General features: G+C 33.8%; 3 protein-coding genes and 1 pseudogene across 15 annotated transcripts; 3 read left to right on the forward strand and 1 right to left on the reverse strand.

Moving 5' to 3' along the window:
• Window positions 1-28,285: 28,285 nt before the first annotated feature.
• On the reverse strand, window positions 28,286-30,283 carry LOC128226283 (uncharacterized; annotated as a pseudogene).
• Window positions 30,284-37,215: 6,932 nt separating this feature from the next.
• Window positions 37,216-45,609, forward strand: LOC128227874 (pyrokinin-1 receptor-like). The gene is made up of 4 exons (XM_052938785.1): window positions 37,216-37,844; window positions 42,033-42,226; window positions 42,664-42,841; window positions 43,048-45,609. Exons 2-4 carry the CDS (start codon window positions 42,033-42,035, stop codon window positions 43,795-43,797), a joined length of 1,122 nt encoding a protein of 373 aa, XP_052794745.1. The 5' UTR covers window positions 37,216-37,844; the 3' UTR covers window positions 43,798-45,609.
• Window positions 45,610-82,157: 36,548 nt separating this feature from the next.
• Window positions 82,158-193,569, forward strand: LOC128227870 (G-protein coupled receptor 4-like). 8 transcript variants are annotated; one of them, XM_052938773.1, is made up of 4 exons: window positions 82,158-82,270; window positions 191,475-191,668; window positions 192,070-192,247; window positions 192,438-193,565. In XM_052938773.1, the coding sequence occupies exons 1-4, from the start codon at window positions 82,268-82,270 to the stop codon at window positions 193,185-193,187; spliced, it is 1,125 nt and encodes a 374-aa protein (XP_052794733.1). In that variant the 5' UTR covers window positions 82,158-82,267; the 3' UTR covers window positions 193,188-193,565. The 8 variants fall into 8 exon arrangements, with proteins under 8 accessions (XP_052794733.1, XP_052794730.1, XP_052794734.1 ...); XM_052938770.1 differs by lacking the exon at window positions 82,158-82,270 and adding an exon at window positions 124,223-124,341 and having other exon boundaries at window positions 192,438-193,569; XM_052938774.1 differs by lacking the exon at window positions 82,158-82,270 and adding an exon at window positions 129,435-129,495.
• On the forward strand, window positions 140,410-241,964 carry LOC128227873 (G-protein coupled receptor 4-like). 6 transcript variants are annotated; one of them, XM_052938779.1, is made up of 5 exons: window positions 221,106-221,412; window positions 221,695-221,807; window positions 239,958-240,151; window positions 240,576-240,753; window positions 240,942-241,964. In XM_052938779.1, the coding sequence occupies exons 2-5, from the start codon at window positions 221,769-221,771 to the stop codon at window positions 241,689-241,691; spliced, it is 1,161 nt and encodes a 386-aa protein (XP_052794739.1). In that variant the 5' UTR covers window positions 221,106-221,412; window positions 221,695-221,768; the 3' UTR covers window positions 241,692-241,964. The 6 variants fall into 6 exon arrangements, with proteins under 6 accessions (XP_052794744.1, XP_052794739.1, XP_052794738.1 ...); XM_052938778.1 differs by having other exon boundaries at window positions 221,106-221,390; XM_052938784.1 differs by lacking the exons at window positions 221,106-221,412; window positions 221,695-221,807 and adding an exon at window positions 140,410-141,049.
• The last annotated feature ends 46,394 nt before the right edge of the window (window positions 241,965-288,358 follow it).

Here is a 288,358-nt window from a genome sequence, read left to right on the forward strand (position 1 = left end):
TAATTATCGATAGCTCTCTATTCCTCTCGGTTTCTCATCAAGATGTATTTATGATTCTTCGGCTTAAAAATCCTTGGTAAACATACCTACTTTTTTATAAAGTGTATAATTATGCACTGTGTTGCTTGTGGAGTTTTGTGCTGTTGTATCATGTTCCTTGTTCGTGATTTTTTTGTTTTTGTGTTTTATGTCTTTAGCGTTTGCCCTGTGCCATTAAACGGGATTTATGTTTAAACTTTCTGCTACAGAGCGTGTTTCTGTAGTTTTTCACATAGATATTGCTTTGAAATTAGAAAACTTACAATTAAGTTGCTATTTATAAGTCTAATATCATGAGTGCAATGGCTACGTATCAATTTTTGTCACAATTAAATGTTCTGTGTTCGATGTGAAAATATGAAACCTTATAGACACCCCACACCATTGAAACTACAAAGACAATCACAAAAACCTAGAACTTGAAAAGATCCCATTTAAAGGCGAACGGATCAACGCTTAACGATTCCTAAACGAGCAGTGTTCAACGTCACAAGAAAAAACAACATCACAATACAATAACGTCACAAAATATTAACTTCACAAAATAATAACGTCATAATCACGTTACAAGAACGTCCTAAAATACATAAACGTCACAAAACATTAGCGTCACAAGATAATAACGTCACAAGACAATATTTACACCTCATCTTCCATTCCTTAAATGAACTGCCTTTTGGCAATTGCAGTTATCCTCCAATGAACTCAACATCTTCGGATATGTTCGGATCGCGATTCAACGCATAACAATATACATGGAAATTGTTGATCTAGTAATTGTTTGTATTGTGTAGTCAGCAGGTCCCGTAAAATATGTATCAACATTTAAGAAAGTGTTAATTTATGATATGTCAAATGTATTATTACTATAAGTGTTTCAATTTTTCGTTTTAAAGTGGTTTCAAGTGGTTGATCTTTTCCCGCGTTATTGAGACGTCATTTTATAAAATGTTTCCAGTTACAGGCGATTCGATCTATTAACAGAATGGGTAAGAAAGGATTACTGAAAGATGTTCTTGAATGAAATGCAGTATTTTTAACAATTCTTGAATGCACTAATGAACTATTCATGTAAACAAAAAAAAATCAGTTATGAATTGCGGGATTGATGTCATTATCAGGGATATAAACGCAATTGGGCTGGTCAAAGTGTGCGTTGAGTTTTTCTGTCGCAATAAAATCATCGCAGTACAATTGCTTCACAAGGCAATAACGTCTCAGGATTATCACGTCACAAGACAAATACGTCACAATGCAATAACGTGACCAGACATTAACGTCACAAGACAATAACGTCTCAACATAATAACTTCAATAGACATTGACGTCTCAAGAGAATCACATCAGAAGAGAATCACGTCAGAAGACAATCACGTCACAAGGCAATAACGCCACAAGGCAATAACGTCACAAGGCTAAATGCAATAACGTCACAAGGCAATAACGCCACAAGGCAATAACGCCACAAGGCAATAACGTCACAAGGCAATAACGTCACAAGGCAATAACGTCACAAGGCAATAACGCTACAAGGCAAAAGGCAATAACGTCACAAGGCAATAAAATCACAAGACAATAACGTCACAAGGCAATAACGCCACAAGGCAAAAGGTAATAACGTGACAAGACATAAACGTCACAAGACAATAACGTCTCAACATAATAACTTCAATAGACATTGACGTCTCAAGAGAATCACATCAGAAGAGAATCACGTCAGAAGACAATTACGTCACAAGGCAATAACGCCACAAGGCAATAACGTCACAAGGCAAAATTGTTGGTGCTGTCTTTCTAGACCTACGAAAAGCATTTGATTTAGTGGATCTTGAAATTCTACTACATAAATTAAACTTGTATCATTTTTCTGAAAATTCGATAGAGTTTTTTAAATCCTACTTATCTAATAGAAAACAATTAGTTAAAGTCGGAAACATACAGTCTGGCTTGCTTCCAATATCATCAGGAGTACCTCAGGGATCCATTCTTGGTCCACTGCTGTTTCTTATATATATCAATGACATTGCGCTTTGTAAAACGAATATGAACATCGATTTATTGGCAGATGACTCAACATTGCATGAAACAGGTAGTAATGTAAACATCATTGAAAGTAAACTACAACGACATCTTAATCTCGTTGTCGATTGGTGCCAAATAAATAACATGTCATTGCATCCATCTAAATCCAAGTGTATGGTTATCGGAACTATATATAAGACAAAACGAGTTAGTAAATTAAATCTTACAATCGATGGAACAGCATTAGAAAATGTGACTTGCAAAAACTCCTTGGAATCTTGATTGATAATAACCTAAAATGGCGTCCGCAAACAGAAATTGTTTGCAAAAAATCAACTGTAAAATCTCACCTTTGAAACGTCTATTGTTCTACCTCAATGATGAGATGAAACGTTTGTTTTACAATGCATATATCCTTCCAATTTTAGATTATTGTTGTCATATTTGGGGCAAAGGAAACTCAAGTTACTTACATAAAGTTAAATCCTTGCAAAATAGGGCTGCAAAAATCATTCTTAAAATTCCTAATCGATCATCTTCAAACGGATTGTTACAAGAACTTCAGTGGCTAACGTTTACAGACAGGTGTAAATATCACTGTGCAACCCTTGTCTATAATACCCTTAATGGAAAGGCTCCGAGGTATATGTCTGATTTGTTAATCTTTGCAAATAATGTACACTATTCTCTAAGATTAACTTCAAAACACGATTTAGTTTTGATACAAACACCGCGAACTAACTATTTCATGGATTCCTTTTCGTACTACAGTATAAAGGTTTGGAATACTATTCCGGATGAAATACGAAATGCAAAAAAGTTAAACACATTTAAGCATAATTATAGAGTGCACCTCTTGATATGTGCATATCATTAGTTTCAAAAAGGTATATCATCTTTTCATTATCTTAAAGATTGAAATAACTGTTGTTTTATTAATTGCTGTGTTTTATTGAGTGTCTGTCGGCGTGTACATGATGTATATTGAAATAATTGTTATGTTAATTAAGCATGATTTGTATAGAATAATTATATTCAAAACATCAAAAGTTCTTGTATAGGAATGTATAAGTGCGATGCAGATGCCTGATTTCGAATTACTGTACTTAAATATGAAGGCCTGCGGCCTACAGCTTTGAAACATTTTATAGGGTTTAAAGACTACTTGTTAAAGCGGTATACATTTTAAACGCTTTATGTTGCGTCCCAAACTATATATCTTAGCGATAGGTTTGAATAGTATATGAGCTCTAGAAAATAAAAATTAAGCCTTATTATTGAAGACTATGAAAAATGTTTCAAAGCTCATTGCCTTTAATATGAAGTGAAGCTTAGAAGAACCTTAATGAAAGGTGACATTATTTCTTTAAAATAGGGATCTCATTGTGTTGCTGTGATTGTTGAAGTAGATGTTTTCTTGTCCATAAGCTGAAAATCATGCACACTAATGCACCAGTTAATTATAACCACAGCCCCTCAGGTCTGGGGGTATACCGGGGAAAATGGCCGTGTTTTTACTTTCCAGGTGGCCCCGCAGGGCCGGGTGACCGCGGAGATTGGGCCTTATATAGAATCTCTGGGGTGCGGGGGCATTTGGTCTGGGTTTAACCATCATTTCGTCCCTGCAAGCCGGGATTTTACCGACTATCCCGACTAGTCCCGACTAATCCCCGAACCGGGGGGGGGGGGCGTGGTTACAATTGACTGTTGCATAAATAAAACATCATTCTGCATCAAATGTGTAGTACGTTTTGATTAATTGCTTATAGAATTTGCAATTGATGTAATGTTTGCTTAAAAGAGCAAACAAAATGTGCGAATAGATGCACAATACAGACCAAAGACAGCAGTTTCATTAAAAAATAATATTATTTATAAATATCAAAGCCGCACCAGAAATGATTGACAAACAACATGAAAGAAATTCATTAGGAATGGAACAAACAGTATCGTTGGTCTTATATGACCAAACTTACTCACTTTATAAAGTTTGGATACAATTTTCCATTATAAGATCTTGAAGTGCTAACAAATTTTAGCATGTCGGCATGTTGGCATACACCAAGTACAGCTCGGCCGGGCTGTCTCGCTGGTTCATCATCATTTCCTCCCGGGCCTGTTTAAAATAATAAGAAAGGAAAATTATTTGCAAATTATTTTATTTTTAATATACTTGTTGAAAAATAGTTGTAAAAGATATATTTTGTTCGGGTTACTTAAACTTCCACATTTCAGTGTAAAACATTGCTTGTCGGGAGGGGTCCCAACCCATTTACATAATTAATAACATAAATGTCATTTTTTACTTTGTAGGAAAGAGTTTGTCTAAAACTTTCTTGCTTGCTTATACATGCCTTCAGCTGAATAATTTTGAAAAGAGGCTAACTTAAAGAAATTTTGTGCAGAAATATGTGCCAGTTTAAGCACGACATGACAATACATTTCATCTCGCCTAAAGAATACATCCTTCTGAAAACCTTTGTAAAAAAAAAACCCAGTAGGACACTGTAGCTCTAGTGTTATCATGTGTTATCATGTAATTCTGCCAAAAAGAAACACTGCCTTTTATGCTAAAACCTCCACTGGGTTCATAATCTATAATAATCACATTATAATGCTTGTTGAAACCAGGTCAAACATGCCAAATTTGATGGTTGTCGGGAGGGGAAACCCCTCCCGAACCCTCCCCTCTAAAATAAATTATGAATTACTAAACATTTCATTTCATTTTTTGTGCTGAAGTGTTTTTTTCTGTAATTTCATTCATACACCTTTATCGCTTAAAGTATTCGTGAGTCATCTGCCCAACTCTGCCATTTTAAACTGGGTTGAAGTGTGTTTGGGTTAGGACCAGCCGCCAAGTTAGCTCTGAGTAGCTATATAGAGTTCCGGCTGCGGTGGTGTGTTTAATCACCTCACTGGGCATAATTACACTCAGGTTACCCACAATCGTGGCAGCAGTAAAAGAGCAGAAGTGCCTACATGTCGGCCTAAATGGTTAAAGGGACTGTGTCACAGACAAGCACCAAAAAATGTTTTTTTCCGTAACGAATCTCAGGACACCAACTAGCTAATCACGCATAAGGAATGAATTCTTCCTGGTCATCTTTTTTAATGGAAAAATATGAAATAACATCTGAACTTAAATAAGTTGTAAACTATGTGATACTTCAGTAAGTAAGTTTCAATGCATTGTACACATCGATGCCAAATTTATGATATTTTTCGACAATTTTCATTTTGTTTTCGCTAATTTATCATCTGTGAGACAGGCCTTCTGTAAGTTCATTCACACATCTTTATCGCTTAAAGTATTCACGAGTAATCTGCCCTACTCCGCCATGACAAAAATATTAATTCAATAAACATTTTTTTAATTTTTAAACTGAGCATAATTACACTCAGGTTACCCACAATCGTGGCAGCAGTAAAAGAGCAGGAGTGCTGTTTTATCATTTGTGAGACAGCCCCTATAATGGACGGACGAGTCTAGTCTGTGTGAGTTGGAACCAGCTACCTGTTTAACTCAGTTGGCAAGAGCGCCGTGCTAGTGTTCCAGCGGTCGTGAGTCTGAGCCCCACACCAGGCTCACTTTTCTTCTCAGGTTTACCATAAGCATGCACAATGATTTTTATAGAAAAACGAATGTTTTTTAGATTTAGTTTTCACTACTTAAGTTTTAACATTTTTATTCAATACTTTAATTTTACAATACAATAAACGAAGTACACAATCGCACAGTTAAGAGTTAGTTTGGCATGTATAGTGATGAGTCATAGATTATGACCTGAACTGAAGTTGCTAAAGAACTTCAGCGAACACGTTATATATTACCTTTTTGGATGTTTTCGCTGAAGAGAACGCCGTATCCAAACCCTACCAGAATTCGTGATATTTTTATGTCACGCTGTTATTTCACTTGTATGCATTGTACAGACAAAATAGCTGTATCCTTAGGTAAATGAAGTAAAATGTAGTTCACAAACTCATTTTCAAAACCAAAAAACGCTTTAAAGATAGTTGATTTAGCATTTTAATAAATCCTATTACAAGCATTCCTTATCTAGGTCATAGTTGTGTTCAAATTTAATCACGTGACACCAAGATTTTCAGAAAATACCCATGTGACCTAGTGTTTATTTTGCTATTATTTTTTTCTATTTCGAATAATTATTAAATAACTAATAACAAATTTGGAATAAATAAATAGTTTTTACTTATCAAAAGGTATTTACAGCCTTTCTGCAATTGGATTCAACTAAATGAACAATGTGAATCCGATGCTATAAATAGAATCCATCGACGTCATCATGGTCATGTGATTGCATTGCATCATCACACTCAATTGATTCTGGTTAACTTTACTATGGGGGTTACGCCGTAACTTTAATGTGTTGTAAACATCCAAAAAATAAATATCAACATTAAAGTTATTGGAGCCAGAACTAGAACTGAAGGTCATATCTGGATACCGAGTGCATCAAGTTCAACTTAGCTTGTTCATTATCCGTAAAAACCAACGTTATGTCATTATGGTATCCAAACAGCAACGTATGAACGATTTAATTTACACTAACAAGTATAATTCTTAGTACAACTCACCGTGAAACCAACGTTAAATCCGTGTTACTGCATCATGATGAAAGTTTCAATATAATAGACACATTGAAGGAAGACGTCACGCGCACCTGCAATGTGCCTATATATGCAAATCATTGTTTACATCAGCTGTCGTAAAATGCGCATAAATACATTTAACTTCATTATTTAGATATCAAGTTTAAACGGTAGTTTTTAAGATGTGGGGTAAAAAAAACATTTGTTATAACAAACCCTGTTCGTTTTGTATCATTATTGCAGAGTTATGAAATATAATTTCCGGTCAAAAGAAGTACTCTTTAGACGTGTATTCATTATATGTGTTTTCAACTCCTTTTATAAAAGTGCCGAAGGTGGATTGTACATGTAACTCGGGTATTTCCGTGTTGATTTTCATTGGTTAATGGAGGTCAAACCCCGCCCTAAACATGTACAATTTGCTTGCCGGCATGCACGCGCTTTATATGAACAATGTATGACGAGCTTTTCTGGTTCTCAATTTCACGGTTCAGTGGTGCCCAAATTTTTTAATGCCTATCACTCCGGCAAAAAAGAAGTAGTCCCTTGCATACACGTACAAACCGTAAGAGGGCTTGTCCAGACAAACGCAAAGCGTTTATCTTCAAGCCCGTATTAATTATTCAACGTAAATAGAAGCATATCGAACTGTATATTGAACTGATAATAAGCAAGCCGACTATCAGAGCCATTTTGCGCATTGTAATCGAATTCATTACTGACAGCAGGAAGCGTTATGCGAGCAAATTAATGTGTATAAAGCCGATAGGATTCGACTATTATCCTTGATGTATTGAATAAGACCGCGATGAAATAATGTCTTTTAATATATTCCAGCGATTATCTCTAAAGAACAGTTAGAATTTATTTAATCACATTTGCTTTTCAACACTCGAACATGTGTTGCTTTATTTCTTTTTCAGGTAGTTCGCTACATTCAGCTCAGAGTTTTTTTAATGACAAATGTTACCTGTAAATATTACGAACACAGCATGTTGTCAAACAGCAAATGTGCAAGTATTAAGAATCATTTTTTCTAATTTTCGTAACTGTGCGCAACAATTACAATAAATGCATATATAGACCATTTGCGAAATTGTGTATATCCACAATGCAGAGAAGTAACGCCCTTTGTGTTCTATTTTCAGGCGATAACCTTTTCCTTTAATTTACAGTTTCAGTTGATAAAGAATATTATTTTAAAAGTGTAGATTATGAATTATAAAAACATTGACTGGTGGAGCCGAACAATTGATTTAAAATGCGCACAACCCTTAATTTGTGCATTTATTTAAAAAAACAACATCAAGATTTCAAAAATGTTTTCTGTATGTTTAAAATATTTATACAAATCAAAGCAGCTTTTTTCTGATTCTTTCGATGAAATATGGAGTTTTATCAGTGAAATAACAACAGTGAAAATGATATTTTCACTGCAAAATAAGGGTTGAAAATATCAACTTTCAGAACTACTTTTAAAATCCATTGTAGTTACTTCCCCTTTACCAAAACAGAACACATCATTTTGAAGCAGAAAATGTTGGTAAATAAAATATGTAAAAATTAAAAAAAATCGATAAAGATATATTTGGAAATTAACAACTTATCGTTGTAGAAAAATGGTTATGATCCCGTTTTTCAAACGTTTTCTTGATCTTAAGGCTGAATGTTCGAACATTTGCTTTCATACCAAACTATTCAGACGAAAACAACTGTTCGAACATACATGTAAATAGAATGTTATATCATCGTTCAAATGTATTTTGAACTGTTTGTCGTTGTTATACGTAAAACGAACTTCCCTGAAAATTCACACAACAATTTACAGATTTACTGGTTTTTTTTACCTCACCCACGCCGCAAAATAGTTCAACAAAGTAGCTTTGTCCTCATCATTACCCGGAAATCCACCTGTCTTCAAGCAGAAGAGACTGGTCTCTGATAGTTAGATGACTGAATATCCATGTATTATGAAACACACTCTAAAGCTAAGAAAAATGTTTAATATCCAATGATTATACGCAATTGTTTTGCTTACACATTCGCCCTTTCAAATTTTCATTCAATAAATGACGTCGTAGTAATTTGGTTATGTATTGTTGCCCTGCTCTAAACAAGTGTTTTCGTTATTTGTTTGGAACATAGATGCACTAATAAAACTTCATTGATTACTGTACATAAAAGCTTTACCATAAAAAACGAGCGAATAATTAACTATACAAAAGAATATCAGAGAACTTTTTCTCAGCAAACCGGAAATAGAATCAAAGCGCGAAGCGCTGAAAGACTATCTGCGGGCAAATATGTGAGAGTTGCAAATTTTATTTGAACTATGGGAATGGGTGAAGGGCACATAGATAAAAGTGAAAATGTTCCGAGGGCCAAGAGCGCTTGTGCCCAAACTGGGCGAAGAAACAAACATATTTGTATATATTAAATGGCGTCTTTTGTCATTTTGTTTATGTAAATGTCACTTCAATCGTCGTAGTACCCCTTCCGAATGTATTTAATGTTACAATGCACGCCCCTTTCAATCGTTTCTAAAGGTTTTTCGTTGCATGGTTAAATATCATATGATTGGAAAATACAATACATCATATATATATCATTTCCTTTGATGAACATACATGTTTTGAAATCATTTTTTTACAAACAACTTCAGCAATAATTCCATTCAAAATGCACAGCGTATCACTTCAGTCGACGTATCCCCATGTATTTAAAGTTACAATGCATGCCCCTTTCAATCGCTTCTAATGGTTTTTCGGTGCTTTGATTAGATATCATACGTAAGGCAAGTTTTATGAACATACACGTTTTAATTGTTTAAGGAAAATGATTTTATTTTTACGAGCAACTTTAGAAATAATTCTTATCAAATGCAGAGCTTATCAGATGGGTCGTTTTCCCGCGTTGAGGACAAACATGTGATCGGTTAATGTATGTAGAAACTATTTTTTGAAAATCTGTCAGTTTATGGTGCTGAAACTATTTTTAGATTATCGGAAATTGTCTGTTTTAAGAATGGGAATATGATTGTGCTTTTTCAAGTTTTATTGATAAATAAATGTTATTTATGTGTTAGGTAAATATCTGTGTAGAAATAAAACTAGTGCTGTTATGAAGGCTTCGCACACTTTAGATGTTTTACAGGTTAAATCCGAACTACTTTCTTCATCAAACGTATGAATGACTCAATGTCGAATCAGGGCATGTGTGTTAGAATAAATTGAAAGCCTTATGTCCAAAACAATGGCAAGAATACACCGGAACAAAGCTACTACGCAAAAAAATGAAAACATCTTAATAGAAAAGTACACGCCTAAAAATCATAGAATGAATAGTATTTTGTAATTGTTTAGCAGGCAAATCATAATATTTGAAGCTTTAGGAACGCGAAATCATTTTTGTTTCTTATCTCATAAAACGGTAATATCAATGATACACCATTACAAATAAGCGTGCTTCAGGATCACACCAGCTAGGTTATAATAACAAACCATGCAGGGGATGGGACACATGCGGTCGGTTATACATCTTGGGCTAAACACAGAGTGGATAACAGTATGTTAACTGCCTACCAGAGCCACCATTATTTTGACCCATTAATCTTGTAAATATAACGATCTAAAAATAGGTGTGTCCTGCTAAAAATAAAACGCCGGGATACAGAAATACAGCGCGGAAATAGCCGAACAAGCAAGAACTCATACTCGGAACGCAATACAACTAATCTATTTTTATGATTTTGTCGTCATTCTGCTAAACATAGAGCGCATTGAGACAAAAAATGGTTTAAAACGACATGAATAAAAGTAGTTCTTTGGAATTTGCGGTCTTATCATGCGCAGATAGTCTAAAAATGACAGCTACGTCATCAGCTATTTTATACGAATTTGCGTGAGGGGCGTCTCACGGGTAGCGGCGTAACCAACTCCCTTTTCAAAAAGGGGGTAATTAAGAAAATAAATTTCAATTCTAATTAAACTCCGAAAAGAAACAGAAAATGTGTTTATTTCAGTATAAGATCGTATTTCATTTTACTCGTGATCATACAAAAACTATATTTTCGCTCGTGGCTTCGCCACTCGTGAAAGTGTGTTTTTCTATGACACTCATGAAATAAAAACCGCTCTTACACTGAAATAAACACATATACACTATGACCTTGGTAAATAAAATTTATAAAGCGTTTTACGGCTGACATACATGCTTAAATTAAGATTGAAAATGGAGTGCTTTGCGAGCAAATATATGAGTAAACTGTCGATATAATACAAATGTTAACCTTGATGTATTGACCGCGTTGAAATATTGTTTCTACATATGTTCTAGCGTTTAATGCTAGTCTTTATCTATAAAGATCCCTAAAAATTGATTTAATCAAGAAAATACATTTGATTTGCAACACACGAACACGTGTTGCTTTATTTATTTTCCAGGTAGAACGCCACATCCAGCTTAGAGTATAATGCAATGACGAATGTCACCTGTAAATGTAACGAACACATCTGCCGTAAATGTTATGAAACAGCATGTTGTCAAACAGCAAAGATGCGTACATTTATAATTGTATTTCCTGCGTTCGACCATAACAATAAATACATACCTAACTATATAGATCATTTGTGCAATTGTGCAAATCCACAAAGCAGAGGAGTAACATCATCCTTGTCCTGTATTCAAGCGATAACTCCCTATGTATCAGTCATTTTCTTCTTTTTCAGAATTTGATATATATGCTTTTGTTGAGCCCGCTTGCGGTAAGCGAGACACAGTTTTCACAAAGGCTGTTTTGTATAAATGCTTGCATCCGTGTGTCTGTGCGTCCGTGAGTGGGTGCGAGCCACACGTAGAAGTTAAATGTCAAAATGTGACCGTTGATAGGACTGCTCTGGACTTCACATGATCAGGGATGTTTTTTCACCATGCATGGATAAATTTTCAAAAAACTTGCTATGGAGGTTCATCATGCTTAGGCGTAGTGTCGCAGGTTCGATGTATTGTTCAACTCCATGTTATTCCATATTAGAATTGCATAGATGAGCAAAGGTTCTTTCAACGGGATCGACATGAATAGTTTTTATAATTAATTTTTATATCTCATAACCATCAGATATTCTTGAAAAAATCAGATGCCTTTACTGTGGTTATATTTATATTTCGTATAGCCTTAGGGTAAATGTTGCGGATTTCTTGGCAATCATTTGATAAAAAGATATTTGTTTTCTTTTTTTGAATCGCCTGGTGTTTGTAAAGCAAGGCTGTAACTGATTAACCGTTTCTGGTGCAGGTTATATAAATCATTGTGGAATAATCGGATGCACCTTCTTGGGTGGTACATGATTTTAGTTTGGGAATAAAATCTAAAAGTTTTATTCACAATAGTTAAACTTACTAACCAATCAGATCTAATGAACACTGTTGTAAAATAAGGTATTAAACCGCTGACGTTCGTGACAAAGTTGTATAGTTATTATGCCTCGTGTATACTGAACCCTTCATATCATTATTTAAAATCACGCATAAAAACATGTATGTGGATGATGGGCATTTGGTAGTTAAAATATACATATAACAAAAGTGTGGCCGTGAGTTATATATTGATGAAGTATTTGCTGATAAACCTTTAGACTAGAACTTTGGAGCGCTTCCACCCCCAGTAAACTCCGCTGTGTTTTAATGCATGTTTAATGTGGTAACCCAATATTTATTGGTAGACGATATATTGACAAAGTGTTATTATCTTGTTTTGTTTATTTAGGCGTTTGCTTTTGCATTGATATTTTTAACCATTTAGACCAGATAAATTGGTTTTTAGTTTAAAGACTTAGTTGTCAATTGGGAATGGTCGCCAAAATAGTAACGTACCACTGTCTTTGATCGCTGAATAATTTTACGACATCGGCATTCATTAATCAGTCAATAAACAAATATGTACCAGCAAATTTGGAAAACATTTCTAAATATATTCACTGAGAAGATATTTATATATTTGCAACCAGAAAGTAAATCAAAGTCACTTTTTCGTTTTTGAAAATAAATCTTTCAACGTCTGCATTCAATGGTCTTAAGTATTTGGGCACACACGCACTATTTTGTGATGCACACGAATTTTAACAAAACACTGGTAAACAATATTCAGTATGATTGCGACGCTGGAATATCTGTCTTTCGAATTTGTTAAACCACTATTTGCGTGGTTAGGTATCCGCCTCGTATCGGTTCCATCGGATAACTCTGGAATTGTCCCATCAAAGACTATTGTTGTATTATATTGTGAGAACTCCTTAGACTTAGAACATTTAACTTGGTAAAAGTAATATCAAGTTAATGAAAACCGTGAAGACATAAATGTAGCTTTATTTTAACCGTTTTAAATATGAGAACAAATCTGGAATCAAATATTTCTGTTTCCGACACATTTCCCGGCCTAGTTCTTGTCAAAGGGTTTATTTCAATATCGTAGTTTTCATCTCTGAAATATCATCAGCAGATTATCGTGTCTAACTTTTTTACAAACGTTTGCAAATGTTTCAATGAATTCTTTCAAATTCTTTTGACTTGGTATTACCTCAATTTTCAGCAGAAGTGTGAAGAACAGGAGCTACGTACAAAAGCATCAATAAGCTGAACTCGTTAATTTGATTTCAGATCGGAATCCTTACTGAGGTATTTAGCGCTTTAATGTTTTACCAATTAAATATTCTCAGTGTAAGGCAAACCTTTTAGTAAAGCTCCAAAGTAGTTCCTAATTTAATAAAATCAGTCACAATATCAATATTATTGCATCCATATGTTCAACTTACCCTGGGCAAAAGTACTCCCGTTTTACGATTGACCAAATTTATTATTAAGTGTATTAACTGATAAACCCAAAGAAGTACAATATTACGAAAGCTTATCCAAATGCCGCTGAATTTTGTCTGTTTTTTTCGTAAAATGGCCATGTCGTCAGCAAGTACCAATATTATAATACCAATATCATCAATTGTTTTGCCATAGACTACATCATTTGGTTGATATAATTCTGAATTGTCCATAAATGCTTATAATATCAAAGAGAAGTTATTACCATAACATCATATTTCTACAGTAAAAAAATGTGCGTACAAGTTATGATTACATATTTCTTGTAAAGCACTAGAAAAATATTGTTGTAATTGCATGTGTTTTGATTTTAGATATTTTGTTTGTTTGATTTAGAACTCAAAAATAGACACTTAAAGGGACCACATACTGTTCATCAAACGGCATAGAAACATCTAAACATTGTCTTGAATTTTTCGTTTGCTTCTGCTGCAACTTATAAGTGGAAATTGGTTAAAAAAATAACGGAACAAACGTATTTGTATTATATAATTCCCACCAATGAGACTGGCGAGACGTTGTGGCGTTGTTACAATTGCTTAAAGCAACGGAGGTTTCAGGCGATGCCTTTGGCATATGTAACGTATAAATACCATAAAACCAGACACTGAGACAGTTTTTAAGTAATGTTATCGTACATACGCATTTATTCCTGTGCTATAAATGAATGTAAAATGTTATTTCCATGCTACATTAGTTGTTGATATTGATTTGAACTGACTGTTTTGTACTGTGGAAAATCATGTCGTGGAATCGTTGGAACCACAAAAGATTGTTTCAAACTTCAAGAAATGGAATACAAATTATACATGTCAATGTATTTCAATGTATTTCATCACCAAACTAGTGACGATATACTATGTCAAACAACGAGACAATGCATTATTTATCTGGATACGTTTCATCCACTTGGGATCTGATTTTATTGGTGAGATTCACATGCTGTACCCATGATATAAAACAACCTGAATAGGAAATGTCTGTAATTTGTAGTGGTATTTTAAACGTATTCGGTTCAATAGATTTATTATACCAAAAGGAAGTACTGTTGTAGTGTAACAAAGAAGGGGACCATTTATATGTTACAGTTTTTCATTACGTCCGTATTCTAGTAAACAGTTATGTATCCGTCTAATTTTTTAATTCAATGAAGTCGTCTGTACATTGGATAACATTCTTACGAATGATTGTCTGAACATTGAGAGTTCGTGGAAACATAAGGAACATTAGTTTAAGTGCCACAGTTGGAATTATAACTGTTTTAGATGTTTTTATGTCATTAAGTTGCGCACTCGGCCTCATTCTGGCCATTGTATGTTTGCCGTGTTGCTCCGGCTGCATCCATTCGTTTGCAGGTGATGTATGCATCCGGTCGTTGAGTGCGTGCAATTTATATTATTTGTTCAAATATACTTCATTGTATTTTGGATGATACTGGCTTCGATAAGGCATATAGTTTAAAGTTTGCAATACATAAACATTCACTGGTCTGCACTCCCAATAAGCCTCCTGTGTCACGGACCGTTCAAAGGCGTAACACAGCATTTGCTCATACGTATGAGCATTGATGCATGGATGGTATGACTGTGTCATTTTGTGTGTGATCTATTCGAGTTGTTTTGTGTCCCCTTTAAGTATATTTTGGGCTTTGATATTGTGCCTTTAAACAGTACCATCGTTATGTGTTTGGCTATTGGGCTCGTCCCTGTTGTTTTTGTTGTACATTAGTGGAATAGTTCACAACTCTTAAACATAAACAGCAACACTAAATTTACTCGATAATATCAGAGACGAGTTTTCGAATTTCAATCATGAAGCATAACTAATATTATGTTCATCTACCTTTTGGTAAGTCAGAATTTTTTCAGTTTAATTGTTTAATCGCACACGCTGATAACTTTTTTCCAATGAAAAGAAGTATTCAAGTTGTGATTCATGTATTGCGTCATATAATACTGGAGATATGTACTCAAAGAATTTATATTGTCATTAAGTTTATCGACGACTCGTACACACATTTTACAACAAGTAGAAATGTCCACTTGCTTCCAAAATGATGTATAAATGACATTGTTTTTTTCGTTAAATGCCTTAAAGCAACATCGATACTTGAAAATGTAAAATTGCTAGACAATAATGGCGCTGATTCTGTATTGGAACATTTAAGTGTTCGGTTTGGAACTTGAAAGCCGATCGCTCTGCTTATTGTGCTGGCCTGTAGCACAGACACATCCTCAACGACAAGACCATTCTAGTAAGGATGATTCGCAGTACTTTTGTTTTGTGCACATACCATGTACAATACACTTGTATTGGATAACCAGTATGATGTTTTATTGGGTTTTAAACACATTTTATTGATTGTCATTAAAAAGAAACTGTCAACGATACGCATTTTGATAACATTGTTATTTGACGTTATGTCGTGTAGTGTGTTTATCATGTGTCTATGATTGATAGGCAAAAGAATGCATTTGTTGTTTCTGAAAATCGTGATATCATGTAAAGGGTAAGTTTATGTGGACCTACATATATTATTAGTTCTGTTTACGCCCCGCATCGTTGTTTTATGACTGACAACCCTGTACGTTTGTTTTATCTACATGCTATATGTACCTTTTATATTGTTATTAAAACTCATGTTCTATTTACTGTTTGGCTTACACTTGCCACAAGCCATGTGATTCAATTCTATTGCCAGCTATTCTTCCCCCTCCATGCCCTCTGGTGTTCAAACAGCATGAACAACTGAAAATGCGATTAATCTTTAAATTTATATTTAAAAAAAAGTATTATTCACGGATGAGAATAAGTGAAATCTACTGCAACTGGTTTGTTCAAGTAAAACAATCACCCATAAGCGTTGATATCAAATAATATCTGTATAATTGTAACGTCGTTTACCATCGGTCAAATCAAGTCGTGCTTATCCTACCAGGCTGTAATACTGATATATAAACTATAAAGTCATAACCTATGGCGATTCATATAATGTAATGTTTACACCTGAAGTTCAATTCTTCTAATGAACTGCCTTTCCACCTTTTTGAATATTTAAGGAATGAATTGCGGTGTTGATGTCATTATCGGGGTTTGAACGCAATTGGGTTGGTCAATGTGTGTGGAGTCCGAAGGACTCCACGCGTACTTTGCCATTTGTAATATTATTTTATAAAGTTCTTTTACAAATTGTTGCGTTTTGCATAGTAATTTCCAATCCATGATTGCACTTCGTCTCCGCAGACATTGATGTAATCTGCTTTATATGCAAATGTTCCCAATTACTGGTTATTACTCCATCTCGTCTCCCATGATGATAAACTATAAGCCGAACTCGTACATCGGTAGTAACGCTCGAACATTATACTACAGCTGACCAATTTTATAGAACTGTCTAAGTAAACTGGTGCTTATATATTTTTTTGAAATTATGAAATTTAGCAATTGTACTCAACATCATTTCCAGCTTCAGTTAAGAAACAAATTTACGATGACACTGACACCAATACGTCACGAATTGATGAATTAAAACTCATTGAAATATAGAAGCTCGTTTTCAAACGGCTTCATTACAAATTATGTTCAAGCGTCGAAGTGAGTAAACCTGAGTTGTAAATGACAAAAGGAAGGTAAAATCTGTATTTATTGCATACATACACGGGTATGTCTCAGTCACACCTTCTGTGTACGTATTGCATATGTTCAAAACCTCTAAATATACGTGCAGACTAATACACACTCACTCAACCAGTCAACAGATCATGTAACGAGACAGTCAAAGCTTTTAAGTTTACCCTCACGTGATAGATTAAAAACTGTCTCAACTGATGACTGATAGGTTTAAAATTAGTTTTTTACATTTTCAATAGTTATGAACCCCATAAAGAGAAACGACTTAAGTGTGGTTTTGAATTTTCTTGTGCTTCGAACTAATTTATAAAGACTGGAAATAGGATAACTGGTGCTTATGGACGTTGCTAGTGTTGCACTTTATCTTGTTATCAACGACCAGTTTGAGTCAATCCGAGAATGTTGTTATCGTATCGAAGGACATCTCTTCAAGAATGTCTTTATATCAAAAGATCAGCTGTAAAACTACTCGGCGAATGTTCCATTTATCTATTTGGTTTTATTTGTTTTAGCACTGGCATAATAGAGAATAAGAAATGTGAAAAGAAATATATTTAAGCTAAGGCACTAATTTTGGCCATATTGCGCATTCCTAAAGACTATATTAAATACCGAAATTTTATTAAAAATTGTTGATCTGATATCTTGTTGAAGGTTATTACACTGATCAGTTTTATATTTCTTGCTATTAATCACTATACTTCAATGGCCCACTGTGATTCAATTGCCCACTGTAGTTCAATGGCCCACTATACTTCAATGGCCCACTGTGATTCAATGGCCCTCTTAACTTCAATTGCCCACTGTACTTTAATGGCCCACTGTATTTTAATGGCCCACTATCTTCAATGGCCCACTATACTTCAATGGCCCACTATACTTCAGTGGCCCACTGTATTTCAATGGCCAACTATACTTCAACGGCCAACTGTACCTCAATAAAGCTCGCCCCGGGTTATATACCATTTTTAAATGCATGATGGTAATTTATAAGTCTTCTCTATGAATAACAGTAAGAGCCAAAGTTGTGTCGATATCCCAAACCATACATTATCTATGGGGAATAAAGCACGGAAGCTTTGTCTGAGACTCCAATATAAGAATGTCTAAAAGCGTTTCAATATATAATAAGTCCCGATTGGCAATGTGGAAATATTAGAGACAACTACCAGTGTTTTCTTCTTCACCTGTCCAATATATCATGCTCAACAGACACCACCTTTCCGACCAACTGTCAGCTATCAGGCTTTTGTCACTTTAGCATTTGGATAAAAAAAAAGCCACGCACCTGACCAACACAAGGATATTCAACGTTCAGCACTACATTCGCAGAACTTAATGCCTTTGATTAAAAACATACTTAATTCTACCACTGACCTGACCTATCCATGCCCTCTCCTTATCTCCCTGCTTATTTTCGTTTCTCCTTTTGCGTATACTCATTTTCCTGCTTACTTCGTCATACATTTGTTATTAACCTATCACATATCCATAAGATTATAACAAGTAAAATCTTCTACAAATCAAAACAGCACTTACACCAGTACAAGCAGCTTGAAAGAATGACAGTAGCGAATACGAAACTTCCTTTTAACGAGTAAATTGTGTTGTTACTGTCGATACAAGGACATTCAATAAATACATTAAACATTATATCTAGAACTATTAAGCGAATTGTTTTGTAACAATGTATCATTTCCATTTTCTGTACAATTTAAGATAATTCAAATGAACTTTTTAAAGAATAAATACTAATCGAAGAACCCTTCTTACATTTTTGAACTATCTTTTTACGATTTGTTTTGTGTTGTGTTTAAACTTATCAATAGAGAAAACGTTCATATGAAACTTAAATACCGGCGCATTGGATGCTTATCCGATGTGGTGTCTTTTGGGATATCAATATGTGTGTGTTAATGGACAAGAAATTGTACATTGTGTTTATTTATCATTGACTCATTCAATATATTAACAGTTTCTCTAGTTCACATAAGCGTCAATTTTTTTTAATACATATGTACTTCCAAATTTTAAATAATAATATATGGAAATAATCGTACTTATATTTTAGGCTGATGGATTCAATTTATTCGAGAACCTCATGTAAATGTTGTTGTCTGCAACACGTTCACTTAGTTAAAGAGTTATTCCACATCAAAAATGGTTTACATTTTTGTCTCTTTTAAGTATTCTTAAATCATGTTCACTGTTCATATGAAAAGACGTTATTTTCCAATTGTAGATGATTGTATTTTCATGGAGAGAGGTATCTATATCTTAACTTTGGTATAAACAGACTTTACCTGATGCATGTGGAATTAAATTTTTAAGGAAGGATAATGTCTAAGAAGCTAAGAAATTGTACCTGTAATAATAAACAGGGGTTTAGTGGTTCACATGTCCAGTGAGATGAGAGATTTCCTAATAATTTTGTTTACTCGAATATATGTTTTTTCTTCTCGTAATGTTTTTTTCTAGATATGAATCTTGTAGAAAACTGTATGAGTGTAACCATTTTGTCGGAATCGTTTTTTTTTCAGATATTCGGTCGCTGAAAAATCGATTCATGCTATTAACATTAAATTCTTTAAACATATGTTAAGCAATATCGAATACCAAACAACTCCACCTCGTAATCAAAGTTTTACAACAAGAAAGACAAATATTGAAAAGAAGTGCAGTTAGGTAATTTAAATTAAGTCTGGTTCAGGCGTATTACTGAGTGAAACCTCACACTCAAGATTTATATTTTAACGGCGTGTTGCAATACTTACTTTTTGATAATAACGATGTTTTCAACCTGTTTTGGAACACCAATTAAAGAAAAGAAAGGTTGCGGTCTCAATTTGAAAAAAATAATTCGAAATAATTATGTTTTGTTGTGATGTTCAGACGCGATGGCGCTGTGACTGAAATACGCTAGTGTTTATATAAATGCACGTGTAAAAGTTTTTTAGTGTCAGTGTTCTATAATATATATCGCTGATGATGTTTTTACGGATGTTAAGTTACTTGGAGAAAAGTGTTCCCAGTCTATAGCATGATTTAAATGCGCACCTTAAACTTGTTTTAGTGCGATTTGTGATTATGTTTTGTTAAGATATAAATATATTAACTTGAATGTGGCCGTGTGATGTTTATTGAGGAGTTATTTGCTGATAAAGTTTGGGATTAAAATGACTATGAAGTTAAAGGGCTTGCATCCCATTTTTTAGGCAATACTGCCAACATTTACAGGTACACTTATACAAATTTATCGGCATCGGTCGTAAATCGAAGCGACAACGCCTAAATATGAACGTAACACTGGCTATTAAGAAATATGTTCGTTAATAAATCAGTAAATGAATTAATAACCCTCAATCAATATCAATCTGCGTTTCGCCCAACCCATGGATACAATTTTTAATAACATATTTGTTCAAACAGACTGAAATTAATAAAGTAACATTTTATTTTCCTTCGGATTTGAAAAAAGATTTCAATAAGCTACAAGGCTTTGTTGATCTGATCGTTTGAAGTATTCTGCACAAAATCATATTGTCGAAGGATTTGCGTTTTGATGCATAGGGCTGTTTGGAATGTGTTTAAATTGATAAACTTCATATCGCACCAAATCGTACTGAAATGGATGTATACTTTATTTTGCTAAAGAGAATACCTAAGAACACAATTAAAGTGAAGATTTACCCGTTGTGAATGCTTCCCTCACTAACATTGATATTGTCACAAAGCCTTACAATTCATAGTTGTAAATCGGTAAGAGTGATTATATACGTGGTCTAGTGCTGAGGTGCCAAAAATAGATCCGAAACATGACTTTATGTCCAGAGTGAACAAGCTTGAATAATTGGTATATGCTTCGAGCTATGCAATGAAAACGTTAGCGCTCGTGCTCAAAGGTAAACAGCACGATACAAGTGATGAACTTCATGGACTTAGCAATTAACACACGTGAGGTTAAATCATATTTAAGTATTTCAGTGATGTCTAGTGGTTGTTTACGTTAAAGTAAAGGATTCGTTTATCAAGGTAAGTATTCTCTTTTCTTTTATTTGTAAACCGATTGAATCTGATTTTTCGCAAGTCGTTGCAAACAATGAAAATCGCATATAGAGCAACAACAACTGAATTGGTTCAAACATATAAATCACACACAAGCGCACGCATGCACGCACACACGTACGCACATACGCACGCACGCATGCACGAACATGCGCAAGTGTTGTTGTCTCTTTACATATAACCTGTATCCATATTTGATAGACTTTAACGTGTCTGAAATTGACCTTATATAGTTTATACCGAATAAACCTTCTTTCAGTGACATAAAGCTATTGTAATTACATATATGTAAATGTAATAATATATTTCCTTGGTGAGGGAACACTATTCATGTATTGTTGAGCTTGCGCGTGCTTCTTATGTATAAGCTTATCTGGTGAAGGACTCGCAAATTGACTCTTATATATGTTTTGCTCTATTCCTTTTTTGTTTTATGATTACTTTTAATAAGATCATTATACATATGATATATTCTATATATAATGTTTGTCAAATAGCATACATAAAAAAATGTCTGTGTGTTTGTCTTGCATCTGCTGCAAGTTATGAGAAATAAGTGGTATGGATTATGTACATTATATATTTGACATCAAAAAATGCTTAGACATTGCGGCGTTATATCATGTCTTGTTCAACGGACGTCCAAGGTGGTTTAGATGTTTAAAGAACTAAAAGAAGAACAGATTTGATAGTTTTATAGATTTTAAACTCTTAACACAGACTGTTATTTATGCACTACATGTAAATATAAATGTCACGGTATAAAGACATTTTTCTTGATCTTCCGTCGTCTGTGTTCGAATTTGAAACAAAACAGGGCTCTGGAAATATAGCAATGAGAACAAATAAGATGAAAGGGTTTCCATCTTCATAATGGAATGTATTAAAAAAATGTTCGTGGCAATGGCTATCTTTAAGACATCAGCAAAAATGCATTTATATCTGGTCCAATATTCCGCTGATGGTGGGATTTATATTGACTTTAAACTGAAAATAAACATTGATATGTATTCAAAGTCAGTACTACCAGTCATTATCTGATAATATTCAGGTTTTACCAAAAAATATATTTGTTTTAATTATATTGACTATTATATATACTACGATGTCTTAATAGCTTTGTTCTTAATTTGATGGAAACTCTAAATTAAAGTTTGATGCCGCATTGCCGTGTTGTTTATTTGTTTTATTCAGTCAACTCTGATTTGAGTTTGGCTTTACATAAAACCAAATTGCTTGGAAGTAGTGATCTTCCGCAAGTTTGTTGTTAATTTGTATTTAGTTTATTTAAAACGAATGAATAATATACGAACTTTAACATCAAATACGATAAGATATAATTGGAAACAATATGTTGCTGTAAGATTACTTCCGTGAGTGATGACAACACTCTGTGTTATTTCACAAATGTTTGCATACATTTCTGATAACAGCATCAAATCCCATTAGCCTTTAGGTCATCAATTACATATAAAGATTTTGTCAGGAATGTAATCAATTCTCGTAAATTGAAAGCCCTTGTCAATCTTAAATGAATTGCTATTTACAGACTATGAGATATAAGTTTATAAATGTTTGACTCTGACTCATGATGCAAAAGTTTCTTCGGAAGCCCAGCATGTACACATGATCAATGATCAAAATAGTTTCGTGAAAACAGAATTCTCGCGAATACATCCGACTCGTGAACACAAAAGTCTCGACAGCACAACAGTCTTGAGAACACAAAATTCTCGAAAACACAACAGTCTCGAGAACACTAAAGTCTCGAAAACATTACAGTATCAAGAACATTACAGTCTCGAGAACATTACAGTCTCGAGAACACAAACGTCTCGAGAACACAAAATTCTCGAGAATACAACAGTCTCGAGAACACAATGTCTCGAGAACATTACAGTCTCGGGAACATTACAGTCTCAGGAACATTACAGTCCCGTGAACACAAACGTCTCAAGAATACAAAATTCTCTAGAACACAATATTCAGAGAGGTCAGAACAAAACATACTGGATAATACATCAGTCTCGAGAAAAAAACAGTCAAGTGAACACAGTAGTCTCAAGAACACTACAGTCTCATGAACACAACATTCTGGAGAACACAACAGTTTTGTTAACACAAAAGTATTGTAAAAATAACAGTTTCATGAATTTAATAGACCGTTGGTCACAACAATCTCATGAACAAACGGACGAGAGAGTACAATGATTTTGTGAACACAATAGTATCGTGAACATTACAGACTAGCAAATACAGTCTCGTGAAGACAACAATCACGATAAAACACAGTCTTATGAGCGTAGCAGTGTCGTTATCACAACAGTCTCGTAAACACACTGGTGTCGTGAACACAATATACTCGAGAAACAACAGTCTCGTGAACATCACAGACTCGAGAATACAACAGTCTCGTGAACACAACTGTCTCATGAACCAAATAGTTTCATGAACACTACAGTCATATGAACACGGCAATACCATAAGCACATTAGTCTCGTGTACACAACAAATCACGTGAATAAAACAGTATATAGAACACAACACTATCGATGGATTAATAATTGTTTTCCAACTGTGTTTATATCAGTTTAAATTATTCCTTTATTACAAGTATATGTTTTCTCGAAGCATCGGTACAAGTTTGTACAGACCAGTCAACGTATTGTCTTTTCAGAACTGTACAAATAGCATGACAGTGTTACAATTTTTACTTAAAATGACCAAATCGCATTCAAACTTATACAACGTGTACTCATTGAAACAGTTAAGTTGTTCCAAATCCTGACATGATTAAAGCCTTTATCAATGTACTTGGGGGGCTTAATGTTTTCGGATATTGAAATCGCTAATAAAGTCACGACGAATCGTATCAAGCAAACTTAGTATTATTTCCGTTATCTTCTTTTAGCTTATCCAAATAAAAATAAAGCGTTCAAACGGAAATCGAACATACCCTAATGCGAATGGCTGATACCGTAAACCCTAGGCTAACACTTTTGCTTGAAAGCACGGATGTAATTACTGCGCTCTGCGATGTCTTTACTTCCGTTTCCCGTTCATATACGTGTATGTATGAAAGCTCCTTTTTTAAAGGCGTTGACTTTTTATAGATTAGAATGAGCGAAGAAAGTAGTTCTGCACCAAATATGTAAATTAAGAATGATTCACTTTCCATCAAATGTTTGTCAAACTCGTATAAACATGGCATGACCTCTCTTATGAGTTCTCTCTGGAACCTGAATATTTTGTTTTTAGATGCCTTACTTACATGTTGCTTATTTTTTCATTCCTGTTGACCAGGAATCAAACAATGATACTGTGTGATATTGCCATTTTGCGATGGAGATGCACGTAAAAACTACAAACTTTGCAAAAATATAGGAATGGTGTCCTTCATTATGTGATTTCATTTAACCGTTAAGTATGACGATGATAACTAATATATCTTTAATATTGTGATATATTACGTATCAGCATAAAGGTGTGACCATCAATATATTATACCCTAGTTACAATATTAAGGATAAGTGCTGTGCCAAGGAGACATTTTTGTGTATGTTGTTTTAAGATTAATTGCCATGTTGTTACTTCTCTCTATAACTCCATATGGTTTTGGTGTATTGACTTCAAACTTTGCACACGTGTTGATCGGTTAAAAAGACGTGCTGTGCAAAAGAAACATTATTTTGTGTAGGATATTTTGAAAATAAATTTCCTTTGATTAGTTTTATGGGTTTTTTATTTACTACTCTCAATTACTTTATATGCTTTTGTGATACTGAACTGTAGATATGAAACAGTTTTTGTGTGTTTTGAATTTTAAGAACTACTGCAATGGGATTTTTTTAATTCTTATTTTCATACTTTTCTGCATAAATTTCTACAAACACGCCATTGTTAATGTAAAACGGAAATATGAACTTTTTTCTTTATATTTTCCTTACTCTGAATGAACAATGAACTACTAAAGGTTTCACTAAAACGTTAATACATGATCCATTTATTCTACTATATATATATATACAGCAGCGGTCAACTAAACAGTCAACACAATTAAAAACTGTGTCATGATATTAAAAACCTAAACAGAAAATGTCATGCCATATTTCATAGATGGTCTAGTGCTTATTTCTAAAATTATTAATAAATATAAATTCAAACTTATCTATAAGAGTTACTGATGTCATTGATTATATTAAGTTCATATCTATCCTGTTACTGTCGTATATATGTTTTATTGTAATAACAATTTATCATGTAATGAGGAGCACGTGTGTGTTGAATTACTTAATTAAAGTGTTGAATCCTAAATCTTGGATCCTGAAAAACCAAGAAATAAAGGTTATACACACAATGGAATGGCAAATGTTAATCACCTATAACACATTTCCAGATTTCACTAAAGAGCTTTCACTGCGCCTTTCAGCATACAAACTGGCGGGCAGGCTTAAAGCAATGTAGTGATCTCGCTTCGAGTGTGTTTGTTGCTCTTGGAATATCGGTTCTTGGATTGCAACGCCAACGGTATGGCATTTGTGAAGTTAAACATAAATATTATTTTACGTCAATACGAACAAGGAAAATGTTGATGCATAGCATCAATGGTCTAATACATAGATTTCAACAGCATGAAATTCACCTTTTATTTGTACCGGCATGTTATGTGAATTCCTTGCTTTATATTTTGTATAAGTTTGTGTAACACATTTCACTCATATGAGTATATAGAACGGGGTTAAAATACTATACATCAAAGGGGTATTATCTTGAGTTCATTCTTTCAAATGACATTTTCAAAACAAAACAATTAAGCTCAAGGTTAATTTTTCAAAACACGGCATTTTTGCTGTCACCAAGGGAGGTTACTGCGTAGGAGGTTTACAAACATAAAGGATATTTTGATAGTACCGTGTAACCTTCATCTATTTTGATATCAATCGGAACACCTCGGCCTGTATCTATCTCTGAGATGGCCGAGTTGTTATGATTGAGTTGGTATTTAAAATCAAAATTTTCAAAATAATAAGCAAGGCTATAGCCCATTCTCAAATTAAATGCATGCTTGGCATTCCATTATCAGAACGAGGTTTAGATGGGTCAGATGTAAACAAAGATTCCAGCCATACTGGCCATGGCTGCCACAGGTGATGGCAGTGATCTGAATTTAGGAAAAGGCAATAAAATATCAAATTATTTTTGTTGTGTGCCTTTTTGTTACTCTAATGGAAGATATGACTTAAATGTGAACTTTCATAAAATGCCAATAGTAGAGGAAAAGGGTAAAAATGGATTGCCAAAATCAGGAGAGACGAAGGGTCTATGTTTAAGGTATGTTTATTACACATAGTATCATATATTTCATCAAATAAACAATAACATGTATGATGTTCTTTCAACTGATTAAAATTACTCTTTACTTTGATATTAAAGAGTTTCATTTCTAAAATGCTTTTAAAATATAGTGTGTTTTAATCGAAAAAAAAATGGAATACATACCGTATATGTTCCTATAACAACACTTAATCAAGTTTATATCTATGGTATATTGTAGATTTCTAAAACAACAGTAGTTTGCTCAAAACACTTCACCAAAGATGATTATACTGGTTGGACTCCAAATAGAAGACGTTTAAAGCCAGATGCTGTTCCCAGTGTTTTTGAATGGCAGAAGGGGAGGCCAAAGAGGAGATAGCTTAAGAGGAAGATACTAGCACCAGACGAGACACCATCAAAACAGTAAGAACTTCACCAATGTATTCTAAAATATATATATATAATAGTTTTCATAAAGACAACCTTAAATTGAAAGTTTGAAGTTAAAAAAAGTATATTATTAAACATATGACTTTTCCATTTGCAGAAAAAGAGCAGCAGCCATGATGTATTTGAAGAACAACCCTCAACCAGTGAAATGCTAACAGCTGTTCCATTGCATGTCGCCTACGAAGAGGAAATTGGAAATTTGAAAGAACAATTACAAAACAAAAATGAAGAGTGTGACAATTGAAAAAATTCAAATAAATTCTGAACGATTTCTTGTATCAAGGTTTAGTAAAGATGACAGCTTGATTAAATTCTACGTTTTGTAACATATAGTTTATTCTTGTCTTTTTTCAAATATATTGAGCCTCCCGCGAGCAACAAGTCTTTTTGGTAGAAAAAGAAGTATGCTACTTATTGATGAATTGTTCTAGTTTCTCTGTAGGTTAAGGGTAGGTTTGCTAGAGCAAGATTTGGCAGTACGGTTCAATTGCTCAATAGCCACAGTCAGCAGAAAAATTGTCACTGGGTCAAACGTTTAATATTTAACATAAGTTAGAATTCCAATCCGGCTGCCCCAAAAAATAATACAAGAAACTACCCGACTGTTTCAAAGATCTGTATCCTAAAAGATGAGTTATCATTGACTGCACTGAAATAAAAACACAACAACCATCTTCACTTTTACTAAATTCACAGGTTTATTCAAATTATAAAAGTTGCTGTACATTTAAATGTCTCATAGGTATTGCACCAAACGGGATAACGATAATCATTTTACCTTTGTATACAGCCTGTATGTCAGATGTAGAAATTACAAAGCTATTAGGACTCTTGGACCTTTTAGAGCCAGGCGATGATGTTATGGCGGACAAAGGTTTTACAATAAAGAAAAAATATTAAGTGAAAAACAAGTTACCCTTAATATACCACCATTTTAAGTTGCAATTTTTTTTTACCAAATCTGAAATTAAGGAGACGGAACAAATCGCAAAGTTGGGTATTCATATTGAAAGGGTCAACAGAAGGATAAAAGAATTCCATCTATTTGATATTCCATTGCCGCTGTCTTTAGTAGGCTCAGCAAACCAGCTGTGGGCCGTTGCATGTCTCTTGTCAAACTTCAGAGGGCCTATTGTCCATTCATGGAAAAAGAGTAATGGGTAGTTGTTTTTGAAAATAATAAAACCAACAATATTGCTGTAAAACTTTGTATGTATAGATAATATATCATATCATGCAAATACATACAATTTGTAATCTTAATGTACACATGTTTTTAAATAAAAGAGGTGAAAAAGAATGTGTCCACTTTGTCTTTCACGTTATCCCAAACATCTCGGTTAAAGTATATGGTTTCTTTATGATTGTCATTCTCACACCATACAAAAAGTCACACCACTCAAGTCCAGTCACTGCCAACTGAGAAAGGACTTGATAGTAGTAATCATGGTTTTTCTTTAGTTTTAAACTTCCTGTGGCATCTTTTTGGAGGCAAGATGCCTCAAGTACACTACTCACTAGAGGACATTTTATTTCTAGCAGACCAAAAGGGGGATATCTTGTCGGATTATATACCTTTCGATCTGGACTTGCAGCTAGCTATGGTGCCCATGGGTTGACAACAACACCACAAGGGTAGAGATTTACTTGATCGCCCATTGCCTTTGAAAAGGCTATGGCTGCTGTTGGTTCATTGGCAATTCCTCTTTTTATGGCTTCAGTGACAACTCGTCGTTTTTACCTCAGGTGTTTTACTAAGCTTTCATTATCTTTTCGTCGCTTAAAAATTCTGCCTATTTTTGAGGCAGTAATTCTATCTTCTCGTATACGATGCCAAAGACGACTTTGACTTTGAAGTCTTGTTTTCTCTTCAAATTTGCTTATTTCATTAAGAGATAAATGAAGACCTTCTAATTTGACAATTTCAGCTGAAGTCAAAACGCGATTGTAATTTTCAGCCATCACATTTGAAATCGGAAGGTTTGGAAAACCAACACCGTCAAATATGTTCATAATATGTTCATCAGTTAGCTTTTGATGGTAGCTCAGAACACTTCCGTGTGGAACTAAGCCAAACTTGGACGTGGCTGTTGATGTGTACATCTGAAGAGCTGGCGGTACAAGAAGGTTTGGTTCAGCCTCCGTCATCATCTTCAGATTTATGATGTCTGACCAGTTGACAGGTGGTCCTCTGACAGCATTGTAAAGGGTAGACTGTATTTTTGTAGGTCTAAGCTGTGAAAACCCGGTATCTGGGTCTCGAACTTGTGAGTAACCACAAACCTCAATATCCTGGACAACTTTCCCAGAGATTTTCTTTCCTCTGGGCACATGCCATGTTTGTGGTATTGATATTTTGGCTACGTCCTCGGGTACATCCTTTAGTCCAAGTATTTTGTAAGTTGCCACTTGGTATAAAAGTCCTGTAACATGTCCGCAGCATTCATTCAATGCTATTGCACATCCACATGAGGTGCAATTGATGAAGGGATCGGAACGAGTTTTGTTTTCGAAATCTACTTACAAAAGCAACAGAAAGTAACTTGTAAAAAATAATGGATTGGATATTATATTCACTTAATATATATATATAATAAGGCTATTAAATACGTGATTAAATGTTGTTTCATAAAGATATTATTTTTCAAAATCATAACAAATCTGAAAATAACAATGTATACGTACCTAGACAGTGTATGGGTCTTCATTCTTTCGTTGAGACTTGTGACATTTTGCTGACACTCTGCAACCAGACTGTGTTGGGTGTACTGTAAGGGGTGTTTTAATTAGATGTAGTATGGTACTATACTTCTTTAGAACTATGTGAGAATCTGAGAGAAGCTCAGAAATCTTTACAACAGGTCAGTTTGACTCATAGTGATCAACTAAATATAAATATTTGTTTCAGAGACATGCTCTAGCTTGATATTGTGTTATACAAAAGGCCGAGACCTTACTATAGACAGTAAACCTGAATAACTGTAAGCATCATTAGCTAAATAAGCTGGCCTATCAATTAAGAACTGTGGGGAAAAACTAGGACTATGTAAACAGAGAAAGGCAATTTAGGTGTATGTGCATGTACTTTAATCATATGAATAAAACGTATGGTCTTACCTTTCAAATCATGAATATATCCTTCACTGTAGAACTTGTAGCCTTTGTTGATGGATTTATTACCAGATGAGAACTTGTTTACTTTTATATAACTCTCAACAAAAGAGAAATCAATTTGTGGAATGAGACTAACATCTCTATCACTATAGCTGGCCATGTTGGCTTATCAGCTGTGTTTACATCTGACACATCTAAGCCTCGTTCTGGGTTAGCTCATACATTATTCATGAGAGCTCATTAAGGAGGGTCTATTATAATTTAAGGTTTCATTATCAATTAAAGTGTTAAATTTTATAAAACAAACTAAACTTCATATTTTATCATGCAACGTGGAAACTGTTGAAAGCATTGGTCTGCAATTTATGAACAAGTCTCTAAGTTGGAATATTTCTAAAGTAATATCAAATAAGTGTGGCTGTTGTATGAGGGTAACATAATCAGACAATTTTCAGAATTGATAATCAATTGCAAATGAACACCCGCATTTGATAAATGGAACCAGAAATAATCGAAGGTGTAATTCCAAACTAAATGATGGTATCATAATAGGACGCGAGCATTTTGCACGACTTTCTCTGACTTATTAATATCCTAGCAAAACGATTCAACATTTGAGTCATTCATCATTGGCAAACGACAAAAAAAAGAGTTTCTGTAATGAGTGAACACAAATTTGGATACAAGTTATGTCTGAACAAATGATAGTTGGCACTTATCTGTTTTCATTTTCTACATAAAATGATTCGGTGAACATTGATTATTTATTATCATAATTGTTATCTCAAATGGACGATTATTCGAGTATTTTTCAATCATTGTGCCATCACTATGTTGTATCTATAGGGTGTTTTGTTCATGGAAGGTTAATCAAACCTATATATGAGACTTCGCTTACGCAAGTTTAGTGACTTTAATTGCGGTAGGAATATCAGTTCCACGAAGGATAACATTTCAGGAATTTATTTGACGGAAGTAATTTTAGTAATTTTACTCATTATATGCCTTATCAGTGTTTCAGCACACAAGTGACCACTGATAATGTACTTTCTATGTGTCAAACATAAAAAAAATATTTATGATGGTCAGGAGCACAATGGTGGTCAGGTGTACTGGAATTTGCAAAGAATATGTTTTTATTGTATATTCTCTTCCAGCATGTATGTATAAACTCGTTACGTTTTCTACCGGATATTTGATGTTTTAATTTCTGGTATACATTGTAATTTATAGTTATCAAATGAGGATTTTAAGGAAACACGCTTTTGTGGTAAGGTCAATCAGCTGCCCACTTGTTGTTAGAAAACACAACGCCCATTGGTAATTGTTACATGTGAAGCGGAAAGAATATAACAATATTTGGTTTCGTGTACATCCTGTGTGAGGTTGCATGTCATAAGTTACTGTAGATTGTACTTTCGTAATACAAGTATATGAAAGGTTCCAGGACCTAGTTGTCGAACGTTCTGGAACATCTCTTTCATCATTTCATCTACATGAACCACCAGTCAAGGAATTTGTTTTAGAGATGCAATATGACCACGTCATTGTTATAAAGCCGCATTAAGGAATAAATATATAAGCTATTCCAATATTTCTGGGAGTTCTTGATAATTTTTTAGCAAGTGAATAAAAACGTTTTATAAAAACCAATCTTCTTCTAATGCTTATCTTATGTTAGTTTTCAGAATATAAATCACTGACTATTATTTACACAATTGGAAAACCGAACGTTTGTATTGGTTTGGTCATTACAAGCTCAGGTGTAGGAATTACCATGAAAGGAATTTTGCAAATTTAATTTCCAAAGTTTGAAGGAATTATTTGCAGGGCTTCCATTTTTTTCGGGCAAATGGCTCTCGAGGATTTTTCAAAATTTTCTGTTCATTAATTTCATGTAGATCAATTCTGGCGATTTCAACCAACTGTACAAGAAATAGAGTCTAATTTTGACAACCTACATAATTATAGAGCTGGCTACCTCGGCCTGGGGTCGAGTAAATCCCTTAGATAGGAACTCTAACACATGCTTATCTGCTTTTCTAAACGGTCCATCTTCCTTAACTTTGTTTATTTATCTCAGTCATGTTGACCTGCAATACATTATCACTGCGGTATGATAACGGCGGTTGGCGATAGGGATGATACTGAAATCCGCTTACAAACAACTCATCTGGCAAAACAGGCTATAACGCTGGTAACATGTTATGTTTTCTGATTCCTTATCGTTTTGATTATTTCTGAATTTGATATTTATACCGTCATTTATAAACATAACGGAAACTATTTAATACTCGGTCTTTGAAGGTAATATGCAGCTGTTACTTCCTAGTTCTAATCACTTCTGCAATATGTTGTCAATACCGGGTTTGTTTTGACATGCGATCTGGTGAACAGAGTTTTTTAATTGGCAATGTCATAATCTGTTAATAAAGGTCGGAAATTAGTTTATGTTTATTTAGGTGTGTATAACTCCGTTATCATTCCATTTCGATTATTCAGATTTTCTGACATTATTAGTTTTTCTAGTTTGTCTTTTGAGATACATCTGAAGAGAAAAATATCCAGACCTTAGGTTATAATTTTACAAAATAAAACATCACATTTTCTGCCCTTTAATTTGAACAAAGCAGCTATTAAAATAGTAATTGGCATGTATTTTTTTATTTATTTGCAAAAGAGGAAGTTAAGGATAGGATAGACAAAATGTGCAATGTGTTTGAGCTGAAGAATCGGAAATACGTCATATGTTTGGATTATCTATTTGTTTTGTATATTTGTGTATTTCTTAGAAATATTGGCAAATCTTTTTCGAAGTTCTACCTTACGCATGATTCTTTTTAGTATAACACATGCGTAGCAAAAGAAGCCCAGCTAACATTGATTCCACTTCATATTAAAGCCTTCTACTGCAAATCCCGAAAGTATGAACACTGTCTTAGTAATAGTACAAATTGACTGATATGTGTAAGTTTGGTTTCCTCACTTAGGTATGATCACAATTACTTTCTTCTTTACATCAATAAGCTATAATATGGCACTAAGTGAATATATCTGAAGTGAGTAATTGCGAACTAAAACTGACGTGTTTTATGACCTGCATATAAGAATGACAATACAATATAACCTTGTATACTTAGATTAAACAATTATCAGGTTAATAAGCAGAAAGTATTGCTTTAAACCGTGTTAAGCTCAGTTTAAGACATAGTCTACTTGAAAACGTATAATACAACTAGCAATGAAGAGTAAATTTGTCTTTTTATGCAAGATTATTCCGCTTCGTCTCGAAAAAAACCGACCAAACGACTAATAACAATCGGATACCGACTCCTAAAAATCTTAAGAACATAGCCTGGTAACATACATTGAAGAGCTTTCAGCATCGTAATTGCCAAGGCTGGTGCTCTCGATTGAAGCGTGCTTGTTGCTCTTGAAAAAACGTTCTATAATTGCAAGGGTATGGCATTTGTGAATGAAAACATAAGTATTATAAATATTCAGTATGTACGAATTAAAGGTTAATTTGTACCAGTAAACACCGGAGTAAAACTGTCAATTTCATATTCCTATACTATGAAATCGATTTTAAAATATATTGGTTGATCATATGAATTTGTTTAAAGATTTAACTGACACCTTATTACGTTAGACATATTAAATTGTTGAAGGTATTTCAGTTGGCAAGTGACATGTTTTCGTTAAAGTAACGTCGTCCAACCGACAAGGGACAGTTGTTGATAAAAACAAAGTTGTCAAACCGACAAGGAGCATGTATTGGTTAAAGCAATGTCGTCCAACCGACAAGGGACATGTGTTGGTTAAAGCAATGTCGTCCAACCGAAAAGGGACATGTTTTGGTTAAAGCAGAGTCGTTCAACCGACAAGGAGCAGATGTTGGTCAAAGCAACATTTTTTTAACCGACAAGGGACATGTGTTGGCTATAGAAAAATCCTACAATCGACAATTTATTTTGTTTTGGTTAAAGCAATGTTGTTCAACCGACAAGGGACATGTGTTGGTTAAAGCAAAGTCGTCCAGCCGACAAGGGATAGGTGTTGGTTATAGCAAACTCGTCCAACCGACAAGGGGCAGGTGTTGGTTATAGCAAGATCGTCCTACCGACAAAGGACAGGTGTTGGTTAAAGCAAGATCGTCCTACCGACAAGGGGCAGGCGTTGGTTAAAGCAAAATCATCCAACCGACAAGGGTCATATGTTTGTTATAGCAAATTCCTCCAACCGACAAGGGGCAGGTGTTGGTTATAGCAAATTCGTCCATCCGACAAGGGACAGGTGTTGGTTATAGCAAATTCGCCTTCCGACAAGGGCAGGTGTTGGTTATAGCAAATTCGCCTTCCGACAAGGGGCAGGTGTTGGTTATAGCAAATTCGTCCAACCGACAAGGGACAGGTGTTGGTTATAGCAAATTCGCCTTCCGATAAGGGCAGGTGTTGGTTATAGCAAATTCGTCCAACTGACAAGGGGCAGGTGTTGGTTAAAGTAAAATCGTCCAACCAATAAGGGACAGGTGTTGGTTATAGGAAAGTCGTCCAGCCGACAAGGGACAGGTCTTAGTTAAAGCAATGTCTTTCAACCGACAAGGGGCATGTGTTGGTTAAAGCAAGATCGTCCTACCGACAAAGGACAGGTGTTGGCTAAAGCAAAATCGTCCTACCGACAAGGGACAGGTGTTGGTTATAGCAAAATCGTCCAACCGACAAGGGACAGGTGTTGGTTAGAGAAAAATCGTCCAACCGACAAGGGACAGGTCTTGGTTACAGCAAATTCGTCCAACCGACAAGGGGCAGGTGTTGGTTATAGCAATTTTGCCTTCCGACAAGGGGCAGGTGTTGGTTATAGCAAATTCGTCCAACTGACAAGGGGCTGGTGTTGGTTAAAGCAAAATCGTCCAACCAACAAGGTGCAGGTGTTGGTTATAGCAAAGTCGCCTTCCGACAAGGGCAGGTGTTGGTTATAGCAAACCTAATTATGTCGTTTTGGTGGTTTTGTTTCAACTGACATTTCTTGGCTTAATACCAATGTACATGTTGACAGTTTACGGTGTGTCCGTCAATTTTGAGATTTTATTGTCAAAACAGTGTTTTTAGTCGTCGAAAAATAGCTAAGATGTGATAGTTATGCAAATCGAGATCATTGTATCGATTGACTTTCCTGTTCCTAGTTCAAAACAATATGAAAATACAATATTTGTTCACTGAAACACTCGGAAGATCCAACGTTTGTATTGGTTTGTACGTTAGCCGCTCCCTTGTTGGAATGGTAATGGAAGTGCTTCGGCAAGCTTAATTTCCGGCGTTTGAATATCGTATGCAATTAGCCAATCGGAAACGTCCAATAACATCCAAACGCCTAATAGTACTTCCTTGCCATGCTGTTTTCGTGTGTAAATGGTGTCTGATTATATCCGAATTCGCGCGTGTTTGTTATCGGAGAGGAGAAATCAGTAAGCGATTATATTCCTCATGGGACTGGCTTTTCCATGCTTGTCCTTGTACAAATATTGCAATAAACGAAGCTATGACTTAGATTAAAGAAAATAGAGTTACTCTTTGTTTTTTGAGATACAACCATTCTTCTCTGCAAAAGAGGCACTTTATGGTTTAGTATTACTATATCAGAAGGTGTTCATCGCAACACATTTACCAATATACATGCATTTGGCGTTTGATAATTATAACTGTCAAGCCATCAATTTATATATGTATAATAATATTTGAGTCATTATGTAATGAAACATAAAGGTCGATAGTCCACGGAGGAGATTTGCACAATTATACTGTACCAAATTATTTTTTTCCTTTCCTCTTTCTATTCTTGTCTCTGATTATACCAATTAATTTTTACCTTTTACAAATAAAGAAGATGTTTACAGCGTTATTTCGTCTTAAGCAGTATTTGTTATGTGGGCTTCATTTAAATAACAGAATGTGTTCGTCTTAATACATGCCTTAAACACAGTTATATTCGATCTACCAGAGAAGTAAGGATAATTAACCGTGCATATTCGTAACGACTTGCAGATAATAAGCGTTTCTTGGAAATTTTGCAAGATTGCAGCGACTCATGAACACATGAAAATCGTTAAAAGGTCTGATATTTTCTCTTAACACGAGCTGATTAATAAGACGAACTGACGTAGTTTTAAATCGTCTTTTCAGGACTCTTACGTAGTATTCAAATGCTCGTCATAACAGCAGCATTTTGGTATATAATTATATTAATATAGATAACAATAGCATGATTCATCTATGTGACGTCTTAAAACATCAAAGTAGCTTTCTGTTCTAAACAAAGGGCTATGGAATGTTACACGCCATATTCCTAATTACAGAAAAGCATGTAATAAATGCAGTAACGTTGCAAAGTGTATACTAAACTGTTTTACTCGAAAATTATTATTGTTCAGGAGATCAGCTTGTAACGAATGTTATTTGAGAATTTTTGTAGCTTAGTTAGCTAATTCATTTATTAAGTTCATGAGCTATTCTGTTCCACTAAATATATGAGTATTAAATAACCGTTTTTAAAAACACAGCAAAAGGAATTCCATCGACATTACGTCATCGCCAAATACCTTTATATTTAAATATGAATATAAGAGTCAAATGTTGATATAGTTTACATGAAGAACAATGGTGAGTGGGGTTTCTTAGATTTATACCACTACTAAATGTATGCGTCACTTGTCACGATAAAACATCGATCATTGCCCAAGTGTTCGACAACGTGACATTTTAAATGTTTGTTCCGAAGGAATCGCTTAAACTGTATGTTAGAAGTGTTGATCGAAATTTTAATGTAACGAATATGTTTTGTTCACATAGTTTATCTGCTCATCAATATTATTAAGAACCCCAGTTTTGTATAAATCAGCACCTATTTTGTTTCGACGACATAATACGAGCATTGTAACATGCAAATTTTTAATTGATACGAATGAATAAAATCTAACCCACACTCTTGAATACCTCATAAAATAGCTGAGATATTGTAACCAGGTTCCATACGCTGAAGAGCTTTTAACATCCTAATTGCCTTGCAGGTACGAAACAGTGTGGTGCTCTCTGTTCTCCGAATGTTCGGAGCTCTTGGAATAAAAAATATGTGCTTGCAACGTTATGTCATTTATGAAAAAAAAAATCAAATTAAGAAATTACGGATTATATAGAGTTGCTGTGGTTTAACAGTTTTGGATGATATTGTACCAGGATTGTTTTTTATTTAACTTCGTTTACTGCAATTTCGTTTCATTTATTAATCTATTAAATTCATAAAAATTGTTATTGCAGAAAATAGAGTATTGTATTTTCCAATGAAAACCACTGCATGCCTTATCAGTGTTTGCAAAAGCGAATGACCATAGATAACAATATGCTGTCAATATGTCAAATATATATAATTAATCAGGCTACACTGGCACGTTCAACAATTTAATAGTGGACAAGAGCCCCATTATTTGAAAAAAGCCGAACATATACGCTGAGAGTGGGCTCTAGGTCGTGTCTATAAGAATACTTGTTGCTTGCGGTTACAAAAGATGAATAGATGCATTGCTCATAACAATTGAGATGAAAGATGTGACATATTTTCTACCGTGGAATATCATTAAAACTGACTACTCTTTCTTTCGGATAGTGGTTTGATGTTCTGTCATAAGATCTGATATAACAATTAAGGATACACGTTTGTGCAGTAAGGTAGGAAATAATACACTTGTTTATTTCTGTCTTTCAAAGCATTTTATGTTAATGATGAAAATAAAACCTAGGAAAAAAACAACAACAAAAACAACACTAAATTTAATAAATATTCATATCGTTTAAATTTTCTTTGAATAACTGTTAATCTTTATATATGATATAATAAATGAAAGCATTTTGTCGGTGTGATGATAATTACTATATTTGTATATGCAAATCAAGCTGTTCTGCAGCCGATAGTTTTGAAAAAACGTTTTGGGGTTAATACCAGGAGGTATCAAGCGTTTAACATGTACTGTGATGTAGATGGTTTGGAACCTTTACATTAACACCACAATGAATGTTTAATGATTGACCATTATTCAGTAATGAGTAATAGTTGTATCCGCCTGTACATAGGGGAGTAAAGCGTCCTATCGTAAAATTCCATTTATTATATACCTGCCTATTTAATTAATCCTTTTTATTTTTCGGTTTCAATTTGATTTAAATTTAGCGCCATCTGTCAAATGCGCGTATGAATTCGAATGTGTTATGTAGTTGTGTGTAATGAAGTCAAGGGAGGCTACTACAGCGAAACGAAGTCAGAAATTACAGTATTCACTTTATTGAGGAAAATAAGAACAAAATAAGAACCAAATAGTTAGTTTGTGTTTTAGTAAAATTATCAGATTGCTTATACGAGAACAATTATTAAATGTCACAGCACAAAAGAACAACAACAAAAAACGGTACTTATTTTACGAGTATACACTAATCGTCATTTACTGTAGACGTAACACGGCCACTTTTAACAAATTAAATATTCGTGGGATTTTTTACGATCATTATATGCAGAATTGAGAGAGTTCGTGAGTCAATCGCTATTTCTATCGATGACGCGAATTCGCCTTCTTCATTGTATTGGCGACCTGCTCGTATTTATGATAATAAACACATGGATAATGCAACACATTTTTGGACTTCGAAATGGCAAACAAATAGTTCACTGAAGTAGCTGTCTAGATAGATTGGAAGTGTTCTCTGCTTAATGCTTATCCTCATGGTTCTTTGAAGGACATGAGAACCATTTTCCTGAATATTTACATGATTCTGGAGCGTGAGTAAAGTAAGATAATTTAATGAATTTAAAAGTTTAAAAGTTAAAAGTGTTCAATACGGCGAGCTGTATTTTCACTGTTGGATAGCGAAAGGGAATTTAATAGGCATATAGTAAATTGTTTTATCGTTGCATGCCCCTTGGGATTAGCGGAAAAACTTAGTTTCCAGTATTTCAATAAGAAACCACATCTTCCTGCTATGCTATGCTAAATAACAGACTACCTTATGCTGCAAAATGGTTTCACTCCGTCATAGATTTTTTAAAGTACTAAAACACGTGTGTGTATGTGATCAAAGAAGAGAGAGCATTTAACGGTTTTATTTCTCATGGGGAAAATGCATTTCATATAAACTGACGTTACCGTCGGTTTCGGTATCAATAATGCAATATGATATGGAACCTATGTACGTAAATTTAATACCATTCTGCTTATGTTTATGAAACGGTCTTTATTGCCCAACAGATGTCCAAGAGACCCCGCCCATGATACATTCATGCAGTGAATGGGACATGAAGTTTACACTTGCAAAAAGTAATTTATTATTAAATAACTTAATATTGTTTTACATCCCCGGTATTTATAATAATGTAAGTTTGTTTAATTCATTGTTTCGCCTGAATTACGTGAACTAAAATATTGTATTAATAATAGATACAGTCAAGCTTTATTCAAAAGTGTCCTCTTACAGACGTTTGAAGCCGTAGCGCTTGGACGAACACCAATTTTGGTGTGGAAGAAAACACTTTTGAAGAAAAAACGAGTAACTGTATCTGAGTTATACGACGATAAGTGTATTGCATATATCAGTGAGCATATAAATGCATTAATAAATAAATAAATATAGATTTTTAAAAAGATAAATAGAAATATTTTTCTGAAAGATTGACATAAGATTATTGTCATGGACTTCCTAAATACAATGTATCGGCTAGTGAGATTATTCGAAATTCCCGTGCACGGTCCGATTACAACCGTTAGAATACACTTTCGCAATAGCTCTGCTTGGGCTATAATCGTATAACATGATTGAAATGCATAGTCATACAGAGACAAGCCGAAAAGCTAAATTGGTATTCGATCACAATGACACACATCACAACACGCAGTTTATATATTAATAACAAATATCGTTATGGAATACACGTTTGAGATACGTTCTTCGAACACTAAATAAAAACGAAGGGTTTCAAAAGTATTTAACACTCGACCACATACTAAAATGTGTGTGTCCCTCTCACTCTCAGAATTGTTATTTTATGCCCTGCCATCGACTTCTCCTTAAATAAAAGACGAATCCAAATCCAACTTGTTGTTTTACACAGCTTCATAATTATTGATAACTTTTCAACTTTCTATTAGATGATATAATATCAACATAAAAGATGGATCACTATTTAAGACTCTATGACTAGATTTATGTGATCAGCTGATCCATACAGAATATCAAGGTTATAAGTAAAGGCCGCATTTTAAACCAGAGAAGGCTATGTTTTTGATAGCGTACCCAGGCTTAAGCAACCGAAAGCCAATCCAGTATGCTCTTAACTCGCCTAATTCAAAATTAATACATCTCCTTATCCGCACATTCCACAATGCAATCTGCCGTGCTATATTCAATCCTCACTGCAATATCAAATCCCGTGTGTCAGGTTTTGATCGGAAAACGATTTTCAGCTTAAGATCACAAACATGTGATCCTAAGCATAAATATAATTCATCTACCAGTCATCTTAAACCTAATTTCCAAGTTTGAGGTCCCTGAGCCAAAGCGTTCTTCATGTTACCGAATTTTAACAACGACCTTGACCTTTGTCCCACTACTTCAGAAGTGTTGTTTTAATCAACATATTTTATAGTTTTATTTTTAAAAATAATAATGTTGGCTTGTCGTTATTGATCAAGTGAACTACAACATTGAAACATTTGCCATCCTGACGCGGCGTCAGCAATAAACCACACACGCTAGGACATACACATTCACACCATTGTAACCTTTTTCTTAATAAAAAGTTATATTAGAGCTACTGCTTTACAACGGCTATTTAAACGTTTTCAGAAAGAACAAGGAATTGAATAATGTTTTCCAGTACTCTACCCAAACGATATACTGCAAAAAGACCCCTTTATTGACACGAACGTCCAACCAATATCGATATATTAAGATTTATTTTGTCATTTATTCAAGAAAAAAAATGTTCAAAATCCGAAATGATTTCCCGACACTATATTAGTATTTTTTACATCGTATGTGTCGGACACTTGTTATTATTAATCTATGTCTACCTTTATCTACATTTATCTAGACAAGCAATGCCAACCTTTCATTCAGGAATTGTGCCAGTCGCATCTTAGATTACTCTAAGATCGTTCGTTTGATATCTAGTAACAGTGCTATGCCCATCTTCTGTTGTGTGGATTAATTAGGACACATGAAGAATGACATCTGCAGAAACGGAAAAATGAAGCATTCATAATGTTTTGTTTAAATGTTCAGCGGTCTTCTAAATCGATTCTGCATCATATAGGATTTTGAAAACTTGTAAATGTACAGTACTTTCTCCCAGGATAGCGAGTAGAAGATTAAGCAAAAGGATATTATCATGGTACCATTTTACCTGCATTTGTTAAAATAAAAACATTTTGGGAAATATCGGTATTTAACATTTATATTTAAGAAACATGATATTTAACTTCTTAATCAATATAAATATACTTTAACAAAAAATATCAATAGCAGTCTTCTTTAACTCATGAACGTGTCCCTCAAATAAGCTTTATCTTTGACAAATGAAAAATTCTATGTCCAATGTATTGCAAAACAGTTTCTATTAGAATATTAAGTCAATTTGTGATACATGTTTCGATTAGATATTTTATTTATCATCGGACTAAATAAACCTATTTTACCTGCCTGAACGAAAATGTCGTTTCCTGCAGATTTGCTCAAGTCCCTTCGTCTAAAATAGGGTAAAGGTGAAATATGTCGATGACAAATATGTTATCAGTTCCGAGAACGATACAGCACCATAACGTACTCATTAATATTGCTTCGTATAAAATGATGTTATAATTTATGTTTCAGATGAACGTGTCAAACCAGACGATGCCAAGCGATGGCGGGGCAATTCCAGCCAACCAGTTTGCGAATTTCACTGCATTCGACATTTTGTACTACACTGCTCCACAAGTGGTTATGATTGACAGGGTTATCACGCCGATCTGGTACATTATTGGTTTCCTGGGCAATCCAATTTCAGCAAGGATCTGGTTGTCAAGGTAATCAACATATAGTGCTCTTCATGAGAACTGATACGTAAACACAAGATTAAAAAATACAACAATTATAAACAATTACAAAAATGAATTGACAAAAACCTTTAGAGCTAACACATACTACAGCATATCTATATTTAACTGCTTTTAATTTATATATCAAAATGGATTCGTTCATTTTATTAACGATTTTTAAAAGCGATATATTGGCGCTCATGCTTAGCAGCCGAGAACTATTTGAATTTTGTTAATGCTTAACATCTATTATTTGCTTTGATGGTTGTAGTCAGTGTACGTCAAAAGTGGAAAATGTCTTGGAATCTTCGAACCGCTTAAAACCTGATAAATCTTTTCACTCGTTTGTTTCATATAAAGTAATTTAATGCATGTGCTTAAACCTTTTTCCAATTTCTCAAAACAAGTTCCTGGCTTTATTTCAGGAAAGTTTGTATGTCAAATTCTTCAGCTGTATATTTTGGTTCGCTTGCGATCGTGGAGACGATTTACCTTGTGCTGCACGTAATATACGAACTGCAGTATGCCTGGGGAATCAACACCTATCACAGTCCTGTCACTTGTGAAATATTCAATTTTCTTCTCATTTCACCACAATACATGGTGAGTTCCACAACATATTAGAGTTTTAATCATTCAAGGGTGATTTATGTAATGGTGAAATTCTTAACAGAACAATATTAATTGAACACACTCTAGCTTAGAGACTATGAAACGATAATATTTTCATATGCACTTGAATTACTGAATGATTGATATGAATGATTATGCATCGCTGTTTGATCTTTGTTCTGTTTATATACTTACAGGTCCCGATGCTAGTCTTGGGATTCACTACAGAGCGGTATATAGCGGTGTGTCATCCATTTGCGAAGGAGAAATACTGCACGGTCAAACGCGCGGTTATAGTGATTTGCTGTATGGGTATTGCGTCGGTCGCCCTGGGGCTAATTCAGGTGTACTTGTGGTCATACAGTGACATAAATGGCTGCGTATTTCGCGCAGGTGCTGAGAACTTCCATCAAGCGTGGACGTGGTTCACAGAAATGCTTCTGTTTCTCATTCTACCTGTGGCGTGTCTTTTGCTGAACGTGCTCGTTATCAGAGAAATCAAGCGGCTTTCAATGGAGAGCGCCGCTCACGGTCAGGGGACAAACCCGGCCTCCACAATCACGTTATTGTGTGTCTCGTTCTACTTCATATTTACACTACTTCCGGCAACGATTGTGTACGCGATGCAGCAGTCTGTCACGCAAGGCGACCCTTCACTACCGCTTGACCAATGGGCATCAGATCCAGTATGGAGCAGTTATTTCACGTACTTAACGATCCGCAAAATCGTGGAAGAAATTTGTCTCTCTAATTATGCAACATATTTTATTATATATTATGCCACAGGTGTATACTTTAGGCGTTCATTCAGACAGTTGTTGTGCATACCTATCAGACCGAACAGTCGGGCCGTGACTTCAGACTTCAGTATGTCCTTAACTAACGGCAAGCACACGTGCACAGAGACAGTTGTTCTGAATGACATGGAATCTCCTAGTGACACATGACATAGAAAAGTAATTAAAGACATTTCGTATAGAACATTTATTGTTTACACGTTTACTTATTTATTTAGTATACATTATTAGTTTTGTTAAATATCTGGACATGTTATAAGGCCAATCCAAATCGTTTCTATGCCTAGAATGGATTGATATGTATTTGGCTTCCCGATAAAAACACTAATTATATGATCACCCTTGACACAACACAAGTGCAAACAACATGCTTCATTCTTTGTACTAATATCTTGGTATTTTACCAGAATGGACTATGGAGGCTCTCACTGTGTCTATATTCCACTGAGGTGTCACTCATTTACTCCTTTACTTTGTTTCGGGGACTCGTTTTTTCATGATAGCTAAATAGGTTTTCGTACTTAGGGTTGACGCTGAACAAAAACACAATTTGGTATGGCCTTATTTTATATTGCAATAATTCTATGTACTTAAATGAATGGGCATGTTTGATGAATGCATTGGGTACTTACACTTGAAGTGAGTGAAACAAAGTTCGTATCCTTTTAAAAAATGAGTTTACTAGAATGGTGAATACAAAGTGTTTTCGTTCGTGTATTAATTGTGTTTAAGTATTCAATAAACTTATTTGTCAGCTTAATTAGTATGAACTTTCTGTATTGGTTAGATTATATCTAAACACACGCACGGATCAAGTAATTAATTGGACTCAACTCGACTTAACTCAATGTCCTTTTAATATTATTATAGTATATCACAGTTTAAATTTAAGTAAAAGCAGGTAAAAACTTGATAATTAATAAAGGTGGGAACGAGCATAAAGAGGTGGATTAATAGCGGCTGTACAACAGGTTTGAAATTTATCATTATACAAAACAATTATAATAAGTTAGTTCAAATTGCATTGTTAAAAACAACTTATTTGGATAAAGGTAAAATATAATCGATACAGTAATGATATTAAGAAAACAAAACTATTTAACACATAATTAGATTTGTTTAAAGTGATTAACTCAGATTTTAACAAAACAATGCTGCTTTTCTTAAGGTAACCGGCTTCTTACAATTTAAAACTTCACTTAAATTAAGGACATGCGGCATTGAGTAAAAACGACAATGAATGCATTTTTCCTGATAGGAAAAAAGGCGGACAGATAAGTAAATAATACAGTTTGTCACCGATATCCTTTAGATAACAGAACATATACTTTCTTTTGACATGTGGTACAGCATTGTCTCCGTCTACCGACTTCGACAGGAAATTGTATGGTTGCTAGTACGGAAATGCAAAAATGTAAATCGAAGAGATTTGGGTAAGATTTTAAGGTAATCTTCAAATTTTACTTTGGACATAAACAGAAAATACAGTCTACCCGTAGACGAAATATTAAATTGTTTAAAAAAAGTTTGCTGAAATAGGTCTACAAAATTAGATTCCAAAAGTTTACAAACAAGTTGTGCAGGTACTCTCGTTTGATTAAGTCAAACTTATGAATGACCCGTTGAATCACGTATATTGATTTGAGGTTATTGGCCAAACTGAGTTATTGCTATGTAAAATGTATTAATAGGCCAATAAGCTCATTTTAGAGATACGGGATGAAAGGAGTTTACACCAGTAACTTATCATTCTGGCCCTTACTATAATATAGAGGGTATCTACCAAGTTCTGAGTAAAAGCATGTACCGTGTATTACGCTTTCTAGTATATGCAATCCGAAGCAAACAATACAATGAAGTTGCTCGAACAGATCAAGGTTTTTAACTCCTAGACTTCACATCCGTTCGTTAGAATGGGGACAATGGTAGTATCTACAATCCTCAGTTGTATGTCCAAATGCAAGTCTAGGTTATTAATTATAAGAAATAGAACATAAAGGGATTTGTTAGCCTGGCTAATGAAACATTTACGTCAGTATAAAATCTACCAGTTGAATAAAAATATATATCTAAAAAGTTGTTTTTCTTAACTATCTCTATAACTTGATTATCAATGCTTAGGTAAAATTTAGACTTTGTTGAGAATCACGTCCTTTGTCTGCTAAGAGAACAGTGTCGTCACCGTACAAGAGAATAATTAATTGAAGGTGCATCACTGTCTCATTTGCATCTGACGGATTGCACTTTGGAACATAGGTGACAGTTGCCCATTAATAGAAACGCATGATCTTATATCATTGTACAGTATTTTTATGAAGGTGAGAATGTTACCCTGTAAACCAGATTGAATTAGCTTATGCTCCGAACTAGCCCGCCAGACAGAGTCAAATGCGGCCGAAAAATCAATAAACGAGCAAAACAGTTTCTTTTTCTGGGCTCTAATATTACTTATAAGAAAATGCAATGTAAGAATATGATCGTAGATTGAATAATTTGCGCGGAATCCGGCTGGGGTCTCGATGAATCAGTAATTATCATAGAGCATTGAGTATGCGTTCGCTAAGGATAAACGTGAATAATTTGCCTCAACAACTAAGAATATTAATCGGTCTGTAATATTTTGGGCTCGGTAGGAGAACCCTTGTTTTTTGTAATTGGCGCTTAATTGTCCTTATATGTTAAATTGCCTGGAGTATAGTAGGGCTAAGGATTATATTGAAAAGTGTACAGAACGTTGGGACCCTATCAACGCGCGAGGCTTTAATGTATTCATTCATACTATTATCAAAGAAGATTGGCCGGTCGATGGAAGGCGAATTAGTATCTGATTTGTCGACAAAGGTTAATTTCGTTTTATTTGGTGATGGTGTTCCAAGCCTTATTGCAATATGTTTGGTATATTTGGAATAAATTTGTACAATTACAGTGAACATAAAATGACATCCTTTCGATTTAAATACTATTAAGAAACACATCTCTTTGCAGGCAAATATTTCCCTTATTTGATGCGAGCCAACAATAGTTTATATAACATTAAAAAATCCTTCACGAATTGTCTTGGAAGCATAAAGAGAAATACTGATACAAAATTCGTCTTTTCCGTCCCTGAAAGTAAGCATAGAAAATCATGCAAGGTAACTAAATAAAAAAATAAGATCGCATGTATCTGCCTGTCAACAAGATCATCATTAATATTTGGCCAATTGGATTGTCTCACTTATTTCCAGACCCGATTTCTCGAAACATATTTCCTACCTATTAACACTTAGCTAGTTTAACCTAGTTTGTTTGGTGTAATTTTTAAAAGAGTATTGAAGCTTTTGAAATTTTGGTTTATAAAACAAAGTTTAAACAAGTAATTTATCGGAATGAAATATTACATTTTTTCACCTGTAATGCCTAGGATATTTCGAACATTGCAGTCTTTATGGACATTTGATCATTATTTAACTGTAGTCGAGCGCCGTAGGTAGTCGAGCGCTAAAAACGTAAGCAGCGAATAAAATTGTCCTCATAATAATTTAATAGGAAATAAAATTAACATAAATGCAAACAATACAGAATTTCAATACCTCCCTTATTCAAATATAGTGAGAGAATGATTGATGTTATACGTTGATTGTCATCCAGACCTTTAACAATCAGGTCCAATATTTAGCTAAAAGCTCGAGATTCAATCGCCATTTTTTGACATCATACTATTTCCACACGAGGAGCACCGATGCTTTAACCAATTATAATAGTCACTCTGACTGAATATATAGAAAAGTAATGACAAAACGGATATTAGCCTAAATTAAATTACGGCATCTTTTGTTAAAACGAACACGGTCGAGTATATGATTCAGGGACGCCGTATATTACAGAAATCACATTTTGTAATCTCTGGATATTTTTTAAATAAATAAATAATAGTTTGTACAGCGCGACTCAATATGCAACGTAGATTCACAGTGGTGGCCCCTACAATGGAATCTAATATGATGTAAAATTGGTAGATGTGAATGTGTTTTTTTCTTTTCATAATATTGATGAGGAAATTGGGTCAAATAAGCAAACTATTATTTCTTGTTTATCAGAAGAACATGCTTCATACGATTTGTTTCCCGATTTCAAAGGAGACCGCTTACAGTTCAGAACAGATAACATTGAACTGCTACCCCACTTCTTTGTTGAAGATCTAATAGTTCGATGAGTTCTATACCCTTACTAGCAAAATTTCAACATTTCGGTATTTTTATTAACTGAATCTAAATGGAAAGGGCATTATGATTTTTGTTGAAGTTGAGTTGACGAAATAGCGATAGTCCATTTTGAATTGTGCTATCATTTATATCTCATATTGGTTCTGTGTTTCGTTTTAGTTTAAGCGTGGCCACATAATTCGTGATGAATAGTCGTATTGACTTGAATCTATGTCACATCCGGCAAACCAAAATGGGACTGGCAAGCATTTTTTTCACAACTTTATAACAAAAACTGTAAATAGGATCGATGTTGCTTCCAAGTCAAATACGGGACGCAATCAGTTTCATAAACGATTGCCTACATTGCAGTTCCCTTTCTAAAATGTTTTACTTAGTATAATTATGTCCACAAATAATTCTGGGTAGAAACAGTCGTCAAACAGTTTTGAAAGTGATCACAAGATTTCAACTGGATTTTATATATTATAACTACAATTGTAGAACTAAAAGCCTTCATAAGAACTTAGTTGAATTTATATATAAAGCAATTGCTGTATTTTAGTTCCGGTCAATGTGGTAATATCGCCATCGGTCGATATTGTTTCACCAATCAATCACGATATCGACATTCTTGAAATGCAGCACCTGTATATTATCATTTTGAGACGAAGTAATAGAAACTTGTCTGATTCCCTCTAGTAGAACCAAGAACAGTTTTGAGTTATGATTATAAATGTTAAATACCCTTACAATATATTTGGCCTCCAAATTCATCAGGAAAATCTAACAGTCTAAATTTAATCAAGTCAGAATGATAAATTGCCCCAAATTTCAGGATGTCATAGTTTGAACAATAACAAATATTTGTTGTATGTTTACTAGAAGATGTTCGCTCGATACAATTTCGGTCGGGCGACCGACCGGTATTTCAGGTCGTTTAACCATGTCAATATATATGGAGGCGCTCTCCAGATTCGGGAGGAGACGAAACTTAGCCATAGGCATAGCTTGTAGCACTTCGTGTTTGATCCATCGTATGGTCATTCTCGTTTTTGACATTAACCTGGAATTAGAAAGTGATAACATATGAAACTATTTTAATGAGTTTTCTCCTTGATAAAATCCAAAAATAATTCAATATGATATTTATTTAGTGGAAATTGAAGTATTTAAAGTTAAAAATACACGACAGTAAAACGTTTTCCTGTGTCTTACCAGCGAATGCATATATTTGTTCCTTCTTATGTTTAAATACTGATTTAATCACTTGGATTTGAGTTGCCTTCCCGGTCAATTTGTTTTATACATGGTCATTTTTTTTTAAAATTTAAATGTCATTGAGAGGTTTAGCTACGAGTTTCTGAGGGGGAGTCACGAGACGAGCATCCGAGCACCCCCAAACGTACAAATTATTTTAAACATAATTTTAAGAAGATTTCACATCATCATTATAAGTTAACACAGCATACGTCATATACATGCGAAATACAGGATTGGTAAACAAGCGTAATAGACTCTTCTATAAATGCCTTTCTTGATACTGATTTCCATTTTACTTGAAATAATATAAATATGATGATGTAAGAGATATAAAACATAAGACGTTTCCAGGTTAGTGACCAAACTGTTTAAAATGAATTATCTAACAAAATTAATAATTCAATTGCAAATAAATGGCAAGCCACAAAACAGTATACACATAGTATACTACAATCGAATTAACGGGATATGGCAGTATTGATAAAGTATAACCAAGAGATTCCCAACAATACAGGTGAAGAAAAAAAAATGGAAATATTCTAAATCTTAACATCCATTTCTACTTAAGTTTACGTATGTAGTATAAAAAGTAGGAAAGAAAAGACATTTTACGATTTAAGTTTTGGAAAACAGAGTGTATGAGAAACACTTGAATTGTGCAAAACATAGTCCATATATAATGGCATTTCCTCTTATGGAATTCAACTAGCATAGTTAATACAGAAAGTTATCGTTCGTGTATAATTGCGTTTTAGTCTGCACAAATCATTTGAAATAAACTTATTGATCAATCTTTCAGCATGAATATTTTGTGTTGTTTAATTGATATTTTAGTACACACAAGGGATCAAGTAAATCATAGGAAGGCGAATAAATATATTTTATGTAGACGTAAAGTAATTCGTTTTAGTCTGGTGATCAGAGCCTTTTACCATGATGTTTGTTTACCAGGACGCAATAAGTACAATAACAGTGAACGTAAATTGATATCCTTTGATCTACATTGCATAACCAACCATCATCGTAATTATTTAATGAAGTTATAACTAAAATTGGTGCATGGATTGTTTTTAATAGTCTTAGACGTTCCAACAGTCTTTGACAAATTGAAGTCTAAGCATACATATATTGTTTTCTTATCAAGCATGTGACTCCCGTACCTGGTAGTAAGAATATAATCACGTGTGAGATGTTTACATTGTTTGTGAAGAACGTGAAAATATCACTTAATTCTCGAATGTGTAAGCGGAAGCACACATTAATTGGTGGTTTGCAAATCAAATCGTCCTTTGAAATATGTGTTCTGATTATTAAATGCCAAGTTGGTTTAAAAATCAGTTCTTTCAAGGTTCATATCTCTACCACCCGTTCTAAATAAATAGTGTCCGTATGATTCGGGTCATAATTCTTATGATTCTTATCAGCATCATTCAAATAGTTCCCTAGATAATGTCATGCAGACAAACTGAAATAAAAAAGTACGTTCCGGAACAAGTGCGTGGTAAACTATACAATGTGATTTTTTGAAGAGGGTTTTAATGGTAGATTTTCGAAAAAATTACCATACAAGGCTTAAAGTACAGGAATCCCGATGCTAATTTTTTATGGTATTTAAAGAATTGCACAGAGAGTTAATATTTGTATTTTTATTATGCAATATAAGCAAATATTATACAACATGACACCGTTAATATGCAACAACACTGCAGAAATGAAATACACAATTTCAATCATTTTTTCTTATCCTATGATAATTTAGTGAAGTAAATATTTTTATTATGCAATATAAGCAAATATTATACAACATAACACCGTTAATATGCAACAACACTGCAAAAATGGTCAAAAAACTAATAAAAGTTGAAATTCATCGAATTGATGTTTGAATAAAACATATTTAGAAGCATAGATAAATATACTGTATATATATATATATATTGTCATATTCAAATAATCTTGACGTGAAACATATCCTTGTATATGAAAGCTATAAATTAACTTAGTAAATTTCAAATTCCCGCTGAATTCAAAGATTACAAACGCTTTACATACAATCTGACAAACAAAGAATCAGGAACAATTTAAATTTAACAATAGTCGAATCTCTGTCGTCCGTCTGTCGTGTAATATTGGTTTGTTGAGTTGCATTAATATTGAGTACAAAATGCGTCCGTAGAATTAGCATCGTTGGAGGTAACTTGACCAAATGATGTTGAAATCTCGAATTCGTTTAATTGATAAGGAGAAAAGTGTATGTTCCAAGAAGATATTGTATGTGACGACTTACTCTCCGATTAAAAGTTGAAACCAAACAGCAAGAGCATAACCAGAAGTGTCCAGCATTATTGTGGTGATGCTATAATGGTATACCAAGTATTACAACTTTTGTCTGGTGGAAAACAGGTCGGCTCAGATATTTGCCAAAAGCTAATTTAACATATTAAGTTTTCTAGCAGAGTACGTGGCGGGATTCAGTACAAGAGATTCCAGGAATCTGATTTGGATAATCTTAATAGTCGGCTAAATACTTTTTGATTAAAGTGAGGGAGAGGTGAGTGTTCTATAGATAGTGTATGTTCCAAGAAGAAATTGTATGTGATATAACATTGATACGTATAAATGTTTTTGATAAATACTATTGATGAGAAAATATGATTGGATAAGCAATCTGTTCTATTTTGCTTGTTTATTTGACGAGCATGCATCACTCGATTTGTTTTTCTGATTTCCGAGCAAACTGCTAACAGTTATGAACATATATAAATGATCTGCTAGCCTGCTTCTTTGTTGGCAATCTTATAGTTGTATAAACTCTTTTAACCCTTACCAGCAGATGTACCACTGGAAGCTATCTGTGATCTGTACTTTTAAGACTATTAAAACCATTCTCCTTAGTTTGTAGTTATACGTTTGGCTATTATTGATAACTCATATTGGCTCAGCGATTCTCATTGATTTAAGATTGGTCACATTATTTATTATATATAATCGTATCGACTCGTAGGCGGAGCCTGAAACGTACACGTGGCAACAAATATAACGGTCTTTGATTGATAAAAGTCTGAAAACCAACCGTCATCGATTATAACTTGTATTCATTTAAGACTGATTTATTTTTCATTTTCCTAAAAATGATGTTCTACGTTTCTTATGATCACATGTGTTTGCTAATCTTGCACGCCCAGTAAAAAACAATCATTTATGTATAAAGTTTCTCATTTCGAATATGACATTAGCCATTAAAGATTGGATTATTTTTGGCAATATAAGCACTATTCAACATATCATAAAAATCTTGAAATTCTGTTTAAGCTGTATTATGAAGTACTCATCAAAACTAGATGGTGTTTTAAAGACTACATAGAAAACGACATACTTTCCGATTAAAAGTTCAAAACCAAACACCAATAGCATTACCTGTGTCCAGTAATAGTGTGATGATGTTATAAAGGTATAACAAGTATTTAAACTTTTGTCTGGTTGAAAGCAGATCGGCTCAGACATTTGCGAAAACGCTTAACGGCTAAATAATTTTAGATTAAAGTGAGGGAGAGGTGAGTGTTATCGAGATTATCCGATTCTTAGGATGATCCAGATACGGTTTGTAATACTAGCAGCGTTTCTGTTCAACAATTTATTGTTTTCATCCAAATGAAAAACGACACGCGTTTGTTATATTTCTGCGAAATAAGTCTTAAATTTTGTAACGTCTTTGGAAACCGTTATTACAAATTCGTACATGATAACTAAAATAAAACTGCAATGTTTTCTACAATATGCAGCGGATGATGTAAATTGGTATTAACTTGACATGGGTATATTTCAGACCTAATTCATACTTATTAGTTTAAAAATGAAACCGTTATTTAGTGTTTCCTTAGAGATATCGCAGATTGATCGCAGGTTGGTTAAGGTTATCTGTACCGGATAACCAGTCTTTAATATTGTAGCTCTTTCACTATTTTATTTGTCAAACAATTCTGTTCTTTCAATATAAAATCCAACTGATGTACGTGTGTACTCCTCTGAATAAGTATTTTTTATTTAACGTATTTCACTTGATGATCATTAACTTTCTTAATCCTCAGTACAAGAAATTCCAGGAATCTGATTTGGATAATCTTAATAGTCGGCTAAATAATTTTAAACATTAACCGTCATTAACCGTCTTAATCCTTTACAACTACACTTACATGAGCGTTTTCTCACTACCGGTCATGACCCTAGCCATTAACGTTAAATTTAAGCATATCTGTCTGATCATACGTGTCATTGCCTGTCTGATAACAGTTTTATCATTCGTGTAAGAGAAGTAAATACTGTTTACAGTTTGTTTACAACTCATCGGTTGGTTTGGTTGGTTAGTTGATCTTTCTGGAAACTGTATGAGACTGTTAGACATACAGTCAGTACAGTAATTGGCAATAACACTTTCCTTGATACGTTTGTGTTTCTCAAAAATCGACATTTTTACAAGTGGAGGTAAACTCCACGAGATCAGAGGGAAATTAGGGTAATTAAGATATAGAATAAGAACATTCGCAAATACTCTTATCGATTTATTTAATGAATGTAATTGCGCTTTTTGTTAAAAAGAGCTGTGTTACGTTTTGCTTTCTTTGTGAATCCTTCACGTGATTATTGGACGTAATATATGTGTGGGGTAAAGTTGAGCACTGAGCTTTTATGTTTTTCAGGAATGTTCACATGTAATGAAAACTTATGGCAAACGAAATGGAATATATTTGGCTATGAATTGATACCAATTTACAGAATTTAATATTGAAATGCCTCTAAGAAAATACAAAATAAGCTTCCACGATGCATGCTAGTTCCAAGACAATTACGTCTGGCATAACAGATTTATTTTCCATAGTTTCGTTAATCGTTGAATGCCGACTGCGCGGCCTTTGTTTATATGCTATCCTAGTGATGATGTATTAACTCTTAATGGTTTAGCTCATTCGTTTTACTTGGCACTTAGAGTGTGCTTTCCTAGCGGCATGTTATCAGTTTACAAACTTTTTGTTGAAGATGAAATATTTTACCAATTATTATGAATGCAATATGGAAGAATAACAGTTGCTTCGAGAGAACAGAAAACGATTATTGGCATGCACACTTCACTTTCGGTGTGTTTGAGATTTCACTGACACCAAGAATATACGCAATGTTTTCTATGTCATTTAGTAGAAGGCTATTTTAAGCATTTCCAAGTCATACTTAGTGATCTTGAACCAGTGAAGGACCAGATGCTACATAACAAAATTGATATTACGAAGAGCGGGGCTTTTTCTCCAGCTGCCACACAACACTTGATACAGTCCGGAAGAAATATCCTTTGAAGATATAAACAGCTATCATGGGATGAAAATAGACTATTTATTGACAAGTCTGGTTTGAGCAACATTGTCTACACTATGGGTTTGGTAAACCTTTGGGTAAAAGTCAAAATCATTTTGATTCTTGATGACTGCCGACATTATAGTTAGAAAGTTGATTAATGTGGAGCTCTGATAATGGGGACAGCCCACATTGTCATGCTCTTTTTTGCAATATTTAGAAACAGTTTTCTCACTTCCAGAATAAAGCTTAGCTTAAAACTGTTTTCCCTAAATTATGAACGTTGTCTGTTGGTAAAAAAGAAAACACATCTTGATTGATGTGATTTTTGCTATCATTTTGTTATTATTTGCAGTCACTGTCTATAACGTCCATCACGTGACACTGTTAGCCGCATCTCCTGTGTCATCTCTAAAACCATCAACTTAAGAAACATATCCGGCGAAATATCATTGCAAACTATATGAATTTATTCAAATATCAAACATATTATATTTACTAATTATTATATAAGGGTCCAGACAATTTCGTTGTGGTTTCAAAAATTGTGTTATATACTATTTTAGGTCTTTTTATTTTAGAGCTCTGGTAACGTTTTGTGGCTTTGTTTTATAATCGAATAGTGGGTATAACTTAAAAAAGATATAAATATCTTGTTCTATTAAATATTCAAAGTGTCATATTTTAAAATCAATAGAAATGGAAACCGATACTTATGACTGTGTTTGATTGAAACTTGTTCGATCAGCATTATTGTATATACTTTAGCTATTGCTTTATGAAATGGATCAATCAAAATGTCATCATCCTATCAAATCAACTGCATAGTTATAATATGTTACGTTTTTGTCAACCGGTTTTGTGTAATTTCTTACTTTCGTCTTGGCCGAATGAAATTGAAATATTTACCAAAGATGTCACGGAACGATAAAGCTGAAAAAGTTTGTATTTTAAAGAAAAAATAACGTTGAGTTTCTAATGAAGCACTAAAGAGCTATTTTCTAACAACGTCAATCTTTGCGCTTGAATTGAAGGTCCTGAGCACCGGCAGATCCTCAAAGACAAATACAACACTGGAAATGATTTGTCGCTTTCGTTTATGCAAGTAAAGTTCACAACGCATGTGTTACAAAATGATGTTGTTTCAATCCAGGGATATTGATTGCTTTCTTTAGAGGTTAATACATAGCGGAGCCGGGCCATTGCGTGATAATTGGCCCGAGTGTCTCATAACGGCTCGAGACGTAGTTGAAGAACGTTATGAGCACCAAGGCCGATTATCACGAACGGCTCACCTCCGCCAAATATTAACATCTTCAATACATCCGTTTGTTTCTGCTTTTGGGATTTTTTTTATATTCTAAGTTTTCCTGCTCTCTACTTGTATTCTCATTACCTTCAAGGTTGATGACGATGTGTAAACTTACTCGCGGTAAATTTAGTTTTTGGAAGTAAGACATGATGGAGAAAAAGGTAAATAATGTTGTGTTACCAACACATTTTATTATAAAATTCACCTTTTTAGCTTGAAAACTCCACAACACGTCTATCCAATTTTTTATGAACGAATCACTTCATTCATGTTTTGAATTTAATTTAACAAAAATGAACTCGAAGCAAGAATAATAACTTTCTTTACTTAAATACACAAATATCTCATATTTTTATGTCAACAAGTGTATATTTTGAAGTAAATACAATTCACACTATAAACAGATGCAATTTTTATTATTTTCCTACCAGTGCCTCAAAAATTGTCAACAATCTTGCGTGGTCTTTATTTTGCCTAGAAAAAGACGTGTCAGTTAGGAATGACTGAATACCCTTGTGTCATAAAACAAGGTCTATAACTAAGAAAAATGTATTTATCCAATGATTATCCGCCCTTTAATTTTCATTCAATAAATGGCGGCGTAGTAATTTCGTCATGTATTCATGCCCTGTGTAATTTAAAAGTGCTTTCGTGTATTAACTGTTATTATTTTGAACATACATTAATAGAAGTTCGTTGATTAATGTTAATTAATGTTCATAACATGTTCATAACATGTTTGCACTCAAAATTAGGGAATAATAAACTATAAACAAAAATACCACAGAACGGAAATCGAAAATTGACAGCTATACGTTTGCGTGAGGAGGTGTAAAAACACTCATTTCAAAAAAGAGTTTCAGATAAATAAAATAAAATATTAATAAAACTCTGGAAAAATAAGCATAAATGAAACAAAAAAATTGTTGATTTCAGTGTAAGGTCGTATTTAATTTCACTCGTGATAATAAAATAATCTATAAATTTTAATGACACTCGTGAAATATAATACGTAATAAACAACTATCTTCCATGTATAATATGAAGAAGTGTGTAAGACTTTTTTTATAACATGTTTTTCCAGTTAAGAATAGCAAAAATGACTAACCTGTTTCACCTGCTATAGTGATAAGCCGAATACGACAGAGCAATTCGAATTGCCGCACTACATGCATTGTAGAAATGCAATACCCTGATTAATTTAAAACTTCAAATACATCCGATCGTTTTATTTCTGTTTATACGTAGACTCCATATTCTGAAATCAGATGATCTTTAGTAAAACAAACAACATAAACATTATATTATACCCAAAATTTGCTTTCTTTTAAACCGTGACGGTAAGTTGATGTTATATATATATATATATATATATATATATATATATATATATATATATATATATATATATATATATACTTATACTAGAATATCATAATTAAGGAATTACATTTGTTAATTTATTTGTTTACACATATGCGGAGTGATATTTTATTTAACTAATCAGAAATAGAGCAATTACACATGTGCAATATAGAAAAAAAATCGTGAAAGCTATTATAAAGCAGAAAAAACGTGTTATGAAGTAGTTTTTATTTACAAGGTAGTCATCAAAAAATACATATGTCTATCGACTGTTGTCAACTGAAGCCAAGTTTTCTCGATCAGTGACGGGTAATTACGAGCGGTTTTACAAGATAATGCGTTTAAGTGTCCTACCGGAAACAAATTATCGCGTGATTTCCTATCCATGATTGCACTTCGTCCTCACAGACACTGATGTAATGAGGTTGGTATGCAAATGCTACCAATGAATGAGTATTATCTAGTTTCCTGTGGTGAACACTTTATTTATCAGAAAAATCGAATAAAGTACGATTGATGCATTGTTATGAATATATTTCATAGATCCAAAGCTGGTGTTTGAATTGTTCATTCTACGGACTCTCTTCATAATGTTTGTTTTTTTCTAAATTAAGGGTTGATACAATTTCAGCTATCACATACTTTGTAAGTTGACTGGAAATAACATAGTTCCTAAACGGCCATCAACAAATATTTTATCGATCAAATTGCAATTACAATAGGTTTTATTGTGGTTGTGTAAATGTAACAAATAAATGAGTATTATTGCTATGAGTTTCCTGTTGTGAGGATTTTACTTATACTTCGGTCAATTCAGAAAACTCGAAATATATAATTAAGTAATTATGCATTTCAAATTGTTTACAAGTACGTGTAATGTCGTTGCTTTATTTTAAAATGTGTTTGACTGATTATATGCTACACCATCAAAGTGTCACATATATCGCAAATACAATGCATGTTTAACTAGAATTACCGTGTCACTCAAAGCTGGTTGGGAATTGATAATGTTTAAAATTACACGAAAACATATATCCGCCGATAATTAATTATGTCAATTAGACAATTATATTGTTCTGTATCTATTAATGGTTCTAATGCGAATGACTTATCTATTCTCTCTTATTAGCTGCATATGTGTTAGCAATAATTTTAAAAAAAATGGCTATTTCATAGCATACTTTGATATGAGTACATGTATATATAATATTGTACCTGTTTTTTTGTCTGTTTAAATGCAACGAATTTTTTGTATATTTACTGCGGTGAACTCTGAAAAAATCAACCAATTCCAGGGCAGCTCAATTTTTTTTAATCAATGGTTCTTGAAAATATCAGATTATTGTGCGTTAATTATTCATCAATGTACACCGAAAACATTTTTCAACTACTTTGCAGTATATGTTACATATATGGACAATAGTTCTTATGCAATTGGTACTTAGTTAAAAGCTATATGGTGCACAAATATGTGCATTTATAGCCGAGCTCGATATTCCTATAATGAATGATCAAGCAGCCACAAAAACGCTGAAAGCTGTTTTTCAAGGTTTTGTTTTGTTGGTGATTAATGGTTGGTCTCGAAAGTGTTGTAGACGTTCAGATTCAATGTTGAACCAAATGTTACGTGTGTAGTGTACTTCAAGTTAACTTAAACTTAAGTTTAACATCAAGTATAAACACTTGCAAATAATACTTATAATATCTCACGAATGGAGTAAAGCTTAGTGTTATGAACATCTCATATTAAATCAGTTCTAAATGAACAAAACAAAACAGAAGGAAAGTAAAACGACTAGTGTGTTATTTTCTGGTCCATCAGAAATTTCTAATCATGACCTTCATTGATAAAGCTAGTTTTCTGCGTTTGCGAACAGTTTGTGGTGCTTTACCTTTGTTTCACTCGTTCAGTGTGGCTTTGGTCCCTTAATTACAATTTTCGTCCAAACAAGGTTTATATTTGATTTTAGGGCTTTTCGTTGAAGGTCTAATTGTATAAACAGTGGTTCCTTGAAACTATAAAAGCTTTTCAACCGATGCTGCGGGACACTGTCAGACTCGCGTCTAGTTGCTGTCAATGATCTCGCCAAGAATGGATATGTTTTGATTACTGGTCTGTTTTGTGTTTCCCATTTAACCATTTGTAATACCAAGGCTAGTGATGCTTTTGAAACAGAAATATACTACTTTTGAATGAGAGTAAATCATCTGTACAATGCAATCATATAATGGAATTAACCCGATGCCGCATTTTAAAGTGCATTTGCAAGGGACGATTAAGCGGGAGAAGCATGGTTAATCGTGTCGAAAATAATAAATATATATTTAAGTGATCCATTGGTAGGTGTATAAAGTGAAATTATAGCCACTTTTAGTCATACCTCGTTTGTTAAGACTCCAAGATGGCATATAAAACTAGGATTTTGTGGGGAATATTTCCAAAAGAAATCGAGTATAAAATTAAGACAATTTCCGTAGAAAATAGCTATAGTAGATGGCTGACTGATATTGCTGGAATCGGGAGCCTCTGCAGAAGGCAGTCGTTAAATATTTGACAACTGACCGTGTCCCCCTGAAGTCTTAATTGCATTAATATTATCTTATAACATATTTGATACACATTCCAATTGATTCTATCCAGAGAGTTAGGATAATATCCGTCTCATAGCGTTAATAATCGATATTTAATAATATAAGCGGGTACCAAGTGGGCCAATATCAGTTAAATGTATTTTGGTGAAAGGCGACACTTACACGAGAACCCTCCAAGTTATTCCTCTTAAATCATTACAAGGGATTTGTTTCCGAATTTGTTTTCATTAAAAAATAAACAGTTTGATATAAGCTTGTCCATCTTGTTTTGCATATTGGCATTACTCGAGCAGTGACATGACTTTTTTTTATTTTGAGGTCGTTTATTGCCGTACTGGTGTTTTTGTTGTGTGTTGATATAGCATTTCATTTAAGATAAATACACGAATAAACATCTCTTTGTCAGCGTTGCGATGTGAGGTAAACGCTGCACCATGACATACGCTGTGATGTTCCCTTATCTGAAGGCTCTTATAATTATTATGGAAACCTATGCATCCGAATATTAATATTTTATAGATGATAAATAGCCTCACTTCCAAATGTCGTAACTACAACAGCTCATGTGTCCAGTAGCAAAGTTTTAAGTATTTGATAACACATTATTTTCCAAAAAATCCGAAGTTACAATTTTTGTATTTACAATTTCTAAAGGTTCAGCATTTTTGCTTCTCTGTGTAAGATGTCCAATCATCGCTCGACATTTTGATGACATGATGCAACACCATTTGCTCATTTGACTATATACTCAGTAAGATGTGGTTCGCTTTTATGATTTTAGCGAAACAGCCAATATGCAGCTTTGGCATTTTGAAGAGAGGCCATCGATATGCATTAATATTTTTGAATCAAGAGTCGGTTGTGTTAGTTCAATATATTCATGCCGCATTGGCGCAAGAAGGCCAGCACATCGTCCGAGTGGCTCGTTCTAAGTCTGGCATTGAAGTAGAACGTTAATAATAACAGTATTACAGTACAGTGTAGTAATAGTAAACCAAAACTGTGTTTAAGTTTTGAGTCGTATATTGCCTTTCTTGTGACCAGTTTTGTTGTGAAAAGATATAGCATTCTATTTAAGATGAGTAAACGTTTAAAATGTGGTATTTGTCGGCCCTGTGATGTGAGGTAATTTGTTAAAATGGCTCATTCTAAGTCTGGCAATGCAATACGATTCTTTATTATAACAGTATTTTAAAGCAATTTGAAGATATAAGTTATCGTAAAAATAAGTTGTGTTTTTTCGCTACAAAAATAACGTTATTTACATCAACTCAGATAAAGGATTAATATTTTTTGTTTTTGTGATGTGCAGACACGATGGCGCTGTATTGAAAGAATGTGCCATATGCTGGTGTTTGTAAAGCAAGAAAACGTGAGTTTTTCGAATGCTTTAAGTAATGTAACACACACAATATATGTACTGCTGATTAATGTTATGCCTCGTAAACATGTATACCTTTTAGATAAACAACGGTATAACTGAATTGTTTTCTTTCTTGAATGATGCAAGATTCGCGACGCAGAAATTATTGTGGTTTAACAAAACGAAACGTATTCGGCCATATTTAGTATATGTAATGAAGTTAAATCCTATCATGTCAGTCTTACTGTAAAAGACGTAAGACATTCTCGGGATCTATGCCATGATATTATATAGGGTTGAATTTTGACTAAAACAATGATTTACTGTCTTGCTGTCTGACTCATTAAATTGAGTACATGCATTTTTCTTTATTATATTATTTTGCCAGTTATGACAAAAATAGAAATACATTTTGATTTTGTACAAGTAAATTCATTGTACGAGATTCTGCAGTGTCCTACTGTGCTCATCAGGTACCATGAACAAGAAAAAACAACAACAACACAATGCCGTGTTGTTAGTTCGTTATTACCCCCGTCGAGGAAAACGGTTAATTGCCATCTACAAGGCGTTTTTATAGGTGTACAGAGTTTCCTCAAATCCCACTTAATCGTAAACGTGCAATTAAGTGGTAATTTAGCAGTCTGACATCATGGCTTCAGTAGATACATTTTCTCACTATAACGTGTTCTGTGTTCGACCCGACATAAGAGATAGTGTTATAAGAACTTCATATTCAACGTCAACAATTGAAAATACAAGGACAGGCACAGCCTATCAAGTAACAAAGATCCCATATCAAGGCGCACGGATCATCGCCAAATAGCGGTGAACAATGCCGTCATAAGACAATAACGTCAAAAGGCAATAGGTCACAAGAAAATAACGTCAGAAGAAAATAAGGCACACGATAATAACGTCAAATGACGATAACGTCACAATGAAACAGGACCACTCGGTTTGAGCTTTTAGATGCAGCGTCTGGATTCATATCACGTTTACTGATACAGTATACCATATAATAAGTATTTAGGTATCATTGTGCATACAAACTAGTCATATGTAACTCCATCAAATCGAAATTTCCGTTATATATTAAGTGCACAATATACACTTACAATCAAGCAAGAAAATCTGTAATGTACCTTTAGAAAAGCTTTTTTGTTGCACTTCATACGTTTGTCGAATCGACACATCCTAAAACACAATTTTGAACAAGGAGGTAATTTGTGAACAAAGAATTCATTAGAAATTAGTTATATATTTTATGAGAACTAATATACTTATGGCACGTATGACGCACATTGTGTTTTCTGAACCTGTGTTGGATGGAAGCGATCAGATAAGCATTGGCATTTGAAACTATTTGATTTTTTTGTGTGTGGGCCAATGACAATATCAAATTTTCTTTTTATTAAATTTACGTAGATCGATTCAAACGAATACAACAAAACTCTTTCATAGTGTATATTCAAGACATTCTATTTCAACACAAAGGCGTACTCGTTTAACTAGTGTCAGTGTTAAAAGCATTTACTTGGTGTTTGCAATTTTTATGTAGGCAATCGAGGATTTTTTTTTCTGTTCATTAATTTAACGAAGATCGATTCTGACAATTGCACCCCAAACCACCAAATAACTTAGAATCCAATTTTGACGATCTAAAGATAATAATGCGGGCAGCCTGCGACCGAGGTGCTCCCGCTCTATTATCTGTAGACCGCAAAATATGAACTTTAAAATTAATGTTATGTTTTGTGAATAATGCACCTATTTAGGAGATCTACACTTGTACTGGCGTTTTAGGACAACGTGGTGTCAAGTGAATGTATTTGTTAAGTTAATAATTTGGTTATACATTAAATGGCTTCACGCAAATATTCGAACGCAATATTGACTACAGCAATTTGATCCTAAGCCTTATATCGAGTTGTCGCGCAACCGAGATCGTGACAAGCAGTTCTTAGATATATATTTTCTACTTTCCGCCCTTCACATTGAGTCGACAAATTGGCAATTGCGCGAGTTTTTTTCCTTGTCGTTCGAATCTCTTAGCGCGATAACCTGTCGTTAGCCAGTTCAAATTTAATCGTTTCGTGCTTAATCACATTTGCTTTGCAACACTCGAACATGTGTTGCTTTATTTCTTTTTCAGGTACATTCAGCTTAGAGTATTTTTAATGACAAATGTTACCTGTAAATATTACGAACACAGCATGTTGTCAAACAGCAAATGTGCAAGTATTAAGAATCATATTTTTCTAATTCTTGTAACTGCGTGCGACCATTACAATAAATGCATTCCTAACTATATAGACCATTTGCAAATTTGTGTATATCCACAAAGCAAAGAAGTAACGCCCTTTGTGTCCTATATTCAGGCGATATCTTTTTGTGTATCAGTCTTTTTCTATTAATTTACGGTTTCATTTGATAAAGTATATTATTTTAAAAGTGTACTTTATGAATCATATACACATTCACTGTTAAAGCCGAACAACTGATTCAAAATAAGTACAATCCCTTATGCGTACATTTATTTGAATAAAAACATCAAGATTTCAAGAATGTTGTCTGTATGTTAAATATATATATAAGAAACAAAGCAGCTTTTGACCATGGTAAATATCTGTTGATAAGCGTTTAACGGCTGACAAACATGCTGAAATTGAGATTGAAATTGGAAGTACTATGCGAGCAAATATGTAAGTAAACTGTCGATTGATACATGTTAACCTTGATGTATTGACCGCGTTGAAAGATTTTTTCTATATAATACGTTCTAGCATTTATTGCTAGTCTTCATCTATAAAAAAACCTTAGAATTGACCAAGAAAATACCTTTGGTTTGCAACACTCGAACACGTGTTGCTTTATCTATTTTCCAGGGAGTACGCCACATCCAGCTTAGAATATAATTTAATGACGAATGTTATCTGTAAATGCTATGAACACAGTATGCTGTAAATGTTACGAAAACAGTATGCTGTCAAACATCAAAGGTGCAAACATTAAGAATCGTATTTACTGCGTTCGACCATAAAATAAATGCATTCCTAACTATTTAGACCATTTTCGTAATTGTGCAAATTCACAAAGCAGAGGAGTAAAGGCATCCTTGTAAAATATTCAAGTGATAACTTTCTCTGTATCAGTCCTTTTCTTCTTTTTAATAATTTCATTTGATCAATAATTTTATTGTCGAGCCCTCATGCGGTAAGCGAGACACAGTTTTCACAAAGGCTGTTCCGTGTAAATGCTGGCATCCGTGTGTCCGTGCGTCCGTGAGTGGGTGCGAGGGTCCGTCCGGACTGAAACTGTCCGGGACGTAGCTTTACCACATATTACATGAAATTCAAAAACATACCATGAAAGTTCACTACGATGAGACAGTTTGTCTCATTCTAGACCAAAATTTTGTACCTCGAAGATTAAGGTCACACGTCAAAATGTGTACTGTTGATAGGACTGGTCTGGACTTTACCTGGTCCTGAGGGCAGTTTTTTCGCCATGCATGAAAGGATTTAAAAAAAAATGCCATGGGGGTTCATCATGCTTAGGCGTATTATCGCAGGTTTGATGTATTGCTCAACTCCATGTTTTTCCATATTGTAATTGCACGGAAGAGCATTATGTCTTTGTAAAAGTCTCTTTCTACGGACTCGACATTTCATCATTTGACGTTTAGTTGTTATAATTAAGTTTTAAATCTCATAACCATCAAAAGTTCTTGGAAAATCAGATGCTTCTACTGGGATGATATTCATATTTCATGTAGACTTAGGGTGAAATTTTGCGGATTCCTTTTTAATCATTTGATAAAAAGATATTTTTTTGTATTGCCTGGCGCTTGTAAAGCAAGGGTGTAACTGTTTAACGTTTCTGGTGCATGTTATATAAATCACAGTGGAATAATCGGATGTAACTTCTTGGGTGGTACATGATTTAAGGGGATACAATCTTAATGTTTTATTCACAATAGTTAAACGTACTGACCTATAAGGTCTTATGAACAGTGTTGTAAAAAAAGGTATTAAACCGTGACAAATTTGAATAGTTAATATTACGGATGCAAACGAATGGCAAAATTGATATTCGAATATTGAGGTAATTCTTTCGAACGAATATTCGAAAAATTGATAACCAAGATACATATTTTAAAAAGTATTATTATACTTGCTAAAGTAATAGCGTGGCATTTTAGCCCTTTATGGTTGTAACCACTACACGCAGCGGACCATGAATTTCACCAAATGAGCCTCTGATATTTCTCATTTCAGAAAGACAAAAATGAAATTCAGTATGGACTAGGAAAACAATACTTAGTTTTTTTTCCTCTGCCTTCATAATTGTAAACGACGTAAACTTAGATGGATTCTTGTCAAAAGGCGTAATGCGCGAATGGAAGGTTTTTCCGTAGGACGAGCAGCTTCGTTCTGAAATTGAGCTCTACTAAATAAAACTATGGAAAAACCAAACCAACTCGGGAATTAGTTTATTCCTTAATTGGCAAAGGCATTCAAATTTACCGAAAATAATTGAATTTTGTGTGTCACTTGTCTTATTAAGCCAGTTATTGTAAAATTACGGGGTCTTTTTTATGGTACCCGACGATATGTCCCTTAATGGCATATGACGCGTGTTTTGTGTCTTGTCGTCACATTCACACCTCTGGCAGTATTGGCCAATCGTTGTAAAAACTTGACAAAAGAACTTTCAACACAACAACAGAGTTGTAGGCAAAACGTTTATTATTATATTTATTCAGCAACAAAACATCCAATATTCGAATACCGACTTTGATATTCGAATACCAAACGTTTGATCGAATATTCGAATATGCGTTTTCATCCTTAGTTATTATTCCTCGTGTATACTGAACACTTCATATCATTAATTAAAATTACGCATAAATATGTATGTGAAAGATAAGCATTTGATAGTGAAAATATACATATAACAAGACTGTGGCCGTGAGTTATTTATTGATGAAGTATTTGCTGATAAACCTTTAGACTAGAATATTGGAGGGCTTTCATCCCCAGTAAATTCCGTTGTGTTTTAATGCATGTTTAATGTGGTAACCCATTATTTATTGGTACCTGATTTATTGAAGAATGTGTTATTATGTGGTTTTGTTTATTCAGGCGTATGTTTTTTTGCATTTTCTTCAACATTTAGGCCAGATAAATTGGTCTTTAGTTTAAAGACTTAAGTTGTCAATTTGGGAATGGTCGCCAAAATATTAACGTTCCGCTGTCTTTGTTATTACGATCGCTGAATAATTTGATGTTATGCCATCGTCAAGCATCAATCAGTCAATAAACAAATATACACCAGCAAATTCTGAAAACATTTCGTAATATATTCACTGAGAAGATATTTATATATTTGCAACCAGAAAGTAAATCAAAGTCACTTTTTCGTATTCGAAAATAAATCTTTAAACGTCTGCATTCAATGGTCTTAAATATTTTGGCACACACACACACACACTATTTTGCGGAGGTACTTGCTTTTTAATGCACACGGATTTTAACAAAACCCTGGTAAAACAATGCAGATATAGTGTACCTTTGCGAACAAATGTAGACTACATAAACAATAAATCAATGTTTTCTAATGTTACCATCCTCTGACTTTGTATTGTGGTAGAGCCTTCCTATGGATTTTGGTTAAACGGTTATAAGTCATAGTGTTTTATACTTAGGTGACTAAAAACACCAAAACATGACTTTTTGTCCAGAGTAAATACGTTTGACTTACATTTCTATGCTTAGGAATGTACAATGGCAACTTCTCCTTTAAAGTCAAAGTTAAACAACACAACACAAGCGATGCAATTATTTGACATAACAATAAACATCTGAAAGGTGAAATATAATCAAATTTCTCAATGTTGTCTGATGGTAACATACGTCAAATTCTACATTAAAAGGCGTTTGTCTATGTAAGTATACTATATTCAGTATGCTTTGACCCTGGAATCACTGTCTATCGAATTTGTAAAACCTCTAATTGCGTGGTTAGTTATCTGCCTCGTATCGCTTCTATCGGATAACTCCTGAACGGTCCCATCAAATAATATTGTTGTATTATGTTGTGATAATTCCATAGACTTAGTGCATTTAACTTTGTTAAAGTAATATCCAGTAAATGAAACCCGTGCAGACATAAAATTTAGTTTAATTACACCGTTTCAACTATAAGAACAAACCTGAAATCAAATCTTTCTGTGTTTCTGACACATACCTCGGCCTAGTTCTTGTCAAACGGTTTATTTCAATATCTTAGTTTTCATATCTGAATCAACAGCAGATTATCGTGTCTAACATTTTACAAATTCTTTCAAATTCTCGTTATTACCTCAATTTTTAGAATTAGTGTGAAGAACAGGAGCTACAAAAGCATCAACAAGCTGAAATTGTTTATTTGTTCTCAAATCGGAATCTTTACTGAATAAGGCCTTTAGCACTTTAATGTTTTACCAATTAAATATTCTAATTGTAAAGCAAACCTTTTAGTAACGCTCAAAACTAGTTTCTTATTAAATAAAACCAGTCACAAGATCAGTATTATTATATTAATATATATTATTGTATTCATATGTTCAACTTCCCCTGGGCAAAAGTACTCCCATTTTACGATTGACCAAATTTAGCATTAAGTGTATTTACTGATAAACCCAAAGAAGTACAATATTATGAAAGCTTATCCAAATGCTGCTGAATTTTGTTTGGTGTTTTTCGTAAAATGGCCATGTTGTCAGCAAGTACCAATATTATGACACCAATATCATCAATTGCTTCACCATAGTCTACATCATTTGGTAAATATAATTCTGAATTGTCAATAAAAAGTTATAAAATCGAAGAGTAGTTAATACCATAACATCCTATTTCTACTGTTAAAAATATGTGTAAAAGTAAAAAAAAATACATATTACTGGTAAAGCACTAGCAACATTGTTGTAATTGCATGTGTATTGATTTTAGATATTTTGTTTGTTTGCTTAAGAACTCAGAAATGGACACTTAAATGGAACACATACTGTTTATCAAACAGCATAGAAACATCTAAACATTGTCTTGTGTTTTTGTCAAATTTTCACTGGAAATTCGTTAAAACATAATGGAACAAACGTATATTTTCCACCAAGGAGACTGGCGAGACGTTGTGGCGTTTTAGCAATTGCTTTATGCAACTGTAGTTTTAGGTGATGCCTTTGGCATATGTAACGTATAAATACCATAAAACCAGACACTGAGACAGTTTTCAACTAATGTAATCACACATACGCATTTATCCATGTGCTATAAATGAATGCAAAATGTTACATTAGTTGATGATATTGCTCTGAACTCGCTGTTTGGTATTGTGGAAATTCATGTCGTGGAATCGTTAGAGCCACAAAAGATTGATTCAAACTTCAAGAAATGGAATACAAATTATACAATGTATTTTATCATCAAACATTAGTGGCGATATACTATTTCAGACAACGAGACAATGCATTATTAATCTGGAAACATTTCCCCCACTTGATGGGACCTGATTTAATTGATGAGATTCACATGCCGTACCCGTGAAATTAACAACATTTCTAAAACTTGTAAAGGAAATGTCTTTAAATTTGTAGTGGTATTTTAAACGTATTCGTTTCAATATATTTATTATACCGAAAGGACTACTGTTTTAGTGTTACGGAGAAGGGGACTATTTATATGTTACAGTTTTTCATTACGCACTTATTCTAGTAAACGGTTATGTATCCGTTTAGTTTTCTAATTCAATAAAGTCTTCTGTACATTGGATAACATTGTTACGAATGATTGTCTGAACATTGAGAGTTCGTGGAAACATAAGAAACATTAGTCTAAAAGCCAGGTGGAATTATAACTGTTTTTAGATGTTAAAATGTTTTTTAGTTGCGCATTCGGCTTCATTCTGGCCATTGTACGTTTGCAGTTTTCTTCGGCTGGATCAATCGTTTGTAGGTGATGTCTGCAGTCGCTCGTTGAGTACATGCAATTTGTAATTATTTGTTTAACTATAATTCATTGTATTCAGCATGAAACCGCTTTTGATAAGCATGTTGTATAAAATTTGCAATAAACAATCACTGATCTGCACTCCCAATGAGCCTCCTGTGTCACAGACCGTTCAAAGGTGTAATACAAAATTTGCTTATACATTTCAGCATTAATGCATGGATGGTATGACTGTGTGGTTTTGTGTGTGAACTATATGAGTTGTTGTTTTGTTCCCTTTTAGTATATTTTGGGCTTTGACCGTGTGCCTTTAGACAAGTGTCATCGTTAAATGTCAGTCTACAAGGCTCGCTCGTCCCTGTTGTTTTCATTGTACATTAGTTATATATTTCACAACTCTTAAATATAAACACCAACACTACAATGTTTACTCGATAATATCAGAGTCGAATGATCGAATTTCAATCATGAAGCATAACTTATATTATGGTAATCTACCTTTTAGTGAGTCAGATTTAATTCAGTTTTATTGTTTAATCGCACATGCTGATAACCTTTATTCCTATGATTAGAAGTATTCAAGTTATGATTCAAGTATTGCGTCATATAATACCGGGTTATGTACTTAAAACATTTATATTATCATTAAATTTATCGACGACTCTTACAAACATTTAACAGTACAAATGCCCACTTGCTTCCAAAACGATGTACAAATGGCATAGGTTTTTCGTTAAATGCCTTTTAGCAACATCGCTACTTGAAAATGTAAAATTGCAAGACAACAATGGCGCTGGTTCTGTATTGAAACAGTTTAGTGTTAGGTTTGGAACTTGAAAACCGATCGCTCAGCCTAATATGCTGGCCTGAAGCACCGACACATCTTCAACGACAAAGACCATTCTAGTAAGGATGCTTCGCAGAAGTTTTGTTTTTTTTGCACATACCATGTACAATACACTTGTACGGCATAACAAGTATGATGTTTTAAACGCATTTTATTGATTGTCATTCAAAAAGAAATTGTCAACGATACGCACTTTGATAACATTGTATTTTGATGTTATGTCTTGTATTGTGCTTATGAAGTGTCTATTATTAATAGACACAAGAAAGCATTTGGTGTTTCAGGAAATTTTGATGTTTTGTAAAGGTTTAGTTCTTGTGGACCTGTTGTCTAGTTAACATATATTATTAGTTCTGTAAACGCCCGCATTGTTGTTTTATAATTGACTACCCTGTACTTTTGTTTTATCTACATGTTATGTGTACCTTTCATATTGTTATGGAAACTCATGTTCTATTTACTGTTTGGCTTACACTTGCCACAAGCCATGTGATTCAATTTTATTGCCAGCGATTCTTGCGGAATTCGCGAACGTGCCCTCCGGCGTTCAAACAGCATGAACAACTGAAAATGCGATTAATCTTTAAATTTATATTTTTAAAAAAGTATTTATCATGGTTGAGAATAAGTGAAATCTACTGCAACTGTTTTGTACAAGTACAATTATCAATCATAAGCGTTTGTATCAAATAATAGCCGAATAGTTGTAACGTCGTTTACCATCGGTCAAATAAAGTCGTGTTTATCCTACCAGGCTGTAATACTGATATATAAACTATAAAGCTATAACCCATGGCGGTTCATACAGTAATATTTACACCCGAAGTTCAAGTCTTTTAATGAACTGCCTTTCGACCATTGTGAATATTTTCTGATGAACGCAACCTTTTCGGTATGTTTGGACCGCGAATCCGATGATCGCATTATAATATATAATAATAATATACATGTAAATTGAAAACTGTTTATATTGTTATTGTCTGTATTGTGTCAGCAGGCAAGAACAACTTAAATAAACATGTTAGAAAGTTTTAATTTATGATATGTTAAATTCATTGTTGTATTAAGCGTTTCAATTTGACGTTAAAAGTGATTTGAAGTAATTATTTTTTCCGCGTTATTGTGACGTCATATGATAAACTGTTTCCGGTAACGGTCGGGTTGTTTTATTTACCAAATGGGTGCGATGAATGACTGGAAGGTTTTCTTATTTTAAATGAAGTATTTTTTTTAACAATTCTGGAAAGAAATTATGAATTGTTAGTGTAAATATGTATGTAAATAAGTGCGTGATTACTGTCATTATCAGGGATATGAACGCAGTTGGGATTGATTAAGTACGTGAACTCAGGACTTCGGTCTACAAACACTTTAACTAGCACAACTGCGTTTAAACCCCGGTAATGACATCAACCCCGCAATTCATTCCTTAATCAACGTCAAGTTCTCTCTATACGATAGACAAGGGAAATGTTAAAAGAAACATATGAACATATGCTGTTACAAAGTAACATTTTATTTAATAACCATTCTATTTCTCATTTGAGACATCGTTATAGTTTATCTTTGACTAGAAATACCATGTGCGTGTACTAAAATGTAGGTTAATCGTCAAGCAATTATCATTAATATGTCATAATGATAATTAATTTGATAAGCCTTCTTCTTTTGACGTTATAACATCGTTAGCGTTTGTCTTTTGACTAGAAAAATATATAATCCCTTCTTTACAAGGTTGATTAATCGGCAGCCAGCATCTATTATTATTTTTAAAGTACAAGCGATTTTGTAATATTATGTTAGAAAGTTCTTTTAAAGAAACACACACAAATTGTTGCGTTTTTAAGAGTGATTTCCAATCCATGATTGCACTTCGTCTCCGCAGACACTGATGTAATCGGCTTTATGTGCAAATGTTTCCAATTACTGGTTATTACTCCATCTCGTCTCCCTTGGTGATAAACTATAAGTCATACTCGTACATCGGTAGCATCTTAACACTCGAACATTATACTACGGCTGACCAATTTTATGACTTGTTTAAGTAAACTGGTGTTTATATATTTTTTTTAAATTATAAAATTGAGCTATTGTACTGAAAATCGTTTCCAATGTCAGTTAAGAAACACATTTACGATGACACTGACATCCATACGTCACGAATTGATTAATAAAAAATATATATATAAATATAATTTATTATTATTCTTTGAAATATCCTTGAAATGAAGTAGCTCGTTTTCAAACGGCTACAAGTGTGCCAAGCGTCGAAGCAAGTAAACCTGAGTTGTAAATGACGAAATGAAAGTAAAATCTGTACTCATTGCAAAAATACACGGGTCTGTATCAGTTACACCTTCTGTGTACATATTGCATATTGCATACTGTTCTTAACTTCTAAAAAGATTACGAACGTAGACGTGGAATCAACACATCACGGAACGAGACAGTGAAAGCTTTTAAGTTTACCCTCACGCGATAGTTTCAAAAAATGTTTCAATTGATGAAGGATAGGTTTAAAAGTGTTTTTACATTTTCAATAGTTATTAATCCGAGACGAAACGACTTAAGCGTGGTTTTTAATTTTCTTGTGCTTCGAAATAATTTAATAAGACTGAAAATAGGATAACCGGTGCTTATGGGTATTGTAAGTGATGCACTTTATCTTGCTATCAACGACCAGTTTGAGTCAATCCAAAAATGTTGTTATCGTATCGAAGGACATCTCTTTAAGAATTACTTTATATCAGCAGAGTAGCTATAAAACGTTCGTACGATGTAGCCTCATGTTTCATTTATCTGTTTGGTTTGATTTGTGTTAACACTGACATAATAGAGAATTAAAAATGTAAACAGAAATACATTAAAGCTATAACACTAATTTGGGCCATGTTGCGCATTGCTAAAGACTTTTTATACTAAATACCGAAATTGTATTAAAAATTGTGATCAAACTGATGCACCGTTGATCTGATATCTTGTCGAAGGTAATTACACTGATCAATTTTATATTTCTTGCTTAAGAAACGACAGCGGGAAATATATAGTTTTATGATGTATTTTATATGTTCTGGCATTTATTTGCTAGTTTTTATCTCAATCTTTTCGATCAGGAAAACAGATTTGATTTTGCAACACCCGAACACGTGTTGCTTAACTTCTTTGCCAGGTTCACTCAGCTTAGCAACGCTCAGTTTAGACAAGTGTTTAACGAATGGTCTGTGCACGTTACGACCACAGCGTTCAAGTACAATTAATAACATGCTACTATTTAATTTATACTAATTTTCTTATTAGTGTAACTGCGTGTGACAATTACACTCCCTGTGTCGCCCTTGTTAAATAGATCAGTTGACTTAGTATTTGTGTACATCAACTTTGTATATCCTCAAAATACTGACATCAGAGTCGTAGCTTAATATTTACACCTCAACTTCCATTCCTTAAATGAACTGCCTTTCGGCAATTGCGTTCATCAATCGATGAACGCAACATCTTCGGATATGTTCGGATCGTAAATCATTGCATAACAATATAAATGAAAGCTATTGATATTGTTATTGGTTGAATTGTGTCTGCATGTCCCGTAAAATATAGATCAACATTTTTAAAATTGTTAGTTTATTATATTTTAAATGTAATGGTACCAGAAGTGTTTCAATTTTACTTTTTAAAGTGATTTCAAGTGGTTGATCTTTTCCCGCGTTATTGTGACGTCATCTGAAAAAAATGTTTCCGGTTATAGTCGGGTCGTTCTATTTACAGAATGGGTAAAAACCGATTACTTAAAGGTTTTCTTAAATGAAATGAAGATTTTTTTAACAATTCTTGAATGAAATAATGAACTATTGGTGTAAATATAAGGAATGAATTGCGGGGTTGATGTCATTATCGGGGATATGAACGCAATTGGGTTGGTCAAAGTACGCGTGGAGTCCTTCGGACTCCACACACATTGACCAACCCAATTGCGTTCATACCCCAATAATGACATCAACCCCGCAATTCATTCCTTAAATGAACTTCTGCGTCGTAAGTTGAAATCATTTCAGTAATATGACTCCGTCATATTGACTGAACGGAATTTTGCCAACATAAGAGTTGAGGAAACAAAAGGCACTACTTGTCATCTGTGGTATACCTGCATATTTAAGATTGTTCTGAAGTCACGACTTAGGGGACCATCAAACTGCGCACTTATGGTACGATCACGTTTTAGAAGCGAAATTTTATTGTTATTAAAGTTATTGTAATGTCTTTTTATCAAATTTTAAATAACTTTATGAGTCGGTTTATACATTTAATTTTGCCTGTTTAAAAAAAACACTATACTTCAATGAAACTCGCCCCTGGTTATATACCATTTCTAAATGCATTATGGTAATTTAAAAGTCTACTTTATGAAAAATTTAGATTTCGACTGTAAGAGCCAAAATTGTTTTGATATCACAAACCATACCTTATCTGTGGGGAATTATGCACGGCAGATTTGTCTGAGGCTCCAATATTAGAATGTCTAAAAATGTCTTCAATATATAATTAGCCCCAATTGCCAATGTGGAGATATTGAGGACAATTACCATTTCTTCTTCACCTGTCCACTAGATCATGCTCAATAGACACCACCTATTCGACCAATTGTCTGCTATCAGGCCTTTGTCACTTTAGCCATACGGTTTGGATAAAAAGCCTCACACCTGACCAAATCAACGATATTTAACATTCAACACTAAACTCGCAAATTTAAACGCCTTTGATAAAAACATACTTGATTCTACCACTGACCTGACCTAAACATGACCTCTCTCATCTCTTTTCCTTTCCGCTTCTCCCTTTGTTGTTACTTTCATCAACGCATTTTACTGCTTACTTCGTCATACATTTGTCATTAACCTTTCACATATCCATATGATTATAACAAGTAAAATCATCTATAAATCATAACAGCACTTACACCAGTACAAGCAACTTCAAAGGATGATAATAGCGAGGCAAAGTTTCAACTTCGAAGCTTCCTTTTCACGATTACTTTGTGTGTGCATATATATATATATCACTAGTTTATTTGCATACTTGTCTGTTTCTGAATATTCTTGATTCATTTTCGCGGTTCAAATTAATAGACGTGATGTTACAACTGCAAATGATTGTTTTGTTATGGAAAGATGTATCTTTTTATTATCTTTGGTATAAAAGACTTCACCTGATAGTGCATGTGTAAATATTAAAAAAGAAAGGATTAAGTCAACGAAGCTAAGAAATTGTGATAATAAACAGGGGTTTTAGAGGTCCACATGTCCAGTGAGTCAAGTGGTGTTATAGGCAATATTATATAAAACATATTCTCTAACCTTTCTTGATGGCGAAGTGAAGACAACCCAGATTGTCGATCCAGACAAGACGATGTAATCCGGGATTTTGCATAAATCAGTAATGTTAACATTTACATTATGTATTCGAGTGGTTAGCGAATAAGAATCTGGATCAGAGGGTACGTGGATCGATCACCACTAAAGAGCTTTGTCATGACTAGTACCGATTCTTACGCAGTAATAGTGACATGTTCACTTCCTGCTTACATAGCAGATTTTCTTACTGCACATATATTCGTCACTATGACCTTATGGCATTAATTGTAAAACATAATTGAAACACAATTGAATTTCTTTTATCCAATTAGATCGTCTGCTATTGGTAAAAGTGCTCGGCTTTAATAAATTGTACTGGAAACGGAGTTTTGCGTTACTGACAGGTATTACATTAATATTAATACCACGATAAGTGTGCTTTAAGTTATTTATTACTCATACATCGTATCGACGTTTTTATGCCTCCATGTAGTTTGAAATAGGCTTTCTTGCATCTTGACATTGAAACGCCTGGTATACTACAATCAGGAGAGGCTTTCTTGCATCTTGACATTGAAACGCCTGGTATACTACAATCAGGAGAGGCTTTCTTGCATCTTGACATTGAAACGCCTGGTATACTACAATCAGGAGGGGCTTTCTTGCATCTTGACATTGAAACGCCTGGTATACTACAATCAGGAGAGGCTTTCTTGCATCTTGCCATTGAAACGTCTGGTATACTACAATCAGGAGAGATGCAGATTCACTGATGTGTCATTTCTTAATTATTTTTTCTATTTTATATATAAGTGATTCTCGTAGATATGTTTAATTGTAAAAACCTACACGAGTACAACTTGTTTTCGTAATTATTGTACTGATACGGTATTGAGTCGATGAAAAATCGATGCATGCTGCTTTAAAAAACAAACAATTCTTCAAACCTATGTTAAGCAAGATGACATAGGAAATGAAATTCGTAAGCAATGTTTAACGACAAGGAAGGTAAACGTTAAAACAAAATATCTATAAAAAAAATGCAGTTATGTAATTCAACTAAATTCTAGTTCAGGTGTGAAACTGAGTGTAACATCAAAATCAAGATTTATATTTTAACGGTGTGTTGCAATACTTAAACGTTTTGATAATAACGATTTTTTGAAACACTTATTAAAGAAAAGAAATGTTGCGGCCTAAATTTGAAAAAAAATTCGAAATAATTCTGTTTTTTTTGTGTGATGTGCAGACACGATGGCGCTGTGTCTGAAATACGCTAGTGATTATATATAAATGCACGGATAAAAGTTGTTTAGTCAGTGTTCTATAATATATATCGCTGATGCTTTTATTACGGATGTAACTTTACTTGGGGTGATATTCGTCAAGTGTTAGTTTTTGAACATGTGAACACTGACGTTTTTAAATGTTGATTCCACTAAATCATGGAAAAAAGTGTGCCCCTCGTTTGCAGTCTATAGCATGGTTTAAATGCGCACCTTATACTTGTTTTAGTGCGATTTGTGATTATGTTTTTTTAAGATATAAATATATTAACTTGAATGTGGCCGTGGGATGTTTATTGAGGAGTTATTTGCTGATAAAGCTTGGGATTAGAATGACTTTGAAGTTAAAGGGCTTGCATCCCATTTTTTAGGCAATCCCGCCAACGCCAACATTTATTGGTACACGTTTAATACAAAAAAAAAGTCAGTCGTCAAGTGTTACCTTTTATTATTTCTTTGCTTCTGATCTTCAGAATAATACTCTATCATTATCGGCATCGGTCGTAAATCGAAAAGACGACGCCTAAATGTAAATTTACCACTGGCTTTTAAGAAATATGTTCGTTGATCAATCAGTCAATCAATTAATAACCAACCATCAAGATCAATCGGCATTTCGCGCAACAGATAGATACAGTATTTGATATAAAAGCATATTTATTCAAGCAGACTAAAATTAATTAAAGTTACATTTTATTTTCCTTCGGATTTGAAAAAAGATTTCAATAAGCCGCAAGGTTTTGTTGATCTGATCGTTTGAAGTATTTTGCACAAAATCATATTGTCGAAGGATTTGCGTTTTGATGCATAAGGCTGTTTGGAATTTGTTTAAATTGCTGAACTTCATATCGCACCAAATCGTGCTGAAATGGATGTATAATTTATATTTGCTAAAGAAAATACCTAAGAAAACAATTAAAGTGAAGTTTTACCCGTTGAAGTGAATTTTTTGAATACTTCCCTTCCAACATTCGTATTGTCGCAGACCCTTTCAATTGATAGTTGTAAAACGGTAAGAGTGATTATATACGTGTTCTATTGCTGAGGTGCCTAAAATAGATCCGAAACATGACTTTATGTCCAGAGTGAACAAGCTTGAATAATTGGTATATGCTCAGAGCTATGCAATGAAAACGTTTTCGCTCGTGTTTAAAGGTAAACAGCTGAAATTAATGGACTTATTAAGCATTAGTATACGTGAGGTTAAATCATATTTAAGTATTTCAGTGTTGTCTAGTGGTTGTTTACGTTAAAGTAAAGGATTCGTTTGTCAAGGTAAGTATTCTCTATTGGTTTTTTTTGTAAACCGATTGAATCTGGATATTTGCAAGTCGTTATAAACAATGATAATCGCATATAGAGCAACATCAACTGAATGGGTTCAAGCATATAAACCACACACACACGCATGCACGCACGCACACACACACGCACGCACGCGCACGCAGGCACACTTACACACACACACACACACGCACGCACGCACGCACGCGCGCGCGAACAGAGTAATGCTTGAACCCATCCAGGTGTTGATGCCTCTATACATACAACGTGTATCCATACCAGACTTACTTTAACGTGTCTGAAATGGACCGTATATAGTTTATACCGAATAAACCTTCTTGAAGTGACATAGAGCTATTGTCATTACATATATGTAAATGTAATAATATATTTCTACGGCACAGGAACAATATTGTTGAACTTGCGTGTGCTTCTTATGTTTAAGCTTATCTGATGTAGGTTTCGAAAATTGACACTTATATATGTCTTGTTCTATTCCTTTTCTGTTTTATGATTACTGTTAATAAGTTTATCATACATATGATATATTCTACATCTAATGTTTGTCAAATGGCAAACACATATACAAAATGTCCGTGCGTTTGTCTTGCTTCTGCTGCAAGATATGAGAAATAAATGGTATGGAGTATGAATAATTATGAACATTACATGTTTGGGCTAGACATTGCGGCGTTATACCATTTTTTATTCAACGGACGTCCAAAGCGGTTAAGATGTTTTAAAAACTAAAAGAAGATTATATTTGATAGTTTTCAAGTTTTTAAACTCTTGACACACACACATGTTATTTATCATTCTCATTCCTCAGAGGTTTGATAATGATAAAGCCAACGCATAGTATCATCACTCTGATGAACTAGAATTGTTATTTATGCACTACAGGTGAACATAAATGTCACGGTAATAGACTTTTTTGGAACTGATCTGCCGTCGTCTGTGCTCGAATTTGAAACAATACAGGGCTCTAGAAGTATAGCAATGAGGAAAAATGAAATGAAAGGGTTTCAATCTTCGTAACAGAATGTATTCGAAAATGTTTGTGAAGAGTGATATCCGTAAACATCAGCAAAAATGCATTAATATCTGGCTCCAATATCACGAAAATGCTCAAGTCAAATCTCAATCTCAGTCATCAAATTACAGCATCATATGATTCAAAATTGGTAATGTTTTACCCTTTTTAAAATCGCATTCTCTCATGCATTATGTTGATAAAAAATAATTCAATATTTTATCGAAAAAAAGTTTGATAGCAATAAAATGTACTTGAGTCTAATTTATAATTTTTGAGTTTTACACAAGTACATTTTGTACTGTAAAAATATTTGTTTTTAGAATATTGAGCAATTATGTTAATCAACATAATGCATGTGAGAATGTGCTTTTAAAAATAGTAATACATGAGTAAGTTTTAATAATGTCATACTGTAATGTGGGAAAATGAGTCGAGATTGAGATTGAGATTGACTTAAGTATTTTCGTGATATTGGGGCCATGTCCAGTATTCCGCTGATGATGGGATCTATATTGACTTTATACTGAAAATAAACATTCATATGTATTCAAAGTCACTATAACCAGTCATAATCTGATGATATATGTGTTTTATTACGCATTTTGAAAACAAGTTTTACACAAATATTATATTTGTTTTAATAATATTGACTATTATATAGACTACGATGTCTAATAGCTTTGTTCTTAATTTGATGGAAACTCTGAATAATAATTTGATGCCGCATTGCCTTGTTGTTATTTTGTTCATTCAGTCGATTCTGATTTGATTTTGGCTTTACATAAAACCAAATTGCTTGGAAGTAGTGATCTTAAGCAAATTTGTTGTAAATTTGTATTTAGTTTAAAAATAGTGAAAAAATACTAACTATTTACATCAAATACGATAAGATTTAATTGGAAACCATATGTTTCTGTAAGAATACATCCGTGAGTGATGACAACACTCTGTGTTCTTTCAACAATGTTTTGCCTGAAGTTCTTATAACAACATCAAATTCCATTAGCCTTTAGGTTATCAATTACATGTAAATATTTTGTCAGGAATGTAATCAATTTCCGTAAATTGAAAGCCCTTGTCTATCTTAAATGAATTGCTATTTTCAGACTATGAATAATACAATATAAATGTTTAACTCTGACTAATGATGCAAGAGGTTCTTTTGAAGCTCAGCATGTACACATGATCAATGGTTCAAAAAGTCTTGTGAAAAAACAGTCTCATGAACACAATAGTTTCCTGAACACACTAGTCTCGTGAACACACTTGTCTCGTGAACATAGTAGTCTCGTGAACACACTACTCCTGTGAACTCAACATACTCGAGAATACAACAGTCTCATGAACACAATAGTTTCCTGAACCCACTAGTCTCGTGAACACACTAGTCTCGGGAACACACAAGTCTCGTGAACACACTAGTACCGTGAACTCACTAGTCTCGTGAACACACTAGTCTCGTGAACACACTAGTCTCGTGAACACACTAGTCTCGTGAACACACTAGTCTCGTGAACACACTAGTCTCGGGAACACACTAGTCTCGTGAACACAACAGTCTCATGAACACAATGGTTTCCTGAACACACTAGTCTCGTGAACACACTAGTCTCGTGAACACATTAGTCTCGTGAACACACTAGTCTCGTGAACACACTAGTCTCGTGAACACACTAGTCTCGTGAACACACTAGTCCCGTGAACTCACTAGTTCCGTGAACACATTAGTCTCGTGAACACACTAGTCCCGTGAACACACTAGTCTCGTGAAACCACTAGTCTCGTGAACACAATGGTTTTCTGAACTCACTAGTCTCGTGAACACACTAGTCTCAAGAACACAATAGTTTCCTAAACTCACTAGTCTCATGAATCCACTAGTCTCGTGAACACACTCGTCTGATGATTTAAACAGTCTCGTAAACACACTAGTCTCGTGAACACACTAGCCAGATGATTTAAACAGTCTCGTGAACACAACAGTAAAATGAACACAACTGTCTCATGAGCCAAATAGTTTCATGAACACTATAATCACGCGAACACGACAATCTCATATTACAAGTATTTGTTTTTTCGACGCATAGGTACAAGTTTTTACAGACAAATCAACGTATTGTCTTTTCAGAACTGTTCAAATGGAATGACAGTGTTACTATTTCTACTTAAAGTTAACAAATTGCATTCAAACTTATACAACGGTACACATTGAAGCAGTTAAGTTGTTCTAAATCCTGACATGATTAAAGCCTTTATCAATGTACTTGGGGGGCTTAATGTTTTCTGATATTGAAATTGCTAATAAAGTCACGACGATCGTATCAAGTAAACTTATTATTATTTCCGTTATCTTCTTTTAGCTTATCCAAATAAAAATGAAGCGTTCTAACGGAAATCGAACATACCTTAATGCGAATGTCTGATACCGTAAACCCTAGGCTAACTTTTTTTCTTGAAAGCACGGATGTAATTACTGCGCTCTGCGATGTCTTTACTTCCGTTTCTCGTTCATATACGTGTATGTATGAAAGCTCTTTATTTAAAGGCGTTGACTTCGTTAAAGATTAGAATGAGCGAAGAAAGTAGTCTTGCACCAAATATGTTAATCAAGAATGATTCACATTCCATCAAAGGTTTGTCAAACTCGTTTATGCATGACATGACCTCTCTTAAGAGTTCTCACTGAAACTGAATAATTAACTGCATTCGAACCAGTTCTCAGCTCTTAATGATCGACGAATCAAATAATGCATTTTGCGTAAAAAATCTTGCTTGTGATATTTTAACGCATGTTTTCTTAGATTCCTTACCAAAATGTTGTTTTGTTTTCTCATTCATGTTGACCAGGAATCAAACACTTATAAAACTGTTTGCGGATGCCATTTTTCGATGGGGGTGCGATGGAGGTGCGATGGAGGTGCTCGTATTTTAAGACGCCACATCTGACTATCAATGAGCGTCAGCCCCAGTGGGAGTATTAGTCTTAATCAATTGATGAGCATAGTAGACTGACAAGGTAACACTAGTTAAAGCTACACTAGTTTAAATGTGAGCCAGTGACCATCTCAGAAGACGGTAAGTACTTTAATGGTGAGTTGCAACCTCTAGGGTCACAGGCAAGTGTTTCACAACAAGATCACGAACCAGTTTATGAACATTACACTCGTGGATATTGCCTATAACGGGATATAAATGATACGTATCCTCTGAATATGGTATGTAAATCATAAGCAAACGTGTTCAATACCAGTAAGTTGATATGCAGCTGTTACACAATGTCTTAAATACTTCTGCAATATTTTTTCAGACCGGGGCTTGACATTGTTGCATGCTTTTTCGTACCAGATAATATACGGATTAATATCATAAAATGTTAGCAAGGATTTGAAATGAGGCTATACATCTGATGGTATGTACAATAACGATTTTATTTTTATTCGTAACCAGTTTTTCCGCTTGATTTACGTCTCATATTCGGTTTACACTCTCATTGAAGCTCTCACAGATTCGTCAATTCGTTTCCATCAAAATTACAAATTTCGCAAAAAGATAGGAATGGTGTCCTTCAATATGTAATAATTTCATTTAACCGTTTAAGTATGATGATGATAACTAATATCTCTTAAAAATTGTGATATATTACGTATCTGCATAATTGGTGTGGCCATCAATATATTATACCCTATTTCCAATATTAAGGTAAAGTGCTTTGCAAAAGAGACATTTTTGTGTATGTTTATTGAGAGTTATTACCCTTTTATTATTTTATGCTTGTATTTTACTTCTCTCTATAACTCCATATGTTTTGGTGTATTGACTTCAAACTTCGCACACATGTTGACTGTGTTAAGAAGACTGCAAAAGAAACATTATTTTGTGTAGGATATCTTGAGAATAATTTTCCTTTGATTAGTTGTATGTTTTTTTGTTTACTTCTCTCCGTTACTTTATACACTTTTGAGATACTGAACTGTAAATAAGAAACCTTTTTTTGTGTTTTGTATTTTATATATATATATATATATATATATATATATATATATATATATATATATATATATATATATATATATATGCAGCAGCTGTCAACCTAACAGTCAACACAATTAAAAACTGTGCTATGATATTAAAAAGCTAAAAAGAAAATGTCATGCCTTATTTCACAGATGGTATAGTTCTTATTTCTATATTTATACATTAATATAAATTTAAACATATCTATCAGAGTTCATATCTATCCTGTTACTGTCGTCTTTATATGTTTTATTGTATAACAATTTATCATGCAATGAGGAGCACGTGTGTGTTGAATCCTAAATCTTGGATCCTGAAAATCTAAGAAATAAAGGTTATACACACAATTGAATGGCAAATGTTAAATACATATAACAAATTTCTAGGTTAAACTAAAGAGCTTTCACTAAGCCTTTGAGCATACAAACTGGCGGGCAGGTTTGAAGCAATGTAGTGATCTCGCTTCGAGGGTGTTTGTTGCTCTTGGAATAACGGTTCTTGGATTGCAACGCTAACGGTATGGCATTTGTGAAGTTAAACATAAATAATATTTTACGTCAATACGAATAAGTGTTGCTATTGAATGAGAGTTACATAATCGGACAATTTTCAGAATTGATAATTAATTGCAAATGAACACCCGCATTTGATAAATGGAATCAGAAATAATCGAAGGTGTATTTCCAAACTAAATGATACTATCATAATAGGACGCGAGCTTTTTGCACGACTTCCTCTGCCTCATTTATATCATAGCAAAATTGATTCAACATTTGAATCATTCATTTTACAAATATGGATGCATGATGTTACGACTGAACAAATGATAGTTGGCACTTATCTGTTTTCATTTTTTGAGTAAAATGGTTATCTTTGGTGAATATTGGTAATTGATGGTCACAATTGATTATCGCCGTTGTTAGCTCAAATCGACGATTATTCGAGTATTTTTCAATCATTGCGCCATCAGTATGTTGTATTTATAACGTGTTCTGTTCATTGCAGGTTAATAAACACTTTGTACGACACTTCGCTTACGCACGCATGTTAGTGACCTCAAATGAGGTATTCTTCGTATCAAACAATACACGCGGTGGTTGGAGCGGGTAGATATATTCGTCAACTTTCTTTGCATATTTGTCACTGAATATATCTATATAAGTATTTCTATTACAAATGATGTCCCTTAAGCCGGTGCCAGGGAATGTTGTCAGGTCCTCTAAAGATAACATTTCAGGAATTTATTTGACGGAAGTATTTTTAGTAATTTGGAGTGTAACTCATTACATGCCTTATCAGTGGTTCACAACGCGAGTGACCACTGATTATGTACTGTCTATTTGTCAAAATGTAAATAATTATTTATGATGGTCAGGGGTACAATGGTGGTCAGGTGTGCTGGAACCTGCAATGTTGTTTTTTATTTTCTCGTCCAGCATGTGTGAATAAACTCGTGATTTTTTCTACCGCATATTTGATGTTTTACTTCCTAGTATACATTTTGATATATAACAACTTATCAAAAGAGGTTTATGAGGAAAGACGCGTATGTATAAAGGTAAGTCAGCTGAACACTTATTGTTAGAAACGCCCCTTGTTAATTGTAAATGTAAAACAGAAATTATATAACAATATTTGGATTCGTTTACATCCTGTGTGCGGTTGTATGTCATGTGTTACTGTAGATTATAATTATGTAATATATGCAAGGTTGCAGGACCTAGTTGTCGAACGTTCTGGAACATCTAATTTATCATCCCATGTGCATGACCTTCTAGTCAGGAAACTTGTTTTAGAGTGTGCACCATGAACAGGTTATTGGTATAGAGCTACAAATAGGAATAAACGATATTATATATTTCAATATTTCTGTATTTTTTATGATTTTTAGCATGTAAATTATTGAAGAAGTTTTATAAAAATCAATCTTCATCAAATGCTTACGTTGTGTTAGTTTTCAGAATATAAATCACTGACTATTATTTACACAATTGGAAGACCGAACGTCTGTATTGGTTTGTTCATTACCAGCTTAGGTGTAGAAATTACCATGGAAGAGATTTTGCAAATTTAATTTCCGAAGGACTTATTTACACTTCTTTTAATTGGGGCTTCCATTTTTTTGCGGGCAAATGGCTATCGAGGATTTTTCAAAATGTTCTGTTCATTAATTTCATGTAGATCAATTCTGACGATTTCACCCAAAATACAAAATAATATAGTCTAAATTGGACAATCTACAGACTTATTAAGCTGGCTACCTCGGCATGGGGTCGAGTTAATCCCGTAGATAGGATCTCCAACATATACTTATCTGCTCTTCTAAACGGTCCATCTTCCCGAGAGGTTGTTTATTTATCTCAGTCATGTTGAACTGCAATACATTATTTATGCGGTATAATGAAGACGGTTGCCGATAGGGATGATACCAAAATCCGTTTACAAACAACACATCTAGCAAAACTGGCTATAAAGCTGGTAACATGTTATGTTTTCTGATTCCTTATCGTTTTTATTATTTCTGAATTTGATATATATATATGGTAACCGTCATTTATAAACATAACGGAAACTATTTAATACCTAATCTTCGAAGGTGATATGCAGCTGTTACTTCCTAGTTCTAATCACTTCTGAAATATGTTGTCAATACCGGGTTTGTTTTGTCATATGATCTGGCGAACAGAAATTTGTAATTGGCAATGTCATAATCTGTAGATAAAGGTCGGCCATTAGTTTATGTATATTAAGGTGTGTATAACTCCGTTATCATTCCATTTCGATAATTCAGATTTTCTGACATTATTAGTTTTTCTAGATTTGTCTTTTCAGAAACATTTGAAGTTAAATAGATCCAGACCTTAGGAAATAATTTTACAAAAACACCACATCGCATTTCCTGCCCTTTAATTTGAATAAAACAAGGCAGCTGTTAAAAAAAGTAATTGGCATGCATATGTATTTTGATTTATTTGCAAAAGAAGAAGTAAAGGACAGTCAAAATGTGTAATGTATTTGAGCGAGGAGTCGGAATGACGTCATTTGTTTGAATTATCTAGTTGTTTTGTATATATGTTTATTTCATAGAAATATCGGCAAATATTTTTTGAAGTTCTACCTTACGCATAATTAGTTTTAAGTATTACACATGCCTAATCGTAGCGAAAGAAGCCCAGCTTGGCCTTTCATGATAAATCGTAAATGGTTTGGAACACCTGTTTTTTGATTTCCTTGTCTCTTTATCACGTAGCGCAGAAATACATTGATTCCATTTCAGCTTCATTATATACTAAATCCTTCTACTGCGAATCTCGAAAGTATGAACACTGTCTGAGTAATAGTACAAATTGACTGATATGTGTAAGTTTGGTTTCCTCACTTAGGTATTATCACAATTACGTTCTTGTTTGCTATTACAACACATCAATAAGCTGTAATATGGCATTAAGTGAAGTTATCTGTTTTGAGTGATTACGAACTTAAAGCGACGTGTTTTATGGCCTGCATATAAGTATGGCAATACGGTATTACCTTGTATACTTAAATTAAACAATTATCAAATTAATAAGCAAAAAGTATTGCTTTAAATCGTGTTTTGTTCAGTTTAAAATATAGTCTACTTGAAAACGTATGACACAACTAGCAATGAAGAGTTAATTTGTCTTTTTATGCACGATTATTCCGCTTCATCTCGAAATCCCCAAAGAAACGACTAATAAGAATCGAATACCGACTGGTAACATACATTGAAGAGCTTTCAGCATCGTAATTGCCAAGGCTGGTGCTCTGGATTGAAGCTTGCTTGTTGGTCTTGAAAAAAGGTTCTATAATTTCAAGGGTATAGCATTTGTGAATGGAAACATAAGTATCATAAATATTCAGTATGTACGAATTGAAGGTGCTATGTAATAACGTTTTTGATAATTTTCAAACCAGCACTTTCTTTTCTGGAATGTTTAACTGCTTTTTATTTATATGCGATCATAGAGGAGTTGTTTGTAAGATCGTATGAACACTAACGCTATATGGTTTCATCATGTCACAAAAGAAAATAAATTAAATGCATTAGGTGCACTGAACTTTTGAGCAATCTCCTATGCGGCAATTTGCGAAGCATATATGTTTTTGCTGTTTTATGGCGAAATATTAATTTGTAACAGTAAAAATACCGGTTAATCATATGAAAGATTTTTCTGACACCTTCTTACGTTAGACAAATGAAATTGTTAAAGGTATTTCTGTCGGTAAATGCAACATACCAAGATATATGTTACAAGTGATGTCCGGCATTGTTGAATGACTGCAGATTGATCATCTATATAACCCAACCAACAAGGGACAGGTATTTGTTAAAGCAAAGTCGTCCAGCCGACAAGGAACATGTGTTGGTTAAAACAAAGTCGTCAAACCGACAAGGGACAGGTCTTGGTTAAAGCTAAGTCGTCCAGCCGACAAGGAACATGTGTTGGTTAAAGCAAAGTCGTCCAACCGACAAGGAACAGGTCTCGGTTGAAGCAAAGTCGTCCAGTCGACAAGGGACAGGTCTTGGTATAAGAAAAATCGTCCAATCGACAAGTGACATGTGTTGATTAAAGCAAAGTCGTCCAGCCGACAAGGGACAGGTCTTGGTAAAAGTAAAGTCGTCCAACCGACAAGTAACATGAGTTGGTTAAAGTAAAGACGTCCAACCGACAAAAGACAGGTTTTGATTAAAGCAAAGTCATTCAACCGACAAGGGACTTGTGTTGGTTAAAGCAAAGCCGTCCGGCCGACAAGGGGCATGTGTTAGTTAAAACCGAGTGGTCCCACCGACAAGGAGCAGATGTTGGTCAGAGCAACATTTTTTCAACCGACAAAGGACATATGTTGGCTATAGAAAAATCCTACAATCGACATTTTGTTTTTGTTTTAAGTTAAAGCAATGTTGTCCAACCGACAAAGGGCAGGTGTTGGTTAAAGCAAAATCGTCCAACCGAAAATGGGAAGGTCTTGGTTATAGCAAACTTACTTTTGTCGTTTTGGTGATTTTGTTTCAACTGATATTTTTTAGCTTAATACCAATGTACATGTTGACAGTATACAGTGTGTCCATCAATTTGGGATTCGATTGTCAAAACAGAGTTTTCAGTCGTCGAAACATAGCTAAGATGTGATAGTTTTTAGGTAAAAGTTAGAATCATGTTGCGTATGTCATTTTAACATGAGTTTTGACTCCTGTATATTCATGTTTTATTCTGATAATACATTATCATTATGCAAATCGAGATCTTTTTATCCTTTAACTTTCCTGTTCCTAGTTCAAAACAATATGAAAAACAGTGTTTTGTTCACTGACCATTATTTACACAGTCGGAAGATCCAACGTTTGTATTGGTTTGTACGTTAGCCGCTCCCTTGTTGGAATAGTAATGGAAGTGCTTCGGCAAGCTCAATTTCCGGTCTTTGAATATCGCATGCAATTGGCCAATCGGAAACGTCCAATAACATCCAAATGCCTAATAATACTTCCTTGTCATGCTGTTTTCGTGTGTAAACGGTGTCTGATAATATCCCAATTCGCGCGTGTTTGTTATCGTAGAGGAGAGAACAGTGAGCGATTATATTCCTCATGGGACTGGATTTCACATGCGTGTCCTTGTACAAATATTGCAATAAACGGAGCTATAGCTTAAATTTAAGAAATTAGAGTTCCTCTCTTTTTTGAGATATCTTTACCACCATTCTTCTCTGCAAAAGAGGCAATTTATGGTTTTGTATTACGTTATTAAAAGCATTGCATTTTGCGTTCTAGAGATAATTATAATATCGCTCCATTAATTTATATATGTGTCATAATATTTGAGTCATTATGTCAGAAACATAATGATCGAGGGATTAACTTCTAAACAGGGAGTTGTGCAATTCATAATCACCTGTTCTGGGAAACCAGCAACTACGTGTGTGGTTATATATTAAAGAGATCTTTTGGATACTTGGTGCGTTTGTACAACAAATGCTTTTCCTTACTTCGAACTGAATATCACCAAATAGTATTGTTATAAGAAAGAGAATAACCATCATACATTTATAAGCGGGACTGTTTTCTTGAACTAAAACATTGATGAAGTATATTTGTACTACATATTCAGAAGCATAAGTGTGTACTTATCAGACGACACACCTTGATTACTTTCCGGAATTGATTTCATCCCGGAAGTCTTTATTGCGTATTAAAACACATAACCTCGACTAAAGTTTTAAGCATAACTCCTCTGGTTGCATCATGAGAAATAGCTTTAAATCCTATCATAACGTTAATGTTCTTAAGCATATAGTTATATTACACTTATTTATTGTTCAATAGCGAAGTCGCTACTTCATGAATTTCAAATAAGAGCTTACTGTGTGTGTCGACTTTAAATAACTTATTTGCATTTCGGCTTCAGCATTCGATTACACTACATGATAAACTAACGATTTAAAGTATCTTGCATTTCTTGAGTGAGAGTGGCCTAGAGATGTTGTGGATTTGAGCCTCAACAATATTGGCTTCTACTAAGGTTCTCAAGAGGGACTCATATCTTCAAAGTCGAGCTAAAGTATACTTATTATTATTATAACCTATCGTGCTATTTGTTCATTAGTTTTAAGAGAACAACCATTAACTCGATGTTGGACTGATTTTCATCTATAATTAATATCTTATTTGATTTAGATTTCAACTAGATATCCTAAAAATTTAGGGAGATTCGCTAAGATATGATCGGAAACTATATCAATATTGTGTTGCTATAAGACAGGTTCTTAAAATTAAGAAACCTGTATCCGTCTCTCATCCATAACGGATCTATAGGTTCATTGGTTCATTAAGCTAACCGATTATCAACTTTTATTTTAAATCAGGTCAGTTGTGCTTGAATGTACTTTTATACACTGTTTATGAGTTAGGTTTGTCCAGGAAAGAAGAAAGATGGTATTTGTGATAACAAACTGGTCAGCAATGCTGTTATTCGCATGAAGCTGTCGATTTTTTTTTGTTTTTATTCCCTACCTCGAAACTTCATTATAATTTCACAGAAATAGATGAAAAATGGCAAACCGTTTGGCAGCCTCCCAAGCTGCTTTTTCCAATGGTTGATATACAGACAAAATTTCGCTTTCCGCGCCGACAGATGCAATATATTTAATTGTGTTGTTCCAGCCTTCTCTCGTATTTGACATCTGATGGCTACAACTGACCAACACACTTCCCTGACTGCTACCTAACGTTCCGTTTATGGTGGTGATTTTTTGTGTTGCCAGTCATTTTGGCCAGCGGACACCTTGGTAATGCTACTAATGAAACATATTTATGAACAATTTGTATTTGAAGACGTGCACTAAATGGAACGTAATTCCTTGTTCTGTTACGTATGGAGCCAGTCGTGGGTGACATAACTGGTGGTTGCATTTTGGAATTTGATCTATATTGCTTTAATCATTCCATTTAAAGTATTTTCACATTCTTGTAAATTGACTTATTCAATGAATTCTGCTTCAATATACATATGTATGTAGGATTTGCTTATTTATCCTGTCTATTTTTGTTTATGTGTTTTAATGCATCATTCTTAGACAGTTTGAGTTAAATCCAACATAGAACCCCATTTTAGAGGAATTTTCTTTACTAAATCATCGCTGAACATTTTTTTTGTGACTGCTTCCTTTTTCCGTTTCTGCAAATGTCATTCTTCATGTGTTCTAAACAATCCACGCAACAGAAGATGGGCATGGCACTGTTTCTAGATATCAAACGTAAGATCTTAGAGTAATCTTAGATGCGACTGGCACAATTCCTGAACGCAAGATTGGCACCGCTTGTCTAGATAAATGTAGATAAAGGTAGACATAGATAAGTTATTACAAGTGTCCGACACATACGATGTAGAAAATTACAAATATAGTGTCAGGAAATCGTATCGGCGTTTTGACATATGTTTTCTTGAATAAATGACAAAATTAATCTTAATATACCGATATTGGTTGGGCCTTTGTGTCAATAAAGGGTTCAAACTAAAAGTATCAAAAAGCAGTAGTCTTTTTGCAGTATTTCGTTTGGGTAGAGTACTGGAAAACCTAATTCAATTCCTTGTTCTTTCTGAAAGCGTTTAGGTAGCCGTTGTAAAGCAGTAGCTCTAATACAACAATAATTAAGAAAAGGGTTACAATGGTGTAAATGTGCATGTCCTAGCGTGTGTGGGTTATTGCTGACGCCGCGTCAGGGTGGCAAGGGTTTCCATGTTGTACTTAACTCGGTCAATATTGACAAGCCAACATCATTTTTAATAATAAAACCATATAAAAAACGTTTGATAAACCAACATTTTTAAAGAAGTGGGACAAAGGTCAAGGTCGTTGTTAAAATTCAGTTACATGAAGAACACTTTGGCTCAGGGACCTCAAACTTGGAAGAGTGGTTTAAGATGACCAGCAGATGAATCATATTAATGCTTAGGTCAGTGGATCACATGTTGGTGACCTTAAGCTGTTTCCGATCAATACCTGAAAAACGCGATGTTCGGTCGAAGGACCTTCAACATTGTAGGTTGGTCATTACCAGCAGATGATCTCTATAGCTTTCTAGGTCTGTGGATCAAAGTCCAGGTCTGCAATTTACAAGAATGTGAAAATACTTTAAATGGAATGATTAAAGCAATATAGATCAAATTCCAAAATGCAACCACCAGTTATGTCACCCACGACTGGCTCCATACGTAACAGAACAAGGAATTACGTTCCATTTAGTGCACGTCTTCAAATACAAATTGTTCATAAATATGTTTCATTAGTAGCATTACCAAGGTGTCCGCTGGCCAAAATGACTGGCAACACAAAAAATCACCACCATAAACGGAACATTAGGTAGCAGTCAGGGAAGTGTGTTGGTCAGTTGTAGCCATCAGATGTCAAATACGAGAGAAGGCTGGAACAACACAATTAAATATATTGCATCTGTCGGCGCGGAAAGCGAAATTTTGTCTGTATATCAACCATTGGAAAAAGCAGCTTGGGAGGCTGCCAAACGGTTTGCCATTTTTCATCTATTTCTGTGAAATTATAATGAAGTTTCGAGGTAGGGAATCAAAACAAAAAAAATCGACAGCTTCGTGCGAATAACAGCATTGCTGACCAGTTTGTTATCACAAATACCATCTTTCTTCTTTCCTGGACAAACCTAACTCATAAACAGTGTATAAAAGTACATTCAAGCACAACTGACCTGATTTAAAATAAAAGTTGATAATCGGTTAGCTTAATGAACCAATGAACCTATAGATCCGTTATGGATGAGAGACGGATACAGGTTTCTTAATTTTAAGAACCTGTCTTATAGCAACACAATATTGATATAGTTTCCGATCATATCTTAGCGAATCTCCCTAAATTTTTAGGATATCTAGTTGAAATCTAAATCAAATACGATATTAATTGTAGAAGAAAATCAGTCCAACATCGAGTTAATGGTTGTTCTCTTAAAACTAATGAACAAATAGCACGATAGGTTATAATAATAATAAGTATACTTTAGCTCGACTTTGAAGGTATGAGTCCCTCTTGACAACCTTAGTAGAAGCCAATATTGTTGAGGCTCAAATCCACAACATCTCTAGGCCACTCTCACTCAAGAAATGCAAGATACTTTAAATCGTTAGTTTATCATGTAGTGTTATCGAATGCTGAAGCCGAAATGCAAATAAGTTATTTAAGGTCGACACACACAGTAAGCTCTTATTTGAAATTCATGAAGTAGCGACTTCGCTATTGAACAATAAATAAGTGTTATATAACTATATGCTTAAGAACATTAACGTTATGATAGGATTTAAAGCTATTTCTCATGATGCAACCAGAGGAGTTATGCTTAAAACTATAGTCGAGGTTATGTGTTTTAATACGAAATAAAGACTTCCGGGATGAAATCAATTCCGGAAAGTAATCAAGGTGTGTCGTCTGATAAGTACACACTTATGCTTCTGAATATGTAGTACAAATATACTTCATCAATGTTTTAGTTCAAGAAAACAGTCCCGCTTATAAATGTATGATGGTTATTCTCTTTCTTATAACAATACTATTTGGTGATATTCAGTTCGAAGTAAGGAAAAGCATTTGTTGTACAAACGCACCAAGTATCCAAAAGATCTCTTTAATATATAACCACACACGTAGTTGCTGGTTTCCCAGAACAGGTGATTATGAATTGCACAACTCCCTGTTTAGAAGTTAATCCCTCGATCATTATGTTTCTGACATAATGACTCAAATATTATGACACATATATAAATTAATGGAGCGATATTATAATTATCTCTAGAACGCAAAATGCAATGCTTTTAATAACGTAATACAAAACCATAAATTGCCTCTTTTGCAGAGAAGAATGGTGGTAAAGATATCTCAAAAAAGAGAGGAACTCTAATTTCTTAAATTTAAGCTATAGCTTCGTTTATTGCAATATTTGTACAAGGACACGCATGTGAAATCCAGTCCCATGAGGAATATAATCGCTCACTGTTCTCTCCTCTACGATAACAAACACGCGCGAATTGGGATATTATCAGACACCGTTTACACACGAAAACAGCATGGCAAGGAAGTATTATTAGGCATTTGGATGTTATTGGACGTTTCCGATTTTCCAATTGCATGCGATATTCAAAGACCGGAAATTGAGCTTGCCGAAGCACTTCCATTACTATTCCAACAAGGGAGCGGCTAACGTACAAACCAATACAAACGTTGGATCTTCCGACTGTGTAAATAATGGTCAGTGAACAAAACACTGTTTTTCATATTGTTTTGAACTAGGAACAGGAAAGTTAAAGGATAAAAAGATCTCGATTTGCATAATGATAATGTAATATCAGAATAAAACATGAATATACAGGAGTCAAAACTCATGTTAAAATGACATACGCAACATGATTCTAACTTTTACCTAAAAACTATCACATCTTAGCTATGTTTCGACGACTGAAAACTCTGTTTTGACAATCGAATCCCAAATTGATGGACACACTGTATACTGTCAACATGTACATTGGTATTAAGCTAAAAAATATCAGTTGAAACAAAATCACCAAAACGACAAAAGTAAGTTTGCTATAACCAAGACCTTCCCATTTTCGGTTGGACGATTTTGCTTTAACCAACACCTGCCCTTTGTCGGTTGAACAACATTGCTTTAACTTAAAACAAAAACAAAATGTCGATTGTAGGATTTTTCTATAGCCAACATATGTCCTTTGTCGGTTGAAAAAATGTTGCTCTGACCAACATCTGCTCCTTGTCGGTGGGACCACTCGGTTTTAACTAACACATGCCCCTTGTCGGCCGGACGGCTTTGCTTTAACCAACACAAATCCCTTGTCGGTTGAATGACTTTGCTTTAATCAAAACCTGTCTTTTGTCGGTTGGACGTCTTTACTTTAACCAACTCATGTTACTTGTCGGTTGGACGACTTTACTTTTACCAAGACCTGTCCCTTGTCGGCTGGACGACTTTGCTTTAATCAACACATGTCACTTGTCGATTGGACGATTTTTCTTATACCAAGACCTGTCCCTTGTCGACTGGACGACTTTGCTTCAACCGAGACCTGTTCCTTGTCGGTTGGACGACTTTGCTTTAACCAACACATGTTCCTTGTCGGCTGGACGACTTAGCTTTAACCAAGACCTGTCCCCTGTCGGTTTGACGACTTTGTTTTAACCAACACATGTTCCTTGTCGGCTGGACGACTTTGCTTTAACAAATACCTGTCCCTTGTTGGTTGGGTTATATAGATGATCAATCTGCAGTCATTCAACAATGCCGGACATCACTTGTAACATATATCTTGGTATGTTGCATTTACCGACAGAAATACCTTTAACAATTTCATTTGTCTAACGTAAGAAGGTGTCAGAAAAATCTTTCATATGATTAACCGGTATTTTTACTGTTACAAATTAATATTTCGCCATAAAACAGCAAAAACATATATGCTTCGCAAATTGCCGCATAGGAGATTGCTCAAAAGTTCAGTGCACCTAATGCATTTAATTTATTTTCTTTTGTGACATGATGAAACCATATAGCGTTAGTGTTCATACGATCTTACAAACAACTCCTCTATGATCGCATACAAATAAAAAGCAGTTAAACATTCCAGAAAAGAAAGTGCTGGTTATAAAAATTATCAAAAACGGTTATTACATAGCACCTTCAATTCGTACATACTGAATATTTATGATACATTCACAAATGCCATACCCTTGAAATTATAGAACCTTTTTTCAAGACCAACAAGCAAGCTTCAATCCAGAGCACCAGCCTTGGCAATTACGAAGCTGAAAGCTCTTCAATGTATATAACCAGTCGGTATTCGATTCTTATTAGTCGTTTCTTTTGGGATTTCGAGATGAAGCGGAATAATCGTGCATAAAAAGACAAATTAACTCTTCATTGCTAGTTGTGTCATACGTTTTCAAGTAGACTATATTTTAAACTGAACAAAACACGATTTAAAGCAATACGTTTTGCTTATTAACTTGATAATTGTTTAATTTAAGTATACAAGGTAATATCGTATTGCCATACTTATATGCAGGCCATAAAACACGTCACTTTAAGTTCGTAATCACTCAAAACAGATAACTTCACTTAATGCCATATTACAGCTTATTGATGTGTTGTAATAGCAAACAAGAACGTAATTGTGATAATACCTAAGTGAGGAAACCAAACTTACACATATCAGTCAATTTGTACTATTACTCAGACAGTGTTCATACTTTCGAGATTCGCAGTAGAAGGATTTAGTATATAATGAAGCTGAAATGGAATCAATGTATTTCTGCGCTACGTGATAAAGAGACAAGGAAATCAAAAAACAGGTGTTCCAAACCATTTACGATTTATCATGAAAGGCCAAGCTGGGCTTCTTTCGCTACGATTAGGCATGTGCAATACTTAAAACTAATTATGCGTAAGGTAGAACTTCAAAAAATATTTGCCGATATTTCTATGAAATAAACATATATACAAAACAACTAGATAATTCAAACAAATGACGTCATTCCGACTCCTCGCTCAAATACATTACACATTTTGACTGTCCTTTACTTCTTCTTTTGCAAATAAATCAAAATACATAAGCATGTCAATTATATTTTTAACAGCTGCCTTGTTTTATTCAAATTAAAGGGCAGGAAATGCGATGTGGTGTTTTTGTAAAATTATTTCCTAAGGTCTGGATCTATTTAACTTCAAATGTTTCTGAAAAGACAAATCTAGAAAAACTAATAATGCCAGAAAATCTGAATTATCGAAATGGAATGATAACGAAGTTATACACACCTTAATATACATAAACTAATGTCCGACCTTTATCTACAGATTATGACATTGCCAATTACAAATTTCTGTTCGCCAGATCGCATGACAAAACAAACCCGGTATTGACAACATATTTCAGAAGTGATTAGAACTAGGAAGTAACAGCTGCATATCACCTTCGAAGACCAGGTATTAAATAGTTTCCGTTATGTTTATAAATGACGGTTACCGTATATATATCAAATTCAGAAATAATAAAAACGATAAGGAATCAGAAAACATAACATGTTACCATCTTTATAGCCAGTTTTGCTAGATGTGTTGTTTGTAAACGGATTTTGGTATCATCCCTATCGGAAACCGTCTTCATTATACCGCATAAATAATGTATTGCAGTTCAACATGACTGAGATAAATAAACAACCTCTCGGGAAGATGGACCGTTTAGAAGAGCAGATAAGTATATGTTGGAGTTCCTATCTACGGGATTAACTCGACCCCATGCCGAGGTAGCCAGCTTAATAAGTCTGTATAGGTAGTCGAGCGCTAAAAACGTATGCATTGAATAGAATTGTCCTTTTAATAATTTCATAGGAAATGAAATTAACATAAGTGCATACAATACAGAATTTCAATACCTCCCTTATTCAAATACAGTGGGAAAATGGTTTTCATTGATGTTATACTTTAATTGTTATCCAGATCTTCAACAATCAGGTGGAATATGTAGTTTCAGCTCGAGATTCAATCGTCATTTTTCGACATCATACTATTTCCACACGAGGAGCACCGATGCTTTAACCAATTAAAACAGTCACTCTGGTTGAATATATAGAAAAGTATTAAAGACGGATATTAGCCTTAATTAAATGAAGGCATCTTTTGTTAAAACGAACACTTGCAACACGGTCGAGATTAAGATTCAGGGACACCGTATATTACAGGAATCACATTTTGAAATCTCTGGATAATTTCCTAGATAAATAAATAATAGTTTGTACAGCGCGACTCAATATGCAACGTAGATTCACAGTGGTGGGCCCCTACGATGGAATCTAATATGATATTAAATTGATAGATGGGAATGTTTTGTTTCTCTTTTGATAATATAGATGAGGAAATTGGGTCAAATAAGCAAAATATTATTTCTTGTTTATCTGAAGAACATGCTTCACACGATTCGTTTTCCGATTTTAAAGGCGACCGCTAACAGTTCGGAACAGATAACATTGAACTGCTACCTACTTCTTTGTCGAATATCTTATAGTTCGATGAGTTCTTTACCCTTACCAGTAAAATTTCAACATAAAGGTAGGTTCGGTATTTTTATTTACTGAATCTAAATGGAAAGGGGATTATGAGATTTGTTGGAGTTGAGTTGAAGAAACAACGATAGTCCATTTAGAATTGTAAGATAAGCTGCCATTTCATCGTACTTATAAATTTGTAGTTACAATTGTGCTGTCATAAATATCTCACATTGGTTCTGTGATTCGTATTAGTCTAAGCGTGGTCACATGATTCGTGATGAATAGTCGTATTGACTAGAATCTACGTCACATCTGGCAAACCAAAATGGGATTGGCAAGTATTTTTTTCCAAACTTTACAACAAAAACTGTAGACAGGATAGGTGTTGCTTCCAAGTCAAATACTGGACGCAATCAGTTTCATAAACGATTGTCTACATTGCGGTTGCCTTTCTAAAATGTTTTGCTTAGTATAATAATGTCCAAAAATATTCTGGGTGGAAACAGTCGTTAAACAGTTTTGAAAGTGATCACAAGATTGCAACTGGATTTTATATATTTCAACTACAATTGTAGAACTAAAAGCCTTCGTAAGATCGTAGTTAGATATTGAATTTAATTTTAAAACAATTGCTGTATTTCAGTTTCGGTCAATATAGTAATATCGCCCTACGTCAGTATAGCTTCACAAATAAATCACTATATCGACATTCTTGAAATGCAGCACCTGTATATAATCATCTCGAGACGAAGTAGCAGAACATTGTCTGATTCACATCTAGTAGAACCAAGAACAGTTTTGAGATAAATGCATATAACTGTAAAATACCCTTACAATTTATTTGGCCTTCAATTTCATCAGGAAAATCTAACAGTCTAAATTTAATCATGTCAAAATGATAAATTGCCCAAAAATTTTAGGATGTCATAGTCTGAACAATAACAAATATTTGATAAAATCAAGAAATAATTGAATATGATTTTAGTGGAAATTGAAGTATTTAAGACTAAAAGTACACGACAGTTAAACGTTTTCCTGTGTCTTACCAGCGAATGCATATATTTGTTCCTTCTGATGTTTAAATACTGATTTAATCACTTGGATTTGAGTTGCCTTCCAGGTCAATTTGTTTTTAACATGGTCAAATTTTATGAAATTTAAATGTCATTGAGAGGTTTAGCTACGATTATCTGAGGGGGAGTCACGAGACGAGCACCCCCAAACGGACAGTTTAGTTTTAACATAATTTTTGAGAAGAAGTTTCACATCATCATTATCAGTAAACACAGCATACGTGTTATGCATGCGAAATACAGGATTGGTAAACAAGCGTCATAGACACATCTATAAATACCTTTTCTGATACAGATTTCCATTTTACTTGAAATAATATTAATATATTAATGTAAGAGATATAACACATAAGACATTTACAGGTTAGTGACCAAACTGTTTAAAATAAACTATCTAACAAAGTTAATAGTTTAATGGAAACTAAATGGCAAGTCAGGTAGTCAAACATTCAAATATAAACCCTGTTTAGAGAGACAAGGTAAGAGCCTTAAGGACACTAACTAGACACACAGACGTACAAACATACAAATATCACTTAATTGGTAAAAAATAAAACATCTTATTAGCCGTTTTGAAAACCATATGAATATGGTGACAAGATAGCGATGAAATAAAGTAGACCTTCACATATCATGAGACCAAAACTCCTATGTGTATTCCCTTAAACATAAAAATAAGTCAAGTACACTTTATTGAATATCTCAGGCCACTATATGTGGCAACATAAGCAATGCATCTACACAAAACAGTATACACATAGTATACTACAATCGAATTAACGTGATATGGCAGTATTGATAAAGTATAAACAAGAAATTCCTAACAATACAGGCGAAGAGAAAAAGCAAATGGAAATATTCCAAATCTTAACATCCATTTCTACTTAAGTTTACGTATGTAGTATATAGATCAGGAAACAAAAACATTTTACGATTCAAGTTTAGGAAAACAGAGTGTATGAGAAACACTTGAATTGTGTAAAACATAGTTCATATATAATGGCATTTCCTCTAATGGAATTCAACTAGCATAGTTAATTCATAAAGTTATCGTTCGTGTATGATTGTGTTTTAGTCAAATTATATGAAATTAACTTATTTTTCAGTCTTTCAGTATGAACTTTTCGTGTTGTTTAATTTATATTTAAGTACACTCAAGGGATCAAGTAAATCATAGGAAGGCGAATTGTTATCTTAAATGTAGACGAAAAAAGTACAATAACAGTGAACGTAAAATGATATCATTTGATCTACATTGCATAACCAACCATCTTCGTAATTATTTAATGTAGTAAAGTTATAACTATAATTGGTGCATGGATTTCATTTAATAGTTTTAAATGTTCATCAGACTTTGACGAATTGTAGTCTAAACAGACATATATTTTTTTCTTATCAGGTATGTGACTTCCGTACCTGGTAGTAAGCATAGAATCACGTTTTTTTACATTGTTTGTGTAGAGCGTGAACATATCACCTAATTCTCGAATGTGTACGCGAAAGCGCACAAATTAATTGGTGGTTTTCAAATCAAATCGTCCTTTGAAATATGTGTTCTGATTAATAAATGTCAAGTTGGTTGGTCAAAACATCAGTTCTTTCAAGGTTCATATCTCTACCACCCGTTCCAAAAAATATAATGTCCGTATGATTCGGGTTATGATTCTTATGATTATTATCAGCATTACTCAAATAATTAAATCCCTAGATTACTTCATGCAGACAAACTGAAATGAAAAATTACGTTCCGAAACACAGGTACGTGGTAAACCATACATTATAATTTGAAGAGGGTTTTAATGGAACATTTTCGAATAATCTACCAAACAAGTCCCGATGCTATTTTTTATGTTAATTAAAGAAATGCACAGAGAGTTATTATTTGTATTTTTATTATGTAATATTAGCAAACATTATACAACATTACACCGTTAATATGGAACAACACTACAAAAATGAAATACACAATTTCAATCATTTTTTCTTATCATATAATAATTTGGTGAAGTTAAGAAACTGATTGAGTGATATCCTATTCCAAGAAACGGAATAGCAATTATGATTTCAAAGCGCTGGATGTTATAACAAATGTGTGTTTTTGCAAGAGGGTTTGACATTATTTTGGATTGAAAATAGACGATATTGAGAAACATGAAATATAGAAGGCTGTAAATGGTGAAGTGAAGAAGGTATTCATGCATTTATGTAGTTCTTTAAGAGATGCAATTTGTCATCATGAATATTTATTCTATCATTGATGAGAGCTGATCCACGCTCTATCTTTTCCTTAATGTAACACAGTTTAAAATAATGCTAATTTTGGTACATTGTTTTAAGTGTTTCATCCACAGTATGAACTTTTCATAATTAAAAAATGTTTTTGTTATACAGTAAATTGTGTTTGTTCAAGTGGACAAAAACCTAATAAAAGTGGAAATCTATCGAATTGATGTTTGAATAAAAATATTTACAGGCATAGATAATGATACTGTCCGTACATGGTAACTAAAATAAAACTGCAATGTTTTCTACAATATGCAGCGGATGATGTTAATTGGTATTAACTTGACATGGGTATATTTCAGACCTAATTCATACTTATAAGTTTAAAAATAAAACTGTTATTTAGTGATATCGCAGATTGATCGCAGGTTGGTTAAGGTTATCTGTACCGGATAACCAGCCTTTAATATTGTAGCTCTTTCATTATTTTATTTGTCAAACAATTCTGTTCTTTCAATATGAAATCAAATTGATGTACGTGTGTACTCCTCTGAATAAGTATATTTTTTTAACGTATTTCACGTGATGATCATTAACTTTCTTAATCCTTTACAACTACACTTACATGAGCTTTTTCTCACTACCGGTCAGGACCCTAGCCATTGACGTTAAATTTAAGCATATCTGTCTGATCATACCTGTCATAGCCTGTCTGATAACAGTTTCATCATTCGTGTAAAAGAAGTTAATATTGTTAACAGTTTGTTTACAACTCATCGGTTGGTTTGGATGATTGGTTGATCTTTACGGAAACTGTATCATACTGTTAGTTTATACATACAGTCATTACAGTAATTGGCAATAACACTTTCCTTGGAGCGTTTATGTTTCTCACAAATCGACATATTTATGTTAACAAGTGGAAGCGAACTCCACGAGATCAGAGTGCAATTGGGGTAATTAAGATATGGAATAAGAACATTCGCAAATACTCTCATCGATTTATTTAATGAATGTAATGCGATTTTTGTGATAAAGAGCAGTGTTACGTTTTGCTTTCTTTGTGAATCCTTCAAATGATTATTGGACGTGTAACATGAGTGGTGGGGTAAAGTTGAGCACTGAGCTTTTATGTTTTTCAGGAATGTTAACATGTAATGAAAACTTATGACAAACGAAATGGGATATATTTGGCTATGAATTGATACCAATTTGCAGAATTTAATATTGAAATGCCTCTAAGAAAATATAATATAAGCTTCCACGATGCATGTTAGTTCAAAGAACATTAAGTCTGGCAAAACAGATTCATTTTCCATAATTTCGTTTATCGTGGAATGCCGACTGTGCGGCCTTTGTTTATATGTTATTCTAGTGATGATGTATTAACTCTTAATGGTTTAGCTCATTCGTTTTTCTTCGCACTTAGAGTGTGCCTTCCTATCGGCATGTAATCCGTTAACAAACGTTTTGTTCAAGATGAAATATTTTACCAATTATTATGAATGCAATATGGAAGAATTACAGTTGCTTCGAGAGAACAGAAAACGATTATTGGCATGCACACTTGTTTGAGATTTCACTGACACAAAGAATAAACGCAATATTTTCTATGTCATTAAGTAGAAGCTTATTTTAAGAATTTCTTAGTCATACTTAATGATCTTGAACCAGTGAAGGACCAGATGCTTAATAACAAAAACGATATTACGAAAAGCGGGGCTTTTTTCCAGCGGCCACACAACACTTGATACAGTCCGGAAGAAATATCCTTTGAAGTTATAAACAGCTATCATGGGATGAATATAGACTGTTTATTGACAAGTCTGGTTTGAGCAACATTGTTTACACAATGGGGTGGGTAAACCTTTGGGTAAAAGTCAAAATCATTTTGATTCTTGATGATTGCCGACACCATAGTTAGAGAGTTGATTGATGCGGAGCTCTGATAATGGGGACAGCCCACATTGTCATGCTCTTTTTGCAATATATAGAAACAGTTGTTTTTACTTCCAGAATAAAGCTAAGCTTAAAACTGTTTTTCCCCAAATTATGAACGTTGTCTGTTGATAATAATCAAGAAACCCACATCCTGATAGATGTGATTTTTGCTATCATTTTTTTATAATTGTCAGTCACTGGCTATAACGTCCACCACGTGACACTGTTAATGGCCGCATTTCTTGCGTCATCTCTAAAACCATCAACTTAAAAAACATACCCGGCAATATATCATTGCAAGCTATTATATATACTAATTATTAAATAAGGGTCCAGACAATTTCGTTCGGTGGTCTCAAAAATTGTGTTATATACTATTTTAGCTCTTATTTTTATTTTAGAGCCGGCGACGTTGTGTTTTTGTTTTATAATCGAATAGTGGGTATAACTTAAAAAAGATATAAATGTCTTGTTTTATTAAATATTAAAATGACACAGAGTATCATATTTTAAAATCAATCGAAATGGAAACCGATACTTATGATTGTGTTTGATTGAAACTTGTTCGTTCAGCATTATTGTATATACTTCAGTTATTGCTTTATGAAATGGATCAATCACAATGTCAACATCCTATCAAATCAACTGCATAGTTATGATATGTAGCGTTTTTTGCCAATCGGCTTTGTGTAATTTCGTTATGTCGTCCTGGCCTAATGAAATTGAAATATTTACCAAAGATGTCACTGAACAATAAAGCTGAAAAAGTTTTTTTTTCAAGGAAAAGATGACGATGAGTTTATAATAAAGCACTAAAGAGCTTTTGTCGAACAACGTTAAATCTTTGCGCTTGAATTGAAGATCTTGAGCACCGGCACATCCTCAAAGACAAATACGACACTGGAAAGGACTTCTAGCTATAGCTTTCGTTTATGCAAGTAAAGTACACAACGCATTTGTTACAGAATGATGTTGTTTCAATCCAGGGACATTGATTGCTTTCTTTAGAGGTTAATAAATAGCGGAGCCGGGCCATTGCGTGATAATTGGCCCGAGTGTCTCATAACGGCTCGAGACGTAGTTGAGGAACGTTATGAGCACGAAGGCCGATTATCACGAACGGCTCGCCTCCGCTATATATTAACCTCTTTAATATATACGTGTGTTTCTGCGTTTGTGATTGTTTATATTCTAAGTTTACCTGCTCTCTACTTGTATTCATATTACCTTCAAGCTTGACGACGATGTGTAAACTTACTCGCCAAGTAATTTTAGTTTTTGGGAGTACAACATGTTGGGGGAAAGGGCAAATAATATTGTGTTACATATTTTCTCATCAATTTCACTTTTTCAGTTTGAAATCTCCACAACACGTCTATCCGATTTATTTTCTGTACGAATCACTTCCTTCATGTTTTGAATTTAATTTAATAAAAATGAACTCGTAGAAAGAATAACAACTTTATGTACTAAAATACACAAATATCTCGTATTTTTTAAGTCAACATGTATGCAAAGTGTATATTTTGAAGTAAATACAATTCACACAATTAACAGATGAAATGATGATTTTTTCCCTACCATTGCCTCTAAATTTGTCAACAACCTAGCATGGTCTTTATTCTTTACCTGGAAAACGACCTGTCTTCAATCGAATAAGACTGGTCTCTGACAGTGAGGAATGACTGAATACCCATGTATCATAAAACAAGCTCTATAACCAAGAAAAATGTATTTATCCAATGATTATCCGCGCTTCAATGCCCAGTGTAATTTAAAATTGCTTTCGTGTATACACTGTTATTATTTGGAACATAGATGCATTAATAGAAGTTCATTGATAAATGTTCATAACATGTTTGCACTAAAAAATAGGGAATAATAAACTATAAACCAAAATATCACAGAACGGAAATAGAAAATTGACAGCTATACGTTTGCGTAAGGAGGCGTAGAAACGCTCATTTCAAAAAAGGGTTTTCAGATAAATATATAAAATACTTATAAAACTCTGGAAAAATAAGCATCATTGAAACAGAAAATTTGTTGATTTCAGTGTAAGGTCGTATCTAATTTCACTCGTTATCATAGAAAAAAATATAAATTTTAATGACACTCGTGAAATACAATACAAAATAAGCAACTCTCCTCCATAAATTATTAAAAAAGGCCAACCTGTTTCACCTGCTCTAGTGATTAGCCGAATACAACAGAGCAATTCGAATTGCCGTACTACATGCATGGCAGAAATGTAGTACCCTGAATAGTTTAAAACTACAGATACATCCGATCGTTCTAATTCTTTTTATACGTCGAATGCATATTCTGAAATCAGATGGTCTTCAGCAAAACAAACAACATAAACACTATATTTTAACCAAAAGTTGCTTTCCTTTAAACCATGACGGTAAGTTGACGTCATATATATACATTTATTCATACTAGAATGTCCCAATTAGAAATTATATTTTTGAATTTATTCGTTTATACACATGAGGAGTGATATTTTATTTAGCAAAACAGAAATAGAGCAATGTTATATAACACATGTGTAATACAGAAAAAAAGTCGTAAATGCTATAATAAATCAGAAAAAAGGTTAAACGTGTTATGAAGAAGGTTTTATTTAAAAGGTAATCATCATCTACACATTTGTCTATCGACTGTTGGTACATCGAAAGCTAAAGCCTATTTTTTCGTTTATTGACTGGTTATTAGGAGCGGTTTTGCAATATAATGCGTTTAAGTGTCCTACCAGAAACAAATTAATGCGTGATTTCCTATCCATGATTGCACTTCGTCCTCACAGACACTGATGTAATGAGGTTTGTATGCAAATGTGACCAATAAAAGAGTATTATCTAGTTTTCTGTGGTGAAAACTTTATTCATCAGAAAAATCGAATTAAATTCGGTTGATGCATTGTTATGAAAATCTTTCATTAAACCAAAACTGCTATTTAAATTGTTCTTTCTACGGACTTTTTTCATCATGATTTTTTTTCTAAATTAAGGGTTAATAAAATTTCAGCTATCACATACTTTGCCAATTGACATAGTTCCTATCTAAGCGGCCATCAACACATGATTATCAATCGAAGTGCAATAACAATAGGTTTTATTGTGGTTGATATGTAAATGTAACAAATAAATGAGTATTATTTAGTTTTCTGTTGTGGTTTTTTTTATTTATACTTCCGTCAATTCAGAAAACTCGAATTATATAATTAAGTAATTATGCATTTCAAATTGTTTACAAGTACGTGTAATATCGCTGCTTTATTTTAAAATTTGTGTGACTGATTACATGCTACACCATCAAGGCGTCACATATATCGTAAATACAATGAATGTTTAACTAGAATTACCGTGTCACTCAAAGCTGGTTGGGAATTGAAAATGTTAGTTATTACACGCAAACTTCCGCCGATAATTTATTATGTCAATTAGACAATTATATTGTTCTGTATCACTGAATGTTTTTAATGCCAATCACTTATCTATTCTCTCTTATTAGCTGCATATGTGTTAGCAATAATTTGAAAACAATGGCTATTTGATAGCATACTTTGATATGAGTATATGTATATTTAATATTGTAGCTGTTTTTTTTTTTTGTTTAAATTGCAATGTAGTTCTTGTATAATAACTGCGGTGAACTCTCAAAGAATCAACCAATTCTAGGGCAGCACAATGTTTTTTTAATCAATTGTTCTTGAATATATCAGATTATTTTGCGTTAATAATTCGTCAATGTACGCCGAAAACATTTTTCAACTACTTAGTATTTTATGTATCATATATGGACAATAGTTCTTATGCAATTGATACTTAGTGAAAAGCTATGTGGTGCACAAATGTGCCCATTTATAGCTGAGGTCACTAACAAATATTTAATTGATTTTTGGAGGAGGCAAAATATTTGTGACCGTCTAAGAGAATTTCAGAAAGGAAACAAGATGCTAGGTCATAGTTTCTTTTGGTACATAATGCGTAGGTCACACGCAACTAATAATTTACGTGTGATCAGTAAATGATGTAGCGATAAAACCAGTTACTGAGAGCCGTTAAACTAATTATAATAGTAGTATTAAATGGAGGTCGTAGTGTAGATATTGATTTCTATTACGTGCATAAATCATATATGCATTATTTAATTACTGGCGTATAAAACACTTTTTTAACAAAATAATAACACTCTTTATGCACTTACAAAGTCATGCATTTTACTGATCTTTTCTATTCACTATCCATCTAATTTAGCTATGTGTCTTTCTCATTTGAAACGCATAGATTACACGGGGGCCATTTGAGTTAAACTCTTAGAGTGCTGAATGCGGCAATGTCTTGATTATTATCGATGGTTTGTTGAAAAAAAGCGAAAATAAAACTGACTACAGAGAAACTAAAAACCCTATGTTCTAATGGCAATATCAGAATTTTAAATTTGCGATAAGATGTAAACATTCACAGAGTAAGACACTTAGCTATCCTGGTCAATATTTCTACTTTTATAAATGATCAAGCAGCAACAACAACACTAAAAGCCGTTTTTCAAGGTTGTTATCTTGGTGATTAATGGTTGGTCTCGAAAGTGTTGTACACGTTCAGATTTCAAGGTTAAACCAACTGTTACGTTTGTAGTCTACTTTAAGGTAACTAAAACTTAAGTCTTAAGCTAACATTAAGTATGAACACTTGCAAAGAATACTTATAATATCTCACGAATGGAGTAAAGCTTAGTGTTATGAACATCTCATATTAAATCATTTTCAATCTACACGTTTATATGAAACAAAATTGTCACAAACTGTTCCACTGCTACTTTGTCGAAAAAAATATGGAGCAGCTGTGCCTTCTGCATACTTGTAAACATCTGAGTAGAAAAATGTTTTATTTGATAATTTTATTAAACGAAAATATTTTGAAAATGAGAGAATACGAAACTGTGTAAGAACCTTTTTACTGCAGGTTGGCTATGATTTCGTTTCAATGTTGTGCAAACTGTGGTGTTAGGAGCTTTTCTCCCGAATCGGACTTGCATATTTTTTGAGATCTGCTAGTATTTCAAGTACACTTCGTTGCTAACACACACATAAAGAACGTTCTGACGCATGCAAATATAACTGTTATGTGTTTTACTTACGGAGGAATACATCAACACTAATAAGCACTTCTTAAATAAGTAAAACGCACATTCATGTATTTGTAAAACCGGTGGCGCTCTTTATCTAGTGATTGTGCTCTAAAAGTGGTGGCGCTTATATGTTTTGCGCCACAAGTAAGATAATAATTTAACGCCTTTGGAATGAATACAAATAATGGTTGCTATATTTATCATACATTGTAATGTTTGATGTACCCACAAGTTGCGGAAACAATACTACTAGCTGTACGCGAATTGGATGCTCAGGAACTATCATAGGGCTAAGGAAGACATTAACTGCTTTAAATGTAGATAGTTGCAAATAACTCTATAAAACATCACTCTGGTTTGAATTTCTATTTTACTGTTCGTTTGTTGAATAAAGATATCTTTTACAGGGCGCTAAAATTTGCTGGCATAGCCCTCACTGTAGGCTATCCAGGCAAAACCATTATTACAACAGTATTTTAACCACGACTGCACAGTTATTCTTTCTTCGGTGTATTTCAAATTCGTTTACAATCGTTTTGTACGTTATAAGTTCACAAATGTAAACGCCAAAGCTTAGAACAATCAATAGACGAGAAAATGAAAAAAACAACAACAGGAAAGTAAAACGACTAGTGTGTTATTTTCTGGTCCATCAGAAATTTCTAATTATGACCTTCCTTGATAAAGCTAGTTTCCTGCGTTTGCAAAAATTTGTGGTGCTTTTACCTTTGTGTCCCTCGTTCAGTGTGGCTTTGGTCCCTTCATTACAATTTTCGTCCAAATAAGGTTTATATTTGAATTATTGACTTTAGGGTTTTCGTTGAAGGTCTCATTGTATAAACGGTGGTTCCTTGAAACTATAAAAGCTTTTCAACCGGTGCTGCGGGACACTGTCAGACTCGTGTCTAGTTGCTGTCAATGATCTCGCCAAGAATGGATATATTTTGATTACTGTTCTGTTTTATGTTTCCAATTTAACCATTTGTAATACCAATGCTAGTGATGCTTTTGAAACAGAAGTATACTACTTTTAAATGAAAGTAAATAATCTGTACAATGCACATTGCCAATCGTATAATGGAATTAACACGATGCCGCATTTTAAAGTGCATTTGCAAGGGATGATTAAGCGGGAGAAGCATGGTTAATCGTGATGAAAATAATAAATATATATTTAAGTGATCCATTGGTAGGTTTATAAAGTGAAATTATAGCCATTTTTATTCATAGTTTGTTCTTGAAGACTCCATGATGGCATATAAAACTAAGAATTTGTGGGGATTTTTTCCAAGGGAAGTCGAGCGTATAATTTAGACAATTTCTGTAGAAAATTTCATGCTATTTATTCGCTGTATTGCGACATATGGTCTCTCGATGACTGACTTATATTGCGGGAGCCTCTGTAGAGGGCCGTCGTTAAATATTTGACAACTAACCTTTTCACACTGTAGTCTTAATTGCATTAAGAGTATCTTATAACATATTTGATACACATTTCAATTTACTTTATCCAGAAAATTAGGATGAAATCCGTCTCATATCGTTAATAATCGATTTTTAATAATATTAGCGGGTACCAATTGGGCCAATAGCAGTTAAATGTTCTTGGTGTAAGGCGACTCCTGACACGTGAACCCTCCAAGTTATTCTTCATAAATCATTACAAGGAATTTGCTCCCGAATTTGTCTGCGTTAAAAATACGCAGTTTGATAAAGCTTGTCCATCCAGTTCTGCATATTGGCATTATTTGAGTCGTGACTTTTCTATTTTGGAATCGTTTATTGCCGTACTGGTGATTTGTGTTGTGTGTTGATATAGCATTTCATTTAAGATAAATACACAAATGAACTGTTGTCTTTGTCAGCGTTGCGATATGATGTAAACGGTGCACCATGACATACGCTGTGGTGTTCCTTTATCTGAAGGCTCTTATAATTATTATGGAAACCTATGCATCCGAATATTAATATTTTATAGACGGTAGCATATCATAAGAGATCGATGACCTCACTTCCGAATGTCATAGCTACAAAAAGCCCATGTTTCCAGTAGCAAAGTTTTAAGTATTTGATCTTTGTAATTTGATGAGACATTATTTTACAAAAAGCCGAAGTTACAATTTTTGTAATTACAATTTCTAAAGGTTCAGCATTTTCGCTTCTCAGTGTGAGGTGTCCAATCATTGCTCGACATTTTGATGACATGATGCAACACCATTTTCTCATTTCAGTATTTATTTAGTTAGTTGTGACTCACTTTTATGATTTTAGTGATGTAAATTTCCGAAACAGTCAATATGCAGCTTTGGTATTTTGAAGTGAGGCCATCGATATGCATTAATATTTTTGAATCAAGAGTCTGTTGTGTTAGTTCTGTATATTCATGCCGCATTGGCGCAAGAAGGTCAGCACATCGTCCGAGCGGCTCGTTTTAAGTCTGGCATTGAAGTTGAACGTTAAATAATAACAGTATTACAGTACAGTGTAGTAATAGTAAATAAATGCTGTGTATAAGTTTTCGAGTCGTATATTGATTTTCTGGTGTCCACTTTTGTTGTGAAAAGATATAGCATTCTATTTAAGATGAGTAAACGTTTGCAATGTGGTATTTGTCGGCCTTGTGATGTGAGGAAATTTGTTAAAGTGGCTCATTCTAAGTCTTGCAATGAAGTAAGATTTTTTTATAATAACAGTATTTTAAGGCAATTTGGAGATAGTAGTTATAGTAAAAATATATTGTGTTTTTTCGCTACAAAAATAACATTATTTACATCAACTCAGATAAAGGATTAATGTTTTTGTTTTTGTGAAGTGCAGACACGATGGCGCTGTATTGAAATAATGTGCCATATGCTGGTGTTTGTAAAGCAAGAAAACGTGAGTTTTTCGAATGCTTTAAGTTAAGTAACACACACAATATATGTATTGCCGATTAACGTTATGCCTCGTAAACATGTATACCTTTTAGATAAACAACGGTATAACTGAATTGTTTTCTTTCTTGAATGATGCAAGATTCGCGAAGCAGAAAATATTGTTTCGTTTAACAAAACGAAACGTATTCGGCCATATTTAGTATATGTAATGAAGTTAAATCCTATCATGTCAGTCTTACTGTAAAAGACGTAAGACATTCTCGGAATATATGCCATGCTATTACATAGGGTTGAATTTTGACTAAAAAATTATTTACTGTCTTGCTGTCTGACTCATTAAATTGAGTACATGCATTTTTCTTTATTATATTATTTTGCCAGTTATGACAAAAATAGAAATACATTTTGATTTTGTACAAGTAAATTCATTGTACGAGGTTCTGCAGTGTCCCACTGTGCTCGTCAGGTACCATGAACAAGAAAAACAACAACAACACAATGCCGTGTTGTTAGTTCGTTATTACCCCCGTCGAGGAAAACGGTTAATTGCCATCTTCAAGGCGTTTTTATAGGTGTACAGAGTTTCCTCAAATCCCACTTAATCGTAAACGTGCAATTAAGTGGTAATTTAGCAGTCTGACATCATGGCTTCAGTAGATACATTTTCTCACTATAACGTGTTCTGTGTTCGACCCGACATAAGATATAGTGTTATAAGAACTTCATATTTAACGTCAACAATCGAAACTACAAGGACAGGCACAGCCTAACAAGTAACAAAGTTCCCATATAAAGTCACACGGATCATCGCCAAGAAGCGGTGAACAATGCCACAAGATAAAAATGTCTAAGACAATAACGTCAAAAGGCAATAGGTCACAAGAAAATAACGTTAGAAGAAAATAAGGCACACGACAATAACGTCAAATGACGATAACGTCACAATGAAACAGGACCACTCGGTTTGAGCTTTTAGATGCAGCGTCTGGATTCATATCACGTTTACTGATACAGTATACTATATAATAAGTATTTAGGTATCATTGTGCATACAAACTAGTTATATGTAACTCCATCGAATCGAAGTTTCCTTTATATATTAAGTGCAGAATATACACTTACTATCAAGCAAGAAAATCTGTAATGTACCTTTAGAAAAGCTTTTTTGTTGCACTTCATATGTTTGTCGAATCGACAGATCCTAAAACACAATTTTGAACAAGGAGGTATTTATCACAATGAATTTGTGAACAAAGAATTCATTAGAAATTAGTTATATATTTTATGAGAACTACTTATGGCACGTATGATGCACATTGTGTTTTCTTAACCTTTGTTGGATGGAAGCGATCAGATAAGCATTGACATTTGAAACTATTTGATTTTTTTGTGTGTGGGCCAATGACAATATAAAATTTTCTTTTTATTTAATTCACGTAGATCGATTCTAACGAATACAACAGAACTCTTTCATAGTGTATATTCCAGACGGTCTATTTCAACACAAAGGCGTACTCGTTAAACTAGTGTCAGTGTTAAAAGCATTTACTTGGTGTTTGCAATTTTTATGTAGGCCAATGACAATCGAGGATTTTTTTTTCTATTTATTAACTTAACGTAGATCGATTCTGACAATTGCACCCCAAACCACCAAATAAGTTAGAATCCAATTTTGACGATCTAAAGATAAAAAGGCGGGCAGCCTGCGGCCGAGGTGCGCCCGCTCTATTATCTGTAGACCGCAAAATATGAACTTTAAAATTAACGTTATGTTTTGTGAATAATGCACCTATTTAGGAGATCTACAATTGTACTGGCGTTTTAGGACAACGTGGTGCAAAGTATATGTATTTGTTAAGTTAATAATTTGGTTACACATTAAATGGCTTCACGCAAATAATCGAACGCAAAATTAACAACAGCAATTTGATCCTTAGCCTTATATTGAGTTGTCGCGCAACCGAGATCGTGACAAGCAGTTCTTAGATATATATTTTCTACTTTCCGCCCTACACATTGAGTCGACAAATTGGCAATTGCGCGAGTTTTTTTCCTTGTCGTTCGAATCTCTTAGCGCGATAATCTGTCGTTAGCCAGTTCAAATTTAATCGTTTCGTGCTTAATCACATTTGCTTTGCAACACTCGAACATGTGTTGCTTTATTTCTTTTTCAGGTACATTCAGCTTAGAGTATTTTTCATGACAAATGTTACCTGTAAATATTACGAACACAGCATGTTGTCAAACAGCAAATGTGCAAGTATTAAGAATCATATTTTTCTAATTCTTGTAACTGCGTGCGACCATTACAATAAATGCATTTCTAACTATATAGACCATTTGCAAAATTGTGTATATCCACAAAGCAAAGAAGTAACGCCCTTTGTGTCCTATATTCAGGCGATATCTTTTTGTGTATCAGTCTTTTTCTATTAATTTACGGTTTCATTTGATAAAGTATATTATTTTAAAAGTGTACTTTATGAATCATATACACATTCACTGTTAGAGCCGAACAACTGATTCAAAATAAGTACAATCCCTTATACGTACATTTATTTGAATAAAAACATCAAGATTTCAAGAATGTTGTCTGTATGTTAAATATATATTTAAGAAACAAAGCAGCTTTTGACCTTGGTAAATATCTGACAAACATGCTGAAATTGAGATTGAAATTGGAAGTACTTTGCGAGCAAATATGTAAGTAAACTGTCGACATGATACACATGTTAACCTTGATGTATTGACCGCGTTGAAAAATTGTTTCTATATAATATGTTCTAGCATTATTGCTAATCTTCATCTATAAAGAACCCTTAGAATTGATTTGACCAAGAAAATACCTTTGATTTGCAACACTCGAACACGTGTTGCTGTATCTATTTTCCAGGGAGTACGCCACATCCAGCTTAGAATATAATTTAATGACAAATGTTACCTGTAAATGTTATGAACACAGTATGCTGTTAATGTTACGAAAACAGTATGCTGTCAAACATCAAAGGTGCAAACATTAAGGATCGTATTTACTGCGTTCGACCATAAAATAAATGCATTCCTAACTATTTAGACCATTTTCACAATTTTGAAAATCAACAAAGCAGAGGAGTAACGGCATCCTTGTAATATATGTAAGTGATAACTTTCTCTGTATCAGTCCTTTTCTTCTTATTAATAATTTCATTTGAGAAATAATGTTATTGTCGAGCCCGCTTGCGGTAAGCGAGACACAGTTTTCACAAAGGCTGTTCCGTGTAAATGCTGGTAACCGTGTGTCCGTGCGTCCGTGAGTGGGTGCGAGCGTCCGTCCGGACTGAAACTGTCCGGGACATAGCTTTACCACATATTACATGAAATTCAAAAACATACTATGAAAGTTCACTACGATGAGGCAGCTTGTCTCATACAAGACCCAATTTTGTACCTCGAAGATTAAGGTCACACTTCAAAATGTGAACTGTTGATAGGACTGGTCTGGACTTCACCTGGTCCTGAGGGCAGTTTTTTCGCCATGCATGAAAGGATTTAAAAAAATGCCGTGGGGGTTCATCATGCTTAGGCGTAGTGTCGCATGTTTGATATATTGTTCAACTCCATGTTATTCCATATTGTAATTGCACGGAAGAGCAATATGTCTCTGTTAAAGTCTCTTTCTACGGGCTCGACATGTCATCATTTGATGTTTAGTTGTTATAATTAAGTTTTAAATCTCATAACCATCAAAAGTTATTGGAAAATCAGATACTTCTACTGGGATGATATTCATTTTTCATATAGACTTAGAGTGAATTTTGCGGATTCCTTTTTAATCATTTGATAAAAAGATATTTTTTTTGTATTGCCTGGTGCTTGTAAAGCAAGGCTGTAACTGGTTAACGTTTCTGGTTCATGTTATATCAATCACAGTGGAATATTCGGATGTAACTTCTTCTCGTATTTGCTAAAGTAATTGCGTGTCATTTTAGCCCTTTATGGTCGTAACCACTACACGCAGCGGACCCTGAATTTCATCAAATGAGCCTCTGATATTCCTCATTTCAGAAAGACAAAAATGTAATTCAGTATGAACTAGGAAAACAATACTTAGTGTTTTTCCTCTGCCTTCATATTTGTAAACAACGTAAACTTAGATGGATTCTGGTCAAATGGCGTAATGCGCGAATGGAAGGTTTTTCCGTATGACGAGCAGCTTCGTTCTGGAATTGAACTCTACTAAATAAAACTATGGAAAAAACAAACCAACACGGGAACTAGTTTATTCCTTAATTAGCAAAGGCATTCAAATTTACCGAAAATATTTGAATTTTGTGTGTCACTTGTCTTATTAAGCCAGTTATTGTAAAATTACGGGGTCTTTTTTATAGTACCCGACGATATGTCCCTTAATGGCATATGACGCGTGTTTAGTGTTTTGTCGTCACATTCAAACCTCTGGCAGTATTGGCCAATTCTTGTAAAAACTTGACAAACGAACTTTAAACACAACAACAAGTTGTAGGCAAAAAGTTTATTATTATATTTATCAGCAACAAAACATCGAATATTCGCATACCGATTTTGATATTCGAATATCAAACGTTTGATCGAATATTCGAATATTCGAATATTCGTTTGCATCCCTAGTTATTATGCCTCGTGTATACTGAACACTTCATATCATTATTTAAAATTACGCATAAATATATATGTGGAAGATCGGCATTTGATAGTTAAAATATAAATATAACAAGACTGTGGCCGTGAGTTATTTATTGATGAAGTATTTGCTGATAAACCTTTAGACTATAATATTGGAGAGCTTCCATCCCCAGTAAATTCCGTTGTGTTTTAATGCATGTTTAATGGGGTAACCCAATATTTATTGGTACGCGATTTATTGAAGAATGTGTTATTCTTTGGTTTTGTTTATTCAGGCGTATTTTTTTTTTTTTTTTTTGCATTTTCTTCAACATTTAGGCCAGATAAATTGGTCTTTAGTTTAAAGACTTAAGTTGTCAATTGGGGAATGGTCGCCAAAATATTAACGTTCCGCTGTCTTTGTTATTACGATCGCTGAATAATTTGATGTTATGCCATCGTCAAGCTTCAATCAGTCAATAAACAAATATACACCAGCAAATTCTGAAAACATTTCGTAATATATTCACTGAGATGATATTTATATATTTGCAACCAGAAAGTAAATCAAAGTCACTTTTTCGTATTCGAAAATAAAACTTTAAACGTCTGCATTCAATGGTCTTGAGTATTTTGGCACACACACACTGTTTTGCGGAGGTACTTGCTTTTTAATGCACACAGATTTTAACAAACCCTGGTAAAACAATGCAGATATATTGTACCCTTGCGAACAAATGTAGACTACATAAACAATAAATCAATGTTTTCTAATGTTACCATCCTCTGACTTTGTATTGTGGTAGAGCCTTCCTATGGATTTTGGTAAAACGGTTATAAGTCATAATGTTTATACTTAGGTGACTAAAAACACCAAAACATAACTTTTTGTCCAGAGTAAATACGTTTGACTTACTGTTCTACGCTTAGGAATATACAATGACAACTTCTCCTTTAATGTCAAAAGTAAACAACACAACACAAGCGATGAAAATTATTTGACATAACAATAAACATCTGAAAGGTGAAATATAATCAAATTTCTCAATGTTGTCTGATGGTAATATACGTCAAATTCTACATTAAAAAGGCGTTTGTCTAGGTAAGTATACTATATTCAGTATGCTTGTGACGCTGGAATAACTGTCTATCGAATTTGTAAAACCTCTAATTGCGTGGTTAGGTATCTGCCTCGTATCGCTTCTATCGGATAACTCTTGAACGGTCCCATCAAATAATAGTGTTGTATTATGTTGTGAAAATTCCATAGACTTAGTACATTTAACTTTGTAAAAGTAATATCCAGTAAATGAAACCCGTGTAGACTTATTTAAACCGTTTCAACTATAAGAATAAACCTGAAATCAAATCTTTCTGTGTTTCTTACACATACCTCGGCCTAGTTCTTGTCAAACGGTTTATTTCAATTTTGTAGTTTTCATATCTGAATCAACAGCAGATTATCGTGTCTAACATTTTACAGATTCCTTCAAATTCTTTTGACTCGTTATTACCTCAATTTTCAGAATTAGTGTGAAGAACAGGAGCTACAAAAGCATCAACAAGCTGAAATTGTTTATTTGTTCTCAAATCGGAATCTTTACTGAATAAGGCATTTAGCGCTTTAATGTTTTACCAATTAAATATTCTTAGTGTAAAGCAAACTGTTTAGTAAAGCTCAAAACTAGTTTCTTATTAAATAAAATCAGTCACAAGATCAATATTATTGTATCATTATATATTATTGTATTCATATGTTCAACTTCCCCTGGGCAAAAGTACTCCCGTTTTACGATTGACCAAATTTAGCATTAAGCGTATTTACTGATAAACCCAAAGAAGTACAATATTTTGAAAGCTTATCCAAATGCTGCTGAATTTTGAATGTTGTTTTTCGTAAAATGGCCATGTCGTCAGCAAGTACCAATATTATGACACCAATATCATCAATTGCTTCACCATAGTCTACATCATTTGGTAAATATAATTCTGAATCGTCAACAAATAGTTATAAAATCGAAGAGTAGTTAATACCATAACATCCTATTCCTACTGTTAAATTTTTTGTTTGTTTGCTTTAGAACTCAGAAATGGACACTTAAATGGAACACATACTGTTTATCAACAGCATAGAAACATCGCTTCATCTACAAATTTTCACTGGAAATTGGTTAAAAAATAATGGAACAAACGTATATTTCCCACCAAGGAGACTGGCGAGACGTTGTGGCGTTTTAACAATTGCTTTATGCAACTGTAGTTTTAGGCGATGCCTTTGGCATATGTAACGTATAAATACCATAAAACCAGACACTGAGACAGTTTTCAACTAATGTAATCACACATACGCATTTATCCCTGTGCTATAAATGAATGTAAAATGTTAATTCCATGCTACATTAGTTGATGATATTGCTCTGAACTCGCTGTTTGGTATTGTGGAAATTCATGTCGTGGAATCGTTAGAGCCACAAAAGATTGTTTCAAACTTCAAGAAATGGAATACAAATTATACAATGTATTATATCATCAAACATTAGTGACATTAGATATTCTATGTCAGACAACGAGACAATGAAATATTCATCTGGATACATATCCTCCACTTGTTGGGACCTGATTTAATTGATGAGATTCACATGCCGTACCCGTGAAATTAACAACCTGTCTAAAACTTGTATAGGAAATGTCTTTAAAATTGTAGTGGTATTTTAAACGTATTCGTTTCAATATCTTTATTATACCAAAAGGACTACTGTTTTAGTGTTACGGAGAAGGGGACTATTTATATGTTACAGGTTTTCATTACGCACTTATTCTAGTAAACGGTTATGTATCCGTCTAATTTTCTAATTCAATGAAGTCTTCTGTACATTGGATAACATTGTTACGAATGTCTGAACATTGAGAGTACGTGGAAACATAAGACACATTAGTTTAAATGCCACAGTTGGATTTATAACTGTTTTTTGATGTTATATTTTTTTTAAGTTGCGCATTCGGCTTCATTCCGGCCATTATATGTTTGCAGTTTTTCTCCGGCTGGATCAATCGTTTGTAGGTGATGTCTGCAGTCGATCGTTGAGTACATGCAATTTGAAATTACTTGTTAATATATATATATATATATATATATATATATATATATATATATTAACAAGTAATTATATATATATATATAATTCATTGTATTCAGCATGAAACCGCCTTTGATAAGGCATATAGTATAAAATTTGCAATAAACAATCACTGGTCTGCACTCCCAATGAGCCTCCTGTGTCACGGACCGTTCAAAGGCGTAATACAACATTTGCTCATAAATTTGAGCATTAATGCATGGATGATATGACTGTGTGGTTTTGTGTGTGAACTATATGAGTTGTTTTGTCCCCTTTTAGTATATTTCGGGCTTTGACCTTGTGCCTTTAAACAAGTGTCATCGTTAAATGTCAGGCTACTAGGCTCGCTCGTCCCTGTTATTTTCATTAGTTATGTAGTTCACAACTGTTAAATATAAACAGCAACACTATATTTACTCAATAATATCAGAGTCTAATTATCGAATTTCAAACATGAAGCATAACAAATATTATGGTAATCTACCTTTTGGTGAGTCAGAATTGTTTCAGTTTGATTGATTAATCGCACAAGCTGATAACCTTTATTCCTATGAGTAGAAGTATTCAAGTTGTGATTCATGTATTGCGTCATATAATACTGGGTTATGTACTTAAAACATTTATATTATCATTAAATTCATCGACGACTCTTACAAACATTTAACAGTACACATGTCCACTTGCTTCCAAAACGCTGTATAAATGGCATAGTTTTTTCGTTAATTGCCTTTAAGCAACATCGATACTTGAAAATGTAAAATTGCAAGACAATAATGGCGCTGATTCTGTATTAAAACAGCTAAGTGTTAGGTTTGGAACTTGAAAACCGATCGCTCTTGCACAATGTTCTGAACTTCTAAATATTTCACGACCGAAGACGTTCAGACTTATACACACACATACGACGAGACGACTTAAGTGTGGTTTTTAATTTTCTTGTGTTTCGAAATAATTTGATGAGACTGGAAATAGGATAACCGGTGCTTATGGGTATTGTAAGTGTTACACGTTATCTTGCTATCAACAAAGATTGAGTCAATCCGAGAATGGTGTTATCGTATCGGGCATCTCTTCAAGAATGTCTTTATATCAGCGGAGTAGCTATTAAATACTCGTAGGATGTTGCCGCATGTTTCATAAAGGTGTGTGTTTGTGTGTTAGCACTGACATAAGAGAAAATTAGAAATGTAAACAGAAATATATTAAAGCTATGACACTGATTTGGGCCATGCTGCGCATTGCTAAAGACATTTTACATCAAATACCGATACGAAATTGTACTAAAAATTGTGATCATACTTATGAACTGATGATCTGATATCTTGTCGAAGGTTTTTATACTGATCAATTATATATTTCTTGTTTAAGCAACGACAACGGCAAACATATAGTTTTAAGATGTATTTTATATGTTCTGGCATTTATTTGCTAGTCTTTATCTCAATCCTTTCGATCAGGAAAACGAATTTGATTTTGCAACACCCAAACACGTGTTGCTTAACTCCTTTGCCAGGTTCACTCAGCTCATCAACACTCAGCTTAGATAATTGTGTAACGAATGGTCTGTGAACGTTATGACCACAGCGTTCAAGTACAATTAATAACATTTAAGCCACTATTTAATTTATACTATTTATTCAAATAATTTGGATTTATTCAACAATATGTATTTAACATATCATTGTATGCCATTACATAATACAAACTTACAAGCATGATATAAGAAAGCAGTTAATTAAAATAATTTATGTATTAGTAATACAACGAATATAAGTATAAACAAAAAATGAATGAAAAAATGGAAGAAAAATCGTAGAACATGCAAGTAAAAGATATGATTGTTCATATGATACATATGATACATAGGGCATATTATGATAGGACGCTTTTCTGATGACCTGTATCACGTCGAGTTCAGTGTGTAAACACGTATTCGTCGAGACCGCAGGTTATTTATGACTATTTAAGACTTTAAGAGCAAAAATTGTGATGATATCCCAAACCATACACTATCTATGAGAAATATTGCAAGGAAACTTTGTCTGAGACTCCAATATTAGAATGTCTAAAAACGTTTCAATAAATAATGAGTCCCAATTGCCAATGTGGAAATGTAATAGACAACTACCAGTGTTTTCTTCTTCACCTGTCCTCTAGATCATGCTCAACAGACACAACCTCCATGACCAACTGTTTGCTATCAGGCCTTTTTCACTTTAGCATTTGGATCCAAAAAAAGCCACGTACCTGACCAACTCAACGATATTCAACGTTCAGTACTACATTCGCAGAACTCAACGCCTTTAATTTAAAACATACAGTTATTACTTAATTCTATCACTGACCTGACTTATCCATGCCCTCTTCTTATATCGCTGTTTTCTCCGTTTCTCCCTTTTGTGTCTACTTCTATCAAAGCATTTTACTGCTTACTTCGTCATACATTTCTCATTAACCTTTCACCTATCCATAAGATCATAACAAGTAAAATCATCTACAAATCATAACAGCACCTACAACAGTAGAAGCAGCTTGAAAGAATGACAGTAGCGAATCCGAAGCTTCCTTTTCAGGATTATTTTGTCTTGTTACTGTTGATACAAGGACATGCTATAAAAACATTAAAAATCATACCAAGAAATATTAAGCGTATAGTTTTGTAACAATGTATCATCTCCACTTTCCTGTACAATTTGCGCAATTCAAATGAACTTATTTAAGAATAAAAGCTTATCGAAGAACCCTTTTAAGATTTTTGAACTATCGTTTTACGACTGTTTAACACATGTGAAATTGTGTTTTAACTTATCAATAAAGATAACGTTTATATGAAACTGAAATGCCGGCGCATTGAATGCTTATCCGATGTGGCGTTCTTTGTGTTCGTTTGGGATATCATTATGTTCTTGCTATTTTATTTTACAATTGAAGATGATTGTTTTGTAATGGAAAGAGGTATCTATTTCTTTTCTTTGATATAAAAGACTTCACCTGATAGTCCATGTGGAAATATGTTTTTATGGAAGGAGTAAGCCAAAAAAGCTAAGAAATAGTGACTTAAATAATATAAAGGGGTTTTAGTGGTCCACATGTGCAGTGAGTCAAGTTGGGTTATGGGCAATATTATTTCATATGTATACTCTAACCTTTTTTTATGGCGAAGACAAGACAATCCAGATTGTCGATCCAGACGTTCCAGACAAGACAATCCAATCCGAGATTTCGCATAAATCAGTATTGTTAACATTTCCAATCTGTATCCGAGTGGTTAGCGTATAAGAATCTAGATCAGAGGGTACGTGGTACGTACGGAACTTTATCGATGATTAGTACCGATTCTAACGCGGGAATGGTAACATGTTCACATACATAGAAGATTTCACTACTGCACATATACATTCGTCACTATAAAAGCTCGTTTATGCCGTTAGCTGTGCAACATAATAAAAACACACTTGAATTTCTTCTATCCAATAAGAATCGTCTGAGATTGGTAAAATATCTCGGCTTTAAAAAATTGTTCTGGAAACGGGGATTTGTGTTATCGACAGGTAACAAGTGGATTACATTAATATGGTGTGAGGCGTTCACAGCAAGTGGACTTTAAGTAATAACTCATACATCGTATCGACGTTTGTATGCCTCCATGTGATTTGAAATAGGCTTGTTGTTTTACATCTTGACAATGAAACGCCTGCTGTATGTTGGAGTAGGATATGACCGTATGGCCTCGTTATATTTAGATGGATCATGTTCGTAACATTTAAATTGTTTTTGATAAACGGGTACGAGGGCCTTTGGTTTTTATCCGTTAAAATGTCACCATATCTATTATTACCACCTATCTGTTGAAGATATTGTTATTGTAGATATTTATGTAAATGAGGAAAAACGTCTATGAGAAAACACATTCACAACATATTTAATATAACATTTTTATTGTTTTCTAAATTTTCTTTTAGTTAATCAGGAATCGCCTGTGATTGTTTTACGTATTCAACACTCCAGCATAAATAACTCCAGCAATAAGATTGTCAAATTTGAACATATATTCACCAGCATTTTTACGACTTACTGCTATTGACGCGTATTAGATGAATTGTAATGCATTATTTCATGTGTTTCGGCATAAGTTTTGAAACAGTTATCAATGACCTTGAGATCCAGATTCACTGATAAGAGATTTCTCAATTATTTTGTTTACTCGTATATATGTTTTTCTTCTCGTAATGTTTTTCTCAGATTATATTCTTGTAGAAAACTGTATGAGTACTACCATTTTGTCGTAATCGTTTTTTCTGATACGGTATCCGGTCGGGTAAATTCTCTTATACCTATGTAAAGCAATATCGAATACCAAACAACACCATCTCATAATCAATGTTTTACCAAAAAAAAGACAAATTAATATTAAAAAGAAATGCAGTTAGGTAATTTCACTACAGTCTGGTTCAGGTATTTAACTGAGGTATTTAACTGAGTGAAACATCAACATCAACATTGATGTTTTAACGGCGTGTTGCAATGCTTACTTTTTGATAACAACGATGTTTTTAACCTGTTTGGAAACACCAATTAAAAAAAAAGAAAGGCTGCGGCCTAAATTTGAAAAATCGAAATAATTCTGTGTTTGTGATGTGCAGACGCGATGGCGCTGTGTCTGAAATACGCTAGTAATTAAATATAAATGCACAGGTAAAAGTTGTCTAGTCAGTGTTCTAAAATATATATCGCTGATGCTTTTATTACAGATGTTACGTTACTTGGGGTTGTATTCGTCAAGTGTTTAATATTGAGCATGTGAACATTTACTTTTGTGAATGTTGATTCCACTCAAATCATGGAACAAGTGTGCCCCTCGTTTGCAGTCTATAGCATGATTTAAGTGCGCACCTTAAACTTGTTTTAGTGCGATTTGTGAATACGTTTTGGTCAGCCATAAATATATTAACTTGAATGTGGCCGTATGGTGTTTATTGAGGAGTTATTTGCTGATAAAGCTTGGGATAAGAATGACTTTGAAGTTAAAGCGCTTACATCCCATTTTTTAGGCAATACTGCCAACATTTACAGGTACACTTATACAAATCTATCGGCATCGGTCGTAAATCAAAGAGACAACGCGTAAATACGAACGTAACACTGGCTTTTAAGAAATAATTATGTTCGTTAATTTATCAGTCAATCAATAAATAACCCTAAATCAATATCAATCTGCGTTTTGCGCAACCCATGGATACAATTTCTAATAACATATTTGTTCAAATAGACTGAAATTAATTAAAGTAACATTTTATTTTCCTTCGAATTTGAAAAAAAAGATTTCAATAAGCCACAAGGCTTTGTTGGTCTGATCGGTTAAAGTATTTTGCACAAAATCATATTTTCGAAGGATTTGCGTTTTGATGCATAAGGATGTTTGGAATTTGTTTAAATTGCTGAGCTTCATATCGCACCAAATCGTGCTGAAATGAATTTATAATTCATATTTTTTAAAGAAAATACCTAAGAAAAACAATTAAAGTGAAGTTTTACCCTTTGAAGTGATTTTAATGCTTCCCTACTAACATTTGTTTTGTCACAGAACCTAACAATGGATAGTTGAAAGTAGGAAAGAATGATTATATACGTGTTCTATTGCTGAGGTGCCTAAAATAGATCCGAAACATGACTTGTCCAGAGTGAACAAGCTTGAATATTTGGTATATACTTCGAGCACTGCAATGAAAACTTTAACGCTCGTGTTCAAAGGTAAACAGCACGATACAAGTGCTGCACTTCATGGACTTAGCAATCAGCACACGTGATGTTAAATCATATTTAAGTATTTCAGTGTTGTCTGGTGGTAGTTTATGTGAAAGTCTTCATTTAAAGGATTCGTTTGTTAAGGTACGTATTCTCTATTGTATTTTTGTAAACCGATTGAATCTGGATATTTGCAAGTCGTTTTAAAAACAATAAAAACCGCATAAAGACAACAAGACCTGCATGGGTTCAAGCATATAAATCACACACATACTCACACACACATAAACACTCACACGCACACACACACGCACACTCGCACACACGCACACGCGCACACGCACACACACAAGCACGCATGCGTTGTTGTCTCTATACGTGTATCCATATTTGACATTCTTTAACGTGTCTGAAATTGAGCTTATATAGTTTAAACCGAATAAACCTTCTTTTAGAAACATAAAGCTATTGTAATTACATATATGTAAATGTAATACTATATTTCTTCGACGCAGGTACAGTATTGTTGAACTTGCGTGTGCTTCTTATGTATAAGCTTATCTGATGTAGGACTCGCACAATGAAACTTATATATAATATGTTTTGTTTTATTCCTTTTTTGTGGTTATTGTTAACAAGTTCATTATACAAAATGAACATTCTACATCTAATGTTTGTCAAATGGCAAACAAATATACAAAATGCTTGTGCGTCTGCCTTGCTTCTGTTGCAAGTTAAAAGAAATAAGTGGTTTGAATTACGATTAATAATGTACATATTTTTGACACCATAGAAAATGGCTAGACATTGCGGCGATATACCATGTCTTATTCAACGGACGTCCAAGGCAGTTGAGAGGTTTAAGAACTAAAGGAAGAACAAATTTAATAGTTTTCAAGTTTTTAAACTCTTAACGCTCACATGTTATTTATGCACTACAGGTAAATATAAATGTCACGGTATAAAGACATTTTCTGATCTGCCGTCGTCTGTGTTCGAATTTAAAACAATTAACGGCTCTGGCAGTATAGCAATGAGAACAAATAAGATGAAGGGGTTTCCATCTTCATAATAGAATGTATTAAAGCATGTTCGTGACAAGTGGTTTCTTTAAGACATCAACAAAAATGCATTTATATCTAGTATTCCGCTGATGATCGGATTTATGTTGACTTTATACTGAAAGTAAACATTGATATGTATTCAAAGTCAGTAATACCAGTCATTATCTGATAATATTCGTGTTTTAATTCATATTTTCATTTCCAAAAAAATAATTGTTTTAGTTATATTGACTATTATAAATACTACGATGTCTTAATAGCTTTGTTCTTAATTGATGGAAACTCTAAATCAAAGTTTGATGCCTCATTGCCTTGTTGTTTATTTGTTTTATTCAGTCAACTCTGATTTGATTTTGGCTTTACATAAAACCAAATTGCTTGGAAGTAGTGATCTCCCGCAAGTTTGTTGTTAATTTGTACTAAGTTGATTTATAACGAATGCGTAAAATATGAAATATTTACATCAAATACGATAAGATATAATTGGAAACTGTATGTTGCCGTAAGATAACTTCCGTGAGTGATGACAACACTCTGCATTACTTCACAAAATTTGCATACTTTTCTTATAACAGCATAAAATCCCATTAGCCTTTAGGTCATCAATTACAAGTAAATATTTTGTCAGGAATGTAATCAATTCTCGTAAATTGAAAGCCCTTGTCTATCTTAAATGAATTGCTATTTACAGACTATGAGATATAAGTTTATAAATGTTTGACTCTGACTCATGATGCAAAAGGTTCTTCGGAAGCCCAGCATGTACACATGATCAATGATCCAAATAGGTTCGTGAAAACAGAATTCTCGCGAATACATCCGACTCGTGAACACAAAAGTCTCGAGAACACAAAATTCTTTAAAACACAAAAATCCCTAGAACACAACCGTCTCGTAAATACTACAGCTGGAATAACATTACAGTATCGAGAACACAACAGTCTCGAGAACACTACAATTATGTGAACACAACAATATCGTGAACACTACAGACTTGCTAATACAGTCGCGTGAAGACAACAAACACGAAAAAACAACACTCTTATGAGCGTAGCACTATCGTTATCACAACAGTCTCGTAACAACACTGGTGTCGTGAACACAGTATACTCGAGAATACAACAGTCTCGTGAACACCACAGACTCGTGAATACAAAAGTCTCGCAAACAACACAGGCTCGAGAATACAACAATCTTATGAACATCACAGACTCGAGAATACAACAGTCTCGTGAATACAACTAATTCGAGTATACAAAAGTCTCGTGAACAAAACTGACTCGAGAAAACAACAGTCTCGTGAACACCACATACTTGAGAATACAACAGTCTCGTGAACAAAACTGACTCGAGAAAACAACAGTCTCGTGAACACCACATACTCGAGAATACAACAGTCTCGTAAACACCACAGACTCGAGAATACAAAAGTCTCGTAAATACAACTTACTCGAGAATACAACAGTCTCGTGAACACTACAAACACGAGAATATAACAATCTCGTAAAAAAACTAACTCGAGAATACAACAGTCTCGTAAACACTACAAACTCAAGAATATAACAATCACGTAAACACCACAGACTCGAGAATACAACAGTCTTGTGAACACCACAGACTCGAGAATATAACAGTCTCGTTATCACCACAGAGTCGAGAATACAACAGTCTCGAGAACACCACAGACTCGAGAAAACAACAGTTTCGTGAACACCACCGACTCGAGAATACAACAGTCTCGTGAACACCACATACTCGAGAATACAACAGTCTCGTGAACATAACTAACTCGAGAATACAACAGTCTCGTGAACACCATAGACTCGAGAATACAACAGTCTCGTGAACACCACAGACTCGAGAATACAACAGTCTCTTGAACACAACTGACTCGAAAATACAACATTCTCGTGAACACAACTGACACGAAAATACAACAGTCTCTTGAATTCAACAAACTCGAGAATACAACAGTCTCGTGAACACCACCAACTCGAGAATACAACAGTCTCGTGAACACCACCGAGTCGAGAATACAACAGTCTCGTGAACACAACTAACTGGAGAATACAACAGTCTCGCGAACACCACCGACTCGAGAATATAACAGTCTCGTGAACACCACAGACTCGAGAATACATCAGTCTCGTAAACACAACTGACTCGAGAATACAACAGTCTCGTTAACACTACAAACTCGAGAATATAACAATCTCGTAAACAAAACTAACTCGAGAATACAACAGTCTCGTAAACACTACAAACTTGAGAATATAACAATCTTATGAACACCACAGACTCGAGATTATAACTGTCTCGTTGTCACCACAACCCGTGAATACAACAGTCTCGTGAACACTACAGACTCGTGAAAACAACAGTTTCGTGAACACCACAGACTCGAGAATACAACAGTCTCGTTGTTACCACAGACTCGAGAATACAACAGTCCCGTGAACACTACAAACTCGAAAAAACAACAGTTTCGTGAACACCACAGACTCGAGAATACAACAGTCTCGTGAACACCACAGACTAGAGTATACAACAGTCTCGTGAACACCACAGACTCGAGAATACAACAGTCTCGTGAACACAACAGACTCGAGAGAACAACAGTCTCGTGAACACCACGGACTCGAGAATGCAACAGTCTCGTGAACACCACAGACTCGAGAATACAACAGTCTCGTGAACACCACCGACTCGAGAATACAACAGTCTCGTGAACAGCACATACTCGAGAATACAACAGTCTCGTGAACACCACAGACTCGAGAATACAACAGTCTCGTGAACACCACAGACTCGAGAATACAACAGTGTCGTGAACACAACAGACTCGAGAATACAAAATCTCGTGAACACCACAGACTCGAGAATACAACAGTCTCGTGAACACAACAGACTCGAGAACACAACAGCCTCGTGAACACAACTGACTCGAGAATACAACAGTCTCGTGAACACTACAGACTTGAGAATACAACAGTCTCGTGAACACCACAGACTAAATGACCAAATCGCATTCAAACTTATACAACATGTACACTTTGAAGCAGTTAAGTTGTTCCAAATCCTGACATGATTAAAGCCTTTATCAATGTACTTGGGGGGCTTAATGTTTTCGGATATTGAAATTAACTTAGTATTATTTCCGTTATCTTCTTTAAGCTTATACAAATAAAAATGAGGCTTTCAAACGGAAATCGAACATACCCTAATGCGAATGTCTGATACCGTAAATCCTAGGCTAACAATTTTGCTTGAAAGCACAGATATAATTACTGCACTCTACGATGTCTTTACTTCCGTTTCTCGTTCATATACGTGTATGTATGAAAGCTCCTTATTTAAAGGTGTAACAACCTCCTTTAAAGATTAAAATGAGAGAAGAAAGTAGTCTTGCACCGAAAATGTAAATCAAGAATGATTCACATTCCATCAAAGGTTTGTCAAACTCATATATGCATTAATGACCTCTTTTAAGATATCTCACTGAAACCTGAATAATTAACTGCATTCGAACCAGTTCTCAGTGCTCAAAGATCGACGAATCAATTACTGCATTTCGCGTAAAAATATCTCGTCTATGATATTTTACGCATGTTTTCTTAAATTCCATACCATCATGTTGTTTTGTTTTGTCATTCATGTTAACCAGGAATAAAACAATTATAATACTGTTTGCGGATGCCATTTTGCGATGGAGGTGCGATGGAGGTGGGATGGAGATCCACGTATTTTAAGACGCCACATCTGACTATCACAGGACGTCAGCCCCAGTGGGAGTATTAGTCTTATCAAATTGATGAGTATAGTAGACTGACAATGTAACTAGTTAAAGCTACACTGATTTAAGCGTGTACCAGTGTCTATCTCAGAAGACGGTAAGTACTTTAGTGATGAGTTGCAACCTCTGGGGTCAGAGTCAAGTGTTTCACAACAAGAACCTGTTTAGAAACATTACACTCGTGGATAGCGCCTATAACGGGATATAAATGATACATTTCCTCTGAATATGGTATGTACATCATCAGCAAACGTGTTCAATACCAGGACTTGTAAGTGGATATGCAGCTGTTACACAATGGCTTAAATACTTCTGCAATATTTGTTCAGACCTGGGCTTGACATTGTTGCTTGACATAACATGCTTTTTCATCCCAGATAATATACGGATTAAAATCATAAAATGTGAGCAGGGATTTGAAATGAGGCTATACATCTGATGGTTTGTACAATAACGAGTTTTACTCTTATTCGTTACCAGTTTTCCCGCTTTATTTACGTCTCATATTCGGTTAACACTTTAATTGGAGCTCTCACAGATTCGTCAATTCGTTCCCATAAAAATTACAAATTTTGCAAAAGCATAGTAATGGTGTCTTTCAATATGTGATAATTTCATTTAACCGCTTAAGTATGACGATGATAACTAATATTTCTTAAAAATTGTGATAAAATACGTATCTGCATATTTGGTGTGGTCATCAATATGTAACATAATTTCATTTGATTTTGGTGTATTGACTACAAACTTTGCACACATGTTGACTGTGTTAAGAAGACGTGATGTGCAAAAGAAACATTATTTTGTGTAGGATATTTTGAGAATAATTTTCCTTTGATTAGTTTTATGCTTTTTTGTTTACTTCTCTCCATTACTTTATACAATTTTAAGATGCTGAACTGTAGTTAAGAAACAGTCTTTGTTTTAATTTTTAAGAACTACTGCCTTGGGTTTTTCTATTATTCTTTTTTTATATACTTTTCTGCATATGTTTCTACAAACACGCCACTTGGTCGTGATTGAGGCTATATTTATATATGAACTTCTTTAATTATATTTTCCTTACACTGAATGAACAAATACGATTAAAGGTTAGACTAAATAGACAATACATGACCCATTTATTCTGCTATATATACAGCAACGGTCAACTTAACAGTCAACACAAGTATGTGCTATGATTTTTAAAAACTAAAACAAAAATGTCGTCCCTTATTTCACAGATGGTATAGTTCTTATTTCTATTTTTCTACATAAATATCAATTTAAACTTATCTATAAGAGTTACTGATTGATAATATTATATCAAGTTGATACCTATCCTGTTACTGTGTGTTTTATTATATAACAATTTATCATGTAATGAGGAACACGTCTTTGTTGATTAACTAAATAAATGTGTTGAGTCCTAAATCTTTGATCCTGAAAATCTAAGAAATAAAGGTTCTACACACAATTGAATGGCAAATGTTAAATATATATAACACATTTCTAGGTTACACTTAAGAGCTTTCACTGAGCCTTTCAGCATACAAACTGGCGGGCAGGTTTGACGCAGTGTAGTGATCTGGCTTCGAGTGTGTTTGTTGCTCTAGGAATATCGGTTCTAGGATCAAAATGCAACGCCAACGGTATGGCATTTGTGAAGTTAGACATAAATTGTATTTTACGTCAAAACAAATAAGTGTGGCTATTGTATGAGGGTTACATAATCGGACAATTTCAGAATTTATGATAAAATGCAAATGAACACCCGCATTTGATAAATTGAATCAGAAATAATCGAAGGTGTATCTCATAATCATGGTATCATAATAGAACGCGAGCTTTTTGCAGGACTTTCTCTGCCATATGCATATCATATCTAAGTGGATTCAACATTTGAATAATTCATTTCACAAATTTGGATGTATGATGTTATAACTGAACAAATGATAGTTGGCACTAATCTGTTTTCATTTTTAAGTAAAAGGTTCATCTTTGGTGAATATAATTGATTACCGACGTTGTTAGCCCAAATCAAAGATTATTCGAGTATTTTTCAATCATTGCGCCATCAGTATGTTGTATTTATAACGTGTTCTGTTCATTGCAGGTTAATAAATACTTTGTACGAGACTTCGCTTACGTACGCATGTTAGTGACCTCAAATGAGGTATTCTTCGTATCAAACAATACACGGGGTGGTTGGAGCGGGTAGATATATTCGTCAACTTTCTTTGCATATTTGTCACTGAATATATCTGTATAATTATTTCTATAAAATAAAATGTCCATTAAGCCAGTGTCAGGGAATATTGCCAGTTCCACGAAAATAACACTGCTAGAATTTATTTGACGTAAGTGTTTTTAGTTATTAAACTCCTAAAACTCCTTATCAGTTTTTCAACACGCAAGTTACGCAAGTGACCACTGATAATGCACTGTCTTTATGTCAGAACGTTAATAATTATTTATGATGGTCATGGGCACAATGGTGGGCAGGTGTACTGGAATTTGCAAAGAATATGTGTTTATTGTTTTCTTCCAACATGTGTGTATAAACCCTTGACGTTTTCTACTGGATACTTGATGTTTTATTTTCTGGTATACATTGTAATATATAGTTATCAAAAGAATATTTTAAGGAAACACGTTTATGTGGTAAGGTCAATCAGCTGAACACCTGTTTTTAGAAAACACAACGCCCCTTGTTAATTAAAACAAGTAAAGCGGAAAAAAATAAAACTCTATTTGGTTTCGTGTACATCCTGTGTGAGGTTGCATGCCATGAGTTACTGTAGATTGTAGCTCTGTAATACAAGTATATGAAAGGTTCCAGGACCAAGTTGTCGAACGTTCTGGAATATCTCTTTTATCATTCCATCTACATGACCCACTAGTCAAGGAATTTGTTTTAGAGCTGCAATATGACCACGTCATTGTTATAAAGCCGCATATAGGAATACACATATTAGATATTCCAATATTTCTGGGGGTTCTTGATGATTTTTTAGCAAGCAAATGAAAAAGTTTATAAAAACCAATCTTCTTCAAATGCTTATCTTATGTTAGTTTTCAGAAAATAAATCACTGACTTTTATTTACACAATTGGAAAACCGAACGTTTGTATTGGTTTGGTCATGACAAGCTCAGGTGTAGGAATTACCATGAAAAGGATTTTGCAAATTTAATTTCCGAAGTTTGAAGGACTTATTTGCACTTTTTACAATTGGGGCTTCCATTTTTAGCGGGCAAATGGTTATGGAGGATTTTTCAAAATTTTCTGTTCATTAATATTATGTAAAGCAATTCTGACGATTTCAAACAAAATAATTTTGACGACCTACACAATTATAGAGCTGGTTACCTCGGCATGGGGTCGAGATAATCCCGTAGATAGGAACTCTAACACATTCTTATTTGCTTTTCTAAACGGTCCATCTTCCTAAACTTTGTTTATTTATCTCAGTCATGTCGACCTGCAATACATTATTACTGCGGTATGATAACGGCGGTTGGCGATTGGGATGATACCGAAATCCGTTCACAAACAATTCATCTGGCAAAACTGGCATAACGCTGGTAATATGTTATGTTTTCTGATTCCTTATCGTTTTGATTATTTCTGAATTTGATATATATTCCGTCATTTATAAACATAATGGAAACTATTTAATAGCCGGTCTTCGAAGGTGATATGCAGCTGTTACTTCCTAGTTCTAATCACTTCTGCAATATGTTGTCAATACCGGGTTTGTTTTGCCATGCGATCTGGCGAACACAGTTTTTTTAATTTGCAATGTCATTATCTGTTTATAAAGGTCGGACATTAGTTTACGTATATTAAGGTGTGTATAACTCCGTTATCATTCCATTTCGATAATTCAGATTTTCTGACATTATTAGTTTTTCTAGATTTGTCTTTTCAGAAACATCTGAAGAGAAAAAGAATCAGACCTTAGGTTATAATTTTATAAAATAAAACATCGCATTTTTTGCCCTTTAATTTGAATAAAACGAAGCAGCTGTTAAATAGTAATTGGCATGTATTTTTTTATTTATTTGCAAAAGAGGAAGTTAAGGATAGACAAAATGTGCAATGTATGTGAGCTGAAGAGTCGGAAATACGTCATTTGTTTGGATTATCTAATTGTTTTGTATATTTCTTAGAAATATTGTCAAATCTTTTTTCGAAGTTCTACCTTACGCATGATTATTTTTAGTATAGTGCATGCGTAATCGTAGCAAAAGAAGCCTTACATTGATTCAACTTCATACTAAAGCCTTCTACTGCGAATCCCGAAAGTATGAACACTGTCTTAGTAATAGTACAAATTGACTGATTTGTGTTAGTTTGGTTTCCTCACTTAGGTAGTATCACAATTTCTTGTTTGCTATTACAAAAACATCAATAAGCTGTATTATGGCATTAAGTGAAGATATCTGTATTGAGTGATTGCGAACTAAACGTGACGTGTTTTATGATCTGCATATAAGAATGACAATACAATATAACCTTGTATACTTAGATTAAACAATTACTAGGTTAATAAGCAGAAAGTATTGCTTTAAACCGTGTTAAGCTCAGTTTAAGACATAGTCTACTTGAAAACGTATAATACAACTAGCAATGAAGAGTTAATTTGTCTTTTTATGCAAGATTTTTCCGCTTCGTCTCGAAAAAAACCGACCAAACGACTTATAACAATCGGATACCGACTCATAAAAAATCTTAAGAACATAGCCTGGTAACATACATTGAGTTTTCAGCATCGTAATTGCCAAAGCTGGTGCTCTCGACTAAAGCGTGCCTGTTGCTCTTAAAAAAAGGTTCTATTATTGCAAGGGTATGGCATTTGTGAATGAAAACATAAGTATCATTAATATTCAGTATGTACGAAGTAAAGGTTAAATTGTACCAGTGAAAACACCGGAGTAAAACTATCAATTTCATATTCATATATAATTATGAAATCGATTTTAAAATATATTGGTTAATCATATGAAAGATATTTTTCAAGATTTTACTGACACGTTATTACGTTAGACAAATGAAATTGTTGAAGGTATTTCTGTTGGTAAGTGACATGTTTTGGTTAAAGTAAAGTCGTCCAACCGACAAGGGATAGGTGTTGATAAAAACAAAGTTGTCAAACCGACAAGGAGCATGTATTGGTTAAAGCAATCGACATGGGGCATGTTTTGGTTAAAGCAGAGTAGTCCAACCGACAAGGAGCAGATGTTGGTCAAAGCAACATTTTTTCAACCGACAAGGGACATGTGTTGGCTATAAAAAAATCCTACAATCGACATTTTTGTTTTGTTTTGGTTAAAGGAATGTTGTTCAACCGACAAGGGACAGGTCTTGGTTAAAGCAAAGTCGTTCAGCCGACAAGGGACAGGTGTTGGTTAAAGCAAAATCGTCCAACCAACAAGGTGCAGGTGTTGGTTAAAGTAAAATCGTCCAACCGACAAGGGACAGGTGTTGGTTAAAGCAAAATCGTCCAACCAACAAGGTGCAGGTGTTGGTTAAAGTAAAATCGTCCAACCGACAAGGGACAGGTGTTGGTTTAAGCAAAATCGTCCAACCGACAAGGGGCAGGTGTTGCTTATAGCAAAATCATCCAACCGACAAGGGGCAGGTGTTGGCTAAAGCAAAATCGTCCAACCGACAAGGGACAGGTGTTGGTTATAGCAAAATCGTCCAACCGACAAGGGGCAGATGTTGGTTCAAGCAAAATCGTCCAACCGACAAGGGACAGGTGTTGGTTAAAGCAAAATCGTCCAACCGACAAGGGGCAGGTGTTGGTTAAAGCAAAATCGTCCAACCGACAAGGAGCAGGTGTTGGTTATAGCAAAATCGTCCAACCGACAAGGGACAGGTGTTGGTTAAAGCAAAATCGTCCAACCGACAAGGAGCAGGTGTTGGTTATAGCAAAATCGTCCAACAGACAAGGGGCAGGTGTTGGTTAAAGCAAAATCGTCCAACCGACAAGGAGCAGGTGTTGGTTATAGCAAAATCGTCCAACAGACAAGAGGCAGTTGTTTGTTATAGTAAAGTCGCCCACCGACAAGGGGCAGGTGTTGGTTCAAGCAAAATCGTCCAACAGACAAGAGGCAGTTGTTTGTTATAGTAAAGTCGCCCACCGACAAGGGCAGGTGTTGGTTATAGCAAAATCGTCCAACCGACAAGGGCAGGTGTTGGTTAAAGCAAAATCGTCCAACCGACAAGGGCAGGTGTTGGTTATAGCAAAATCGTCCAACCGACAAGGGCAGGTGTTGGTTATAGCAAAATCGTCCAACCGACAAGGGCAGGTGTTGGTTATAGCAAAATCGTCCAACCGACAAGGGCAGGTGTTGGTTATAGCAAAATCGTCCAACCGACAAGGGCAGGTGTTGGTTATAGCAAAATCGTCCAACCGACAAGGTGCAGGTGTTGCTTATAGCAAAATCGTCCAACCGACAAGGGCAGGTGTTGGTTATAGCAAAATCGTCCAACCGACAAGGGGCAGGTGTTGGTTAAAGCAAAATCGTCCAACAGACAAGGGGCAGGTGTTGGTTATAGCAAAATCGTCCAACCGACAAGGGGCAGGTGTTGGTTATAGCAAAATCGTCCAACCGACAAGGGGCAGGTGTTGGTTATAGCAAAATCGTCCAACAGACAAGAGGCAGTTGTTTGTTATAGTAAAGTCGCCCACCGACAAGGGCAGGTGTTGGTTCAAGCAAAATCGTCCAACAGACAAGAGGCAGTTGTTTGTTATAGTAAAGTCGCCCACCGACAAGGGGCAGGTGTTGGTTCAAGCAAAATCGTCCAACAGACAAGGGGCAGGTGTTGGTTATAGCAAAATCGTCCAACCGACAAGGGGCAGGTGTTGGTTATAGCAAAATCGTCCAACAGACAAGGGGCAGTTGTTGGTTAAAGCAAAATCGTCCAACAGACAAGGGGCAGTTGTTTGTTATAGTAAAGTCGCCCACCGACAAGGTGCAGGTGTTGGTTATAGCAAACCTACTTTTGTCATTTTGATGTTTTTGTTTCAACTGATATTTCTTAGCTTAATACCAATGTACATGTTGACAGTTTACGGTGTGTCCATCAATTTTGAGATTTGATTGTCACAGTGTTTTTAGTCCTCGAAAAATAGCTAAGATGTGATAGTTTTTAGGTACAAGTTAGAATCATGTTGCGTTTGTCATTTTAACATAAGTTGTGGCTTCTGTATAATTACGTTTTCTGATAATACATCCTCTATGCAAATCGAGATATTTTAATCCTTTGACTTTCCTGTTTCTAGTTCAAAACAATATGAAAATACAATATTTTGTTCCCTGATCATTATTTACACAGTCGGAAGATCCAACTTTTGTATTGGTTTGTACGTTAGCCGCTCCCTTGTTGGAATGGTAATGGAAGTGCTTCGGCAAGCTTAATTTCCGGCTTTCGAATATCGTATGCAATTGGCTAATCGGAAACGTCCAATAACATCCAAAAGCCTAATAATACTTCATTGCCATGCTGTTGTCGTGTGTAAACAGTTTTCTGATAATATCCTAATACGCGCGTGTCTCGGAGAGGAGAGAACAGTAAGCGATTATAGTCCTCATGGGACTGGCTTTCCCATGCGCGTCCTTGTACAAATATTGCAATAGACGAAGATATGGCTTAAATTTAAGAAAATGGAGTTTAAGAAAATGGAGTTTTCATCTCTTTTTAGATATCTTTACCACCATTCTTCTCTGCAAAAGAGGCACTTTATGGTTTCTTATTACGTTATTAAACGGTGTTTATCGCTACCAATTTGCCAATATTTAAAGCATTGCATTTGGTGTTCTAGAGATAATTATAACTATCGGTCCATCAATGTATATTAGTGTAATTATATTTGAGTCATAATGTCAGAAACATAAAGATCGAGAGATAACGGAGAAGATTTGAACAATTATGCTGTATCAAATTGGTTGTTTCCTTTTTTCTTTCTGATCTTGTCTCTGATACAAGACGTCCATAAGGTATTCGAAGTGCTGGTTGTTAAATGTACATAACATTATGGCTGCTCGGCCAAGTGTAGCAATTTTGTATCAATCCTGCATGACGAGAATGCTTTATCTAGACAGTTAACTTCTCAACAATGAGTAGTAAAATACCTTATCACCTATTCTGGGAAACCAGCAACTACGTATATGATTATATATTAAAGAGATATTGTTGATACTTCGTGCGTTATAAGTTCTTATAAGTCGTTACACCTTGAATACTTTCCGGGATTGATTTCTCCTGGAGAAATTTATTTCGTATTAAACAAGTTATGACGACTTCAGTTATAAGCATTTCACAATTATCTGGTTGCGCCATGTGAAATATGTTTTTATTCTGTAAATGTTCTCAAGCACATAGTTATGTAACACATATTTATTGTTGAATAGCCAAGTCGCTACTTCATGAATTTCAAATAAAAGTTTACTAGAATATACGTTAAACATATTTGCATTTCGGATTCAACGTTCGATTACACTTCTTGATAGAATAACAAAAACATTTCCAAACATAAACTGTAAATTATTTAAGGTGTCGTACATTTCTTGTGTGTGAGAGGTCTAGAGATGTTGTGGATTCGAGCCTCAACAATATTGGCTTCTACTGAGGAAACGTTTTCATGAGAGACTCATATCATCAAAGTCAAGCTAAAGTATAATTGTAATTGTTATAAGCCATCGTGCTTTTTGTTCATTAATATTTAGACAACAACCATTAACTCGAAATAGGAACAATTTAAATCTTTAATTAATATCTTATTTGATTTAGATTTTAAACCAGATTTTCTAAACATTTAGGGAAATTCGCGAATATATGATCGGAAACTATATCATTAGTGTGTTGCTATAGAATAGGTTCTTAAAATTAAGAAACCTGTAAACGTCTCTCATAACGGATCTATAGGAATTGGTGTCTCATCTCTCATTTGTTCATTAAGCTAACCGATGATCTCTTTTTATTTCAAATCAGGTCATTTGTGCTAGAATATACTTTTATACACTTTATATGAGTTAGGTTTGTCGAGGAAAGAAGCCACATGTTAAACAAGGAAATATAATGATATGGTATTTGTGAAAATAAACTGATCAGCAATGCTGTTATTCGCATAAAGCTGTTGATTTTTTGTTTTGATTCCCTACCTCGAAAGTTCATTATAATTTCACAGGAATAGAAGAAAAATGGCAAACCGTTTGGCAGCATCCCAATCTGCTTTTTCCAATGATTGATAAACAGACATAATTTCGCTTTCCGCGCAAACATAAGCAATATATTTAATTGTGCTGTTCTTGCTCTCGTGACATCGGATAGCTACAACTAACCAACACATCTCCCTGACTGCTACCTAATTTTCCGTTTACGGTGGTGCTTTTTTGTGTTGCCAGTCATTTTGGCCAGCGGGCACAATGGTAATGCAGTATAATGATGTCGTTTGTCGATGATGCTGATAACGAAAGATAATTATAAGCAATTCATGTTCGATGAAGTGCACTGAATCGAACGTTATTCCGTTTCTGTGACGTATGGAGCCAGTCGTTATTTGAGTTTTATATACACCATCAGTCATTGATGTGTACAGCAAGTGTTCAATACTTGGACATTTTGTGATGCAGCTATAAGTTGATGTCCAAATTACGTTCGTAATAGTTTGGCAATGTGGGCTAATTTTGTCACTCGATCTTTCAATCGAATACTGTGCCCGTCAATTGTAGTAAGTAACGCGATTCAACAAAAGGCTTAGTTTATTCCTCGGCTTATGTACGCGTCCTCTTTGGCCAGCTGTTTTGGTGTTAGTTTTCTTTTTTTTTCTAAACTGTACTGACCTGGGTTCGCTTCCCACTAAATTCAGTTTTTATTCTTGGATTGTATTTGTTGAATCGGTATTTCGGTATCAAAGAGGAATAATATAAATGTATTCAGATGGATAACTTTTAAAAATAATTTTGTTACAAAAACATAAGCAAATCCCTTGAAGTTCTAATCATGGGTGACCTAAATGGTTTTTGCATTTTGGCATTTTAATTATAATGCCTTAATCATTCCAGTATTTGCAAATTCTTATAAATTGACTTATTCAATGAATTCTGCTTCAATATAGATTTGTAAGTAGGATTTGCTTATGTATCCGTTCTATTATTGTTAATGTGATGTAATGCAACATGCCTATACAGTTCGAGTTGAATTTAACATCAGGATCTAATTTAATGGGGTATGTTTCCTTTTAAATCATTTGCAGACAAGATGCTTTATACAGAAGGAGGTGCAATGAAAGCAAAACTTATACGTTGTGTGCAAAAGGACACTGCATTTGTTTCTTTTTTTAAATAATGAATACATAATATATTTCGTGAAAATTAGAATCCTATTACGCCAAATATTTTGGCACTTAAATATATTGACCGCAAAAAAAATATTTTTTTACCTTTTACAAATAAAGACGATGTTTACAGCGGTATTTCGTTTTTAAACAGCGTCTTAAGCAGTATTTGTTATGTGGGCTTCAATTTAATACCATAAAGTGTTCGTCTTAATACATGCCTGAAACACACGTATATTTGATCCATCATAAAATAACCATAGTTAACCGTGCAAATCCTAACGACTTGCAGAGAATAAGCGTTTCTTGAAATTTTGCAAGATTGCAGCGAGTCATGAACACATGAAAATCGTTAAAAGGTCTGATTGATCAGCTTGTAACGAATGTTATTTTAGTATTTTTGTGGCTTAGTTAGCTAATTTATTTATTAAGTTCATGAGCTATTCAGTTTCACTAAATATATGAGTATTAAATAACCGTTTTTAAAGACGCAGCAAAAGGAATTCCATCGACATTACGTCATCGCCAAATACCCTTATATTTATATATGAATTTGAGAATCCAATGTTGATATATTTTACATGAAGAACAATGGTTAGTGGGGTTTCTTAGATTTATACCATTGCTAAATGTATGCGTCACTTGTCACGATAAAACATCGATCACTGCCCAAGTGTTCGACAACGTGACATTTTAAATGTTTGTTCCGAAAGAATCGCTTAAACTGTATGTTAAAAGTGTTGATCGAAACTTTAATGTAACGAATATGTTTTGATCACATTGTTCATCTGCTCATCAATTCTATTAAGAACCCCAGTTTTGTATAAATCAGCACCTATTTTGTGTCGACGACATAATACGAGCATTGTAACATGCATTTTTTTAATTGATACGAATGAATAAAATCTAACCCAAACTCTTAAATACCTCATAAAATAGCTGAGATAATGTAACCAGGTTCCATAAGCTGAAGAGCTTTCAACATCCTAATTGCCTTGCAGGTACAAAACAGTGTGGTGCTCTCAGTTCTGCGAGTGTTCGAAGCTCTTGGAATAAAGGATATGTGCTTGCAACGTTATGTCATCTATAAAAAAAAACCAATAAGTTTTAAATTAAGTAATTACGGATTATATAGAGTTGCCGTGGGTTAACAGTTTTGGATGAATATGTACCAGAATTGTTTTTTTATTTAACTTCGTTTACTGAAATTTCGTTTCATTGATTAATCTATGAATTTCATAAACAAAATCCGTTTGCAGAAAATAGAGTATTGTATTTTCCAATGAAAATCACTGCATGCCTTATCAGTGTTAGCAAAAGCGAATGACCATAGATAACAATATGCTGTCAATATGTCAAATATATATAATTAATCAGGCTACACTGGCACGTACAACAATTTTATAGTGGACAAGAGCCCCATTATTTGAAAAAAGTCAACCATATACGCTGATAGTAGGCTCTAGGTCGTGTCTATAAGAATACGTGTTGCTTGCAGTTACAAAAGATGAATAGATTCATTGCTCAGAACAATTGAGATGAAAGAGATGACATATTTCTTCCGTAGAATATCATTAAAACTGACTACTCTTTCTTTCGGATAGTGGTTTGATAATCTGTCATAGGATCTGATACAACAATTAAGGATACACGTTTGTGCAGTAAGGTAGGAAATAATACACTTGTTTATTTCTGTCTTTCAAAGCGTTTTATGTTAATGATGACAATAAAACATAGGAAAAAAACAACAACAAAAACAACACTAAATTTAATTGATATTCATATCGTATAAACTTTCCGTTGAATAACTGTTCATCTTATATATGATAAAAAATGAAAGCCTTTTGTCGGTGTGATAATAATTATTATATTTATATGTGCAAATCAAGCTGTTCTGCAGCCGATAGTTTTGAAAAACGTTTTGGGGTTAATACCAGGAGGTATCAAGCGTTTAACGTGTACTTTGATGTAGATGTTTTGGAACCATTACATTAACACCACAATGAATGTTTAATGATTGACCATCATTCAGTAATGAGTAATAGTTGTATTCGTCTGTACATAGGGGATATCGTAATAGGACGCTTTTCTGGTGACTTGTATCACGTCGAGTTCTGTGTGTAAACACGTATCCTTCGAGACCGCAGGTCGAGACTGATACGTAATGTTTACTCACCAAACGACATGTGATACAGGTCACCAGAAAAGCGTCCTATTGTAATATTCCATTTATTATGTACCTGCCTATTTAATTCCTTTTATTTTTCGGTTTTTATTTACATTTAGCACCATCTGTCAAATGCGCATATGAATTCGAATGTGTTATGTAGTTTTGTGTCATGAAGTCAAGGGAGGCTTTTACAGCGAAACGAAGTCAGAAGTTACGGTATTCACTTTCTTGAGCAAAATAAGAACAAAATAGTTTGTTTTTTAGCAAAATTATCTGACTGCTTATACGAGAACAACTATTAAATGTTACAGCACAAAAGAAAAAAAAACAAAAAAACGGCACCAATTTTACGAGTATACACTAATCGTCATTTACTGTAGACGTAACACGGCCATTTTTAACAAATTAAATATTCGTGGAATTTTTTGACAATCATAATATGCAGAATCGAGAGAGTTCGTGAGTCAATCGCTATTTCTATCGATGACGCGAATTCGCCTTCTTCGTTGTATTGGCGAGCTTTTCGTTATCTCACTACCAAAATGTTGGATAGATGATATAAGTGTATCAAACAGTTTTATTTTTTTGTGAAACGGGCAATTCAACCTTGTTAAAAGTAAAAAAAAGTGTTGAAAGCAAAAGAACCATGGTGAGCTACAGCTTTTTGGCTTCTAAACCAGGAGCCATTTTTGAAAAGGTAAATTCCCAAATATTTAAACGAATTAACTACCTCTAGCTTTGTGCCATATAGATAGAAATCCTTCACTGTTTTGCGTTCCTTTTCAAAAATCATTACCTTAGTTTTAGACGTATTAATTTTTAACTTACAAATATTGCAAAATAGTTCTATATCATTCAACAATAGCTGTGAAGCTGATGAATATTTTGCAAAAACAACTTGATCATCAGCATATAACAGTAGAAATAGTTTTAATTCACCTATAGAGAAGAGGTTGTCTATATTAGCATCAATATTGTCTATTAAATCATTCACGAACATCATAAATAACAACGGAGAACTAGGGTCCTCTTGTTTCAGGCCTATATACGAGTCGAATAACTGAGATTATTGTCCTTTAAGCCGAACACATGATAGATGAATACATAGATTTTAGGGCTTTGACCATTTTACAATTAATGTTATGTAACTTTTGCCGAAGAAATGTCTATCAATTTTGTCAAAACAACGCTCGTAATCGATAAACACACAATATAATTTTTCTCCGTGATTAAGCACCTTATTTATTATTGCATTTAGAATAAATACGCATCTATAATAGATTTATTCTTTTGAAAGCCAAATTGTTTAGCACATATTGTATCGAAGTCCTTCGTCCATTTAGTAAGTCGATTTAGTAATATTTGTGAGTAAATTTTGCTTAATAAATTTATTAAGGTTATACCTCTATAATTTTGGGCTAATTTTGGGTCTCCCTTTTTAAATATTGTTGTAATATTTCCCTCTCTCCATGACAAAGGGTAGTATCCTGAGTTATAAACATTATTAAATATGCGTAAAAGAATCGGTGAAATGATGTCAAATGAAGCTTTAAATATTTCTGCAGGTAAATTGTCCAAACAGGGGGCTTTGTTATTATTTTGTGACGATATCGCAATTCATAGCTTTGTTATCGCTATAAACTTTTGTCAGTTTTTTTATGCGAAATAAACTACTACTATTGTTTAGAGGGTATGTACCAAGTTCTGAGTAAAGCATGTAGCGTGGAGTACTCTTTCTAGTATATGCAATCCGAAGCAAAAATTACAATGGAGTTGCTCGAACAGATTAGGTTAGAATGAGGACAATGGTAGCATCAACGATCTTCAGTTGTATGTCCATATGCAAGTCTAGGTTATTAATTTTAAGAAATAGAACATACAGACATTTGTTAGCCTGGCTAATGAAATATTTACGGCAGTTGAAATATCTACCAGTGGAATAAAAATATATATCTCGAAAGTTGTTTGCTGGGTTCTAGGTTAATCAATATTTATCATATGACATTGTTTATGCGTTCACTAAGGATAGACGTGAATAATTTGCCTAGAGAACTTAGAATGATAATCGTTATATAAGTAATTGTGTTCGGTAGGAGAACCCTGGTTGTTTTTTTATTGGCTTAATTGTCCCTATAAGTCAAATCTCCGGGAGTATACCAGTGCCTAGGATTATATTGATAAGTGTACAGAACGTTCGGACCCTATCAACGCGCGAGGCTTTAATGTATTCATTCATACTACATATATTATCAAAGAAGATGGGTCGATTGAAGGTGAATTAGTATCTGATCTGACGACAAAGAGTTATTCCGTTTAATTTGGTGATGGTGCTCCAAGCGTGTTGTAATAGTGTCGGTATATTTGGAATCAATTTGTACAATTACAGTGGACATACTATGACATCCTTTCGATTAAAATACTATTAAGAAACACATCTCCTCGTAGGCAAAGATATCCATTACGCATTGATGCGTGCCAACAATAGTTTACATAACATTTAACAATCCTTCACGAATTGTATTGGAAGCATAAATAGGCATACAGATACAAAATTCGCCTTTTCCGTCCCTGATAGTAAGGATAGAAACTCATGCAAGTTAACTAAATAAAAAAATACAATCGAGCGAGTCGAACGTACATTGTTCGTTTAAATTAAAGTCGTAGTGAAGCGTGAAAATAGCACTTAAATGTGTAAGCAGAAGCAGGAACATAATGATTCATATCAAATCGTCCTTTGAAATATATGTTCTGAATATTAAATGCAAAATTTGTTTAAAAAAAGTTCTTTCAGAATGATTGTCTCTTCAATCTAGTCCAAAGAATAATTCTCGTATGATTTGGCTTATGATTCACAGATAACTGGATGTCTTTTCTGATTTTTTCAACTATTTCCCTAGATCTCTTCATGCAGACAAACTGAAATAAATATACCTTCAAAGACAAGTACTGTTTATGGTAAACTATACAATGTTATTTAAAGAGGATTTGAATGCTGATTTTCCGAAGAACATACATAACAAGGATTAAATAACAGTGATCCAGCTGCTTATGTGTTTTATAATTATTAAAGAAAGGATTATTATCAGAGTTATTGCGTTTTTTTTGTATAATGCATTTTTTTCCAAACTTTATACTATAAAACACAATTATTAATTGATTTATAGAACTTTTTAGTAGAATGTTTTACAATATAACAAACACACGGTCCATAAATCGACTTAGATTTAACAATCATCGAATCTCTGTCGTCCCACTGTTGTGCAATATAGGTTTGTAAAGTTGCATTAATATTGGGTAGATACTGCGTCTGTAGAACTAACATCGATGGAGGTAACTAGATCAAATGGTTTCGAAATCTTGAAAAAAAATTAATGTGCCAGTTTTGATGATTGTTTAAAGTGCGGAGTCGAACACTCTAAAACCGGTTTAATCCTAAGAGAACCCATGTTTTCGCTGACCGATCATATGTGTCAAACTGACGCAATGTGTTTTTCGCATGTATCGGCCTTTAAACAAGATCATCGTTAATATTTGACTAATAGGATTGACTCACTTATTTCCAGACCCAGTTTATCGAAACATATTTCCTACCTAATAACACTTAGCTAGTTCAACTTATTTTGTTTGACAGAATTTTTAAAAGAGTCTTGAAACGTTATAAGGTGGTTTAAAAAACAAAGTTTAAGCAAGTAATTTATCAGAATGAAATGTTACATTTTTTACCTGATATGCATAAGACACTTCGAGAATTTGAGTCTGTATGGACATCTGATCATTATTTAACTAAAGTCGAGCGCTGTATGTAGTCGAGTGCTAAAATCGTAAACAGTGAATATAATTGTCCTTATAATAATGTCATAGAAAACGAAATTGAAGTAAGTACATACAATACAAAATTTTAATATTCTTATTCAAATATAGTGAGAGAATAGTTGTCATTGATGTTATACGTTAATTGTCATTCAGATCTTCAACAATCAGGTCCAATATTTAGTTTTAAGTTCGATATTCAATCGCCATTTTTCGACATCATACTATTTCCACTCGAGGAGCACCGATGCTTTAACCAATTATAATAGTCACTCTGAAAATATATAAAAGTAATAAAAAACGGATATTAGTCTAATTAAAATATGGCATCTTGTGTTAAATCACTTGCCAAACGGTCGAGTTTATGGTTCAGGGACGCCGTTTATTACAGGAATCACATTTTGTAATCTCTGGGTATTTTTTAAACAAATACATAATGGTTTGTACAACGCGATTCAATATGCAACGTAGACTCACAGTGGTGGGTCCATACACTGGAATCTAATATGATATATATATTTTTTTTTTTCTTTTGATAATATTGATGAGGAAATTATAAGCAAAATATTATTTCTTGTTTATCTAAAGAACATGTTTCACGCGATTAATTTCCCGATTTCAAAGGAAACCGCTGACAGTTCGGAACAGATAACATTGAACTGCTACCCTGCTCCTTTATTGCTTCCTTGTTAAAGATCTAATAGTTCGATGAGTTCTGTACCCTTACCAGCAAATTTTCAACATATAGGTCGGTTTGATATTTATTTACTTAATCTTAATGGAAAGGACATAATGGATTTAATAATAAAACAATTGCTGTATTTTAGTTTCGGCCAATATGGTAATATTGCACTCGGTCGATATTGTTTCACCAATAAATCACCATATCGACGTTCTTGAAATGCAGCACCTGTTTATTATCATACTGAGACAAAGTAACAAAAAATCGTCTGATTCACATCTAGTAGAACCAAGAACAGTTTTGAGATAAATGCATATAACTATTAAATACCCTTACAATTTATTTGGCCTCAAATTTCATCCGGAAAATCTAAAGTCTAAATCTAATCAAATCAGAATGATAAAACGCCCCAAAATTTCAGTATGTTATAGTATGAACAGTGACAAATATTTGGACAGGCGGGTATATATGGAGGCGCTTTCCAGAATCGGTAGACGAAACTTAGCCATAGAATAGCTTGTAGATCTTGGCGTTTTATCCGCCATTGGGGCGTATCGTCACTCTCGTTTTTGACATTAATCTGGAAATAGAAAGCGATAACACATGACATTATTTTAAAGAGTTGCCTCCTTTATAAAATCAAGAAATAATTGAACTGAAAATTTGTTTATATCTTAAACCGCTACTAACGGTTTAAGAAAAATGCATAAAACATAACTATGAAAATCTGCGGTCTGAAATTTTGTCAGCAGTCTTATATCACTGGTTTCAATGCATTTTCGAATAAATTGTCTCATTCCAAGACAAAAAATAAAAAAAGTTTTCAGAACGTTCAATCTGTGAGAGTGCAGCTTTAAGTGGAAAATTGAAGACTTATAATGCATGGCCGTTAAGAGTTTTGCTCTGTCTTACCAACGAATGCATACATTTTTTCCTTCTGATGTTTAAATGCTGATTTAATCTAATGGATTTAAGTTTCCTCCAACTATGTCAAATTTTATGAAATTTAAATGTCATTGAGTGGTTAAGCTACGAGTATCTGAGGGGGTGGGGGTCATGAGAGGAGCACCCAAAACACTTTGTCACCCCCAAATGGACAGCTTAACATAATTTCTGAGAAAAAGTTTCAAATCATCACAGGATTGGAAAACAAGCGTAGAATAGACACTTCCTGATTTGTTTTACTTGAAATAATATAAATATGATAATGTAAGAGATATAACACATAAGACATTTACAGGTTAGTGACGAAACTGTTTAAAATAAACTATCTAACAAAGTTAATAGTTCAATGGAAAGTAAATGGCAAGTCAGGTAGTCAAACATCAAATATAAACCCTATTTAGAGAGACAAGGTAAGAGCCTTAACGACACTAACTAGACACGCAGACGTACCCACATACAAATATCACTTAATTGGTTAAAAAACAAAACCTCGTTTTGAAAACCATATGAATATGGTGACAAGATAGCGATGAAATAAATAAGACCCCCTCACATATCATGAGACCAAAACTCCTATGTGTATTCCCTAAAACATAAAAATAAGTCAAGTCTAGAACACTTTATTGAATATCTCAGCCTCAGGCCACTTTATGACATGGGCAATGCATGCATCTACACAAAACAGTGTACATATACTATACTGCAATCGAATTAACGTGATATGGCAGTATAACCAAGAGATTTCTAATAATACAGGTGAAGAGAAAAAGTAAATGGAAATAATCTAAATCTTAACATCCATTTCTACTTAAGTTTACGTATGAAGTATATAAAGTGGGGAAAAAGACATTTTACGATTCAAGTTTAGGAAAACAGAGTGAATGAGAAACACTTGAATTGTGTAAAACATAGTTCATATATAATGGCATTTCCTCTAATGGAATTTAACTAGCATAGTTAATACATAAAAATATCGTTCGTATATGATTGTGTTTTAGCCTGCACAAATCTTATGAAATAAACCTATATGTTAGGATTTCAGTATGAACTTTTTGTGTTGTTTAATTTATATTTTAGTACACGCAAGGAATCAAGTAAATCATAGGAAGGCGAATTATTATCTTAAATGTAGACGAAAAGTAATTCGTTTTAGTCTGGTGATGAGAGCCTTTTACCATGATGTTTATTTACCAGGACTCAATTAGTACAATAACAGTGAACGTAAAATGATATCCTTTGATCTACATTGCATTATCAACCATCTTCGTAATTATTAAATGTAGTCAAGTTATAATAAAAATTCGTGCATGGATCTCATTTAATAGTTTTAGATGTTCAACAGTCTTTGACGAATTGTAGAATAAGCAGACATACATCTTTTTTCTTATCAAGTATGTGCCTTCCGTACCTGATAGGAAGCATATAATCACGTGTGAGTTTATTTAAATTGTTTGTGTAGAGCGTGAAAATATCGCTTCATTCTCGAATGTGTAAGCGGAAGCGCACACATTAATTGGTGGTTTTCAAATCAAATCGTCCTTTGAAATATGTGTTCTGATTATTAAATGCCAAGTTTGTTTTAAACCATCGGTCATATCTCTACCACCCGTTCCAAAAAATAAATGGTGTCCGCATGATTCGGATTATGATTCTTTTGATTATTATCAGCATTATTCAAATACATCCATAGATCACTTCATGCAGACAAACTGAAATGAAAAAATACGTTCCAAACAAATGTGCGTGCTAAACGATACACTGTAATTCGATAAGGGTAAATATGTGTTTTTGCAAGAGGATTTGACATTATTTTGGAATGAAAATAGACGATATTGAGAAACATGAACTATAGAAGGTTGTAAATGGTGAAGTGAAGGAGGTATTCATGCATTTATGCATTAATGTAGTTCTTCAAGAGATGCAATTTGTTATCATAAATATTTATTATATCATTGATGAGAGCTGATCCACCTTTCCTTAATGTAACACAGTTAAAAATAATGCTTATTTTAGTACATTGTTTTAGTGTTTCATACACAATATGAACTTTTCATAATTAAAAAAATGCTTTCGTTATACAGTAAATTGTGTTTGTTCACACAAACCTAATACAAATTGAAATCTATCGAATTCGAATTGATGTTTGAATAAAACATATTTACAGGTATAGATAATTATATTGTATATACACATTGCCATATTCAAATACTCGTGACGAGAAACATGTCCTTTTTATCAAAGCTATAAATTAATTTAGTTAATAATAAATTGCATTGAATTCAAAGAATGGATTCTTTTAATACAAACGCTTTACATACAATCTGACCAACAAAGAGCACGAACAACTTGAATTTAACGATAGTCAAATATCTGTCGTCCGATTGTCGTGCAATATTTTTTGTGAAGTTGCATTAATATTGAGTACAAAATGAGTCCGTAGAATTAGCATCGATTGAGGTATCTTGACCAAATGATGTAGAAATCTCGAATTCGTTTTATTGATAATGAGAAAAGTGTATGTTCCAAGAAGAAATTGTATGTGACGACTTACTCTTCGATTAAAAGTTCAAACCAAACATTAATATCATCACCAGAAGTGTCCAGTAATATTGTGGTGATGTCATAATGGTATAATAAGTATTAAGGTCGGTTCAGATATTTGCCAAAACGCTAATTTAACATATGAAGTTTTCTAGTAGAGTACGTGGCGGGATCCAGTACAAGAGATTCCAGGAATCTGATTTGGATAATCTTAATAGTTGGCTAAATACATTTTGATTAAAGTGAGGGAGAGGTGAGTGTTATATAGATAGTGTATGTTCCTAGAAGAAATTGTATGTGATATAACATTGATAGGTATAAATGGTTTTGATAAATACTATCAATAAGAAAATTTGATTGTATATAAGCAATCTGTTCTATTTTGCTTTTTTTAACGAGCATGCATCACTCGATTTGTTTTGCTGGTTTCCGAGCAGACTGCTAACAGAAAGGAACAGATATAAATGATCTGCTAACCTGCTTCTTTGTTGGCAATCTTATAGTTGTATAAACTCTTTTAACCCTTACCAGCAGATGTCCCACTGTCAAGTAGATGTCATCTGCACTTTTAAGACTATAAAAAAATTCTCATTAGTTTGTACGTATACGTTTGCTTCTATTGATAACTCATATTGATTCAACGATTCTCATTGATATAAGATTGGTCACATTATTTATTATATCTTGTCGTATCGAATCGGAGCCTTAAACGTACACGTGACAACAAAAATTACGGTCTTTTTGTTTGAAAAAAGTCTGAAAACTTACCTTAATTTATTATAACTTGTCAGATAAGAATTATTTATTTTTCATGAACATTTTCCTAAAAATTGATGTTCTACGTTTTTTTATGATCACACGTGTTTGTTAATCTTACACGCCCAGTTAAAAACAATCATTTATGTATAAAGTTTCTTATTTCGAATATGACATGTGACATTAAAGAATTATTTTTGGCAATTGCAGCACTATACACTATTTCAAAAACATCCTGAAAATCTGTTTAAGCTGTATTATGAGGTAATCATCAAGACTAGATGGTGTTTAAAAGACTACACAGATAAACGACTTACTTTCCGATTAAAAGTTCAAAACCAAAAAGCAATATCATTACCCGAAGTGTCCAGTAATACTGTGATGATGCTTTAAAGATATAACAAGTATTTAATTTTGTCTGGTGGAAAACAGGTCGGCTTCGATAATTGCCAAAACGCTAATATAACATATTAAGTACGTGGCGGGATTCAGTACTAGAGATTCCAGGAATCTGATTTGGATAATCTTAATAGTCGGCTAAATACTTTTGGATTAAAGTAAGGGAGAGGTGAGTGTTATAGAGATTCACCGTTTCTTAGGGTGATCCAGATACGGTTTGTGATACTAGCGGCGTTTCTGTTCACTAATTTATTGTTTCATCCAAATGAAAAACAACGAAACGCGTTTGTTGTATTTTTACGAAATGAGTCTTCAATTATGTAACGTCTTTGTAAACCGTTATTACAAATCCGTACATGGGAACTAAAATAAAACTGCAATATTTTCTACAATATGCAGCGGATGATGTAAATTGGTATTAGCTCTTTGACTATTTTATTTGTCAAACAATTCTGTTCTTTCAATATGAAATCCAACTGATGTACGTGTGTACTCCTCTGAATAATTTTTGAACGTATTGTGCCTGTTGATCATTAACTTTCTTAATCTTTTTCTAGCTTTCCACAACACGACACTTACAATAGGTTTTTCACACTACCGGTCATAAACCTGGCCAGTGACGTTAAATTTAAGCATTTCTGTCTGATCAAACCTGTCATAGCCTGTCTGATAACAGTTTCATCATTCATGTAAGAGTAGTTTAAAATATTGTTTACAGTTTGTTTTCAACTCATCGGGTGGTTTGATCTTTCTGGAAACTGTATGAGACTGTTAGTTTAAACATACAGTCATTACAGTAATTGGCAAAAACACTTAATACGTTTGTGTTACTCAAAAATCGACATTTTAATGTTTACAAGTGGAGGCGAACTCCTCGAGATCAGTGTGAAATTAGGGTAATTAAGATATTGGATAAGAACATTTGCAAGTACTCTAATTGATTCATTTAATGAACTAATGTACTTTTTGTTAAAAAGAGCAGTGTTACGTTTTACTTTCTTTGTGAATCCTACCACGCGATAATTGTACGTATAACATGTGTGGGGTAAAAGTTGAGCACTGAGCTTTTATGTTTTCATATGTAATGAAAATATATCTAGACAGACAAACAAAATGAGAAATATTTGGTTAAGAAATGATACCAATTAGCAGAAATTAATATTTTAATGCCTCTAAGAAAATATAAAATCAGCTTCCGCGATGCATGTTAGATTCATTTCCATAGTTTCGTTAATCGTGGAATGCTGACTGCGCGGCCTTTGTTTATATGTTATCCTAGTGATGATGTATTAACTCTTAATGGATAGCTCATTCGTTTATCTTGGCACTTGGAGTGTGCCTTCCCATCGGCATGTTATCCGTTCACAAATGTTTTGTTCAAGATGAAATATTTTACCAATTATTATAAATGCAATATGGAAGAATTACAGTTGCTTCAAGAAAACAGAAAACGATTATTGGCAAGGAAACTGCACTCTCGGTCTGTTTGAAATTTCACTGACACAAAGAAAATACGCAACATTATCTATGTCATTTAGTAGTAGCTTGTTTCAAGAATTTCTAAATCATACTTAATCATTTTGCAGCGGTGAAGGACCTTATGATACATAAACTAAAACAATATTACGGAGAGTGGGGCTTTTTTTCCAGCTGCCACATAATACTTGATATGTGAACAGTCCGAAAGAAATATCCTTTGAAGATATTAACAACTATCATTGGATGAATATAAACTGTTTATTAACAAGTTTGGTTTGAGCAACACTGTCGACGCATTGGGATGGGTAAACGGTAAAAGTCATTTTGATTTCTGATGATTGCCGACACCATAGTTAGAGAGTTGTTGGATGTGGAGCTCTGATAATGGGGACATCCCATATTGTCATTCTCATTCTTTGCTATATATTGCCGTACAGAAACAAATGCGTATAAAGAAACAGTATTTTTACTCCCAGAATAAAGCTAAGCTATACACTGTCTTTCACAAATTGTATCTGTTTATAAAAATAAAATAACCCAACCTGATAGATGAGATTTTTGCTATCATTTATAATTTTCAGTCACTGTCTTTAACGTCCATCACGTGACACTGTTAATGGCTGCATCTCTTGTGTCATCTCTAAAACCATCAACTTGGTTAAATATATACGGCAAAATATCAGTGCAAACTATATGAATATATTCGTATACGAAACAAATTATATTAACACATTATTATATAAGGGTCCAGACAATTTAGTTGTGATCTCAAAAATTGTGTTATATTCTATTTTAGCTCTTATTTTTATTTTAGAGCCCTGGTTGTGGTTTTGTTTTATAATCGAATAGTGGGTATAACTTAAAAAATATAAATGTCTTGTTCTATTAAATATTCGATTGACACAAAGTTTCATATTTTAAAATCAATAGAAATGAAAACCGATACTTATGAATGTATTTGATTGAAATTTGTTCGTTCAGCATTATTGTTTATACTTTAGTTATTGCTTTATCTAATGGATAAATCAAAATGTAAACACCCCATCAAATCAAATGCGTAGTCATAATATGTTACGTCTTTGCCAACCGGTTTTGTGTAGTTTCGTTCTATCGTTCTGGCCTAATGGAATTGAAATATTTACCAAAGATTTCATGGAACGATAGAGCTGGAAAAGTTTATTTTCAAGGAAAAAATGACGTTGTTATTTTAATGAAGCACTAAAGAGCTATTGTCGAGCAACGTCAATCTTTGCGCTTGAATTGAAGGTCTTGAGCACCGGCACATCCTCAAAGACAAATACGGTACTGGAAATAATTTGTCTCTATAACTTTTGTTTACGCAAGTAAGGTACATTTGTTATAGAATGATGTTGTTTCAATCCAGGGACATTGATTGCTTCTTTTAAAGTTAATGAATAGCGGAGCCGGGCCATTGCGTGATAATCGGCCCGAGTGTCTCATAACGGCTCGAAACGTAGTTGAAAAACATTATGAGCACGAAGGCCGATTATTACGAACGGCTCGCCTCCGCCATATGTTAACCTGTTTAATACATACTTTTTTTCTGCGTTCGGGATATTTTTATATTCTAAGTTTAACTGCTCTCTACTTATATTCTTATTACCTTCAAGCTTGACGACGATGTGTAAACTTACTCTCAAAGTAAATTAAGTTTTTGGGAGTACGACATGTTAGGGAAAAAGGCAAATAATACTGTGTTACCAACACATTTTCTCATCAATTTAACCTTTTCACCTTGGAAACTCCACCACACGTCTATCCGATTTGTTTCTGTACGAATCACTTCCTTCATGTTTTCAATTAATTTAATAAAAAATGAATTCGTAGCAAAAATAATAACTTTTTTGTACTAAAATACACACATATCTCGTATTTGTTATGTCAACATGTATGCATAGTGTATATTTTGAAGTTAATACAATTAAAAGATGAACTGATGATTTTTATCCCTACCATTGCCTCAAAATCTGTCAACAATCTAGCATGGTCTTCATTCTTTACCTGGAAAACGACCTGTCTTCAATCGAACCAGGCTGGTCTCTGACAGTGAGGAATGACTGAATACCCATGTTTCATCAAACAAGCTCTATAACTAAGAACTATGTATCTATCCGCTCTTCAATTTTCTTTCAATAAATGGCGGCGTAGTAATTTGGTCATGTAATCATTCCCTGCGTAATTTAAAAGTACTTTCGTGTATTAACGATTATTATTTGGAACATATATGCATTAATAAAATTTCATTAATTAATGTTCGTAACATGTTTGCACTAAAAACTAAGGAATAATAAACTATAATAAAAAGTATCACAGAACGGAAATAGAAAATTGACAGCTATACGTTTGCGTGAGGGGGCGTAAAACACTCATTTCAAAAAAGGGGTTTCAGTTAAATATAATTAAATACTTATAAAACTCTGGAAAAATTAGCATAAGTGAAACAGAAAATTCGTTGATTTCATTGTAAGGTCGTATTTTATTTAACTCGTGTTCATAGAAAAACTATAAATTTTAATGAAACTCGTGAAATACAATTATACGAAATAAACAACTATCCTCCATGTATTATATGATGAAGTTTGTAAGACTCTTTTTAGTTCATGTGTTTCCAGATGAAAATAGCCAAAACGACCAACCTGTTTCACCTGCTCTAGTGATTAGCCGAATACATCAGAGCAATTCGATTTGCCACACTACATGCATTGCAGAAATTTAGTACCCTGAACAATTTAAAATTACAAATATATACGATCGTTCTAATTCTGTTTATACGCAGAATGCATATTCTGAAATCAAATGATCTTCAGTAAACCAAACAATATAAACACTATATTTTAACCAAAATTTGCTTTCTTTTAAACCGTGACGGTAAGTTGACGTCATATATATTTATTTATTTATACTAGAATATCCTAATGAAGAAATTATATTCGTCAATTTATTTGTTAACACACATTCGGAGTGATATTGTATTTAACAAATCAGAAATAAAGCAACGTTATATTGCATAAATGCAATACAGAAAAAATAATCGTGAGTGCTATAATAAAGCAAAAAAAAGTTGAACGTGTTATGAAGTAGGTTTTATTTAAAAGAGAGTCATCATCTACACATCTGTATATCGACTGTTGGTACATCGTCAGCTAAAGTCTATTTTCTCGTTTATTGACGGGTTATTAGGAGCGGTTTTGCAATATAATGCGTTTAAGTGTCCTACCAGAAACAAATTATCGTGTGATTTCCTATCCATGATTGCACTTCGTCCTCACAGACACTGATGTAATGAGGTTGGTATGCAAATGTTACCAATAAATGAGTATTATCTAGTTTCCTATGGTGAAAACTTTATTATTAGAAAAATGGAATTAAGTTCGATTTATGCATTGTTATGAAAATCTTTCATTGGACCAAAACTGCTGTTTGAATTGTTCTTTCGGCGGACTTTTTGTTTTGTTTTCTAAATTTAGGGTTGATAAAATTTCAGCTATCATATACTTTGTAAGTTGACTGGAAATAACATAGCCTATATCGGCCATCAACACATATGTTGTCTATCAAATGGCAATAACAATAGGTTTTATTGTGGCTGATATGTAAATGTTACCAATAAATGAGTATTATTTAGTATCCTGTTGTTATTTGTTTTAATCATTCTTCTGCTTATTCAGAAAACTCGAATAATATAATTAAGTAATTATGCATTTCAAGTTGTTTGCAAGTACGTGGATATGTGTTACCAATAATTTGAAAAAAATGGCTAGTTGATAGCATACTTTGATATGAGTACATGTATATTTACAATTGTACATGTTTGTTTTGTTCAAAATTGCAATGAATTTCTTGTAAGATAACTGCGGTGAACTCTAAGAGAGACAACCAATGCTAGGGCAGCACAATGTTTTTTTAATCAATTGTTCTTGAAAATATCAGATTATTGTGCGTTTATTATTCATCAATGTCCGCTCAAAACACTTTTCAACTATTTTGCATTATATGTAAAATATATGGACAAAAGTTCTTATGCAATTGATATTTAGTTAAAAGCTATGTGGTATACAAATGTGTCCATTTATAGCTGAGGACACTAACAAATATAGTATATTCAATAAATATTTGGAGGAGGCAAAAAATGTGTGACCGTTTCAGATAACTTCAGAAAGGTAGAAAGAAGTAACGTCATAATTGATTAACATCGATGGTTAGTTGAAAAAGCGAAAAAAACTACTGACTTAAGAGAAACTAAAAATCCTATGTTCAAATGGCAATATCAGAACTTTAAATTTGCGATAAAACGTAAACATTGACAGAGTAGGACACTGAGCCAACCGGCTCGATATTCCTACTTTTATAAAAGATCAAGCAGTCACAAAAACGCTGAAAGCCGTTTTTCAAGGTTGTTATGTTGGTGAATAATGGTTTGTCTCGAAAGTGTTGTAGACTTTCAGATTTCAACGTTGAACCAACTGTTACGTGTGTAGTGTACTTACACGTAACTTAGACTTAAGTGGTAAGCTAACATCAAGTATGAACACTTGCAAAAATACTTATAATATCTCACGAATGGAGTAAAACTTAGTGTTATGAACATCTCATGTTAAATAAATTTCAATCTACACGTTTTTATGAAACAAAATTGTCACAAACTGTTTCACGGCTACTAAACGCCAGCTCCCCCACTTGTCGGTTTTGCAGAGAAAAGGAGCTGTCGACTATTTTATGGAGCAGATGTGCCTTCTGCTTACTTGTACACATCTGAGTAGGAATATGTTTTATTTGATAATTTTATTAAACGAAAATATTTTGAAAATGGGAGAATATGAAACTGTGTAAGAACCCATTTACTGCAGGTTGGCTATGATTTCGTTTCAATGTTATGCGAACTGTGGTGTCAGGAGCTTTTCTCCCGAATCGGACTTGCATATTTTTTGAGATCTGCTAGTATTTCACGTACACTTCGCTGCTTACACACACATAAAGAACGTTCTGAGGCATGCAATATATGTTATGTATTTTACTTACGAAGGAACACATCAAGCACTTCTTAAAGAGGTAAAATGTGCATTCATATATTTGTAAAACCGGTGGCGCTCTTTATCTTGTGATTGCGCTAATATGTTTTGCGCTTTTGGAAAGAATACAAATTATGGTGGCTATATTTATCATACATTGTATTGCTTTGTGTGCTCACAAGTTGCTGAAACAATATACTAGCTGTACGCAATCGGATGGAATTATCACAGGGCTAAGGAAGAAAGTAACTGCTTGAAATGTAGATAGTTGCAATTATCATTTTTAACTAAGGAAATTAGTGGCTGTTATGTATGTAGGTAGCTGCCTAGGAAGTAAGAGGTTGCTAAGAAAGTCATCAGTTGTTTAGGAAGTGATTGGTTGCTAAGGAAGTTAGCGGTCGCTTAGTAAGTGAATGCTTTCCAACATGTTCGGTCTTTGCATGCATTTAAAATGTGCATATACTATTTAAAACATTGGTATGGTTTTGATTTCTATTCTACTTTTCATTTGTTGAATAAAAATATCTTTAACACGGCGCAAAGGTTTGCTCATATAGCCCTCACTGTAGGCTATCCAGGCAACACCATTATTACAACAGTATTTTAACCACGACTGCCCAGTTATTCTTTCTTCGGTGTATTTCAAATTCGTTTACCATCATTTTGTTCGTTATAAGTTCACGAATGTAGACGAAAAAGCTTAGAAGAATTAAAACAATCAATGAACGAACAAATGGGAAAAAACCAGAAGGAAAGTAAAACGACTAGTGTGTTATTTTCTGGTTCATCAATCATCTAATCATGAACTTCCTTGTTAAAGTTAGTTTTCTGCGTTTACAATCGGTTTGTGGTGCCTTTACCTTTGTGTTTCTCGTTCAGCGTGGCTTTGGCCCGTTAATTACAATTTTCGTCCAAATAAGGTTTATATTTGATTAAATGACTTAAGGGTTTTTTGTTGAAGGTCTCATTGTATAAACGGTGGTTCCTGGAAAATATAAAAGCTTTTAAACCGGCGCTGCGTGACACTGTCAGATTCGCGCCTAGTTGTTGTCAATGATCGCTCCAAGAATGGATATATTTTGACTACTGTTCTTTTTTGTGTTTCGATTTTACCATTTATAATGCTAAGGATGGTGATGCTATTGAAACAGAAGTTACTACTTTTGAATGAAAGTAAATCATCTGTACAATGCAATCGTATAAGGGAATTAACCCGATGCCGCATTTTAAAGTGCATTTGCAAGGGATAATTAAGCGGGAGAAGCATGGTTATTCGTGTTGAAAATAATAAATATATAATTAAGTGATCCATTGGTAGGTGTATAAAGTGAAATTATAGCCACTTTTAGTCATACCTCGTTCGTTAAGACTCCAAGATGGCATATAAAACTAGGATTTTGTGGGGAATATTTCCAAAGGAAATCGAGTATAAATTTTAGACAATTTCCATAAAACAATTTCTTGCCATGAATTCGCTGTATTGCGACATTTGGTCTCTCGATGACTGCTATTGCTGGAATCGGGAGCCTCTTAAGAGGACGTTGTTAAATATTTGACAACTGACCTTGTCCCCCTGTAGTCTTAATTGCATTAAGATTATCTTATAACATATTTGATACACATTTCATTTTTTTTTATCGAGAAATGTTACGATAATACCCGCCTTTATTGTTAATAATCGATATTTCCAGTAATATTAGCGGGTACCAAGTGGACCAATATCAATTTAATGCATTTGGTGAAAGGCGACACTGACACGCGAACCCTCCAAGTTATTATTCCTCTCAAATCATTACTCGAGATTTACTTCCGAGTTTGTCTCAATAAAAATATGCAGTTTGGTATAAGCTTGTCCATCATATTATGCATATATGCATTACTTGAGCCGTGACATGACTTGTGTATCTTGGAGTCGTGTATTGCCTTACTGGTGATTTGTGCTGTGTGTTGCTATAGCCTTTTATTTAAGATAAATACACGGATACACTGTTGCCTTTGTTGGCGTTTTGGTGTGTGGTAAACGCACATTAGCTGGGATGTTCCCTAATCTTAAGGTTCTTAAAATTAATATGGAGACCTGAATCCCAATAGTAACATTTTAAATATGGGAGCAAATCATAACATCAGTATTTATATGATTTCATTTTGTAATTTTCTTAAAACTTGAATTTTGGATTCAATAATCGGTTGTAATAGTTCTTTATATTCATGTCACATTGACGCAAGAAAGCCAGAAAATCGGTCGAGTGGCACGTTCGAAAGTTGGCAATACGTAACATTTTAATAATAACAGTATATTAAATCAGTTTGAAAACAGTAGTTATAGTAAATAAATGTTGTATTTGCCTTTCTGGTGATCATTTTGTTGTGTAAAGATATAGCATTATATATAAGGTGAGTAAATGTTTACAATGAGGTATTTTTCGGCCTTGCGGTGTAAGGTAATTTGGCTCATTCTAAGTCTGGCAATGTAGTAGATGTTTTTATTAACAGTATTCTAAACCAATTCGAAGACAGTAGTTATAGTAAAAATTTATTGTGCTTCTTTCTACAAAAATTACATTATTTACATCAACTCAGACAATGTTTTTTTTTTTAGATGAGCAGACACGATGGCGCTGTGTTGATAGAATGTGCCATATGCTGGTGTTTGTAAAGCCAGGAAACGGTGGTGTTTTGAATGCTTAAAGTAATGTAACACACACAAATTATGTACTGCTGATAAATGATATGACACGTAAATAACTGTAACCTTTAGATAATATCTTTATTACTGAATTGTTTTCTCTGTTAAATGATACAAGACTCACAACACAGTAACACATATACGAATTCAGCCATATTTGTGAAGGAATTTTAGGAAGTTGAATCCTATCATGTCAGTCTAGTTTTACTGTAAAAGACGTAAGACATTTTCGGGATCTATGACGGGCTATTTCATAGTGTTGATTTTGACTAAAACAATGATTTACTGTCTTACTGTCTGACGCATTAAAATGAGTACATGTATTTTTCTAAATACTACTATTTTTCTAGTTTTGACAAAAATACAAATACATTTTTGAAATTGAACAAGTGAATTCATTGTATGAGGTTTGTAGTGTCCCACTGTGCTCGTCAAGTACCACGAACAAGAAAAAAAAGAAAAATACATAATGCCCTGTTGTTTGATTGTTATTACACCCGTCGAGGAAAACTGAACAGTAAATTGCTATTTACAAGGCGTTTATATATGTACAGGTTTTCCTCAAACCTCACTTTATCGTAAACGTGCAATTAAGCGGAAATTTATCAGCCTGGTATCATGGCTTCAATAGATACGTGTTATATTTTCTCACTAATACGTGTTCTGTTTTCGACCCGACATAAGAGATAGTGTTATCAGAACTTTATATTCAACGTAAACAATCGAAAATACAGGGACAGGCACAGCCTAGGAAGTAACAAAGATCCCATTTAAAGGCACACGGGTCATCGACAAACAAGCGGTGTACAATGTCACAAGATAACAACGTCTTAAGAAATACAGTCACAAGGCAATAAGTCACCACACAATAACATCAGAAGAAAATAAGGCACAAGACAATAACGTCACAATGAAACAGTCGTCTTGAGCTTTTGGATACAGCGTCTGGATTCAAAGTACGTTTACTGATACAGTATACTTTATAATAAGTAATATGGTATCATTGTGCATAAAAAGTAGTTATATGTAACTCAATCAAATCAAATTTTCTGTTATACATTTAGTACAGAACATACACTTACCATCAATCAAGAAAATCTGTAATGTACCATTAAAAAAGCTTTTTGTTGCACTTCAATGCCGATTTTTGCATTTCATAAGTTTGTCGAATTGACAGATCCTAAAACACAATTTTGAACAACGAGGTATTTGTCACAATGAATTTGTGAACATGGAAATCATTTGACATTAGTTATATATTGTATGAGAACTAATATACTTATGGCACGTATGATTCGCATTTTGTTTTCTAAACCTGTGTTGGATGAAAGCGATCAGATAAGCATTGGCATTTTAAAATATTTGAATGTTTTTAGTTTTTTTATGTGGGCCAATGGCAATATCAAATTTTCTTTATTATTAAATTTACGTAGATCAATTCTAACGAATACAACAAAGATATTTCAAAGTGTAAATTCCAGTCAGTCTATTTCAACACAAAGCAAAGGCGTACTCGTTAAACAAGTGTCAGTTGTAAAAGCATTTACTTGGTGTTTGCAATTTTTGTGTAGGCTAATGACTATCAAGGATTTCTTCATTTTTTTTCTGTTCATTAACTGTACGTAGATCGATTCTAACAAATGTACCCTAAACCACCAAATAGGTTAGATTCCAATTTTGACAGATCTGTTGATTGATCTACAGATAATAAGGCGGGCAGCCTTCGGCCGAGGTACGCCCGCTCTATTTTCATAAGACCGCAAAAATTTAACTCTAAAATTAGCGTTATGTTTTGTGGATATTGCCCGTATTTAGGAGATCTGCACTTGTACTGGCGTTTGAGGACAACGTTTGATACATTAAATGGCTACACGCAAATAATCGAACGCAATATTGACTACGGCACTTTGATCTTAACCCTTTTATCGAGTTGTCGCGCAACCGAGATCGTGACATGCAGTTCACACCTTGTTCACATCTGACTGTACATCTGATTTCACTGAGAATGGGCAGCAAAGAGCTTATTAGTTATGTTCCTTACCTTCTGTTTTAAGGTTCTTCTCAGTTTTCACTTTGTAATGGAAGGAAATGGGCTATGAATGAGTTTTCATGGACTCTTAAGATAAGTTTAATCAATTTGAATCCCTAGAGCTTATTCCCTGCTTATACCTATCGCTAGAATAGATACTATTTCGGACCGCAACCCCTAGCAATGTTTTAACTAGTGCTTAATATATATTTTACATTAGCAGTAGTCTGTTTGGTTGATTCACAAGTTAAAAAGATATTTTTAAAAAGCTGCGTTTCTCAATATGTGCAGCACTCAATAGTTTTTGCAAAGACCTTTCTGCCAAATTTGCAACAAAATTTTGAAAACAAGTGCCCAGTGCAATTGCTGAAACGCAGATGTTTATAAGTTTTCAAAGACGGGTCACTTCCATCAACACGGTTTCATTTTAACTAATTTGGAAGAAATATTTTGATATGGCCGTTACGCAATCAACTCGACTTAATTCAACCCTACAGATGAACCAGCTGTTTTAATATGCTCTCTATCTAACAGACTGTTATGAAAATGTCTTCATTATTTATTTATTTTTTATTTATCTCACAAGTGCCTTTCAAGTGCTTTTATATCAATAATTCAATGTATTCAACTATATTGAACGGAAAAAATCCAAGGCAACTAATATAGCAATTTTGCGCCTTGTAACTGAATTCATTACTGACAGCAGGAAGCGTTATGCGAGCAAATTAATGTGTATAATGCCGATAGGATTCAACTATTATCCTTGATGTATTAGATAACACCGCGATGAAATAATGTCTTTTGATAGATTCCAGCGTTTATCTTAAAGTAACAGTTAGAATTGATTTAATCACGATTGCTTTTCTACACTTGAACACGTGTTGCTTTATTTTTTCCAGGTAGTTCGCTATATTCAGCTGAGAGTTTTTTTAATGACAAATGTTACCTGTAATTACTATGAACACAGCATGTTGTCAAACAGCAAATGTGCAAGTATTAAGAATCATATTTTTTTAATTCTTGAAGCTGCGTGCGACCATTACAATAAATGCATTCCTAACTATATAGACCATTTGCGAAATTGTGTATATCCACAAAGCAGAGAGGTAAAAGGCATCTGTGTCCTGAATTCAGGCGATAACTTTTGTGTATCAACCCTTTTCTTTTAATTTACGGTTTCATTTGACAAGGTATACTATTTAAAAAAGTCTAGTTTACGCATCATAAACACATTCACTGTAAGAGCCGAACAACTGAATTTAAATACGTACAACCCTGATCGTATGCATTTATCTGAATAAACAACAACAACAACAACAACAACAACAGCAACAGCAAGATTTATAAGAATTGTACCTGTTTGTGGAAAATATATGTACACATCAAAGCATCTTTTGATCTCGATAAACGTTTTTAAACAAGCTTTTGACGGCTGACATACATGCTTAAATTGATATTGAGACTAATATTTGGAAACTAACAAAACCAAAAAAGGCTCAGATGGAATTTCTGCAATTGCTTATCAGACTCGTTCCTTATTGTCGTTTTTTGTTTGTAAGAGTTTGTTATTGTATTAGAAGTTGATTAACATTTGAATAATGATAACTGCATAGTCATTATTAAAATACTGGGTCGTTGATGTTTGTTAAAATATACATATAATAATATAACACTATTGTGGCCATGAGTTTTTTTTATCAAGCATTTCCTGATAAAGTTTTAGACTTTTTACTTAAGAGCGCTTCCATCCCAATAAATCCCGTTGTGTTTTAATGCACTTACACTGTGGTAACCCAATATTTTTTGGTATACGATTTTAAAAAGAATGTGTTATCATGTGGTTTTTGTTCATTTCCCCGTTTGCTTTTTAGCATTTGATTTTTGTAACATTTAGGCCAGATAAAGTTGATATTAGATTAACAGAGCCAGTCTGTCTTTCTTATAACGATATCTGTAAGTTGGCGATGTAGCATTTGTCATTTCAGGCTTTGACAACGGCAAACAATCAATCAATCAATATGTCAATCAATTTATATTTACCAATCCCTTAGAAAGATAATAATATATTCGCAATACAAAATTAAATTAAATTAAATTAAAATAAATTTTTCATATTTGAAAAAAATCCTTCGACGTCCGCCTTGGATGGTCTAAAGTATTATGGTAGAAGCAACGCATTATGGAGGTATTTGCGCTTATGTGAAATTCCTAACTCCATTAAGAAGCAAACAATGTAGATATACATGTTGCACTTGAGAACGTATTCAGTTTATATCAACAATGAATTTAATTGAAATTTACCAATGTTTCCCTTTTCCAACTTCTATATTATGGCAGAACATTCCGATGAATCCCTGGGTTTTGGTAAAACAGTTATAAATCATAGTGATTCATACTGAGGTGCCTAAAGATAGATAAAACATGACCTAATGTCTAGTGTAACAAGTTTGCATGATTGCTTTATGCTAAGGGCTTTGTGATGAAAACGTTTCGTTTAGTTTCAAAGGTAACACAAGTCATGAAGTTAATGGACGTAACAATTATCACCCTAGAGCTGAAATAGAATTGAAATTTCTCAATCTTGCCTGGTGTTTATTTGCGTAAAATTCTACATAAAACGGTTTGGCTTGTCAAGTAAATCTACTTAATTGCGTTTGGTTAACACAATTGCTTGGACAATTTTCGTTTTAAAATCACATCATTAACAACAGCAACAATAACAGCAGCAGTGGTAGCAACACCAAAGTCCTGTTTGTGTTGTTTTATGCCTTTAGTGCAAGCTTTGGCAGCAATATTCTCCAAAAGCAGAGCAAAAGAAAGGTTTAATATCTTATAAAGAGAATGATTCGGATTTATATTATCTATGGTGTTATTTCAAAGAGATTTCTGGCGGCTTTGTGCATTTTGAGGTTTTCAACGGATAACTAACAAAATATTGACAGGATAACTTAGATTCATGCCATTCATCAGAGGTTTGTTAATGATTAATCTAATACAAAGCATAATCTCTCTGGTGTAAAGAAAGAAATGATTAAATAAAGGATTATCTTGTTCTGATCGAGTTTCAATCGATACAATGTTGACAGCAATGCGGGCTTGCGGCGCTGGAATATCTGTCTTGAGGGGCGACACAAATGTGTCCATGTTTGACATACTCGTAGACACAATAAACCCTTTAATGTTCGTGACGAAAATTATGCTTTAGATAACTAAGCTTTTTAGGGGTACAGGTTAAGGGCCTCAACGACAATAAACAATATAAAGTGTCTTCGTAACAACAAGTCAAGTCAAACAACGTTTATTCACTCATACCATAAACATGGCAAATGAGGTCATACACAAACACAAACATGGTGACTGTTCAGATAAGCAAAGTAATTAAAGCATAATATAGCAGTATAGGAGTACTTGAAATATGATCAATTAAGACGAGGATGAACATGTACAATTTTAAGCTTCCACTTTGAACATTGTTAGTGTTACACACAATGCTTCTTTAACGAACAAAATTATTTTTCTAATTTGTTTTATATTGTTTGGACTTTAAAAGCTGTATGAATATGTACACAACCGGACGAGTAAATACAATCGTTACTTACCTTTTCCTCGAGTTATGCTTTCACATTGATAACATTGACGTTACAAAATACACTAGCAAGGCCACTACCCTTCACACGCCTTTTTACACTTACATTTATACATGAACAATTTCCCAAGGAAGTAATGGACAAAAGAAAGTACTTAAATTGATCGAGGCGACGTAGGAGGGTAAACGGGCATGGTTATCATATGACACTTTGTACATCGACGGTAAGCCGCAGTGGGAGACTATTGGCGACCGGAAGTAGGGATACGAAGAGGGTGAACTAAAGGCGCGTTCACGGATTGGTAATGGATTGTCAGATGATAAGAAGGGCAATGGTGATTATGTATATATTGTTAATAGTGGTAATATTCTGATTTTGTATGAAACTTGGACTAATATAAATAGTAATATTGATATTCCTGATTATATTTCTTATATTTTTTCCGTTAACTTCACACCGAAAAGCTATAAGATGCTCTGGCGGGTTGGCTATTTATTACAAAGAATCACTTAAGCCGACCATTTGTATAATTCAAAATTACTATAAAAGTGGTATATTGCTTACACTGGACAAACCTTTTGTCAACCCTGATACTGATGTTTATCTATGTACTGTTAATTTATGGTGAGAAGGCTCATCGGCGTATGAAATAGGAAATGTTAACTTTATTTATTTGATACAAAGCGATATAAAACGAGTTCGATCGATTAAGAACTGTTTATTGAGTCGGTGATCGGAAGCGCAGGGTTGGAATTAGGAATGATTTTATCTCTGGACAAAAACTGTAATGCCTTTGATCACGGGATTTCGTGTCCGACTGGCCACCGTTTACACTTATGGTTTATATACCTATGTGTCGAGAAATGGCACGTCTGTTATTGACCTTAAACCTGTCACGACTTCAAAATCCACGTTTTTCTTAATCATTTCAAGATCAGATACAAACCATTTGTTTAGTTTTACCGATTTGCAAATTTAAATGTTCGTAATTAGATTATAATTGGATATTGTTTGAAATCGTTGCATCATTGATGACATCCCCGAAAAAAATCTCTTAAAACAAATTAGTTAATGAAATTATGTTGGCAGTTCTGTTATGCAGCCATAAATAATGGAAAATGGTAAGTTATGACGGCGATGGCGTTAAGAGAAATATATTTTCTGCATAAAGGTAAGCACATGTTTGCTATTCGCCATCTACTTTTAAAGTGCACTTGATCTCAGGAAATGATGCAGGATTTGACGTACAAGGGAGGAGCTACATTAGGGGTGCAACTTTTGTGGTTAGCCTTCTTCCCTGGTAAAATACAATATAAACTCCAACCGTGGTATGATAAGGAGCGGGGTCCTACCCAAAGAACATTTTGGCTTGTTTTGGACTTAACTTTTGTTAAGCAATTGTTTGTAGTTAATGCACTTTCCTTTATGCTTTTCGATGAAATATGGAGTATACTCAGTGAAAATATCAATTTGATATATTCACTGCAAAATAAGGTGTGAAAATATGAACTTTCAGAACTATTTTTAAAAATCCATTGCAGTTACTTACCCTTGATCAAAACAGAACACTCAACTATAAAATGTTGGCAAAAAACAGTACTTGGAAATTAACAACTTACAGTTTATATAAAAATGGTTATCTCGTTTTTAAACGTTTTCTTGAAATGTTCGAACATTTGCTTTCATACCAAGCAAATCACACACGAAAACAACTGTTCGAACATAAATAGAATGATATATCATCGTTCAAATGTATTTTGACTGTTTGTCCATGTTATAGGTAAGACGAACTTCCCGGAAAACACAACGATTTGTTTACCCCACCCACGCCCCAAATTTTGTTAACAAACTAGCGTGGTCCTTATCATTAAATACCTGGAAAACGACCTGTCTTCAAGCGAACCATACTGGTCTCTGACAGTAAGATGACTGAATATCCACGTATTATGAAACACACTCTTAAACTAAGAAACATGTTTTGTATCCAATGATTATCCGCAAATAAACTGCAATCTTTTGATAAACGTACATTTTTGAAATATAAGTAGTATTTAAAACAGCATGAATGCAACAAACGTTTACATTATATCTAATGGTAATTGGAATAGAATCTAAAAAATAAATCCATGATGAGAAAGTGATAAATGTGATATTTGTTCTTATGATAAAATCTGGTCTGATCAGTCTATTTTTACTGTTTGCAAATGCAATTATACTAATAATGGAACAGCATTGGTGTGCGTTCATGTGTTTGGATTTTAGATGTGCTTTTTATTTTATTTAGATTTTACAAATGTACTCTGAAATGCCACACCAAATGCTTTTCATACGGCATAAAAACTTTTGGAAAATGTCTTGTGTTTTTGTCTGCTTTTGCTGCAAGTTATATTTACAAATGCATTTCATCACCAAATGTTACTGACGATACAAACAACGAGACAAATCATTATCTTGACCCTTTTCATTCTCATGATGTTTACTGATTCACTTGCTGTTATTCACACGTTATACTAGTTGCTATATTAACGTTTTTTTCTAAAATTGTGTCAGTAGATAGAAGTATATTATATATAACGGTCTATTGTTTTCGTGTAGTTAAAAAGGAGACCATCTCTATGGTACTGTCTTTCATTACGCCTTATTTACTAGTAAATTGATATGTATCCATCTAATTATCTCATTCAATGAAGTCGTCTTGAATTTTTTCACTAAAAACAAAGTCGACCGAAAGAGCGCGCAAATACTGTATACTTTAAGGTACTTGGAATACGTATATCTCGTGTATGGGCATTATCAAGGTCGAAATCAGGTTTCAATTAATTTAGATTCATAATTATATTCGAATTAGACAATATGTCTGTCTACGTCAATATGATAGTGTTGTTGGTTCTATATTCGTAAATTGTATTACATTATAACAAGTGAATGTCTGGGCATAGAGAATTCGTGGAGACACAAGAAACATTAGTTTAAGAACAGCAGTTTGAATAATAGCTGTAATTGTTAATATGTTTCTAAATGGCTCACTTGGCCTCATTTATGTAATAGTGTGTTGGCACAATTGCTCCGACTGGATTCATTCGTTTGCAGTTGATGTCTGTATTTGGTCGTTGAGTTAGTGAAATAGTATTATTAATTGTTGTACTTTATACTTCATTGTCTTCAAGTTGATAATGGCTTCGACTAGTCTAATAGTTTTAAGTATGCCATTATAAAAAAATGGTCTTCATCCCCAGTGAGCGTCTGTTTGACCGACCCTTCCAAAGCGAAATCCAACAATTGGTCATACATATACTTTGAGCATGTGTGCTATGTCTGTGATGTTTTGTATGTGGTGGTATATTTAATTCATTTGGGTGTGGATTATTTCATATTCATATGAAAAGCTACAGTAACAAGCACTGTAGCCAAAATTTTAAACATAAACCCCGTTTAAAGGCACAGGGTAAACGCCATTGAACACACAAAAAAAATTACAAACAAAAAACATGGAAAAAAGCACAAAACTCCACAAACAACACAATGCATATATACTATATAAAATCTAGATGCTTTTATCGAGGATTGTTTGATACCGCCTTGTTACGGTCAGTAAAATGTAAATGTAAAAGTTTGCGTGCACAACTTCACTGCTATCCTGAATAGAGTAAATACGTAGAAGGTAAATCTTATCAAAGTATGCATTAACTTAAGGGAACTTAATAATAAAAAACAGCAATAATCTAATAGGTAAACCCCAATTACTTCAATGATTAGGGATTCCAACGCTATCTGCAGACAAAGGAATACAATTCAGAGAAATAATGCATAAACTTTGCAAAGATACGATGCCGTTTATGTTTGAAACTATGAGCATCATACACAGTCTGTCTACGCAAATAAAGGCTTACAAATGTGTGATCATAGAGTTGTATAATGAAAAGTATCATTGTACTAAAACTGGGAACAAGCAAAGAAAACATTTAATATTTATTCAAATAAAATCGACATGTTAGCTAAACTCTACTTCCAAATGATTTCCTAAGTAAAATTTTAAATGTTTTATGTGTTATCTATTTGAGTTGTTTCGTATGTGGTCTACTTTTCTTGCTTGGTATAATGTTGTCTATTTGAGTATTTTTGTGTGGTTTAACGGAGTTGTTTTGCATGTGGTCTATTCGAGTTGTTTTGCATGTGCATGTGTTCTATTTAGTTTTGCGTGTAGTTTTTTTTAAATTGTTTTGAATGCGGTATATTTAACAATGCCGTGTTTTGTGTGTGGTCTATTTATGTCCTTTTGTTTGTGGTCTTTTGAAATTGTTTTGTGTTCTGTCTAACTGGATTGTCTGTGCTTTAATTGACTTGTTTTATGTGGTATATTTGAGTTGTTTTGTATATGTTCTATTTTAGTTGTTTTGCATGTAGTCTATTTAAATTGTTTTCAATGAGGTTTATTTAATTGTTGTTTTGTATGTGGTCCATTTAAGTGGTTTTGTGTGAGGTTTTATTGAAATGTTTTGTCTGTGATCTATTTGAAATCTTTTGTATGCGTTCTATTTAAGTTGTTTTGTGTGTGGCCTTTTTAAGCTGTTTTTTTTTTGATGGCATACTTGAGTTTTTTTTGTGGTCCATTTGAGTTGTTTTGTGTGTGTGATCTGTTTGAATTGTTTTGTATGTGTTCTTTCTGTGTTTCGTGGAAATAACATATGTTTTATTTAATCTTCGACCATCAAGTAATATTACAATGTCGTAATATCGATTCATTTAATAACCCTTCTACCTTTAAGGTTGATATATTATTTGCGTGTGTCTATTGACTAGACATAACATATGCCTTTACTACAATATTGATTAATCTTCACCCAGCAACAGTTACTGTTTCTATGGACTGAGCCTAACAAGCGATTTTGCAATATTATGTAGAAAATGTTCCCTTACAAAAACAAACAAATTGTTGCATTTTGAAGAGTGGTTTCCTGTCCATGATTGCACTAATGTAATTCGGTCTATATGCAAATATTACCATTTACTGGTTATTACTGCATCTAGTCTCCCGCGATGATAAACTATACGCGATACATCGGTAACATCTAAACACTCCAAAGTTATGCTACGGCTCATCCATTTAATGGATATGTTTAAATCAACTGGTACGTGTATAATCAATTCTCAAGTTTAGTTAAGAGACATATTGGCGATGGCACTGACATCAAGACGTTTAAAACTGATTCTAGAAATTAAAATTGTAATGTCTTTCTTTGAAGTTTTTATGTCTTTTTCAAGGGGCTTCATTACAAGTCTATCCGTCTTTATGTCTAAGCAAGTAACTTTGATTGGAGTTTAAACGAAAAGTAAAATATCTATTCACTGCAACCATACAACTTTACAAGTGAGTTAAACATTCTGTTTACGTATTACATGAAGTTTTTAACTTCTAAATAGACTACAAACGTAAACATGGAAACGAATACACACTCACTCAATCAATCAACACATCAGGGAACCAGACAGTGATATTAAAACTAGCTTTCCCTTCACGCGATTGTTTAAAAAGTTTGCATTAGAAATGTAATAAGAAATATCTACAACTTACAATCATCTGAGACACCGATTGGCTTTTCTTGCACTGTAAAAGCCTTTTTGGAATAAAGAAACAAATGAATTGAAATTGCATCCTACTAATGTACCACTGATCTGATGTCTTGTCTAAGTTAACACTGATCATTTAAATATTTCGTGGTTTTGATATGACCGCTGGAAAGATTTTGTTCATCTTGTTTTGTTCCGGCATGTATTTATTTTAGGTTCTAGTCTTTATGTTTTAACATCCCTTAGCATCGATCAGATAAAGGAAATAGATTTAATTTTACAGCACTCTAACACGTGTTACTTTATTCCTTGCCATGTAGTTCTCAACACTCCGCTAAGAGAAGTTATTAATGACAAATGTTATTTGCATGTTGCGAACACAGCATGCAAGTTCAAATAATAAGATAATATTATTGAATACAAAACATATTTATAATCAGTGTAACTGCATGTGTCTATTACAGTAAAAGACTTCCTAATTAAATTGATCAGTTGTCTATGTATTTGCGTATATCAAGTATGTGTATTCAGAAAACAGACATCTGAGTCATAAATTTACAAACATCCATTTTCAAAAAGGTTTTTTTGTTGTAACAATAATCTTAAATCTGTATAAGCATTGCAAATGGTAACATGGTAATGTTCTATTTGATTCAATCAACACGATATTCATATTTAGTACTGGCTAAGGTTCAATTAATTTAAATATATAGAAACATAATGCAACTAAGACACAAAGATCATTTCAATTTACGGCTAAAATCGACTAAGATTGTTATTGAAACGGGCCCTGAATCGTAAATATAAATCATCTTAGAGGCATATTTCCGTTATGTTGCTATATATTTATTTGAATACCATAAAACATGAGGAAATAGAAAGCACTTATCGTCATCTGTGAAAATCCTACTTATCCTTACTCCTTGACTTACGACTCAGTGGGTCATCTTTTAAAGCCCTTACGGTATGATCGCTGTTTATAAGAGAGAAGTTGTTATGTATATTTCGATTCTTATAATTTTATTGGTCAGTTTATGCAAGTTTTGTTTAATTTTGTTCGTGAAAAAATGACACCCACTAAATATTTAATTGATTTTCATTATCCGACGAACTTTTGTCGTACCTTCCTTAATAATATGGCCCAACTCTACTTTTTAAACTGGCTATTGGCCCTTAGAATTACGTTATATACCATTTCTAAGTACTTGATGGTAATTTAAAAGTCTAATTTATGAATATTTAAGATTTCGACTGTAAGATACATAATTGTTTCGATATCCCAAATTATACATTCTCTCTGGGGATATATAACCGACAACTTATCTGAAACTCCAATACTAATACAGGAATGTTTTAAAACTATTCAATATATGATTACTGTGGATACAAAAACATGCTGTTGAAACCTTTAAACCGTACAAAGAATTATTAAGCGTATATATTTGTACCAATTTTGGAACATTTGCGTGTATTATCTTCAATTGTCTGTGTACTTTCGCCATAAAAACAAACAGTTGGAGATAATTATAACTTTGTTTGAGAATCATTGCTAATGTATGAGCCTTTCTTCCTCGATATGTTTTTGAAATATTGTCTGACGACTTATAAAGTGCAAGTACATGCTAATGAAGAAAATGTCATATAAAACAACACATAACAGCAAACTCAATCCCAAATTGGGATAATATTGTTGTGGGCTAGCTCTGGCCCTACGTGTATTACAGTTCTGGCGCGGACTTTAGGCTGACATCCGGGTGATAAGTCACAAACGATAATAACCGTTAAAATATCTATTCAGTTTACTATGTTAACATCAACAAGAAAACATGCATTGTAAAACCGTCGTTTTGAGAAAGGCTAAAATGTTGTTATTGTTTATGACTAAAACAGTTTTATTTCCCTGTCAATCAAACACTAAAACAGTCAGCCATCAAACGCCTTAAATTGATAAAATGTTAATAAAACTTTAGCAAAATCTTATAAATTACTTAAACGTTGTAAAACGGTTCCACTTATTATTTAACTAATGTTCTTTAATATTTCTTGATTCTTTTATGCTATAATTACTTTTAAAAAATGCCGAGATGTTAAACGCAGGCTTCCGCCACGAAAGAAAACTGGAGAACTCCTGAGCAAAAATCTACGCTCCTTATATATGCGTGATGCAGACTACTGCATCGACTCGTAGATCGACACCAAAAAAAGCGCATCGACTACAGCTGATCGATCTAGGAAAATGCGATCGATCGCCTAAAATTGAATCGACTAGTAAAACTTTGATCGGTCTAAAAATAGAACCGCTGAAAATATGGCGATTAAGATAGTTATGCTAGAATATACATTTTCGCCTTAAGTTTTCAGGGCTAAAGCAAAGCAAAATAACAATACAAGGTAAAATTATCAACCTCTAGAATTTAAACTTCGCGGTTATAGCAACCTTGGTAAAAGGATGTGACGTAAATGTCAAAAATCAATGAAACAAGATGGCTGACTGACTATGATATTGCAATAAGTTGCTATGAAACAGACAAGATTACGTGATATTCCTCATGTTTTAAAAGTAAGAAGCTTATGAAATGAAGTCATATAAGTCTGTTACACAATATAGCTAAGTTGCTTGCATGTTCTAAACAGGAATATACGTTGGATTAGCAGGAAACAGTAAACGCAATGCCGGGTGGGGTAATTCTACAAAGTAAACTCGTGTCTATAATTGGGTTTAAAATTAAGTTATTCCATCGCGGACAACAACAAATTTGACATGACAACTGTGAGTACTTTGATAATAACACTTTCACTTAATATAAATGTACAGTCAGTGTCACAACACCGGGGCACATCAATATTTCCAATTTTAGTTTTGTCTAGACAAGAAAAAATCTGCTCGCATTATTTTTGGTATTCAATACGAAGGCAAATAAGATGGACAGAGAACCTTGTTTTGGGGGGTAAACTTCTGTCTTCTTCTTATTCAATCGAAACACAATAGCAGTATAAAAGCCCAAACAACTCATGTTATAATGAAGGTCAATTTCAGAGATTAGAAATAAAACATACTTGTCTTTTTTAAATAAAAAGAAAGTAAGGATTCGTACAATTTAAAACAAAGGCAAAAAAAATAACTGAACAGAAGGTTCACGCGACTAACGGCAAATATTTCTTTAACTGTATTTTTTTTAAATATTGACTATCTGTTATAAACGGTTACTAGATGAATTGTAGTGCATTATATTTAATATGTGTTTCTTGATAAAGTATGAAAAGTTATCAAAAACATTAAGTATTATGTTTTTACAACCTAATGTATACTTATACATTTTTCTCGCCATCATTCCCATAGATAAAAATCATGTAAAATTCCTGTACAGCGTGTACAACTTCAATAGAACTGTACGGGTATAACTGTTTTGGATTTCTTGTCTGATACGGTATTCGGTCGCTTGCAAAATCGATGCATGCTTCTTTATAGACATTTGATTTTATTCTTCAAACCATTGAATATCAAGAAAAATTGTAATTTACGAAAATATTTAAAATACAAGTGCAACATCTCGAACAAGGTTTCTATTTGACAGTGTCTTGCAGCATTTTTTTGCAGCTATTTGGAAACAACAATACAAGGAATGAAATGTTGCGGCCTAAATTTTGTGATAAGAACAACGTTATCAACATTAACTGAGAAAATGGAATAATTCTGTTTTTTGAAAAGTGCAGACACGATGGCTCTGTGTCTGAAATAATAAGGTATACGCTAATGTTTTTTATAACAAGGCATGGGATCAAGTTGTTTGGTGCGTTTTATATAATCTATTGTTTAATATGCGAATGCTTTTACTGGGATGTTACTTTATATAGATTGATATTCGTCAAGTGTTAGATATTGAACATCTGCACAACAACTTTTATTGAATACACTTAAATCATGGAAAATTGCCTTTACTTTGTAGTTTATATCATTATTCAATTGCGCACTTCAAACTTGTAGTGTATATTATGTGTGAGTGTTATTTCTTATATATGAGTGATTTGCTGATAAAGCTTGGGAACAGAATGACAAATTTCCATCCTCAGTCATTTCCATTCCTAACAGTTACCCCACTTATAAGATCACGATTCCAGGGTCATTCGATAGGAATTAACCGCTGGTTTAGTGTCGTATGACCTGAAATACGTCTAGGGAAATTTAACCTGCAATGAGTTATCAGGTTCAAAGATTAACGCTATGTACAGTTAAAAGGGACTGAATCTTGACGTGGAGTACATTCCATTAAAATGACTGTAGTGTAAGCCAGTGAAACTTGAACAAATTTCTTTAACTAGACGCATGTTCAGGTAAGAAAACTGGTTGCCATTGAAAGATTGGAGGGTAATCTGCTTAATGGATGCATGTTTCTGTGGCAATTTTTCGTTTGGGTGTTTTTCTTGGCATGTTATTCGTATTTAAAACTTTTTTATCGAATTGAAGTTTTTTAGCTGTTTAGGCCTTTCGAGATTTTATGACATTTTTAAACTGCAGTAATGCATAGTTATTTTATGCTAGATCGTTGATAGAAGTGACCCCTTTAATAAATCTGAAAGAAAAAAATTCAATATATGTAATCCAGGTCATATGACAGGAGTTCATTCCTATCAAATGACTGTGCACGATGTATTTGTAGTAAACAAATATGTCGTCATGTGTTTATTTTTATTTTATTTTTCTCTGATCATCAGAGAAAAAAACAGTTTGTGATTATCGGTGTTGTACTTAATCGAGAATACTATATAATATGAACGTATCACTGGCTATTGAACTTCGTGGTTGCCTGTCGCATTTTTAGATATGTGTTCGTTAATCAATCAGTCGATAAATAAATATTCACCAATTAATATTTACACCTGAACTTCCATTCCCTAAATGAACTGCCTTTCGGCAAGTGCGTTTATCAATCGATGAACGCAACATCAACGGATATGTTCGGATCGCAATTAATCGCATAACAATATACATGAACATTTTTGATCTTGTTATTGTTGAATTGTGTCAGCAGGTGCCGTATAATATCAATAAACATTTTAGAAAGTGTTAAATTATGATATGTTAAATGTATCGTTGCCATAAGTGTTTCAATTTTACGTTTGAAAAGGATTTCAAATGGTTGATCTTTTCCCGCGTTATCGTGACGTCATTTGATAAAACGTGTCCGGTTACAGTCGGGTCGTTCTATTTACAGAGTGGGTTAGAAAGGATTACTGAAAGTTTTTTTTTAAATGAAATTAAGTATTTTATTAACAATTCTTGATTGAAATATTGCATTATTGGTGTAAATATAAGTAATGAATTGCGGGATTAATGTCATTATCGGGGATATAAACACAATTTGGCTGGTCAAGGTACGCATGGAGTGCTTCGGACTCCACACACTTTGACTAGCCCAATTGCGTTCATACCCCGATAATTTGGTCGTTTTTATCTGAAGTATTTTGCACAAAAGCATTGTGGATTTGCGTATGCAAACGGACGTTTTGAATCTGGTAGAACTGCTCAATTTCAGTGCGCATAAAACCGTGCATGAATGGATGTAAAATTTATATGTGTGAACTATTACCTAAGAAAGCAATTAAGTCAAGTCAAGCTTTACTCGGTTTATCGCAATTTTAAAAGGTACTCAAAACCTACATTTGTATTGTCTCAGAGCCTTACAATGGATGTAAACAAATGCAATTGATTCAAATAAGCGTTCTTATGATAAGGTGCCTAAAATAAAACCAAAACATGACTTCATGTCAATGATATACAGCTTGGTTATTTGGTCTATGCTGAAAGCTATGCAATAAAAACGTTTCGCTCGACTTGAAAGGTAAACAGCATAAAACAAGTGATGAAATTAATGGGCTTAATAATTTACACGCGTGAGGTAAAATCATATGAAGATATGTCAGTGTTGTCTAATGGTTATTTACGCGAATGTCTTCATGAAAAGGTTTCTTTTTCATAAGGTAAGTCTTCTCTAGTGTATCTTTGTTAACCGAATTAATCTGGATATTTGCAACATAAGAAACATTAAAAAAGAAACACATGGATGTGTTTAGCGTATGTCATATATGTATGTATTCAGTTAGAGCGATTTTCATTAGATATCTGTAATTGTTATAAAATATTTCTTACAATAATGGAAAAACTATAGTTGTGTTTGCGTGGGTTTCTTTATTTTAGGTTGTCTAATGCAGGTCACACAAATTGACACTGATTATATATATCTAATGTTTGTCAAATGGCAAACAAATATCAAAAAAGGTCCTGCTTCTGCCGCAAGTAACACCGGAAATTGTATGGATTATAGATATGTTTATTATATGATTGACACCAAAGAAAATGGCTAGATAATAGGATTTATATTGACTCCTGAAAAAGAACATTGGCATTAATTCCAATTCAGTTAAACCAATCAGAATCTGATAATATGCGTGTGCGTTTACAAACTTTGGACAACAGCTCGACACAAATATATTGCGTTTTTCAGTAATATCCACTACGATTTCTAAATAGATTTGTTCTTAACTTGATAGAAACTAAATAAAGCATTTAATTTGAAGTATTTTGATGTCACACTGCCTCGTTGTTGGATCCATTGGTTTATTTAGTCACCTCAGCAGAATTTGAGTTCGGCTTAAGACAATCTGCCGTTTCAGGGTTACCAACAAGGAGATATATAAAGGCATAAAATATTCCAACTGTTCTCGTGTTCTGGAAACCTGCAATTAAGTGGTAAAATATCAGTAAAGCATGATAATTTTAAGGAATCGTTTTAAATTATCCACACTTAAACCTACTATTCTAAATTATATAAGAAATTCGAAATGGTATAACAGGAATTACATGGACAAACCATAGTAGGCTAGTGTTCACTTTGGGGAAAGAAGAAACCGCCATTGTAGTTTGCTTGGCCAATAGCATTGTAATAAGTCCTGTGCTTGACATACCATCCAGCTTGTATTGTAGTAGTGAAATGTCGCATGTCTGGTGGAGTTCATTAAGCTATATATTCACATATTGTTACAAGGGAATGTCTGTGTATTTAGAAGCTTACTTCAGAAACAGTTGTTTTGCTTCATGTACAACGGTTTCACTGTTTGTATTTCAGCGGGATTTTAAGGTTTCGATATTTTCTGATAACATGTGTATCGGCATTTTTCTGGTCACAATGTATATTTCAGCATGGCAGCAACATTGCAATTTAAACCCTGCAGATAAATGGCAAAGAAAAAACGAATCCTCAATAAAACCAAAAAAAATCTGGATTTAAACACGCAGCTAAGAAATTATTGAAATACACTTTTATTATTTAATTACTCAAACCGCGAAAATTATTAAACTGTGAAGAAAGTAACACAGTATTCGTTTTGTAAATATTGATTTTAGTCCATTAGACATCTACTCGATGTATCATTATCATGCATTATTATTTAGTTTGAATTCAAGTGAAATAAGATTTCTCCAATAATTAGGACAAAAATCCGATCAGATGTTTTTGGAAACCATATCTTGCTGTAAGATTACCCTCTGATGATGAAAACATCTTCTTTCACAGATGTATTTCTAATATATCTCTAATGAACGTATATAAACAAGATAACAGCATCTAATCACATTAGCCTTTCGGTCATAATTACAAGTAATTAGTTTGTCAGCACTACAATCAATACCCGTATATTTAAAGCCCTCGTCCATCTCAAACGAATTGCCCCTTTTCAGACTAAGGTATTTTAGTATATAAATTTTAAACTCATGTTGTAAGTCCATTCTGAATTTGGGATTCTTCGGAAGCCGAAACTGTGCACCGAAACATAACAGTCTTGTGAACACAACAGTCTAGTGAACACTACAGTCTCGAGAACACAACAATCTCGAGAACACAACATTCTCATGAACACAACTATTTCGTCAAAACAACAGTCTAATGAACACACCAGTCTCATGAACACACTAGTCTTATGGACACAACAGTCTCATAAACACAACAGTTTCGAGAACACAGCAAACACAAGAACACAAAAGTCTCGTGAACATAACACACTCATGATAATCAGAGACTCGGGATTAAAACAGTTATATGATCGGTTGAATTATCAAATGTTTTCCTAATTCTATATCCTATTTTTTTCGCAGTTCGAAAAATACACATATCACAAATAAACATTGTTTTGAAATTTTGTCACATACTAAACAAAGTTTCTACAGACCAAACTTTAATTGACCAATTCACAATTTTAAAACGGATATACCTTAAAGCAGTCAAGCTATTCCAAAACCCCGATTAATTTTGTGTCAATGTAATTATAAACAAGAGAAAGTTACAGCCCGGACACGACAACCTTTACTCTATGTCCTTATATGCAGCACTCCATTGTGAATACACAATAAATGTGACCTTGACCTTTGAGGTAGGGACACGAGTCTTGCACGCCACACGTCGTCTTGGTATGTGGAATACATGTGGCAAGTTATTTTAAAATCTGTCCATACAAGGGAAAATTACAGAGCCGGACGGACGGACGGACGGTGCAATTTTAATATACCCACCTTCGGGGGCATAAAAAGCGTTCAAACGGAAATCGAACATACCCTTATGCGAATGTCTGATACCGTTAACCCTAGCTTAACAATTTCTTTTGAAATCGTGGATATAATTACAGTGCAATGCGATGTCTAAACTTCCGATGCTCATTCACCTGTTTACAAAAGCAGAGTAGTATTAGCAAAGCAAGTAGTCTTGCATCGAATTCATTTATCAAGAACGATTCACGCGTCATCAAGGGTACGTCAATATATGCATTCCATGACCTCTCTCAATAGATTATGTCTGGAGCTTGCATTGTAATTGCATTCGAACAGTTCTATATTGTTATTGACTAACGAAGCAAATATTGCATTTCGTGTAATATGATAACATCAGTGAATTGTTAATGCATGGTTTTCGTTGATTCCTTACTTTAAAATGTTGTTCGTGTTCATCCAAGTTAACCAGGAACAAACAATCATAATAGTGTGAGGATGTAACTTGGCGAAAGTGGTGGAGATGCATGTCTATATTTGGGCGCCATCGGACTACAAATAAGCGATGGCCCCCCTGGGAGTATATGTATTATTTGATTGCGGATCATGTGAGCCTGGTAATGTTGTCCTAGTGGGAGCTACAATGATTCTCAAATGTGCGCCAGTGTTTAGCAATGAAACAAAGAACTTCGGTAAATGTTTCGATTTCTGATTTCATTATCTGATTGGCAAGTTGCGTGAGCCTTCTTCTGAATATTTCATGTACACCATTAGTGAACGTGTTCAATACCTGGACTTCTATATAAATATACAGCTGTTACGCGACGTCCTAAGCAATATTTTGTAAGACCGGGGCTTGCTTTGTAACATCCATGTTCATACAGTCTACCAAATGATGAACTGGTCAATATCAAAAAATGTTACCAGGGATTTTAAATGAGGCCTTACATCTGATCGTATGTAAGAAATTATGTTAAAACCAGGTTTCTAGCTTATCTTTTACAACGATTTTTAACCTATTATTCTTTAATGAAGGTTATACGCACAATTGAACGGCAAAGGTTAAATATCTATAACACATCACCCGGTATGACTAAACAGCCTTGACTGAACGTCTCAGCGTACGAATTGCCGGGTTGGTTTGAAGCAATGTGTAGTGATCTCGCCTCGATAGTGAGTGTTGCTCTTGGAATGACGGTTCTTGGATTGCAACGGTATGGCATTTGTAAAGTTAAACATAAATTTTATATAACGTCAAAACGAATAAGTGTTGCTGTTACACGAGGGCTAGATAATCAGGCAATAATTAGAATTAATCATCGAGATGTACAACAATAAGCGATTATTGCATCGGAAAAAATCGTGTGCGTATTTCAATACTAAATAGTGTTATCAGATAAGATTTCATTGACAAAAGAGAAAATAGCATAAAACCATTTCCATAAATATCTATAGCTCAAATTTGGAAAAATATGTAATACGAAAAATCAACAGATAACAGTTTGCATTTATATATCTAATTTAAATGGTAAGTCTTGATGGCCATGTTGCATAAAGCGTTCTGTTTCGTGGAAATTTCATAATCACAGTTGTATACGGTACCTCGCCTTCGCTAATTTAGTGACTTAAATAAAATACGGCATTCTTATTATGATACAATAAAAGGGCATGTTATCAGTTGCACGAAAGATAGCTCCCTTCGAGCATGTGTGTAATGACCCCGTGTCTGTTTTACCGGGAATTAGACTAAAATTTACTTCCTGGTATAAATTGCAATAAATGGTTGTCAAGGTGTACTTCTTATCAAGGAAACACGAATGATTATTTAAGTAAGTCGAGCATGTGTTGCACCTGGTCGCAACGCAATTGTAATATATAAGATAAAGGAATATACCAGTGGTTGGTTTCAAGTTCATCCTTTCATGTTTCGAGTGACTGTAGATTGTTCTACTGTAGTATAAACAGGTTCAAGGACCTAGTTCTCCTACGTTCGATAGCCAGGGAATATGTTTTAGAGTGGTTACCTATGAATTCTGAAAAAACGATCAGGTCATGGGAATAGAGCAGCAGATAGGAATATTCAATAACAGTTATTTAAATATGTATGTATTTTTGATGATTTTGTAGGCTGAAGGCATGTAATTTGTAGTTCTTTGATTGAAGAAGTTTCATGAAATCGACCTTTTCTTCTTCAAAGGCTTACCTTGTGTTAGTTTTAAGAATATAATTAACTGACTATTATTTACAAAATTGGAAGACTGAACGTATGCATTGGTTTGTTCATTACAAGCTTTCGTGAAGGAACTACCATAGAAGAGATTTTGCAAATTTAATTTCCGCTGCCTTGGTGGACTATGAACACTACTTATAATTGGTGATTCTATTTTTGTGTGGGCCAACGACAACATTATTTATTAACATAACGGAAACTATTCAATGCCTATTCTTATAATAAGACATGCAATTGTTACTTTCTAGTTCAATTACTACAATATATTGTCAATGTTGGATTCGTTTTGTCACGCGATCTGGCGTACCAATTATTGCAACTTGCTATATCATAATATTTTAACAAAGGTTGGACATTAGTATTTAAGGTATGTTAAAAAAAAAAATTCATTTCAACTCGTTCATTTAGATCGTTTTGCATTGTTATCCTTTCTTGATAGGTCTTTTTAAAACTTTTGAAGCGAAATTGATTAACACTCACTATTGGACCTTTGAAAAATTTGAGAAATAATTTCCAAAATACCCTTATTTTCCCTTAAAATTGAATAGAAAACTGTTAAGATATCATTTTATAATGTATTATATTTACAAATGAAAAAAATCAAGGACATACATCATTAAAGTATTTGAGTAGATGAGTCTGAATAACATCATTTTTTTTCGGATGATCTAAATGGTTTGTATAATTCTTGTGTTTTGTTTTGTCATTCTTTTTTCCAAACATTTGCTCACGTTTTGTAATCATTTGTAATGGCATCTTAGTGAGGTTTGCAAATTATTTCATGTTGTGTTTATTTGATGCTTTTTTCTGAAAATAATGAAGACGTTTTAGTTTTTCTTCTGATAGATAAATCAGTGACAAAGTACAGAGTGTATAAAACAGCAAGTGGTGATGATGGTCAACTTGCAATGAAACCAATACATCTGCAAAGACCATAAATGTAGAGCTGCATTTTTCCGGAACTTTCGTAATAGAACAAAAACGTGATATATTTCGTTACAGATCGCAATCTGCCTCACAAAATCCTGATATCGAGTGACTGACTTCTATATATTGAGTTTTGCTGTATTGCTAGCTAGTGCTAACTTATTGAAGGAATTGTCCTTTCAGTTGATACGTCTGAACTTATTTCTTAGAAATATTGGTATTTTTTCTTACAGTTATATCTTTGGCATGATAAGTAATTAGTAATAAGTATGTATTGGTGCAAAGTCAAAGGTAGCCAGATTTGGCCTTTCATGAGAAATTAAGTTCCGAAAAACCTCTTTTTCTGAATACCGACTTTTAAATTACTACAGAACATAGCCTTGTAGCATACATTGAAGTGCATTTAACATAGAAATTGCCCAGGAACTTGTTCTAAGGGATTTGAACTGCTTTTCATTTAAATGCGATAATATAGGATATCTCACACAGATGTTCATTAAGAAGTATCCGTGTTTGTTTGATTAGTTCAATACCGATCGCTTTATGGTGAACATGTCATAAAAGAAAGTAATACATTAGATTGCACTGAAATTTTAATCAATTCCACAGTGGACAAGTGCACCGGTATTTGCGAAGCATACAATCTTATGTTGCTGTTGTTTTTAGGGCGATATACTTATCTGTATCAGTGAAACATAGGAGATTAAATGTAAATTATATATTGATATATTATCAAAGCGACTTCTATATATATATCCGTTTATCATATGCAAGGCATTATTTGAATTGTTCAGACACCTTTTTACTTTCGACAATTGAAATCTTGTTTAAGGTATTTCTGTTGGTAAATGCAACATACCTAGACATATGTAACAGGGTTAGTGATGTGTTTTTGAATGACTGTAGATTGTTAATCTTTAGTTAGCATTTAATGGAAGGAGTTGTCAAACCGACAATGGCAGGCGTTGGTTATTGCAAAGTCGCCCAACCGACAATGGCAGACGTTGGTTATAGCAAAGTCGTCCAACCGACAAGGGGCAGGTGCTTGTTATAGCAAATTCATCCAACTGACAATGGATGGTTGTTGGTTAAAGCAAACTCACTTTTGTAGTTTTGTTGATGTTTAGTTTACTGATGTTTAACATCAATGTACGTGTTGACAATTGACAGGGTGTCTATCAACTTTGAGACTCGACCGTTTAAAAAGTTATAGTCGTCGTAAAATAGCTATAATTTTACGTATACGTTAGAAACGTGTTTTGTGTTTAATTATATATGCGATTGTCAAAACAGTACTTAACGTAATAGGAAAATAGTTAAAATATGATATAGCATATTAGTTAGAATCATATTTCTGATTATAATACATGTTTTATGCAAATCGTGATGTTTTAATCCTTTGCCTTTCTGTTCCTAGTCTTAGAAATATGACAATACAATCTTTAACTTTCATTCACTGACCATTATTAACAAAATCGGAAGATCAGTCGTTTGTATTGGTTTGTATGGGTTTGTACGTTAGCCGCTTATTCGTTGGAATGGTCAAGGAAGTGCTTGGCAAGCTTAATTTCCGGCGTTTCAATTTTGTATCGTGACGGCCTATCGAAAATGTCCAATAACTTCCAAATGCTTTGTTGTCTGGTGTAAACGATATCTGGTAGTTTCCTATAGCCCCCGAGTTTGTTATCGGAGAGGAGAGAAGTGTAAGGAATTATATTCCTCATGGGACTGGCTTTCACATGCGTGTCATTGTATAAATAGTTCAATAGACGAAACTATGAATAACATTTCAGAAAAGAGTTCCTCTTTGATTATTGAGATATCTATACAATTTATTCTCTGTAAAGGGTTATATTACAATTTCATATTACGTTGTCAAACTGTTGTTATTGTAACTCATTTACTAATATTTAAAGGATCGTGTTTTGAAGATAGTTATAACGATCGCTTCAACAATGCACAAAAGTTTGATTGCCTTGAAGTCATTATGTCAAAAACATACATAGGTTTGAATGATAATGCTGTATCAAATTGGAGATAACTACTTATATGGTAGTAAATGATAAAACAAATAATGATCCCACTAATATATATTGGACATGCCGAGATGTTATTGAAGTTCTGTTGTTCTGATTTTTTGTTTCTAAAACCTGGAATGTTTTTATAGAAACACCAAAAAAAGTATTCCATTGGATATTTTTTTTATTTGGTACATGTTAAGAAATAACACGCAAAAGGCATTCCAATGGATGCTCATAATTCTACTATGCTTGCTGGCCTTTTTTACACTGCTATGAAAGTGAATATATGTTGGCAAGTTTGGAGATCTTGCTCTTGTTGATAAATTCAATAATAAGTTACGATTTATTGACGATATTCTGAGTCTGCATACTCCGGTATTTACAGATACTATTAAATCGATATACCGTTTACAATTGCAATTTTATGAATCTAATACATCCAATCTAAAAGCATCTTATTTAGATCTGCAACTACTAAGAAGTTAGGGAAGATGAATTGATATCAATCTTTAAATTAAACCAGATAATTTAATTTCAAAATAATTGATTACCCTTCTTTAGATGGCGGAGTTCCTAGTTCAACATCATAAACATTATAGTGTTTTAATACACAGTTGATAGGATTCGCTACAATATGCACATATGTCAAAACAATCAGCTCTCGTTGCGAACTTGTGAAGAAAAAAAATCTGAAATAGGGTTTCAGATACCATACAATAAGCAAACTTTCTAATAATTGTTTAATTGTCATTTAAATATTATATCTTAGAAAACTAGTGGTCTTAAATCGCTCATTGTTCATACTGCACATTGACTGCACATATAATTTAGATTTGTGCTATTTAAAGCATACGTATCTTCTTATCAGGCGAAACACAGAGAGTGCTGTCCACAAGTAATTATTTTCAATTTGATTTAAACATACTTTATTCAACATATACAAGCAAACTACACAGAATATAAACACACACACACAAGTTGTCTATAATATTGAAATGGATTGGAACGAAAGCATAGCTTATAGAGTTCTTCTCCAAGGGAATCAAATTACTCATTTACCAGAAAAATGCGTATGATTGACGATTATACGATATCTATTTTTTATGCGAGAAAAGTTGTTTCTAATGCTAAAAAATAGGAATTAGTTTTTTTTTTATTTAGATATGGATTCAATAGTTCAAACACGATACATAATAGATACAAAATAAGCACAAGTGACAGTATAAAGAATATATAAGTAGGGTGTGGACAGATATGAAGGAAGACAAGAAGTTGGGTACATACCATATTGGGGAAACACTGTAAGTCAGGTAAGGATCAAACACGTTTCGAGTCTTGTATGAATTTATGAACAGTATCAAATATTTTGAAGTTGTTCTCGTTGTTTAGGGTTGGATTGCCATAGAGAATGAAACCAATGTTAATTTCTGTGATAATTGACAAATCACGAAAGAAAGTTTGTCGAGAGTCGGTATATAAAGGACAATGCATAAAATAATGAGTACTACTTTCAACTTCACCACACTCGCAAAGAGGAGAGCTGATAATATTTTTACAATAAAGGTGATAGTTAAGACCACTGCAACTAGTACGCAGTCGAGTGTGAAGTGCTTGTAATCGGCGGTTACCGTAATAATAGTAAGGCGGGCGGACTGGCAATCGACTACGAATTGCATATTTAAAGGATGCAATTGAACGACAATCCTGCAAATTCTGTGGAAGTTCATTCCATGCACGTATAGTTGAAGGTAAGAATGAGGAAAAGTTAGAATCTGTGCGTTCTTGTGTTAGATGCATTCCGTAGTGGATAATTCTGTGTACTGACATTTAAAGGTGCAAGGGATGATATATATTCTGGGGCAAGGCCGTTTTTCATTTTATAGAAGAGACATAGTTTGTGATTAATGCGTCTTTCTGATAGAGTAGGCCAACATAGCTCCGTTTGGAGAACATCAATCGAAATTAACTTAGTAGACCCACAAACTATTCTACCGGCCTAATTTTGTATCTTTTGCAGTTCGTTTTTTTCGTAGTCCGTACAATTATCCCAGACAATATCTGCATATTCAAGAATCGGACGGATGTACGAAAAATAAATAGTTTCTAGACATTTTCTGTCCAGACGGAATTAAGCTTAAGCCTTCGCATGATGCATATTCTTTTAAGGGCTTTACTTCTTATGTACTCAAAGTGTTCATGCCATGTACAGTCACTGGAAAGAACCAAACCAAGATGTTTAGTTTAAACATATTTATTTTACAACGATTGTGAAACAAGTTATTACAACATTATATTAATCACTCTCGTTGGCACGATTTTACGCGAGAGTGTGGTCGTGTGTTGTGGGGGAAACCGGAGAACCCGGAGAAAACCCACTTGTCCGGCTTGGTGACCACAAACCAAACTCACATGCGCCCAAGCCGGGAATCGAACCCGGGTCGCCTAGGTGAGAAGCGAGTGCGCTAACCACTGCGCTAACCGGACAACCTAAAATGTTTCAACGGGCGAGCTAACGAGTGAGAACATTCTTTTAGGATTCGATTGCTTATGCCATCTGGTCCTGAAGCTTTATTAACAGGCAATGATGATATAATGTCAGTTATCTCATTTGGTAGCACTGTGATATTGTCAATTTTGCGGTTACTGTTATGATTACTAGCTGGCGGAACAATGTGGCCGGTTTCATCTAATAAAGATTGATTTTTAAAGTGGGTATTGAGAATTTCAGCTTTACTAGCGTCATCTAGGCAGAGTTCGCCATCAGAGGGATCTTGGGTTGCATTAATGTTTGGCCTTGGTTGAGGATTAACAAACGACTTCAGAACTGTTCACCACCCTTTAGACTGAGAAGACCCTGAGCATTTTTTTTTCTGAGAGATTAGAATAATATGTTTCTTTTGCGTCACAAATAGCCAAAGTTGTTTCGTTCCGAAGTTTACGAAATTTACCCCATAGTTGGGTTGAGTTTGTATTTTTAGCCTTACTATAGTAACGTTTACGTTTGCGAATAAGATCTTTTACATGTAAAGTCATCCAGGGTATGTCATCTGGTCGAATAACGACTGTTTTAGTCGGTATACATCTTTTTGCGTTAGTCAAAATGGCATTGGTAATATTGTCAGTGTATATATTGATATTCAAATTAGAAAGAGAGTCCCAATCAGTTCCCTCGAGAAGATCACGCAACTTACATTTTGCAAACTTAATTATATTTATATAAACTTTCATATATTAATTAAATTTTAAGTATTACAAATCCGGCTGTGTCAAGAGAAAAAAAGTTTTTTTTATTACCATACATGTTTTAAGCACTTCGATCGCGAAGATATTTGGAATTATTTTACACGTCGCACATTTTTTATTGATCAATAACGAGGTCGTTTCTTTTCAAATTCCAAATACAAGTTTGATTGATACTATGATTTATATTAAAGTAAATAATTTGAATGTCATAACACTTATCTATTGAATAATAACATTTTTTCAAAACGTAAACTGGAAATTAATATGACAATTATTGTATTTGGTCTAATGGTGTAAATGTCCGCCTTTCAACCAAGATTGTGTGTGTTCAAGCCCGAACAGTATTGATTTCTACCAAGAAAACGTTTTCATGAGAGACTCATACCTTCAAAGCCAGGTTTATACATTTTACTTGGATAAACTAATTTTAATTAACGTGTGTTTATTAGCTTAAAGACAACCATTAACTCGATGTAAGAATAATTTTCATCTTTGATTTATATCTTAATTGTATAAGATTCAAACTGAATTTCCTAAATAATTAGGGAAACACGCGAAGATACGATCGGACCTATATCATACATGTGTTCCTGAAGGATATTGAGACACCTATGCCTGTCTCTCATTTATCATGGATATGCAGGAATTTGTGTTTTTATCTCTAATTAGTTCAATAAGCTAATCGGATATCAATTTGTATTTCAAATGAGGTCATTTTTGCTAGGGTGCAGTTTCGTAAATTTAGTATGTTCCCGGAAATAATAAAATGCAAAACAATTAAATATGTTAATGCTAAACTATATTAGTGAAATATACTGAAAAAACTTAAATGTTTATTTTCCCTTCATTTCCTACCTCAAAAAATCAATACTATTTCACATGAATATAAAAACAAAGATAACGTATAATGTTTTGCTCCGTTGATGTTTTACATATCCGTAGACCTGTTGAGGTTAAACGTTGACTGCTACTGAAGTGATGGTAATTTCTAACATCAATTCCTATAAGTTTATGTTTTGAAGCTGTGATTCATTTCTAAGGAATTGCATGAACTGTACGCTAGAAATGAAATTTAGAATTTGAATTTAACGAACATCTGTGGTTTACCTAATCCATTTGCTCGTATATATCATAAATGTTGTTCAGGAAATTGTATTAGCACCTTGTAACAGTTTTTCTCCCCCTCGATATTCGACTAGAAATCTTAACCTATCTTTAATAATTATCAATTATCAAAAGTACCACTGTTATATAAACACGTTTAACCAGACACTACGAGAGTTTTAACATGTAAAATGTTAATAGAGACGAATACTTATAATATATCCCTAGTTCTTAAATAGCATATAAAATGACTGTGATAAGTTAACCTGGTTCCATACACTGAAGAGCTTTCAGCATCCAAATTGCCTTGCAGGTTCGTTACAGAGTGGTGCTCTCAGTTATACGGGTATTCGAAGCTATAGGAATAAAGGTTCTCTGCTTTCTATGAAAGAAAATATACGTATCATTTTACGTAAATACGGATTATATACAGTTGCTGTGGTTTAACAATTATTGGATAATGATATTATAACAGGAACTTTATATTAAACTTCGTACATTGCAATTTTGTGGTCTTAGATTTTATTATGCTTTCATTACATATGGACTGTTGTGGTTTAGATAAAAATGTAATTTATTTTCGAATGAAAATCCTTGCATGCCTTATCAGTGTTTACAAGTGCGAATAAGCAGAGATTTAATATGCTGTAATTTTTCAAAAGTATATAATTAATCAGGCTACTCTTGCGTGTTCGACAATTGTATAGTGGACAAGTGTATCCTTATTTAAAAGAGCGAATTGATATATTGATGGAAGGTTGTAGTGGTCGTTCTCCCTCACGATATATAGATTCATTGCGTGTTATAATTGGAATGTAAGAGATGACATTACTCTAAACCGTGCAATACCAATAAAACTTGATATTCTTTCTTCCGGGTAGTTGTTGGTTAAACCTTTTGATCTAGAACCTGATAAAGGCATTTAAGGATACACGTGTGTGCAGTAAGGTAAGAAATGATATAATTGTTTATCTCTTAATGCCACTTTTATTTAAGTTTAATACATACACATGTATAACAAACATATATTTTGAGTGATAAAACTTTAACTTCTTATCAAATAATGCATTTATAGAAAATGCTCATTACTGATAACACGATTGTAACCTTGTTTTTAATAGCTGAACACGCAAAAATATTAAATGATTGGTGCAAAACTGTTTACTGTGATCTACTGTCGTCTCATAAGGTTGAAATACCGTGTTTTCTGCACATGTATTTCAAATTAAACTCGGTATCGTTCATAAGAATCAGAATTGTTTACGACATTTACTCATATTTTTTGGTAAGTTAAAACATTGGTATTAATTGTGGTAAATCTTATTTGGGAGTAAGAGTGCATCTTTACTAAAACAGTTAAATAAGCACTAAAAAAACAAATTTATTCATTTTAGATATTTATTTCATATCGTAAAAAAGTCTTTCTACGGTAAAATGTATTGAATAACTGTATATTGTTCATTTGTATTGATAAATTAGTATGCAACAATTTTGTCGGAGTGATCTTTGCGTAAATGGACATTTACATAATTATAGAAGGTTTTGTAACTTATGGCATAAAACATTTAAAAAACGTTTAATTTGTAGGAAGCAATAGTTGTATGTGTGTGTAAAAAGTATCAGCACCGCAAGCCCCTTGGGGTTGGTCATGAATCAAGAACAAATTTAATTTCCAGTAGCAGTTCCATTTCGCCATGGATTGTCTGAAAGTTATCTTAAACGTGTGTGTGTGATCTAAGAAGGGAGAACAGTAAACAGTTTAATTTCTCATGGGCAAAATGCATTTCCCGTAAACTTGCTGTAGCAGCGTTTGTCGGTATAATAATGTATTTCATATGGAAATTATGTACGTAAATTAAATACCGTTCTGTATATTGTAATATAACGATCTTTATTGTCAAATAAAAACGCAGCTGATTAAAATGCAGGCAATGAATGCAAGAGAAGTAAACATTTGCAAAAAAATAAATAATTCAGTAAAAATATATCAATAAACTTTTATAACTACGACAATTATTAAAGTGTGCGTCCATTAAATTAGTTGTGTCCGAATAACGTGAAATAACTATCATGATTAAAATTCATTAAAGAACAAAGGCAAGCCATAAAGCTAAAATGTAATTCGATATTACTTTATGGCACACGGAGCGTGTGCCAAATCATGATGGATCACACTCCACAACACTTACAGTTAAAATATTCATATCATATTTCGTTTAAAAATGCATCTGTGGAACACCGCATTCGAACGCTCTGTGGAAACAAAGCGTTTCAAGAGTATCAACCACTCGACCATGTTCTAAAGTTTGTGTGTCACTTCCCCTCTTTCAGAATTCTTTATGTTTCAGATGAATTGGTCAAACGTGTCCACGTCGAGCGATGGCGGGGCAATTCCAGCTAACCAGTTTGCGAATTTAACTGCATTCGACATTTTGTACTACACTGCTCCACAAGTGGTTATGATTGACAGGGTCATCACGCCGTTCTGGTACATTATTGGTTTCCTGGGCAATCCAATTTCGGCAAGGATATGGTTGTCAAGGTAATATAGTGTTCCTCATGCAAACTGATACCTAAAGTGCAAGATTTAAGATTGTAATAATCATACAAATATTGATAAAAATCATAATTAACACCTGAAATAAAGGATTTCTCTCGTTTTAACAATGATATTTCAAAACGACATATTTACTTTTACCCACAGCAGACGATATACGATATATCGTATATTAGAATTTTGTGAATGCTGAACATCTCTTATTTGCATTGATGGTTGTATTCCTAAAACGTCAATTCAAAAAAATGGAAGACCTATCTTAAAATCTCCGTGCCGCTTAAAACCTGATTAATCTTTCCACTCGTGAGAATTATACTAAGCAATTTAATGTCGGTGCATCAAACCCTTGTCGTTCTTCTCAAATCAATTTCCCGGCTTTATTTCAGGAAGGTTTGCAAGTCAAATTCTTCAGCTGTATATTTTGGTTCTCTTGCCGTCGTGGAAACGGTTTACCTCATGCTGCACGTAGTATATGAACTGCAGAATGCCTGGGGAATCAACACCTTTCACACTCCTGTCAGATGTGAAATATTCAATTTTCTTCTCATTACGCCTCAGTACATGGTAAGTTCCGCAAATAACTAATGTGTCAATCTTTCCCGGGTGCTCCATTTAATGGTAAAATTTTTTAATGCTTAATGGAACGCACTCTAAATAACAGATTATCAAACGATAGTATTATCATATAACCCAGTCTGACTGAATGATAAATTTGAACCTTGATTTGATCTTTGTTCTGTTGATCTACTTACAGGTCCCGATGCTAGTCTTGGGTTTCACAACAGAGCGGTATATAGCGGTGTGCCATCCATTTGTGATGGAAAAATATTGCACAGTAAAACGCGCGGTAATAGTGATATGCTGTATGGGTTGCGCCTCGGTCGCCCTGGGGCTAATTCAGGTGTACGTGTGGTCATACAGTGACATGTTTGGCTGCGTGTTTCGCGAAGGCGCTGAAATCTTCCAGCAAGCGTGGACGTGGTTCACAGAAATGCTCCTGTTTCTCATTCTGCCCGTGGCTTGTCTATTGCTTAACTTGCTTGTGATCAGAGAAATCAAGCGGCTTTCAATGGAAAGCGCCGCTCACGGTCAGGGAACAAACCCGGCCTCCACAATCACGTTATTGTGTGTCTCGTTCTACTTCATATTTACACTACTTCCGGCAACGATTGTGTACGCGATGCAGCAGTCTGTCACGCAAGGCGACCCTTCACTTCCGCTTGAGCAATGGGCATCAGACCCAGTATGGAGCAGTTATTTCACGTACTTAACGATCCGTAAAATCGTGGAAGAAATTTGTCTCTCTAATTATGCAACGTATTTCATTATTTACTACGCCACAGGTGTATACTTCAGGCGTTCATTTAGACAGATGTTGTGTACACCTATCAAACCAAACAGTCGTGCCAAGACTTCAGACTTCAGTGTGTCGTTATCTAACGGCAAGCACACGTGCGCAGAGACAGTTGTTCTGAATGACATGGAATCTCCGAGTGACACATGACATTATTTAATAATTAAACAAGTTTCGTGTAGAGAATTTATTGCAAAACCTTTATATATTTGCTTATCATCAATAACATTTGGTTACACGTTTTGGACATCTTACTTCTTGTATATTACTATTTAATAATGTTTTAAATGTATGGTTATGTTTTATGAATGCATTAAGTACTTACACTTGAATTTCGTATAAAATAGTTTGTATATAAATGCCTTTCCTTCATAATAGGTTTCGTAAGAAACCAACTGGCAGCATTAATTAAAACTGTTGTTTTTTTCGGAGAATAAATTGTGTTTTAGTCTACATAAAATATATCTAATACACGTATCTGTCAGCTCTTTTGTATAAACTATTTGTGTTGATATGGTAATGATTAAGAACTTGCAAGGGATCAAGTAAGTCGAACAATTATCTTATCTATAGACAAAGAGTAATTTGGTTTAATCAGCTGGTGCTCCGAGCCAATTACAATGCTGTTGATGTATTTAAAATCAAAATTTAAAATTACGAAGCACATAAAATTACATGTTTTGGATCTAAATGATTAAAAGAACGACAATGTATGACCGTTAATCCATAATTCATACAGTTATATTTTAACTCGGTGCAGCGACTTCCCTAAAAGGTGTTTGGTCAGCAATTCTTTATTTAACGTTCAAAATTCCTTGACGAATGATAGTATAAGCATTAATAATCCTAATTGCATAAAGTCAATATAGTTTTCCTTTCGTCCCTGTTCTAAAATAAATATGTGTGTACGTGTGACCATATCACTCGTATTTGTAAACAGAAGCACGCACATGAATTGGCTCTTTTTTGAAATGTTTACAAATAAACATTCCTTCAAGGTTATCATCTCTATCATCCGGTTCAAGAAATAATGCGTGTATGATTTGTCTTATGATTCAAAGATTTTGAGATGTCTATTTTGATTATTATCAGCATTATTCACATATTTCCCAAGATCACTTCATGCAGACAAACTGAAATGAAATATTACTTTCTAAGCCAAGAACAGTTTGCGGTAAACGAAGCACTGTAATTTGATGAGGGTTCTAATGATGAAATTGCGAAGAAATAAACTGGAATGGCTTAAAGAGCACGGCGGGCAATGATTGAGTCAAAACATTTTTACGCATACAAAATGTTCCTAAGCGTCTTCTGTTGTAGGACCAATGAGTGCGAATTGGAAGTTAACAATTAGTATCTAAATTTAAAAAAAAGGGTTTATCAGAGAAACAAATCGGGAAATGAAGTTCCACATAGGATTGTCAAAAGCTGTGCTAAATGTAAAAGTTCTTATCAAAACTCAAAATCTGATTGTCTTAGGTTTAAGCAATCCCTTCACATAGTTGTGGCTATTTGATGACAAACGGTTGCATCGTTACAACTTTTAAATTTTGTTGGCTATATCTAAAGCACTAGGCTTGATTTTGTAACGTTGTGGTGCCATGAGTAGTTCGTGGTGCTCGTGAATCGGAATTTAGTAGAAAATAAATTGTGAAAAAAATAATAATAATTTCTAGGCTGTATTATGCCTGCATTTATTGTATGATATTTGTTGTTTGTACAGTAAAATATCCACTCTATTCACAACAGCTCCATACTTAATGTTTAATGCGTTCACATCGCCTGAATCATTTCCTAAAAGATCAACGTCTGTCCCACCTAATGTTTTTGCTGTCAAACATGATCACATACGATAATGATTCACTGTTTATCTTTGCAATACGGTCAATCATCGTGTCAAATACCTACATGTCGATGTCACAATCGAGTTGATTAAACTTTATATATGGATTTTGAGACTGGCATCTATAGCTAATTTTAGAATATGCTCGAGTCAATTATCTAAAACCCCTCCTATCCCCGGCAGCGAACTTGTCATGTTTTCGGGCCTTCCATAAACCAAAATTCCTTTTCGTAACCTTAAACACTTAAGATGAATTTCACTGTGCCTGACTGCACGTGCATCATTGATTTTAAACCATTTAACTAGATCCAACAACAACAAAAACATGTTGTTAAGCGGGAATTTGTTCGATAAAACTTAAGAACTCTGACAGAGTCCTCCTAACATCGCGTAAGGAGAAAATGTATAAAACTTCATCTAACATTTGGTGAATATTGTTTCCGGATTCCCATCTTAAACTCCCATTTTCATTGTACTTTCATTGGGATTTGATTGTTTACGCAAAGCGACATTGGTTAAACATTTTCGAAGAGGAATGTGATTTTAGACACCGGTGAGTTTGTTTTTGTTTTCCAATAATTCAAACAGCTGTAATGTTCTCAAACGATAACGACTTCCGAGATTCGGAAAACTTTTGTTGGTTGATACATCAGCATTCAAAATGGGCGACATAAAACGTTGTCTTTTAAAAATGAGAATGCTTTTTTTGCTCAAATATTCCAAAAAATGAATACTTTTTTGGGTGTTTTCCTTGATATATCCGTGTTTTACACGCGTTTACGTTCCTTATAACAAATTGGTATCACAAACATCACATCATTTATGCATCGCGTGATTGAGTTTCATCAAGCTTGAATTTCATTAACAAATCAGGCAGCAGGCAAATCTTACTACAGACCTCTTAACTGTTCTTTAAGATGTACGAATAATCCCGGAATTCGAGCGCGTATTGGTATATACAGATTGACTGCGTCAATTGCTGCTTATCAATGATACGCTGATACGATCTCATCCGATATTCTCTTTGTTTTATTGACATCGAGTGTGTCGGATTTTTGTAATTACCTGTCTTTGTCGGCCGTTATCACTACAAGAGATGCAAATCGTACTAATAATATGTTGAAATATTACGTAATTATGCCAGTCGTATCTATGATGAAGCCAAGTTACCCCTTATATATTGTTACAATATCAACGAGTGTTTGAATAATAGTTGATGGTGTCATTTACATGAAGGCTAAGTATACATACTGTTCATTTGTTCGCTTAATGTTCTTATGCTATTTCTGTATATTCCACACTTATTTTTTTTTTCTAAATTAAGTCTCCATGGTAAACATCTTTGTAAGGTAGCCTGTTTTTGATTCACTTTTGCCCTGAGATGTTTTCCTATGAGCTATTAGTGTTACCACAATTTCAAAATTACACAATTTCCGTTAAACAACGTCTCCAATGGCAAATTCTCATCGAAGTTAAAGGTAATGCAACACATAATACGTTAGAAAACGCAAGGATATATGAACGTTGTACATATAATTATTATTACATACGTTTTAGTTTCGTTTACATTCAATATTAAGAATCAGACTAAATAAAATGATTTTATTATTACGTAAGAAAATGTCTTTTTTGTCAGTTTTGAAAAGAGTCACTTTCTTTATAAAAGGTTAACGGTGAAATATGTCAATATTTATAGGTATTTAATAAGTTGCAGCGGGCGCCCAAAATACACCACTCTATTGAATTCATGATCATTGTTTTCGTATACTATAATATTACAACTATAATTTCCGGTACAAGTGTCAAATCTGACGACGCCAACCGATTTCGAGGTGACTCACAGCATTTCGACAATTTTAAATACACCGATTCACAAGTGGCTATGTGAAGCATACATACATCGGTACATAAATGGTTAAACTGGCAATACGATTTCGGAAAGGACCTGTTTGCTACTTTTATTAACATATAGTGCTCTACATGCGAACTGACACGTAAGTTGCAAGATTAAAGACTGCAACAATGGTAATAAAGTATAGATAATTAAAGCGCGAGGCGCTGAAAGACTATCTGCGGGCAAATATGTGAGAGTTGCAAATTTTATTTGAACTATGGGAATGGGTGAAGGGCACATAGATAAAAGTGAAAAATGTGCCGAGGGCCAAGACCGCTTGTGCGAGGGCGAGGAAACAAACATATCTTTATCTATTTTAGGGTGTCTTGTGTCAATTTGTTATGTTAATGTCACTTCAATCGTCGTTATACCCCTTCCGCATGTATTTAATGTTACAATGCACGCCCCTTTCAATCGTTTCTAAAGGGTTTTCGCTGCTTTGATTAGATATCATACAATAGGAAAATACAATACATCATATATTTCATTTCCTTTTATGAACATACACGTTTTGTTTAATGAAAATAATTTCTTAACAAACAACTCCAGCAATAATTCCATTCAAAATGCACAGCGTATCACTTCAGTTGACGTCATGATCCCCATGTATTTAAAATTACAATGCATGCCCCTTTCAATCGTTTCTAAAGGGTGTTCTGTGCTTTGATTAGATATCATACGTAAGGCAAGTTTTATGAACATACACGTTTTAAATGTTTGAAGGAAATGAATTTATGTTTACGAGCAACTTTAGAAATAATTCCTATCAAAATGCAGAGCTTATCAGAGGGGTCGTTTTCCCGCGGTGATGACAAAAATGTGGTCAGTTAATGTATGTAGAAACTATACTTAGAAAATCTGTCAGTTTATGTAGTTGAAACTATTTTTATATTATCGGAAATTGTCTGTTCTAAGAATGGGTTTAAGAATGGGAATATGATTGTGCTTTTTCAAGTTTTATTGATAAATAAATGTTATATATGTGTTACGTAAATATTTGTGTAGAAACACAAGTATGGTGATGAAGGCTTCGCACACTTTAGATGTTGTACAGGTTAAATCCGAACTACTTTGCTTCATCAAGCGTATGCATGACTCAGGGCATGTATGTTAGAATAAATTGAAAGCCTTATGTCCAAAACAATGGCAAGAATTCACCGGAACGAAGCTATTACGCAAAAAAAATGAAAACATCTTATTACAAATGTATACGCCTAAAATCATAGAATGAATAGAATTTTAAAATTGTACAGCAGGCAAATCATAGTGTTTGAAGCATTAGCAACGCGAATTTGAGATACAACTATTTTGACTTTCAGACAATCATTTTTGTTTCTTATCTCAATAAAGTAATATCAAATATACACCATTACAAATAAGCGTGCTTCAGGGTCACTACAGGTTATAATAACAAACCCTGCAGGCGATGAGACACTTGCGGTCGGTAATAATTTCTAGAACATCCGAAGCGCTTAAAACCTGATAAATATTTCCAAAAGTGCCAAATATAATGCCGATGCATCTTGGGCTAAACACAGATTGAATATCAGTATGTTACCTTCCTACCAGAGCCTTCATTATTTTGACCCATTAATCTGATAAATATAACGATCTAAAAATAGTTATATCCTGCTAAAAATAAAACGCCGGGATACAGAAATACAGCGCGGAAAACCTTAAGAATTACCACTTGCTATCACCACATACGTTGTTGGTTTACAGTTCGTAGCAAATAAAGAGGACTCGATATTTTTTTCAACATTAACTCTCAGCGGCAGAGATATATTAGTATTTTGTTAATGCTTAAGTTCTATCTTTTGCATTGATCGTTGTATTCCCTTGACGTCGATTCAACTAGATTAAATATCGTTGCATCTCCGAAGCGCTTAAAACCTGATAAATCTTTCCAAAAGTGCCAAATATAATGCCGATGCATTAAACCTTTTAGCGAAAATGATATTACTGCTTTATGTTAAGGACGATTGTATGCAAATTTTGGTAATTTTGGGCTCGCTTGCCATCATGTAGATGGGTAACATTGTTCTGTACTTAAAATGAATGGATAAAGCTTGCAACAATCATTATCCATTATTGATATGATGACGATAAGAATCACCGAATATTATCACAGAAAATAATGTTTACAACTAGTTACAAATGTGAAGGTTTCGATGTTTTAATTTAAAATATTTCACAACGATAGATTTACGTTTCCCTCAGCAGTCGAGATATATCTTTTATTAATTAGTTTAATGTTAAACATCTATCATTTGCTTTGAACTGGAAGACGTATCAGGGAGTCTTTGAACTGATTACAACCTGCTTGATATTTCCACTCGCACGAATTATATTGTAAGGAATTAAGTATCGGTTCATTAAACCTCTTTCTCAAGATTCTTTCCCTGCTTTATTTAAGGAAGATTTGTGTGTCAAATTCCTCAGCAGTATATTTTGGTCCGCTTGTCATCATAGATACAATTTACCTTGTGCTGCACGTAATATACGAACTGCAGAATGCCTTGGGAATCAACACTTATCTCACTCCTGTCATATTTAAATTATTCAATTTTCTATTCATTACGCTAACGTACACGGTGAGTTCCACGAATAATAAGCGTTTCCATCTTCCCTGTGTGCTCGATTTAATGCAAAAAATATATTATTCTTAAAGGAACATTGTTAATGGAATGAACTTTAGCTAACAGACTATTAAAGGACAGTATTATCATATGAAACATTATGACTAAATGATTCATTTGTTAATCATACATCTCATAATCATACATGATCTGTGTTCTCTTGATTAACTGATCTCTAGGTCATGATGCTTGACCATGCGGCATTAGAACCAGTCATGAGCAGCTTTTTCACGATCTTCCGCAAAATCACGGAAGAAATTTGACTCTCTAATTTTGCTGCGTATTTCATTATTTACTATGTTACATGTGTTTACTTCAGGTGTTCTTATAGGCAGTTAAGTTGCACACCTCTCAGACCGAACAGTCGGACCGCGAATGACATTGAACCTCCTAGTCAGAAATCCTAGCTTTGGTTTCAGATTGTTCTTAGTGTGTTATTTGGTGAGGAAGAGAATTTATATCGCTGGTATCGTCTTTTCAAGCACTTATATGTAGTTTGACTTAAAACAATCAGTAAATCAAATTAAGAGACACTACACACAGCATTACTATCAAAATATCGTTATCGGTAAGTGTTTGGGTAACTGCCAGGAAAGTTTCAATGAAAACTAAATAATTACTCACAGGGGTTTAACTTGTTTACGTTCGCACAACGTATTACTTGAAGTTATTTAAACTTTAACCGATTGGTGCATACATCAAAGTTATTGTGTCTATGTGTTTTTGTAATTGAACTGTATACTAGTTTTCTTTTACGATTAAGGTTTTCAAATGCTCAACAATCAAACAAGCTTATTTGGTAAACAATTGGAATTTCAATCCTAAGATTAACAAACACAACACAAGTAATAAATATGGTTTATACACGATTGTGTTGAAACGACTGTGCAAACAGGGATGAGTCATACGACGATGTCTGACGGGATAAAATTTGTTGTTATATAATGTATTCTGGAAACTCGAATGCTTCTACTGTGGTGGTATTTGATATTTGTATAGCATAAGGAAGCAAATTTGGATTTATATGTATTCATTCGATAAAAAAAGTTTTCTCTGTTTGGGACTGCCTGGTGTTGTAAAATAAGGGCTGGAGTGTTTTAAAGATGTTGGTGCATGTTTAAACATTCATTGTGGAATATTCTGATGCCTCTACGTGGATGATACTCGATTTGTGTTTGGGATAAAATCTTAATTCACAATAGTTCCGTGAACACTATTGCTGTCATCATTTTTTTTTATAAAACTGTTGCCCTTCTTGACAAATTTTAAAGTTGGAATTCCTCCTGTATGCGTTATATCATAATTTAATATCACACAAAAATATTTTTGTGATATGATGAGCGATTGTTTGTTAAAATAAACATATATCAAGATTGTGGCCATGAAAATTTATTGTTGAACTATTTGCTGATACAGTTTGGGACTTTAAACTTAAGAGCGCTTCAATCCCAATATTCAGGTTCTGATATTTCAGATTCTGATAACGACAAACAATAAATCAATCAATCGGTCAATCAAGTAGTATTCACTAAAAGTAAGTTTATTATATATATTAGCAATAAAACAGTAAATTGAAGTTACTTTTTCGTATTTGAAAATAAGTTTTAAAACGTCCGCATTCGATGGTCTAAAGCATTGTGTTACAAACAGCACATAGTGGAGGTGTTTGCGTTAGAATGCAGCAGATTGTTAAACATTAGGTAAAATGCTCAACTCTATTTAGCAGCAAACAACGCATATAAGATAAGTATATAGTTTACCCTTGAGAACGAATGAAGACTACATGAACAATAAATTAAGGTGAAGTTTTCTAATATTTCCCTTCTTCAGGTTTTGTATTACGGCAAAGATTTTCGTTAAACAGAAATAAGTCAGAGTGATTCATCGTAAGGTGCCTAAAAATAACCTAAAAATTACTTTATGTCCAGAGTTAACAAGTTTGAATACTTGCTTTATGCTTAAGGGCTTTGCAATGAAAACATCTCGTTTAGATTTAAAGGCATGACGAGTCATGAAATTAATGGACATAACAATTATCACCCTAGAGGTAAACTAGAATAAAAATTCGATGTTGTCTGATAGGCGTTTACATGAAATTCAACATAAAAAGGTTTCACTTGTCTGCTTTATTGCATTTTGGTTAACACATTCGTTAAAATTGTTTTCGTTTTAAAAGCAGTAAAGGAACAGCATAAACAACAGCAGCAACAACAACATCTGCAGCACCGACAACGGCAAAAGCAGCAACAACAAAGTCTTATTTTTGTTGTTTTATGCCGTGGCTGCAATATTTTTCCAAAGCAGAAAATAAATGAAGGTTTTTATCTCATCATATGAAGATAATATTTAGGTTTATAATCAACGGAGATTTCTAGCGGTTGTGGTGCATTTTGTTTTCATAAATAGTTAACAAAATAGTGACAGGGTAAATTAGATTCATATTTATCATCAGGTTTAATAATGATTTATCTTAAATATATCATCATCGCTCTGGTGGAAGAGAACGATTAGATTAAGTAAAAACATTATTTTGTTCTAATCGAGTTTCAACAGATACACGTTTGACAGCGATGCGGGATTGCGACGCTGGAATACATGTCTTGAGGGGCAACACAAATGTGTCAATGTTTGACATACTAGTAGACACTGAGCAAATGCATCATCTGGCTTCTTAACAAGGCCATGATGGAGTTCGTATTTAAATATAAAATAAAAACAAGATACTTATTTCCATGCAGTTTAACTGAATAATGTTTAATTATTTGCAAATTCCAAAGTTCGAGTATATACATTGACAGATACACTGAAACATAATCTGACATTGTTTTGTACTGTTGTTGGATGTTAATTATCCAGTGGAATGTTGGGTAAAGCATAAAACATAAAAAGCATTACCGTTGCAGTGTCATCGACATGAATTTCATATGTATAAGTATGACACCAATGTCGATTAAATTTCGTATCTGTTTTTTTTCTTTAAACCAATAGGTTAGCGATATTTTTCCATATATCTTAAACAGAACAGTACATAACAGATTATTTTATAATTAATACAAAACAAAACTACAGGGACAAATCCAAAAATAAAACTTTGGTTAGGGGCACAGGGCAAAGACCTTAACGATAAACTAGAGGCACAAACATATTACACTACTTCCACAAATACAAACACAAAACCAATATTTAACCAAATACACAAGTACAAACACCAAGTTTGTCTTCGTAACAACATATATAAACACAAACATAGTGACTGTTCAGATAAACAAAATAATTGAACTATAACATAGCATTATATGAGTAAAACTAATATGATCAAATTAGAAGACGATGAACAGGAACAGTTTTAAGCTTCCACATTGAATATTGTTAGCCTTACACACAAAGCTTTCTTAACAAACAAAACTAATTTTAAAATTTCTCGTCTATTTTTTTAAATTCAAAAACTCTATGAATTTGTATACAGACGGACAAGTAAATGCAAACATTAAAGATTTTATTCTTCGAGTAATGATTTCACATTGATAACATTAGAGTTACCAAATAAATTATCAAGGCTATAACCAATCACAAGCCCTTGTACACTTGCTATTCGGAAATCTTTGGAAAAACAGTGAATATCTACCAAGCTGACCATAAACACTAGTAGAACATGTATTGCTTGAACATTTTACACACGCTTGCAAACTTTCAAATGAATTCTTTTGATTTGGTATTACAAATGTTCCTCAAATGTTAGAAGCATTGTAAGGAATAGGAGCTACAAAAGTATACAACAGGCTGAAAATGTAAATATTTCTACCCTTGCTATTCAGATTTTCATTCAATTAACTCAGTCGGATAGTGCTTGCAAACAATTCAGTTTTTATTGTGGTATTATCACTATGGACAAATTTTAACCAATATTTTAGCGAACCTTTTTAAAACAGTGAATATTTACCAAGCTCACCATGAACTCTAGTTGAACATGTATTACTCCTAACAATTTCATACTGTTATGATTTAGCGATAAAGATTCAAATATTTCTCATAACACTGGAGTATATCTAGAAAAGACCTATTTTAGTATGAACTATTTATATAATGTTGTAAACAGCAAATCCAGACTTTCAATAACGCATATGAGAGTCTGTACGTATAAACTAAAACTCAAATAAAAAAACGGATAGATATGGGTGAAACATGATTGTCAGGAATCTGAGAGTGTGTCAGACTATCAACACAAAAAAGATAGAAGATGAGTTCCATGTCCTTTTGAAACGAAACGCGCACAGTGATTTAAAAACACACTAAATAAAAGACCCTTCTGGGTGAATACTAGCGCATATAAACTGTTACAATGGGTTAACATGCAAAATGCTACTGAACTGTTTAATTTTGCACGATGCATAGAAAAAGAAATTATATCATTAAAATAACGTGTTAAACTGCATTCGATATACTTTTTATTTTGTTCAAATATTTCTATAAATGTATTTACCATTGCCTGTAAAGATGAGTTATGACTATAGTCTAGATGTTCCATTCTGTTCTGTTCTTAATCAAAAAGACATTCAACGCTTTTAATACTTTATCATTCAGATGTTGTTGGTGTAAGCATTTTTACCAGAATAATTGAAAACAGTTCCCAATTGATAAACAGCCTCAACATCAATATGATAGCCTGTATAGGTACAACTTTCCTTGGATACGAATGTAATCCAAGTATAACACTATAGTGAATGTATATCCGGTCAAATAGTACTGAAGTTTCTCAGATGTGTTTCATTGAAGGGCCCTGTCGTCAACAATTCTGCAATATCAACAATTTACAACACTATCTAGCACTAATTGCTAAGCAAGAGTCGACCTCATTTTGTAAATAAGAATTGGCCATAAATGGTATACATAACAAAGTAATTAGTACCAAGAGAAACTAATAATAATAATAATAATAATAATAATAATAATAATAATAATAATAATAATAATAATACTACTACTACTACTACTACTACTACTACTACTACTACTACTACTACTACTACTACTACTACTACTACTACTACTACTACTACTACTACTACTACTACTACTACTACTACTACTACTACTACTACTACTACTACTACTACTACTACTACTAATAATAATAATAATAATAATAATAATAAATAATAATGAAACATTATAGTTGTGCGTGCATGTACTTTGTTTTAGTTATTTGGTTTAATATATCCATATTTCACAATTAGACACTAAATCGGCACACTTTATGAGGGTCAAATGGCGTGAAAATATCTGAACAAAGTCTTGTCTATGTGGGTTTTTTTTGCTCCTGCTGCAACTCATAACTATAAATAAGACACTTAATTGATGGAACAAACGCATTTGTATTGTATAATAGCCACTAACGAGACTTGCGAGACCTCGTGGCTTTGTTACAATTATTTAATTGTACGGAAGTTACATGCGATGCCCTTTGAATATTTCACTTATAATCATCAATTCATCAGACACTGAGAATGTTTTCAAGTAATGTAATCACATAAGCATGTATTAATTTGCTAAACATGAATGAAAAATGTTAATTCCATTTTTACATGAGATACTGATTCTGCTCTTAACTCGCTGTTTGGGCCTGTGGAATTTCATACCGCATTATCATGATGGGATCTGATTTACATGATTATATTCACATGTAATACTCGTTCATATATAAACGTTTTGTTTTTATTCAGCATAGGAAATGTCTTTAAGTTTATAGAGTTATTCAAATGGTATGAGGCAAAGATTACTTTAAAAGTACTTTGATGTCTAATTGATGACTTTTTGATACTATTTAGCTAGTCACATCAGTAGACATCAGTATGTTGTGTATATAGAGAATTCTAGGATAGTGTCATGGATATAGGAAGTTTATCTGACAAGGCGGAGAAATTTATCGGGTGAGCCATCCGTAGCCGTGCCAGATCAATTTTCTCATCCACGGTACTAATCTAGTAATATATTTATCCTTTTTACTTTGTTTATTAAAAACGATAAATCACCTTAAAACGAAAAAAAATATTTTTTTTAAAAAAGGGGACATCTGTTTTGTTCTTTGTTGACATTGGCACATCAGGTATCTATGTTGAAATGTGCCCAAAAATTTTGTTCAATACTTTTATAGTCGCAGTAATTACGTTTAAATGCGTCGGTATCAATTTTAAACATAAACTATTTTGAAATTGTATAAACATGGATCAGTCACCAAACATCTGATGATGTAATACTTATTCCGCAAGACACAAATTAGAGTACATAGGTCATGGTTCAGGGTCAAGAGTGTTTACAAACACTCGCCACATGTTAAATATATTTAATTCATGTTGATGCTAAATTATTGGATAATTCATTTCTGTTGTTAGTAAGACTCCATTTACCACAGAAATGGAATTAACTATCGTTGAATGCTGCACATTTTTAAACATTTGCGGGTTGAGTAAGTGCACATGTAGATTATTTGGCCGATTGTTTTGCCAGTGTCATTATAATGCAGAGTGATGGGACTTTATTGGCGAGTGATTTTTGAGGTGTGTTGTTGTTGTTAGAAATAGTCCGTTTTCGCGAGTACATGACCAACTGACTGTAGATAAACATCACGTGGTCTACTATCCTAATAAACTACAATTTACTCGGCACCTTGTTATTGGACCGATTTGTATGCAAGCGTCAGGATAAAAAAGGTATATTGTTTCATTGTAATAAAAAAGGCGACCTTCTCTGTGTTATTGTCTTTCATTACGTCTTCTATACAAGTAAAAGGTTACACATCCGTTTAATTATCCCATTCAATCACGTCGTCTTGAATTTCTTCACTAAAGACATAATCGACCAAATTAGCGCGCAGTAGTATTGTAGTATTGTAAATACTACATTAACCATATTTAAATACTGTGCACTTTAAAATTATATGTTAACGTATATCTCATTTATGGACTTAAGCAATATCGAAATAGTATTTCAATACATTTGGATTCATGAGTGTGTGCGAATTAGACAGTTAATATGTCGAGGTAAATATGAAAGTCTGTTGTCGGTTCTATATCCGTACATAAGTTTCGTACACGAGTGTGAGTTCTGGCCGTACTTACATGTGTTTATGTTTCGAAGTTGCGCACTCGACCTCATTCTGGTCATAGTATATTGGCACATTTGGCTGGATCAAATTGTTTGCAGCTGATGTCTGTATTTGGTCGTTTGAGTAGGTGAAGTTGATATCATTTGATTTTCCTTAATACTTCATTGTGTGTGTTATGTTTTAACGTTTGGCTACTGAGCTTGTTTCTGTAGTTTTTCAAAAATATTTAAGTTGATACCGGCTTCGACTAACCTATCATATTTAAATGACAAACTGGTCTACACCCTCCATTTAAAGGCGTTAATACACATTTCTTCATAAATACATTTTTATGCATGTGTGCTATGTCTATATTTTTTCTACTTGAGATGCTTTGTGTGTGGTTTATGTGAGTTGTTTTGTGTGTGGTCTTTTTGAGTTGTTTTGTGTGTGGTCTTTTTGAGTTGTTTAGTGTGTGGTCTATGTGAGGTGTTTTGTGTGTGGTATTTTTGAGATGTTTTATATGTGGTCTATTTGAGTTGTTTTGTGTGTGGATAATTTAAGTTGTTTTGTATCAAGTATATTCGAGTTGTTATGTGTGTTGTCTATTGGAGATGTTTTATATGTGGTCTATTTGGGTCCTTTGTGTGTGGTCTATTCGAGTTGTTTTGTGTGTGGTCTATTCGAGTTGTTTTGTGTGTGGTCTATTTGGGTCCTTTGTGTGTGGTCTATTCGAGTTGTTTTGTGTGTGGTCTATTCGAGTTGTTTTGTGTGTGGTCTATTCGAGTTGTTTTGTGTGTGGTCTTTTGGGGTTACTTTGTGTGTGGTCCATTTGAGTTGTTTTGTAAGTGGTCTATTTGAGTTGTTTTCTATGTGGTCATTTTGGATTCGGTTAGTGTGAAGTCTTTTTGAGATGTTTTATATGTGGTCCATTTGAGTTGTTTTGTGTGTGGATAATTTGAGTTGTTTTGTAAGTGGTATATTCGAGTTGTTTTGTGTGTGGTCTATTGGAGAGGTTTTGTAAGTGGTCAATTTGAGTTGTTTTGTGTGCGGTCTATTCGAGTTGTTTTTTGTGTGGTCTATTGGAGATGTTTTGTAAGTGGTCTATTGGAGTTGTTTTGTGTGTGATATATTCGAGTTGTTTTGTTTGTGATCTTTTGGGGTTGTTTTGTATGTGGTCTGTTTGAGTTATTTTGTGTGTGGTCTATTCGAGTTGTTTTGTGTGTGGTCTTTTGGGGTTGTTTTGTATGTGGTCTATTTGAGTTGTTTTGTATTTGGTCTATTTGAGTTGTTTTGTATGTGGTTTATTTAAGTTGTTTTGTGTGTGGGCTATTCGAGTTGTTTTGTGTGTGGTATATTTGAGTCGTTGTTTTACGTTGTGTCTCTTGTTTAGTGTCTGTTGGGCTATGACCTTTGACAGGGTCATTTTAAAATATTTTGGTACAGGGCTAGTTCATAACTAACATTATAGTAATCTACCTTTTACTGTGAGACAGAATAATTTTAGTTTGATTGATTAATCGCACAAGCTTTTTTTCCAAAGAAGAGAGGTATTCAAGTTGTGATTCATGCATTGCGTCAATTGATATGGAGTTATGTAATCAAGGTATTTCTGTTATCTGCTCATACGAACATTTACAACAAGTGCATGTCCACTTGATGCCAAAACGATACATAAATGGCATTGTCTTTTCGTTAAATGCCTTTAAGCGACATCGACATCAAATTGAAAAAGTTAAATTGCAAGAGAATAATGGAGCTGAATCTCTATTTGAACATTGAAGTGTTAGTTTTGGAACTTGAAAAGCCGATCGCTCTGCTTAAGTTGCTGCCCTGGAGCACCGACACTTCTTCAACGACATATACCGTACTAGAAAAGGATGTATAACGGCTCTTTGGCTTGTGCACCAACCATGTACAATCCACTTGTTACAACATCACTAGTATAATGTTAAATTGCCTTTTATACGAATTTCATTAAAAATCGTTCGAAATGAAAACAGTCAACAATAGACAATATGTTGCGTAGTATGTTGTGTATCAAGTGAAGTTTTGCTGATAGACAAACGAATGTATTCGGTGTTTCAGGAAATATGTTTGTGTTGTTCGTGTGGCCTTGTTGTCTTGTTACAATATATTTTCAATGTTGATAACACATTATGGCTGACAATAAGTATACTTTACTGCAACTGAAACTAAATTGAAGAAGACAGATAAACAAAAATTTAAAGTTCAATAAAAAAACAGCCAAATAATTGTAACCTCGAATACGATTGGTCACATAAAGTCGTGCTATTCCAATCTGACTGTTATACTGATATAAATTCTGACGTGATAACCCATTAAGATTCATACTGTTCGAACGTCTAGAAAATTTCTCTTTACAGAAGGTTAGCTGGATATCAAAGTTTGTTATAGTTTGTCAATCGACTAGAAATAACATATACTACGTTGGTTAAGCTTCGAACAGCAAGTAAAATTATCGTGTCATTATAACACTAATAATAACATTTAATAACCATTCTCACTATAAGGCTGTTATGTTATAAGCGTTTATGGATAGGCTAGACATAATATATGATTTTCTACTACAATATTGATCCTACAATATTGAAACCTTCATCCAGCAACCTTACCAGCTGTTTCTTTTAACTTAAACAGATTTTATAATATAATGTAGAAAAATGGTCATTTCTTCAAAAAAAATAATGTTGCGTTTTGCTATGATAACACTTCGTCTCCGCAGATACTGATGTAATGGTCTATATACAAATGTTACCAATTACTGATTACTACTGCATTTACTCTCTCGTGATGATAATCATTAAGCCAAATATCGGTAATATCTCGAAATTTATGTTACGGCTCAACCAATTTATGGACATGTTTAAATAAACTGGAACGTGAATAATCATATCTGAACGTCAGTTAAGAGACATGTTGGCGATAATTCTGATCAAAAAGGTCTAGAACTGATTCTAGAAATCAAAATTTTAATGTCTTTCTTTAAAATATCCTAAAAGGTTTGAATACCTTTGTCAAACGGCTTCATTACATATCTAATCGTCTTTATGTCTAAGAAAGTAATTCGGATTGGAGTTAAACATGACAAATAGAAAGTTAAGTCTGTAATCATTGCCAAGATACACAGGTCTCTGTCAGTGAAATCTTCTTTGTACGTATTGCATGATGTTCTTAACTTCTAAATCGATTAGGAATGTACACGTTGAGAATACCACACACTAACTTAAACGTTTAACAAATCAAGGAACGAGACAGTTTAAGTAAAGCTAGCTTTCCCTTCACGCGATTGTTTGAGAACCGACCCCGGATAGATTTGATAGTTTTTACATGTTCAGTAGTTGTTGATCCTTTATGACGAAATGACTTGAGCGTATTTCTAAACTTTCTAGTACTACGAACTCATTTGATAAGACTGGACATATACTAGTCGGTGCTTAATAGAAGCATTGCCAAGTCTGCACTTCCCCTTGCTATCAGTGAACAGTTTCAGTCAAACCGGTAATGTTGTTATCGTACCAAAGATGTTCTCTCAAAGAATATCTTTATAGCAGATAATCTTGAAAAAATAGTCGCACTCTGTAGCCAAATGTTTCATTTATATGTTTTCTTGTATTTGGGTTAAAACTTTCATGATTTTGAATTAGAAATATAAAAAGAAACACATTGAACTATTAATAAATGAGTTTAAAACTGCATCCTACTGATGTACCACTGATCGGATGTCTTGTCGAAGTTAACATTTATCGTTTTAATATATTTAGGTTTTTATAAGACCGCGGGAAAGATTGTGTTTATCTATTTTATGTTCTGGCATTTATTAATCTTTATTTTCTGTTTAAACAACACTTAGCACCGATTAGATCAGGGAAACATATTTTTACAGCACCCGAACACGTGTTGCTTTAATACTTTGCCAGGTAGCTCTCAACACTAAGCTTAGAGAAGTTATAAATGACAAAATGTAATGTGTTTGTTACGAACGCAGCGTGCAAGTACAAATAAAAGATAATAATATTTAAGAAAAAGAAAGATTTGTAATTAGAGTTACTGCGTGTGTCAATTACAGAAAATGCCTTTCTAATGAAATAGATCAGTTGACTTCCTATTTGCGTAGTGTAGCCACAATAGAGGGGTCTGAGTCATATGTTTATGCACATCTTGTATAGCTTACTCTTCAAACATTTGATCATTTATTACCGATATCCATTATAAAAGCTGTAAGTTGCTCTCAATGTTGTGTACACTTCCAATTAGGAAATAAAAACATATCGACATGATCGTACTAACCTTTTAGGCTTATGTATTTAATAAGTTCGTGAACCCCGTGGAAATGTTTTTGTTTCTAAAACGTGTTAGTCAACACCCCGTTAACATTGTACGAAAATTATTCTTAATCAGAAAGGATTTCCTTTTTGTCTCTTTTTAATATTCTTACTTAATTTCCACGGTTCAAATTAAATGACGTTATTTAACAATTACAATAATTGTATTGTTATGAAAAGAGGTATCTATTACTCATCATTGTAAGAACTCATAAATATCATTCTTTGTTGGAAAGGTCTACCTCATCATACATGCGAACATGAATTTGCAAGAAACAATTTAGTGAAATAAGCTTAGAAAATGTGACTGTAATGATAAAAAGGATTTTAATGGTCCACAGGTCAAGTAAATCAAGTGACATTATGAGCAATTTTATTCTTATATTATGCTTGAACCTTTCTTGATGGCAACGACAAGACAATGAAGATAACCGACATTTTAGGATTAAACATTGATGTTAACATTTTCAATCTGTGTCTGAGTGGCTAGCATAAAAGAATCTGGTTTAGTGGGTACGAGGTTCGATCTCCACTACGGAGCTTTGACGATTTGTTTTGTTTTGGTTATCAGGAATGGTGAAATCATAATATAGATAGCAGATTTTCAACCTGTACATGTATTTGTCGCTATACAATTTAATGTATGTCCTTGAATGCAAAACATAATAGATACACAATTGATTTTCTTTTATCCAATTATATTCAATATATTCAGGAAAATAGCAACGGCAGATAATCTAAGACTACAATATCATGATTTAAAAAAAGTTTCATTATATCAATTTCTATAACAAGACGTTCTATGAAAAACAAACAACTTTAAACCTTTAAACCTTACTAGAATTATTCAAAACGTAAATTTTTGTGTAAAATTGGGAACAATTTCGTAAATATTCTGATATTTTTTCTGCAATTTTGAAGAAAAAACAATTGGAAATAATAATAACTTAGTTTAAGGATAGTTTCTTCCTCGATAAGTCCTTAAACTATCAATTGATGAACTTTGTTTAAGGATAAATGCTAATGTAAGAGCCCTTATTCCTCGATAAGTCCTTAAACTATCGATTGATGAACTTTGTTTAAGGATAAATGCTAATGTAAGAGCCCTTATTCCTCGATAAGTCCTTAAACTATCGATTGATGAACTTTGTTTAAGGATAAATGCTAATGTAAGAGCCCTTATTCCTCGATAAGTCCTTAAACTATCGATTGATGAACTTTGTTTAAGGATAAATGCTTATGTTAGAGCCCTTATTCCTCGATAAGTCCTTAAACTATCAATTGTTTGTCTTTAAAGGCCACGCATATGCACCTTTGAAAAAAAAAAAATAAAGAGATATTTATAACTTTGTTAAAGAAAAATTATAAATGCTAATATAAGAGCCCTTCTTCCTCGATAAGTTGTTTAACTAAAGTTTGACAATTTTAAAGTGCAAGCACATGCTAATGAAGAAAATATGTAATAAGAGAACACGTAACAGCAGACTCAATCCGAAAATGGGCTTATATTTCCATAAACAATAGGGAATTGGCTATTATGTTTTTACGTATTCAATACAAAGGCAAATAAGATGGTAAAATATACCTTGTTACTTTGGGTAGACTTGCGTCTTTCTTCTCATTCAATCGATACGCATAAAACAGTATAAACTATGAAGTATTGAAGCCCAAACGACTCGTGCAATCATGAATCTCACTACTACTTTTTGTGCATTTGTCCTCTGTATACTAACCTGAGAACTAAATATAACCTGAAACGATCTTTTAACACTATTAATAAATTGGTATGTTTCCTGTCTAGTAATAACAGTCGGAACTTTAGAAATCTTCCAAAAATTGTATTCAATGCTATGACAAAACGTACTGATGCGTACAGATGCTCTCGCTATCGAAACTTATTGATTTGATGCAATGTTTTGCTTTATTTATTTAATATTTGATATTGATATATATTTTTTTGTCAGATATATGTATGTTTAACTATTGCTTTGTTTGTCTATCTGTGTATATATTATAATGTTTGTCTTTGGCCAAACATGTATTTGCTGGTATAGCCAATAAACTTAAACTAAAACTATTATGGTTTGGATTTAAAGCATACATGTAGCATATCTGTTATAAACAGTTACTAGATGAATTGTAGTGCATTATATTATGTGTTTCGCCAGGTTTTAAAATATATCAAAAGCCTCAAGTACAATGTTGTACAACTTAATGTCCAATTGTGTATTGTTCTCGTTTCTATTTATTCAAGTATCCTGTAAAATGCCTGTCCAGAATGTATAACTGCAATATATAACTGTACGGTTTTATTCGGAATATTTTTTCTGATACGGTCGTTTAAAATCGATGCATGATACATTAGACTAAATTCTTTAAACCATTGAATAACAAGAAAAAGTCGTATTCAATGTTTCAAGACACAAAAAAGCAAATTATCAAAAGACAAGTGCAACACCTCGAACAAGATTTATATTTTAAAGGCGTTTTGCAATCTTTCAACGGCAATACGTTCGTTAATAAAAAAGTAATATGGCATACGCTAGTGTTAATATAACAAGGCACGGACTAATGTTATTTGTTGCGTGTTATAATCTATTATTCAATATGCGGGTGCTTTGACCAGGATGCTACTTTTTTAGGGTATTTCTCGTTGAGCGTTCAATTTTGAAAAAGACAACGAATATTGATTCCAATAAAACCATGGGAAAAGTGTTTCCCTCGTTTGTAGTTTAAAGAATGATTTAAATGTGCACCTAAAATTTGTATTTTGTATGATGTGTGATTATAATTTAGATATTAATATAACTTGAATGTGTTCGTATGATTTTTATTAATACGCAATTTGCTGATAAAGCTTGGAACTAGAATGTCCTCGAAGCGTTTCTATCCTCAGTTATTTCCGTTGTGTGTTTAATGCCCTATCCAGGCAGTAATCCAAATATTTAAAGGTACACGGTTAATTTAAAAAATGAATCGTCATATGCCTTCTCTTCGTTTCTTATGCGTCATCTGAAAAAGTCTTTTAGATAAGGTATGAGTCGTTAATTTACGGAAACGACGCCCAAATGTGCACGTTCCACTGGCTTTTAAAACTTTGGTTAGCAACTGCAGTAGGATTTTAAAAAATGTGTTCGTTAATCAATCACCCAATCAATAAATAACCACCGACCAATGACAAAATGCATTTTGGGCAAGACATTTTAGATTCAGTATATAATGATAATAATATGTTTTCAACCAGAAAGTTAATTTAAGTTCTCGTTTTATTTTCCTTTGGAATTAAAACAAGATTTCAAAAAGCCGCAATGTTTTTATTTTGATCGTCTTAAGTATTTTGGGCAGAAACATTAGTCGAAAGATTTGCGTATGAATGCTACTGTACATTTGGAATCTGAAAAAAAATGCTCAGATTCATTACACACCAAATCGTGCAGAAATGGATGTATTATTTATATTTGCGAACGAATACCTAAGAAAAAAATCCCATAAAAGTCAAGCTTTAACAGTTGAAGTGATTTTTTTAACATTATCGATACCCACATTTGTATTTTCCCAGAGCTTTACAATGGATAATTGTAAAATGTAAAAGTGGTTCAATTGCGCGTTCTTGTGCTTAGGTGCCTAAAATAGTACGAAATCATGACTTCATGTCCAGCATGAACAAGCTTGACTAATTGCTTATGCTTAGAGCTATACAATGAAACCTTTTCGCTCGAGTTCAAAGGTAAACATTGCAATACAAGTGGTGAAATTAATGGACTTCGAAATTTACACGCGTGCGGTGAAATCATATGAAAACATGTCATTGTTGTCTTGTGGTTGTTTACGTGAATGTGTGCATTTAGGGGTTTTGGTTGACACAAGGTAGGTCTTCTCTATTGTGTATTTGTAAACCGAATTAATTTGGGTATTTGCAAAAAAAGAAATATTAAAAAAGAAACACATAAATGCGTTTAGCGTATGTCATATAAGTATATAGTCAGATAGACCTATTTGCATTAAATATTTTTAATTGTGATAAAATATTTCTTATAGTACTGAAAAACCATTGTAATGTTTGCGTGTATTTCTTAATATTAACTTGTCTAATGCAGGTCAAAAATATTGACACTAATATTATATATCTAATGTTGGCAAATGGCAAAATGACCTGAGGGTTTGTCGTGCTTCTGCTGCATATTACACCAGCAGTTGAATAGATTATAAATATATACATTATATGCTTGACACCAAAGAGAATGGAATTTATATTGACTTACTCCTGAAAATAAAACATTGGTTTTTTATTGGTACACTGCGATTTCGCTTACAAATTTTATTAGCCAACTTCTCTACACGAATAAGTCAATTAGAATATGAATACTAGTTAGGTTTGTTCTTCATTTGATAGAATCTAAATACAGCATTTGATTTTATATATTTTGACGTCACATTGCCTTGTTGTTTGATCCAGTCTTTTAAGTCACCTCAGCAGAATCTGATTTCGACTTTCGGTAAATCTGCCGTCTCAGGGTTACCAACAAGGATCTATTTATGGGTGTAGTATGTTTCAACTGTTCTCGAGTTCTAATTAACCTTCAATTAAGTAGTACGTTATCCGTCAGCCATGCGAGTATACAGGATTCGGTTTGAATTAAATTACACTAAAACCTACAATTTTAACATGAGAAATGTGAAACGATATAAATGAGAACAACATGGACGAAGCATAGTAGGCCATAATACACTTTGAAGAAACAGAAAAACGCCATTGTCGTTTGCTTAGACAATACCATTGTAATTAGTAATGTACTTAATTGACTATCCAACTTGCTTTGTAGTAGTGATATCTCACAAGTATGTTTAAGTTCATTGAGCTATATATTCACAATATTATTATTGCAAGTGAAGTTCTGTGCATCGAACACCTTAAAGTGACATTACAAACAATAGGTCTACTTCATGTTTAACAGTCTCACAGCTTGAATTTTAGCTGGATTTAAACGTTTCGATATCTTCTGATAACTTGTGTATCGGAATTGTTCTGGTCATAATGTCTATTTCAATATTGCACTAAAATTGCAATTTTAACTGTGATAAAAAAAGGCAAACAAAAACGATTCCTTAGTAAACCCAAATTAATACCCCCGAATGCCGCCTCTCATTATGATTTATCAATTTATGAGGTTTTATGAAATTCCATCTAGTAGTTTTCAAGTTACTGTCAGGACAAAAGTTTGACAAAAAAAACACACAGAAAAAGGCAATAACTCTGTAATTTGCTAAAATAATGTAATGATTCATGTACACTCCTTCTCATTGTGCTGTACCATTGTATAAAGTTTATTACATTCTATCCGGTAGTGTTCAAGTTACTGTCCGGACAAGAAAAAAGTAGCAAAGGGCAATAACTATGTACTTGGCTGAAATAGAACTGCGGTTCCTGTACACTGCACATTCTCTCATTATGATATATCACTGTATGAAGTTTTATTAAATTCCATCCATTAGTTTTCAAATTATGCTCCGGACAAGAAAAAGTAACAAAGGGCAGTAGCTCTGTTATTAGCTGAAATAGAATTACGGTTCATGTACACTACACTCCCTTTCATTATGATCTATCACTGTATGAAGTTTTATTAAATTGCATCCAATGGTTTTTAAGTTATGCTCCGGACAAGAAAAAGTAACAAAGGGCAGTAACTCTGTAATTGGTTGAAATAGAATTACAGTGTCTATATACTGCACTCCCTCTTATTATGATCTATCACTGTATGTAACTTTATGAAAGTCCATCCAATAGTTTTCAAGTTATGCTCCGGACAAGAAAAAGTAACAAAGGGCAGTAACTCTGTAATTAGCTGGAATAGAATTGCGATTCCTGTACACTGCACTCCCTCGCATTATGATCTATCATTGTATGAAGTTTTATTAAATTCCATCCAATAGTTTTCAAGTTATGCTCCGGACAAGAAAAAGTAACAAAAGGCAGTATCTCGGTAATTAGCTAAAATAGAATTGCGGTTCCTGTACACTGCACTCCCTCTCATTATGATCTATCACTGTATGAAGTTTTATTAAATTTCATCAAATAGTTTTCAAGTTATGCTCCGGACAAAAAAAGTAACAAAGGGCAGTAACTCTGTAATTAGCTGAAAAAGAGTTATAGTTCTTGTGCACTGCACTTTCTCTCATTGTGCTTTACCATTGTATTAAGTTTTAATAAATTCCATCTAGTAGTTTGCAAGTTAATTTCTGGAAAAATATTTGACAGCAAAAAAACAAATAAAGAGCAATAACTCAGTAATTAGCTGAAGTAGAGTTATGGTTCTTAAACACTGCACTTCCTCTTATTGTGCTTTACCATTGTATGAAGTTTCAATGAATCCCATCCAGTACTTCTCAAGTTATACGCCGGACAAAAAAAGTAACAAGGAGCAATAACTCAGTAATAAGCAAGACTAGAGTTATGGTTAGTGTACACTGCACTTCCTCTCATTATGCTCTATCATTGTATGAAGTTTAATCCAATTCCATCTAGTAGTATTTAAGTTATGCTCCGGACAAGGTAAATTGCAACGGACCGACCGACAAACCGAACAACCCGACCAACCGACCACAGGGTGACTCCAATATACACCCTTCAAACTTCGTTTGTCGGGGGTATAATAATAATCTTGATTTGCAACTCGGCGCTAATTTTTTACTAAAATGCTCTTTGTTTATTTCATTACACAAGCCACTAGGTTATAAAACTGTGGCGAAAGCAATTTATTATTCGTTTTGTAGATATTGAATTAAGACCAATAGCTCTAGAAAAAAATACTCGATGTATGCATTATTATGTAGTTTAAATCAAAATGTTGTCAGATTTCCAAAATATTTAGGAAAAATAAGATAAAATATTTTGGAAACCATTGGTGCAGTAATATTACTCCCGTGAGTGATGAGAACAAGCTGTCTTCTTTCACATTTTTTTCTAATCTATCTCTAAAGCATGCCAATAAACAAGATGACAAAAACAATCTCATTAGCCTCTCGGTCATAATTACATGTAAATATTTTGTCAGGAATGTTCTCAATATACGTTTATTAAATATTATATAGATTTAATATCTTAAATGAATTGCCCTTTTTCTGATATTTTTGTATACAAATGTTGAATTCATGCCTTAGGGCTTAGTGCATTCTTATTTTAGGACTCTTCGGGAGCCCAACTGGTACACCGGAACTCAACAGGCTCGTGAACACAACATACCCGTTAATAAAACAGTCTCGATTGGATTACAAAATGTTTTCTAATTATGTTTACCTCTGTTCAAACAATACGTTAATCACAATTATATGTTTTTTGTTGAAACATTCTCACATACTAAACACATTTTCTACAGCCCAACCTGTAATTGACCAAATAACATATATAAATTTATTAAACGGGTATACTTTAAAGAAGCAAAGTTGATCCAAAACATGTACCAATTAAATCCTTTGTCAATTTACTTATCCAAATAAAAATGAAACGGAAATCGAACATACCCTTATGCGGATGTCTGATATCGTTTGCCCGAAGCTAGCAATTTCTTTTGAAATCATGGATTTAATTTAAGTGCAATGCGGTGTCGTAACTTCCGATGCTAATTCACCTGTATGCGAAAGTTAGAGTAGAATTAGCAAAGAAAGTAGTCTTGCACCGAATATATCTACCAAGAAAGATTCACGTTTCATCAAGGGTACGTCAATATATGTAGGACATGACCTCTCTCTAGAGTTTATCTCTGGAGCTTTCATTGTAATTGCAGTCGCATCAGGTCTCAGTCGTAAATGATTAAAGAAGCAAATGCTGCACTTCGTGTAAAATGGTCATATTTATAAAATGTTATAGCTCGTTGTTTCGTTTATTATCCATGTTCACCAGGAACAAACAATCATACTACTGTGTGAGGATGTAACTTGGCAATGGTTTTGGAGATTCATGTCTATTTTAGGGCGCCATCGGACTTTCAATTGGCGTCGGCACGAGTGGGAATATAAGTATTGCTGGATTGCGGAGCAATGAAGCCTGACAACGTAATTTTAGTTGGAGCAACACTGATTCTTAAATGTGCATCAGTGTTTAGCACATACACACAAGACCCCGTTAAATGTTTCGACTTTTGATTCCATTATCTGATTGATATGTGTCGCGAATCTTCTTCTAAATATTTTATGTGTACCATTAGTGATCGTGTTCAATACCTGGATTTCTATGCGGATACACAGCTGTTACGCGACGTCCTAAGTACTTCTGCAATATTTTGTAAGACCGGGGCTTGACATTGTTACCTGATTGATCGTACGGTCTATCAAATGTTGTACTGGTTAATATCATAAAATGTTACAAGGGGTTTGAAATGAGGCTTTGCATCCGATCGTATGTACAAACATGTGTTACCGTTCGTTAATTGAATAATCGATTCGTTACCAGGAGTATCGCTTAAAAATAACAATGACTTTGCACCTGTTATTTTTAATGAAGGTTACACGCACAATAGAAAGGAAAATGTTCAATATCTATAACACATCAACCAGTATCACTAAAAGCCTTGACTGAGCCTTTCAGCATACGAAATACAGTCCAGGAAGCAATGTGTAGTGATCTCGCCTCGAGGGTGTTTGTTGCACTTGGAATAACGGTTCTTGGATTGCAACGGTTTGATTATCTGACATATCAGGGCTAATAATCGAAATGTACAACAATAATCGATCATTGAATAGGACAAATCGTGCGTGTTTTTCCATTTTAAATAGTGTAATCAAATTTAATTTTATTGACAAAGAAAACAGTAACGAATCATTTCTTTATGAAATCATAGCACACGTTTGGATATATCCCTCGTATATGATAGGAAAACTCCACAAATGATAGTTTGCATTGATGTGTTTTAGTTTAATGATAAGGTTCGACGAAAATCGATCAAAGACGATCATAATCGATTACTGCCGATGTTAGATCCCATCGACGAACCAATGATTAATATTATAATAATATTAATTAGTGATTTCATATTGGCCTAGTTATTTGTCCGAGGTTAGCTGTATTTGCCTGAGCCCGAAAGGGCGAAGGCAAATACAGCTGACCGAGGACAAATAACTGGGCCAATATGAAATCAACTAATTAATAAGTATTTTATTAATTAACTATTACCGTTGTGGTTAAAAACATTCTTATAACTTACCTTTAGTTCACATTGAAGCCGTATTTATCCCTTATTCATTTATGGTGTCTGCTTTTCTAGACTTGACTTTGCTGATTTGGACATGCATTCTTATAGTGACATTGCGCATACTTATGAATAAAGCACTGTACATTGTAAGGAAGCATGTCTTTTCGTCTTAATTTTGTAAATCGTTTACCAAAGTGTCAAATGTTTCACCTTCGTCGTCCATTTTGTCGGCGTAAAAAATCATAATAGTCGTAAAATCCACCCACGGGTTAAATACAACTGTTATATCAAACCGTACAAAGTGGTGCAATCATGCAATAGGTTCAAGTATTCCAAATAAAGTTATAATAAGCACAAAAATTGCAAAACAGTCGGAAAACGGAAAACAAAATGGCTACCTTTAAAAATAATTTCCAGCATATTTTTCATATTAGGCGAGATTCAACAGCCAATGGAAATGGCCTATTTCTCAAATACTATATTAGGCGAGTTTTGTAGCCAATCAAAACGGAGGAAACTCATATTAGGCGAGTTTTGTTGATATTGGCCGAGTTTGGTAGATATTGAGCGAATTCTGGCATATATTGTCTTCAATTGTCTGGTATTGATACCTCAATTGTCTCTGTATCTCGTCAAATACGGAATAGTTGATTAATAACAGATAATATTTGATCATCGCGTGATAACTATGTTGTATAAAGCGTTCTGTTCGTTTGACTTATTTAAGATGTGGCATTCTTTTTATGACACAATAAACGGGCATGTTGTCAGTTGCACGAAATATATAATTTCCTGAATTTAATTTACATAATATGTTAATGTATTTTTTTTAAGTTTAACTCAATACATGCCTTACCAGTGTTTACCACTGATTTTGTGCTGACAATATGTCAAAATGTTAATAATTAGTTATACTGGTCATTTGCACGTGTGGTCAGGTGTGCTGGAATTTGCGAAAAAAGATATAGCTGGTTAACTCCCTTCCAATATGTGTGTTTAAACCCCGTGTCATTTTATAGGGATTTGATATTTTACTTCCTGGTATAAATTGTAATATATGGTTATCAAAAGTGGTATTTAAGGAAACACGCTTAAGTAAGTCAGCTAAGCATTTGTTGTTAAAATCGCATCGCACCTTGTTAGTTGATACATGTTGGATAAAGGAATATATCAGTGTTTCGTTTCGTGTTCATCCTGTGTGGGGTTTCGTGTCCCGTGGGGACTTTATATTGTACTACTGTAATACATAAAAGGTTCCAGTACCTAGTTCTCGTACGTTGGACAGCCAAGGAATTTGTTTTAGATAGGGTGCTTATGAAATCTGCAAAACAATCTTGTCATTGGAAAAGAGCAACACATATGAATGTACAATAAGTTCTTTAATTATGTATGTATGTATTTCTCATGATTTTGTAGCTTGGATATATGTAATTTGTAGTTTTATGATTGAAGAAGATTTATAAAATCGAGCTTTCTTTCTACGAAGGCTTATCATCTTGTGTTACTTTCAAATACTATATAAATCACTGACTTTTATTTACACAATTGGAAGACAAATAATGTATTGGTTCATGGAATTACCATGAAAGAGATTCTACAAATTAAATTTCCGCTGCCTTTCCGCTGGACTATGTCCACTTCTTATAACTGGTTATTCTATTTTTGGTAGGGCCAATGGCAATCAAGGATACAATATTACTGCGGTATAATGAAGACGGTTGGCGATAGTGGTGATAACGAAATATGTTTACAAACAACACCTCTGGTAAAACTGGCTATAAAGTGAGTTACATGTTATATTTTCTGACCACTTATCGGTGAGATACTAAATCAATTTGATATATAGACCGTCATTTATGAACAGAACGGAAACTATTCAATGCCTGTTCTTAAGTAGATATGCAGCTGTTACTTCCTAGTTCAATTACAACTGCAATATTTTATCAATGCGTTTTGTAACGCGATCTGGTGTACCAAATATTGTAATTTGCTATACCATAATAGTTTAAAAAAGGTTGGACATTAGTATTTTAAGGTATGTTTAACTCCTTTTTTATTTCAACACGTTCATTCATATTTGCTTCACTGTTATCTTTTTTTTATTTGTCTTTTCCAAACAACCTGAAGAGAAATAGATCCAGACTCAGCATTGGACCTTAAACAATATGGAGAAATAATTTCCCCAAAACCATTTCTGCCCTTTAAATTGAATAAAACAAAAACAATTGTTAATATATCATTTTAAACGTATTTTGTTTGCAAGTGAAGAGATTCAGGACATAGAGCATTTACAAGTATTTGAGTAGAAGAATCGAAATAACGTCATTTTTTCTCGGATTATCTAAATGGTTTGTATTATGCTTCAGTTTTGTTTTTATCATTCTTTTTTCCAAACGTATGCACACGTTTTGTAACCATATGTAATGGCATCTTTTTAAGGTTTGCAAACTAGTTCATGTTGTGTTTGTTTGATGTTTTTATTGAGATTTTTATTTCGGAAAAAAAAAACACGTTAAGTATTACTTCCAATAGATAAATAGGTGATAAAGTAAAGGGTGTATAAAACAGCATGTGGCCTTTATGGTAAACTTGCAATGGACCAAATACATCTGCAATGACTTTAATACATGGAGCGCTGCATTTTCCCGAAACTGTCTTAATAGAACAAAAGCGTTATATATTTGGTTAAAGATCAAAATCTGGCTCACATATTCTGATACCGAGTGGCTGACTCTTAGATATTGACATTTGCGGCATGGATAGCTACTGCTCAATCTATTCACTGCCAAACTCTTTTTCCATTTGTATTGTTTCGGAAATCAGTTAATTTTTCTTTTTGAATTGATTGAAGAAGTTGTCTTTTCACTTGGTGTGTGTGAACTTAGTCATTAAATTTTTTGTCAAGTCTTGTTACAGTTCTATCTTTAGCATAATTTAGTAATTAGTTTCCATGCATAATCGTAGCGAGTGTAGCTCAGCTTGGTCTTTCATGAGAAATCATGTTTCGAAAAACCTCTTTATATGATGTCCGAGTCGACTCTAAATCACGAAGCACAGAAATGTCGAAAGTATAAAAATTGATCACGAACGGACTGATTTGTTTAAGTTTAGTTTTCGAGTTAAGAAATCATCATTACATCAATAAACTGTATGACGGCAGTAAGTATGAACTCATCTGTTTTGAGTGGTTGTGGACTTATTGTGACGTGTTTTATGACCTTCATATAAGTACGGCAGTACACTGTTACTTTGTAAGCTTAAGTTAAACAATAGAGAATTAATAGCAACGAGTTTTGCTATAAAAGAATTCTTGTTATGTTCAACAGGAGGATATACTCCTAAACAAGTTTAATACAAGTGTGTTTAGAACAGTTTTTTTCTCTGTGACATAGTCTACTTGTAGTCGTATTACACATCCAGCAATGATGAGTCTTTTTCTGCAAGAATATTTCGCATGTTCTCGAAGAAATCCTGTAACACTTAAGAAGTGGAATCGACAATAAACAAGCGAATGTCGACTCTTAAATACCTACAGAACATAACCTGGTAGCATACGGAATAGCATCTGTGATTGGAAACATAACTGTCATAATTATACAGTGTTTACGAAATTAAGATGAAGGAGAATGACCTTTTGCGATAAGTTTGTAACCAGCACATTTTCTGGGAATTTGTTTTTCTGGGATTTTAACTGCTTTTCATTTCAATGCGAGTCTAAAGGATAAATCACACATTTGATCGTGATAAAGTATCAATGTTTGTAAGATTCGGTGAACACAGATCGCTTTTGGTCAATATGTCATAAAAGAAGTAATACATTAGATTGCACTGACCTTTTAAGCATTCTACAGGTATGTGCGAAGCATAAAGTCTTATTTTGCTATTGTTTTATTCTTTTTATGGCAAAATATTGATTTGTATCAGTGAAACATAGGAGATTAAATATCAATTTGATATTCATAGCTGGCAGGCGTTGGTTATAGCAAGATCGTCCAACCGACAAGGGGCAGGTGTTGGTTATAGCAAAATAGCCCAACAACCAATGGACAGGTTATGGTTAGCGCAACTGTAAAGGGATGGGAGTTGGGTATAGCGAATTCTCTTTTGTAGTTTTGTTCATGTTGATTTAACTGATGGTTTTACTTAACATTAATGTACGCTATCTGGTGGTATCCTATAACGTGCTTGTTTGTTATCGGAGAAGAGAGAACAGTCGGCGATTATATTCCTCATGGGACTGGCTTTTTTGTTCTAGTACAACTAGTACAATAGACGAATCTATGGTTTGACTTTAAGAAATATGGTTTCTGTCTGTTTATTGAGATATCTTTAAAACATTATTCTTAATTTGCCAACATTTAAAGCATTGCCTTTTAGAGATTGTTATAACGATCGTTCCATTAATGTGTACAAGTTTAATGACCTTGGAGTCATTATGTCATAAAAAAGCAGATCGAGAGTCTGCGGAGGAGGTTTGAATGGTTATGCTGTGTGGAATCGGTTCTTTCCTTTCCTCCTTCCTGTCACTGATACTGGAGGTTCATAAGGTATTTGCTGGAAGTTAAATGTGCATTAAATAGCTTCTTGGCATAGATCCTTCTCGCATGTATAATCATTGTTATCCTGTTGCATTTTGTTGTTGACGGTTAACCAATCAACAGGGAGTGCATATTTGTACAATTCGTCACTCTTACTGTACCAAACCAGCCTCCACATTTGTTTATGTATAGTTAAGAGATATTCTGGAAACGTCTATAATTTTTACAACAAAATACTTTTCATCCCTTCAAACTGCCTATCACCGAATAGTATTGGTGTAAGTAAAGGACAAATTATACCACTCTAAATTGTAAGCGGGAACTGATTCAACGTATTTTCCAAAATTATATTGATTCTAATGTTCAATTTTAAGTTATGTCGAATAGTTGTCATTAAAACATTTCAAGTATACACTGGTTATCTAAAATGTATAAAAAAAAACGTATAAATCAATTTCATTTCTAAAAGTATACATAAAACCTCAGGGCTGAATACGTTTCAACTCTTTAATTATCTATTGAACATTATTTAGTTACAACCAAATTGACTCCTCTGATCGAGAAATGGCAGTTTATGTTAAAAAAAGGTTTAACCAATGATCCCACTTATAAATATATATATTGAACTTGCCAAGATGTTATTAGAGTGGGTTTTTTGTTCTGAATAAATATTTTCTAAAATTTCAGTACATGTTTATATATACAATCAAAAGGCATTCTTGCCTGTCTTATAATGTACCTTGACTTTCTGGCTTCTTTGTATACTGCTATGAAAGTGAATAATGTTGTCAATATCTAAGTATGGAGATCTTGAACATGTTATTTAATCAAATACTTCTTTTAGATTGATTGACGATAGTCTAAAATTGTATAATCAGGTATTTACAGATAATATTAAATCGATATACCCTCCACAATTGCAACTCAATAAAGGTAATACATTTAGTCTGAAAGCATCCGATTAAGACATGCAACTCGAAGTTAGGAAAGATAAATTGAATATCAATCTTTATCATAAACATGATCATTTTAATTTTAAAATGATTAATTACCCTTCTTTGAGTGGAGAGTTTATAGTTTTTAAATGCACCGTTAATAGGATGCGCTAGAATATCCAAATATGTCAAATATTCAACTCTCGTCGTTAACTTATGAGGGAAAAACCTCTAACCTCTAAAATAGAAATTCAGATACCATACAACGAGAAAAACTTTCTCAAAATTGTTAAAAGGTCATTATAATATTATATTCTAGTACAATAGAAGTCTTAAATTGCTGACTGTTAAGAGTATTGCTCATCCTGATTTTGATGGTGATTTTTATAAAACGATTCTTTTTTATGAAACGATGAAAATGATTCCAGCCCATGGTTGGGCAATCAGACTAAATAAATTGCTGGCAACTTGTTTCAGCTGTTGCTATAATTTTCAGTGATTTAATTTAGTTAAAAATGTGCATTCGTGTTATCTGAAAACCGTGTTGTTTTTTCATTCGTCTGGTTAACTCGGAATGATTCGGCTTATGACGTCGATTTATTTCAATATTTTTCCTATCGTTATCATTTGAAAGAAAACTTTAGAAAAGAAAAATTGTATTTTAATTATGTTTTTTTGTATATTCTTAGAGCTTGTACATGATGATACTCTTCATCAGATTCTGTGAACAGATTTTGCAATAGGTACTCTGAATTGTATTCATTCGACTGCAGATATAGTTTGGATTCCTAACCATAGAAGGTTTAGCTATTAGTTTTATTATCATTTGCGTTATTCTTTAGTTTTTTCAAGTTAATGCATACTCTAATCAGATTTACTTTTTACGTTTTAGCTATACTCGGGATTGTTGGGATTCACTTAGGTTGTGGCCAAAACTAGTTTAACCTCCATCAAATTTCCATTTTCTGCACGTTCCCAGGCGGTGTCTAACAATTATTAATTGAAACACATAGTTTTATAATGTATTAAGAGTGTTGTTTGTAAAGGTTTGTTTTGTTGTCCCATGTTTCTTGTTTGTGTTTGTTTGTTTTTATGTTCTATGTTATTGACGTTGACCCTGTGCCATTGGAGGGTTTTATGTTCAAACTTTCGACTACTTGACTTGTTGCTGTAGTTTTTTATATCAATTTTGACTAAAACAATGAAGAAGTATGTTTTTGTACACTATTTAAAGCATTAGTATCTTTATATTAGACGAAACACCTAGATTGCTGTCGAGAAGAGATTTCTTTCAATTATTAATTACGTTTCAAGCAATACAAATCAGGTTGCGTCAAGGGAAAAAACTGTAACATCAATTCGGGCCAATTTATATTCTGATTGTGGAGAAAATTGAAATTATGTTTAACGTCATACATATTTAATGGTCAATAACGAGCTCGCTTCTTCTCAAATTTCAAACACAAGCTTGATTTGCGAGTCGACCTTAGATATAATTGATATTAAATGATATATGTATAAAATTTAGTTGACTGTCATTACAATTATGAATAACATAACAACATTATTGGCATACGTAAACTGGAAATGTAAAGAATCATGCATTTTTTAGGTGACAGAGGTCTTGAGGTGTAAGTGTCCACCTTTCAACCAAGATATTGTGTGTTCGAGCCCTAACAGTATTGATTTTCACCAAGGAAACTTTCTCAAGAGAGACTCATATATTTAAAGTTGAGTTTATACGGCTTCAATTGTATAAACTAATTTTAACTATCGTGCATTTTGTCCATAAGCTTGACAGCACCAGTAACTTGATGTAAGAATAATTTTCATCCTTGATTAAAATCTAATTGTGATTAGATTCAAGCTGAATTTCCTAAATGTTTAGGGAAACACGCGAAGATACGATCTGCAACTATATCATAATTGTGTTACTGATGGATAGGTTCTAAAAATAGAGATACTTATGTCAGTCTCTCATTTATCATAGATCTGAAGGAATTTGTGTTTTTATCTCTAATTAGTTCAATAAGCTAATTGGATATCAATTTTATTTTATTTATTAACATTTCGTGAATTAAGAATGTTAAAAAAATAATACATATGTAAAACAATTAAATATCATGATGCTAAAATTTCTCAAATTTGGTACATATTAATAAAAACAACCAAAAGGCATTCCAATATTTATTTTTCCTTGATATTCTACCTTATAAGTTCATTATTATTTCACAGGAATATAACAACAAATGTGTTATCAGTAGCAGCACGTTTGACAATCTCCAAATGTTGTTTTTCAAATGGTCAATAGACCAATGGTCAATAGACATACAAATCTGCGCTTTCCGCGCCAACAAATGTAATTGATTTAATAGTGCTGTTCTGGCCATCTCTCGATTGTCAAATCTGTTAGTTACAATTGACCAACACTCCCCCTTGTCTGCTACCTAATGTCCGTTGTCCGAGTTGCTGTTTTGTATCCCCAGACATTTTGGCCAGCGAACACATTGATAATGCGGTACATTGATGGTTTTACCGATGATGGTGATAATGAAACATATTTAATTATTTATGAACTATTCGCATTTCAAAATCACTTGAGCGAAATGTTTTATATTCTGATTCCGTTATCTGTAGATAAGGAACGATAAGTATGAAAACAGTCGTCTTTCGAGTTTTACCTACGACATCATTTATGGATGTGTACAGCAAGTGTTCAATACTTGGACTTCTAGGTGATGCAGCTGTTAATCGATGTCAGAATTACTTACGTTATAGTTATACTTCATACATACTTCATATGTTTTATAAGGTATTGACCTCAAACATCATGACAGAACAAAACCGAAGATATATTTATTCCGGCTTGTAAAATGCATATCGTCTACATATATCGATAAATACATTTATTCATATACCATGTCAACGTGCATATACAACATGTAGTGGTAAATGGTATATATATTTATATATATATATATGCTGTTATAATAAGTCATACAAAAGTTTCATATAGTTATAACACAACATATTATTAACAAAAACTAGAGGGTGAACTTAACATTTATCTTTCAACATTCAAAAAATTATCTCTAACAACAAGAGCTTCTTTAGAATAAAATGCTAGTTTAATTAATTCATTCCTGTCATTTAATTTCAATACTTGTAGAAATCCATACACAGAAGGGTACATGTAGTAACCACGGTTTAGTATTTCTTTCTTACACCAGAATAACATGGACTTGTACAAATAAAACTCATGCACATATTGAAAAGAAGTGCTGTGCATAAGAAACATTGTTTTGTGTGGTATTTTTAGAAATATATATTAAAAGTGTTACGGTGAAGTATTGTGCATAAGCATATTTTTGTTGTGTATGGTATTCTTAGAATAATTGCCCTTTGATTTTTTTTTAAATTTAACTTTTACTTTTAGCCATAACTCTAAATGCTTTGGGGGTATTGACTTCAAACGTTAAACACATTTGACTTGTGTTAAAGAGAACTGTTGTGCAAAACAAACATAATTTTGTGTATGTTTTATTTTAGAAATGGTAGTTATTTCCCTTTATTTTTTATGCTTTTACTTTTTACTTTTCTCCTAAACATTCGTTTTTAGGTATTGCCTTCAACTGTACGATATACACATTATGAACATTAACTTTATTGATGCCTTCTAGATGACAAATGGTATTCAAGGAGCAAACGTCAGTCTTAGTGAAACTTTTTATCACAAAAAGTTGTTATTGTGGTGGTATTGATCATGTCCAGTGATAGATCTAGTTTGTCGATTCGGAACCTGTTTTGTCAATGTTATAAGATTAAAGCAAGAATTGGAAATAAGTTAATATATCAGATAAGACATAAGTATATATACATTTGATATCATAACCTCGCTCCAATTATGATATGTTTAAATGTTGTTGTTGTCTGTGTGATTTCAGCCTTAACTGAAATGTATTTCTTGGATCTTTGTTTATTGTAAGAAATCAATTTTGATTTTTAGAACTTAATTTGGAAGCCGCAGCACTGACATGTAATATCATGTTGTGCAATGAATTTAAACGGTTATTTCGATATCGTTTAAGATATAGGAAGAGTAGGAAGAGTAAAATGACAGATAAGACAATGGAATCAACGTCGACGCGTAAAACATTACTTTTATTAACTGATTAGGGAACCGCAAAACAAATATGGGTGTCTATGTCTGTCTGTCTGTCTCTGTCAGTCTGTCTGTCTTTCTGTCTTTCAATACGTCTGGCTGTCCTTTCACTTTGTTAATGCTTTATCTTAATAAAAAGCATTCAAGACATCATAAGTGTGTTTGTTATATGACTAGTAAATATATAACTCTTATCATTGTAATATTAATAGCCCCTTGAAAAAAGAATTCATCTCCAAAAATCAATTAACTTTTCATCGGAACTTGATTGTTTGGTGGAGGTAAATAAGTAAATAAATCTTGAAGCATAACTATATGACAAGTGATTATTTTTAGAGGGGTACACGTATTCCGAATCTGCAAGGGTTTAAGTGAGGTTTTGGAGCTTGATATGCAAGATCGCGGCGAAACCATGACGAAATATGATTTTGGGAACCTGTTTTCGCCTGGTAAGTGGTATAAAGTATATATTTCAAAAATATCAAGACGTGCATTCGGCTCTACAATTACTATGCCTCACTCGGCTTTTTATTTCATGCGTCTAGGTTACGGAATAAAAAAGTTATTGAAGGAAAACCTTCGGCTAGTCTGTTGTTTACAAATGTGGGAAGCGAGAATTTGATACTTTTTATGACGTTTAAGTTCCAAAAATACATATTTTTGCAATGGTTTCTGCTTTAACATTATTTAAATGTGATATTTTAATTTCCTGACAATCCCTTTGCTGTACAAGAGCTTTCATGGTAATTTTATTTTGGTTTAACCACCTAAATGTGTGCTGAAAATAGTTCAACCACCTTTTGGCATCTGCACTGAAAGACATTTTCGCCGCCATCTTGCATATCAAGCTCCAAAACCTCACTTAAACCCTTGCAGATTCGGAATACGTGTACCCCCCTGATTTTGTTATTTTAGAATCACTACTCTGTATAATTCAATACAAGTTTCAATATGGGAGAGAAAAATTTATGATCTGAGACCAACTTGTTTACCGCATAGCCCATACATGGGTAGTTACCACATTTGATTTATAACATGTCTTGAAGTTTCTCCCTCTGTCAACTATACTGTCATTCAGGATCTCATCAGTTAGTTACATTGGGTGATCCAAATCGTGTCTTTGCAATTTGGCTTTTGTTTTCTGATGCTTTAATAATTTTTTTAAGATATTTGAACATTCTTGTAAATTTACATTGAATTCTGTTGTATGCATTAGAATGTAGCTTATATATCCGTTCGATAAGTGTTAACGTGATGTAGAGCAGCATTTGCTTCTCTATTGTGTGATCATTTATAGATATTAAGATAATTCAAACTGAAAGAGCTTTACATTCTAGTTGATTTCTAATAAGTATTGTATATAATATGCATGCCAATACATTTCCTTAATGAATGGAAAGTTCGTTCTACCAGAAACGTAAGCATGGCAAAGCATGATAAGCCTTTTATTGGTAAATTTGCCAAATTGCATCTGTGCATGCATGCAAATGAGATATTTAGTTTAGAAATTGTATCCGCAAGCCTTTCGACGCAAGCGACGATGCACACTTTAAACTCGAGCTGATAAATAAAACGAGCTGACGTATTTTTAGTCGCCTTTAAAAGACCCCTTATTATATAGTATTGAAATGTTCTTAACAAAATCAGTCGTTTGGTATATTATCACAATAATATTAGCAACAACAGAGTAAGATAAATTTCATTTTCGTGAGGTCACATCAAAGTAGCTTACTTTTTTAAACAAATGGTTTTGGAATGTTAAACTTTACAGTATATTTTTAATTACAGACAAACATGGAATAAATGAAGTAACGCGAAGTATATTACAAAATGTTTTACTCGGAAATCATTATAGACCAAACGAACAGCTTGCAACGAAATCATATTTGAGTATATTCATGGCTATATCAGCTGATTTCACTATATATAACGGTATTACATAACCTGGTTATTAAAAAAGAGTAAAAGGAATGGCATCGACATAACAGCATTGCCAAATATCTCCAAAATTAGACAATGGTGTCGTCGTATGAAAAACCGCTTAACTCTCTATCCCTGCTAAATATATCCGTTAATATTCATGTTGATTGCTTCCTAAGCAGAAAAAGTTTCAATTCCTTAAAGTTTTGCATTAGAGATTATTTTCTCCCACCTCAGATAAATAGATCCATTAATTTAACCATGCTAGATATTTTTATTTTGCCCACGGGCGAAGATAAAATGTCCGTATGGAACTCCTTTTAATGGTCACCAGATTGTAGTTACCTCCCTTGTTGAAGACTGTCGTCTGTAGCGCATCATGGAAACCTTGTCTGTTGTCAATATTTAGCACGTGAGTTAATTATTTCTCGCTTCAAATGTCACCAGAAAACAGTTTTCACGCACCTTTCAAGAAATAATGCTTCACTCTTCTTAGAACTATTTAAAGACCGATCAGACCATTTACATACTCTGAATCACTGCGCGAATATCCATGACAACCACGAATTATTGCATGTCCGTACGCAATTATTTTCACTAAGCACAAAAGAGTTCCGGCAAAAAAATACATTTTTACTTAATTTTGTTTAACTGAGGTGGGAGAAAAAGCATCTACCATAGCCGCTCGTGTAAGATAGGTTCATCCCGACCCTCGCGCAAAACACCCTACGCTCGGGTCGGAATGAACCTATCTTACACTCTCGGCCATAAAAGATACTTATAGTCTTAGGAATCGCATGAACTGTATGTTAGAAATGCAAGTTAAAATTTAAAATTCACGATTATGGTAAGGTTAACATAATTCATTTGCTCGTAAATATCATAAATGTTTGTCAAAATGTATTTACATACATTTGTGTAGGAAATGGTAATAGAAGCTTGTAACAGCTTTTCTCGACCTGGATATACGACTAGAAAACTAGGTTTATCTTTAATAGTTATCTTCTTTCAAAAGTATTGCAGTTCTATATAACTCAACACTAATTAACACGTTAAACGACATAATGCGAGCGTTGTAACCTGTAAAATTGCAGTAGAGACGAATAAATATAATCTACCCCGATTTCTTAAATATCTACTTATATAACTGAGATAATGTAACCAGGTTCCATACGCTGAACATCTTTCAGCATTGAAATTGCCTTGCTGGTACATAACAGTGTGGTGCTCTCAGTTGAACGTGTATTTGAAGCTCTTGGAATAAAGGATATGTGCTTGCAACGTTATATCATTTATGAAAGAAAACATAAGTATCTCTTATTAAGTTAATACGAATTTTATACAGTTGCAGTGGTTTAACAGTTTTGGGATAATATTGTAACAGGAACATTATAATGCACTTCTTTAACTGCAAGATTGTTTCTTAGATTGTTTTATTGTTTTAATTACATTTGGATTGTTGTGGTTACGAAAAAGGTGTAAAGTGTAATGTATTTACGAATGGAAATCGTTGCAAACATTACAGTGTTTTGAAAAGCGAATGATCAGAGTAGTCTGTCAATATGTCAAGTATATATAATTAATCAAGCTGTTCTGGCGTGTTCAACAATTTTATAGTGGAAAAGAGTACACACGGTTTTGATAATAGGATCTAGGTAGTGACTCTTTGAATATTAATTGCTTGGATTCACTATACTGCTCTCTGGCGGTTTATAAATTCATTGCGTATACTATTCGTAATATAAGAAGTGACATAATACATTACCGTGCATCATTAAAACTTGTTACTCTATCTTCCGGGTAGTTGATGATTTAACGTTTTGATACAGAACTTAATAAGGATAATTAAGGATACACGTGTGCGATAAGGTAAGAAATAATACACCTGTTTATCGCTTAATGTGTTTTACGTAGCTGTTGAAATAATACCTGACTATATACTATTCATATCATAAAAACTCTTTCTTAGGTTATATGTATTGAATAGCTGTATATTGTTAATTTAAAAAATAAAATGCAATATTTTGTCTGAGTGATCTTCAGGTAAAAGGAAGAAGGTACCAAGTGACATTTACATAATGATAGAAGGTTGTGTAACCTTATGTCATAAACCCTTGAATAAAGGTTTACTTTGTTAGAAGTAAATGTTTTATATGTATGTAAAAAGTATCAGCACCGCAAGCCCCTTGGGGTTGGTCATGAATGATCAAAAACAAACTTAACTTCCAGTAGCAGTTCCATTTCGCCATGGATTGTCTGAAAGTTATCTTAAACGTGTGTGTGATCTAAGAAGAAAGAACAGTAAACAGTTTAATTTCTCATGGGTAAAATGCATTTCGCGTTAACATGCTGTAGCAGCGTTTGTAGGTTTAAATATGGAAATTATGTACGAAATTGAATACCATTCTGCTTATGATAAAATAACGATCTTTATTATCCAACAAAGACGCCGCTGATTTAAATTCATGCAGTGAATGTAAAGGAAGTAAACATTTGCAAAAAATAAATCAGTTTAAATTAGGTAATAAACTTGTCGTTATTCGACATTTATAAAAGTATAAGTGTGCGTTCATTAAATATTTGTGTATGAAAAACGTAAATTAAAATATTAAATAACATGATTAAATTTCAGTACAAAGGCAAGCCGAACAGCTATACTGTAATTCGATCTTATTTAATGGCACACGGATCAGGTGCCATATCATGACGAAACACACACTACACAACACTTATAGTTTATATATTCATATCATATTTCGTTTTAAAATGCATGTGTGGATAACCGCCTTCGAACGCTCTGTAAAAAAAGAGTTTCAAGTTTGTGTCCCCAGAATTAATCTCCCCCTCTCTATTGCCTGCGTTCTTAAAGTTCGTATTTAAAACAAATCTAAATTGAGGTAAGCAGAAAAATAAAGATATCAAGTGTGTCCTAAGACATATGTTCTTGTATGCTATTGGAAAAAAACAACAAAAAAAACAAACAATTACGGCATTTTGGAAACCAACAAGAAATAGATTAATTCAAGTGGACCTACACACGTTATCGCAACAACACCTAAACCCTATGTGTACTAACATTAACACACAAACAAATAACCAAGAACCAAAGAAGCCAGCACCTTACATCATTGCAACATATTATGTTTTAAATACCTGTTATATAAGGATTACCACTTTTGAACTGTTAGTTAAAATTCTTCAGAATAAGAAGTGTTTCAGAAACGTATGTTCTACAAGGTATTGAGAAACGGGGATCCAGGGTGCTTTTCTTGATTGTCTGAAACCTAGGCCCTGTAAATACTGAAACTGGTTGCAGGTCAATAATTTATCTCCCGATTGGCCTTAGAGATTGTTCCATCTCCAGCCGAATTATATTATTACATGCATGCTTAGGTCCAAACATTCCTTCAATTGTTTGTACTTTTTTCTTTGGTTCATTTCCATTTGATTCTTGAGAAACTTTTAAATTCAGATTGTTAGAACTACTACTCAAACATGGATGATGACATTCAATGTAGGGTTTTAGGTTGCTTATTTCAGCGCCACTAGTTTTTTATTCTGTATTACAAATTCTACAGACGTCACAGGTCTCAACAATAAAGATGTGTTTATTTGCAAGCTACGCTTCAATTCAAAGTTAATTTACAGCCATGACGATTTATTTTGTTGTTTTCATTCCACTCCATATCAGTAAACGCTTTGAATGGCTTTTTTAAAAACTAAATCCGCGCACCTAACGGTACGCATTTGAGGAAAAACCTGTACACCATACCAAACAGAAAATATGTTTAATTTACAAAAGATATATGATCTATTCAAAAATGAAAAAAATGACTTAAAATGAAATAGTGCATCTATTTTCAATTTTGAACTCATTTTAAGTCATAAAATAATTGAAATAAACACTTTTTACACTTTTACATTTAGTAACGATACTTCAATCAATAAGACAATCAATAAACACATTGATACTTACGGTGTACTGCGATCTGGATACCCGGGGTGGACGAATACTTAAAACATTGAAAGCGCCTGCATGACTTGATACAGGATCTAATCGTTTATTTAAACTGGACTCAATTTTTCAATCAATCAAATCAAGCAAAGACCGTTAATTTTCCTCAGTTTTTTTGTGAAAAATGAAATTGTAATAAAAATACCGCAAACCAACACTGATGTCGTACCGTGGTACATTTATTTTTCTTTTGTACAGCAATATACATATATATAATATATCGTGACATTCCTTGCCTTGGACATGCTTTTTGTACAGCTGTTCTTGATGTATTCTCTGTATTGAGCGCCTTTAAAAGCCTATTCAAAGTCGAGGACTTTTTATATATATATATATATTACAATTAAACTTTTTGTACCGGTAGTGAAATCATGAATTTAAGCAATGTTGCCAATACTGCTTAGCACACTAGACAAATGTCGATGCACAGTATCATTAAGTCGGCGCAGAAAATGAAAGAAAACAATTTGCCTCTAGATAAACAAGGAATGCTTTTGTGTGTACTACAATGATTAGATATTAAGAAGACAAGTATTCAAACGAAATTAATGTTGATAATTATCTTACAATTTTAAGGTATATTGTTTAAGTAAACACATTGCTTAACTGTTACGAGTAAATGAATGGGCAACATGTATTATGAGGAAAGAACAAGGAATTATTTCTTTTGAGGAAAATTCATTCACAATTAATGATATTTTACAATTTTAAGAGGTTAACGAACTGAAGATTGTATTATTAAAGTGTTTTCAACTTCCTATGTCGTACAGTATCATCCCCATGGGTAATTACTGATTAGGAAGTTGGGTAATAGGAAATTGTAATGGTAGCGTTCAACCTTCAGTGGTCAGAACAATACTATTCAGGGAAATGGTTTAACAATATTCGGACCGTTTAAATATTATACTTCGTTTTCAATTAAATCATACGTTTTCTAAAGCACACCGCCAATACCATAATTTTGATTAACGTGGAAACATCACTAGTATTATTCTGAAATTGATGAACTGGTCCCTTATTTGAGCCTTATCTTAAAGAATATAAAATATAGTCGACGAAATAAAATCATGTTAAATGTATTGTAACACAGTGTACATTAGAAAACTAAGCCAATATATTATACTTGGCTAATTAAAGGCAATACCATTTTAAAGATCATTATTTAAAAAGAGCTCGTTTCGATAAGACCTTATTTTTAGCATCGGACTAAATGAACTATTTTACCATCTCACGACAAGGTCGATTTTCTCCTAAAAAGGGTAACGGTGAAATTTGTTGATGACAGGTATGTCATCAGTTTCGAGGACGATACAGCACAATGACTGATTCGGACAGTTAGTCCGGTACCATTGTCCAGTATTTTGCGTCCTACGCTTCGATAAAACCCTCGGTTCATCATTTAAGCGAAAAGTTTGGAAAATCTTTCAAGATGATGATTCAAAAAGATTGAACCTTGACTCTAATTTTGACTGGCAGTCTTGTGTGCACACATATATCAATATATATACCGATAATTTTACTAACCACATCATGACTATGTGTGAGACCTGCCTACCTACTAAGACTGTTGTAAATCACAATTGGGACCTCCTTGGTTTCACAACAAAATCCGAAAATCTCTTTGACGCGCTTATAGAAAGGCAAACAGCAATGGTGTATATACAATCAAATACGAAATCGTGTTACCAACCTTGTTCGAACTGCAAAGCAGTCACATTACGACAAACTAGCTTCACGACTTTTGGAAAACCATATAGAACTTTGCTATACTAACATTTCCATCTAAAGAAATGCATCCACTTGGCAATTACGGTATTATCTACGAATCAGATACGAACAAAGCGAACCTTCTAAATAATTCCTTCCAATCTCAGATTCCATTCAATATACCAAATATCCACTGACACTGATAATCCAAAACTACAAGACTGTTAATTCACTTCAAGATGTAATTGTTTTAAAAATGGTTTTTAAAACCGGAAAAGCAACTAAATCAAACTTAATAAAGAGCTATGTACTGAGGGAAGCAGCAATCAAAATTACTTACCCTATTCGCGACCTATTTAATACCTCAGTTCGTCGCTGTAAAATACTATGTAAGTGGAAGGTAGCTAATGACTGTGCTATTTATAAGAAGTCTGACCCTCAAGATGTTGGAGATTATAGTCCTATTTCCCTTTTAAGTGTTGTCAGTAAGGTTCTTGAAAGAATTGTGCATAAGAACATGTTTAATTCCTTGCGTCAAAACACATATCTAAAATCATTTCAATCTGGTTTTGTTCCTAAGGGCTCCACTGTCAACCAGCTCTTATCGATCTGTCATTCGTTTTGTCTCGCTCTAGATAAAGGTAAAGAAGTGAGAGCAGTATTTTGTGATTTTTCAAAAGCCTTTATTCGAATATGGCATGACGATCTAATCCATAAACTTCGTGAAAGTGGCACTATCGGTTCTGTATTGGTATGGCTGTGTGATTATCTCAGTGAACTTTGTTCTTTCTGGTTCTATGTCTGATTTAGTCACAGTATTAGCTGGAGTCCCTCAAGGCTCAATTCTTGGGCCTCTGCTCTTTCTTATATACATCAATGACATTGTTTGCGATATACATCACAGAATATACGACTCTTCGCAGATGATACAACCTTGTATTTAATTGTCGAAGACCCCGTGTTTGCTGCACAGCAACTTACTGATGACCTAGACAGGATTCATATGTAGGCTGACAGATGGCTTGTTACATTCAATCCTGCGAAACCCAAATTGCTGCTATTCACTAGAAAGTCTAATAGGCATGTGCACCCCTAAATATTCATGAATCATACCCAAATATCTGAAGTTACAACTCATAAACACTTGGGCGTCAAACATTTTAGCACTTGCTTCTGGCACGATCATATTCAATCCATGAAACAGAAGGCTTGGTAGCGAATTCACTTCATGCGATCATTCAAATATGTTCTTGATCGTAAATCGCTTGAGGTTCTGTATTTTATATTTATTAGGCCTTGTTTATAAGGGATCTTACCAGTCCCTGTACCACCTTCCTCATTACACTTTCCTTTTCTCCTACCTTTATCCTTTTTTTTCCATCTGCCGATGTTGTCTGGAAAGGTCAGACGCAAACTGACGAGGATAGCTTATAAAAAGGCAATACATGAGGCGGCCAGAATTATATCCGGTGCAACTCGACTAGTATATTTGACCAATCTTTATATTGAAACTGGAATCGAACCATTCAAAGATAGGCGACGTAAACACAAACTTATTCTATTTTACAAGATGTTTCACTCTCTTGCATCAGCATATCTAACTCCACTGATTCCAACAAGAGTTGGCGATATTACTTCGTATAACCTTCGAAACGCAACCAACCTTCGGGACATTTCATGCAAACACAATTGTTGACGAGTCCATTTCTGCCGCATGGAAAGCACTCCTGGAAGAAATTAGTTCATCGCCATCCGCGCCTTCTTTCTCATACATACTTAACAAAAACATAAAACATGTTCCTGACTTCTACTACGAAGGTAACCGCAAATCTTGTGTCAATCACGCGATGTTGTGTATGCATGGTAGCAATCTTAATGAACACATATTCTCAAAAAATAATGTCAACAGTCCTTACTGTAAGTGGGGTGAAATTGAGGACACCTTTCACTATTTCTTCACCTGTCCATTACATAACGTCCAAAGAAATCATCGCATTGGTCAGTTATCCACCGTTGGTCATTTGTCTCTCACTATTTGGATCGAATGAAGCCTCATATCAAACGAACAAACTTATCTTTGTCCACGTTCAGAACTTTTTACGTCAATCGAAACGTTTGTGAGTACAAATTCCAAAAAACCTTATCCCGAGTCCGATCTTACCAGTCCCTGTACCACCTTCCTCATTACACTTTCCGTTTCTCCTACCTTTATCCTTTATTCCATCTAATTTATTACAGACTAAAATAACTTGTTTTGACATACCATAGATTACACCATACGACTAAAAGATTATATTTATTCGAGTCATTGCAACTTGAAAACCAGCTTAAGCAGCGTGAATGACCTACAGAAGCGAGACAAAGTATAAGCCTTTAGGCTTTCTTCTTAATCCTGTTTATAATATTGTTTTGTGCATAATTTACATGTTCTTTGTTTCAATGCATTTCATATTTAGTCTTTGTTAATTTTGATTTTCCTCAAATTTGTTGAACTAAAATAATTGTAAATATTATATCGAAATAAATATTGTTTAAACCAATTACTGATTCATTGCTATTGCTTCATTCTCATTCATCTGAGGTTTGATCAGGACAAATCTAACGTTCCACGCGCATCATAATCGCTCGAGAATGATGTTACACTTAATATTTCAGATGAACGGGTCAAACCTGTCGACGCCGAGCGATGGCGAGGCAATTCCATCCAGCCAGTTTGCGAATTTAACTGCATTCGACATTTTGTACAAAACTGCTCCACAAGTGGTTATGATTGACAGGGTTGTCACGCCTTTTTGGTACATCATTGGTTTCCTTGGCAATCCAATTTCAGCAAGGATCTGGTTGTCAAGGTAATATAGTGTTCTTCATGCAAACCGATACGTAAAGTGCAAGATTTAAGATTGTAATAATCATATAAATATTGATTAAAATCTGAAGAAGTATCAACTTTTAACACAGATTTTTTTGTTTACAGCGTATTACAATTATAAAGGATTATCTCGTTTTATCAAAGTTATTTCAAAACAATATATTTACGTTTACCCTCAGCAGACGAGATATATTAGAATTTTGTAAACGCTAAACATCTAGTATTTGCTGTGATGGTTGTATTCCCAAAACGTCAATTAAAGAAATTGGAAGAACTATTTTGGAATCTCCGAGCTGCTTAAAACCTGATAAATCTTTCATTTTGTGCATATTATTTTAATAATTTAATTCCAGTGCATCAAACCTTTTTCTTTTTCTCAAATCGATTCCCCGGTTTTATTTCAGGAAGGTTTGTAAGTCAAATTCTTCAGCTGTATATTTTGGTTCCCTTGCCATCGTGGAAACTGTTTACCTCGTGCTGCACGTAATATATGAACTGCAGAATGCCTGGGGAATCAACACCTTTCACACTCCTGTCAGATGTGAAATATTCAATTTTCTTCTCATTACGCCTCAGTACATGGTGAGTTCCGCAAAAAGAATTTAAATCTTTCCCGGGTGCTCTATGTAACGGTAAAGAAATGTATAATGCTGAATGGAACGCACTCTAAATAACAGATTATCAAACGATAGTATTATCATATAAACCTGTCTGACTGAAAGATTAATTTGCACCTTGGTTTGATCTTTGTTCTGTTGATCTACTTACAGGTCCCGATGCTAGTCTTGGGTTTCACTACAGAGCGATATATAGCGGTGTGCCATCCATTTGTGATGGAAAAATACTGCACTGTAAAACGCGCCGTAATAGTGATATGCTGTATGGGTTGCGCCTCGGTCGCCCTGGGGCTAATTCAGGTGTATGTGTGGTCATACAGTGACATGTTTGGCTGCGTGTTTCGCGAAGGTGCTGAAATCTTCCAGCAAGCGTGGACGTGGTTCACAGAAATGCTCCTGTTTCTCATTCTGCCCGTGGCGTGTCTTTTGCTTAACTTGCTTGTGATCAGAGAAATCAAGCGGCTTTCAATAGAAAGCGCCGCTCACGGTCAGGGGACAAACCCGGCCTCAACAATCACGCTATTGTGTGTCTCATTCTACTTCATATTTACGCTGCTTCCGGCAACGATTGTGTACGCGATGCAGCAGTCTATCACGCAAGGCGACTCTTCACTTCCGCTTGAGCAATGGGCATCAGATCCAGTATGGAGCAGCTATTTCACGTACTTAACGGTCCGTAAAATCGTGGAAGAAATTTGTCTCTCTAATTATGCAGCGTATTTCATTATTTACTATGCCACAGGTGTATACTTTAGGCGGTCATTTAGACAGTTGCTGTGCATACCTATCCGACCAAAGAGTCGGGCCGTGCCCGCAGACTTCAGTATGTCCTTAACAAAGGGCAAGCACAAGTGCGCAGAGACAGTTGTTCTAAATGATAATGAATCTCCGAGTGACACATGACGTTATAAATAAATTAATTGAAGGAGCTCGCATAGAAAATTTATTTATTATTAATATCACTTTGATGAAACGTTTTGGACATGTTACTTTTTTATTAATGTATTTAGATGTATGCATATGTTTCATAGAGTGCTTACACTTGAATTGTGTAGAAAAGTTCGTATGTAATTACCTTTCCTTCCATTGGTAGGTTCGAAAGAAACTAATGAGCATAGTCAATATAAACATTTTTGGAAAATAAATTGTGCTTTTGTCTGCACAAGAGATTTTTAATACACGTATTCGTCAGCTCTTTTTATGAACTATCTGTGTTGATTAGGTAAGGTTTAAGTACTCGCAAAGAATCAAGTACATCATTGGAAGGCGAACTAATAGACAAAGAGCAATTTGGTTTAATCTGGTGGTGCTCCGAGCCTGCATTATTTTTGGTATATTCACATTAAATGTTTAAAATTACAGTGAACATAAAATGACATATTTTCTAAATGATTTAAAAAAAACATATGCCCTTAAATCTTTACTGTCACACAGTTAAAGGTTATAGTGCAACGATTTCCCTAAAAAGTGTTGTGTCAGCAATACTTTATTACACATTTCGCCGCCCTTGACGAATTGTACTCGAAGCTTTGTAATCCTTATTACATCAAAACAATATAGTTTGCCCTACCAAATACGTCCTTTCCATCCCTGTTAGTAAGTATAGAAACTCGTGCAAGTTCACTAATTTAAACATAAATAAGACCGAGCGAGGCTAACGTACATTGTTCGTGAGAATTAAATTTGTGTATAAATGTGGAAATAACACTTAAATCTCGAAGGTGTAAGCGTAAGCACGCACATGAATTGGTGGTTTTGAAATCAACCTCCTTCCAAATGATGTGTGATTGATTATTAAATACCAAGTTGGAATAAAACACGTTCTTTTAAAGTTATATCTACCATCCGGTTCAAGAAATAATGCTTGTATGATTGGGTTTCTGAGTCAAAGATTATGATATGTCTATTTCGATTATTATCAGCATAATTCAAATATTTCCCTAGATCACTTTATGCAGACAACCCAAATGAGAAATAACCTTCAAGGCCAAGAACAGTGCGTGGTTAATTATTCACTGTAATTTGAAAAGGTTTTAATGATGTGAATGAGCGTCGAAATAACCAAGAGAGGCTAACGGAACACTGCGGGCAGTCATTGAGACCATAACATATAGCTATGCATTGAAAATGCTCCAACGCGTCTTCAGTTGTAGTACCAATGAGTATCATTTGGACGCAAACATTGAGTTTTGTATTTAAATTTTCAATATAAGTTGGTTAAAAAAAATCGGGGAAAGTAGTTCCAAATTAAGAGCTTTATTGGTTATATGAAGAGCACGAAACTCGTTTTTTGTAAACGTTGTGATGCCAATGAAAAGGTTGCAGTGCTCACGAACTGTAATTTAGTTGGAAACGATTATGAAAAAATACTAGGTTATGATATGGCTCCAAGCACTGTTATTAGTAATTGTTTTTTGTGCAGTATAACGTCGACCTTACTTACGTTAGCTTCCTTCTTTATGGTTTATTCGTTAAAAGGCCCTAATCGTATTCCTAAAAAATCAACGTCTGTCCCACGTTTAACTTATTCGCTGTCAAACATGATCACATACAATACTTATTCACTGTTCCCCTTGTAATACGGTAAATCATTGTGTCGATAACACACGTATAGATGTTATTTGATGGGTCACACTCGTTTGAGAGTATTTTCTAAGTAGATTTTGAATTTGATGTTAATTTAAGAGTATGATAGAGTCTATTTACAGCCCCCCCCCCCCTTCTTCCACTCCTAGCAGCGAACTTGAAATGTTCTTCGGGCAACTCATAAACAAAAATTCATTCATTCATTTCACTGTACCAAACTGCCCGAGTTTCATTGCTGTGAAGCCATTTAACAGCATCCAAGAACAGCAAAAACACATTGTTAAGCGGCACTATGTGACAAAGTCATCGTATAAGGAAAAAATGTTTAAAACTTCATCTAAATGTTGTTGAATATCGTTTCCAGTTTCCCACTTATACTCCCATTTTCATTGTACTTTAATTAAGATTTGTTCTCTTTCACAAAGCGGCTTTAGAAAACCATTTTCGTAGAGGAATGTGTTTTTAGACGCCGGTGAGTTTGCATTTGTTTTCCACTACTTCCAACGAAGCTGTATTGTTCTCAAACGATAAAGACTTTCTACATTTTTCAGAAAATAATATTCCACTTTTGTTGGTAATTATATAAGCATTTATAATGGGGAACAGAAACCGTGCTCTTTAGAAGAATGGGGATGCATTATTTGCTGAACTGCTGAAAGGGAGGCATCAATTTTTTTTACTGTGACTTCGGTAACAAATTTTGCGTAGCGGATTTCTGGCAAAGATTGTGCCATGGAGTGATTTTTATATTGACAGAAATACCCCCGCCTCCTTTCTACTCTGATAATATAAAAACACAAACGTGGGTTTTAGGTAAAAACATAGTAATTAGATTGTCCAAAATATATTAACAGTTTGCCCAAATATCAACAATACGTAGATAATTTAAAAAATAAAACCAGGACATCTGGTTAATCGAATTGATGTTTGTGCCGTAAATACAGAATAAGTATTGCGACGATCATTTGCAATAAGTTAATAATTTATTCGATACCAAGTCAGCTCTAAATTTCACCTAGCAGTGTTTGTAGTCCTTCACACTTTTAAGAGATCGACAATGACATTAATTAAAGGTTATTATTAATTTTCGTTTTATGAAATTATTTCAGTATTTTCATTATTCGTTCCCTATTAAATTACATATCATGACTACAACAATCCATTTATAAGCTCAACAACGTACACAAAATTGAGCCTATGCATCAAATACAGCAAATAAAGTTCTAAAATATGTAATGTGGCAACCTTATACCATTGAAAAGCTTAAATGATGTGAAGGATTGCTAATGAACAATAACACTTTCAAGAAAATCCTGACTTTTACGTTGTCCACAAAAGGATCTAACAAGTTATACAAGCTCTAGAGGATCAGATTTTGACTTTTACATCGTCAATCCTAGAACTACATTTCTCGATTATTATTTTTTAGAGGAATAAACCACCAAGAATGAACATTAAGAAACCTTACTTACTGTTTTACGGCCATTTTCACTACAACGGATTGCTCCAATGATTGCCCGCATAAGAGTAATGTTGTCCCGCTGCTAATGGTTTTTTTTTCTGGTAAATTGAAGGAAGGAGTAGCAAATTAGTATTTACATTTGTATTATGCAAAACAAATACAATAGTATAAAACACAATAAATAGCCTGCAGCACTACAAACTGGAAAATATGACATTTTCATCATTGGTTTGAGTCCTATCCCACCAAAATAGGAAGCAAGTAGGTTTTTATATTGCCAGATGTTATAAAAATTGTGTTGTTTGCAAAAAAACGTATGTTTTTACAATAAAAAATAGTATTTTGAGAAAAAATAAAATATAGAAGGCTGAAAATGCTGTATTGATGGAGGTATTTATGAATATATGTAGTAATTCAAGATATGCCACTAATACATGTAGTTAAAACAGCGATTATCCTGGTACACGGTCACCGTTTTTCGTACTAAATGTAAAACTTGATCAAATTCAGTAAAGCGCAGTATAACCGATAATTCGATGTTAAGATCAGTATATTCTCGATGCCACTACTTCATTCACGTTTTCAAGAATCAGGAGGAGACTCAACTTGGCCAAAGGCATAGCCTGTAGCACTTCGCGTACGATTTACCTTAGGGGTGTTTCGTCCATTTCCAGTTTATCTGGAAATAGAAAACAATAACAAATTAAACTAATTAATGCTTTGTCTAAACTTATATTGGAATTAGCGGAAAATTAATGCGTAAACGACGAGGAAAAAATCAACACATTGGTTTGAGCGTTTTCCATTGTCTACCCAGCGATCTCCTCTTTACCAGACGTATAAACAATGACTTATCTCACTGGTGCACGGTTTTTCATCGGTTATTAAACTCGTAAACATCGATTTGAGTTGTCTTCCCTATAAACTTGTTTTTGACATGCAGTTTTCCGAGTACATGAAGTTTAATTGTTATTGAGAGGGAGTCCCCATATACCCCATATAAGGTAGAACCCCATATACTTGGTCATCCCCAAATGGACAGTTTATAGCGTAGTCCAAAACAGGGATATGTCGAAACAAATATATAAAGCGTTTCACATGCAATAACACCCGCTGTCATAGGACCAGTTTGAAAGAGAATGTATTATTTTCATTTTAATATATCTTACCTATATGGCTAATGACCTAATGTTATGATTTTGCATGACGACAATACCGACAACGGCCCCAAGGATATGACGTTACCTCGACTTCTTTAACCGCCCTTGAGATATCTATATAGAAGGCTTTTAATATGTTCTTTGATCGATAATGGGGGTTTCTCTAAGGAAGAACTAATTTCTCCCACCTCAGAGAAGTAGATCCAGAATTTTAACCATGCTAGAATATAAGTATCTTCCATGGCCGAGAGTGTAAGATAGGTTCATTCCGACCCGAGCGTAGGGTATTTTGGGGAAACGAGGTTTACCGAGTTTCCGCAAAACACTCTGCGCGAGAGTCGGGATGAACCTATCTTATACGAGCGGCTATGGTAGATTCTTTTTCTTCCACCTCAGTTAAAAGATGCCTTTTCTCCCACCTCACTTAAACAAAATTAAGTAAAAATGTATTTTTTGCTGGAACTCTGTTTTGCTTAGTGAAAATAATTGCGTATGGATATGCGATAGCACGTGGTTGTCATGGATATACGCGCAGTGATCCAGATAATGTTAATGTCAAATTGGTATTTTTATATAGTTCTATGGAGAATGAAGCATTATTGAATGGTGCCTGAAAAATGTTTTATGGTGACAATTGAAGCGAGAAATAATTAATTAGCGTTCTAAATATTACCATAAGACAAGATTTCCTTGATGCTACTGACGAGTCTTCGGAATGAAGCTATCTTACACTCTTGGCCAAGGAAGATACTTATAATCTTTCCCGACTGGTTGAATTTTGGCACAAGCAGATATCATCTTCAAAATTTGCTCATTTAATGGATTTAACAAGTAGAGACAAAATTAAAATTGTCCTTAAAATAATATTCCTTTAAGCAGAGCATGTTTAAGTATTCGTGATGAAAATCATATGTGGCCACTTAACAATATTAGTGATCGATAAATTTTACTTAGAGCACTTTTTTCGTCCATCTTTTGGTATGCTCGCAATGAAACCATATAAACTACAAGTATTATTTGCTTATGTAAAGAGAATAAAGACGAATGTAGACGGTGACACAGACATTTCGGTTCTATAAAAAGTATGCCATTTTTATGATTTACCTATATATTCATGATCCACTATCGATACCGTTTCAAATTATACCAGCATACGAGGGACGTGCAATTTATAATGTTACTGGCATTCAAAACAAAAATACCTTTATAAAAAAAACTGTTTATTTATTTCCTACTTGTTTAAATTGTTTTAAACATTTTAATACATTTTGAAAAGCGTCCCTGAAATGTGTGTTAGACACACCTTAATGATACTGCAACACCAACGCTTTTTTCGTTCTGGAACAGCGCCAAGCTAAATATCTTATCGTTTAAGGAAATAACAATAAAGCACAGGTGGTCAGAACTGTTGAACACGAGGGAAGTTAAAGCCTGGGACTTATTATAAAATATATATTGGCTGGATACCAGTAGCAGGATGAAGATCTTTAATAGTTCTTGACACGTTTTTAACAAATGATTTGTAACATTATACTGTAACAGAGCGGCCAGTCCTTGTGGGTTATCAAATATTTCTCTCTAGCACTCTGTAGACACCTTGGCAGCACGACGCGTGTTGTCACATATCAACAAATGCGGTGCCATCTGACAGAAATTCTACTTGCATCTTACAATATCATTTATATTTGTAAATACAGTCTCTAAAGAAATATTAAATTGTTAAACAATTTTCCTATGTGTTTTACTGTTTATCGCCTACCTTGTATGTCGTTATATGCAATCGTCTTTGTTTCTGTTTTAAAGTGTTAAATCTATCCGCAAACTGTCATATATGAATTTTGTAATTTCCATCAACATAAAATATTTCATTAAAAATAGGGTTTGAGAACAGGCCTAGTCTATTACACACCAGAATATAACTCCGAATTTTTGGTTATCACTTTTTGGTGAACGTGTAACAGTCATTTTGAACACAGTGATTACGAGTAGGACTTTGTTTTTGAATTATGTATAATGAATCAAACTATACAAATGCGCTATTAATTTTTTGGGTAAGTTATGATCTACATGTGTATGTACAATACGTGAAAATTGTGCAGTGTAGTGAACATTCATTATGGCTGAATAGCATTACATATGGAATGCTCTACGTAATGCGAGATACCAGGAATCGCTTTTCAAGATTATGATCAAAAGTACTTTCTGTCAAGCACATATAACTAAAATTGATAAAAGAAGTACTTTATCTGACAACAGAACTTGTTTTTTTTTAGTTTATTCTAGAACATTGATGGACATTACTTATCACCTAAAAATATTTTTCCTAATATAATCATTCAATAATTGAAATGACGATAAGCAAAACCATATGAAAAACATATGAACATTATTCAGGTCACAAAAACGTTTAAGTTATAATGCATGATGGGAACAAAGATCGGGGAAAAGCACTCCACCAAGTAATTATACGAAAATTGTCCAAAAGGTCCACGAGAAGCTAAATATATGAACAGGGGATTAATAAAACAACACGATTTCAACATATGTTTTAGCATAAATTAAATGTACGTTGTCAGAAAAAATGTTACAAATAACTTAGTTACAAAATCAAGCCAGTCATGTGCCTTTCCCAAAGTTGACCAAACGGTGCTAAAATGCATCTTTGATGGAGTTTCACACAAGCTTGAATATCATTAACTAATCAGTCATCAGGCAAATCTTATACTCCATACCTCTTAGCTGTTCTTTTAGCTGTGGGAATAAGGCTCCAATGGGCCAAAGTCGGGCAAGTACGGGGGAAGCTTGTAATCACTTGAAACCCAGAATAGCGATCTCCAACTATGTGAGGATCGTTGAATGTTCTTGATGACACAATAATGACAGAAAGTGAAAAAACCTTCGTATCCATGGTACATTCGTGTAACTGTTTGTCCGACGCAATTGAATGATAATAAGAAAAGGCAAAGTTTTATCAAACAAAATATTTGTATATATGCAGAAATATTGATAAAACAAAATTTGTGTTAAATAATCCAATGATTATGTTTATGTATTGGGACTTTATATTGTATACTGTATACTTATTATGAAACAATAGTTTAAATTTGCTGTTAAATATAAGTACGTGGATTAAATGGCACAATTTGTGTGTGAATGCATGGATGGTAATTGGGCTAGTTCATCCCTAACCCCTATTTTCAAGATATGAGTCTGATATGAACACTCACTAGGATAAATATGTAAAAAAATTAACACACAAAAAATAAAAACAATATGACTTATATTTAAGAATACATTTGTTTAAATTGGGGAATCCCCGTTCAACGTACCGCGTTCAGAGAAGTAAGGGGACCAACTGGATTATCAAAGTTGACACCTAGTCCATCACGTAATGTATGCGTGTTTAATATTTGCCATTGTTAAATGTAATTATTCAACAAGTTACATTTTCAATCTTCTTTTCCTCTTATTTTTCCTTGAATGAAGTGTATGGATAAAACTACATATTAGCCATTTTGAAAGCCGTACTGATATGATAAAATAAGAGATAAAATAGAAAATACGCACCAAACACCTGTGTGTATTTACTGAAACATCAAACAATTAAGACCCGCACATGCTAGCACATATAACGTCATTTCAATACGTATATGCATTAATGTTTTATAGGTTTTCAACGCTTTGTTCATATTCTTTAGAAACAACTAGGAATTTTAACAGGTTTTCCAAGACTTATCCAACATCAATACTGCTAGTAGAAATACGTCCTATGTATTTCTTTTATCTTATTTATTGACACGGAATTCGAGAGCGTATTGGTATATACAGATTGATTGCTTCATTTGCTGCTTATTAATGATACGCTGATACGATCTCATCCGATAATGTCGTTGTTTAAATGACATCGAATGTGTCGGACAATTGTAATTACTTGTCTTTGTCGACCGTTATCTAGACAAGCAATGCAAATCGCACTAATACTTCTGTGAAAAACTACAGAAACAAGCTCAGTAGTAAAAAGTTTAAACATGAACCCAGTTTCATGGCAATGGGTTAACGCAAAAGGCATAGAACACAAAACAAAAAATCACAAACAAGAAACATGGAAGAACAACACAAAACTCCACAAACAGCACAGTGCATACATACTATATAAAAAAACTAGGTATGTTTATCAAGGATTGTTAAGTACCGCCCTGGAACGGTTGGTAAAATGTAAATTTACTGGGGGTTTGAACCAGTTTACGTGCACAAACCTCACTCTTATGTTGAAATATAACGTAACTGTGCCAGTCGTATCTAAGATGAAGCCAAGTTACACCTTATCTATTTTTACAATATTAACGAGTGTTTGAATAATAGTTGGTGGTGTCATTTATATGCAGGCTAATAAAGCATACTGATCATTTTTAAGCTTCCGGTTCTTATCATATTTCTGTATATTCAACACTTCAAATGATTTTCGAAATTAAAGCTCCATGGTAAATATGTTTGTAAAATATCCTGTTATTTAATTTTGGAAACCCTTTTGACCTGAGATGTTTTCGTGTAAACCGCTAGTGCAAATTATTACCATATTTCATTTGAGCAACGTCTCTAATGACACGTACACATCGATGTTGATGGTATTGCAACACAGAGAACATTAAAAAAAATTCAGCCAAATGCAAGGAAACATGATCGTTGTACAGATTATAATTAAATAAATTCTTGTTTCGAGTAGATTCAATATTGAGAGTCGGACCACATGAAATGATTTTATATTAACGTAAGATTTTTTTTATTTCCGTCAGTTTTGAAAAGAGTCTCTTTCTGTAAAATAGGTAAACGGTGTAATATGTCGATATTGACGGGTATTTAACTAGTTGTTCCGTGAAAGTTGCCAAATTATACAGCACAATATTGAATTCCTTATCGTTTTTTTTCTTATAACGTTATGTTAAAATTATTATTTCCGATAGATGTGTCAAATCCGACAACGTTTGCGAGGAGACTAAAGTCAACTAGATCACGAATTTCACAGCATTCGACATTTTGAACTACAACGTTCCACAATCATTTCTGGTACATAAATTATTTAAATGGCCATCGGATCTGGCTGTTATGGTCATTAACATATTGTGCTCTTTGTGCCATCTGACACGATTTAAGTATTAAAGACAGCAACAATGATAATAAATGATTGGCAAAACCTTATGAAATAGCATATGTTGTCACAGTCATGCAATAAGTTTAAAATAGAGAACACCATATTTTAAACATTTAATTCTAAGCGGTATTTTGTTATTGCTAACGATATACCATTTGCATTGATCGTTGTATTCCCTAAACGTCGATTCAACTGGATTAAATATCGTTGCATCTCCAGAGCGCTTAAAACTTGATAAATCTTTCCACATGTGCCAAATTTAATGCCGATGCATCAAACCTTTTAGCGAAAATGATATTACTGCTTTATTTTAAGGAGGTTTGTATGCAAATTCTAATATATTTTGATTGGCGTGTCACCATGGAGATGGTTTACGTTGTTCTGCACTTGAAATGAATAAATACAGCTTGCACCAATCATTATACATTATTGATTGATAAAGAAAAGAAGACTTTTATGACAGGAAATATTTTTTCAGTTAGATACTAATGCAAAGGATTCGCTCATTTTATTAAATATATTTCATAACGATATTTTTTAATGCTAAATATTAATCATTTGCTTTGATGGTTGTATTCTGTGAAGATCAATTGAACTTGACGAAATATCATGGAATCTTTGAATCGCTTACCACCTGATTAATATTTCCACTTGTGCGAAATATATTTTAGGTAATTAAATATGGGTTCATCAAACCTTTTTCTAAGGAAGATTTCCCGGCTTTAATAAAGGAAGATTTGTCTGTCAAATTCTTTAGCAGTATATTTTGTTTCGCTTGTCAACGTAGAGACGATTTACCTTGTGCTGCACGTAATATACGAACTGCAGAATGCCTTGGGAGACATCAAATGTAACACTCCTGTCTGATGTGAAATATTAAATTTTCTTTTCATTACGCCACAATTCATGCTGATTTCCAAGAACTTTAAGGGTTTCCAGCTTTCCCGGGTGCTCGATTTAATGCAAAACAATATATTATGCTTAAAAGACCATTGCTAATGGAATATATAGCTAACAGACTATAAAAACGATACTAGTATCATATAAAACAGTGACTGACTGATTAATTTGTATATCATGCATCTGTGAAAAATCGGAGTTCTTTTGATTATTTGACAGTTCCTGATACTTGACCATGTGGCATCAGATCCAGCTGACAGTTCCTGATTCTTGACCATGTGGCATCAGATCCAGCTGACAGTTCCTGATTCTTGACCATGTGGCATCAGATCCAGCTGACAGTTCCTGATGCTTGACCATGTGGCATCAGATCCAGCTGACAGTTCCTGATATTTGACCATGTGGCATCAGATCCAGCTGACAGTTTCTGATATTTGACCATGTGGCATCAGATCCAGCTGACATTTCCTGATATTTGACCATATGGCATCAGATCCAGCTGACCGTTCCTGATATTTGACCATGTGGCATCAGATCCAGCTGACCGTTCCTGATACTTGACCATGTGGCATCAGATCCAGCTGACAGTTCCTGATGCTTGACCATGTGGCATCAGATCCAGCTGACAGTTCCTGATGCTTGACCATGTGGCATCAGATCCAGCTGACCGTTCCTGATACTTGACCATGTGGCATCAGATCCAGTCACGAGCAGCGTTTTCACTAACTTCCACAAAATCACGAATAATTGTGTCTCTCTAATAATGCAACGTACTTCATTATTCACTTTGCAACAGGTGTATATTTTAGTCGCTCTTATCGGCAGTTGTTTTGCATACCTTACAGACAAAATAATCGGGCTGTGATCTGAAATGCATTGAATCTCCTAGTGCCAAATCGTCGCTTGGGTTCCAGACTGTTCTAAGTGGGTTTTGGGTTCAGTTAGAGACATTCGTTTTTCCCACCGAAGATTATAAGTATCTTCCATGGCCGCTCGTGTAAGATACGTTCATCACAACCTAAGAGAAGGGTGTTTTGCGGAAACGAGGTTGCGCGAGGGTTGGGACGAACATTTCTTACACATTTCTTACACGAGCGGCCATGGAAGATACTTTTAATCACTGGTTACGTCTTTTCAAGCTCAATCATGTTGGAGTTAGAATATTCGATTCTGTTCTAACTCTAAATCTCCCGCTCTATTTCTTCCAGACTGTTGAGACAAAATATATATTTATGGGAAATCCCTCAAACCCCTTTCTATCTAATCAGCTAACCGCCACTGAGACTTCAATACTACAACTTCCAGACTACTATATTCATGGACCATAAGCCTCAATTTTCATTTAAATAACTGATATGAACCTGTGTATGTTTTAGTAATGTCTTATTACCAACATATCACATGAATTTTAATGAATAAATGCGATATGTTTTAACTTGTTTATAATTTACGTTTTTAGTAATATTTTTTTTAATTTTAAAGTTCAAAAATATAAACATCATTTATAATATTTTTTTAAATACCATAAAAGTATTACATCATGGTCATAGACCTAGAAATAAAACGCAAACAAAATTTGTAAAAAATCGTTGCCCAAAGAAAAACTAAAAACAAAAAATTGTAGGCGCTTTTATTTCAGGTCTATTTGACATGGGTGCTATTTTATCAAGATCCCCGAGGAGTCGTCACTTTCCGCCATATTTTGCCTGCCAACAGAAGACGGAAAAACAAATCATCATGGTAAGAGGTATTTATGGTAATTCCCATCAAGGCTGTCCAAAATTCACACCCTATAATGGAAGGCAGTGTACGCCACTTACATTAGTAGCTTTTTGGGAATTTTTTCAGTACGAGCCTTCCGATTTCAAAATACGGTTTAACAACAGAAATGTGGAGTAGCTTTTAGGGCATATGCCACTCAATACTGCCATTTTTCAAGCAAGCTTTTTGTCGCCTTTCCAAATATTGACTGTGAATGGTCCTACAATTTTGTTGTATATCAATCCACAAACAATTTTATTTTATTTGCACGACAGAAACATACATATAACACATTGTGGTTATGGAACTTCTGTATTGATGTCCAATGATACCTTTGGACGAGTTATTTGATCTGATTTGTGTTCAGTATACAGATATGCTTACGAATGGACACCGGTGTATTTCTTTTAAAATTAGTGGATTACAAGAAAAATGTTGTGCAGATTTAACAGTAACATTATCATTCTGGGGTGATATTACAGCATCAACTTAAGTGAAATCTTATCACCGACATTTTTCTTCACTGACTTATCAAACATATAGGATATTTGCGGTAAAGTTTAGATAAGTAAGTGAATATTACTATTATTTATATGCAAAAGCAGTTCAAACACTTTGAAGTTATTAAATGATTTTGGAAATATATTATTCATTTCTTATAATTAACTGAAACTAGTATGACGCTTCTGTAATACAGACCCTGTGGTACTTCTTACATTCCTCTCAATACAGTACAGCTTGTTCATTAGGACCACTGTATTCTTGCTATTGTGAGTAAATTTTATTTCAAATATAATAGGTGTCCATTGATATAATAAATACTTATTAACTTGCCACTATAACTTTGAATCTATTTTTACAAATGTGTTACTATTGTTATTATTGTATCACTTAAAGAATGAAGTCAATGATGTAAAACTATAAGATTCACTTATGTTAGATATTGAATACCACCCCTAGATTGTTTGGTCATGACCATATTACTCTATTGATTTTGAGTTCATTGGGTCAACAGTAGATGTCATGATTACATTCGGATGAAAATCGGTTTACATTTAATATCTAAGGGACTTCAAGTTTTGAAGTAAGATTGGCCATGACCATCAGAAAAATCATATTATTATTTGTTTCGGTGGATCAAAGGTTAAGTTGGTGGATACATTAAGCTTGAAATAGGTTTCCAAACAATATCTGAGGAAGGCTATGGCCCATGGGCTTAAAACTTTGAAGGCAGATTGGTAATGAGCAGCAGGTGTAACCTATTGCTTTTGGGGTCAGTTGGTCAAAGATCAAGGTCGCTGTAAGCTGAATTCACGCAGTTTCCTATTAATTATTGAAAACGCTTAAGCCTCAAGACCTCGAACCAGGTAAAGGGTCCTCAAACTTGACCAGCACCCTAACTAGTTTGTCGTCAGTTGATCAAAGGTCAAGTTCGTACTGACCTGATGCAGTAAATCCGATTTCGTTAAATAACTAAAGAATGCTTGTTTCCAGGTTCCTCATACTTGGTATGCAGGTGAACTGCATTTGCTAACTTTATTGTATGTTTAAAAATACATTCGCGGCGTCTCTGATGCATTGCATGAAAAGTAATGTGTTCCCTTACCAACTACGTCATTTTGTCCATGTTAGTAAGCATAGACACTATAGCAAGTTCACTAATTAAAACAAAAATGATCGAGCGTGTCTTATTTACATTGTTCGTCCCTGGAAATAAGCATATAAACTATTGCAAATTCACTTATTAAAACAAAAATAATCGGGCGTGTTTAATTTAAATTGTTCGTAAAACATGGCCGCTTAATTATCAATTATGTAAGCGGAAACACGCACATTAGATGATGATTTTCAAATCAAGCCCTGCTTTGAAATGTGTGTTTTGATGATTAACTACTAAGTTCTTTAGAGTAAACATCTCTACCAACCGATTCAAAAATACTGGTGATACTTAGCATTCATAACTTTAGGGCTTAGCTAATGACTTAAAGACTTAATGTGATGTCTATTTAGATTATTATCAACATAATACTATAATTCCGTAGATCACTTCATGCAGACAAATTGAAATGAAACATTATGTTCTGAGCCAAAAACAGTGCATGGTAAACTATGCATTGTAATTTGAACAGGGTTTTAATGCTGACTGTTCGAAAAATATACCTTGATAAATTTTAAGTACAGTTATCTCGCTGCTTTTTTTCTGTTTAATTTAAGAAAGACGCAAACAGTTAAACTTAATCATCATATTCTTTTACTCGTTATATGCGGTTATTCTCGAGATATAACATTGCTCATAACATCAAAGGGCATAAGATATAACATTGATACTCGATTTCATACGTTCTTGAATTTTGATGAGCTGGAAAGTTCTTGACTTTCGTTGTATATCGATATAATTTAGTATTGATTTAATAACTGAAGGAATCACAATATATTAATTTCGAATGCGATTGATTTTAATACGAACACTTGACATACAGTCCAACAAAGTAAAAGGCACGAACTGATGAAATTTTACATTTAATGAATCGAAGTTTAATTTGTGTCTTTCTCAGTTAAAATTTGGCCACTGCGAGATTGAGCGCTTTAAAATCGTTCCCCGTCCCCTCTTGTCAATTAATTCTTATTGGCTGTTCCAAGGCGGCATCACTTACATGTGTTGAAAACGATAGTCTAAATTGACGTAATGCGATCTATGTTGAGCGTCCGTTCGGTCTTAAAATGTGACTGGCTTCTGGGCCTGACCGTGTCATTTCCCAAACGTCAGCGTTAATTGCTCATTTTCTAACAAGGCATAAAATATATTTCTCCGTACTTCAAAATATCAATATAAATAATAAATAGGAGAAAAAAGAATCAAAATACACCCAAAATGAAACAGTTAGAAATTGTTTAAATTGGCTTGGGGTCATAATTCTAAAACCCCTAAGTCAATAGGTTACAGCGCTAAATTACGCCCCCTCAAACATCAAATGCCGGATCCGCCCCTGTGTGGTGCTTTACGATTTTTTTATTTTCCAAGACTCACATTCCATCATCTCTGTTTACAAGATTAAATAATTAAATTAATTAAATAATAGTTTGTAAACAGCGATTTCATATGCAATTTATATTCACAGTGGTTCGTTCCTATAATAGAATTTAATAGCATGTAAAATTGATAAATGTGAATGTTTTTTTTTTCGTATGATAATATTGAAGAGGAAATTTGATCAGATAAGCAAACTATCTACAATGCTGTGTTTATCTGAACAAAATGCATCCAACGATTAATGTTTCCGATTTTCCGAGGACTCTGGTAATGGTAATCAACAGTTATGATTGAACTGCTTCTCTGCTTCTTTCTTGTGGATCTTATAGTTCGAATATTTCCTGTACTCCTACAAGCACATTTCGGATTATGTGAATTAAAAAGGGCGTTGAGAATGAGTGGGAGTATACAATGTAGCCATAGACCACTATTATTGAAAAGAATCACTTTCTATTAACCATCGTTATCATGTTGCAGTTATTCTTTTGCGCAAATTTTGAGTCGAATCAGTACAAATGTTGTCCGATTCATATCTAGTAGAACCAAAAACAATATTACGATGAATGCATACAGTTGTTTTTATCAGTTTGCGTTGGAAAATGTCATATTAAAACCAACTGTTTGCATAAAATTTTAAAACAAATCAGTCATGCCATGAAACATGCAACCAGTGTCAGCAGCAAAGATACAAGCATTCATATTACTTAACAAATTCCATTTTAAAATATTGAAAGATGCAAGGAAGGGGTTGCAGAGCACGCAATACTATTGACTTCAGGTGCGTGTTGTGTACATTAACATTAACCACTTGGGAGCAAGTGAGCGGTTAAACCCACGTTAACAGTTTGTAACCCTACATTGAGGTCTTACTTTTTTCACTGTCCATACCATGGTGGATACTCCACACATATACCGTACTGACATCTCGTGTATTGTTGTTGTCGTGTTGTGTTGTATGTTTCTCGTTTTGTGCAATAGAATTATTAGTTGTCTTATTGCGTTGTGTGTCTCCTGGTTGGTGTTTGTTTGGCCTTGGTTATTCTGTCTTTAAACAGGTCATTTGTTACATTTTAGGTCAATTGGCTTGCTCAAGTAGTTCCCATTGTTAAATGAATGATTCATGGAATGAAGGAAATTACGGATCCCTTTAACAATTATAATATTGAAATAATTAATTACTGAGCACCTATTTTGGGGTATATGGAGACGAGTCTAGATTATATTCATCTTATCTTCCTAGGGGTTTTAATGTCGGCAAAGGTGTATGTGAACTGATAAGTTACATGCATTGATTCTTTTTATTAGCCCCGCAATGGAGAGCATATTTTTCGGCGTTCTAACGCTAGAAGCATTTCCCCGATCATCACCAAATTTGGACATGTGTACTGGCAGAGTGTCTCGGACAAGTTTGATAGCCAGCCTTGTCGATCCAGACACTTTAGAATTATGGCACTTGAACTGCTAGAAGTACATAACTCTGGAAAATTTGTCCGATCATCAACAAAGATGTGTAATATGTGTATGGACAGAATGAATTGGCCAAGTTGATAACCAGACAAATTCCCCAGTCACTGCAGAATAATTGCCCTTCAATTTCTTAAATCTCAAATCTCAAAATGTGGAATGTGGTGAATTTGTTGTTGATGCAATCACCAACTAGCTACACACAAACTGATTGAAACTCAATCAGAAATAATTACTTCCATTTTCATATGCACATATTATAAAGTGTCAGCTGTATTAAATAAGCTCAATTAATGACATTCAACATTGAATATCAAGTAAGCTTAAATACAAGTCAACATAAAATGCAGAGATGGCTTTGCAAAAGTATCATTCCAATTTCGGGAAATTAACGTAGAGCTTGCTCGATAATCGATATTCAAAACATCTTTGTACATTTAAGGAATGAACTTCGAGGTTGATGTCATTATCGGGGTATACACGCAATTGTGCTGGTTAAAGTGTGTGGAGTCCGAAGGACTCCACGCGTACTTTGACCAGCCCAATTCATATATTGATAAACGCAATTGCCGAAAGGCAGTTCATTTTAGGAATGGACGTTGAGGTATAAATATTGAATGTCGACCAGTGTTGATAATGGACATTTGACATTTAGAAACTGAATATTGAACCAGCTCGACAAACAAAATATAACATTACGAAAATGAATGACCATCAGGATTGGCAAACAACAAGTCATTCATAACAAACTTTTGTGCTGGCTACCAAAACGACATTGACATAAAAAAAGGATTATTCAAAGAGTCGATTTTTAGCTGCCTCTTAAAACGATTTTGAATATCAGGTTCACCCAACAGACTACATAAAGCATTCTGAAATGAATGTATAGCTTGGATGGAAAACAGTATTCGACAATATAAAAAACAATAAAGTAAAAATCCTTTGGCCTACGAAAATATCATTTGTTGGCATTCCCGAGATGACTTATAATCGATACCTCCCTGAGATAAACAATTTTATTTTTTGTTTTATAATAAAATCTCATCTAAAATGACTTAACAATTTCATTTTTTGACAAAAAATACGATTTAAAGGTCACGTTTTATCGGAAATGATGTCATTATGTGCGTTGATATTTGTACGTTATGGTATTTTAAAACAGTGAAATATCATTTTATATCAGTGATATTTTATGTTATAAACATACATTATGGCAGTAACATAACACTGCAATCATTTATGAAAAATAACAAAATTAAAAATACAAACCTCATTAGAGACCACCATCACTTGGAAAAATGAACAATAAACAAACATCCCAACTAACCTTTAAAACGATGATTTTTTTCACATTATTTCATTTCTGATAGATTTCATATTTAAACTAATTTAGACTAAATAGACTTTTTTTTATTTTCATGTACTTAAAACTTGTTTCCATTCATTTTGACGATTCATTTTCTTTAAAATAGAGTAAAGATAACTTATGTCGATATCAAAAAGGATTTTATTGATTCCGATAAAGTTATCAAATAATTCATCCCCGTAATCAATTCCTTATTATTATTTCATAAAATGTAATGTTGAAATTTGTTTTTCAAACACACGCATCCAACCTTATGACGCTAAGGAAAGTCTAGGTGACTCCATTTAGCCATTTTGCGAATTTCACTCCATTCGAAATGTTGCATTACACTGCTCCGCAAGTGGCTACGATTGACAGGGTTATCTTGCATTTCTGTTACATAATTGGTTTCCTGATCAATCTAATTTTAGCAAGACTCTGTGACCATGTATACGAACAGTCTCAAACTTAATTTCAGAGAAGCACTTGTATTAAATTACCAGGAATCATGTACATTCTATTAATTTAACTAATAATTGTGAAACAAATAGTAAACTTTAAAATTGTAATTGAATATAGCAGATTTGATCATGTATCATCAAACTCAAATAGAAAACATGTTACATTGTTATCAAGATTTGCAGTTTTGCTACTCATCAGACTTGAGACAGTTCGTAATCATGGCCCCTGGCTGTCAAGGTAATATATAGCGCTCTTCATGCGAACTGATACGTAAAGAGCCTGAATCAAGACTGATACATTCATCATTTATTGATAAACACATAAGAATTGCCACATGTAATCACATACATTTTTGCTTACAGCTGGTTACAGAAATGAACATTTCTGTCTTTTCATCAAAGATATTTCAAAACAATATGTTTACGTTAACCCTCAACAGCCGTGAGCTTTCAGTATTTTGTTAATGCTCAACATCATATAAATTCTTTCATTTGTTTTGAAGATTGCATTCATTGAACGTCGATTTAACTGGAAAAAAATCTTAGAATCTCCTATTCGCTGATAACCAGATAAATCTTTTCACTGGATTGAATTGTATTGTAAGTTTTTAAATGCTTGTACATGAAACATTTTTCCTCAAAGCAATTTTCTGGCTTTGTTTCAAGAAGGTTTGTTCGTTGAATTTTAGAATAGTTCTCTTGCCATCGGAGACGATTTATCTTGTGCTGCACTTAATATACGAACTGCAGAATGCCTGTTGAATCAACACTTATCGCACTCCTGTCAGATGTGGAATATTCAATTTTCTTATCATTACGCCACAGTATATGGTGAGTTCCACGAATGATTAGAGTCTTAATATTTCCTTGTTGATAGAACACAATCTAGCTAAAGAAACAATAAAACGATGGTATAAACACATAAAGAATTATGATTAATTCGAATTGCTGTCCATCTTTATTTGATCTAGTCATATTCTGACAGGTCCCGATGCTAATCATGGGTTTCTGCATTAAACGCTACAACGCGGCTTGACATTCATTTGCAAAAGTCAAGTATTGTACGATAAAACGCGTAGTGTTAGTGATCTGATGTATGGGTATCGCGTCAATGCTTTTGGGGTCATTTAGGTGTACGTGTGGTCATAGAGTGACAAATTTGGCAGCGTGTTCAACCGAGGTATTGATCTCGTCCAGCGGGTCTAAATAAATAAGCACATGTCTCATTTTACCAATATCGTGTCATTTACTAAACGTACTAATTCTCAGAAAAGTCGAGGTTCTTTCAGTTTGGAGCGCCTCTCACGGTTAGAAGACAAACCCGACTTACACAATCACGCTTTTCGCTACTTCTGGCCACGATCGCGAAGGGGATGCAGCAGTCTGTCACTCAAGTTTACCTATTTTCTCTCCTTGAACAATTGGCAGCACATCCTAAGTGGAACAGCTCTTTCCCGTACCTAATGATAGGCAAAACATCGAAGAATTTGTTTCTCTAAGCATACAACGTATATAAGTATTTACTGTGCTACATGTTCATGTTTTGGACGCTCATTTAGGCATACTTATTCAGAAACACAAAAGGCATAAGAGTCGGACTGTGACCCCAGACTGCACTATGACCGTAACCTACGGCAAGTGCTGATGCACAGTTATTCTAAATGACATGGACTCTCCAAGTGACACGTCACATTATTAACCTATATAAGTATTTCGTACAGAGCATTTGTTACAAAAACTTTTGCATATTTATTAATTAATCTATTGAATCATGCTTGTATCACATTTTAGACATTTTACTTCTTGTATATCGCCTATTTATAATTATCTTAAATTTCATGCATAATTGTTTATATAGTACGAATATCTACATACACTACGACGAATTTCTAATTGGCCATGTTGTTTTTATCATACTTTAGTAACGGAGAAAAAAACACAAAAAATCCAATAAATTTATAAGGTTTATTCGATTTATTCCCAATACGTTAAACAAAACTTCATTGAAATATGATCACGGAAACAAACTTAACAGAGAGGGTTAACATTGACATCCTTAAAACAAAAACTGCAAGATCAAATCACGTCGTATTTGATTTTGTTTTAATACTTTGTATTTCCACCTGTTGCGACCTTGTCCTCATTGATATAATGTATCGCTCAAGATACTTGCCCAAATCTGATGAATAACACGCGTGAGTACCCTGAGATTTGGTTGCAGCGGCTGGGCACGCACCTTGCGTTTCAAAAGGTCCCACACGTGCTCGATCGGATTTAAATCCGGACTTTTTGCAGGCCATTGGAGTGTTCGCACGTAGTTTGCTACAAGCATAACTTGTGTGCTTCTAGCTGCGTGACATAGTGCGTTATCCTGTGCCAACATCATACCGCGATGGGCACGGATATGAGGTTGAAGAACCGGCCGAATGACGTCATTCTGATAGCTCATCGCGTTCATGTTTCCTTGAATGGGTACAATTGGAGTTTTTGTGTGCATGCATAATTGAACCACCCCCGAAGTTATCAAATTCTACCAGACAATTCTAATTGTTCCGCTCATCCCGACGGCGTTATACGCGATCACGTCTGTCATTCCCACGTAGTGTGATGCGTGTCTCGTCAACAAATAAAACATTGGCCCAGTCCGCCCTTGTAAACCGCAAATGTCGCCTGGCCAACAATAATATTGCATGCCTTGCGGTAAAAATCGAAACCCGCAGGGGACGACGGCTCTGCAAGCCGACGGCCCTTATGTGATTGCGTTCTGTCTGTGGGTGGATTGCGCGGTTGTGTCTGCCCACTGTATTACGGGCCGTCGTCGCTGCCGTGGTAAAACGATATTATAGTGGTCATTGACAATTTGAATGTCCTCGTGGGGAGTCGTCACTCTTCTTTTGGGGCGTCGTCGGAAATCTGCTACACTTCCGGCTTGTACGAATTTCGCCCAAAGAGTTTTAATACTGAAGTGTCGCCTATCAAAAAGCCATGCAACCTGAAAAATAATAAAATCCACTTAAAGCTGATTCAAAGGTGAATGGTACTAAGATACAAGGTATTTCATCTTATGATTTGTCAGTCCGATATGACACCGGTATTGTATTGTTGACCACCTGTGGTATTATTTACAACTGTTTTTACGTAAATAAGAATCACCTACAGAGTAATATAAGCAAACATGTTTCTGTCGATATTTTGCACTTAATAACAAATAATAACACTTATTGCAACATTTATAACGACACGTAGCATACCTGTCTGATGGGGGTGCCGACACTTATCATTACGACGGCTTGCGCGCGTTCTGCAATGCTCATTCTCTCCATATTTAATATTTTTCATAAAAGGCAACCCACAAAGAATTCATTCCCACCATATTCGACAAATTACCATGCAGTGCACGAGAAACTCGAGCACATAGGTTATTTTCGCACTTTATACCGTTCCGCATGGATGATTTTGTGTACAATACAAAAATAACCAAACTTAGATTTATTGGATAAAAAGGTCGCATAACATCATATTTTTTATGGTGGCCATTTAGAAATTCGTCAAATTGAAATGTAAGTAAGAAATAGATCAATATTACCCTTGATTCTAACATATCAATACATACTATTTAGGCGATAATATATATATGTTATATTATTATGAACAAAACGGATTCAGGAAACCGCTGCTCTGAATACCACATGTTAACTTGGCGAGGAAAACCTCCGGAAGAGCTTTGATTTTGTAGATTGGCACATGATGTTGTACAAACTCCTCCTAAATGTTATTGATAGGAAGCTCAACAATAGCGTCAAAACCCTCTACAACTAAGCAAGTGCCTGTGTTCATCTAAATAACGTATACACTAGTTGGGTCGACTGCCGCTATAGCGTGGAATAAGATGACTGTGCTTCTCTGACATTTCTTTTTCGTTTTTGTGAATGACCTTGTTACTTAGAAAAAAACCTTCACTTTGGTTTTTAAGTTGGTTGTCTCAAACTATCGCTTTTGGCGTATGCCGATGACATAGTAATAGTGGCAATATCAGAGGACGGATTCTGAATAAGCTTCACGAATTGTGCACAAAATCGCGCGTTTAATTTTATACGGACACGTCGGTATAAGTCTACTTCCGGAAAGGTCGCAGTCCGGTCACAAGCGGGCAGGGTTAACATCAGGAATAACATGCTAGAATTGGTCGACAGTTATACGTTATAGGCGATAAAAGTACACGCTTCAATTTTTTTCAAAATATAAAAAATAACTAATGATCTTGTTCCTGATCATTCAGGCTTGGTTCCTCGGACAGAGGGTCAATACTTATGTGAAAAACTACAGAAACAAGCTCAGTTGCCAAAAGTTTAAACATAAACCCGTTTAATGGCAAAGGGTAAACGTCATCAAGCATCACTTAAAATTCACCCAGTATTTCCAGCCTTCTTACACACACGTCACACTATATAAATTAATTCGTTCCTTCAACAATCTCAGCATTGAATAGTCTCCAAGTTGAAGCACAAATCATTGACACTGTTTCTGGATTTGAAGCTTACTTCAAGTCGGATAATTCCAAAACAAAATAATTTGTTATATTATGGAAAATGTTCCCTTTTTTGGCTCGTGTGGAATTCAGAAGACAACGTATCATTATCGTCTTGTATGTCCTCTTTTTACTGATCAAAGGAAACTTATGCTCAACTCTGTGGAAGCTTTGAGTAACGTAACGCTTCGCAAGTTATTATACGGTGGTACTGCCCTGACAGAAAATCAAAATAAGACATTGTTCGGTGCAGTTTACCTCTTTATTCAAACGTCGAAAAGATGTGTAAGCCAGTGATCAGCGACATCCAACTATATATAACTACCCCCACCCTGAATTGTTTTCTTTCTGTAAACATGTGATATTCCACACTATCAATCGTTTCTCAAGGCGCAGTGGAAGTATTTCATTTAAACCATCTTCCCTACCCTCTTTCGTTTTCTTCATCTTTAACTTTCTTATTCTGTTCACGAACAGAATCAATAAGTTTTGTATTCTATTTATGAAAGTGAACTAGAGTTACTTTAACATTGTTAATTAGACAAAAAAAGTTTTACTGTTTACTATTGTCTTGACAGAGTATGCCGTTTGTTAATAATTTGCCTTAAGATATTTTATTATATTAAATAAAGAAAATCATATTTTACACTTAACTTAAATACCACTACTTTAATAAATTCAGCAATATCAATCTCATTGTGTCATCTGCATTGTAATCGTACAAATGTCCGGCAATAACACTGTTTTTTTTTCAAAGGAAAGTAGATGAACTATTTGAGATATATTTATCTTTCGTTCTGATGATTTTCTCTATATGAAAAATCTGTTAGTCTTTATATATATATATATATATATATATATATATATATATATATATATATATATATATATATATATATATATATATATATATATATATATATATATATATACGCTGATGAATAGAGTATGTTTAAATTAAGTACCTAGGCGTTGTTTTGACTGCAAAGGGAACATTACAACCAACGCAAATACAATGTTGTCGAAAGAGCACTTGGGAACATTATTTCGAAGTAATAAACTCTCAAATCGTTCGACTTCAGAATTTCTGAGACACTCTCAATTATTTTTTGCCAATATTTGATTAGTATATCAGTGTTTGGGGTTACCGGAAGTAACATAACCCTGATATTTAAGTAACTCAATCAAACTTTAATTTAATACTGAGCGGTACTTGGATTTAAACTGTGAGAGAAATGGGTTATCCCTACTGGCCCAGTCACGTTCTGGGATATTTCTTTTACGTATTGAGACTGGCAGATATGTCGTGGGGGGACCGGAAGAGAGACAATGTACACTTCATCATATGAGAAAAGTTCGAGCTGAACAGCATATTATACTGTGCTTACCTTTGAATACATGCCTTAGAGACAAATATTTTGATATACACAAGGATCGTCTGTATTTATTGGTTTAAGTAGCACAGATATGCTTAAAATCGTAATAATGCAATACCAACAAAAAATTAGCTAAATACCTAATATCTGCATAATATTATTTAAAACGACAACATTCACCTTACAACTAAATTAAGACTTAAATAAACAACTTATTTTACTTTAATTAATATGCTGTGTAATCATATCCATATCTTATATTATATAACATTTTACGAAGCTTGCATTATATGTTATTATGATATTTAATTATGCTGCTTGCGCAGATATATACTCTTATTGTATGGTGAAGGGCTGGGTAATGTTTCGAATATTTTATAATTATCTTATAACTGTAAGCAATAAACAATATTATAGTTTATGTTCGATGCTAATGTAGATTTTATAAAATATTTGCTTACTCACTTGCTACAGCGCTTCTCGTGCGAACTGATACGCAAAAAGAAAGATTCAAGACTACAAACTTCATTATCAATTATCGATAAAAAAATATTTACCGCATGTTAGCACAGACAGTTTCGTTTACAGTAAATTACAAATAAAAGGATTAATTCTTTTTATAATATATATATTTAAAAAACATATATTCACATTAACCCTCAACAACCGAGATTTGATAGTATTTTGTTAATGCTTGTACATCCATCAACCCCATTTTCACCAAACGTGAAAACAAAAATTTGCCGGCGTAATTTTAAGAAGCTTTGTGTGCTAAATTCCAGTATATTTTGGTTAGCTTGTCAACGTGAAATAGGTTTATCTTGTGCTGCACTTAATATACGAACTGCAGAATGCCTGGGGAATCAACACTTATCGCAATTCTGTCAGATGTGGAATAAACTAAATTCTTACCACTACGCCACAATACATTGTGAGTTCCACAAATTATTAGTTTCAATCTTTCCTTCTCCATGGAAGTCAATTATGCTTAAAGACAATAGAACGATAGTGACATCACATATAACAGTATGATAGATTGGATTGCCATCCATCTTCATTTAATGGATATTATGTTCATATTCTGACAGGTCCCGATGCGGGTCCGTGGTTTCACCACAGAGCGATAGATAGCGGTGTGCAAGGAAAAAATTGTTCGTCAAACGCGCGGTGCTAGTGATATGCTAATTTTTGCTGATTATTGGTATGCGGTCGTTCGCTCTAGGGCTTATTCAGACGTTCATATGTGGATATAGTGAACTGTTTGACTGCGTGCTTCGAACAGGCGCTAAACAGTTCCAGCAAATATCGACGTCGATTACTGAAAACATCCTGTTTCTCATTCTGCCTGTGGCGTGTATTTTGCTGAACGCTCTCGTTATCAAAGAACTCAAACGCTTTTCAATATTGAGCGCCGTTCACGGCCAAGGGACAAGCCTTTACAATCACGCTATTGTATATCTCATTCTTCTTCAATTTTACCCTACTTCTGGCCACGAGCATGTACGGGATGCAACCGTCTGTCACGCAGGGTTACCATCTCTTCCCCTTAACCAGTCTGGAGCAGCTATTTCTCGTACTTAATGATACGCAAACTCGTTGGAGAAATATGCCTGCCTACCTGTCGGTTATGAGGTTGGATGTTTGTTTGGTTTTTGTTTTATTTATTTAATTTTTAATTAGTCGTGTTAAATTACTGTTTGTATCACCTTTTTGACATTTCACTTTTTGGATATCGCTATTCATCATTACTTATGCAAAATATCTATGAAAGTTTTGCTGAGAAACATTTGAAATGTTTGAGACATGTCTTATCTTTTAATTAATTTCCCTCAGTATGCTGGCTTCTTTGAAACAAGCTAGTATAATTTAGGTAAAGAGTTTTTCTTGTGTCTGAATTGTATTTGATTCTGCAAGTAAGATATAAAATGTTACGCTAAGGGGGTATTTTTCTGTTGACGAATAGTTATTTATTTTAGTCTGGCGACAGTGCTAAGATCCTTTTGCTAAGTGTTGGTTTCATAGCAGTAAATTTGAACAATTACTGGGAACATCACATTACATTAACATAACAATTTATATAGTCATAGCTTAGCAAGTTTCATGATTTTCCTTGAATACTTTTGTGTCAATGAAATTAATCTGTGTGCAATATTCAAAACTCTTTGAAGATTATACTGTCAGTAGTATAAGTCATACTGACATCTATGTGTGTCCCGTGCCTAAACGTCCAGAAACAAAACTTATCGTTTAAAAGTTTTGAATTGTCAGGGGTGGGTGTGTAAGCTTATCAATATTCGCTCTTGGGCACGGCCCATTCGGCGATATCCGATACAAATGTTAGTCGTTTTAGGTTTTTGGAGCAAAGTGCACAGACATAATGTAAAGCTGGTTAGAGTAACCCTGGTTCTTTAAAGTGCACGAGTGTAAAGCACTGTCACACTAGACCCCTTTTTAACGTACCATCCGAGCGACGATTGCCATCTTTCGTGACGCGGCGGGGAATCGAACCTACGACCTCTGGACTGACAGGGGAATGTTTATCGTTTTTGCGCCGCTAAAGTACTCCAGGAGAATTTCAACATCAAAAGCCGGTCAATCGACTTCAAACATACAAGAAAACCGACTGCTACCATCATTGATTGAGCGTAGAGCTTACTACAAAGGGGCGGGCTCATACATCCGCAAAGCATCCATTCATAATTATACTGTTTGCACATCAATTGGCGAATTAATTACTAAAATCACGCTCTCTGAAGTGCCAAAACAATTCCGTTCGGAATCGCTTTGGGGTGATACAAACTGATTACTCGGTGCAAAGCGTCATTTTGATTAGCTGATTTCCGAGATAATTTACAAATAGAACTGCATTCTTGTTTGACCCTGTGACTTAACTGAACAGTGGAGCTTGAAAAATAAATGATCGATCGAGTATAATGCGTATTTTAAGCTGTACACATATTTTGTAATCAGCGTCAACATATCATTTAACTACATGTATCGATACGTAAGTAGGAGCTAGCTAGTTTTGAAATCAGGTCCTCCGTTGAAGTGCGTGATTTGATAATAAATACCAAGCTGGTTTCAATAAATAAATTCCATCTAAAAAATATTTGTGATATTTACCATTTATAACTGTATGAGTTGACGTATGATTCAAATACTCGGGGGTATCCATTTTTATCATTATCAGCATGAAATGAAAAAAACTAGATCACTTCAAGCAGATAAACCAAAATGAAACATTACTCTCTGCATTCGTATTTGTTGCCAAGAACTGTGCGTGTTTACCGATATACAATGTAATTACAAAAAGGGTTGTGAATGATGATTGTTCGAAGAAATAACCTTCAATGTGTGGGAACGGACACCGGATATAGCTCAAAAAGTGATAAATCGATAAGCGTTTGATTTCGACACATGGACAGTTTTCTATCATTTTTTGTATTTTATGGTGATATATTTAACAAAATCGAAGAGTTTTGAATTACTTGATACTGTGCAATTTCGACTATGATGGAAATGTGTCTCCTCTTTTGTATAATAGCCCAATTCTCGCCGAAAGTTGCATGATCGCTCACAAATGTTCATTTATGTGGTACGATTTCAAACATAAATCAACAAATTGAAAATAAGAATAACAACTGAATCGAGCGATTTCATTGTAATTACATAATCTAGTCATGTGTAAAATATCAATATGATATATTTTGTTGTTACGGAGATATTCATACCTTTTGATGCCCTGGCAGTGTACTGGGGATAGATGAAGCAACTAAATAACTGCACAGGGAATAGCCATTAAGTGGACTGAGGATAGAAACGATGTATTTAGAATAACGAGACTGTGATAACGATTACGGCTATTTACCTATACGCAAGCTCGAGGGAAAGTGTTCGATGTTGTCCATATCGAGGGGTGAGAGCAAAACATGTTGTTGTTTTTTGTATCTGTATGCACTTAAAACTGTTTCATTCAAACATATTAGTTAACCATGATGTGTTTTTCACAACCATCAATATCTAAATATTTGAAATACGCCGGTAATCTGATTTATTGAGTAACACAAAACATATGGCCGTAGAATTTATGTGGTGTTTGCTATTCATATATATATATTATTGCTTTGTAAAGTAGGTACGTTTTTGCACACATAAAGTCACCAGTAGGGAATGAGATATTGTGATCAAATTTGAAACACGTAAAGCTTTTTTCTAAGCTTGGATCGATGTTGGTATTACTTAGAACAGAATTATGGTCTCTGCTAGTTCACTTCAGTGAGAAAGAATGTATTGTGCCCTGATATTTACGCAGCTTGCATATATACGTTCATTTAGGAGAGCATCGATCAAACTCATTGTTAACTAAAGTTTGCTCAATAATTGTACTCTCACTTTTTGCAGATTATTTGAAAGTTCGAAATAGACATATACATGTATATTGTATTTTAACAGTGTTACTATCAATTTTTGTCCCGTTTCACATGTTATCACCAGGACACACATTTCTCAACTTTGAAACTATCCCCAGTACATAATACGGCTATCCCCAGTACAGTACTGTGAACATTTCTAAGGGCATATCTTTAACAGTTTAAAAGTTACATTGCCATTTCTTACAATAAAAATAGTTGAGCTTATGCTTGTGAAATCCTTCGATTCAGATTTTTTTATTTATTCGATATATTTCCTAAAAATAACAATACTTGTCGAAATTCTGTAAGTTTTGAGGTGATCATCTCAGATTTGAAGAAACATTTTACGAGGTCTGCTTAATCGTAAGCACTTTAAAGTATACCATAGGCCAAATATAGCATTCAGCTATTAGTTTAAACACTTGCTTCATTTGTGGATACGGTAGATATGCGTTAACACAGCAAGATCTTACCTCTGGTAAAGAAAAACAACTGCATAATTGTCTGTTTACTTATCACTTTTTGAGCTATATCCGGTGTCCGTTCCCACACAATGACCTTGAAAGAATTTAAGAACAGTGTTCTAATGTTTTTCTCTGGTAAGTTAAAGAAAGGCGTAGACACCTTTACTGTATTTATACATAATCAGTTGCTAATGCTCGCGTTAGACAGCCATTCTTGAGACAATTCCTCGTTTATTTAAAGCGTATAAATTAATATCCGACACTATTGACAAACTCCAAGTATATTCACCTTCGTTGTTGATTGGTAAAATATAGTAACTCGTGCATTACATGAATGGTTAAGGAAACATTTTTAGTTAATTTCCATTTCCATTTAATGTAAAATGTTTAGTTTAATAGACACTTGACATACCAGCTAATGAACGACCAGGCAAGAAAGACTTAAATTTAAAAATCATTGAATTACTATCGTTGTCTTAAGTTTCATTTATAGTGTGAGTTTGAGCGGTCTGCGAAATCAATGATAGTTGTTAAGTTTATCTAAATTTCGTTTCATGCAAACATAAAGTGAGAAAAACGTTTCATTGCAAACAGAAAGGCGGATAAGAGTGAGGTGGTGCACACAAACTGGTTTAAACCCCCAGTAAATTTACATTTTACTGACCGTTCCAAGGCGGTACCTAACAATCCTTGATAAACATATCTAGTTTTTTTTAAATATAGAATGTATGCAATGTGCTGCTTGTGGAGTTTTGTGCTGTTCTTCCATGTTTCTTGTTTGTGATTTTATGTTATATGTCTTTGGCGTTTACCCAGTGCCATTAAACCGGGTTTATGTTCAAACTTGTTTCTTCTGATCTTGTTTCTGAAGCTTTTTGCATAAATATTGTAAGGAAAGGTACCATTTCTGGTACTCAATTTTGCGCGGTTAGTGGAATTTCTCTTTAAATTTCGATAATGTATACGTCTGCGAAAAACATATACTTCGATGGGCATCATAGTTTGGTATAATAATTTTGAATAAAGTATTGTTATTGAACATACTGTGGGTTACGATGCAATCTTTACAAATAAACGTGTTGAAATTATCCACAATGTTTCGTATTTTCTCTGCAAATAAGGCTTTTCTTTGCATTTTCTAACGTGCTTGATGACAATCGCTCGACTGTACACGTTTCCCGGCCGATGTGTATTTTCCTTAAAAACCCATTGTGTTTATTGCAAGCACATAACCCACATTTTGGTGACAATGCAAACAAACCTCTGTACAGTTGTATAGGCGATTGGCTACTGATCATGAGTCGTTCAGTTTGATATGCGATGACTATACGCGGCATTTGTTATTGGGTAGCGTTGATGTTGAACAGCGGGTATCATCATTTTCATGTCTTATTTTAGTGTTCGAGTAAATTCTACCGGTTTCGCTATCATTGTGCATAAAACGAAATTACGTCCTCTCCCCTGCATGCATGGCTTCTATGGACAGTATATTTAGCTGTCCGTGTGTGCGTTTTACGCAGGAAATAAATAATTTCCATTAATATCAATACGAATTATCATTACATCCTTAATCTTATATGGTGAGGTGTTTTTTATAGCATACGTCTTCTACAACCAGATCCATTTTTAAATTGGGTAAAGGTTGTTAGTATGTACCTTGAACCCGCACAACCATTTATTTTGTGTAAAAACATACTTACAACCTTTAGCTTTTTAGTGATCTAAAACTATTGTGTAACTGCACACTTTGTGGGTCAGTCACTGTTTATATATACCGGTTCATCTTATTTAAATTGATAATGGCTGAATGTTGATTTACTGAAGTAAATGTATTGGCAAATTAAGGGTATACCGCTTTCTCATTGGACAAACATTTATGTTGACCACAATGACACTAATCATTTTTAGGCTCGAGAATCAAACATCCAATTTAAGTTTTTGTATCGTTCTTTTGTTTGCATGAGATCACTTCTCTTCTGGCGAGCAAACATAATGCTTTGCATTTAATTGTGTTGGACTGGACATTTTCCTATAACAATGAACTTTTTTTTCTTAAGTGTTCCCAATATCCCCAATATATACTTATATTTTATGGATGTCCCTTATAACTTCACTTTCACGGGTAAAATCAAATCTTTGGAAAAGTTTGACTTTCACTCATCATTGACATGAGTAATCGAATCATTTTAAGGATAACATTTGTCGAACATATATGGATACCTACAGTGGATGATAAATGTGGATACTTCAGTAAATAGATCTAGGTGTGACAGTAACTAAACTAAGTTAAGCCTCAGTAAAAGGCGAAGATAGAAATAAACTGGTCAGTATATGCTCTATGTTAACGGCACAACATCTCTGGATACAAGTTTCAATAAATGAAAAATAGTGTGTGCAACTCGATTACTCTTAGATGTACAGAAGTTTATTCCTAGAATTAAATGACAATTTTAAACCAAGTAATCTGTTTAATTACGGAAAAGGCCGTTTATTGGTCATTCACACTCACTTACAGAACAAATGCAGTTCATTAAACCGTCACCTTTTTGTGAAAAAAAATGTTTCCTCATTCCTCTGCTCGTGTGGAATTCAGGAGACAACGTATTATTATCGTCGTATCTGTCCTCTTTTTCTGATCAAAGGAGACTTATGTTCAACTCTGTGGAAGCTTTGACTGACGTAACGTTTCGCATTTTATTATACGGTGATACTGCCCTGGCAGAAGATCAAAATAAGACTTTGTTCAATGCAGTTCACCTCTTTATTCAAATGTTTTGATAGCCAGTAATCCGCCATACCATTCTACCTATAATTACCTCCACCCTGAATTGTCTTCTTTTGTAAACATGTCATATTCAGCACTATCAATCGGTGAAAGATTATGCTTTGGAAGATTTTCATTTAAACCAACCACCCTACCCTCTTTCGTTTTCTTCCTCTTTAACTTTAAAGTATATAAAGTATGTTTATAGTTAAGTACCTAGGCAATTTTTTCGACTGCAAAGAGAACATGACACACAACGCTGATATACGGTCAAAGCGCGCCGAAGAGCACTTGGAAACATTATTTCAAAGTCATCAACTTTCAACTCGTTCGGGCTTCAGAATAGTTTAGACATGTTTCAATGTATGTTTGTGTCAATTTTAGAATATGATAGCAGTGTTTCGGGTTACCGGAAGTACGTCAACCATGTTATGTACGTACAACATTCAAACTTTCATTCAATACTAAGCAGTATTTGGAGATAAACTGTGAGGCAAATGAACTATCCCAACTGGCCCAGTCACGGTATGGGATATTACTGTAACGTGTGGACCGAAAGAGAGACGATGTACACTTTATGAAATGAGAATAGTTGGGGGTAAACAGGAATTTATACTCTGCTGTCTTTTGTAAAATGGCCTTAGAGACAAATATTTTGATAAACTGTATACAAGGATCGTCTGTATTTAGTGAATTACGTGACACAGATGGGTTTAAAAACCTTATGGTGTAATACCCACGAAAACTAGCTAAATAACTAAAACATGTATCTGCAATTTTTAAACGACAAATTTCCCGTAACAACCAAATTAAGACTTTTCATGTCCATCAATTTATTTAACCTTTAAAATTAATCAGTATGCTGTGTAAAAATATCTATATCATATATAAAAAAACAGTGTACGAAACTCCCATTATATGTTATTATGATATTAAATTTTCCTGATTGCACAGATTCTTTCCATTTTATCTTATTGCACGGTGACGGGCTGGGTATTTTTTTCGGATATTTTATAATCATCTTATGCATTATACAATATTATAGTTTATGTTTGATGCACATGTAGAGTTTATAAATATTAACTAACTTAGAAAATTCAAGACTGCTACTAACTTACTAGTTATAGTCATAATCAATTATCGATAAAACAAATTTAAGAATTACCACATGTTAGCACAGACATTTTCGTTTACAGCTTATAACAAATAAAAAGGATTCCTTCTTTTTATCATAGATATATCAAAACAATATATTTACGTTAATCCTCAACAAACGAGATTTAATAGTTTTTGTTAACGCATGTACATCCATCAAACATTTTCTTCTAACCCGGTGTTATTTCAAGAAGGTTTGTGTGTTGAATTCTAGTATATTTTGGTTTGCTTGTCAACGTGAAATGGTTGACCTTGTGCTGCACGTAATATACGAACTGCAGTATGCCTGGGGATTCAACACCTATCACAATCCTGTCATTTGTAAAATATTCAATTTTCTTCTCATTTCGCCACAGTACATGGTGAGTTCCACAAATTATCATAGTTTCAATCTTTCCATATTAATGGTAGGCACTTAAGCTAACAGACAATAGAAAGATAGTTTTATCACATAAAACAGTATGATTGCTTGGATTACCATCCATCTACATTTTATCTATGTTATGTTCATATTCTGACAGGTCCCGATGCAAATCCGTGGTTTAACCACGGAACGATACATATCGAAGTCTAAGGAAATATATTGTATGATTAACGCGCGGTGCTAGTGATATGGTGATTTTCGCTGATTATTGGTATGGGGTCGTTCGCTTCAGGACAAATTCAGATGTTCGTATGTGCATATAGTGAAATGTTTGACTGCGTGCTTCCAGCAAATGTCGACGTGGTGTTTCTCATTCTGAATGTGTCATGTTTTTGCTGAACGCGCTAGTCATCAGAGAACTCAAGCTGCTTTAAATAGAGAATGACGCTCACGGTCAAGGGACAACCCCGCCTTCAACACTCATGCTATTGTATGTCTCATTCTTCTTCAATATTATACTTCTGGCCACGAGCATGTACGGGATGCAGCAGTCTGTCACGCAGGGTAACCCATATCTTCCGCTTAACAAATGTCTGGAGCAGCTATTCCTCGTACTTGATACGCAAACTCGAGGAAAACATTTGCCGGCCTGCCTACCTATCTGTTATGTTGGTAGATTGGTTGTTTGATTGGTTGTTTGTTTATGTATTTTTGTTACATTATTTTATTATAACATTTTGGACAATTCACTTTTTGTATATCGCTATTTATCACTGCTATGCAAAATATTTGTGAAAGTATTGCTGAGTAACACTGATGTTTGAGTCATATCTTATCTTTTAATTATTTCCCTCTGTATGTCAGTTCCTTACAAACTAGCTAGGATAATTTAGGCAAAGAGTTTTTCTCGTGTCAAATATGTGTTTGAGTCTGCAAATAAGATATTAAATAACTTTATTTGTCAGCTTAATTAGTATGGACTGTCTGCGTTGTTTGGTTTATCTTTGAGTGCACGCAATAGATCAGGTAAATGATTGTAAGGCGCATTTTTCTGTTGACGAATAGTTATTCATTTTAGTCTGGCGATGGTGCTAAGATCATTTTGCTTAAGTGTTGGTGTCATAGGAATCAATTTTGTAGAATTACTGGAACCATTGCATAACATTGACATAACAATTTATATAATCATAGCTTAGCTCGGTGCATGAAGTTCCTTGAATTATTATGTGTCAGATAAATTCATATTTGTGCAATATTCAAAACTTTGTAGTAAAAGCAATTGTCATAATAAAATGTATGTGTTTCCTCGCCTAATGCTACGACCAGAAACAACACTTATCATTTGAAAGTTTTGAATGATCAGGTGTGTAAGCTTATCTATATTCGCACACGGACAAGGCCAATTCGGCGAGCTCCGATTAGAATGTTATGATCAATTGGCGAATTAATAACTGAAAGTATGCTCTTTGAAGCGCCAAAACAATTTCGTACATGTAATATGACTCTTCATGTTTGCCATTAGCATTATGACTTTGTGTTGCTTACACAATGTTTAAATACGTTTAGGAATTAACAAAACCTGTTGCCTTTATTCGAATTTGAGTAAGATTAAACACGAATGTTAAACTTTGTACAGTTCAAGTGAGAAAGATATATCAGAAAACAAGTCTAGGTCAATTTTTAGTGTTCATATCCCACACGTACTGTAAAGCATCCATATTGAATAAATAATATGAAGTATAAACTCTTTCATTGTCAAAATATAAGTGCGGTTCGGTAGTTGTTGTTTTCATTTTATATTTGCATATAATTATTTCACTTTAAAACATCTGAGATCGCTTAAAATTCCATGCAAATTCTCTACGATTAACACGTACTGAACCTCATCTATACACATCAACGCCTTGAATTCAGATAGAAAATATATTTTCGATAACAGGCAGAAGTGTGTTAAAATATATGTCAATAAAGAACTGGCTTCCGTTTGAAATCATTTAGAATGGTGATTTTTCCACGCACCATTCGAAGCCTTTGGAGCTGTCTCCAATATAAGCAGATGAAATTCCATTTTCTGATTCAAGTTATCTTGGAAATAATATGGTAATTTAGATTTTTTTATTTAAACATATTTTATTCAACATATACAAACAAACAACACAGAATATGCACGCACACAAGTTGTTTATAAGATTGAAATGGATTGGAACGAAAGTATAGCTTAAAGAGTTCGTCTCCGTAGGAATTAAATTACTCATTAACCTGAAAAATGCGTATGATTGACGATTAGAGGATATATATGTTGTATGCGAGAAAAAATATTACTAATGCTAAAAAAATAGAACCTCGGAGTGTGTGCTTAGATATAGGTTCGATAGTTTAAACACGATATATAATAGATACAAAATAAGCACAAGTTATTGTATAAAGGATATATAAATAGGGAATGAAAAGGTATTCAGTAAGAATCTAGATTTTGTAAGGCATAACTTGCTGCATATTGAATAGTCTGGATTAGTTTTTTTGAATTCGATGCAAAAAAAGTTATCGATGCTTTGCACGAGTGTTTGCTAAGGTTTGGCATAGTTGATGCTATTCTAACAAATATTAATTTGTTTTATAAATAACCTTTTACATTTCCACCAGGAAATATAGTGGGTGAATGTGGGTCAATCATATGTAAAATAATATACAAAGATTTGCTGGAGTCTCTTTCTTGCATGAGCTACTCAAAAGTTCTTAATTCTGCTGCATGTTGTTTCAATCCGTATTTTAGACCCACATTTGCAAGAATTCAACGATATAAGCACTGTTCTTTAAATGATTGTTCTGCAGTGTCTGTAATCCTGACCACACTGTACCCGAAATGACATCATGGCTGTTTTGGAAAAGGATACTGACTAAGTCAGTTCTAAGCAAAATGATGGACTCTAGATACAGAAGTTATTAGTGAAGGCAGTTGGCATTTTTAAGCCTTTGACCTGACAGCGCATCTTCCACTACTTTTGAGTGCGATTTCATTACAGGAATCGTTTCATTAATCTATTTTAATGTATCTTAGTATTTTACGGTATTTTATCAAGGATCAAAATAGACGATGACGAACTATTTGCCTCTTTCCAGAAGTCGTAGACGATCATTATTTATGAACATTGTCTGGCGCTTGTCAAATCAATTAAACAAACTTCAGAAACAAGCTCAGTAGCCAAAAGATTAAAATAAACCCTGTTTAATGGCACAGGGTAAACGCCAAAGATATAGAACATAAAAACAAAAAGAATCACAAACAAGAACATGAAACAACAGCACACAACTCCACAAACAGTACAGTGTATATACTATATATAAAAAACTAGGTATGTTTGTCAAGGATTGTTAGGTACCGCCTTGGAACGGTCAGTAAAATGTCACTGTGGTTTCGTGCCTGTGGCATTTACCCAGTGCCATTAAACGGGGTTAATGTTTAAACTTTTGGCTACTGAGCTTGTTTCTGTAGTTTTTTACATAAGAATTTATGTAACATTTAATTTCATAGACATTTGAGCCATGTTTTGAAATAAAAAAATTCTGACAAAAGAGATTGCGTGGGGGATGGGGAAGCCAGAGGGGGAGGTTGAGCGGTTTCGGTAATTCCACCAACCGCACAATACTTTCCACAAAATACAATCATTACAGCTCTTAAACACAATACACAGAACAGTTAAATATGTTGTGCACAGCGTAATGAATCTTACTACCTCATCTATCACATCGCTTACGACACATACATCTTTCGCGGTGTTTGTCCATTTTCTAATTCGAAATTTAATGGGGTTGTCTAAAACGGAAATTCCAGTAAGTTTAAAATAGCGTCGATATATGTATCTGTACCCGTAAACAGGTACGATTAAAACTGAAAAAAAAAACATTATATGCGATTTTAATACGGAGAAACTCTGATGAGACAGCAACACGACTGATGCGTTTATTATTTCAAGCATGTAAAATAAAGTATTATCGGTCTCTAAATTTATCATTATTGTTCTATTCCCAGTCATAAATCACAGGTACATTTATTATTAACATAAATTCCTGCGCAAGTTTCGGTTATTTAAAAAACAAAATAATATGTATAGAAATTGCATCAACAATGCCAACCTTCAGGAATGACTTACTAGAGAAAGACCATCGCGCGATTGTTGGCCTTCGGACATACATTTGCTATTATAATATTTTAAGGTATTTGAATTACATGACATTTCAGGAAGTTATTTTGAAAAAGTCATGATGATATTACTTAAATTGCATAAGATACGTGTATACAAGTGAGACCATGTATTGCGCATTTTGAATACTTAATTTGACGTCATTCACCTGACGTTTCAACGGAAGCACATTATTTAAATGACGTGCAAAATTAACGTATCAATATTACAACTCGCTTATAATTCGAATTATTTTCTTAACACAGAATTAGACAATAAATTAAGAAAAAAACATTAAGAATAATTTTTGTATTTTAAATACATTGTGCCGATTAAAACGCAGACTATGAATGCAGTCAAATTTAGTCAAGACCAAATTCATGGTTGCTATGGAAACATGAGTAAACCCATTGTCATAAATTGTCGAGAAAATGATGCACCAATGACAAATCTTTAAAAGGAAGAATTTTGGAAAAAATTGATATACATAGAAAAAATCATTATTTTGGGCATTTTTTATTAATAACTATTTCATTTGTAATAATTATGCCCGAAGGCTCAAATTCGCGCGATGAGGCTCATTTAATGTTTTCCTCGAGGATTGAAGGCCTTACTGGGCCACTTAAGAATGAACATGAGGCTAAAAAACGCAGTTTGTATTTGATTAAATGTGGGGGTTTAAAAAAATTACTCTATTAAATGAAAATTTTAAATAAATTACATTGTCGTTAAATAGAGTTTAATTTAAAATTTCAGATCGTCATGGTCACCGAATTGGTATCCACGGTAGCCTATTTAATTTCATTTCAAGTTATAATTCGAACGGAGAACATTTACATTGATTTATTCTGAACTAGATACACTTTCATCTTACCGATCCAACCCGATACTGAGGGTAAGGTAATTAAGTGCACTCATTTAACGAATCAATATATTTCTGTCTAGCATCAAATTCAAAATTTAATCGAGATAATTCAATATGCAGCAAGTAATGTCTTGATGTTATCTACCTTATCAAAATTATAGGCTAGATCAATTAAAACCGAAAAAAAATGAAAAAAGTTTCATTCTGAGAGAACTCTCAATATTTTTGAATAGTGCGAGGTAAGTTCACCATGCTAAACGATTTCAAAAGGGAGCCTGAACTTCGTTGAAAGATATAAAACATAAATAAAACACTTCAGCTCGATATTGAAATATATCTTCTGTCTGAAGACAAGGCGTTAATATATATAGAGAAGGTTAAATAAGTTTTTATAGTAGCGAATTTACCCGGAATTTCAAATGATCGCAGACGTTTTAGAGTCAAACAATTATATGCAAATAAAATTTAAAAAACGACAACTATCGAACCGCATTTATATTTTCGACAATAAAAAGGTTTAATACAAATTTATTCAATATGGATGCTTAAGAGTAAGCGTGGGATCTGTACATTAGGAAATGTAATAGAAATTGTTTCTATTATGTCTTGTTCAATTGGTACATACATGTAGCATTTTAATATCATTACTAAGTTAAATGAATTGATATTTAAGAATACACCTTGAGTAAAACACCATTTCCCTTAGATTTTGTACGAGTATGTGTTGATTTAATAGACATCGGAGCTATGTTTTAAAATATTTAATTATCTTACACAATTCACTTCAAGGTATCTTATATTTTACTTAACGTTCTAAAATAAATCCAAAGTGTAGCTACTGTTTAATTATCTATCGTTACTTTAAGGTACATATTGCATTTATTACTAAAATTCCTGTGCGTTTTTCGGTAATTTAAGAGCTTAACTTTTTTCTTTTGAATTGCATCTGCAAATGCCAAATCTCAGCCATGACTTACTAAATGAAGTGTAAAGAGAAACAGATGCAACATGATTTATCGACAAAACATGTTGCATAGCAATTTTACAGCAACTGATTTTTGTCAGCCTAACACATTTCGGCGGATATCAAAGTCTGTAAACTGGCTTCTTTTTGTTTATTATGAATTAGAATTCCGTTGTTTGCACTATATGAACATTAAGTAATACCAAACTTTCCATAAAAGTACAAACTCTTTGCACAGAAAATACTAGTACTAGTTGTATTATGCCTTTATACGTACGGTAACGTTATAACTTAGATTACAGCGTAGGAGACGAGTTTGGAGGGCATTATTTGGCCACATAGAAAAAAATGAAGCTAAAGAACGCTGTTGCTATTGTTACAGCTTAACTGGTAAAATGTATCTACATCGTATAAAAAAATGGCATTATCAATAAATAGAGTTCGAATTTAAAGATTATCGTATGGGTATAAACGGCAGCTTATTTATGCCATTTTGAGTTATAACTTATGATTAGGACTAAGAACCTCGATAACTAAGTAATTAAAAAAATGTCAACTTACGGTTCTTACCCGAAAGAGACGGTACGGTAAATAAGTTCACGCATTCAAAGCAGGCGTTTTAAAGTTAAACAATAACATGCACATTTAAATTGAAGAACGACAAATACCGAACTGTCAACAAAACAAACGGAAAACTCAACTATTTCTTAATATTTATTTTGTAACATGACTTGTTCCAAGGCGGTTATCCCATCAATAACCGATAAAGCAATGTTGATTTATGTTTGTTGTGTTGTTATTGTTTGTGTTTATGATGTAAGTTTGTTTTTGGTGTTGATATTTGTGTTTGTGGTGTTAATATGTTCGTGTCTAAACTTCACTGTCGTTAGGGCCCTTGCCTTGTTCCCATAGATAGGGATTTTGGAATGTTCGACAACTGGGCTTGTCCCTGCAATTTTTATATTATCATTGTGTGCATTATAAATATGTTTTCGATCTATATGTATCTTTGAGAATACACAATTGAAATCACAAAATGTTTCTCATTATGTTCTTTTGCAAAACATTGATTTGCAAATATATATATAACATAAAATACCTAAAATCAGTAGAATCATGTTATCTTTAAAACCGTTGTTGGTGTTTACATTTTACCTACCGTTCAAAGGAGGTACCTAACAATCCTTGATAAACATACCTAGATTATTATATGGTATATATGAGCTGTGCTTTTTTGTTGCTTTGTGGAGTTTTGTGCTGTTTTTCCATGTTTCTTGTATATGATTTTTTTGTTTTGGTGTTCTTTATCTTGGGCGTTTACCCTGCGACATTAAACGGGGTTTATGTTTTAACTTTCGGCTACTGAGTTTGTTTCTGTAGTTTTTCATATAAATAGTGTGCTTTTAAGCTGATACGTAGACGTCTTAATAAGTCAAGTATGGCAAAAAAATGTCGTGACACTTAACTTGTGTTTCATTTCGCTTCGATTTATTAAAAGAGTTGCCATCTAGCACGCAATATGCCATCCATAGCAGGTTAATCATTTAAAACATAAGAACGACGATAGCTTTAACATTCAGAATTTATATAGATTAATACATGTAAAGATCGTCAGAACTAAGGCATTCGTACAAATTGCAAAGAAGAATGATTAAACTATTTTCTTGTGATTATACTCGTGACATTTTCATCAATATCACTAAATATATATTTCTATGATTGAACCGATATGTATTGTATTTATTTCATGTGAATCCAAGTGACACATATCTTTACTCAATCTGATTTTTTCTAGTCCGTTTGCTTACAACATATTCTCATGATAAGGTGGGTCTGAATTGGGAGTTTTTGTGATTTTTATAAGACAAAAACCTGAAAACATGTCTAAAAATACAGTGGCTTAGCTATTTTTATTTGCACTATGCCTACAAGACTGATACTAGTGCCAACGCCAAATTAACATAATCCACCAATCCTACCCTTTCAACAAGAATGGCAATGTTTATGAAATGTTTGCGAGTTTATACTCCTAGGGAGTTTCAGTTTTGTGTTAATAACGTTGCGAAGAAGACTGTCAGGGACCCGTGAAGACAAACTTTTCCCTTTAGCAGTTGACAAGGACACGTGAACAACGACAACACCAGCTATGACCATGTTGAGCCCGCATGTTCTAGAAATTGGTGTGCGCAGTTAAAATTGCTGCATCGAGTATCGAGTTCAAAAATGGGTTTGTAAAAGCTAAATTCATATACTTTCTTTTGAGATTATAAATATTTAGAATAATTTGCTCATTTGAGACAAGTATTTTTCGGCCGTTCATATTCTTACTAGTGAATTGAAAGTAGAATGTAGAGTTATTTTATATTTCATTATGTACTATTAGTTTGTTAAATATTAATTTAATATGATATGACATACCCTCAAGGTAAATCATTACAGTCAAAACGATGGTGCCCTAGAACTGAGTTCAACATACAAATAACATATTGGTAATAACCGTTGGAACACTAACCGACCGCTGGATATAAAAGAACGGGTTGTTAACTGATGATATACAAAGAATTACAATCCCAATTACTTTGATACTTTAAGCCTCTCATCTACAGATTCTTTATCATAACCACCCTTTGCATTCTCACTCAACCACCGGACTTGACGTTTATTCTATCAGGGATACCCAAGTTAGCAACAGCAGTGGCCCCGCCTAATCACAATAAATGCAAACAATATTGGCTTATGTTGGTAGCATGTGGTTGAAATGGTTCTATGAATAAATTTCTCAAGTAACAATATGCTTAATGTTTACCATCTTCACGTTATAAATAACCATGGTGGTTGCGTCGAATGAGAAAATATGAATGTCAGCTCAACCAAGATAACGTTCTAAGTTTACAAGTGGGCTTAACTTTGTCCCTGTTCTTGAAATCAGTATCCAAGCCCCATCACGGTAATTGTCAGTTTTACTACTTTCTATGAATACACTTAACTGTACTGGATTCATCAACATGTCACTGCGTAAAAATGTTCAGCACTTCTCCTAAGGCCAGCATATACCAACAGGCAAGAAATATCGTTCTTTGTTGCTGAACATCGCATTATCCGTACAAAGACATCAACGTGTTGGATAAAGTTATTCTTTCTTCTCAAAGTCCATACTGCTAAACGTCGGAATCCTCGTTTATAGCAATCGCATGTACTTTCGGCTCGCGACTTTTCGAGTAACCCGGTCAGCGAAGAGATCTTGTCCACCAAGACGTCCGGCAGCATCTCTATCTGTTCACCGTTAACGCGAAAAAACAAAATTACACAGTAGCAACAGCAGCAGGCCAGAAAGTTTTTCAAAAAGAAAAATCAGTATTTATTCAAGGTTGACAGGCATAATTCAAAACGCATACACATATGATTTTTCATGTCTTTAAAATACATTCGATGCATTCCAAATGCATCCTAAGCACGGATACTAATGCACAGCTACAACTAGCCGATACCGGCCTCTGGAAGGCAAACGCCACAGTAATCGCGCCCACAAAGGCTTGCTTACTGTATGCACGAACTAACGCTTTAGATATATAAACAATCAATATACATAGCTGACATATTAAACTTTGAATCTTAATTTTCAAACAAACCCAAACCATATTTGCATGGCGTGTTAGACTCCTTATTGGTAGGTAAATATATAACATCACGAAAAACGGTCTTGTCTGACTATTCTCAGTATACAATAATGGGAAGCAGCTAATACACCATTTGCCTTACATGTCACAATCTTTCTCAGCTCCTGACTATTAACATAACACCAGAATCCCTGTTTTCATTATTCATTTTAAAACCAGTATACGCGACACCAGAGGCATCATTATACACATTCGTGGTTCATGCAGTGGATGAGGAAGGCTGCCGAATATTCAATGAATGCAGTGTATTTTACCATACAACTGTTGCCTGTTTGTTTCTGAGACTTTTATATATGAATTCCATGTAAGAGCTTTTAAAACATCCATACTGGAATAACGGGCAGCCACTCTAGCATTTGTACAACGATTTACCAGCTTAATGGATTAAACCAGAATAAAACAAATTTTGTTTGATGTCATGCTACAAATTGTATGTGCTCTGAAATGTACCACGAGAGCCAAAGCCATCATCCAAAACATGATTACTATATTACTCTCGCCACGCCATTTTCTGATTAGGAGAGTAAATGTTTGTGTTTAAATAGGGGCTACCCCTAAACCAAAGGGAAGGACCAAATATTTGACTGATATTGGCAAACATTCTCCCAACCCCCTTCGGATGAGTCAGCGATGTGTTTGTCTTAAGAATGAAGCTTATCTTGAATGCAAGTCAGCATTTCCTTTGTGTAATAAATTTCTTGCATTTTCTATGGCCCACAAAGTCTGCTTCACAATGTCCTCCAACTCGGGATTAAATTCAAATTGAAGCCGTTTCCAATAAATCTACTCTTTAGTGGGTTTCAAAATTTGCACTTTATCTACAGCAAGTGACTGTCCAAGAACTTCGTCTTTAAAAGAATAAATTTTCGACTTTTGTCCGAGCAATTTTGTGTAGTCTAATGCTGATTAACAATATCAGCAGACGGCAAATTTTCCATTGTGTCAATATATTTAACCGACAATAAAACCCGTCTGCGCAACGTCAGGTCCCAAGGCTGAAAGAAGACTCAACTGTTAATGCACGAAATCCTTGTGTAAATGTCTTTTGCCACCTATTAAATTGACCGTATCTAGGGGAAATCATTTTTATCTAATTCAATAATTTCAAACAACAAAAAATATATTTTAGTCAAACATTGCAATACTCTGTAGCAGAATATTGTGCATACGAATAATATTTCCTTCAACAAACTGAACTGACTCAGGAATAACCCAATAACAATTAAGCCAAAAACAGTATCTATTAGATAGCGAACATTCTAACCATTCGGACACTAGTTCTTCCGCTGATTTACCACGGCCGAGTATTCTTTTCAAAGATACCTCTTGTTTAAATTGTGGCCTGCAGGATAAAACCATAATTAAACAATACTCAGAAATACAGGTGGAGAGGGTCGATTCACACTTTGGAATACAGACGCAAAAAAAAATGCTATTCAAGACTGGTTGGCCAAGCAAAATTTGACATCATAATGGAGTTGACAAGCCTCAGACAAAGTGTATGCTGTTCCTAAATAATGACCATCTACGGCTTCGCGGAAGAGGTATTAGGTCTTTTCTGATGTATCTTGATCTTTGATCAAATAGAAAAATGCGTTATAGATAGTATAATGAAATGATGTTGGCATTTCCATATAAAGTCGCAGACACACGTAATGGATGATGCGTTGTCAGTTCAATGCCGTACAATGTGCCTTTTGCATTTTATTTAATGAAACCTTTCAGACAGCATTATACGCTATCGACATAATGAGTCAATGTAAATGGGGTTTTTATTATGAATGATCTGGGAATCAAAATCTCGAACAAATATATCTTTTAAAGAAATATATCAGTCTTACTTATATAAACCACTAACGTATACAGTGCACAGTATAAGTAAGTTTCGACTGATTGTGTTTTTTCCAGACAATACTATCGTCAACTAATTCCAGAGGTAAAGTAGTCCCATAAAAAAAACGATATGTCGGATTTCAGGATTTCAGGGTTATTTAACTTTACATTGTTAAAGTCCACCTCGTAACATTTGAAATTATTGATACTGATTAGATGGCGAAATGACGTTATTTAAATCGGCTTTAAATGAGTCAAACTCAAAGAAAGCTGGAGGTACTTTAAATTATGTACCTCATTGAATAATAAGCTATTTCCATTGTTATGTGAACTTTTTTTTATGAAAGTTTTCTCACTATGATATTTTCAGAATGTAAAGCTGTTAGTACATACAAATCATCTTTGTTAGTTTGTCGCTTGATTTACCTGTTGTGTTTCGTGCTCGTAACAGAATTGGGACGAGTCCGAGTTTGAAATTTCTTTTACAGATTAAAGTTTGAATTGTTTCATACTAATGCAAAATATTAAAATATGAAATGTTAAATTTGAATCTAGCAACAGACATCCATCTCATTCAAATTAGATAATTTTGTAGCTAAGCTTTCCCATGATATTTCAATTTGGCTAGGAAGACTGATTTCCTAAATCTTGCGAAGCAGTATATTATGTCTTGGTTTCTATGCGCGGACTAGAAATTAGGACTGCTTTTTTCTTTATATTATGGATTTTTGAAGAGAGTGCACTCTGTCCCGTTATTGTATGACGTTCTGAATGCAAATAATGTATATGTAACTTGAGCTCAAGAATAGTTTCAACAAAGAGAGGTGATGTAAATGCAGTTTGAACTAAAACATGAAGGGGAGCAATTTAAGTTAATGTAGAAAGCTTTTAAAAACAAAAGAGAGTAAATCAGTCTGAACTGCAAATAGTGTCACACATCAGTTTTACCACCGTTTTAAGAACAAGAAATTGACAAATACTATGAAAAGGTTGAAGCAAATAAAAAATTGACTTAGGAGCACTGAGCCCTACTCTGACAAAGTGTTATAATTGAAAAATTATCCGGAATTTACACAAAGCTCGAATCACGATACAGTAAAAGGCCTTCCTCAATGCAGAAGTGGGTGACGAAAGTAAACAAATGAAACGTTTTCAAAAGTTCATGTTTTATTTAGTTCTAGGAACGATCTTTTTGAGAGTAAAATATACTTTCTTTGTGACATGTTATTGTGGAATAAGGAGTTAAACAAATTTATAAAAAGGTATAATTTCTTTATGACATATTATGGTGGAGTAAGGAGTTGAACAAATTTATAAAAAGGTATTTTCAGATTTAGGATCAACAAGCATTCAATTTCTTTCCGAAAATTCTATCGACATTATTACTTTGTGTTTGTGTCAAAATGGCACAGACTACCAAATCAACAGTGTCTTGAGAGTTATTGGTGATATCTTTTTAAATAAGAAAATTATTCTATAAAATAATGGAAAATAGTGGATGAAATTCATTTCCTTGTGCAAATATGCAAATATCTTTTTTTTTTAAATGGATGCAATCAGCAAAAAGCCTCAAGACATTATTGATTGGGTTGCTATGTTATTTTTGACTCTTAAACAGATTTATTTTGTATAAAGACATTTCCGGGGAAATGTAAATGCTTTTAGATT

This window comes from Mya arenaria, chromosome 3, assembly GCF_026914265.1.
Source record: "Mya arenaria isolate MELC-2E11 chromosome 3, ASM2691426v1".
Taxonomy (NCBI): domain Eukaryota; kingdom Metazoa; phylum Mollusca; class Bivalvia; order Myida; family Myidae; genus Mya; species Mya arenaria.

Bases quoted from the DNA above. Each gene is read 5' to 3' on its own strand.
- LOC128227874 (XM_052938785.1), top strand. From the start codon at position 42,033: ATGAACGTGTCAAACCAGACGATGCCAAGCGATGGCGGGGCAATTCCA. The intron at 42,227-42,663 runs GTAATCAACATA...GCTTTATTTCAG, and splicing joins GCAAGGATCTGGTTGTCAAG to GAAAGTTTGTATGTCAAATT. The intron at 42,842-43,047 runs GTGAGTTCCACA...ATATACTTACAG, and splicing joins TCATTTCACCACAATACATG to GTCCCGATGCTAGTCTTGGG.
- LOC128227870 (XM_052938770.1), top strand. From the start codon at position 124,234: ATGGACTTAGCAATCAGCACACGTGATGTTAAATCATATTTAAGTATT. The intron at 124,342-191,474 runs GTACGTATTCTC...TTTATGTTTCAG, and splicing joins TAAAGGATTCGTTTGTTAAG to ATGAATTGGTCAAACGTGTC. The intron at 191,669-192,069 runs GTAATATAGTGT...GCTTTATTTCAG, and splicing joins GCAAGGATATGGTTGTCAAG to GAAGGTTTGCAAGTCAAATT.
- LOC128227873 (XM_052938779.1), top strand. From the start codon at position 221,769: ATGTTTACAAACAACACCTCTGGTAAAACTGGCTATAAA. The intron at 240,152-240,575 runs GTAATATAGTGT...GTTTTATTTCAG, and splicing joins GCAAGGATCTGGTTGTCAAG to GAAGGTTTGTAAGTCAAATT. The intron at 240,754-240,941 runs GTGAGTTCCGCA...ATCTACTTACAG, and splicing joins TCATTACGCCTCAGTACATG to GTCCCGATGCTAGTCTTGGG.